Genomic DNA, 216,778 nt, shown 5'->3' with positions numbered 1-216,778 from the left:
GTGATGAAGAATGATCCCGAAGATACAGGCTGTCCTCTCCGGAACCTGAAAGCGTTGGTTGATGTGGCAAAGTCCCTGCACATACAGGTGAATTAAGGAGCCAGAGGTGGGAAATCGCCTGGCTTATGGGCCCTGGCCCTCATTAGGGGGCCCTGAGAGCAATCCCGTGGCCCACTATAGAAGGGAGGCAGAGGGAGATTGCCACGGGAGAGGGACCCATGGGACCAGGGTGGAAGCGATAGACTGATGCAGCCAGCCAGAAGCCAAGGAATGCGGGCAGCCCCCGCCCCTGCTGCCCCACTCCCCCACCTCCGCTGAAGCTGGAGGGAAGAGGCCAGGGGTTCCCCCCCAGAGCCTCTGGAGGGAGTGACGCCTCTGACACCTCCATTTCAGATTCGAGGCTCCAGAACAGGGAGAGAATACACTTCTGTTGTTTGAAGCCACCAGGTGTGGGTCCTGTTTCTGGAGCCCCGGGAACTGGGAGCTGGTGGCGACCGCCCCTCCTCCCCACCATCAGCTCTGCAGAGCCCAGGTGCGCCTTCAGGCTACAGACAGTGGGGCTTTCCCGCTGGGCAGAGAAGCCTCAGGGTGTGGCCAAGTTTCCCCAGAGGAGCCACAGGAGGCCTGGATAGCTGCAGGTGGAGAGAGCAGGGAAGGGACGCATGACCGCTGGACACCCGCACCCGCACCCGCACCCGCACCCGCACCCGCACCCGCACGGGGAAGGGCCGTGCCGGCGCAGCTTCCCCTGGCTCCCACCCAGCCTGCCATTGTCAGGCTGTCCACGCTCAGTCTTCTTCCCCTAACTCCCACGTTCCCTGACCCAGCAACACACCCCCCCCATCTCTCCCACCGCCATGACTTCTCCCAGGCGTCAGTGGGTGAGGCTACAGCGTTCCCTTTGTTTTTATTAGGACTTAAACCTGCTCCAAAGCCCTCCTTTCCTTCTGGGTCTCAAGAGCCTAGCCTACGGATTAGAAGCCCTACCTGTTAAAAGCCGTGTCTTTTGTGTTCCTGCGGTAAGGAGCCTGTTCCGTGTGTGGGCACCTGTCAGAGACAATGGGAAGGGAAAAAAAAAAACCACAAGAATTTTATTTTGAGATCTTCTGGGGCACAACAGATTGGATCTCTGAAAAAGGATTTTTTGGAATGGTGTAGACATACAAATAGTACCTGAGGCCAGATGGGCCTCTTTAGCACCATCCTGGTCGTGACAAAGGTGGGGTTATGATTGAGGTGGGGTTATGATTGAACTGTGTCCCCCCCACCCCCCCAGAAAAAAAGCTGTGGTGAAGCCCTAACCCTTAGGACCTCTGAATGTGACCTGATTTGAAAACTGGGTCATTGCAGATGTTGCTAGTTGAGATGAGGTCCTCCTGGAGTCAGGTGGACCCGAATCCAGCAGGACCGGTGTCCTCTAAGACGGCCACATGAAGACGGGGACATACAGGGAAGATGCCTGTGATGGCAGAGGCAGAGATCGGACACCTACATCCACGAGCCAAGGGATGCCGGAGATTGCCAGCCAGCCACCGGCAGGTAGGTGAGAAACAGGGAGGATTCTAACCAGTATCTCAGGGACGCTACTAATGCCTTGATCACGCATGTCTAGCCCCCAGAACTTTGACAATGAATTCCTGTTGCTTAAGCCACCTGGTCTGTGGTACATGGGAGAGGGACACAGGTAGTGTCGACCCTGTCCTTGGTCACCCCTCTGCCACAGTTCCTGGCCAGCCTCCAAGGGTGGACCCTCTTTTCCTCCTTGTCACCCACAACAACGTCTTCGTCCCATGTCTGAAAACGGCTGATGACCATTAGGGAACCCACCTGACGGTGGGAGTCGGAGAAGGGGAGCATGACCATCTGGGATCCGATTTTTATTTAGGGATCCGATTTTTGACAGAACCTCTTTAGCCCTTCAGAAGAAGTCCAAGACCAGCAGAAAGTCCAAGCTTCCCTTGTGCCCTTGTCCTTGCTCAAACTGCCTTGGGAATTTTGGAAGAAAATGCCTTTAGAACCAGATGACAACACACACGAAGAAACCACGAATGTCACGTTGCAGCCGTATCTTGGATTTCCCTTCTAGTAGGGAACGCTGGTCGGGTTCCATCACCCGGCTCGCTCGCCTGACCTGATTCTGAATAACTTCTAACCATTTCCAGAAATCACCTCCAGACTGGGAAGGTGAAGGGCACCCGTTGAGACATTAGAGTCCCATGTCCCTGGCAACTCACGCTGGGACCACGGACTATGACTGAACAGCTTTCTTCTGCACAACTTTTGTGGTCTCAGAAATAGAGGAAACAGCACTTCCTTTTGGCTAACGCCTTTCTCTTATTTCATTGTCTCACCTCAAGGCTGAAACCAGTCCGTTCTGAGCGAGGAAAGGAAGTTGGTGCTCATTTCCCTGGGCTGGGCTCAATTCCTGAATATTCTTCCAGTGGGAATGACCCAAAATTTTCCACTGAGCTTCCCTTCTGTGATTCTTGACTCACCAACGCATGCAGGCTCCCAGTTAACTGAGCTTTTTAAATCAAAGAACAGGTGAAACGCGCTTCTCGCCCCTGGCCTATTTTTATATCTTCCTCATCCTTGTTTCTGCTCTTCCTACATTTTTAAATTTTGTTTGCTGTTGGTGCCTGAATTGAACGTTCCTGCGATCTGTCTGTGTTGTCACGTGAGGATGGAGTGTATCCGTTTTATTTCTGAGTGGAACCCCACTGTTTGAGGAGCGCTTGGGTGGCTCAGTCAGTTAAGCCTCTGCCTTCGACTCAGGTCATGATCCCGGGGTCCTGGGATCGAGTCCCGCATCAGGCTCCCTGTCCAGCGGGGATCCTGCTTCTCCCTCTCCTTCTGCTATTCCCCTGCTCATGTGCTTTCGCTCTCAAATAAATAAATAAAATCTTTTAAGAAATAGGGTTATTAGAGATGTCATTCGTTGATATGAGGCCATACTGGAACAAAGCCATCCTAATCCAGTATGATTGGTGTCTTATAAAAGGTGGAAATTTGGACAAAGATACAGACACCAGGAGAATGTCATATGAAGATTGGGGTAAGGTGTCCACAAGCGAAAGATTGCCAGCAAACCTCCAGAAGCCAGAGGAGAGACCTGGGACACATTCTGTCTCCCAGCCCTCCCGGCAAATGAACCCCGCTGACCCCTTGATCTCGGGCTTCCAGGCTTGACAGCTGTAAGACATTCAGTTTCAGTTCTCTAAGCCACTGACTTGATGGTACTTTATTATGGAACCCTAACTAATGGTATATGGGGTGATTATTCACTTTTAGAAAGATGTCTGTTTGGTAACGAATGCTCTCACCAAGTTAGCGTTCCTTGAGGTAGCCTGACTAGATATTGTGCTTACAATACATTTTGCCTTTTAATGGGGCATCTGGGTGGCTCAGTCGGTTGGGCGTCCGACTCCTGATTTCGTCTCCAATTGTATCTCAGGGCTGTGAGATCGAGCCCCGCATCGGACTTGGCAATCAGCCCAGAGTCTGCTTGAAATTCTCTCTCCGTCTCCGCCCCTCCCCCCCAAAATAAGTAAATAAAATAATAAATAAATAAATAAAAATAATTTAACACAGAACAGCAGACGCAGGCGTGTGGCGGGTCCCAGCATTCAGCCACCGTACCTTCCCTGGTGTCCCGGTCTCCTTTATGGCTGGGACAGCCCTTGCGGCTCCCCCTCCCCCTGGGCTCCCTGGACGCCCTCTCCCTTCTCCCTGTCTGCATCTGGGCCTCGCACACGCGGTGGGCTTCCACACTCCATGCCAGTCTAACGTTGAGTGTGGCCCCCTCTAGTCACCACCCGAAGCATCTTCAAGGAGGGTTACACATTGGTGGGTAGTCTGGAGGGTTAGTATTTTCCTTTGGCAGAGAGCTTGCCTGTCCTGGAAGCAAGTCTGGGCAACTCAACCCCTAGGGGATTTCTCTGGAAGGCCGAGAGGAGGAAGGGAGGTCTCTTCCCCAAGGTCTGCGCTCACATCCTCCAGCTGGGAGCCCAGATTTAGGATGCGCTCTTCCTCAGAACACATGACCCAGAATGGGGCTAAAAATAGCACAATTTCTTAAAATTCCACAAGGTTTTGATTATGGAGTATCCTAGCTTCCCCCGCCTGCCATAATGAGGCACCACAAACGGCGGGTAGGGGGCTTAAAGCAAGAAATCTATTCTGCAACCGTTCTGGGGTGAGACCTCCCTTCCCGCTTCCCCCCGTGGTGGCCGCCGCCAGTCCTCTAGGTTCTCGGCTTAGAGCCGACTCACTCCTGTCTCTGCCTCTGCTTGCACGTGGCCTTGGCCTCTGTGTGTCCGTGACTCTGTGTCCAAATCTCTCTCTTCCTACAGACGCCGGTCACATTAGAGGCAGGGGCTGCCCAAGCTCAGGATGACCTCATCTTGACTTGATTAAGTGTACAGAGACCCTGCTTCCAAATAAGGTCCCATCCTGTGACTCTGGGTGGGGGTGAATTTGGGGGATACACAGAATATCTTCAGTTTTGAAGTCAATGTTTTGCTTTGTTAAATGTGTTACATTTGAGAATCTCTTGCCCCACTGCCTTGAACTTGGATGGTTTAGATATTCAGTGCACACCTGTAGGTGAGGATAATCTCTGTGTCTTAGTGGCTTTACATCATGTAAGTTTATGTCTTACTCTTGGGAAGCCGAGAAAGGGATTCTGATGAGCGGGTGGTGGCCAGCTGAGCCATGGTCTGGGGACCTGAGGTCTTTCTGTAGGCTTCCCAGGTCTCCCTGCTCCGCCGCATCAAGCCTCGGCAGGGAAGGGCGCGCAGGGACGGGCTTGGACAGGTTTTCCCGGGCTGGGCCTAGAAGTGTTGCCCATCAAGTCCACAGTGCGTTGTGTAGCACAGGCCATGCCGAAAGGCAAAGGTAGTTGGAACTGGAGGGGCGGGGCTGGGAGAAGAAAGCGACGAGGTGTTCGCAGATCCAGGGAGCGCGGACAGGCTCATCCCAGCAGGGATTTTCCTTTGGCTCCTTCTTCCCCTCGGATGTCCCTGTCTCGATACCCTGCAGTCCCTTGGACACCAAGATGCAAACATCAAGGGAGCATTGGCCCTTTAAAAGGTGGCCCTCGCTGAATAAATCTTAAGTCCGTGTTCTTGGACATGGCTAAGGGAATCTGGACGGCCTAGACCCGGAGGAACCTGTGGGGTGGGGAAGGGGAGCTGTGGCTGGAATTCACCAACTTCTGTCTACCCCTGCCTCCGGCTCTCACCAGGGACTAGGCAACCTACCATCTGAGACTGGGGCCCTGGCGGAAGGTGCTGGCGCTGGGGGACGCGGGGCCCAGGTAACCGGAGGGGGCGTTGGGGACCACACCTGGGCACCTCTGCTCCAAAGATTAACCTCACTCTCCCGCTTACCTGGCTCGTGGTTTTCAAACCGCCACCCGAGGTCAGGCGGAAGCCAGTTCCTAAAAATGAAATAAAATAGTACCAAATAGAAAAATAGCAGGGCGCACAGAACAATAGAACATAGGAAGAGAAAATATGCTTCAGGAAACTTTGATTTCCCTTTATATAGGTCTTTGTTCTGTGCGTTATGATGTAAAGCGTTCCTTACCGGAGGCTGCAATCAAAACGAGCTGAAAGCAACTGAAACAGACACCAGGGAGGTGATAATGATGGTCTGGTTTTCACAAGTGCTCGGTGCCTCCTGGCGGGAGAGAAGGTGTGATGTGGAGGACCAGCCTGGGCTGGGCCTGGAGCCACTTCCCCCACCCAGGAAGGACTTGGGAGGGCTGCTCCATCCCCCACCCCCAGCCTGCACTTCCTCAGCTGTAAAATGGGTTACATAATTACCCTGATGAAGAGCAGGAAGAGGAAATCGCGATGCACATTTCTCAAGCGCTTTCCATCTTGGAGGTCGTTTTGAGCATCTTGTGTCGTCTCTGTACCGTTCCTCTGATTGAGTCCCAGCACCAGCAGGTGCATCTGGACAGACCGGGAAGCCAGGGCATGGGGAGGTCGGGGAACGGGCCTGAGCGACCTGATGTGTGTGCAAATGCCTGACACAATGCTTGGTCCCCAGAACTGAACAATTTTCAATTTCTTTGCCATGAATTTTGTTTTGAACGTTTTAAAGAATCCTTAAATATAAGCAGATGGGCACTGCGGGAAGGCTGTGGGAGAGGCTGGCTAGCAAGCTGTGGGAAAACCTGCTTGAAGAGGACTCTGGAGTCTGGAGGTGTCAAGTCAGCACCCCGCCCCCCCACCTCCAGACAAGGACTGCTGTCCCGAATTTTCAGCATCAGAGGAACCACAGGAATTGAGAGGACGGGACCCTCACATCTCAGCCCGAGGGGAGGCCTCAGCTGCGGCTTCCAGAAGGAAAAGATATCTTTCCAGAAGGAAAGATAATGATGGGCCTGCCTGTCACTAAACTGGCTTATTGCAGTTTTTAAAGACTAGAGACCCAGGAACCCGCAGGCCTCCAGAGTCAACACTCCCTGGAAGTAAAAGCCCTGTGGTTCAGACATAGCTGGGGAGGGGGGTGCCCACCAGGGAACCTGGGGGCTGAGCTCCCTATGAGGGCATCAGACAAGTCATTAGACCAAACTGAGATCCTCAATTACGTCTTTGTTTCACAGAAATTATGAACAGAAAGCAAAGAGAGGATTGCATCACACCCTCCCAGGGGCAAGGGGAGGTTTGCTCTGAAAACAAAAGTTGAGCCCAGGGGAAGTGCACTGGGGCCCCTGGAAGCACTTTCTTGGTGGTTCTGACCCATTCAGCTCAGAGGGAGGGCTGCCCCCTCCAAGTGTGCTGCTCCCCCTCCAACAGGCGCCCCTCTGCCCTGTTCTGACTCCTACCACATAGTCTTTCGGGATCATCTTAAAGGATGTAAGGTGCTTTATGCCTTATGTTAATACACTTGGTTTTTTGTTTCTTGTTTCTTGTTTTTTGTTTTTGTTTTTTTTTTTAGTTGAATCCATGATTTGTTTTGGTTTCATTAGCAAAACTCAACAGTGTATCTCGCACGATGCTCAGCTAGGAGTGGGCATGAAATGAACGTGGAATAAAACGGTGACGCTGCTGTCACGACGCACACAGTTGCGTGATTAACATTAAAGCTCGTCATGAGAGGAGAGCTGACTCGCTGGAGCGCTTCCTCTGCCTCCAGTCCTGCCCGCGGAAGCCCCCCAGTGGGAGCCCCCCAGCTTGCAAGGGCTGCCCCTCCTCGCCTCCCCTGCAAAGAGCATCCTTGTAAACGCTCACACCCTGGAAATGAGGGCAGGTGGGGGTGACGGCGGGGTCAGGGGACAAGAAATTAAGGGGTCTCCTATGTGAACCCAGAGCAGAGGCACCGGACCCAAGTTCCCGCATCCCTCTCCCCAGCCTACCCGGAGCAGAAACTTGTTCCCCAGGCCCCGGAGTCCCCATGTACATGCCAGCTACCGCAGGACCCCCAGCTCCAGAGCTTGTGCTGGGCTTGGGGCTCAGGGTCCCCAGGATGGGGAATGGGGCGGTGTACACAGTCATCTGGGGGGTTGGGGACTGGCTCCTTCCTCTGGGCAGGACAGAGGAGCCGGCCCAGGGTCATGGAGAAAGAGGCTCTCCCTGTCTGCTCATTGGGGAAAACATCGTCATCCTGGCTGGGACTGTCCCCTCCCTGCCCCCCAGCCTCATTGGGAGCCAAGAGCCAGAGCAAGAAGAGCTCTTCCCAGCTCTCCTCCAAGAGAAACTGCCTTCCTGGGTGACGAGTTCTGCGCCGGGACGTCAGTGGCTGCAATGTCGCTTGCTATCGCCTACGTTGCTGCAAAGCCATCTCAGGGAAGAGTCAGAAAACAGTTTCTCGCCTGGGTGGCTCAGTGGGTTAAGCCGTTGCCTTCGGCTCAGGTCATGATCTCAGGGTCCTGGGATCGAGTCCCGCATCGGGCTCTCTGCTCAGCAGGGAGCCTGCTTCCTCCTCTCTCTCTGCCTGCCTCTCTGCCTACTTGTGTTCTCTGTCAAATAAATAAATAAAATCTTTAAAAAAAAAAAAAAAAAAAAAAGAAAACAGTCTCTCTCTCTCTCTCTTTTTAAATCCTTTCTCTCTCTCTCTTTTTAAATCCTTTCCAGAGGTAGATTGGCTAGGGCCGGGCACGTGACCCCAGCTGGGCCAATCAGAACCCTTCCTTGGATTTCTGAGCTTGGGTGGGAGCCTCCGATAGTGGCTGTCCTCCGGTGGTGAACACCCAGGGTCCTGGCAGGATTGGGGGGGTGGGGGGGCTGTAAGGAGAACGTGAGCTCAGACAAGAGCCAAGATAATCCCTGGAGAGAGTTTCTGCTTTGTCCCGGCTGTCTCTGAGGCCCTACCTACACCGTACCCCCTTTTTGGGTGCTCTGGGCCATCTGTCGGTTTCACCCGGAAGCCCTCACTGATGCAAAGACCACCCACCCTTGGTCTTCCCTGCGTCTCCAACGGGCTAGACGGCGGCGCCCACACTCCACGTCACTCGATCATCGAGTGAATGAAATAGCAGAGTTTGAGGGACATGCTGTCAGCATCACAGCGTTTGCCGTCTCTGCCATTCGGTTCCCACTTCTAGAACCTGGTAAGTCAGAACCGAATCCTACTTTCTTCTTTGGGGGTCATTTCACACGTGTTGAACAGCATTCGTTTTAACCTGTGAGCACCTGTGAGACGCTGTCGAGGTGATCTGCAGAAACAATCTGCTGGCCTAATGAAATCAGAAGGGCCTTATTTTCCATCCCGAACTTGGGGATTAAAGAGGAAAAACTGGTGTAAGCAGGACGCCCGGTGAGCGCAGCTGTGGGATTGCGCAGCTCAGCATGGCCCGAGCCAGGGACAGTCAGCCAGGGACAGTCAGCCAGCACACGACCTCAAGTGACGAAAATGAGTTCATCCAAATGAAGGGAGTCCCGATTTGACTTCGTAAACAGCTCATCTTAAAAGAGAGAAATAATCCGAGACAATGACTTGGTTGGACAAGTTGTTTCTACTTGATGGCTGTGGCCACACTAGGGACAGAAATAGGACCCCGGTGTGTATTTTGACAGAATGAGACCCTCATTCGCTTATTTAACGTGAAGCTCTTTCCGGAGCACCTGGGTGGCCCAGTCAGTTGAGCGTCTGACTCTTGATTTCAGCTCAGGTTGTGCTCTCAGGGCTGTGGGGTCTCAGGCTCTGCCTCGGGTGCGGAACCTGCTTGGGATGTTCCCTCCCTCTGCTCCTCTCTCTGCTCCTGTGGCCCCTGCTCCAAAAAGTAAACAAACAAGCAAAAACCTCTTTTCTTCGGATTATAAAACATAACAGTTTATTTATAGAAAATCATTTATAGAAAAAGTCTAATGCCCAGGGCTGGGTCACGTGAGGAGGGTTAGGGCGGAAGTGGGTGGGGGGCTGGGCAGGGTGGTCAGGCCCCCCAGGCAAGGAACGCAGCGTGAGAAGGAGAAGCTCACACCGGAGCCTGGTGCTTGACTTCTCTGCTGTCGCAGCTGTAAGACCACCTCCCGAGTGCACAGAGCCGAGGGCAGCAAGACACCCACCATGAACGGGACTTTCTGCTCTTGGGTGTTCGAGAGGGTGTGATGAGACCTTTCTAAGCTTTAGAGGGAGCCAAGGCAGCACCCCGGCGACCGTGGCATGATGGAGAGCTTGAGGGGCTGTTCTGGACTGTCACCCAGCTGTGGCACACTGAGGCTCTGACCTGGGCTCCAGCAGCAGCAGGCCTTGGGGTCCCAGGCTCTGGTGACCCTGGAAGGCAGTGTCGGTCCCAGGGGTGGCTCTCTGGGGGCAGAGGCAGTGGCTTGGGTTGGGAGCATGTTGTTGAGGGGACAGCCCTCAGTTAGAAGCCCCACTGCACTCTGTACTCCCCACCCCCCACCACACCCCTGCACAGCACTGACAACAATTCCAGCGACTAATGAACTGTGAAGTGTCTGCCTCTTGATAGGGTAACCGGCCATCAGTTAAACATGGTGGCCAACCTGTCTGGTTTATCCATGGTTTCCCCAATTTCAGCAATGAGTATGCTGCACCCCAGGGTGTCCCCCACCCCAGTCCTGGGCAAACCAGAATCCTTGGTCACCCTCCTTTGCAGACAGATGGAAATTTCCACGAACAGGGTCCCGATGTCTGTTACCTGTGGCTCTCCTGTACCCCGCCCCCCCGGACAGAGGATGCATCCAATAAAATATTTGCCAAACGGGAATTATGATTACCAGAAATCCGCAGTAGATATTTGCAGAATAAATGTCCCCTTGCCCGTAAATGAATTGTTTTTCATATGATAATATATTAACACAAAATGGGGCAGACTGGATTTCCAGATTTATCCGAAAGGAAAGAGATTTTTGTGTTAAGTAGAAAGTGCCGAAGAGAATGAGTTTCTCGGGATAAATCCTCTAAAAAACATCGGCCCATGGCCTCGAGGGGGTTGGTGCGGATTTCTTGAATTGGTCTGTAAACGGAGATTACGGACATCCAGATCCTCTCAGATACAGAAGCCAAAGCAGGAAAGACAGATGTTAAGCGAATGTGACAGTCAGTCAGAGTAAGAACTTCCCTTGTGTGTCATTTGCCATAGAAATGCCACAAACATTCCCTTGGGTGGGATGTGTCAGGCCCCAGCAGGCTTGGAGAGGTGACATGATTTCCTCAAGGACACATACAGAGTAGAGATTTGAAAGCCAGGCCCTGTGTGCTTGTTCCTTGCCCAATTCAACCGTTTCACGTTGGCCAGGGCCATGGCGATGACGTCCAGTGGCCAGTAGAGGGTTTCCAGAGGCCACCTAAGCTGGACAGACGCGTCTGTAACTGTAGGCTGATGGCCACTTGGCCAATGTTAAAAATGTGCGGAAAAGAGCCAACACGGCAGGCCTGGTGCACGTTTCCAAGGAAACCTGGAACCATGATGAACCCTTGGGCAATCCTTGGAAATGTGGCTCTCAGAAGGTTTATGATGTCAGCGATGGATGATTTTGTTGTGTTACACCTAGAGCAGTGGACCGGGACCCACCAGCTTGCTGGGTTGTTGTCGTGGGGGCTGAGATGGATGACATATTCCTGGTTTCACTGTGGGGGAGTCCTGAGTTTGAGTGGGCTGGGTGACTGCTAGCAGGATAAGTCTATCCTGCAACTTTCTACCCCTTTTTGGAATTTCTGGGATTCGTAGCCTCAGGTCAATGTACGTGCCTTGAGCTAAATCCACAAGGGCTTCCCCAGACCTCTGTAACTCAAAGATGCTCACAGACCTTTCCCCAAAGATGATATACGAAAGCCCATGAGCAGAGGTGACTCAAACTTAAGTCAACATTACCAACAAACAGACAAAATTGCCATCAGGCACCTCCGTGTGTGAGGAACCGAGAGGGACACCTCACTATATGTTCTTACCCAAAACGTATAATCCGAATCTGGTGATGAAAGCCAAATTTCAGAAAATCTGGGTGAAGAGTCTATGAGAGTTTTTATACTATTCTCTTACAACTCTTTGGGAGTCCCTTATGTGTCCCCTTCAAAAATATCATGGTCATGCAAGATTTTTTTTAAAAAGACAAAAAATAGCTAACAGAAGATGTCATATTAAAGGAGATGGAAGAGAATTGGCACCCAGATGGGACCCTGGACTGGGAGAAAATTCCGTGGAGACATCACGGGTGACTTGACAATCAGGTAGTAGTGCCGGATCAGTGATGACCTTCCTGGCTGGGATTCCGCACCGCGGCTTCGTGAGAGGATGTTCTTGCTCTTAGGAGATACACACGGGAACGTTTAGGGGTAATGGCGTGATGTCTTCAGTGACTGGGGAAAAGTAATATGCACACTTATCTAGAAAAAGAGGGGTGATGTGGCAAAATAGAACAAAATGTTAACAACAGGTGTGTCTGGGTGAATTTTTCATATTATTTTTGCAACTCTTCCCCAAGTTTGCTATTTAAAAACAAAAGTTGTAAGATAAAACATATACAAGTCTTATTTTATTTTATTTTATTTTAAAAGACTTTTTACTTATTTATTTGACAGATAGAGATCGCAAGTAGGCAGAGAGGCAGGCAGAGAGAGAGGAGGAAGCAGGCTCCCTGCCGAGCAGAGAACCTGATGCGAGATTCGATCCCAGGACGCTGGGATCATGACCAGAGCCGAAGGCAGAGTCCTTAACCCACTGAGCCACCCAGGCACCCCACAAATCTTATTTTAAAAAGAAAATATTCATGGGCACCTGGGTGGCTCAGTGGGTTAAGCCTCTGCCTTTGACTCAGGTCATGATCCCAGGGTCTTGGGATCGAGCCCCACATCGGGCTCTCTGCTCAGCAGGGATCCTGCTTCCCCTTCTCTCTCTGCCTGCCTCTCTGCCTACTGGTGATCTGTCTGTCAAATAAATAAATAAAATCTTAAAAAAGTAAAGAAAGAAAATATTCACACAAAGTTAGAAAATGTTAGGATCTCTACCATACAGACTTTGGGGACAAAATCACCCCAGCCTATAGGAGGCAGTGCGGTGCCCAGTGGCCAGGGTGGTTGAAAATTAAAGAAACAGTACGCTTGGCACTGACCCTGGCAGAGAGCGCCCGAGGCCCGGAGCCTTACCTGGAAGAGGAGAGCATCATTTCCTGGCAGAAGATGAGGAAGATGAGAAAAATCACTTCTGGGAGCAAGGGAGCTTCTAGAAGAATCCAAGGAGCTGGAAGCTCTGCCTCTGTCCTCAGAGGCCTCAGTGAGGGCAACTGTGACCTTTCGAAGCCTGTCCTTCCTGCCCCATGCGATCAGAGCCACATTATCTCAAGCCAAGGTGCAAAGGCTGAGTGTCTCCTGGGTGTAGGATCCTGTGGGACTGAGGAGGCCACCAGGAGAGGCCTGTGTATGTGCGTGTGCATGTATGTTTGTGTGCACACGTGTGTTTGAAGTGTGGAGGTGGGGGAAGCCCTCAAAGCCTTGCAGTTACCACTACATTGGGGGCAGCGAACAACCTCACTCCCCCGAGAAACCCACGTGGTGGCCATGATGATTTCAAAAGGGCAGGGCGGCGGCCGGCCCTGCGCGGGGACTTACTCCGTGTCAAGGATCACTTGAAATATTTCACCCCCATGAACGCTTAACCCTCATAACAACCCCGGGGAGTACCACTATTATCTCTTACTTTGCACGCGAGAGGTTGAAATGACTCACTCGAGGAGCTGGGAAGTTCTTGGCCAAAGTCAAGGTGGCCTCCCGAGCGCTTCTCACACACCCATTCTCGATCTTGCCCTCCTGGAGCATTGGCTGAGTCGCCAGTAGGAAGCAGCTCTGAGGAACGGTCCCCGGTGTTCTCATCACTCCGGGAGACGAGCCAACGGTTTGGCGCGACGGCGGCGACTTCATACACGGCCTCACGGCCTCACCCCTCCCTCGCTGCGCTGGTCACGGTTCTATCCATCGCTCAGGTATGGACCAAGCGCTTCAGCTGGCATTCGTGCGTCTCACACCAAGTTGGAAAAAAAGGATGGGTTCATCCATTTGGCATTTTGGGAGCATCTTAAGATATTTAAGTGTACCAGCTCAAGCGTTGGTGCCTTCCCATTAAGGAAAACCGAAAACCAAAAAACAAAACCCCCAGATAGCTGCCAAGCATACTCAGCATGATTTGTGCACACGGCTGGAGCCTCCTTCTGTCTCCCTCTGGAGGGTCATTTCAAGGGGAGCAGTCCTTGGGGGAAATGCTCTTGGTCCCTTCCAAGTTATTATAAAGGTTTATAGCCACGCCATGAGTCTGCGTTTTGGTTCATCTATAGGCCACTGCAAAGAAACACAGTAGCTAAGCAGGTTGCCTCTGCTCCGAAATTTTTTTCTTGCCTTTTTAAAAAATTATTTCTATTAACATATAATGTATTATTTGCCCCAGGGGTGCTCTGTGATTTTTCAGCATGAATAGCTGCTTAGCCTTGGCCAATGGGCCAAATTCTTTAAGTGCTTTAAAAAGAGTCTGTCGTGTCTGGGAGCCAGTGAAAGCCACGTGCACCTGCTTGGTGTCAGGAGATGGAGGGGCTCTAACCCCACAGCCACAAAGCTCTTCATCTAACACAGGTGTCCTCCAAAGCAAGTGTACAACAGCGTCACCTGGGGACCCTGCCCAGCCCCAGACAAGTCAACCAGCCTCTGCGGACAGGCTGCCCTGGAACCTACGCTCCCAAGCAACAAAATGGGCGAATGGGTTTAGGTCAGAAACGTACAGAGTCAATGGAAAGGCTGCTGTCCTTTTCTTCCATCGGCCAGCTACAGGCTAAGACTCCAGGAGCCACAGTCAGGAACAGGGCGTCTTCTCTAATGAGATCACAGTTTTAGGTAAATTAGTCCCCCTAAAATGCTCAGATGTTACCCATCTGTGGTTGTTTCTCATTCACAGGAACAAGAAAACCAGAGCAAGTAGTTCATACCTTGAGGCCTGAGGTCACTAAAATTGAGACAATGACGTTTCTGCAGTAGGCAGGTGTGTGGCAAGCCGTGTTTTCCACAGCGTTCCTCCCGTCTCTCATGTTCTTGTGCAACAGGACCTTGTCACGCCCCCGTCAAGAAGTACAGGTTCTTCCTTCCAGGCCCTGGGAACTGGGCTGCCTGTGGTTCTCTTGTAACTAACAGAACGTAGTGGGCGTGATGGCGCGTGACTTCGGAGGTCAGGTCGGAACAGGTCCCGAGGCTTCTACCTGGTTCTCTTGGAATAGTCCCTGTTGGGGTGCTCCTGCTCAGACCCCAGTCCCCACACTGGGAGAAACCCAAGCCACGTGCATAGGCTCCACCAACCAACTTAGAAGCTGGCCTTCAAGTCATCCCAGCCCATGTGCCGAGAGCTGAGAAGCCTCCAGGTGGCTCCAGCCCCAGGCCACTCGTGTCTTCCCCACTGAGGCTTCCATCCATCCCTCCTCACTCCACGCACCTTCCTGACCACAGAGCCCCAAAGCATGAGAAAATGGTTCTCGCTCAATGCCATTAACTTTGGGATGCTTGTTCTACAGCAGGGATAGCCGAAATAATGGGGCTTTCCTGTGTCCTGTCATGAGGATTCTTGGGTGATGGATCCCTGGGGATAGGGACCCTCAGGGCATCCAGGTCCTCTAGGCTCTGGTTAAGAGACCAGCTGGTTCAAATCAGCTGGGTTCAAATCCAATCTCTTCCCCTTACCAGCTCTGTGACCTTGGGCAAGTTATTTAACCTCTCTGTGCCTCTCAGTTCATCTGTGTAGTGGACATAATAACAGCCATCACGAGTGGGATGTCATGAAGACTAACTATATTAATGTACAAACAGCCGCTGGTTTGCCGGCAGAGCTCTAAGTGTTGGCAACATCGGCACTTTGCACAGGCCTTGGCCCGAATTTGATCACTGGAGGGTTTACTCTGATCGCGTGGGCATTTGTACTTGGAGGATAGTCCTCTTTCTTCATCTCAGGTAGTGTGTGTCCCTCCTTGTCTGTGAGCCGGCAACTCGGGCCATAAAGAAAGATGCTGCCTTCCCGCCGGAAGGAGCTGGAGCGTTCCCGGGAAAAGCACCCCGGTGAGATCGAGAATAAAGCGAAGCAGGGGAGAACCGGGCGGAGAAGCTGGCAGGAAGGAAGCCTGGCCTGGGTGGGCAGGTCGGTGTGTTACTGGGGCGTGTGCTTCCGTGTGTGCGCGTGTGTTACGTGTGTGCGCTGTGTGTGTGGATATGTGTACGTGTGTATATGCATGTGCATGTGGTGTGTGTGTACACATGTGGGGGGGACCCCAGGGCGGGATGGAAGAACGCCTCTGGAGAAGTGAGCCAGCCTTAGCCAGCGAAGGGCACACGAGATGTGAGTCCTGCGCTCCGAGGTTTAGGAATCGGGGGATTTTATGCAAGGTGGCAGCCAGCTCGGTGATGGGAAGGCCCCCTGAGACAGGGCCTCTGGCAGTGGGGAAGGGGGCATGGGGTGGGGGGCCCGAGACAAGACACAGGCGTGACAACCGGCGTGGTTCCCGAGAGCGGGGTACCGTCCAGGTCCTCAGCTCACGCGGGGACAGCCCTCTTCCGTGTCCTCCAGCCTGGAGGGATCGATCCAGCTCTCCGGACGCGGGTGTGTGTGGCCACACGACTCCGTTCTCGGGCTGATCTCTCTCTTCCTGGTGAAGGAGCACGCGCCACCGTCCCTGGTCCCCACACTGCGGAGCCCTCCTCGCCCCTTCCCTGTTCCGTCTGCTGATCGCCGCCCCCCCTGCCGCCCAGCAAACCGCATCCAGGCGCGTGGACCGATGAACCTGGGGGGACGGGCTGCTGTAATCATTTTAAAGACTTGACTTGACTTTCAGGAAAGCGCTGAGTATGATGAACTGTGTCCGGCAATCCGCAGGGGCCGGCGCCGTTGTTCCAGACACCTGCGGGCGGTCTTCCTGCAGAGGGTCCCAGCCGCGGCCCCGCTCGGCCGGAAGAGCAGCTTCAGCTCGTAATCACCCAGCGGTGTGGATGTGCCAGGGGTTGGCACATCGTGGGTACTTCATAAACACTTGCGGGACGAGCGTGCATGAAAAATGGAATGGAAGGCACCGGCAGTTACGAGGCCCTGATTAAAATTGTTCTCACTGAAATCTCCCAGCCAGGAGCAGCTGTGATTTCCAATGTCACCCACGCTAGACGCAGGCTTGTTCGTAGCTGGGCACTCCAGAACGGAGGAAAAAGAGCAGAATAAGGGACCAGCTCATGCTGTGCACCTGCCTCAGGTGACAGGACCCGCCTGTCCCCACCAGCCTCGGCAACCCCCACCCTCTTTAATGGCAAGTTCCCAGCCCATGGGCCAGGGGCTCCAAGGGTTTTAGAATGGGGTCGAGCAAATTCGTGCCCCTGGAAATAGCACTTGAGTGGCAGGTGTGGCCTCTTGAGGATGCTCTCGTGGGTGACCTTACCTGGTCATTGGCCCCGCGCATTGGCTGCTCCCCACACCGGATGGGCCTCCGTGTGCAGCCCGGTCCACCTGTCCAGGTAAGCGCAGTAGCCCATTAGTTCCCACGTCTGCGTCTTTCAGGGGGGTGCAAACTTCTTTCTGGCTTCCCGTGGGCATGTTTTTGGGCCTCCAGGAACCACCTCAAGCCCCGTGGGGCTCTCCTCTGGCAGTGTGGGCCTCCCCCAGGGTGACCGGCCTCCGGCAGACTCGACAGCCTTCTCCGCGGCAGGGGAAGGCGCATCGCGATCCGGCAACTGCTTCTTTACCACCTCCGGACGCCCAGGTCCCCCAGAGGAGTGACCTTGAGAAGCAGAGATGCGTATTTCGGCGTCCCTAAAACTTGAACTGCTTTCAAACCTTGCAGGCAGTTCTTTTGCATAGATCCCCATTAAAATCAGTGGAAAACTGTCAACTGCTAAGGGCTGATTTGAAGTCCAATGCGCTATCCATTGCTCTACAGAGCCTGTGGATTACCGCAGTCGCCTAAGGGCTGATGGGAGAAAGCTGAGTGATTCAGAGCGGAGTCCGGGGAGCAGGCTGGATGATCAAACTGGAATAAATAGGCAGTTTTAGGCGAGAACTAGGGCTGCCTTAAAACAACCAAACTGGTTTTCATATGTGACTGTTCACCTGAACTTTCCAAGTACCACATAGATGTCTTGGGCAAAGACAGCTGTATTACTAGAAGGTGTTTGTTTGTTTGTTTGTTTGTTTGTTTTTAAAGATTTTATTTATTTATTTATTTATTTGACAGACAGAGATCACAAGTAGGCAGAGAGTCAGGCAGAGAGAGGAGGAAGCAGGATCCCCCTGAATAGAGAGCCCGATGCGGGACTCCATCCCAGGACCCTGAGACCATGAGGCTGAACCCACTGAGCCACCCAGGTGCCCCTGAAAAGTATTTTTTTCCCAAACTTGCCCACAAGGATCTTCACTTAGACGGACGAATGTAGGTATGTTTGTTTTAAAAGCCGGTCTTACTGGTTTATTGCCACAACAAGCAAGGTCTAGAAACAAATCTGAATAAGCCGGAACCACCAAGGTGATGTCGCCCAACAGACATCAGCCCACTCGTTCTGTAAGGGGGTCTAGCTTTAGAAAGTAATAGTTATTTTGTGTCTCTAGGGACTGTTTCCCCTTTTCTTTCCTTTCAGGCTTCACAAAAGTAACAGGGGCCTCTGAGTGACCGATACTCTCATGGGAGACTAGCCTTAGTCCCTAAGATCCCACGGAGGCTTCCCCGAAGACTATTTCTGCCCTCTCTCCTAAGTGGCTACACTCGGGTCATTTGGAGTTTTTAATGGCAGACCCACTTAGCAATCCACCCGGCACCCATCCCTGCCCTCCGCCCTGTTGGCAAAGAACCACCCTTCAGCCCAGATAAATGCATTCCTCTTGCAGCCAGAGGCCCACCGGATGAAAACAGAAGTCACCTGGCTTCTGCAAATGTCTAGCTTTCCTGATGAAAGGCACAGACATGGCCACGGCCGCCCCTTGTCTCCCATGATGTCTGGGGCTGCAGCAGCCCTTTTGAAACCAAGAGGAAACAAGACTGAGGATGAAAAAGCAAGTTGAGGGTGCCTGGGTGGCTCAGTGGGTTAAGCCGCTGCCTCCGGCTCGGGTCATGATCTCAGGGTCCTGGGATCGAATCCTGCATCGGGCTCTCTGCTCAGCGGGGAGCCTGCTTCCCTCTCTCTCTCTCTCTGCCTGCCTCTCTGTCTACTCTGTCTACTCTGTGATCTCTCTCTGTCAAATAAATAAATAAATAAAATCTTTAAAAAAGAAAAGAAAAGAAAAGAAAAAGCAAGTTGATAAGGTCAGGGACGAGCCTGGGTCCCTGATGCCATTGTTCAGCAGTGGAAGCAAGGCCAGCCATCTCAGGCTTCTGGGCTTCTTAGCATCTTCACAGCATGCCATTTGCTGTGGCAACTAGGCTCTCTGCTCTCACCAGCCTGACCTAACACACCGGCCATCCCTCATGCAGCAAACACATGACAAGCACAGCTGTGCGGCCGGCAGGCGGGGTGGGAAGAGCCATGGATGGAACACTGAGGCTGGTAATTCTGGTCTGGACAGGATTCTGGAATCAATAGTTATAACATAATTTTTAGTTTCTTATGTAAAGTGCACTAAGGCAATTGTGTATTAGTAGTTTAAATTTGCAAATGACTCATGTGCTTGGGAGGCCATAATCTTTAGTGGGTGGCAGAGAAGGGGATCCGATGCTGTTAAGACCCCTGCTCAGGGGAGATGGGAAAGGAATCGAGTTTAGCTCTCGCCTGCTCTGTGCCCACGCTGTGCCCACACTCCTCCTACGTGGGCCCACTGAGTTCCCGCACGCACTTTGACAAAGAGGCCGTATTCTCTCTTTTATACATTTTGAACACCAGGCTCAGAGAGGTTAAGTCATTTGTGCAGAGTCACACAGCTGGGAGAGCGGAGCTCAAGGATGATTCATGCACGACTACACTCAAGTCACAATTTCTTGCGGAAACCTGTCGGAGAAGAGCCCCGTCCCCACCCGAGAAGCATGCAGTTTCTTGGGAGAGGGCAAAATTCCTAATGTTAGAGGTTCCTGAATTCCTCCCTTGATGCATTAGCTGAAGGAAATTGCTGGGTTGCTCTCTGGAATATTTAGGGAGAATGTGAATTAGGAGCTGTTGAAAGAGACATTAATAGATGTGAAGTTTCTGTCATGATTCAACCAATGCCTTGTTCATAAGTAACAGACCGGAGAGCCCATCTGTTTAATTCTCCTCTCTTCTTGCAGGGACACAGCGGAACAGGGATCGAGTCCCCCTCCCCCAGCACAGCCTGCGAAGCCCTCCTCCCGCTACCTGTATGGAAAGGGCTCGGGGTCCGCGTCTCACGTGGTGTAGGCAAATAATCCGTGTCCACACCATCTGTTCGGTTACCTTCATCTCTACCCAGAAAAGTCCTGAGTGCCGACCTGTGCCGGAGCGAGTGGACTGAGGGGGTCTGCAGGCCAGTGGGCTCAGCTGACGTCTTTTTCCGCCACTGTCCCTAACGCCCCCTCGGGAGGAAGGGAGGAGATTAGATTGCTCCAGGTCATGAGCCGAATTGTGTCCCCCCCACCGCCCCCCATTCATATGCAGAAATCCTGAGCCCCAGTACCTGCTCAGGGGACCTTGTTTGGAAACCAGGTGCAGATCCTCAGCCCCATCACACGGGTGTCCTTCCGGAAGGGAAATCTGGGCACAGACACACCCACACGGAGCTGGGCACAGGGTGAAGGGCCCACGAGCCAAAGGAGTGTGGGAGATGCCCCGCGTGCCCCCAGAGCAGGGGGGAGGCATGCGGCAAAACGGGGCACACACCTACGTGTACATGCGCATATGTACACGTGTGTGTCTATGTGAATGCGTACATGTGTGAGTGTGTACATGTGTGTGAGTATGGGTGCGTGTGTGAGTGTGTATGTGGGCGTGTATATGAGGGTACATGTGTAGACATGAGTATGGGTGCCTGTGTGCATCCTGTGTGAGTGTGTATGAGTGCGTGTGTGGATGTGGGACCATGGGAGTCTATGTGCGTGTGCACACGTGTGGACGTGTGGGTGAGTGTGCTAGCAGGTGAGAACGGTGTGTGTGTGTCTGTGTCTGCGTTTGTGAATGTGTGTTAGCGTGTGCATATCTGTGTGCATGTGTGTGTGAGTGAGAGAGCGAACACATGGGCGAGAATGAGTGTCTTGTGCCATAAATATGTACACAAGTGTGATGGTGTGTGGGGGAGCGTGTGAGGGAGTGAGTCGTGCGCCAGGCGTCACCATAAATCTGTCAGAGGTTTTGTGGCCTGTCACTCTCCTAGCGGAGTCTGAATTCCCCACGGAGAAGAGACCACTGAGGGGTCCCTTGCTGTGCCTGGAGAGGGTTTGGGTCTCAAAGGGGCCGAGGGTTTCTGAGCCTCCTGACGCCTGGTGCCTGCAGACAAGGGGGGTCCTTGGGAACAGACTCTGGACACGCACCGCAAGGAAGGGAAGAGGCTGGTCAAGGCATTTTTATGGGATGGGAACACTGGGAACGCCTCCTTGTTCCACACTGGGAATAATTTAATATTTCACCATCTCCCCATATAATGCCTACCACACAGACTGAAAAGCAGATTCTCAAGAATTTTTAATGCCTATGAAATCTGCTTGTGGGGCGCCTGGGTGGCTCAGTTGGTTAAGCATCTGTCTTTGGTTTAGGTCAGGATCCCAAGTCCTGGGATCCGAGCCCTGCCCCTTGCTCCGCGGGGAGCCTGCTTCCCCTTCTCCCTTTGCCTGCCCTGCCTTGTGTTCTGCTTGCTCTCTCTCTGTCGAATAAATAAATAAATACGATCTTAAAAAAAAAAAAAAAAAGGAAAGAAAGCTGCCTGCGATGGTGGAAAACAGTAGTATCGGAGCGACGCCAGAGCCTGCAATGTTTTCTGCACTTACTTCTGGAGTTTGAAGTCAAGGTCACCACTTGCTAGCTGTGTGACCTTGAGCAGGGAGCTTCCCTCTTTCACTTGGTTTCTTCATCTATAAAATGGGAATGACAAGAGTGCCAACCCCTAGGCAATGGTGTGAAATTAAAAAGATGTCCTGTTACAAAGCACCTCCCCACACACCTAATTTGTAGGGTTGCTGACTATTTCGGGAATAGACACAGGCTGCTTCCACTGTCCCAAAGTGGAGTGTTCCTGTGAAAACTCTACTAAGCCAAAATGCAAAACAAAGAAGCAGTTACCACTAATTGATGTGAACATTTTTGAGCCATCCCAGACCCCCCTCAAAATAACCTCTTTTAGGCTTTTCTGATACCTTAGGGCACCCTGCTGATGGAGGCACAAAATCCATGGAGATAAAGCCCAGATGCTCACAGACACAGAGTCACAGCTGGCCTCCGGGACACTGAGCTGCTGGTGGGTGGGGGGGGAGCTCTCTCGCTGCTGCTGGGGGTGGGGGTGGGGGTGGGGAGGGCACACTGTTGCTCCATCCTTTACAGGCTCACGTCTGGGTGGAACCGATGCTGGACACTCTTGTTGCTTTTCACCTTCTCTCCTACTAGTGAAAATCCTCTTTGGATTTCTTTCAGTTAGCGAAAACAGGTTTCTCGTGAAAGTGAAGTGAGGTCTTTCCTAACACAAATTTTCCAAAAGTGAGAGGCACTGGGCTCCCGTCATGGCCACTTTCAAGCTCTGGATGGTTTAACGACCAAGTCACAAAATTTTCGAGGACTTTGCCGTCACCCTCCCAAGCTAGCTGAGGTGACGGGAGCAAACCACTGCCCAGGTCTCGCTGGGAATAAAGTCATAAATGTAAGCGCTTGGAGCAATGCGTAGCACAAAAGACAAATACCACCCTCACTGCCAAGCTACTGTATTTTGAAACATGGAACAAAATAAATCCGCAGGAGGAGCGAGCCACGGGCCGGTGACACGGCGTGATGGGCCCGGGGCCATGATCGAGCAGGTCTGTCCATCTGAGGTCCGAAAACCAATTTTCAAATACATACGTGGCTAAGATGAAGTTCACCAACGTGCTGAGGGCTGGGATCGAGGGCAACATGCATAAGGTTGAGGGTTTGCCACGGTTCGCACAATCAGCACATACAATGATGTACTAATTGGATTTAGTTTAAAGGTGGGGGGAGTTCTGAAGGTGATAACACATCTCTCGGGAGGAGGCTGGGGAGACCCGGCCGCGGAGGGTGCCTGTGGAGGGGTCCCTCCACACGGCCCTAGCTGCTGCAGGACGGGGCCCTGTCATCTCCCAGAAGCGGCTCAGGACGCCTGCGTTCCTTCAGATCCAAAGGGTTGATGTTTTTTGGGCACATCCCGCCTCCCAGCACAGCGAGCCCAAACCAGTCACCCCTCTGTCCCGGGCTGTGGGCATTACTGTTGTGGGCAGCAGGTTGAACGGTGCCCCCTCCCCGCTCCCTGCCCAAGTCATGTCCACCCGGAGCCTCAGAGGAGACATCATTTGGAAATAGTCTTTGCAGATGTAATTAAGATGAGATCATTCTGTGTTCCGCTGGAGGACGATGGGCCCCTCACCAAACGCAACCACTATCTTTATAAGGAAGAAGATGGCCATGGGATGTCAGGGCAGAGATTGGGGTAAGGCAGCTGCAAGCTAAGGAACCCCGAGATTTGCCAGCAATCCCTACAGCCCGGGAGAGAAGCAGGGAACAGTCCTTCCTCCCCAACGGGACATCTGAAGTGTGTCGTCCACTCCCTGCACAAAAGGGAAGGGGAAACAGGCTGCTGACCCTGGGCGGCCCAGAGGAAGGGGCCCCAGCTCTGGGCCCCCATCCCCCCACCCCCCTGGGCTGGCAGTGCCCAGAGCCCCACGGCCACCCTCGAAGGCTGGCTGCTTGCCTCTCCCAGGCTCATCACCACCTGCCCAGCTGCCCGCCCCTCCCCCAGGGCATCAGGGACGATCGGACTGCTGCCGACTGCCGACTGCCGACTGCTGGGAAGGCCTAGCCCAGCAGCTTAATAGTCACTTCGGAACTAGACCGATGGCAGATTAAGGGTTGCTAATTTGGAACCAGGGACTGATGTTCTATAAAAAGCAGAGGCTTTGGGATCTGTTTCGCTTTTTTTTTTTTTTTTTTATAAAAGTAAGCCATTTTAGAAAGTCTTCCTACACAAAAGTGATGAAGTCAGAGGAATTAGTCTGCTTCCCTCACCGGTTTCTTCTTTGGGGCGCCCTCCTTTCCAGCTTCCTGTCCAGTCCCTCCACATCCCCCCAGATGTCCCTGCCCCACGCTCGGGGGACGAGACTTGTCCAGGCTGCTCCAAAACGGGTCCGCAGCTCTAAAGAGACGCACCCATCCTTCTAGGAGTCCAGGCACAGAGAGAGATGTCGGGGTGGCAGGGACCCACCTAGTAGTCCTGGGGTGGGGGGTCCAGCGCTCCTGCAGGAAAGGGTGGCTGGTGACAGAGGGGGTGCCTGGGAGTGGGAGACTGTCCCAAGGGCCCATGTGACTCCCGATGGCCCTGCCAGAGTGTCTGCATTTCAGAAAAGCAGTACAGGGAGAAGACCCTGGGGAATGAGTTGCTCATTTATTCCGAGGAGTGAGGAAGGCCTTCCGGGGACCCTGCGAGTACAGGCCGGAGGCTCCACGGAAGTGACCCTAAACTCTTGCCCGGGATGGACACACAAGGAATCTGTGTCCTTCCTGATGCCAGGCACACCAAGGCCTGGAGACGTCGCCGCCTTCTCCTCCTTGGCCTGCAGAGGGAATGTAAGGAGAAGGCAGCTCCGGGCTGGAAAAACCCAGAATGTTGAAAGTGACTGGGAAAACGAGCTTCAGGTCGTTTCCTATCTTTATCCCGCAGAGCGCACGTTAGCAAGCACAGTAACTTCGAAAAGCATCTGTGTGAACACGCACATGCACGCACACGCACACACGCACACACCCTAAAGGGAACGCATCTCCAGAAAGCAAATGAGGTACCATCTGGGAGCCTTGAGTGAACCAATGTCAGCTCGTAAAGTCCTTTTTTTCCCTTTTTGTTTTTGAGATTCGCCCCAAACCTGTTCTTCTGGCCCATCATAAGCCACTCGATGCGGAAGCCAAGCCGTTCCTCCCTGGAAAGATCCCTGGCTATGCAGAGGCCCCCACTCTCTCAGTGGCAAGTTCCAGGACATTCGTTTGAGGCCCCAACATCTGCTGTGTAGCCATTGAGAGAAATTATGAGAAGCCGTCAAGGCGGAGAGGAACAGAGGCCAGCGTTAGGAAGCAGGGCTCGGAGTTAGTGGGGGCCTTCGGGGATGAGCTCGCCCTGACCTCATTAAGAACAGGGCCTCCTGGGCTGAGGGGGCATCGTGGCTCACAGACCTCCGGACGGCCCTGCCCCTGTCAGCGGGGCACTTGAAGCCACCTGTTCTTTGGGACACAGGTCTGGGAAGGTCCCTGTCACAGGGAGGGGACAGGAGGCCACAGAACCACAATGGCAGGACTAGGGAGAGGCCCACCCAGCCATCCCATGAGTGAGGTGACCCCTTCGCAGAAAAGGCGCCTATCTGGTGACAAGCCACCTCTGCCTTGGGTGTCTTCGCTTTCTCCGCCGGTCCACTGAAGTATCGTATCGCGTCTACTCCAGACTGTGTGTAATGCCCTAATAGTACAATAATTACAGAGCGTAACTTGTAGACTTACATATGGTATCATACAGTGCATTTTATAAATTATATAATACGCATAATAGTATAGTAATTATATAATATAATACAACTTAAAGTGTGATAGGATTTATAGCACATACGGGTCTGTGATTTCTGTCAGATGTGTACCCACCAGCATAATCAAGACGAGCACAGAACAGATCTAGCACTTTCGAAACTCTGGATCCTGATGCCCCTTTGGAGGCGGCCTTCCTCCGACCCCGGCCCCTGTGACCCCCTCTGTCTTCTGCCCTGTCCTGGAGGCCTCTGGAGCCTGCCTTCTTTCCGAGGGTTGTCTATCCTAAGTGACTGGATCTTGGTTGTGCAGCTTTCTCATCGGCTCCACTGGTCCCACCGTGTTATTTTCAAGTTTAAACATTTTATTAACAGCCAGATCCCGCTTGATTTTATTCTGACTTTCCAGGCTTTAAGGGAAGCAAACTCAGCCAGAATATTTGCAAATATACTTCTTAGCTTATCATGTTTTCAGCTGGAAGAACTGCCTTGGTTGACAGTTAGTCACGACCTGAGCACGACCTTAAATCATTTTTGATTCATGTCAGCCTCCTGAAATGTGTTTGGCAGGGCTTCCCCGTGACTGGTATACTGGTATTATATATTTTTTTAAAGTCCCCAACACATGAAATCCCCTTCCAAACTTAGACCAGACCTCACTAAGTAACATTCCTGAAATGTCTACGATCGGTTCATCTGGAACTAGACAAACCCAGTAGGAGAAGGACCTAGAATTGTCACTGTTACCAAGCAGCCCACCCCCACCCCCCTGCCAGGAGAGGGCCCCTCGGCCAGTGGGGTTGCTGGAAGAGCTCTCCTGACCCATGATGAAAGATATCATGCGTCAGAGCAAACTAACCAAAAGTCACGCAGGGTGCAGAGGCCTGGGGGCCTGGGGCTGATGGTGAGGATGCCCACTTCCCAGGGACTCTTCCCACCACAGGCCGCTGCGCACCTGCCGCACGGCCTTCCTGGAGATCCTACCATCCTCTTTTAGGAGACTTTTCAGCCGCTCCCTGCCCTGTCCTGGGCCCCAAGCTGGGTGGAGAGGAGGGAGTTTGCATGGCAAAGCCTAGAAGGGGAAAACTCCAGGTGGAAGGAATGTGTTCAGACGCTTATGACTCAGGGTGTTTGGCGGGAGCAGCAACCGGAGGAGAGGGAAGGTGAGGGGAGAGGAGAAAAGGAAGAGGCAGAAGGAGGAGGGGAAGCCAGGGTTGCTGGGCCAGGCTGGAGCGAGCCCCGGGGTCCCGTGGAGCAGTCGAGGTCTTGTCCATACCTGTCCCTGTTCCTGACTCTTCCTTTTATCCTTCACCGTTTAATGACTCCCTTCAGCAGGTAGAAGGTTTCAGGGGAAGAGCCCAAGCCCTAGGACCCCAGGACAGAGGGGCTCAGACCAGGTGATGGCCGTGAGAACGTTCCAGAAGGAGCGTAATGGAAGACAAAGGACTGACCTGTGGTCTTGCATCCAAGCATGGTGTGTTGTGAAAGTGTGTGTTGTGGAAGTGTGATGTGTGTGTGTGTGTGTGTGTGTGTGTGTGTGTACACGCCGAATGGCCCCCGGTCAGGGTCAGGAGCTCTGCTCTTCCCACCTGCCCCGGGGAGAGCCGCCGGCTCTCCAGGGCAGCCCAGGCTCTCCCAGGAGGGAGCAGGTGGCGGGCGCGCTTGCCGCCATCGCCACACCCACCACGGAGCCCGGCTCCTACGACGAGAATAAACCGCTTGGGAGAACACGCTGTGCAAGGTGGAAAGGAACAAATAGAAAGTCCCCACGCCTCCCACGCCTGTGGGACTTCTGGCAGGAGAGGGGATGACGGGAGGCTGAGGCAGAGGCTCGCAGCGGGGCTGGCTGCTGTGCAATTAAGTACTTGTTCCTTTCGGTGTCGCCCACTTCCAAGGAGTCGCTGTAAACATTCGCTTTGGGATTACCCTGCGCCCCCTCCCCCTTGACACCCAGGGACACATAAAACAAATCGTTTAAAAAAACAGCCTGAGAACATCCAGCCTGGAGAAGGACACTGGTCAGGATTAGCTTACAGCGATCTTATGACAGCGCCGTGGGGTGCTGGGGGAGGGGGACCGAGCTAACTTCTGCACCGTGGAGGCCACTGTTCTGATTTCGCTGCAGGATTCTGAGACCTGACTGGCGGTGCTTCAGCTGCAAATCAGGCAAACCTTGTTTTTTTTTTCCTTCACATCTTTGGGTTGACATGGAAACGCTGCTGAGCCCGCCCCAGCCCCATCTCGGGAGACTTGCCCCACTCCCGGGCTGCCGCTGGCCACCCTCTGGGCCTCCGCTGAGTTGGCTAAGGGGGTGCGTGGGGCGCTCGCCCACGAGTAATCCACGAGGCAGCCTGCAAAGTGGACTGGCATGGAGAGTCTTGCCCAACAAGGTGAGCATGGGGCCGTCAGCTTCCTGGTTTCTAGAACTCCTCAAGCAGGAGCAGAGGGCGAAGCCGCAGTCATCTTCAGCAGGTGCAGCGAGGCCATGGCTGACCACAGTGGAAGAGAAGATGAGGCAGATAAAGGGTGTGGGGTCCCGAGTAAGGAAGCCGGCGCTGTGGACGGCCCCGTGAGCCCCGGCCAAGGTGGCCTCCCCCGCCGCAGACGCTCCTGGGGCCCAGGTCACCACGCCCAGCACCCTCGGGATGTCCATGTCCAGTGTCGCCCAAGCCTGGCCCACACATGTCGTGGCTTGGACCGTCAGGAGGTTCTGGACCCTGTTACCTCTGGGACAATAAACTCCATCTGCCCCTTGAGGGAAAAAGGAAAATCCAAGTAACTAAATCAGCCTCCACCACGCAGGATTTTAAAATTTGTACTGGTGGGTGCCTGGGCCGCTCAGTCGGTTCAGCATCCGTTTTCAGCTCCTGGGATCGGGTCCTGGGTTCGAGCCCCGCCTTGAGCTCTGTGCTCAGCAGGGAATCTGCTTCTCCCTCCCCCTCCCCCTGCTCATGCTCTCTCTCAAGTAAATACATAAAATCTTTAAAAATAACCTTCGCAATGGGATGGGGCCAGGATCAGAGCCCCAGGGCCTGGCACTCCTGTAGGTGGGCGATTCCCGGCCAGGCCACTCTCCGCTCCTGGCCCGCCCTTCCCCTCCCACCAGCGTCCCTGGAGTCTACTCATTAACTATCCAACGCAACCCATCTCTGTTCCAAGTCTGTAAAGACGGATCCAGTGACCGCGGGGTGTGGGGCCATGCAGGGGGCTGTGGAGGATGACGGAGGGCGGAGATAGGATGTGAATGTTCATCGGGAGAGGCACAGGGAGGAAGCGGGAGGGTGGGGATGAAGGCAACCCGGAGCCCCTGAGGCTGTGTTAGTGATCGCGGGCGGCACATTATCTCTGATGGTTCTCTCGTCAGCTGCTCTGAACTAGTTCCCCTGAAAGTCCATCCGCGCGCAGCAGAAGCGGGGAAAGGTAACACGACGTTAACAAAAACCAAGGCCATCTTGGCCAAACAATCAAGGTCAGCACCAGCCGCGATTAAGTCCTGTTGATAATACGGGCGCTTGATAGGGTGTGCGATGAATACGGAGTTCACCTCGGTGGCCTTTCTCCAAAACCCATCGTCTCCATCTATTCATTACAAAAATACCAGGCAAATTCTGATAGAAAAGCATCCTACAATATTCTTGACACAACTCCTCAAAACCCTCAAGGTTATCAAAAACAAGGAAAGTCTGAGAAACTGTCACAACCCAGAGGAGCCTGAGAAGACAAGACAGCTAAAGGCAGCGTGGAATCCTGGATGGGATCCTGTGACAGAAAGTGAATATGAGGTGAAAACGAAAGAAATCGGAATAATCTATACACTTCAGTTAATAACACCACACTGATACTGACTCATTGTTTGTAGCAAATGTGCTACACACTAATGATCGCTATTGGTAATAGGGGAAGCTCGGAGCACGGCATGTAGGAACTCTACTATATCTCAATATTCTGTAAATGTAAAACTGTTCTAAAAACATCTATTAAAAAAAAAACAAACAATACCCTGTGGCAGTGAGATTTGGGATGGCCAGTCTGAGAACCAGCATCTCCAGTTCCCCGGTTTTCATTATCTTTTACTAAAGCCATTTTCGCAGAAGCTAGGTGCGGTGGGAATTCTGTAGTTTGCAACTAAGAACCTCAACCAGGATATGCTTTTCCATATTTACACGACACTGAAAAAAAGAAAGCTGCAGGAGATCTGGTGTCATTTTCCATTTTGAATTACAGTCATTTTAGTAGAAAGGCAGGATAATGTGTATGAAGTATCTGGGGACTGAATCGGGGCTAATGAGATAATATTTGCAAACCACTCTGAGCCCCCCCGAGCCCCCGAAAGGCAAGGAACACATATTATCATCATGAGACAAAAAATTTTTAAAAAATGCTTTCAAATTTTGGCAGGAAGGCGGATGTAAGTGGAAATCAGTTCAATTACTCTTGCCTTTCAAAACAGACAAGTTCTATAAAAGTTAAAGTGGTTTTTTTTTTTTTTTTTTTTTTGTAAATCAAATTCCTCCTTCCTTCCTGTGTCAAACATTACTGTTCTATGATCTTTCAATTATTTTTGTCTGGGCTCCCTTTGACAATGTACCCCAGCAGTTCTAGTTTCTTTGCTTTCAGGTTCTCTGGCAGGATATTCTCATATTTCAAAATCTATCCCTGTTTTGAGAAAAAAAACAAAAACCCACAACCATCCCAAACCATTTGCTTTCCTTTGATGTTATTTGAAATTTCAGAACAAATAACATGATCGAAAGAAAATCATTGCAATGGTAATAATAGCAGAAAATGATTTTTTTTTCCTTAAAGACGCATTTAAAAATATTGTCAGCTCATCGAAACATTGAGTAAGCTTGGAGTACATTTGTCCTTCCCGAAGAGGAAGGTAGAGCTGTCACTGTCACTGCCCCTCAGCATCAGCCTGTTACGCAGTTTGGTTCTTCAGAGTCTGTAGGGAGGAATAATATGTCGGTAAAAGTTGGATAACTATGAGACTGCCTTCTCTCTCAATTTAAGGTGAAATACATCTTCTAGAAATTCTCCAGTGTGGTTGCATCTTAGTTAAGACCCTGCTGTGATTAGCAGGGACTGTGGGACGGACTGCACTTGACCCACCTTCAACCCAAGCTAGGTTTTTGGGGTTTAGTGTTTTGGTTTTAAATCTTGCAAAAGATCGTAAGAATTAGCTAATGCATTGCAGAACACTTTGCACCATGACCCTCATACGATCTTGTTAGATGCATGGCCTATTTCCTAAGATGTAACTGAAAACGGTTTAATTCACCATTTTGCAAACACGTAGCAAGAGTTGCCAGTTTCAAAACTCTGTCAATGGAATGGCGTCCTTCCTGTTCTCCGGGCAGTTCAGCATTTTAGGATTTTTTTGATGTGCCACACCTACCTCCTGGCCCCAAATTCAGTTTGGCAAAGATATTTGATGTGGCAACTAATTAGAAATCCAATTTAAATGACACAGGAGATTCACTGACAGCCATAATGAAAGCCAGACGTGGGCTGATTTCGCAGAAGGTGGATGGATGGCTCAGTTATGTGATGCAGAAACCCGAGTTGTCCTCTTGCTATTCCTTTTGTATAGTTTTATTGGGAGAAGTGTTCCCCTTGTGGACCTGTAGAGGTCAAAGCCACCTATTTCCTCCCTAACATCCAGTGGGAGACAGAGTGGGTCTGTCTGCCAATCTCCCAGGTGTGAGGGTCACACGATCATCCCACGACCAGTGATGGGACAGGCACCGTGAGGCACTGATATGCAATAAGTCAGCCCAGATGCTGGAATGGGGAAGTGGTTTCGCCTTTCCCCTCAAACCTTAGGCTTCTCCTGGACAGAGCAGGTGCATCCAAATGAAAATCTACTTCCCCTTAGGAAGGGGGAAATGGCAACAGAGGCTCCCGCCAGACCCCTTCTGCTCTGCAGTGATTGTCTGTTATCAAAGTTATCTTTGGTAAAAGCTCAAATTTCAAAATTTCTTCTTGGACATGTTTTCTGGCACAGATGGAATATTAGGGGGAAAGGGAGCTTATTGATAAGCTCCAAAAAGAGATTTTTCAGTCATGCCGTCTAGAAAATAGTCCCTAAATTCAGCCAATACTCGCCCTAGATACAAATTCATTTTTTTGAAATTCTTGAAACTCATGGAATTCTTTTCAAGAACTTTGTCTGTGAAAGTTTTCAGTTGAAAAAAAGGTATACAAAGACAATTTTAGCAAGGATTCCCAGCATCCATGGCTTGACTGGGCGCTAAATATCTTTAATAAGGGGAAGTTTATATTCAAACTTCCAAAAATAGTTGTCAAAGATGATAGAGCTTTGCGGAAAGATATTATTTTCAGATGTTTACAGATGCCTGTCTTCTCTCTAGGATTTCAAAAATACATCTGCCTCTTGCAGCAGGTGAAAATGTGTATTTCACTTTGTCAATCAACAAACCTCGGGGCAGCACAGATCTTCATGGAGTGCAGAGTGAGTCGTCTGGGGGCTGACGCATGTAATTAACTTTCCGTTAGTGGAGGTCTTCTTATCAATTCCTGGACAGTCTGCTGAAAGGTACTGCTGATGAGGCATGGCCCAGCGTGCTCCCAAAATGAGTGTTTTCCTTTCGTTTTCACTCAGTATCTGCGAAGCCCAGCATTTCAGAACCACCAGCGCAGAACCCCCTTAATGCTTTTTTTCCTATCTGGCCAATTTACTTGGAAGAATTTTCACTCTGCTTCAAAAATATCCTCCGCTTTCTCGAAGACCTGAGCAAACCACATTTCGTGTCCAACAGTATTTTGAGCCCATGATGCCTGATCAGATTATGAAGCTCCATTTCCTTGATTGGTTCATTCACCACAAGTAATAGGGAAAAGAGGGCACTAAATCAATGTTCTGCACATCTTGAAGTCTGATGTCCTAAGCAAATTCAGCTAATCATTATTTGATTGAAAAACTGGACGAGCTTAAACAGCAGTCCAATTTTTTTTCTTAGATTCTTCTCCAAAGACAACTTTGGCAGTTCGCAAGCTGCAAATGTTCACGGGAGCTTCTCCACCAGGAAAGGCTGACTTCATTGCTCCTGTTGTCCCGTCGGTTTGGGGAATGGAGGAGCTGAACCATACAAAACCTTCAGCGCTTCGTGGGTTCCTGATATGGTGCTCTGGTTCTGTCCTGTCTTATCTGCAGCAGAAAATTTCCTTTTGCGGAAACACAAGTGTATAAACATACAGAAAATCCTCTTAAAGTATTTTGACCAAAAGAGCATTTAAATCAAGAATTTCTGACATAAGGGGCACCTGGGTGGCTCAGTGGGTTAAGCCTCTGGCCTTCGGCTCAGGTCATGATCTCAGGGTCCTGGGATCGAGCCCCGCACCGGGCTCTCTGCTCAGTGGGGAGCCTGCTTCCCCTCTCTCTCTCTCTGCCTCCTGTGATCTCTGTCTGTCAAATAAATAAATAAGATCTTAAAAAAAAAAAAAAGAATTTCTGACATAATTACACAACATTTAAGGAAGTCCTACATACTGAAAAAATACTCCATCCATTTCTATGAATCCATAGCTGACATCATTGGGCACTTCTGATGTCATCTTCAACTGTCCAGAAGGAAACAAAAAGCGGTGGCGGGGAGCGAAAATACAAGGTTTTGACACCAACACCGTTCCTGTACTTGGAACATGACGGACAGTGTGGTGTGATGCCTGGTCCAGACGCCAGACATGTCTGAGACCCACGGTGCTGGTTCTACCTCCGGTTTCCCAGTCCTGTCCTTGGCCTGAGCCCACCACAGCCAATGGCGAGATTTAGGTCCTCTCTCTCAGCCATGGTCTGATTCCACCTTATCAGGACAAGGGCTAACCGGTACAGACAGAAGACAGTCCCAAGGTCTATTTTTACACTTTATTACAGTATGTAATTATGATTATGTAACCCGATGTTATTTTTAAGATATATGCCTATTTGTATCAAAACAGCTCCTATACTGTGTAGCAGGAAACAGCAGAATGAATTAAATTTCTACAGCGGTGAACACAACACGTTATATGAACACCTGAGTTTTCTCTCAAGGCTTTCTTGCTTTGTTTTCTGCTTATCCCTGATGTTCAGGAGGCTTGCTATTTATTCTCTGTAGTTTGTACATAAAACAAATATGCGTTTTGAATTCTCCAGAGGTGACTTGAGATAAGGCACTTACTATGCTTCATTCCTGCATTCTGTATTCTGACGTCCTCTGCCACCGAATACTTGCATATAAACTGCTTACCGTGGAATGACGCGGCAGCGAATCTCGGGGAGCAAGAGTCCCTCTGTGCATCTCAACTACGCTGATTTGCTCAAGTGCGCGTGAGACGGAAGCACTAAAAGAGGCAGGCCTTGGGTTACGAACGAGTTGGGCATTAAAACGCCGTTTGTCAGTCACTTATTTGAAGTCTGGAATCCTATATCCTTTAAGCAAAATGTTATAAATGGTGGGTCAGCAATGTCCTCTCTCTGTAAATTGAATTGTAGTGATCAAATGACTCATGACATCTGTGGACTCATGTAGATAAGCGGACCAGCCCATTTTCACGTTCAAGTTTGGATGCTGGAGGCAGGGAATTGTAGTGATGCGGGAGGTCCATGCTTCAGAGAGAAGCTACACATGGTTTACTTCCCGCCTGTGGGTGTAGCCTCCATTGTCTTTGAGCAATTTTATGTCTCAGTAAGTTGCGGCTGACTGTCTTAGCTTCCTGTGGCTGCCACCATCAAGTACCGTGAACTGAGGGGCTTCGAGCGGCAGAAATCGCTGGTTGCCCAGTTCTGGGGCTCAGGAGTCTGTGCTCTCTCGAGAGACACCAGGGGAGGACCCTTCCTCGCCCCTTCTAGTCTCTGACAGTCGCTGGAGGTCTGTGCTTGGTGGCCCATGGTTGGGCGGTGCACAGCCCAGTTTGGCGTCTGTCCTCACGTGGCCTTCTCCTGGTGTCTGGGTTTCCACGTCCAAATGTCCCTCTGCCTATAGGGGCACCAGTCATTTTGGATTAGGGTCCACCTTCACTTAGGATGACCTCATCAGAACTCAATGACCTCTGCAGAGACCCTACTTCCAAATCAGGCTCCATGAACAGGGATTGGGTAGAAACAAATTTTGTGGGGCACCCTTCAGCCCCGTGCTGTAACTGGTAGCAACACTGTAGGATTCTGTTCTGTTCCGAGGAGGTTCAATCGAGTTCTGTCCTAGGAACACCTTCTCCATCTCTCCTGCCTTTTAGAAAGACAATGCTCGCCGATCCAATTTAACCACTATTCAGTATGGTGTAGTGATTTCCAGTGGTGTCATAGATTCTGTTCCCGTTTTTTCCAGTCCCTTCCATTTTTGCTGCTGAATTCAAGTGTCTAAAGCTTTCTTTTCTTTTTCTTTTTCCCCCCCAATTGCTTCTTGTGGCATAGCTAGAGAGCTAGAAAGTCAGCTCTTATGAATTGGGAAAGTTATCAGATAAAACATTTTCTTTTAATCTATTTTTTTGGAAATGGGCAATTAATTTGCTTAACATTTTTTCTATTTATAAACTTTTCTATTCCCTTCTTTATTAGGTGCTTTAGTTTAAATTTTCCAAAAGTGTTGAAAAGTATATAAATAATTCCATTTTTAGTCATAACTTTAAGGATTTAAAGAGATTTATACAAGGGCATGCTTTGTATTTTCCCACTGGAAATAAATTAAGGGTTCATCAACTTTGGATTGTTTAAGTAAATTACGGTGTGACTGTGTAATTCAATGCTATACAACCGCTAAGAAATTCGTGGGTGAGGGGTGCCTGGGTGGCTCAGTCAGCTGAGCGCCTGACTCTCAGTTTCGGCTCAAGTCATGATCTCTAGGTCCTGGGATCGAGCCCTGTTTGGGCTCTGCCCTTAATGCCTAGTGTGCTTGAGATTCTCTCTCGCTCTCCCTCTGTCCCTCCCTTTGGCCCCCACCCCAGAACGTGCTCTCTTTCTCTCTCAAGTAAATAAATAAATCTTAAGAAAAATAAATTTGTAGATTAGTATTCGTTAGTGCCATTTGCCGTGCTGTTAAAACTAAGTACCACAAACCAGGCAGCTTAAAAGTACAAAAATTTATTGCCTCCCACTTCTGGAGACCAGAAGTCTGAAATCAAGATGTCAGGGGAGACATGCTGTCTCTGAAACCTGGAGAGGATCCTTCCTCACCTCTTCCAGCTTCTGGTGGTTTCTAGACATCCCACCTCTGTCTTTGCATGGCTTTTTCCTTGCGTGTGTCCCTTCTCTTCTTAAAAGGACACCAGTCCTATTGGATGAAGGTTCAACCTACTCCGGGATGACCTCATTTTTTTTTTTTTTTTAAGATTTTATTTATTTGACAGACAGAGATCACAAGTAGGCAGAGAGGCAGGCAGAGAGAGAGGAGGAAGCAGGCTCTCCTCAGAGCAGAGAGCCCGATGCAGGGCTCGATCCCAGGACGCTGGGATCATGACCTGAGCCGAAGGCAGAGGCTTTAACCCACTGAGCCACCCAGGCGTCCCGGGATGACGTCATCTTAATTTAACCAATCTGGGGTGCCCGGTTGGCTTGGTCGGAAGAGCATGCGACTCTTGATCTCCAGGTTGTGAGATCAAGCTCCACGGTGGGTGTAGAGATTACTTAAAAATAACATCTTGAAAAAAAAAAGAAACAACTATAACAACTAATTATATCTGCAATGATCCTGCTTCCAAATAAAGTCACATTCTGAGGCACTGGGAGTTAGGACTGCAACATTATCTCTCTGGGGGATAGAGTTCAACCCATAACATCATGTTGAGATATCTACATCATATTCTTAAGTAGAAAGAGGAGTAAAAAGATAGCATGCACAGTACTATCTCATTTAATTACAGACCGGGTCTGGTGGAATCCCTCAGGTTGGTGGGGAAGTGTGTGTCAGCCTCCAAGGACAGCCAGAAGCAAAGCTGTACTTACTAAAAACTGGTTCTGATGGAAGAAACTGGTTCTGAGCCATTTAAAGTTAGATTTTCAAAGTTTTGTGGTAATCACTCAATAGAATTGAAGTCAGATAACTGGATTTCAGGTTTGGAAGGTTTCAAAGCTGTAAATACTCACCAAGACCAGGGAATACCCATGGTTTATGGCTCTTCTGCCTTCAGGACTGAGGAGGAGGCCCTCCAGCAGAAATCATTAGGCCCCAAGAAGGCATAGGCAAGGAGTAGAGGAAGGTTCCCGGAGACTGAGTTGTCCCTCTGAAAGCCGAGGGTAAAAGGCCAATGGGGCGTCCACATACCTTGGTGGAAGGGACCCGGCAACTCCAGATCAGGCCTGTGGTTGCAGGAGTCTGTAAATTCCTGGAAGCTTGCCCGTGCTTGTCATTCCCGTGTTCTTGTCCCAGGCCACAAGGAGAGAAGGCAGGCAGATTGGAGGGGACGGTGTTTCACTGCTGCAGAAGGGCCTGAGGTGTAGAAGGGCTACTGTGTGTCAAGGAAGGGGACATTGTGGCCACAGCTGCTAGAAGCCTGGGCAATGGCCATGGGCTTCCTGGAGATGGCCCAAGATGGGTCCACCAATGCCTCAGCACTGGGGGGTTGGAGAGGATGATGATGGAATCCTGCTAACCCTCTTTACTGCTTCACTCGCTAATCTTCCAGAATTGGACCTGGGTCTCAGGTGGCTGGTACTCTCCCCTAGCTCTACCCTGCTTCTCCAAGGGTTTGTTTTTTTTTTTTCTGGAATCGTGTATAACTGGAGGCTGGTTCGGGCAGAGGAAGACTGGGCTCACCCTTCACAGTTACACCGAAGAAACAATGTGCGTGTGTTCTAAAGAACAATGGGAGTGCCAATCCTCACGCTTATGTAATGCTTGTTATGTGCCAGCCTCTGTTTTAAGCATTTTACATAAATTAGCTCATTTAATCCTCATTAACGAAACTGTGAAGAACGCACTATTACTATTCCCATCTTGATAGACCGAGAAATTGGAGCACAAAGAGGTTGAACATTAGCTGCGAGACTCTTCTGCTAGTTGAGGAAAACTCAGGTCATTCTTGGCCTGGGAATTCTGTTAATAATGTCACCAGAGCAGGCTGATCTTGAAGAATAGTGTGTATTCTGGTGGGCTAGCTCGGGATTGGGAGCTCCTGGACACATGCTTCATTGCCAGGGTCATTCTTTGGGTTAAATAATGCGCAGCAGTAGGTCTGAGGGGCACCCTGGGTAGGCATTCCAGTCGGTGATCTGGTCATGGGGAATTTGGGGTCAACAGTGATGTTAATAATGGTTAAGCTCCTGAGCCAAGAAGAAATGTCTAAAACATGAGTAAGGCTAGAAACAGTTCCAAATTCCAGACCTGAGGGGATCTGGAGCCAGAGGAGGCCCCTTCTTGCCCCACTGGGTAGGGTGGAGATAGGAATTTATTCTCAGTGGGAGGTTATGAGGCGAGGGGGGGGGCTCTCCTCCAGGGGGTAGCCTCTAGCTACAGGGATTAAAATAATTTTTGCGTTGGGAGAGAGCTGGGCTCTTGATTTATCTTTCCCTCCAGGGAGGGCGAATGCATAAGAGCAGCTAATATCAACCGAGTGCTCATTCGGTTAATTTCCATGTTAACCCTCTTCCAGGTAACGTTTTGCTCAACCTTGTAAGGCAGGTGTTACGATCTCTAGAGAGGATAGGTAGTCCTGGAGAGGTTAAACAACTTGCCTAAGCTAGAGTTTTTAAGAAATTTATTGAAATGTGGTGTATGTTGGGAAAAATTGTAAAGGTGTAGATCGACATAAGGCTGCAGATCTCCCAGCAAACCCATCTGTGAGCCATCTCTGCGGACGACAAATAGGGCCTGAGATCCCAAGTGTCCCACACACCTCCTGACGCCTTCCCCGGTCACTGCCCCATCTCCTCCCCAGAGGTAAACATTATTCAGATTTCCAGCAAAAGAGCTCGGTGTTCACAAAAATGAAAGTCAACCAAGTAAAGGTGAAGATCGAATTGGTTTTATCAAATGATTCATGAGCCCGGTGGCATTCCGTCTAACAAGTGGGGGAGAGCTGCAAGGAGCCCCACAAAATGGAAGCTTTTTATAGAAAGTTTTAGCAAAAGGGAAGAAAGGATGGGTTCAGGGGAGATCACTGCGCAGGAAGGGGGAGGGGGAGGGGTTTATACGCCGATTACCTCATCAGCCTTGGGGTGGTTTTGGGGACTGGGGACAGAGAAGGCTTATCAGACAATTCCTGATGGACCTGGTCCGACTACATTTCCAGAGGGAGTTGAAACTGCAAATAGTTTAGGTGTTAGTCCAGATTTGGTGACTTGGTTTAAGTGACACCATTTTGTGTTTAAACATCAGTTTTGCCTGATGTTTGACTTTGTATAAATGGAATCATATAACAAGTGTTCTTGTGGTTTGGTTTCTTTCGGCCAGCATTATGGGGGTGACATTTATTCCTGCTGCTGAGCGAGCATAGCCTAGTTCTCCCGTTTTCATGGGGTTATGGTGTCCCATCGCATGCCTTTGTGCTGGGTGCATACCCAAGAGCCAAGGACTGAGTCACAGCGTTGGTGCTGACTGGGATTTCAAACCAGATGTGTCAACTTGAAGCATAACCGTTGTGTCCTATGCCGCCATGTGCCATGGTTGGCGTCAGGCTGGGGTTATGGAGGCAAAACCAGACTGGCATCCTGAGGAGAGACGGGATGTGGCAGTGGAACGGGATGGGGAACAGAGAGGAGTAGCGGTGCCGGGAGAGCTGGGGGGAGTGTGGCAAGCAGAAGGGGACAGTCCCTGGCGTGGGTTCCTGGGGAGGTGCTGATGTGGGTTCTTGGGGAGGTGCTGATGTCGTTCAACTTAAGGAGAGCAGAGGAGGACTCAGTCAGTGTGAGTTCAGTCTGGCCCAGGAAGTGTCCCAGGATGCCTGAGGGACCTCCAGTGGCGTGATCCACGGGGCAATATGGTGGAGTCTTTAATGCTTTGGGCTTGGGACTCAGGAGCCCTTGCTGTGGGCAAAGCCAGGGAGATGGGATTGCTAGGGGAGGATGGTCCCAGGGGGAAGAGCCTTGAGGACCCCGACACTGCAGAGTCAGGTTGTCTGCCAGGACCAGGTGGTCCTGGTAGGGGTGGGGAGTAGGAAGTGGGAAGTGTCTAGTTAGCGGAAACCAAGAATGGGCACAAACATTGGTGAATGGCTCTAAGCCCCTCCCAGTGTGGTGACCACACCCCCATTTTTAGGACGCTTCTCTTTTAGCAGGGGAGGCTAGAGTAGGGTACGCTAAAGCAAAGAGCCCTAAGAGGGCTGGTTTGGGGAGAAAAGAAACAGTTTAGTATGAGATATTTTGGGAACTTAGGGAAAACATTTTAGAAACATAGACTGACATAGTTTAGACATGGGGCTGTTCCCCTGACCCCCTAGAGAAGGGCCTGGGAATGTGGGGCTCAAGGACTGGCATGGGGAGTGGGAACAAACGATGCAACAGAGAGACAGTTAGGTGACGTGAAAACAGTTGTCATGCCGCATCCTCTGTGGTGCGTGGTGGGGGATGGGGTCCTGCCAGGAAGAATGGGGACCACCGGAGCCCCTTGGCCATCTAGGACAAGACAACAGTGATGCGGGTCACCTTACCGTGCCTCTCACCTGACACACGCGTTGTTAGGCTTGAATGAGGGTTACCACGACCCACTCCACAGCCAACACAGTCAGCTAAAGGATCCCCTGTCCCAAGAGCATGCGTCAAGTTCTGTGTCATATCCAGACTCTGGTCCAGCTGCTGCCTTCAACAGAAGCAGTCTCTCGCCACAGCTACCTGGATTCAAGGATGTGACTGAGGGCCTGCTCTCTGCGGGGATCCTCCTCAACTGGATCTGCTGCTTTTCCGACCAGGACCACGCTGGAATGCTTTCTCGGTCCCTCCCGTTAAATCAGTGCTTAGATAAGAAATGCAGTCAGTGAGAATGACCAAGGACAGGAGGTCGGGCTCGTCAACAAGACACCAGAAGCAGGTCTCTTCTCAAAGGGGAGCCTATTCCTGTAATCTCCTTACAGCCCCGTGGGTGAGGGGAACTCAGCAACCAGCTGCCATTGCAGCAAATGTGGGCATGAGTCACGGGGGGGGGGGGGACGGGGGGAGGACTCCGTGGAAAATCTATGATAAAATGTGCAGATTGAGCCGCTGATTGTGCTTCTGCCTCGCTCCGTAGACTAGATGACTGAGTAACTCCAGATTAGGAGAGGGAAGAATAGAACTTTGGGATGTTATCCTCGTAAACTGGGGCTATTTTGGGTCCAAGACTAAAACACCGAAGTGCTCTGGGGGTTGTGGAGAGCACCCACACCCTTCCAGCCACGGAACCGGAGGCTGGCGCGTTCAAGTGTAGAAAGACGCACGGGTAAAAAGTAGTAAGTGCGGGCGCTGCCGCTCCCCACGGCGCCAAGGAGCTGATCTTGTTCCTACAAACTCTGCCCTGTAGGGCACTACAGGTCAGGCAGGGCGGTCAGATTTAGGGTCATGGCTAAGGCGGGATTGCTCAGCTGTCTCTTGCACTGGTTCACCAAAGCATGCTTCAGGAGAAGAGTCTGGATCCCTGCTGCCCTAGGATGCTGCGGGGCCAGAATGGTCTCTGTTCTTGAACTTCGAACTTGAGCTCACGGTCCTTCAGCCAGACTTGCCCCTCAGCAGTTCCATGGGCAGAACGCCCACTGCCTTCCCCTTCCTGGAGCCACAGGGCCAGGCCCTGGAGCCATGGAGTAAGGGGGATCCCCACTTCCTGGCTCTGCCCCGGGGGAGCTGCGGAGTGAATGCAGGCGACCTGGCCTGGGTCTCCTCTGGGTTGTCAGTGTTCAGGCTGACAGCCGGCCTTGCGGGGCGTTGAATTTGGGTCAGAGCCGGAAATGTCCGTTGAGTTTAATAGAAAAGAAGCCCCTGCCGGACCCCTGGGAGAGGTAGGGGAGAGGAAGGAGCAGAAGACAGACAGTGGGGAGAGGGGCTGTCAAGAGTCCCCAGGGAGGAGGGCTCGGGGTCTGGCGGTCGGGACAGGGGCCTCTTCCACTGGAGACTGAACCGTGACAAAGGTCAGAGGCAGGTGAGTCTCAGCGAAGCCATCAGTCAAGGGCCCTCCCCCAGGAGGCTGGTTTCAGCTTCTCTGTGGAGCACGAGGTGAGGGCTTTGGGGAGGGTGGTCGGTTGGCCTGGGGGGCCAAGGGGAAGAATTGGGAAGGCCGTTGTGGGCATGAGACTGGGAGGCAGGGACAGATCAGGACCCCATGACCAGCTTCGCTCCCACCACAGCTTCCTTCAGGTCTGAATTCAAAAGCCCCCTCCTCAGTGGGAGCGTCCCTAACTCTCTCGTCTGCAGGTGTAACCCCTGGACCCTCCCATTTTCTCTCCCTGATTTCATTCTCCCTTGGCACTTAATGGTATTTGACATACTATGTATTTCTTGCATTAATATGACTGTTTTTTTAAAAATATTTATTTTTTTATTTCAGAGAGAGAAGAGCAGGGGGAGGGGCGGGGTGGGGGGAGAGAGAGTCTTCAAGCAGACCCCCTGCTGAGCAGGTGCGGCTCCATCCCACCACCCATGAGATCAGGACCTGAGCCGAAACCAAGCTGGACACTAACCGAGGGAGCCCCTCAGGCGTCCCTGACTGCTGTTCTCAAAATCCCGGGGAAGTGGGCACAGAGACCCAGACACAGAGAACGGCCCCCCTGAAGGTGCGTTTGGAGACAGATGGTGATGTCAGAGACCAGGCAACTCCGAAGATTGCCGGCAGATCGGCAGATCGCGGGAAGCCGGGGACAGCCGTGAAACGGATCCTTTCTCACAGCACTCCGAAGAAAGTAACCCTCCGGGCACCTTGGTCTTCCACTTTCCAGCCCCCAGAATGGTGTAAGCCCCCCACTCTGTGAAGTTCCGATGCAGCAGCCCCAATCAAGGAGCACCGCAGGGGACTGACATTTTTGTTTCATTTTTTTCTGTATTTGCCCCACCATTCTCCCAGCATGCACTGCAGCCCAGCCCAAACGCTCTCCGCCCTTCGCTCTGTCCCCACGGGTACACTTTGACCCGAAACCCACCCGCACGAGATTAGGCCAAGTGATAGGTGCAAACCAAAATGTGTGATTCACCAACGGTCATTTTAAAAATCTGGTTGAGTGTTTGCATTGATGCTCAGTGAGGGAGAGTGGCAGCAAGGCGGCGCTCAGAGACCTGCGCCAAGCACATGGGGGTCCGGGCCCGGAGCCTCCTGTGAGGCCTCTCTGTTTGGTTTCTCAGGATGGGCCTCTAGAAGCAGCACCACCAGCCCTGGGCCTCGAGCCTCCTTGGTTGGTGTCCCTGGGCAGCCTGAGCACGGTAGTCACGCACCAGCAGATACAAATTTGACTTTACAGGTAACCTGGGAAGGTCAGAAGCTGGTCGAGAACCCGGACATCCCCCAGGGTCCTACTAAGTCTTCCCCCTAGAGTGGTGCGTTGCTCGGGTTTTGAGAAGGAAGACAGTTGTGCAGAAATCGCTGGAACACAGGGCCCTGAGAGCTAGTCAGAAGGCAGGAGCCATGGAGCTGTCCTGGGAGGGGTAGCCCTTGCCCTTTACACAGGGTGGGAGATGGGGGTGGGGGGCATGGAGAAGCCTTCCGTTGTGTAAGTTGTTTAACAAACAACTTTTGACATCGCATTGGACTCTCCGAATTGACCTTCAGAATCTTAACCTCAATCTTGAAAAATAACCAACTTTATTCAGATGAGGACCCAAGGCCTTTTGTCCTTGAGTAAACAGGCCTTCCCTAACTGTGCCCTGTTACTGCTAATTCCCGCCAAAAGCAAGAAAAAGGGAGAAGAATTGGCAATAGGTACACACATGCCATGTACTTCCTCCAAATATTTAACCACAAAGGCAGAAATGCTCCCTAAAAATAGCAAAGGAAGTTGTAAAATGGTTAGGTCCATTCAGCTCTCGGGACTGGGGATCCTGTGTGAGGGCCAGACAGCCACTAATCTCTTTAATAAGGAGATCCAGAAATAAACACAGAGACTTTTCTTTATATTTCTAAGCAGATCAGAAGGGTAAGCTGGTCTCGTCATTCTATAGACGGACTGACTTTGGGATACTGTAGGCTACTTCCACGTATTGTAGTCAACCCAGGGAAATTTGGGAAAACTCCACATCAAATAATTTTGGTTTACTGAAACTTTTTTAAAAACGAGAGACTGAAAGGTGTTCCATTTCCACTGGCTTCTGCTTCTCTCCCAGGTAGTGGGGGTGCAGGAGTGCCCTGTGAACCTCAAAGGCAACACCCTTCTCCAGACCCTGACCTTGGAATTGAATTCTGGGTGGGGGGGGGGGGAGTGGGAGCCAGACAGTGGAGCTTCTCAGCCCTTGTGAAACCTAGCCAAGGGACCCCAAACTCATCCTGATACCCCATTTTCTTCCTTTGACCCCAACCAAGGGCTGACCTTAATTTCCTTTTTTTTGTTTTTGTTTTTGTTTAAAGATTTTATTTATTTTATTTGACAGACAGAGATCACAAGTAGGCAGAGAGGCAGGCAGAGAGAGAGGGGTAGGCAGGCTTCCTACTGAGCAGAGAGCCCTATGGGGGGCTCCATACCAGGAACCTGAGATCATGACCTGAGCTGAAGGCAGAGGCTCAACCCACTGAGCCACCCAGGGGCCTGCTTAATTTCCTTTTGACTGAGCCTATCACTCAGTCCTCATCCCAAGAAAGCAAGCCCCAGGCCAGGCTATGATGCACTTTTCTAGAAGGCTAGCAAACAGCCATTTTCACTTTAAAGAGTTTTATTGCTACCCTCCCAGGGTAACAAAATTGGTTAAGGTGCTGCTTTTTCTTCTTGATTTGTAAGCAAATTCACTAGAGTCTGGTGTGAATTGTTTGTAACAGGCAGCACAATTGTTTTGTTTTTCTCCCATTTGGCTTTTTTAGTCATGTTTTTATTTTATTTACTGAATTAAGGTTATATACTCACAGTATACCTGACTATACCCTTAGTAATAGACATTCAAAATCTAGAGCCATTTGGGGCTCCGGGCTGGCTTGGTCGTTAAGCATCTTCCTTCAGCTCAGGTCAGGATCCCAGAACCCTGGGTTCAAGCCCTACATTCGGCGAGAAGCCTGTTTCTCCCTCTCCCACTCCCCCTGCTCGTGTTGCCTCTCTCGCTGTATCTCTCTCGGTCAAATAAATAAAATTTAGAGCCATAGGGTTGTGATTTAACAGTGGTAGAATCATTAGAGGAAGCCAAGTCCAATACCCCAATCCGCTCTTCAACCCCTGTCACACTGCCTTTCCTATGGAAAAAATAAAAAGCATTTCTCATTCACCTCACTTGGGCTAGTTCTCTCTGCAAACCGCAACATATTTGCAGAACCAGCCCTTCAGAGCAGTTTTTAAATAAAGGGTAAGTTGATACTTATTGTGTGCTAAATTCTAGATGGCCTGCGAGGTTTAAAACCAAGCCTTCCTTGCATCCACCCTCCAGCCGGGTTATGAACCCTGGAGCAGACTTGGATTTACTCCATCCTCCGCCAACGAAGGTGGGGGTGGGATGTTCCTACAGGTGCGTTCAGTTCTGAACACACTGTTTGTAATTTTGAAAGACTTCCTGTTGTGTTACGGTTAGGTGGCCTGTTCCAGAAATAGAACTGAAGTGTATATATTTTTAATGGTCCAAAGACAAATTATCCAACTAAATTGGCAAATTGTGTAATTGCAATATATATAAAACTTAAAAAAAACCCTCATAAATTAAAATAGTTCATTGAAACTGAAGTCTTGGAGACAATGCAATTTCTTGAGATGTAAAGTTATCCTGGGTGTGTCGGCAGTTTTAGTAAGCTACTTTGGCCTTTCTCTGCAGATTTTGTACACGTGAGTGTTGACCTTATTAAACATACACGTGCCTCATTTTGTGTTCTTTTAGCAACACTGAGAACCTATTGTCTTTGTGATAAAAGGGGAAATGAGCTGCTCGGGTTTGGGGGCTGGTCACTCACAAATGACCTTATCTGGAGTCCTTATCTGGAGCAAAGGGCTCCAGAAATTTCTCTTTGGGGGGGAAACCCCATTGCAGTGCTATTTGGATCCAAATTTCTAAGAAAGCCAAGGAGGAAGTGGTGAACTTGGAAGATAGGGCCTGAGTTCCGGTGCTTAGTTATTGAGTAATGAGGACCACGGGCGGCTGGACTCCAGAAGAAGGTGCGTGTTGCTTGGTTCTAGGGCTGGAGTTGCGCAAAGACCGGCCTCACCTCGCTAGGGTTCTTTTTTTTTTTTTTTTTTTTTCAATTTTTTCAATTTGTTTATTTTCAGAAAAACAGTATTCATTATTTTTCCACCACACCCAGTGCTCCATGCAATCCGTGCCCTCTATAATACCCACCACCCGGTACCCCAACCTCCCACACCCCCGCTACTTCAAACCCCTCAGATTGTTTTTCAGAGTCCATAGTCTCTCATGATTCACCTCCCCTTCCAATTTACCCCGACTCCCTTCTCCTCTCTAACACCCCTTGTCCTCCATGATATTTGTTATGCTCCACAAATTTAATTACGACCCTGAGACCCTGCGCAGACCCGCTCAGTACTTGGTTAGGAGGAGGGGGCTGGCAAACCCAGCCCAGCCCTCCCAGGGCACTTCAACTTGTAAATCCCCCGACCTCAAGCAACAGGCCTTTGGAGAAGGCTAAAACCACCGTCAACCTTGAAAGGTGGAAATTCCCAGTGGGAATTTATGTAAATTTGGCCGGCTACCGAAAAAGAGGTAGATCTTGATTTGGGTATTTTGGGCTTCAGAAAGAAAGCCCCAGTACAGAAGGAAGCCAGTGCACCCGTGGTCACTGCTCGCTCAGTGCATGGTTGTGTCTTTACTGAAATCGCGGCCCTCCTGCTTCCCACCCTCCTGATCCCCTCGGAAGTTCTGACCCCGCTGAATTCTAGATGGGCCAGCGAAGGGAGCACACCCTCCGGGGTCACCACTGCGGAGGGTCTCCCCCAGTGCAGCGTAACACCAGGGGCTTACAAGGCCTCGCAGGTCAACCCTGTTCCCCTGCCCCCCAGAGTAGTTTTTTTCTTTGAACTTTATTTTATTTTACTTTTAAAGATTTTATTTATTTATTTGACAGAGACAATGAGAAAGGGAACACAAGCAGGGGGAGTGGGAGAGGGAGAAGCAGGCCACCCAACGAGCAAGGAGCCCCATGTGAGTCTCCATGCCCGCACCGGGGATCAAGACCCAAGCCAAAGGCAGAGACCCAACCACTGAGCGACCCAGGCGCCCCTCTTTGAACTTTATTTTTTCAGTGTTCCAAGATACATTGTTTATGCACCACACCCAGTGCTCCACGCAATCTGCGCCCTCCTTAATACCCACCACCCGGATCACCCAACCCCCTACCCTCCCCAAAGCCTCAGTTTGTTTCTGAGTCCGCAGTCTCTCATGGTTCGTCTCCCCCTCCGATTTCCTCCAACTCCCTTCTCCCAATGTCCTCCGTGTTATTTCTTAGTTTGGACCGCGTTCCCCACTGAGACCCCCAGCTTGCCTTCCAGGCCAGGGATCCTCCAGCTAGTCCCCCGATGGCTTCCTCTGTCCAGTTGCGTCCACCCTTGGGCCCGGGGGGCCCTCCACCGCCTGGCCCATGGTGGACACGCTGTCACCAGCGGTGGAAAGGGTCAGGAGGGAGAGGGGCCGAGAGAGGGGTGGCCGTGACCCGCGGGGTATCCGCATCCTCCACGCGCAGCCATTGCCACGGGGATTTGGCTGGTCGCACGCTCTCTTCCCGCGGTCGGGGGCTCCCCGCCGCACGTCACCCCCCGCAGCGGGACAAGCCGGGAGAGGCCAGGCCCCGGCGGCGGGGCGCTGGGACTGGACCGCGGCAGTCTCCCGCGGCCCGGCTCGGCGTTTGGCAGCCGGCCCCGAGTCAGAGCCCGGTCCCGGCCTCACGCGGTTCTCTGTCTTGACTCCGCAGATGCCGGCACCGTGACATTGGCTAGGAGCGGGGGAGGAGGGCGCCCCTCAGGCTCTGGCCTGGAGCCTTCCATTTTCACCCAACGTCCCCACCTGAGCCCCTCGAGACACCACCTTGGGGACTCTCAGGAGCAACCTGCGAGCCACAGTTGGCCCGAGCTCCGCGGGATCGGGGGACCCCGAGGACCGTCCCCTTCGGAAGCTCCCAGTTCAGAGGGTCACGGCCCTCGGCAGAGCCCCGGACCCCTCGGTGGACTCCGCCTCCTCGGCACCCAGTTGTCCTCCGTGCCTGCGCCCTGCTCCCCGCGTCTCCTCGGTCTTAAGCTCGGAGTGGAGGTGGCCTCGGAGCCTAGTCTCCCGGGGAGGTGGAAAAACGAGCTCGGCGGCTCCGGTGCCGAGAAATTCTGGCAGCCGCGGCCGGGAGGCCTGACGCCCAGGGCGGTGCTGGGCCCCGGGGGTTTGGCAGCTTCCCAGGCGGGGAGCAGGCTCAGCTCGCGGCGTCCCCCGACCCCCACCCTCGCCCTCATCCCCGGGGCCGCCGAAGGGGAGGGCGGGGCCGCTCGCCGCCGGAGACCCAGGGGCCCGGGTTCTCCGGTTACTGCTTCTAGTTCTCGGCGCGGGCGCCGCTCCGCTCCGGGGCAGGGCGGCCGGGTGCGCGGGCCCCGCGGCGCCGAGGACTGAGCTCGGAACTTTTGTCGGGCTCCGGGCGGGGGAACCCGGGGCGCGCGCGCCTCCTCCCGTGCGGCGGCCCCGCCCTCCTCCCCGCCCGTCCCCGCCCGCGCCCGCCCGCCGCGCCCGGAAAGCCCCAGCGGCTCCTCCCACCCCCGAGGGGGCTTTCTCCAGCCTCCAGTGACTTTAGTCTCCGAGCGCAGCCGCTCGGCGCTCGTTTCCGCCGGGCTGGAGCGCGCGGAGCCCCGCTCGTCTGCGGCCGCAGGGCACGAGGGGCGGTGACCCCGGCGCACGCCCCGCGCCCCAGTCTCCCGGCCCGCGCCCCGGCCGCCAGCATGGTGTTGCTGGCCGGGCCCGGGCCGGAGGGCGGCGGGGCGCGCCGCGTGTCCCCGCAGACGCCGTCCCCACCCCGGGACGCTCAGACCGGGGACGATCCTGCCGACTACGAGGAGTACGAGGACTTCTCGTGTCTGCCCGACACCCGCAGCATCGCCTCGGACGACTCCTTCTACCCTGTCGGAGGCGAGGAGGAATACGGCACCGCGAATGCGGAGAGCGTCCCAGAGGGCGTCCCGGAGGAGGCGACCCTCCTGCGCGCCGCCTGCGCCAACGACGTGGGGCTGCTGAGGGCGCTGGTGCGGCGGGGGCCGAGCGCCGAGGAGGTGCAGGAGACCGACCGCAACGGCCGGGTAAGTCGGCGTCCCCGCCGGCTTCGGATCCCCTCCGCCCTCCCCCCCGTTCCGCGTCGCCCTGGTCCAGGCTCTGTCCGGACCCGCGGTGACTGTGCCGCTGCCCAGCGCGCGTCTTCGTCGCCGGCTGGGCGTGCGGCGCTTGCGGAGCCCTGGGCGGCCCTGCGTCTCCCGGGCCGGGGTCCCGGTCTGGGCAGTGGCGAGGGTGGTTGGTGCGGAGCGTGGCCCGAGGTCACAGCGCCGCGGGAGACGCCGCTGGTCTCGAGTCTTCGCCGGCCGCCTCCCTCTCGGTTCCCGCCCCCGGAGTCCTCCTGTCCTAGAATTCCCCCCGCCCCCACCCCCGGGGGCCTGCGCTCCGATCCGGGTTGGAAACCCCTCGGGTCTCTAACAGCTGGGCCCCCTCCGGCCGTTATCTTCCTTGCCCGCGGGGACGACGTCCTATCCGGAACCCCAATTGCCTTCACCCCCCGCCTCCGCCGCTCAAGCTGCCCTTGCCCTTTCTCTTGCGCGCCCGGAACGCGGACGGGCTCCCCCGGGCCCCCGGGAGTCGGAGTTTCCTCCCGGACCGCCCGCCCCCCTCCCGCAGCCCCCAGCTCGGCCGCGCCCCGAGAGCGTGGTCTCCAACCTCGCCGCCCGCGTGGTCAGTGCCCCGAGCCGCGGCCGGTGGGGTCCCGGAGCAGGGCCTGGGGGCACGGCGGTGGGGGCGCAGACCCCCACCCGGTAGGGCAGCGAGGATGGCGGGCAGTGGAGGGAGGCACGAGGGATCCGTTAGTCTATGTCAGGACTCTGCAGGAAACATATAGAAAAGGGAAGAAAAAGTTGGCTTTCGAAGACTCAGAATGCCTGGCTCGCAGAACAACCCACCAGACACTCGGGGCGGGGGGACACACCGCAGAGGGACCCCAGCGGCCGAGCGCCCGTCCGTCTGTCTGGGTGGACAGCGGCAGCTGCTCCCCGGAGTGTCGCGGTCTCTGGGTCCCGTGGGATCCGCCGCCCCAGCCCCGCACGAAGGGGGAGTGCAGGTGCCTTTGGCTCCGGAACCGGTGGCTGACAGGACGTAGGTGGTTGAACTCGGGAACTCGGGGCCCCTGTGCCTTTCGTTGATCTCCGAGCGGGGTGGTGTGTCTCGGTCTGTGCTTTGGGCTGGGCTTAGTCATGTTGGAGCCTGCCAGGATCGCTTTCTGCTTCCACACTTTGGCGGCTCAACTTGACACAGCATTTGACAGTAGGGAAGGGACTTGTGCTCGGTGTCTGTGTCCCCGGGGCTGGCCCGGAGGCCTGGTGGTGGTAGGGCCCCCCCCTCCGTGCAGCCTCTTCTTGCCTCTGCCCTCGCGGTGGGGGTGCTGCTGGGGCTGTTTCTGCGCTCCGCTTTGGCTTTGCCAAGGTGAGTTTTCACATGCAGGTGTTGATAGAAAACCTCTCTGGCCCAAAGCAGGTAGTAAGGCCGGCTTTTAAGGAAACCCAGCAAAGATCAGGAAGAACAGGGTGAGGGGTGGGGTCTCCAGGAGGCTGGGATGGGCAGAGGGGGAGCAGCTTGGAGGCTCCGCTGGGCCTGCTTTAATGATGTTTCCTTTGGGGGAAAAAATTAAAAGTTTGGGGACTGCTGCATTCTAGCCATCTGAGAATGACATGAACAGATGGTGGCTAGGGGGGTTTCTGGGCTACTTTTGAAAGCCACTGAGGGTGTTAAACCCTCAGTTTAGGGTCTGGGGAGGGCAGTGGAACTGGATAGAACAGGTTCCAGCCTCTCTGCCTTGGTTTCCTACTTGAACCTCCCAGGGTCCTGAGCATGAAACCCCCTCATGCACGTGACACTGATAGAGCCCTCGTTAACCATCCCTTCCTGTTTTCTCGGCAGCCTCCTCCGGGCTCTGAAGAAACACGTCCTCCAGGATTTTTCCCCTCTGCCAGGCAAAGCTCCTTTTCTCTCTGCCTTTCCCCCTTGGTTGCAGAGTCTCTTTGTTGCTCTGTGTAGGGTCTCGTCCTCTCTGCTCCCCGCCAGATTATGCTGGAGAAATGGTACCTGGCTGGCAAAGGGAAGACTCCTGGGCTCTTGTGTCTTCCCACCAGAAGGAGCAAGTCCTGTGTTCTGTGCTTTGGTGGGGGCGGGGCGGAGGCCAGAGCTTCTCTTCTTCCAGTGGTTCCTAGATTCTGTTGGCCAAACAGCCTCCGTCTTCCTATAAAAACTGCAAATAAAATGTTGTAAAGGGCCAGTGCGCGACCTGTGGCAAATGGGGCCAAGTGTCATTGCGGACTTATTTCTTGCAGACCTGTTGTGTGCTAGGCAACAGTCAGGTACTGTAGGAGACTGGAGAGAAATCCAACAGTGCTTGCTTTTGAGAGTCGACCTTTTGTTTGAGGCGAGAACTCAGTAATAGTGTTCCAGGAAGACTGCTTAGAACCCGAGGCAGGGCCCCAGAAGGCAGTCTGGAGAGATGCAGAGCAAGTGTCTTCCAGTGCAGGGAGCTCTGACAGTCCTGGGAGCCTAGCAGGGAAAGACTTGAGGACTGTGGAGGGAGCACGTTCCGGTCAGCCGGCCGAGACAGCTGGATGGTGGCAGACTGTGCTACAGAGAGGAAGGTTTGCGGGGGCCACAGCTGGAGAGCTCCAGCCGGGGCTGGTGGCAAGAGGCCGGCCCAGAGGAGCTGGCTAAGAAACAGGAGATTGGGAAGTAGAACTGGTTTCCTCGTGACACTGTTCAACCTGGGGGCGGAAGTGTCCTCACTCACTGCCTTCAGGTCCTGTCTCAGGGGCACCTTCTTAGGGTGGGCTTTTGTCTTACCCCAGTCTAGCCTGCAGCACCTCCAGTGGGTAAACACATTCCACAGGTTCCAGGGATTGAGAGTGGTCATCTGAGAGAGTAGCTGACATTTGACCAAGATGTAGAGAAGATAATGCGGGGAAAGTGATCCATGTAGAGAGATCAGCAAGAGCAAAGGCCCTGAGGCATAAGCCCTTTGGGCCTGATTTATAAGCTTCTCACAATTAGAGATAGTCAAAACTTTACAGAAAGCCTTACCGAGAAGTCTGGTGGAGCAGAGCGGTACAGAGAAATCGGCAGGTGCAAAGGCCCTGAGGCATAAGCCCTTTGGGCCTGATTTATAAGCTTCTTACAATTAGGGATAGTCACAACGTTACAGAAAGCCTTAACGAGAAGTCTGGTGGAGCAGAGGGTACTTGCTCCATCAACAGAAAGTGCAGCTCACAGGCCCTACCCACAGCAAGCTTCCTACGAGAAAAATGTCTCTAAAGGCTTTGAAAGGATTTCTGGGTACATTTGTTAAACTAATCGTCTCCGGTCAGTTGAGAAGACAGTTCTGCCTGAGCTGACAGATGTTTCATCTGATTTGAGTAACTAAGGCTCCGATGTGTCTTGTTTAAGAAAATGTGTTCTTTCCTGGCCCTTGAGATGGGTGGGATCTTGGATGTGGCTCAGCATCCAGTTTTCTTCTAAAATATTTATTGCTCTAAAAGGATTGCATGATTTAATATGCAACATGTAAATATTTGTCAGACAGTTCTCAAAGTGTGCTCTGGCTGTCATTTAGATTTACGGTCATTTTGTTCCTTCTGACTTGGGGACCGTGAAAGCTGCCATGATTCTTTTTCTTAATTCTTCTCTTCCTATTATTATCTCCCGAGATTCACCTCGATGGCTGTGACAGCTCTGGAGACAGGACTGAAACCAAAAGGACGCATTTGTGCTGCTTGCACTGTTGTAGAAAGGCAGTTCGAATGTCAGACAGTTCTTGAACCAAACTAGGTCCAATTACACTAAATTTAAAATATCGCCCTCCTTTCTTGATGTCGTGGGTGGTTAAGTTCCAGGGGCTCTCCAGAGGCCCCGCCCCCGCAGGTGCTCTCTAGGCTCAGCCCAAGCCCACGCCACACACCCAGCTTGGGCGTGTCTCTCTTTACTTGTGGGGGGTGGCGCTTTATGTTTTATAGATTTGTAGCAGTGACCGTGACCTTTATCCTGACACAAGAAAAAAAAAATTGGTGTTTGGTTTTTGTTTTGGTTTTTTCGAATGCCGCAGGAGGACTGATAAACTTTGGAATCCCCTTTCCCTCTAAGGAGAAATCAGGTTGTTGGGAATCCACACCCAGCCAGCCCTTTGCCTTCCCCAGGCCTCGGGCTTCGTGCACTGTGTGTGCTTAGAATGGGGCTAGAAGTGATGATCGCAAGTGAATTCTGGTCTCCGTAGATCTGAGGGCCTTCAAGCCTGGGGAGCTTGTGGGCTGGGCGCTTGACTCTGCTACTTGGGGATGTGTGTTAGTGTGTTATTTCTGATGTGTGGGGGAGGGACGAGGAAGGGAGAATGAGCGGATTAGACGGGAGCCGGGGGTGGGGGGGTGTGGGGGGGTGGGGGGGGCGCGGGAGCGGAGAAGGCGGTCAATGGAAGCCCAAGCCGACAGGCCGACAGGCCGGGTGACAGATGTCTGTCTGCTTCTTCCTCCCCATGGACCATGCGTGGGGCGTGGGGGGCGGTGGGCGTAGGGGCATCCCTCTGGGCCCAGCAGCGGTAGAGAGGCCCATGCATTTTTTTTTTTAAAGGACTTAATTTTAAAAAAATATTTTATTTATTTATTTGACAGAGTAGGCACACAAGTAGGCAGAGAGGCAGGTAGGCATAGAGAAAGAGGGGGGAAGCAGGCTCCCTGCTGAGCAGAGAGCCCAATGCAGGCCTGATCCCAGGACCCTGAGATCATGAGCTGAGCCGAAGGCAGAGGCTTAACCCACTGAGCCACCCAGGTGCCCTAAAGTTCTTAATTTTTTAAGGACAGGTTGAGATTCACAGCGAAGTGGAGATCCTGGCTGGGCGGTCATTTGGCTGGAGTCGGCGGCTGGTGGCAGGACGGGGAAGGTCTTGTCTAGGGCTGACTCTGCCCCGATGGCTTCTCTTCTTCCAGCAGGCTGGCCTGGGCTTGTTCTCCAGGGAAGGGTACGGGTTTCAAGAGGTTCGTGGTCACTTCTGCTGACCAAAGTCACAAGGCCAAGCTCTGATATGCCCTCTTAAGGGGGAGTTTGCTTTTGTTCGTAAAAGGATATTATTCACCAAAAATGCTGAGCACTTACTTGTTTATTTTCAATTTAGTTTTATGAAGGAACATTTCAGGTGGGTGCCTGAGTAGAGGGTACCGAAAGCCTTTGCGTCCTGACCATCCAGCATCAGGAAGCCACCTGCTCCCGAAGGTCTGTTTTCATTTTCTCCGGAAAGGCTTTTTTTTTTTTTTTTTTTAAGATTTTATTTATTCATTTGACAGAGATCACAAGTAGGCAGAGAGGCAGGCAGAGAGAGTGAGAGGAGGAAGCAGGATCCCTGCTGAGCAGAGAGCCCGATGCGGGGCTCGATCCCAGGACTCTGGGATCATGACCTGAGTCAAAGGCAGAGGCTCAACCCACTGAGCCACTCAGGTGCCCCCGGAAAGGGTTTTTTTAATGCCGCTTTTTGTGTTTTTGTGGATGAAGATTTCAGAAATTTAAGAAGACCATTGCCATAGGATTTTAAAGATTTATTTATTTTAGAGGGATAGAGAGAGAGAGAGAGAGAGACAGAGCATGGAAGGGAGGGACAGAGGGAGAAAGAACACCCTTAAGCAGACGACCCCCTTGAACGGGGAGCCTGACCTGACCTGAGAAGTGGAAACAGACCAAGAGTTAGATGCCCAACTGACTGAGCCACCAGGTGCTCCCACTGTCAGGGGATTTTATTTTATTTTATTTTTTTAAAGATTTTATTTATTTATTTGACAGATAGAGATCACAAGAAGGCAGAGGCAGGCAGAGAGAGAGAGAGAAGGAGGCAAGCTCCCCACCTAGCAGAGAGCCCAATGTGGGGCTCGATCCCAGGACCCTGAGATCATGACCTGAGCCGAAGGCAGAGGCTTTAACCCACTGAGCCACCCAGGCGCCTGGTCTCCCACGTTTTTGTAGTAGAACAAAGTGAGGCTCAGAGGAGAGGGAATCTAGGGCGTCGGGAGAGCCGGGTGCTGCAGGGACCCCTGGCCAGCCCCTGCTGCTCCTTTGAACCCTGCTGGGCTTCTCCAAGGGGCTTCTGAGCTTTCTGCCCTCGCCTCCTCCCGTCTGTGCTCGAGAAATGGGGGAGTGGTTGGGTGATTTTGAGCATCTGATTTCTTTTCTATCCTGTGCTTGTTGTAAAGGAAAACTGAGGGAGAAGTGTTATAGAAATCAGGGTCTATGAACTCTTGGAATATCATTTATTCATCTGACATTTGTATCAATTTAATAGGCAAAGTATTATTCAAAGCGATTCTGCGTGGCAGCTTGGGGTACATGTGGCTGTGACCTAGGGAACGCTCCTCTAAGTGCTATTTAACTAATAGTAAATCACTGAAATCTAGGCGTTAGGTCAATAACTCTTTAAGGCTTATAGGATAATGCAGATTTTCTCTTCTTCCAATGTCCATTATGGTAACGTCTGTTTTTCTAGGGAAGTGTCCTATTTTTTTTCCAAGTTTTAAAGGTCACGAGTCTGAAGTTTCTGTAGAGTTCTCTTTTTAATATTTGTTGTCAACTGTCTTATATCCTGTTTTTCTATATTTTTGAGTTTGTGCTGTTTCTCTTTGGTGACAAATGCGGAAAATACCTATCCAGTCAGTCCTATCGGAGAGTCGACTTTTGCTGTGGATCTGCTTCTTTACTCTGTCGTCAATTTCTGCTTTTTTGAAAAATTATTTCTTACTTTGGGTTTATTCTACCTATAATTTTTCTCTTGAAGTATCAGTTTTGCCTTTCCCCCAGGTTTGGTACACAGTGTTTTCTTATTGTTCTGTTCTAATTTACCTTAGGATTTCTCTTCTCCTTTTTTTTTTGATCTAGAAATTATTTAGAATTACATGTAACCTTAAAAAAATGTATATTTTGAGCTTTATTATATAAATTTTTAAAACCTGATTCAGAGCCTATGGTCTCTCTGATACTTCTTTGAACTTTCTTGAGATTGGCCTTCTAGCCCATTATTGGGTCAGTAATTCTGAATTACAACCAAGCGAGTCAAACAGTTCCCATACGTAAGATAAAATGTAATTCCTTTTAATTAAAAGAAATAAGAAGGTTGTAGTTAAGTTCTTAAAATATGTGATCAAAGAAAATATGTTTGGGCGCCTGGGTGGCTCAGTGGGTTAAGCCGCTGCCTTCGGCTCAGGTCATGATCCCAGGGTCCTGGGTTCAAGCCCCACATCGGGCTCTCTGCTCAGCAGGGAGCCTGCTTCCTCCGCTCTCTCTCTGCCTGCCTCTCTGCCTGCTTGTGATCTCTGTCAAATAAATAATAAAAAAAAAAAAGTTTCATTCAAGATGATTGGGAAGTACTTTTTTTAGACAGCTTACTGGAATGCCAGTATAGGTGTGGTGTGTGCGTGTGTGCGTGTACGCGTGTGTGCGTGTGTTCTCAGGAGGTCAGATTTTAAGATGAAGTAGGCTGGTAAGAGTCCTTGATGTCATTCAGTGTGTGTGTACATAAAAGAGACTGTTTTCAAGCAGTGTTCTTACATTTGAAAGACCGTTGAAGGTGAATTTTACCTATTTCTCCCGAGTCAGAGAGAGGAGATAAAGGTAGGTGTGAAATCCCCAGTGACAGTCAGCTCGGCGGCCAGGTTGGATTGGAGCCGCGGGATGGAGAGCCATTTCCAAGTAACAGAAACAGATGTATGCTTCCCAGGGCGTATTTATGTCGGCTCTGAATAAGTTCAGTCCAAAGTAGGCAAAGTGATGGGATATGGAGTCAGGCATTTCTCTCCGGCTTCTGCTTCTGGGATTTAACTAACTCGTGGACTAGATACCACACCTGCCGAGCGAGGGCCATTCCAGCTGAGAGAGGCAGGGGCAGGAGGTGGGGAGGGGGCAGGAGCCGTGTTTTGGGGGGCTGCCTAGGACAGGCCGATGAGTGAATTTACCGTAGTCCGTTTTCTGAGACAAAGGAAGGTGCATGAAGTTGGTTTATACATAAGGAAGTGGGGGGAATTAGGCCGAGTGAAAAAAGTCCATCTCAAAAGAGTCGATGCTGGATGAGTCCATTGGTGTAACCTTCTTGGACTAAGGCAGTTGTAGCAACGAAGAACAGCTTATAGGTTGCTGGGGTAGGGTTTCAGGGAGAGGAGGAGGGGGTGCCCCTCTAACAGGGTATCAGGAGGGGCCTGTGGTGATGGCCAGCCCTGCGTCCGGACTGCGGTGGTCAACATGACATGTCTACACGACAGAGGACCCCTCGGCCCACCTACCACCCAGCAGCTCTGGACAGCAGCAATGCCGTTTTGTGGTGGCGCACTTGCCCCATAATCATGTAAGATGTAGACACTGGGGTGGAAAGCCAGAATGGAAAGCTTCCTGTGGGTCTGTGGCTATTCCAAAATCACAAGTGTGAAATGAAGGAAGGCAACTCTTAGAGATGGTTAAGATGGAAATACTTTATGTTTGTTTTACCACCATAAAACATTGGAAAATTAAATGAAGGCATGTGTTACCTTTTACCCGTAGCCTTACCACCATGAACAGATCGACTCTTAGAAACAAAAGCAGGATCAGACCTGGCTCATAGGTTGGGAATGGCACCTGCTGGGAATATGACATGCTTGAACCACTGTCATCACAGGAGAGCTTTTCCCAGGTTCGGGATCCCAGGCCCTACCCCAGACCTACGGGACCGCAGTCTGCACTTTTCACAGCTCTCAGGTGATTGGCACATACCCTTGTTTGAACAGCTCTGGAACTTTTCTTAGAAAACAAGTTTGGTGGCCCCAGCTGGCAGGCTTAGGCTGGTCACGTGATCCTGGACAAGTCACATGATCTTTTGCTCCTGGATGTATTCTACATCCCCAATCTATAAAATGCCCAGAGGCTCTGGGCCGAGTACATCAGTAACTTCTGTATTCAGCGTGCCACATCGTGGGTGCTCTGTAAGTGGAACTATTGTTTCCGTGACGAATTAATCTCAAGATAGTTTCGAGTCCTGCTGTTTGAATTTGAAGCAAGGGATAAGGTAGAAGCAAGAGAACGGTGTGTCTACTTGGTGATGACTTTTTTTTAAAAGATTTTATTTATTTATTTGACAGAGATCACAAGTAGGCAGAGAGGCAGGCAGAGAGCCTGAAGCAGGGCTCGATCCCAGGACCCTGGGATCACGACCTGAGCGGAAGGCAGAGGCTTAACCCACTGAGCCACCCAGGCGACCCTGCTTGGTGAGGACTCTTGTGACCACAAGAATTTGTTGAAATGGAAATACTTTATATTCAACGAAAGTGGCATTTTTGTCATGGGTGCAGATGATAGGGGTGGATGCCACCACATCCGGGTGCATCCTGGGAGCACTTTGGTGGAGCCCGAGTCTCCATCCCCGGGGAGGGGGGACAGATCGGAGCTCTGAGGCCGGGCGGAGCGAGGGCAGGACCTCGACTCAGGAGCAACGAGGAGGGAGAGCAGTTGGAGGAAGGGAAAGATGGCGCAGACGCCAGGCGTCAGGACAAGCCTTTTTCTTTCTTCAGTGTTTTCCTCGAGTCCAAGTTCACGCAGAGAATGCTGGAGTCAAAGCCCTGGCCTGTCCTGGGACGTCCCCCGGACGAACGCTGCTGTGATGTTCTGTCAACAAGCCCCGGTCGGTCGGGTCGCGGATCCCGGAGTTTCCTTACCTTTGTACTTGTGCTGGACCTCGTGGAGCCCGGTGTGCCCCAGGGCCTGGCCCTGCCCCCTCCTGTCGGGAGGGTCAGTCTGTACGGCTTCCAGACGCCGGGCATGGAGCCTACTTAAAAAACAAAGTAATGAATGGAAGCAGAAGGGACTGCAGTCATGTGCTGAAGACAGCGGCCGGGACTCAGCTCCTGGGTCGGATGGTCCGCGGAGGGAGTTCGGCCTTTTCTCTTTGTTCTTGGATCATGGGTGGGTTTCCAGGAAATGAAAGCCAGTTACTGCCGCTCCAGGCTACCCTGGACGCCGCCGGGGAGACGTGGAAGCCGGGTTAGAGCCGCGGAGTCCTGCCGTCGCTGGGGGGTGCGTCTCCCCTCGGACTGTCGTGCTTCACGGCCCAGGTCGCATCTGCTGCAGAAAGGGACATCGGAGGCACGGAGGAGTAGGGGAAGGAGCAGCTCTGGTGCATCTGGTCACCTGCGCGTCCTCCTTTGTCGAAGGGTGGGCTGGCACAGGCCACGTCTGAGGTCTCCAGGCTCATCCTTCATGCAGCGTGATGGGTGGAGAGGCCACTGTCCGCAGACACCTAATGGCCCTAGAGGGTTATCAGCTCCCTCTGTTCTGCCCAGGTTTTCCCATGGTGGCACTGAAAATCCTGCATCCTGGGAAACCCCTGGGCCCCTGGCAGACTGAGATGGTCGCTCTCCCTACCTGGGAAGAATGCACTCGTGGATCGGGGCCACTTACCAGGTGTCGCGGAAGAGGAGCCGAGAAGTCTGCTGGACCACAGATTTCCTCCTTCGGCAGTACCCGGAATTCTTCCTTTGGAGGAAAGCTGTGGTTTTAATTTATATTTTGGGGGCGGCAGGGATTGCCACTGGGAAGGCAGCATGTGCCTAAATTTAGTCACCTAGACTTGTTTTGTTTTAAACAAGCTCTGTGCCCAGCGTGGGGCTTGAACCCGTGACCCCCGTTGCATGCTCCACTGCCTGAGCCAGCCAGGTGCCCCTAGACTGGGTTATTTTTTAAATTTTTTATTCTTTTTTAAGTCATACCAGAGATCTGTCACCCAGATGGGACACATGGCAGGTGTGTCTTCTTTTTTTTTTTTTTTTTTTTAAGATTTTATTTATTTATCAGAGAGAGAGGGGAGAGAGCGAGCACAGGCGACAGAATGGCAGGCAGAGGCAGAGGGAGAAGCAGGCTCCCTGCCGAGCAAGGAGCCCGATGTGGGACTCCATCCCAGGACGCTGGGATCATGACCTGAGCCGAAGGCACCTGCTTAACCAACTGAGCCACCCAGGCGTCCCGGCAGGTGTGTCTTCTTGAGGGTACTTTTGGGAGGCAGGGGAGAGCCTGGGCCTCGGGGAGGTCCTGGAGAGGAGGGTTGAATCTCCATGGCCTTGTGTGAAAAGGAATAAATACATTTCTCTAAAAAATTCAGTTACTTAAAATGTGCCGTGAACTCCCTGGTGAATTTGAAATTTTCTTTGGTGTAAACATTTAAATCCATTGGTTTTAGAATGAGGTACAAGTGTATTGAGTTATTAAAAAAAAAAAAAGCAAACCCCTATCTTCTTTGTTAAAAGCAATATCTTACAGTGATTCTGCTAATAATTTTATCAGCTCCCCAAATACTTAGGATGCTGCTAACGTATTTTGAAAGGTTCCCTAATGTTACTTCAGTGCAAGGGCCCTTTGAATCTAACTCAAAAATTCACGTCAACCATTTGTTTGCATCTCACAGTTTCCATCTACCTATTTGCAAATGGCTTGATTTGGACACAGGAGTTTTAGCAAATGCATAGAGACTGTTTCCTTATCAGTAACGTGCTTACTTTAGAAAAAAGTCTCCAGAGAAATGGAAAAAGCTCATTTTTCAAAGAAATGGTTATACCCCAATGTTTGCTGTTAAAACATGCTGGACTCCTATTTGAACTCCTGTGACGGAACACCGTGGACCGTGTGACCTCCACACACCAGCATCCCCTGCTCGCGGTGCTGGAGGCTGGAAGTCCAAGATGAGGCGCCGGTGGGATGGGCGCCCGGTGGGCTCCTGCTTCCTGGCTCTGCTGGCTCAGGGCGGGCGGTCTTCTCACTTGTTCTCACGTGGGAGAAGGGGCAGGCGCTCTCTGGCATGAATTTTATGGGGACACTCATCAAGGGGCTCCACCCTCCTGATCTAATCACACCCCGAAGATTTCCTAATACATGAAATCCCTGAAGAATTTTAAAAAATGCATTTAAAATATTTTTCCCCCTTGCAGGAGAGCTTGGTTATTTGTGTAATATGTGGCTACAGCCGCACCTGCCTGGCTTCCACTCCAAAAAAGCCTGGGATGTTCTCCTGGAGAACGGATGGGTTCACATCTAGATGATCGCCATCTCTGAAAGGATAGGATTCTGTAATTTGGTGATTGAAAAAAAAAATGTTTACATGAGTAAAAATTAAATAATGATGTTGTCCCAGAATGTCCAGGAATAGAAAAAATTTTTTTAAATGAAAGCTAGTTGAAGCCTTGAAAGTTGTAAGTGATGGGAAATCCCCCAAATGCGGACTAAAAGGAAGTCCTCTGAAGGGGAGAGTGAGGAAAAGAGAACATTCTAGCAACAGCTGCATCGATACGTAGCTCACGCATTATGCAATTCTCCCCCGTAGAGCTGACAGTTTGGTGGTTTGGGGGACGTTCACAGACGTATGCAGACGTCACCTGGGAGAGAAAGCTTGTACCCGCCGAGCTGTGACCGTCTGCCCAACCCACCCTTCCAGCCCTAGGCAACCACTCGCTTACAGTATTTATAACAGGATGTTCATGAAAGAACTAGATCCTTGTCACTTTGTGACTGCATCTCTTGACCTTTTGCCCCATAAAGGAGTACAACATTCATTTCACCACAGGAAGTGCCCCGTGCAAGATGTGCGAGACGGGTGACAGGTGCAGGCTCTACCTTTAAGTGTCTTACGGTCAATTTCCTATGACTTACAATGTATGGTAGGAGTTCAGGTTTTCACACAAGTGTGCCAAGCCCTGCATGTGGCCCATTTCACAGGGAGCATCAAGCCCAACTGACCCCTTGGTCATCCCTCCTTGGTCTTGCTGACCTGTCACCAAGGTCTGCAAAGTGTGGCCGCAGCCCAGCAGCGTCAGTGGCATCTGGGGACTCACTCCACACTGCCTGAATCCGAAATTCTGGGGGTGGAGTCGCCCTGTGTTCCACCACCCGCCAGGGGACCCCGACTCACTCCTGAGAACCACTGTGGCGGCGCGGACCTCTCTGGTCAGTTTCGGTTCCTCCGGGGCGGGTCCCTCTCCTGCCGCAGCGTGTCTCGGGCTCTACTTTGGAGAGAAGAGGGAGTTGGCTTTTGTCAAGTGTGTCCGGCCCCTTCCCCCTTTCTTGCTCCTGCCTCAGGGATAGCTGTGAGGCTGGCTGGGCTGGTTTTGCCCTTGACTGGTCTGGGGCCAGGGGGCCAGGGGAAGTGGCTCAGTAAAGGCCAAGGACACTCTGACGCACAGCCTCCGCCCCTCCCCTCTGGGCACAGAGCCCCCCACCCCTGGGCCCGGAGCCCCTCCCCGAGTGGATTTGGACCCTCCCCCCAGCCCCCTCCGGCTCTTGCTCATTGCTGCCGGCGTGGCCTCTCCCATCTTGCCCTCTCTGCTGCTCTTTCTCTCCTTGTTACGTCATATTTGGAACCCTCCTCATCAACAAGGGGATAAAATCCCAAAGCAAACAAGTCCCAGACTCACTTGCCAGTGGGTTGGGTCTGACAGTGTCCTGGAGCCCTGTTTCCCAAGGCCGGAGGCATGTAGGGCGGACAGTTTTGTAGCCGGCTCCCAGGGCCCTTCCAAGGCCGTGGGGGCTGTTCTGCCCGCCCCCGTGCCCCCCCCCCCAACTCCCACCTTTGGCTTTGCAGCTCTCCCTCTGGCTCTGTTTTCCGTTTTCGTGAAAACATCCATTCCGAGGGCCACTCCCATCCCCTGGAGCTCTTATTTCTTTACCCCCAGCCACCCACAGAAACTGCCCCGCCCTCCCCAGCATTTTGGGCTCTGTTGTCCGAGTTGGGAAATGACCTCGCTCCCGGGAGGAAGGTGGGGATGGCAGGCCTGGGCCAGGTGCAGAGCGACACACAGCTCTGCTGGGTTTCAGAGCCCCCCATATTAGCCATCTGCTGCACGAGTCTGACAGTGGCCTGACCTTGGGAACCCCCAGATGCCTTGAGCCCCCAAGAAGGGCTCTGCAGCGGGCATCATCCACACTGAGGCCACCTCCTTGGACCCCATGGATCTCTTTTAAAGATTTTATTTATTAGACAGACAGAGATCACAAGCAGGCAGAGAGGCAGGCAGAGAGAGAGAGGGAAGCAGGCTCCCTGCTGAGCAGAGAGCCCAATGCAGGGCTCGATCCCAGGACCCTGAAATCATGACCAGAGCCGAAGGCAGAGGCTTTAACCCACTGAGCCATCCAGGCGCCCCGACCCCATGGGTTTCTTGTCCAGTGCTCACTTCCTGGTCTCACGTGGACTTATACTGATTTCCTTTTTGTTTTGGCCCATTTCTTGAGCTTCTTTCCATGGGTTTGTCTCTCTACTCCCTGGGGTGGTGATTTTTATGCATTAACTGGATGAGGCCATTAGCACCAAGTTACTTAATCGCACACCAGTCTCTGTGAACCGTGAAGGTACTTCGTGGATGTGGTTACCAGCTGCAGTGACTCAACGTTAAGGGGATGACCACCGGGAATGTGGGTGGGCTGAGTTCAATCAGTTGAAGGCCTTCAAAACGAAAACTTGACCCTTTTCCTGGAGCAGGAGGAATTCTGCCTCAAGACAAGCATCAGCTCCTGCCTGAGTTTCCAGCTTCCCAGCTCCCATGCTTGTATGATGGGCTCCTTAAAATACATCTCTGTGTGTCTGTATCCCCTGCTGGTTCTCTCTGGAGAGCCCTGACTCACACATCGCCTTAGGAGTACTGCCGCCCGGTAGAGCCCCCTCCAGGCTTGTTCTGCTGACGCCAGCTCTCAGCCCTGGACAGCTCTCCCAAGAGTCACACTTGCATTGAGATCATCTGCAGGATGTTCCTGTGCCAGCCCTCGCCCAGCATCTCGTTGACATGTCTGAAACACAGTGCGTCACCGCCCTCCAGCTTTTGGCATTGTTGCTGCTTCCTCCGGGGCTGCTTTCGTGGGTGGGCACCCTGTGCAGTACCCAGGGCCTCGTGCTTCCGAAGGCCCCCTGTTGGGTGTCAGGCTTTGCTGTGGCTGTCTGGAAAGTCTTAATGATTCGGACCCAGGGCCCAGGATTTTCATTTTGCATGCAGGCTGCGAATTCCAGAGCCGGCTCTGGATGTCGCCATGGGGCTAGGTGCCCCTGGTTGTAACCCTGCAGGCAGCCTTCCTCATCTCCTGCATCTAGTCCCTTTCTAAGTAGTGGACAGTCCCGTGCTGGTCTCCTACTTTCCTTTGGGGTCACACTGCTGTATTCCGGGGCTTTGCGACATCCCCCAGAGACAGATGCTGGACTTCCTCTCTGGTCCCCCCACGTCCCCCTCGGCTCCCTACCCCTGCGGCATCTTGCCACTTTCCACTCTCTTCTGCCACCGCGTCCCAATTTGTGTCCATACATGCCGCTTTTTGTATAGTAGCAGCATTTCCGAAGCTCTCCCTTCAAGTTCTCCTACTAGAAGGCTCCAAATGCCTGATTTTCTCCTATTTCCCGTTGCGTCAGTAAGGTGACCGAAAGGGGGTGACTTGCCGTCCCTCCCAGCGCTGGCCGATCCTTATTGTCCCTGGACGCCCTGCCTTCTCCTCCCTTTATAGCAGGGCGGTCGCAGGTGGCCCCTTTGCTGGGATCTTCCTTCCGTGCCTCCTCCCGGGGCGGCTTCTCTCTGGGTTCTCAGCACGGTTTGCAGCTCGTTTGTAGAACGGTTTTCTCTCTCGGCGTGCTGGGCTCCGTGAGGGGGAGTGTCAGTGCCTGTGTCTTCCAGTGTATGTCCTCTTTAGCCCGGCAGAGGTTGGCGCCCATAGTAGGTGGTTTGTATCTGCCTCTGGAATAAGACTGGGGAACCGTGTCTAGTTGTCCGTTCTATACCTTGATTCTGAAATGCGTACAACTACAGTTTTAGGTCATACGCTCCAGTTTTTAATCAGCTTGGAGGCGATTTTTGTGGATGGTTTAAGATAAGGACCGATGTCATTTTTTCGCGTGTGGATATCCAGTTTCCTCGGTATCATTTAACGAAGAGACTGTCTTTTCCCCTTTGTGTGTGTTGTTGGTGCCCTTGTTGAAAATCAGTCGACTCCCCATGCTTGAATTTTTTTTTTTTTTTTGGCTCTGTTCTCTCTCTCGATCTGGGCGTCTGTTTTGTGCTGAAACATACTGTTTGCATTACTATTGCTTTGTAATATCATTTGAAACCAGGGAGTGTGATGCCTTCAGTGTTGTCTTCTTTCTCAGGGCTGCTTCTGGGGTCTTTTGTGGTTCTATACAAAATTGAGAATTTTTTTTTTCTGTTTCTGTTAAAAATGCTGTTGGAATAGGGATTGCGCTGAATCTGGATATTGCTTTGGGTAGTGAGAATATTTTAATGACATGAATCCATGAACACAGGATATCTTTCTGTTTCTTTATAGTTTCTTTCATCCGTGTTTTATAGTTCTCAACATACAGACCTTTCACTTCCTTGGTTAAAATTATTCTGATGCATTTTATTCTTTCTGATGCTATCGTAAGTGCGATTGTTTTCTTAATTAGGCTGAAGAAGTGTGACTCATCTTTGCACGTTGATTTTGTATCTGGCAACCTTACCAAACTCATTTATTAGTTCTAACCATTTTTTATGGTGGAGTTTTTAGGGCTTTCTATGTATAGGATTATGTCATCTGCAGAAATCATCATCTTTTTCTTTCTTATTTGGATGCATTTTATTTCTTTTTCTAGTCTGATTGCTCTTGCTACTATTTCCAGGACTGTGTCAAGTAGAAACGGTGAGAGCGGGCATCCTTGTCTGGTTCCTGACCTTAGAGGAAAGCTTCCAGTTTTCCCCCTTCGATGAGGATGTTACCTGTGGGCTTTTCACAAATGGTCTCAAGTATGTCAGGGCTTCTCTGCCTTCCCCAAGGCCAACAGACGTGGCCTTACTGACAGCTGGGCCCAAGTAGTACTTTGTTGTGGGGATTGTCTGGTGCCCTACCTGATGCTGAGTGGCGTCCCTGCCCTCCGCCCACTACCTACCAGTAGGAAGCTTCTCCTCCCCTCTGTAGTTGTGACAACCGGAAATGTCCCCAGACATTGACAAATGTTCTTTCAGGGAACAGAGTCACTCCCCAGCGGACGATCTCTGAGATAGAGAGTAAGGTGAGTATGCAGGTGCCTTACTGTACATGGAGAAGTTCCTGAGGTCGTGCAAGAATCTATAGTATTTGGCACACCTGGTTGCTCTCTTCTGCCTCTTACTCACCAAACGTCTTGTCCGGTGTTTTTAAACTTCACACGGCTTCATTGGAAAATCGTGTTTCCCGGCTCCTGCGAGCTGCTCCTCATCCATCAAACGAGGAGAGCCCGTCGCGGCCGCCCTCAGCCCTGTAAACACTTCTTCGTTTCTCCGCCGGAGTGTCTGCGGTTGTGCGACACCTGCCGTTACACTTCATTTTCCTCTCGGAAAATACTCATAATAGGACAAGTTGTGCTCTTAAAACTGTGATATGAGGAGACGAGTGGCAAGAGGCATGACGCATCCCCTTAAATTTCACAGAGTTTGCCTTTCGTGATGATCTGTCCGGGGCTGGGAGGAGGTCTGGAAGCGGCCGCCACATGCTCGTGGAAGCTTCATTGATGATGAAGCTTCCGAGGAGCCCGAGATGACCCATTTCATGCCTGGCAAGACTTCGCGATGTGCATTCTGTCAAGTAAATTGCACGTTTGGTTTTGATTTCAGGGGGTTTTTATTAACTAATGACACTTGGAGCAAACACTGGGCTGCAGTTCATCCTTTAAAAAAAGAAAACTATAAAGACTATTTGCATGAAATAGGCTTCTTGATATCGGTTCTTGAGTTTTGAGGTGACCTTCTTTTCATGTTAATGGATTCGTTGATTTAGCAAATATTTATCGAACAGGCTGCAGTCGGCCCTGTTCTGGGGACTGGAGGACGGAACACAGAAGACTGAAATCCTTACTCAGACGGAGCTCCCGTACTTTGGGGAAGAGAAACAGTACACAAGACCATCACAAAAAAGGCATAAAAACCTTAGCATGGGGTGGGTGCTGAGGAGAAATGGGAAAGCAAGCAGGGTGTGAGTGCACACGTCCAGAACTTGCCCTCCGCGCGGAGGAGAGAACCTTTAAGTAAAGCCAGGGAAGAAGTGAAAGTCTTGCGGTGCTGCTGTCTAGGGAAGAGCAGCCGCAAGAACAAAGGGCTGTGAGGTGGGAACACCTGGAATGTTCTGGAACAGCCAAGAGGCCAGAAGGGCAAGAGCAGAATGAAATGGCGGGGGGGCTGGCAGGAGAGGTCAGAAGGGACTGGTGAGCTCCCTTAACGAGAGAAGGCCATCCTTGGGCAACCAGAGTTCGAGGGGCAAGAGAAGGAGACCCAGCTGGACTCAGAAGTGAGTTTGAGTCAGGTCCTGTGAGGCTCTTGCCTTCAGCACTGCTTGTGCTGAGCGCGTCTCTTCCATCACACTTGGCGGGATCAGCGTCTTTCCAAAAGTCCTGTGACAAAATCACGCATTCCCCGGAGGCATATTGGGTTGGCAGCCACGGTCCCCAGACGTGGTCCTTGGTTTCCAGATCTGTCTCTGGGCTGCGCACTGATAGCCCGAAACTTCCAACTCTTTCGGTCTGACTTCAAGCCTGGGAGGTCATTTCCCTCTGACGCAGGAAGTTCAAAACTGGGGTGGTGTGGGTCTGTGGCGCGCCAGGCTTTCCTCTCGGGGCAGGAGACCCCGAGAGAACCCCGAGACCTGGAATGCCCTTCTGGGGTGCTTGTGGCTTCCTCTGTCAGTCCTCACGGCTGCTTTCTTCCTTCTAGCGCTCATACAGTTCCTAACAACCTTTAGGCCCACAGAATGGTTCTCATCCTCCGTTTTTTTGCTCATGATCTTGACATGTAATTTAGGAACTTGCTGTAGGTCTTCTAATGCCAGAGCAGTTGCAGATGGGGAAAGATTTTTCTAGAGCAAGTGTGGGCCTTTTGCAATACATTTAGGTTGACCAAGAACTTACTCATGTGCTTCCTGGCTCAGCAGCAGTTATGTGCTCAGAGATTGGGAGGCTCTTTTGCTGAATTTCAAGGTGCAGTCAAGTTGGAGAACATGAAGTCTTCATGGTGGCAGAATATTTCTAATTTTATGGATTCGTGAAGATCCTCCTGAAGAGTTTGACTTTCCCTGTGAATGATCACACTACCCTCCGATCTTCACTCCTTTACTCTGATATATTAACAGTAATATCTGTTAGATTCTTTTTTCTGTTTCCAGTATAAATATTTCGGGGTGGAAAATGAAAACAAAACAAGAAAGGGCCAAAAAAAAAAAAACCAAAACAAAACAAGAAAGGGCCAACTACAAAGAAGAAAATATAAATAATTACCACTGGTACCCGGAGATAATGAAGTTAATGTTTGACACGAACTGTTTATCTGTCTGTTTATCTATCCCTCGAAAGTTTGTCCTATAAATACAGTTTTGGATCCTGCTTCTACATATACTCTGAGCTCATTTCCGTTGAATGAACTTTATAGAGTTTTGATTTTTAAAAATTTTTTGAATTAATTTTTGAAAGATTTAATTTATTTATTTGACAGACAGAGATCACAAGCAAGTAGAGAGGCAGGCAGAGAGAGAGGGAACCAGGTTCCCTGCTGAGCAGAGAGCCCGATGCGGGGCTCGATCCCAGGACCCTAGGATCATGACCTGAGCCGAAGGCAGAGGCTTAACCCACTAAGCCACCCAGGCGCCCCTGGAATCTTGATTTTTAAAAGTGATTCCTGCATACATCGTTGTTTATTTAATCATCTGTTGGGCATTTTCGTTGTTTCTGAAATTCTGCTGTTTATAATCATGCTCCGATGAGTGGATGTCTTAGTGTATCTTTTACTGGCACTCAGAGCATTGCTTTTTAGGTCACATTTTAGGAGGTGTATTATAGAGTTTAAGATAAGCCTGAGCCTTTGAAAGGCCGTCTGCCTTTCTAGGAAGAACTGATTCCTCCTTCCACCAGCAGGGTTATTACGAAATGGCCTGTTTCGCTGGATCCTTGCGACGCTGCACATTGATTATTCAAAATATCGAAATGGGTTTGTTGGTCTTTGAAAGATTCAAGTCTTGCATTTTTATTGTAAAATATTCAGCTAACATAGAAAGGCAAAATGCCAAAGATGAAACTCTCTGATCTAGAGATAATTAAATGTTTCAGGTGTGACTTCACAGTCATTTAATATAATATGGTAGATTACATGTACCATATTTTTTCCTTAGCAACTTATTGAGGACATCTTTCCATGCCAGCAAGCACATGTCATTATTTTTAATTGCTGCAATATATTCTATTTTCTGTGCATTTTCATTTATTTAGTTTAGGACTTCCTGGTGGACATCCTGGAGATGATTTCTAGTTTGTCCCTTAGAGCAATGCAGCAGTTTATAAATACATTTCCATAGATCTATATATCTATATCTGATTTTAAGGAAATTGATAGGTCATTGATAGGTCTTGAGTTTGGATGCACATGGTGGGTCCTGTTATTTTCATGAAAAATTCTGCCTCTGCACGGGTAGACTTCTGTTTTTGTAGCATTACATCTGGTCATTTTAATTGCTCTGGCCCCGTTGGCCCTCCGAGTTAAGACCCACAGCATATGGATTTCCCTTTGCAGTGAGACTCGAAATATTAGGAATAGAGCCTCCTCCATCAAGCCGAGTCTTAGAGGGAAGACGACATCGAAAAGAGCCACGGCCCACTTGCCCTGGATGGATCCTGTGAGCAAGTAGACATTTGTCACAAGCCATTGGAATTTGGGGCTTGCTCGTCACTGCTGCACAACCTAGCCTGTCCTGATTGGTGTTGCACATAATCACAACTTGCCTTCTAGAAGAGTGAACCTGGTTATGTTCATTAGCAAGACAGCAGAATACCTCTCCTTTCAATGCTAGTTATTTTCACTTATTTTAATCTTCCCTAAGTCATGGTAAAAAAGCAACATACCGCACTTTAACATGCGTGTCTTTGATAATTAGTGACGTTGAAACATGTCTCATATATCATTGTCTTCTCTGCCTATTTGTTTGGAACAGTCTGTGTTTTCTTCTTGAGTTCTAAGAATTTTTAAAAATGCCGAAGTTGTTATTCTTTGTCTAGCATATGTTCCACATTCTTCTTGCAGTTCGTATTTATTTTTTAAATCTGCTTCAGAGTTTATAAAATTTCTTAAGTACATGGCTTGGTATCTTTTGTCAGTTTGGGAATGCCCTCTGCTGCCGTCTTGTCAAATACTGCCTCATTTTCTTTTCCTTCCCATTGTGTGACACCAGATTGACAAATATTAGACCTTTTCCACTCTGCTCCATGTGACGGTTATGTGGTTTTTTCCCCCTTATCTTTCCATCCTTGTTTTCCTGTCTGGTCGTTTTTCGTTCACCCATCTTCCAGTTGACTAATTCTCTGTGTATCCTGTTCTGTGAACTGATTAGTTCACTAATTAGTTCTTAATTAATAAGAACTTAACTTAGTTCATTAATTCTGTTTATCCTATTCTGCTTCTTAGCTCCTTTTTATTTGTTTTTTATTTATTTTAAAAGATTTTGTTTATTTATTTGAGAGAGCGAGAGAGCACGAGAGAGTGAGCCCTAGCTGGGGGGTGGGGCAGAGGGAGAGGGCGAAGCAGGCTTTCCAACTCGGGGCTCCATCCCAGGACCCTGAGATCATGACCTGAGCCAAAGGCAGATGCTTAACCAACTGAGCCACCCAGGCACACCTTAATTCATTTTTAAATTCTCAGTTTCAGTTATTTTGTATTTTATTTCCAAAACTTGAATTTGATTCTTTTTTTACAGATTCTAATTCTCTGCTTAAACTTCACATTTGTCATTATTTTCTGCTACATATTAATCACAGTTACTGTAAAGTGATCACTTGTAATTATCTGTATCTCCTTGAGTTTTTTTTTTTTAAGATTTTATTCATTTAAAATTTTTTTTTTTTTTAAAGACTTTATTTACTTATTTGACAGAGAGAAATCACAAGTAGATGGAGAGGCAGGCAGAGAGAGAGAGAGAGAGAGGGAAGCAGGCTCCCTGCCAAGCAGAGAGCCCGATGCGGGACTCGATCCCAGGACTCTGAGATCATGACCTGAGCCGAAGGCAGCGGCTTAACCCACTGAGCCACCCAGGCGCCCAGATTTTATTCATTTATTTGACAGACAGAGATCACAAGTAGGCTGAGAGGAGGAAGCAGACTCCCCAATAAGCAGAGAGCCCGATGCGGGGCTTGATCCCAGGACGCTGGGACCATGACCCAAGCCTAAGATGCTTTAACCCACTGAGCCATCCAGGTGCCCCTTGAGTTGTTTTTTTTATGGTCTCTTTTCCTTTTGGTCTTCTCTCCTGATACTTTTTTTTTTGTTTTTTTTTTTAATGGTAGACACCGAATGTGAAAAATGGAAGTAGCTTTAAATGGTGTTATCTTCCCCCAGAGAGGATTTAATTTGTTCCTGGCAGACGGAGTGGACGCATGAAAGCAGGCGAGGTTGTGGTCTTTGTGAGGTCTGGTCTATTTCTGGCTTGCCCCACTCCAGGGACAACGAGCCCTTTGGGCTTGCTACAGGAAACGTGGCATGTTTAACAGGCCTGTCTTCCTGGGCAGGCCATGAACTCCGATTTTGTCTCCTTACCCCCCGAGACTGCCACAGACTTTGCCTATTGCCTCTGATCTGTAACTACCACTCTCTGTTGGTGTCCTGGTCTCTCAGCCGTTAGGAATCCGCAGACACCAGGAGGGGACAACGGTGCGGATGGAAGCTGGTTTCAGGGCTTTTCCGTTCTTTCTGGGATACACAGCCTGCAACTCCTGGTTGTTTTGAAAGTCGGATGCTTCCAGATAGATATTTTTGAAAAAATTCAGTTTTACTTGTGCTCTCAGTGGCGGCGTAGATGTGGTTGAATTTAGCGGTTCCTAGCTGAAGGTGGGCGTTACTGTCCTTTGTCTTTTTACTTTGTGTTCCTGTTGTTCTGCTGAAGAGCTGTCGATTTTTGTGTAGTCAGATTTATCTGTCTTTTTCTTTATGGTTTCTGGCTTTGCTATTATGCTTCAAAATGCTTTTCTAAAGCCAAGTTTATAGAAATCGTCATCTAAATTTTCTCCCAGTGTTTTTTCGGTCGTATATTTAATGATTCATTTTGGCATAAGCCACTAGGTAAAGCTCCAGTCTTATTTCCCCCCATATGGCTTGGGCATTTATCCAACACCATTAACTGAGTAATCCGTCTTCTGTGAATAACTGAAATATAATCTTTTTTGTTAAGTACATGGTGTCTCATTAATATTTTAATTTTCACTACTTTGCTTACTAGTGAGGTTATCCGTATTTCACATACATTTATTGACTTTGTTTTCTTCTGATTTTTTGTTCTTTATCGATTGTTTAATGCTGACATTTAATACATTTCTGTTGATAGTTAAATAATCTCATTCATTTTGGTGGTTGTTTTTAAATTTCTTTTTAACTTTGCTTATTATTTTATAAATGTAAATGAATATTACATTTTCATTTAAAGTAAACTTACATTTTATTTATTTTGTTCATTGTTACTACGTTTTCAAAGCCTTTCCTTGTCTTGTGATCAAGGATATTAACTATGTTAGGATGTAATTTTGTATATGTATATTTTTGCCCTTAATTTTTTAGTTCTTTTTATCTGTGTTCTGATATATGGTATATGTGTGAATACTTTGCCTGCTTAATAGTCAGCTTTCCCAACAGTGTTGGTTAAATAATCCATCCATTCTTCATATTATTTCTTCAACATGCCTCAACCTTTGAAGACAAGAGTCTTATTCTGTGCCATCTGTCATTTTACTTTTTCTGATTAATGTACCTTTTTTTTTTTTAAAGATTTTATTTATTTATTTGACAGACAGAGATCACAAGTAGGCAGAGAGGCAGGTAGAGAGAGAGGGGAAGGGAAGCAGGCTCCCCATTGAGCAGGGAGCCTGATGTAGGGCTCCATCCCAGGACCCTGAGATCATGACCTGAGCGGAAGGCAGAGGCTTACTCCACTGAGCCACCCTATTAATGTACTTAAAAAAAAAAAAAAGTTTTTATTTATTTATTTGACACAGAGAGAGAGAGAGAGAGATAGAACAAGCAGGGGGAGAGGCAGCCAGAGAGAGAGGGAGAAGCAGACTTAATGCTGAGCAGGGAGACCCGATGCGGGGCTCGATCCCAGGACCCTGAGACCATGACCTGAGCTGCAGGCAGAGGTGTAACCCACTGAGCCACCCAGGTGCCCCTTAATGAACTTTTTAATTCTTGTGAATATTTTATTCTCTTCCTCCTGTTTTTGATTTTGTTTTTTTGTAAATTGAGGTGTAGTTGACATGTAATATTATATTAGTTTCGGGTTCCAGTGTGATGATTTGGTATTTACACATTGTGACGTCACCACCACAAGAACTCCTGTTAACATCCAGCAGCCCACAGAGCTGCAGCTTTTTCCCTTGTGAGGAGAGCTTTTCAAATGCACCGTTAACAACGAGCGACAGACTTTCAAATACGCAACACGGTATGGTTTTTTGACCCCCGACACCCATTTTTTTAAAGTTGTACGTTTATCTGCTAGAAGATATTCTTGCCAGTGGATGCAGCCCGGACCTTTTCTTCTGTCCGCTCTGGAAGGGGTCGCTTTGAATCATTCCTGCTTCCTTGTCTTGTGGCGGTCACCTCCCTGCTGATGGACAGCTTGCTCCTAATGGGTGTCTCGATTTACCCATTTGGAACAGTGGTTCCCTGCCAGGACAGATGGAGGCTGACAAGACTGTCCCCTCCAATCAGACACACCCACCCATAGTTTTTCATATTTATTGTTCTAGTGCCTTATTGTTCTGTGTTCTCAGCCTGTCTGGTGATGCTACCAGCTAGAAAAGCCTGGGGCTCTCGCCTGGGCACGTCCCCAACCAGAGCCCATGTTGTACTGGGTCAACCCTTGTGGTTCTTCCTGTGATGGCAAGATGCCCTCAGCAGTCCGTGATCATCAGGGAACTTTGCAATCTGGGACTGGGTGCGGGGAAGGAAGGGAGGGAGGGAGGGAGAGAAGGAAAGTTCCGGAAAGTTCCGGAAAGAGGCTGCGGGGAGGAGGGAGAGTGAAAGACCCGCGGATCCCCTTACCCAAGAATCCAACACTGCCACTGGATGCAAACAGCAAGAGGTTTATTGGGACGCAGGTACCGGCGGGTGGTCGGCAGCTCCAGCTAACCGAGCACCCCGACCGAGGGGAAAGCGGGGTTTTTATAGACAGGTACAAACAAGTTTTGGGTGGGGACGGCGCTGATTGATTGATCCTTTGAACAGGCATACTTGGCGTCAGTGGATTGGGTCAGGGGACCCCGCGGGAAAAGCAGACAAAGCAATCTTACAGAAGCAGAACTGGCTGGTTAGCCCACGCATGCGAAAAAAAGCACTACCAGGATATTGGAGGCCTGGTTACTTATCAAGTAAAGACAGTTGGGAGTCTCCTGGTGGAATGTTACATTCCTGCTATCAAGCATCCTTGTTAATGAGATTTAGGTTTAGAAGAAACTTAACTTTATTTACTTTTCCTTCTACCTCCACCTCCTTCGGTTTTTATGGAGGGGAGGGTGACATTAGGGCTATTGATAAGGTAACTTCTTTGTTGTAATCTCAAGGAAATTTGCAAACCAAGGGAGACTCCTGTCTTGCAGGACTGCGATCTCAGCAAGTTAACTATTTATCATTTTATGGCAGTCAGGGGTGCCTGAGGAATGCTACACATATGGAGGGGAGCGGATGAAAGGGGGGGGTGCAAGGCGCCAGCTTTTGCTTTGTCTTCAGCCAGCCTCCTGCTCCCTCATCATTCCCCCCTGAACAATTTTGACCCTTAAATCTTTAAGGTGGTTGAAGGTGGAAGGTCTCATCTTCTGTAACTTCTTCGTGCTGAATAGGGGCGTAGAGCTGTCCCTACCTGCTCCGGTCAATATTGATCAGGGTAGGAATGTATAAGGGAGTTACGAAAGGTGGAGGCAGCTGAATCCAGCGCTGACAGTGAAGAGGCGTCCTCGCGTGCGACAAGGATCGTCTGTCGTGGTGAAGTCATTGTAGCAATGGAGTCTCGGCACCAAGTAGAGAAACATGGAACATAGCAACATATTAAGGTTAATAAGGCGATAAGAATGAGAAGCCCGAAAAGGAGATTTGGCCATAGTCCTCCTTCAAACCAGGAACTTAACCATTCGCTAAAAGAGAGAGAGGGACCTTGTAGAGCCTTAATCTGGGCATTCATATCCTTTATTAGTCCTGTGATATTTTTGTGATAGTCTGGGATGTACACACAACATTCTGTCTTGATAATTGCACATGTGCCACCCTGGGCTGCTGTCAGGACATCTAAAGCCATCCTATTTATCTCTTAAGGGAGGGGACTCTCCAGGGCAGGGGTCTTTCAAGAGCACTCGCGGGCCCATGGTTCTGCATTTATTGGGGTTGATGGTGGGGCCTAGGGTCTGGGGGGTTCAGTCTTTATTGGTGATTTTAAAACACAAAGTGGGAATTAAGGCTCAGGACGGGGGAAGCAAGCAGCCCGGCCATCTGGAGTTATCTAGGTCACCCACGGCTTTCTAAACTGGGGAACGTGAGGGGTGGGGCAGCGCGGTTCCTTATCTCGTTGAATAACTCGCCCCGGGTTTAAGATGGGGATCTCGGAAGCGGGTGCCTCGAGAATTAAAAGCTTAAGGTCAGGCGCTTAGAATTGAAAAAGCGCATTGTTGGGCACCTACACCGCACGCCGTGGTATCTTTTCGACCTTGATTTCTTTGCCGTAGTTCTAGTCGGTATTTCTGGACTCCGGCGTTAGGGAACGGCGTTGGCAACCTCATCCGTACTTCCTCTCCCCACGCCCGCCTCTCGTTTTGTCCTCATGATGTTTCTGCCGGCGAGATTAGTAACGTTTTCTCCCGTCTGTAATTATGCCTCTGTGGGTCTCGACTTTACCTGTGGTTGGATTCCCGCGGGTGCAAGCAGGTAGCACTGCTGGTCCTCTAACGAGCGAGCGGAGTGCTAGACCGCCTTTCCTTCTTCCTTAAGTTTTACGGCACATGTTGACTGTCTGTTTCCTTTTCAGGTTTGTAATGCTTTAGCTAATCGACCCATTAAGCTCTTAAGAAAAAAGACTGGTCTTAGCTTTTATTCCTTCACGGTTGGAGCTGGAATATCGCAAAGGCCTTACTTGGCTCTGGATGTGGTTTCAGGTATGAAGACTTTGCAGGTGGGGAGACCTCTCTGCCTTCCCTTCGGTTCTGCTGTGAACCTGAACCTGCTCGAAAAAGTAAAGTCCACAGAAACAGTGACAACAGAATTTTGCGGCTGAATGTTTGGAGCATTCGATCAGTCTGTGCGCGCTGGTTTTGGAAAGTCCGAGAGGCACCCCTAACTCTAAATCATAGAGCTCCAAGTAGCGGGGATTCGAGACGCCCCGCAGTCCTGGTATTCCTGTAGGGAACGGGGATCTCGGAGCAGACCGGTGGGTGCAGGCAGAAGGACCCTGCTCAGAACTGGGGTTGCCGGGGACTAACCGGAAGCCTGGGCGAGTGGGGGGGCCCTCGCCTGTTACCGATAATGGGGTGCTCTTTGAAGGCCTTCATTGCCCAGAAGGTCTGTTTCTTTGGGGCGTGTTTATGTCTCAAGATGTCACTTGCAGAGGATTTATCCTGTTCATTTCCCTGATCGTCTGTATTTTGCCATTTATGAAAAGCTGAGGTTGCGGCTGGCTGGGTGAAGAAAAGCTGAACGAGGGACCAGGCCTCTTGACGATTTTCATGCGGGGCACGGCTGGATCGTAGTTTTCAGATGCCGCACACGATACCTGCTTCTGTGGGAACAGGTGTCCCTGACAGGGTGCCAGCTGTCCGGGACTAGGGACGTGGGGGGCGGGGTACAGGCGCTGGGAGCTGAGGGAAGGGACGCACCCGAGTGTGGAGGGTGGAGGGCAGTCAGGCCAGGAGGCAGGTGACCGGATGGAGGCGCTCGCTGCCCGCTGCCTTCGCGGGCTAGGGAGGGCCTTATCTAAGGGTGGTGCCCGAGTGGAGAGGAGGGGGAAGGTCCGGTGGAGGAGAGGCTCAGAGGGCCTGGGGCGAATGTGGTCCTGGAGCGTTGACGTTTGAGTGTCCTAGGGCAGGTAACAGATGAGCACAAAGTTGGTGACTTAAACAACACAAGTTTTTCCTCTCACAGTTCCAAAGGCTAGAAATCCCAAATCAGGGTGACAGCAGGTTTGTCTCTCTCCAAGAGACCCTAGAGGGGGTCCTTCCTGCCTCTCCCAGCTTCTGGTGGCCCCAGACGTTGTTGGTGTGTGTGCCCTGCTCCCCCCGCAGCCTCCAAGTTCGCGTGGCCTTCCTGGGTCCGTGCCTCGTCTCCAGATGACCGCGTCTCAAGGCCCTTGATGCTATCTGCGAAGACTCTTGCCGAATAAGGTCACATTCATGGGTACCAGGGGATAGGACTTGGATGTGTCTTTTTTTTTTTTTTTAATTTTTTTAAAGATTTTATTTATTTATTTGACAGAGATCACAAGCAGACAAAGAGGCAGGCAGAGAGAGGTCGGGGGAAGCAGGCTCCCCGCCGAGCTGAGAGCCCGACGCGGGGCTCGATGCCAGGACCCCGAGACCATGAGCCGGACCAAAGGCAGAGGCCCAACCCACTGAGCCACCCAGGCGCCCCTGGACATGTCTTTTTTGAGGGGGGTGCACAGTTCGAAAGGTGGTTAATGGGTAGGTGAGGGAGAAGGGGTCATGGCTCAGAGGCCTAGTGAAGGGAGCCTTCTCAGAAGAGGGACCTCGGTGGGGGCAGGGTGTGGCAAGGGGCAGCCTTGAGTGCTCTTCCAGTGAACAAAGGAATCCCCAGAGGGTCACCCTTGCCTACGAGGCCCTCTTTCTGGGCTCACCCCTGCCTCCCAGCTGGGCATTTTTGCCCCAACTTTTTAGTCACCACTGTCTGGACGGTTATGACTCTAGAAATCTCTGTCCATTGTCCATTTTTTGGCCTTCTTGGTGACGGGGCAGGTGTGACAGTATGAACGAGGAAGCAGGAGGCCCTTCTAATGCTTTACTCCGAGAAAAGACATTGCATTTGCTGACTCAGGGCAGAGTTTGAGGACTCGCTGTCTTGCATGTGCCTGGAGGATAATTGTCTTTGGCCTAAGCCAGGCAAACTGTTGCCAGCCAGAGAAAAGCAAACAAAACAACCAAATGACTTAAATATGCGCCCTGCCCTTTCCCATTAACCTTGCTTTCTTCTACTGTGAGCCTCTGATTCAAGAATTGAATTGATTGAATATATCTTGTATGTGTGTGAGACCCTGCTTTTCGTCGGTTCTAGATTTCCGAGCCTTCCTCTGTTGGCCAAGAACGCTGGATTTTCTTGCTGCGCGTCTTGCCTTGCCAGACAGACTTTGAAATTTCCTCAAGGGCCCAAGTTGGAAGACAGCCGCCTGTCCTGACGTCCTGTCCCATGTCCACGAGCTTGTTCTCCTGCTGGAACACTCCTGGCTTTGCTTCCCTCGGCGTCCGCCGCGCCGCCATCTTCTTGGGTGGCGCCATGTGCTTCCGGGTGACTGATGGGAGGCCTCTCAGGGCTGCCGCACCTCTGGCCCTGCTCTTTCCCCACGCCCTTCCCGCACCGTCCATGCCTTGTTGCTCTCAAGCTGTGTTTTCTATGGTAGTAGTAGTTGATTGAGGCATAAATGACCGATAGTGAATTCTAAATGAACAGCTGGATGATTTTTGACAAATTCATGCACCTGTGCCTCCTCCCCCAGCTCAGGATAGAATTTCCTCTAGTTTCGGCTCAAACCCCTCCCCCTGCCCTGAGGCCACCACTGAGATTTCTTCATCAGCACTGGGGCAGGAGTGGGACCTGCCTTGGTGCCTGGCTTCTGTCACGCAATGTAATGGTTCTGACATCTGTCCCTGGTATGCAAGTATCACTAAATCGCGTTTCTTTTTCTTTCTTTCTTTCTTTCTTTCTTTCTTTCTTTCTTTCTTTCTTTCTTTCTTTCTTTCTTTCTTCTTTCTTTCTTTCTCTTTCTTTCATTTGTAACAGCTTTATTGAGGTATAATTCAATATATTTATACATATACTTTGTCCATGTAAGATACAGATCTGAATGGCTTTGGAGAACGCTCCCTGATGACCGTTTCTAGTGTGGTAAATATATATATAACATAAAACTCCCCTTTTGCCCACTGTAACCAGCGTATGGTTCAGGGGCAGGACTTAGCTCACCCTGTTGTGCAAGCGTCACTACTGTCTATTTTTATCACCGCAGACAGATACCCTGTAACTGTGAAGCAGTAACTCCCCATTTTTCCCCCTCCTGAGTTCCAGGAACCTCTAACCTACTTTCTGTTTCTGAATTTGCCTGTTCTAGATCAATCACGTAGTGGAATCACATGCTTTTGATATTTGTTTCTCTGTGTCTGGCTTCTTGCACCCAGCATAACGCCTTCTAGGTCCATCCATGCTGTAGGGGGTGTCAGAATTTCAGTCCTTTTAGTTTAAAGAAATAACACCCCAGGGTCTGAGACCACGTTTTGTTCATCTGCTCATCTGCTCACGGACACTTGGGCTGCCTCCAGCTTTCAGCTTTGCGAATCATGTTGCTGTGGACACAGGTGTACAAATACCTGTTTGAATCCCTGCTTTATTTTTATTTACTTATTTATTTTTAAGGATTTTATTAATTTGACAGAGATCACAAGTAGGCAGAGAGACAGGCAGAGAGAGAGGAGGAAGCAGACTCCCCGCTGAGCAGGGAGCCCAATGCGGGGCTTGATCCCAGGATCCTGAGATCATGACCTGAGCTGAAGGCAGAGGCTTTAACCCACTGAGCCAGCCAGGCACCCCGTGTCCCTGCTTTAAATTCCTCTGGGTACATACCTAGGAGTAGAATTGTGGGGTCATATGGCTGGTTTGTTTTTTAAGATTTATTTATTTATTTTAGAGAGCTAGAGAGAGAGAGCACGGGTGCAGGGGGTGGGGTGGTGGGCAGCGGCAGAGGGAGAGAGAGTCTCAAGCAGACTCCGTGCTGGGAGCAGAGCCTGACGCGGGGCTCGATCCCATGATGCTGAGATCATGACCTGCCTGAGCAGAAGTCGAGATCGGATGCCCAACTGACTGAGCCACCCGGCTGCCCTCATGGCCATCCTATATTTAGCTTTCTGAGAAGCCACCGAAACATTTTCTTCAGCGGTTATGCTCTCTGGCACTCCTGCCAGTGGAGCCCACGCGTTCCAGTTTGCCCCTCATCCTTGCCTACGCTTGCTGGTTTTTGTTTTTCTTCAGGATAGACCTCCTCGCAGGTTTGGCGTGAGGCCTCCTTGTGGTTTTGGCCATTTGTATAGATCTTTGGCTGAGTTGGTTTTTGTATCATTGTTACTTTGTTGAGATAAAATTTATGCACAGCTCTGACGGGTACAGCTCGGTGAATCTTGGCAGATGAACACACACATAAATATTACCCAGATTGAGATACAGGACGCTTTCATTATCCTAGAAAGTTCTTGCCTCCTCCTTCCGAAAATCCCTCTTTACAGCCTTTTATCACCGTAGATGAACTTGACCTGTCCTTGATTTCATTCAACGGACTCCGACAGCTTGTACTTTTTTATGTCTGCTTCTTTCATCGGACGCCGTGTGTTTGAGACTCCGGTGCTGTTGCGCGTGTCGGGCTTCGGTTGCTGAGTGGTACCTCCCGGCCCCAGCCCGGCGGAGCTTCCGTATTCAGGCTTTCGGTGGCGAATATGTGGGTTGTCGGCAGTCTGGGTCTGTTAGGAATGAAACTGTGCCGAACGTTCTTATACACGTCTTTATGGGGATGCAGACTTGATTTCTCCCGGGAATGTACCTGTGAGTAGGATTGCTGGGTCATCAGGAAGGCGTGTGGTGAATTTTATTAGAAACTCCAGTTTTCAGTAGGGTCGTCCATTGCACACCCCCACCTGCTGGGAACCCAGAGATCCACGCCCTCACTAGCGTCTGGTATTGTCTTGTTAATTTTAGCCCTTGGGTGGGCGTTTGGTGGTATAGCAGCGGGGGTTTAATTTGCATCTCCCTGGTGACTAATGAGATCAAGAACCTTCACATTTGGAAAAGGTTATAATTTAAGTTTTTGCATTAAAAAAGTAGTTAGAAGACATTAATGAACACCTGGAAGATGACATCCCAGGCCCAGAGTGTTATGTTGAAGCCGTCAGTCAGCCCTGACTGACAGGAGTTTCAGTTTCAGTAAAATCACAAAGGAGTTGCCGAGTCAGCTTGAAAAGGGGGGGGGGCACATATTTAATGATTATTTTGAAAATAGAAGAAAATGGCAAGGCTCTCCCTTCCACCATACATCCACCAGAAGCAGGTGTTTTGTTTTTTGTTTTTGTTTTTTTTTAAGATGTGGGCTTTTCGTTTCTTTCTTTCTTTTTAAGATTTTATATATTAATTTATTTATTTGAGAGAGGGAGAGAGAACAAGCAGAGGGAGAGGGAGAAGCAAGCTCCCCGCTGAGCAGGGAGCCCGACCTGGGGCTGGATCGCAGGACCCTGAGATCCTGACCTGAGCCGGAGGCAGCCGTGGAACTGACCGAGCCCCCCAGGCGTCCCCGGGAGGCAGGTTTTTAGGACCGTCTGATCAGGACGGATCCTGCCTCAGACCTCAGTCGCTTCTCCCTGGCCTCAGACACGACTCAGGCTCCTTTGCCCTCCTCGCGAGTCCTTCATGGTTTCCCGAATTCCCCAGAAGCTCTCCGCTGCCAGCCTTTGCCCGTGCTTGGCCGCCACTTGGGACGCCATCCCCCTCTTCCCTGACACCGCTGGGCTTCTGGCTGCCGTGGGGCACAGCGGGGTGGCCACCAGCCTCCTCTCCACACCCCTTTCCCGTCCCTTGTCCTCTCCCATAGTCCTCTGGGCAGGTCTCCTCACTTGTTTACTTCTCTGTCTGCTTCCCCAGACTGACTTTCCCCAGGGGAAGGACTGTCTGATTTCACAGTTCACCTTTGCCTTCGGTAACACCCAGCCAGGCACTGCAGCTCGTCAGTACCAGCTTGGGGGGGGGGGGGGCGGTGACCCAAGATGGGTCGACCAGTGACCAGAGAGCCCTCTGAAGGCAGTGTGACCTGCCTCCCCTGGGAGCCCGCTTCCCACAGGGTTTGCTTTATTACGCCATCGTAGAGTTCCTACTCCCAGATCTGTAAGGCAGGTACAAACCATAACATCGTGGCCGTCTTCCTCCTCTGGGACCCCTCCATCCCAGCCTGTGACCACGGGGAAGGACCAAGGAGCAGGTGGCAGACAGGACCGATGAGGTGGCATTTTGAGGGGGTGCTGGAGGCGCCTGGGCCAGGATGAGGGACGGTCCGTTCTAGGCAAAATCCAAAAAAATCCCAAGTCGATCAAAATAAAATAAAATGAACAGGAAGTCAAAATAAATTGAAAATAAAATAAAGTCAACCAAAATAAAAATTAACGGGAAAAGCAAGCTGATGTATATTTTCAGCACCCCAGGAGGGTTGGACCGAGAAGCCTTGCACCTTGGGCTTCCGGGTGCAGTGACACCCCTGTTCACCGGAGAGCTGTGCCCTGCTCCCACAAGCTCCTCACACTTTTTGTCCCGTAGACCAGCTGGGACTTGAGACATGCACGCTCCGATTCCCTAGGTCTGGACATGCCGGATGGGAGGAGCAGCGTCCTGGAATCCAGACAAGCTCTTAGGGGAAGGCTTCTGCTACTGGTCCTGGGACCCCACTCGGAGTGGCCTGGGGTTGAATGTGAACCAATCAGAACACAGGAAATTGGTCGTTTGGGGCAATAATTAGCCAAGTTGTTGATTCTCCATTGATGGGTTTGGACTGTACTGTGTTAACACCACAGCCAGACACAAGACCAGTATCTGTGGATTACAGACTCAGTATTTATGAAAAATTTGCCTTAAAAAAATCTGTGTCTTGAGTTTATTTATCATGAGTAGAGCAGACTGTTGTCTGAGACCCTCCAGCAGATCAGCTGGGCAGAACTTGGGCGTGGCAGGCTGGGTCTCCCACACGGGTTTCAGTTCTTTGAGGCCAATGTCACGGGCAATTTGGATTCGTCTTTTGAAACTTTTTTTTTTAATAAAGATTTTATTTACTTATTTGACAGATAGGGATCACAAGTAAGCAGAGAGAGGAGGAAGCAGGCTCCCCACCAAGCAGAGAGCTGAGCTGAGCAGAGAGCCTGGTGCCGAGCCCAATGCGGGGCTTGATGCAGGGCTTGATCCTAGGACCCTGGGATCATGACCTGAGCCGAAGGCTTTAACCCACTGAGCCACCCAGGCGTCCTGTCTTTTGAAACTTTAAAGGAGTGTTTTTGCAAGAAACAAGGCTGATAGTAAACCCCGGGGTCCTGAAAGGGCCAATTCATTGTTGTTTTTTCGTTCACGAATTGCTTGCTTGGTTGTAAATTTATTTCTACCCTTTTCAGCTCCTTCCAGGAAAGGATAAGCCCCAGCTCTCTCTCTCTCTCTCTCTTTTTTTGGTACTGGTTCCTGCCAATCTACGAACTTGCTTATGAAGTTGAGCAAGCAGGACACCGGGAAGTTTTATCAGAACTTTTTCTTCCTTAAAAACTTTTGATTCTCTGATGATTAAATAAAAGTGTTCATTTTAGTAAAATGGGAGTTTTTATTACAGAAAAGTGTAAAGAAAAAGAAGCCACCTAGAATGTCATCATCTGGAATCAGTCACTACTAAAATTCTGGTGCATTTCTTTTTTAGTTTTTTTTTCTTAATGCATTGTTGATAGTTTCATAAACTGATTTATCAAAGTATATATTTTTTCATTTTCTGTTATGATTTAAGCCTTTTTTTCTTCATGACTAAAATTCTTCGTATGCCTCATTTTTACTAATGCTTAATAACTTGTAAGATTATATAATAGAAAAATGTTCTTTTTTAAGATTTTATTTATTTGTCAGAGAGAGGGAGCACACAAAAGCAAGGGGAGCAGGAGACAGGGAGAAGCAGACTCCCTGTCGAGCAAGGAGCCCGACGCAGAACCGATCCCAGGACCCTGGGATCATGACCTGAGCCGAAGGCAGATGCTTACCTGACTAAGGTACCCAGGCCTTCCAGAAAAATATTCTTTAACTCTCTCTCTCTCTTTTTTTCCCCCCTCATTTCAAAAGGAGAACATTTTTGAATAAAGGAAAAAATAGTGTTGTATTCATGTCTTCTGAAGAATCTGGTGGAGTTCTGATTTAAGCCCAGAGGGGAAATTTTCTTAGCTGGTATGTGGCATTAATTATATCTCTTGTACTTAGCATAATATTTAGTAGGTCGTAATGGTTGGTTATTTAATTATGTATTTCTTACAAAACATATATTCAGCCTTAGTCCAAGAATCCATTTCTTGGATGAAAACGTAAATTGCTAATGCGTGTGGCGTGCGGAATTATGACCCTGTATGTCAGAAGTCTCCTCTTATTAAAAAGAAATTTTTCTTTAATTAAAAAAAATAAAAAATAAGTCTCCTTTTATGACTCACTGATGTTTAATGCCATCTAACGTCCCCTCAGAACACAGTGGCCCGTAGAACAGTTAGCATTCATACCTTCTCCAGGTTTCTGGATTCAGTGGCAGCTTGGCTGGCGGTTCTGACTCAGGATCGCGCAGGGGCTGGGGTCTGTGGGCCTGAGGGGGGCCAGGTCTGGATTCGGCGATGGGCTCTAGTGTCCCGTCCATCAGCCCTTCCTCCCTGGCAGCGTGGTTTCTGTGCCCCTTTGCTCTTCTAGTTGTTCTCTCTCCTTGAAGGTCTCTGTTGAGTTTGTGTGTCTGTCGCAAAAATTTGGGATACATGGCGAGAGGCATGTGTCACCACTGCTGAGAGTTGCTGCCTGGAGGGCCTCTCCTGGCAACCGGGCCTGGTTTGCGCTCAGTGATCGTATGACGACCGTGGGAAAACCACTGCCTGATACATGGATAATACATAATGTATATAGTGCAGGTAATGTATACACCGGATTTAAAGAGACCGTATAGTTGAACAAAGTCTCTTTTGAAAATGACCGAGTCTCAGATTATAAATCCAAACAAGATGTTTGCAGGGATAATAAAATTCCCGTTGTTTGGAAAATTTGGTCTAAAGGAAAGTTCTTTTAAATTACAACTCGAATTTGTCTCTTCTTAATCTAAAAGCCGCTAGGCAGGCCCTGCCTCTGAAAAAATTTTCCAGATCATATTTTGTCCATTTTATCCATAGTAATGTTTGTTGTTTATTTAAAACAACTTATCAGGGGCTCCTGGGTGGCTCCGTCCGTTTCGGCTCAGGTCATGATCCCAGGGTTCTGGGATCTTTCCTTGAATTGGGCTCCCTGCTCTGCAGGAAGCCTGCTTCTCCCTCTCCCACTCCCTCTGCTTGTGTTCCCTCTCTCACTGTGTCTCCCTCTGTCAAATAAATAAATAAAATATTTAAAAAAATAAAAAAATAAAACAACTTATTAAGCATCTCTTAATTTGACATAAGAACACATGAATAAAAATATAAATATAGCCTGGAACCCCATCATCAGAATATTCTATTTGTATGCTTATAATGTGTGTGCCTTGAAAGGACATTGAAACCAATCCAAAATATTTAATAAAATCTCTGAGTCCCTACTCTTATGATATGTATCTTCAGGGTAGAGTCATTCCTTCCTTCCTTGCTTAATATTTTATTTATTTTGAGAGGGAGCAGGAGCATGAGTCGGGGAGCAGCAGGAGGAGGAGGGAGAGAGAGAAGCAGGCTCCCTGCTAAGCAGGGACCCAAGTTGGGGCTCGATCTCGGGATCCTTGGATTATGACCTGAGCTGAAGACAGACACTTAACCGACTAAGCCACCCAGGTGTCCTGCTAGTTAGATAGTTAGATTTCTTCTTCTTCTGCTTTTTTTTTTAAAGACTTTTAAAATTTATTTGACAGACAGAGATCACAGGTAGGCAGAGAGGCAGGCAGAGAGAGAGAGAGAGAGAGAGGAGGAAGCAGGCTCCCCACTGAGCAGAGAGCCCGACGTGGGGCTTGATCCCAGGACCCTGGGATCATGACCTGAGCCGAAGGCAGAGGCTTTAACCCACTGAGCCACCCAGGAGCCCCTCTTACATCTCCTTTCAGAGCAAAGAAGGATCATTTATGACCGTAGCCCTTCCAGGGGCCCTGCACACATCTGAGCAGCTCAGCCCAGAAGAGGTTGTGTCCCATGCCCTGTTCTGATGAGGTTGAGGTTGTTTTCACTAAGAGTGGCCCCCCAAGATCTTTCCGCATCAGCGCCTGCATTCCGGCGTCATTCCTGTTGGGGGTGACAGAGTGTCCCATAGCCTGTGTTCATTAGTCCATCATCCCTCGGTGTGGATTTGGGTTTTCCAGTTGTGGCGTTTTATGCAGATCTCTTGGCGTTGGGTTTTCCAGTTGTGGCGTTTTATGCAGATCTCTTGGCGTACCGTTGATGTCCTTGACGCGAATCCCCACAGAGGAATTCTGGAGCCCGCTTTCGATTTCTTCGAGTCTGGTTGTTTTCCACCTCAGCCCCAGATCCGGCAGCACCGGCTAGAGTGATTCTTAGCACACGAAAGGCACCTGTGTTCTTGGAGGTTCCCCGGGACCCCAAGTAATTCCCTAGCTTGGATGTGCCCGTAACGTAAAAAGCGCGAAGCTTGTCACCACGCGTCCGTGGCTCAGTCGGGACAGGAAGCCGAGCGCCGGGAGAGCTGGGAGGTACTGAACCTTGTCAGGGGCATTTCATTCCTTCAGCAGGTGCTTACCGAGTGTCTCGTGGATGCCAGACACTGGGGAGACAGAGTCAGAAAGATGGTGCTTCTCCACTTGGAGCCCACCTTCCCGCGAGGAGTGCTCCCAGCCCAGTGGGAGCACCAGCAGATGGGCGTAGAGGGGGCGAGCCCTGGCGTGCGGAAGGACCAGACCTGTGCCCGGGGACTCGGGGATGCGACCGTGGAGGCGGGGAGGTGCTCCAGGTGGAGGCCTCTCCAGCGGCAAAGGCTCAGAGGCTTGGAGAGCTGAGTCAGGGCAAGCGGCGATGGTTGGCGCTGGCGATGGTTGGTGCTGGCGATGGTTGGCGCTGGCGATGGTTGGCGCTGGCGAGAGCCCCACCCTGGAGACCTCATGTGGCGGTGTTGGAGCTCGGCAGCCGCGGGTGGCGGGCAGCGCGCGTGGGCACTCAGGCGTGGAGAGGAGCCGTGCTTCCCGGGCTGGAGCACCGGCCTCGCGTGAGTGTGTCTGGAATGTGTGGCGGGACACGGCTACCGGGTTTTGGTGTTGCAGGCTGAGAAAGGAAGCCGTCATCGGAAACTCTTTCTCCGTCCTGTTATACGTGAAAGTACGTTGCAGGCCCAGTCGAGTAGCAAGGACATAATCTTAAAATAAAGGACAGTGTTTGCCAAGGAGAAAAATAAACAGGAAATCAATCAGCACCTGTGTAAGTGTATGTTATATAATACCCGTGCCCGTTCTGTATGCATGTGTCTGTCAGTTTTGCATGTGGTGTGTTTACCGTGCTAAGGAACAAGCCCCAAGATTCGCTGCTTACTCATTCATGCTCTGGCAGGTTGGCTGGAGGCGTTGGGGGGGGTTGTCTCCTCCGCAAGTCCTCAGCAAGGCGCAGGCTGAGAGACAGACAGTCCATCTCTGAGCTCCAAGGATAGTCCATGCAGAAAAAAGGGACACAGTGTGCTGTCTCCTGAAACTTCTGTCTGGAAGGGACAATGCGCTTTTGTTTGTGACCTACAGCCACCCGGTGCCCCCCCACCACCTTGCTTTTTTTTTTTTTTTTTTTAAAGTTCTGTTGTGTTCCTTACCAGCTCCCCTGTGGACTGTCACAGACACGTGGGCAAGTGTGTGTCCTATGCATGTGGAAGACAGGGGAGGCGGAGGACGGATGTCGATCAGGACTTTTTGGGGAGTGCTAAGGGTTACTTGGGAAAGCAGAACCCTCTAGATGGTGAGCTTCCAACCACTTGTTTTTCTGCTAGACGCCCAGTGAGTTCATCTCATTATTTATAGCTTCACATTTCTGAATCAACAACACTCAACGGCAATTTCCTCTGCCCCTTTCCAGGAGATGCGGCAAAAGCTCACGGGTGGCGGTTTCAGCACGACTCAGGGCGCCCTCCCCGCACCTGCTGCCTCGTTAATATCTTGCTTAGTGTTGATTATGTGTTACAGTCGTATTTGGGATATGTTGGGTTAAATAAAATGCAGCATTAAAATAAATTTCACTTGATTTCTTTTTCTTCATGGGGTCACCAGAACACTTAAAGTTAAGTATATGGCTTTTATTTGTGGCTCCTGTTTTATTTCTGTTGGAGAGTGCTGACTCTGAATATGTAAAGAACTCAGGCTGATCAATAAGGAAAAGAAGCCAGCAGGAAATGGGCAAAGGATACAAATCAGTCATTCCCTGGAACACGTGCGAGGGCTTCTATCTGACCTGTGATCGGAAATGCAAGCTAAAGACAGTAACAAGGACTTCCCATCGAGCTGGGGAAAAAGAAAAGCGGGAGAAAAGAAAAGCAAGGTTGCACACGGGCTGGGTATTGATGGAAGAAGGTCGGAACTTGCGTCCTCCGGGGGTGGCGTGTAAGAACCTGCAGCCACTTCGGAGAGCATTCTGGGGGGTCCTACCCCCATCTGGTTCACTTGTGTAGGTGGTTCTCACCGGGTGGTGATTTTGCCCCAGGGCGGGGGCTTCTGGCAGTGTCTGGAGACATTGTTGGTTGCCAGTCATTGGGGATAAGGGACGCTACTGGTGTTCAGTGAACAACGGCCAAGGATGCGGTAAATATTGCACAGGACGAGGGTTTGCCTCTCAGGATAGACACATAGGGCCCGCAGGTAAACGGCGTCCTGGTGCAGAAACCCTTTTAGACACCAATTCCCAAGAACCTCGAGGTCAGGTGCAGCAGGAGATACAGACCAAGGTCCTAACTCCGTGCTCCCAGTTACACCTGTGGGACTTTGGAACCAATTTAAATTAAATGTCTGTCAGTTTGGGGGTGCGAGTGACTAGTGAGGGACCCATATGTGCGGACGGTGTGCTTGCCTGGTGTTTGGGTTTCTCTCACATCCAGTCCTGAGTAGATCAGGTTACGGGCTCCATAGGTACACAGAAATACGACTTTCTGTAAATATTTCATGTACAAGCTAACACTCTGTATCTGATGTATTGTTTATGGGTATGTGGCATAGGTAATAAAAATTCAGAATCCACATCAGGATACCTATCAGCACATACCTGGTTGCTTCTGGGGAGGAAGGATGCCCCAAAAGGGATGTTGGCCCTTTCTGGAAGGCTGATTTCTTATAGTAGTGTGAAGCCGTTAGGACAGCATATTAGCCTTTGTTGGTATAGTCAGTGTGACGAGTGTGTTTGTTGTATCACCTGCTTTCTGTTTTCCTTTCTCAATATTTGGAATCTGTTGGGGCGCTTGGGTGGCTCAGTCCTTAAGTGTCTGCCTTCGGCTCAGGTCATGATCCTGGGGTCCTGGGATCGAGCTCCGCATCAGGCTCCCTGCTCAGTGGCAAGCCTGCTTCTCCTTCTCCCACTTCCCCTGCTTGTGTTCCCTCGCTCACTGTTTCTGTCTGTGTCAAATAAATAAATAAAATCTTAAAAAAAACAATTGGAATCTGTTTACAATGAACGCTCCCCCCACCTTGCGGAGAGAGCTCCGGGAGTCGATGCTGCTTGGGCACAAGCGGCTTATCAGGGGCTCTGGGGTGGGGTCCCTGCAGCACTGAGCTGTGCTTGGCACAAGCAGGCCCTAACTGTGTGTTGCACCAGCTGTCTATGGAATGTTCCATGGGACTCGTTCCTGTGAGCCGGCTTCTGAGAGGTCCTGGGTCCATGCTCTACTGTGGACGGTGCCCTTGGCACCTGCCTCCTGGCCAGGTGGTCACCCCCACTCCCTCTGCGCCAGGCCCGGACATCTCTTTACCCTCCAAACTTCTGATAACACATCACAGGAAGTAGTTGGGCAAGACACTTTAAAAAAAATCACACCTCGAAGTCTAATAAGTGTGCGACTTTAAAAGACAGCGTGTCCTCTCATTGAAATTGCACGCTGATGTGAGTTCTTAGGAAGCCACTTTAGAGAGGAAGTTTGCTGCCTGGGCTCTGCGGTTGAGTTCAGTCGGCTCCCCTAAGACAGCAGGGAAGGGTTTGCCTTGAGCGAAAGAAACAGCCGTTTCTTAGTTGAACGATACACGGAGAAACAGCACAGTCGGGCTTCTACAGGACGGGGCTGGCGGAGGGTGCCGCGCCTCGCAGGTGCACCGGCGCTCCTGGGCTGCCCGTGGAAGGCCGGCGGATGCGCTCCTGCCCGTGGAGCTGGCCTTGGAGCATCATGACTCACCTTCCCCCGCCCTGTGCTGAAATAATGAACCAGCGTGAGATGAAGACTTTCATAGAATGCCTTTGCCTTTGGCATCTCATTGGGAGAATAGCTTCACTAGACGGTAAGGACATGTTCACAGGAGACTCTCAGAGTGGAAAATCTGAGCCCGTCTTGGGTTTGCTTCATCTGGGTGGGGCTGAACCAAGAGCCCGGCCCGGCCGGGACCTCCCCCTTCTCAGGCCATTGTCTTTGCTGCAACCAGTGGTCTGGGCTATTTTTATCCTGGTTCCAATCTCTCCCTTGCAGCGGAATATTCTTTCCTTAGGGCCCTCATTTTAACTCAATTCCTAAAAGTTAACAAAGGAAAACTTGGCTGTGATTTCTATTCTAGAAGGCCCACCTAGAATGTGTTTTATAACGTCTGACAGACTTCCAGGCTCACAAACAACCCGTCTCCCAAGATTATGGGTTTTCCTGAACATTCCCCTGCTGCTCCCTTGGCCTCATCAGCCATCCCGCGGCGTGTGAGCCTATCTCAGGGGACCAGAAACATTTCTCAGAGTCCCGTGTCTCCTCACAGAAGCTGCAAATATTTTACGAGGTGTATAACACAAAAGCAACATTTTACAAAGTGATAGTTTGGTGAGAATTATTTAAAGCCTGCAAACTCAGGCAATGTTAGCGTGAGTGGAGTTGCTGGATTTTTTTTGCCTTCCAGGTGGTTAGGACCAGTGGTGGGGCCAAGCTGCGGGTGGAGGAGGCTGAAGGTGGACCTGGCCTGCTGTCCAAGAGGGTGCGCGCCACGCCCTTGCCACCAAAGTGTGGTAGTGCAAAGGTCAAATGCATTGACCATCTGGGAAGAAGCTGTTTACTAAAAATGCTCATCTTCTTTTATTTGTTCAATAAATATATCACAGCTCAGTGTTGTTCTTAGAGCTGGGGACTCACCAGGGACCATCACAGACCAGATTCCTGTCCTGCGATTTACGTTCTCATCATGGTGCTTCTCAGAAATAAGATTATTGGAACTATGCCAAACACACCTGACCCAACAGATCAGGCCCATGCTAGCAGTAACTCATGGCACCTTCTAGAAATACCATATATTGTAGAGGACTGAGATTCTTAAGTTCTTTCCCAAAGCCGTGTGACCATTTTCTGCTTCGAGCCGGTGGTCGTACTATGGAGGACCGAGAAAGGTGTTGCATAGAAGTGAACTTCGGAATAACTCAAGTTTCTTCTCTTGGTACCAAATTTTAAAAAATTGTACTATGAACAATGGAGGTTTTTTCCCTCACATTAGAATGTGGGTAATATCCTTTTTATTCTGGATGATCAGGATAATTCCTACACCTATTTTTGTACCATGCGGGCTTGGGGTTCGGCCTCGGGGTTCGTAGAGCTTCTTGGTGTCCCGGTCTCTTCGCTTGGCTGTTTGTCAGCTCCTGGTCGCTTCTGCCCTCCGCACCCCTCCCTCCTCACAGGTGCTTGTCTCCTCCACTGTTTACAGTGGTTGTCATAAAACTTTATTTCCTAATGAGAGTGTTATGGACGTAAACACCATTACTTGTACTTTTTTTCATTGTGAATTAAAATCCTGCAAGTTCCTCACAAATACAACTTTGTTTTAAAGAACAAGAACTGTCCAGAAACATAGGGTAAAAAGCAGTTCCTTCAAAGTGTGTTTTCCCACCTACCGTGTCTTAATCAGGAGTCTCCAGAGAAATAGACTGATAGAATCTGTGTATCTTTAGGTATCTGTGTATTTCTGTCTATATATCTCCATATGTTTTTAGCTAGAGACACACAAATAAGTGTATCTCTAGCTAGCTCTGTGTAGCTATAAAACAACTATATGTAACTATGGAGACGTAACTATATGTAACCCCGAGGCCGTAACTATATGTAACTATGGAGACTATGGGCTGGCAGGCTGGAGACGCAGGGAAGAGTTATAGTTCAAGTCCAAAGGTGGTCCCCTGGCAGAATTCCTTCTTGCATAGGGCAGGTCTGTCTTTGTTCTATTCAGGCCTTCAACTGATGGAATGAGGCCTACCCAAATCATGGAGAGCAATCTGCTTTACTCAGTATACTGATTTAAATGTTAGTCTCGTTAAAAACAAACAAACAAACAAAAAAACAAAAACAAAAACAAAAAACTTCACAGAAATATCTAGAATAATGTTTGACCAACTATCTGGTACAACATAAAATTATGACACCTAAAATTAACCATCATGTACACTCTATTCCCATTCCTTTTACAGAGGATGTTAATACTTTGGTGTGATTCATCTAGATGTTTCCTGTGCATTTTCTGGTTGTGTGTGTGTGTGTGTGTGTGTGTGTGTGTGTGTGTGTGTTTGTGTATGTGTGTGACCTTTCTTCCTCCTGCCTGCATCTCTTCTATCAATACAGTAAATGATGTTAAATGCTGATGTTAGATCCTCCTTTCTTTGTGAGAGGCATGGGGTTTGGGTTTGTATATTTTCATTTTTTGATGTGCAGACCCTTGCAGTTTTTAAGCAGAAACATCTCAACTCATTATTTTTGATGTAATTGTGCCATTTCTATGGTGTGTAGCCTTAAAAATTGGTGTGTAGCTTGTGTTTTGAGGGACTTGAATTTCTAGCTGATGTCGAAATAGAAATTTCCCATTGTAGGTAGTTTACTGAATTTTTCTTAATAATCATATTTTATTCTCATGGACACTTAGTAATTAAAAAAAAACAGTCTATATGTGGCTTAGGGACCATCTAAAAATGGGCTTCTATCAGTTTAGCAAGTGGTTAATATTTATTTGCAGTTGTGACTAGTCTTGTTGTGGTTTGTCTTGGGAGACCATGGTTCGAGGGTGCCAATAAACCCCCAGAGAGTAGGGAATGAAGGTTATTGTTTTTAATAGTAATTAGTCAGTCAGCCTCTGTTGGGACACGAGGGGCATCCAGTACCATTTTATCCTGAGCTCTCAAATTTAAGTTTCTGTTTTTTCCCCGATTGTCTTCATTTCCAACCTAAGGTTGTGCTGAGATTTCCAAGGTTGCTCTCAGTAGCGGTGTGCTGCACGTTTTGGGAAGTCTTACCTTAGGTGGTCAGAGGGGCTGTGATTCCAGAACAGACCCTCCCAGTGGTTGTGGTAGCAAGGAATGGAGGTGAGCATGATAGGGAGAGAGCGTGAACCGAAGTCAGGCGTCAGGGGCGCTCGGAGCATTGCTTTATTATCCGCTGATGGGAATTCCTCCTTTTAACCCAGGGTCCTTAAGTAAAGATTGGATGGCCAGATTGGCAAAGGTGGGTGCCTTTGGGATGTTTTTGAAGGACAGGTTTTCAGTGTGTGTTCTAGCTTTCAGATTATTTCTTTCCTTTAGTCCAGAAATCCTACTTCTAAGAATGTCTCCTGATACAATAAGGAATGAGATGTACAAAGCCTTGGTTCTAGGGGTTTTCATTATAGTTGTTACTCATAATAGGGGAAAAAACAGGGAATCCATCTCCCCATCCAAGAGTAGGGATGCATTAAATTATGATTCTGCCCTCCTAGAATAGAATGTTCCACATCTGGTGGAAATGTTGACACACCAGTGTTTTGATTGATGTGCAAAGATGTTACTGATACAGTCCTCATTGAAACATAGAGCAAGTAATCCTATTTGGGTATAGAAAAAATGTGTGTGCATGCGTGTGCGTATACCTATGTGTTTGTGAGATTGTGTGTGTCTGGGTAATTTTTTGTCTTCTCTGTTTTCGGATTTCTTTTCTGTAATAAATATGAGCTTCTTGTGTCGTTATATAAGAAGCAAGATGTTATACTGTGTCCAGCATGCCTTATTTATAAATCAGGAAATCGTCAGACACTTGAGATAAACCTCCAAAATGAGATTCTGGTGCCTACCGCGTGGAGTCACAGGTTTTCCAGACCTCTGAGTGTCAGAGAGCAGACACGTTGGGTGGGAGAATGCAGGTGTTGGTGGCAGTGAACTCTGGTTATCACAGACACGGAAAGCCTGGGCTCACGCGTGCTCGCTTCTCTTTTAAGTTAAGTTACTGTGAACCAGTTCACGCTATGGATGGAATGACGCACTTCAAAGAAGGCGTGAGCTGGGGCATAGGAAATAGGCTTTACTATGGTCGCAACATTATGGAGTTCCTTATGCTGCCCAACGGATGATAGTATTAAAAAGAAAATCTGTGGTCGTCTCTGAAACTAAAAATTCTAATATTTGTGATTCAGTGTTCTTTTGGGACAGCCACCGGAGCTTAGTGAGGTAAGTAGGTAGGATTGCCCGTGCCTCCTCCTGGTTCCATGAAAAATGGCATTCTTGGTGGAAAGCTGGCCCACGTAGAGCTGGGTCAAGGTGGAGTTGCTCTAAGCGCGAGTGTCCCCTGTGCGGTGCTGCGAGCGCCCGGCAGTGCTCAACGTCCCGGGATCCTTAGCTCTGGATGGCCACGTCTTGAATTTTAGCGTGTCACCGAATCCGTGTGTGTGAGGACCCTTAGATCATTTTCCTTTGTCGCCCACCGTTTAGTCAGCTCAGCGGCTCCAGCAAAATACCGGAAAGTGGATGGCCGCTCAAACGGCAGAAATTCGTTTCTCCCCGTCCTGGAGCCTGTAAAGTCTTTCTCCTCTGACATCAAATCCGTGTGGTTCTTCCTTTCCGGTTTCTCCAGTTCCCTGACACCAGTGGTCTCCAGCGATGCCAGGAATTCTGACCCAAACTCTCCAGTTAGTGCAGACCCACAGGTGGGGGGCTCCGTCCTGCAAGTCTTGACCCAGGGGTCACCCGCTGATCCAACGGGCTACAAATTTGGGGATTCCTCCCCGCCTATGTTTGATGATTCACTAGAGTAACTCACAGAACTCAGGAAAGTGCTTCACTGGTGACTGTCACTGGTTTATCATCAAGCACACAAGCCGAGAACAGCCAAATAGAAGTTGCTCTGGGCGAGGTATGGGAAAGGGGTGTGGACCTTTGTGCCCTTTCTGGGAGAACCCCCCTCTCAGTACCAACCCAGAAGCCCCCCGAACCGCACTGTTCAGGGGTGTTTGTGAAGCTTTCATTAAGTGGGTACGATTTGCTCTGAGCCTTCAGTCATTGGCTGTTGGTGATAGAACTCCGTCTCCAGCCCTGCTCCCCTCTCCGGAGGTGGGGTTGGGGTTGGTGCAGAGAAGCGGCAAGACCTGACCTCCTGCTTGTGTGGCAGTCGGTCTTCCTAGAGACTGGCCTCCGTCCTGACGCTCCCAGCACCCCGCCCCCCACCATGTGCGTCGTATCAGGGGCACGTAAGAACTGCAGTTTCTAAGTGTTTTCAGAGCTCTGTGCCGGGAACTGGGGACAAAGACCAAATATTTATTTTTAATGATAGCATCCCTCCCAGCTGGTCTCCCCGTAACCAGACTGGTCCCGTACACTCCGTGTCCATCCCGCAGCTGGACTTGATGAGGGCACCTGACGACTGATCGCTCAATACTCGGCCGGTCTCAGGGTTTGTGCTGTGGCCTCCGGGCTTCCCATGCCCCTTCCCTTCCTCCTTCCAGCCCCCGGGCCTCCCGGGGTGCCTCCCCGACGGCCCTCGCTCTGCCGCACCTCCTGCCCAGCTTCATCTACCGTCCCCTTCCCAGGGAGCCGCCGCTGCGCACTCTGTTGGAGACTGAGCCACGTGTCCCCCGCACTCACAGCCTCTCTGACCCTCGTCTCCTTTCTCACACGCTCTGTCGTCACCCTGGTGGCTCTCTAGTTTGCTCTGTCCTCCCGTTGGAAGGCGCACCGTACAGGGCAGGGATCTCGGTTTCCGGACGTTTCCCAGGCATCGTGCCCTCTCTCGTGGGCAGCCCTCTGAGAACACTCGAGAGTGAACAAGTGTCTGGCTTGTTAAACCACCAACCAGAACCGGGCCCCGGGGTTCTCTGTGTCCCACCGTGGGGGGACAGTGTGTGCACGCGGGGTCTTCGGTGGTGATGCTCGGGCTCTGGCCCTCTGACCCGCTTCCCTCTTCACTTCTAGACTGGCCTTATTGTCGCCTGCTACCACGGCTTTGTGGATACTGTGGTGGTCTTAGCCGAGTGCCCCCACGTTGATGTCAACTGGCAGGACAGCGAGGGGAACACGGCCCTAATCACAGCCGCGCAGGCAGGTAAGACCCGGCTTTGCCTACTGGAGGCTGGGGGGCAGCTGCTAAGCGGTGGGGGGCGGGCGGGGGGCAGGGCTTTGCCCTTGAACTCAGCTCGTGAAGTTAACGTAAGGACGGGAATTGATCAGCTCTTTATTCTGCTGCTGAGCGGCACAGGAAAGGGCCGGTCAGGACAGGGATGTATTCTCCTCGTGCCTTGGGGACGATGCGGTTTGCGCAGAGCTCACTGTTGGGCACGTGTCGCCCTGATAACTCCCCAGCATCTTTGAAGGTGAAGCTGCTGCAGAAACCCAGGCTCGTCATCCCTTCCCCTAGAGCATCGCACCTACCCAGTGCTTGGGGATGGGGAGCGGAGAGATGCTGGTGACCTCCCGCCCTCGCTGGCGATAGTGACTAGATCCCGTAGACAGGCTGTAAGTGATGGTTACTGGATCTGCTAGACGTATTCACACAGTAACCTCCCACTTGCCCATGGATGTAAAAAAAAGCTGGGAGCGGCTTATCTGGAGTGTATCAGTGGAACGAGGCAGGATTGCACTGTCCGGGGGAGAGCGTCCCCTGAAGCGTCCTTCAGCCCAGCTTTGTCACTGCGAGAAGTGGAACTTCTGCCGTCACTGCTGAGCACCTGGTGGCTGTCCTTCTCTAGAACTGTCCTCAGACTTTTTTGGAGACAGGCCTGTGCTCATCCCTCTGGACCACACGTCGCTTGTCCTTGGGGTGATAAGTGGGTTTGTCACTTGACCAGCTCGGAAATTCTTGGCTTGCAGGATCAGTTGGTTTGATGAGTCAGGCTCTCAGCTGCAAAGACGCTGCTTCCCGCCGAGTCGGGAAGAAGAGGTGTTTGCTTACTGACGGAATGTAGGGCGCCGCGCGATGGCGTGGGGGGCTGGGCCCTGGACTCCAGGCTGGGAAGCTGGAGAAGATGCCCCCGACTGCACCGCACATTGATTCTGGTGAGAGAGTGTTTGCTGCCACCAGCAAAGAGAGGCCTCTCTGTCCCGCTGGGCATCACGAGCTCCTGGGTCAGAGCGGCACAGGGTGACTCTGATCTGGGGAGCCCAGCAAAGCCGGCATCTGGCAGCTTCACTCCCTGTAATGTCAACGGGGAGTGGTCTGTACACACTGCTTTTTAGTCAAGCTGGGGGAGGTGGGGGACCCATCGAATTGGGGGGGGCTAGGTTGTGCCAACACATGTCTGCCTCGTTGGGTCTTAGGGTGCAAAGCTTTGCCTCTGTGGGGGTACTCCAGGCTTCGAAAGCCGAGATCCAGGATGTCCTGAAGTGCACGAGGGGGAGAGGAAAGCGGGCGGCGTTCAGTGATCCTGGGCTCCCCGTTCACCGCCTCCCACTGGGCCAGGAACTGGGGATGCCCACGTGAAGGGCAGCTCTGCCCTCCAGGAATTCCCCAGCGCCTAGGCCTCTGATGGAGCTCTGACGGAGGGGGCCCCGGGGGCCGTGGGCATGAACGCCCCAGCTGGCCTGCTGGTTGAGGGCAGGGGTCAGGGAAGGGGGGACGCGGGGACTTGAACCGAGCGCCGCAGGAGTCAGAGGGAGGCTGCTGCAGCCGGGGCAGCCAAGTGCACGGGGCGAAGAGGGAGCGAAGCCCCTCTCGGGCCGTGAGGTGGGAGGCTTGCGTGTGACTTGGAGGGATGGTAGGTGGCTCCAAGAGGAGGCAGGGACCAGACGGTCAAGGGTTTAGATGCAACATGAGAGAATGCCTTTGAGTGCGGTGAGGCTGGGTGTGGGTCACAGCGGCTGGATAGCCCCCGGGGACCCAGAAGCCGTTTCCATGGCAGAGAGGAAGCAGGAACTTCTTGGACAAGAAAGTTGGTGTGGCGTGGGGGGCGACAGGAAGGCGACCTCTGGGCTGGACGGGGCATGACGAATTCCCGAGGGACATATGCACAGTGATGATGGAGGAGCGCCGGCCCCGTTCGGTGCTCAGGGCTTTGAGACGTGGGGCGTCGAAGAGGCCTCGGCGGCAGGTGGGGGTGTGGAGCTCCGGCTCCCGTGTCCGCTGGGTGCAGAGCGGAGGGCTTGGGGGCCGCTGGAGAGCGGGGCCCGTGGCACGGGCTAGACATGAACACCAGGAGAATGTGCAGGAAACGAGGTTCCCTTTCTTACGGATTTGCCAGAACTCTGTGTGCGCTAAGGGTGTTGGCGGTGGCTTAATGCCCACAAGAGAACCTTCTGGAATCTTGCCCATTTGAAATAATAGGATTAGCGACTTGTCCTCTGCCTTCTCCCCCCACTGAGTGTTGCCGGGGAAGCCCGAGTCCAGCCTCCTCTTGTATCTTTGTTGAGGCCCTGATATTTGCCGAAACTTGGAAATATCCCCCACCTCATCCTTGATAGTGAAAATAACGCTGCCTCCCCCTCTGGCCCCAGTGGTCGTGTCTCAGCTCCTTCTCTCTGCATTTGCTCTGACTTACATTCGGTGTACTTTTAGGAAACCTCGGTCAATCTCTGTGAAACACTGTCTGCCTTGTTTTGTTCGTTCTTCCTGACATTCCTTCTCAGACCCAGAGGAAGCAGCCCGGTCCTCACGCCGCACTGTCCCTCTCATTTCCCCCATCCCGCGACTCTAAGATCTGGGCAGATTCTGCACATGATACCATTAACGTGTCTCTGTGCCACTCATCCGATTACCTTTACTTTATTCTTGAGCATCCCCGGGGTCAGTGTGTTCGGGTTTATGTAACTGAAGTCCCACATACTGGGGGTATTGTGCAACAGAAATCTGTTTCTCACGGTTCTGGAGGCTGGGAGTCCAAGGTCAAGGTGCCATGCAGGGCCTTTGGTTCCTGGTCAGAGCCCTCCTCCCGTGCACGGGGCCCCTCCTTGCTGTGTCCCCCTGTGGTGGAGAGAGAGAGTGTGAGGTCTCTGGTATCTCCTCTGATAAGGACACCTGTCCTCTTGGGTCAGGGCTCCTGACCCCGGTGACCATCTTTAACCTTTGTCACCTCCCCAAAGGCCCCGTCTCCAAACACAGTCACCTGGGGGGTTGAGGGCTCAACAGAGGAACTGGCGGGGATCCAGAGGTTCGTTCCTAACACTCGTCCTTCTGCAGGAGCTGTGATTTTCTGGAATTGATGTACTTTAAGTCACAGCCGACGTAGCTCCTCTCGGGGTCAGAGAGAGGCCCCGCAGAGGGAGAAGCAGCAGGTGTTTTCTGGGCCCAGGGCGCCGGGGCCAGCGGTGCAGAGGGAGAAGCTCGGGCCTGAGGGCAGCCCAGCAGCGTCTTCCATCCTTGTTCCGTCCCTGTGGCTGCGTGGGAGACTGTAGCGTGGTCAGACCATTAGGATCACCGTGGCTGGCGTGAGTGTCATTCTCTGGGCCCCACACGTCGGGGTGTTGCGGGGAAGTGTCCGGACTGGGACCCCGGCTGGGTCGTGTGGGACGGTGGCTGCCCCGGGCACTTTCTCTACTTGGCACCGCTGCTGGTCTGCTAAGTTGATTATAAAATGTAATACGCAGTGTTCTGAAGAAAACCACAGAAGCAACCGAAGTTAAACACAGAAAGCCGGTCAAGTTCAGGGTGAACATCCCTTAGCTCCTCGGCCCCAGGGCCTTCTGCTTCTGTTGTCTGGAGGGGACCGTTGTTAATTTGATGGGTACGGAGGTTCTCTTCCCTCTCAAAAAATGTGTATTACTATAATGTAATGTATAATGTATTTTCTTTTTTTGTTTTTAGCTTCTCTCTTTCTCCTGGCATCTAGATCCTTAGCTTGGTTGCTGATGGGGTCAAGCCGTGGCTGCGTCTGGCTAGGTCCTGGGCGCACCCTTTTCCTTGGCAGCCGCCCGCTCCCTGCACCTGGGCTCTGACCCCTGGGACGCCCACCCCAGGCCTGCTGTAGGACTGAATTGTTAAGGAGTAAGGTGGGGAGGAGCAAGGTGGTGTTTTTTTTTTTTTTTTTTTTTTTTTTTGCTACATTGAAGAAATCTGATTAAAAAGCACTTCCTTGTTTGTCTTACTTGCTTCAATGGGAGGAAGTGATTTTTTCCCTAATTTGTTCCTTTTTTTTTAAAAGAGCTTATTTATTTGACAGAGAGAGAGAGATCACAAGTAGGCAGAGAGGCAGGCACAGAGAGAGGGGGGGAAGCAGGCTCGCCACTGAGCAGAGAGCCCGATGCGGGCTCGATCCCAGGACCCTGAGATCATAACCTGAGCTGAAGGCAGAGTCTTTAACCCACTGAGCGCCCCTGATTTGTTTCTGAAGGTGGTGACAGGACCTCCCAGGGCTGGTCCCTCCCTGTGAGCACCCACATCAGTGGGGGGTGGCTCATCTGTGTTTTGATGCAGATTTGGTTCAAACAAGGATTGTCCGGCTCTGCCCACCGCCCCGTCCGCCCCCCAGTTTCAGATTGAACGGGTCAGGGAGGGGCCTGGGAACGCGCATCTCTACAGGCTCCGGCCCATGCCCCAGCGATGCCCATGCCGCTGGTCTGGGGATCCCGCTTTGAGAACTGGAGCCTGGGAGGCTCTCATACCAGTGCGGTGGCCGGGGACGGCTCTTCGTGGGTACCCAGGGCTGGGGAAGTCGCGCAGCCCTTGAGATGTCCGTGGGACACGGAGCCATCAGGAATGTGAGAAGGAAGGAGACCCGCCGAGGATCTGTTCGCGCTGCTCCCCGCCGGGGAGGAAAGAGGCTGTTTGGGCTATAGCCGAGAGATGGTCGTGTCCCGTTTTTTAAAAAAGATTTTGTTTATTTGACAGAGACATAGCAAGGGAGGGAACATAAGCAGGGGGAGTGGGAGAGGGAGAACCAGGCTCTCCACTGAGTGAGCTGAGAGCCCGATGCGGGGCTCGATCCCAGGACCCTGGGATCATGACCTGAGCCGAAGGTGGACGCCCAGCGGCGGAGCCACCAGGCGCCCCGGCTATGTCCCATTTAATCCAACTCCATAGCCAGTTTTACTTACCGAATGGCTTCTAAATTCCAAAAAGCTGTCTGGGGATGTGCGCTTACGGTAAGAAAAAGCGCCGCAGAAGTGTTCTTTCGAGAAAAAGGCCGCGGTCTCCTCTCCCACATTCTTCCTCCCGCAGACCCCCCCGCCCCGCCCCGGCCACCGACACTCCCAGGCCTCTCTCCCTGTCAGACACACACGTGTGCACCTGTGCTTTTTATTTACCCGCACGTGGGTGGTTCTGTAAAGAATTTGACCTTAGGAGATCACATCCCCGGGGACGCAAGACTTACCTTGTTCTTCCCGCAGCACGGTCCGGGGTGTGCTCGTGTGCTCGCGTGCTCGCGGCCGCGTCCCCTGCGTCCCGTAACGGCGAGGCGGTTTGGTAAACCGTGACTCGTCCCTTCTGTGCAAAATCCTCTTTGAAAACAAATATTTACTGCACAGTTACTTCCTATCCGAGGGCCACCGCGGTGAGCCGAAGCCCACGGATTCCAGCCTCCCCAGTGTGGAGAGCGGTGCGTTCCAGGTTTCCGAATTAGCCTGTTAGGGACAGTGCTGTCGCGAAGTCATTTGTGTCTGGGGGTGCCAGACACCTGAGTGTCCTTAGTCCTTAGTGTCAGGTCACTTAGTGCAGCTGGTAGGGCGGGTGCTGGGCAGGGAGGCAGGGGTGAGTACCCCCATCTTGCCCTCTGCTCCAGCCCCTACTGAGCCGCACCAGAGACCCGAGGGCGGAGAATGGGCAGGGGCTGTGTGTCGAGGCCCACCTCGGGGCCTGAGAACAAGGGAGGGAAGGAAAGAGAAGCAGTGCACGGAGAGGTTCTTAGCACTCTGTTGCTGCATCAAAGGACGTGCATGTTTACGTAGCCGCTGCCAAGGGGCCTTTACCAAATCCCATACCCATTTAACTTCCCACCAGTTCCCAAGGAAAAGACCAACCCTGGAAAAGACCGATTTTGAGTGTTTGCCAATCCCTGAGTGACGGCTTGCTGTTGTGTTTCCCTGATTGTCACTGGAGCCAGGATCTGCGTTTCCGGGCGCCGTCACTGAACACCCAGAGAAACGGGGCTCCGGCAATGAAGAAACTGCCTTCTTTTGCAACGGGGGTTGCTTCAGTGAGTGGCCGCCCAAGGCCCCATGAGACCGGAGGCCACCTCTCAGAAGGGCTGGTGACCTTTTCCTCCTGATGACGAGACTCTGCTCTGCAGCTCAGCTCCAGGAGGGAGGAGGAACAGACCCCCGTCTTTGTGTCCTGTTCTCTGGGGCAGGAAAACGTTTCCAGAAGCCTCTGGCAGAGTTTCGTTTGTATCTCACTGCCAAGGGCTGTGTCACATGCCCCGTGCCAAAACACATCTCTGGCAAGGGTGACAGAATGACCCCGAATGACTTGGTCTATCAACGCTGGTCCCAGCAGGATCTGTGTGGTTCAGGAAAACTCCAGAGCAGCCGTATATTTATGTTACTTGGTACTGTAATCTCTCCGAGCGCCCGGAAGTTGGGGTCCTGGCTCCCTACGGCACTCACTCAGCATTTAAAAAAAAAAAAAAAAAAAAAAAAAAGATTTAACTTATTTATTTGACAGAGAGAGATCACAAGTAGGCAGAAAGGCAGACAGAGAGAGAGGGGGAAGTAGGCTCCCTGCTGAGCAGAGGACCCAATGCTGGGCTCGATCCCAGGACCTTGAGATCATGACCTGAACTGAAAATAGATGCTTTAACCCACTGAGCCACCCAGGTGCCCCCTCACTCAGCATTTGGGAGTGTACATGAGGCCACAAATGCCTTGATCGGCCTGGCTAAACTGTGATAAGATAGGGTTGGTTGGGTATAAGTAACCTTTGGTGCATTCTTGAAACTCGTTACTCCTTGAACTTATTTGTATGGTTCTGAAGGAAATGCACGGAGACCGGCCTGGGATTACGTGTGCTGTGCGCTGTAGGGGACAGGGGGGCAGTGAGGTTCTCAGGGGGTGGGTGTGTTTTGAGAAGGTTGGGAGGGTGCACCAAAGGGTCCCTGTGCATGGCCTGGCTCATGAACCAGATTTAGGGAGGGCCCCCTTCAGGGGAGAAGGTACCACTTGGCCTGAAGCCAGGAATACATGCCTTTTTAAAAAGATTTCATGCATTTATTTATTTAGAGAGCACAGTTTTTGGGGGGGGCACAGAGGGGGAGAGAGAAGAGACTCTCAGACAGACCCCTGCTGAGTGAGGAGCTGGACATGGGGCTGGATCTCCCCACCTTGAGATCACGACCTGAGCCAAAATCAGGAGTCGGCTGCTTAACCAGCCGAGCCACCCCTGTGCCTCTAAATGCCTCGTTATTTTTATTCTTTTTGCTCTCACCTCCTATGATCATGATGCTAGTGTGACCTCATTCTGATTCTTTTCTTCTTAGCTTTTTGGAGTGTTTTCCCTTTTCTTGGTTTCTAGTGTTTCCATTAAGAAAGTAGAGCTTGGCAAGTCTGTGGCGTTTCCTAGCATTGCCGGGGCCTTTTCCTGTAAACTCCGGTTTTCTGAGCCCTTCTAACACTGGCCATGGCAGTGCCCCTCCCCGCAGCGGCTAGCCCTGCTGTTCAGTCTGACACATGCCGCCGCCGCCCCGCCCCTATCCGCATCCATCCTCTCCCAACCTCCACCCTTGGAGAGCATTTTTACTCCTGCTGCTTTGGTCTGATGTGACATTTCCAAAGTCAATGGTTCCCTCTACTGGCCTGGCTTGGAAAAGTACATTTCAAGTACCTAGAGTCAAACCAGTCAAATCTTTAGGCAACTCAAATTCTATAACATTTCCCCATTTTTAGAGGAACACGAGTTTATTGTCTGTTTGCTTCCCTTGAATAAAGGAATAAATAAGATTCTTAACCGAAGGCTGATAGTCAGTAAAATGCTGAGTGAATTAACAATTAATACTTGTGATGTCCATGTAATTCTTAGGTAATGTGAGTGATAGCTTGGTATTTAACAACCTTTTTGATAAGTGAATTTTTTCCAAGATAGTAGTAATCCTTGCATCTTATCATTTACCAAATATGGACTTAGTGAGTTTGGAGTCAGCTGAAAGTTTTGAATATATGAGGATGGTCATAAGGGTTGTAGTGGCGATTGGGGATCCGTAGCCACAGGGGAATGTGGACCTGGGGTATCATAGTTAAGGTGCCTAATCCAAGTTTGGGAGACCAAGAAAGAGCTTCCATTGCAAGAGATGGCTCACCAAGTAGCTGCGTAACAAAAGAGAAACAAGTTTATAGACATGTATACCTGTGTATGCACGGGAGCTACCCAGGGAAAAGTGAGTAACTCAAAGAAGTGACTTAGAACTCCAGCTCACATGGGATCTTCAGCAAAGAACAAATATGGGGAGAATTTACAGGACAGAAGAAAGTAGTTTTAGGCTTCCAGAGATGGCATTCTTTGGGAAAGATAACTAATGTTAGATAAAGACTGGAAGGTTTGTTGTGTAGATTTCTCTGGTGCCGCTTCTAGGCTGATGAGATCTCAGTTGCCCTAGTGATTAACTTCTTTCTGGTACAGAGGGAAGGAGGGACTTCTTCAGAAATTTATGTCTTGCTTTTAGGCAGATGGGGGAGTCTAGGGAGCCTTTCTTGTGTCTACTTTCAGTTCAGAATAATCCTGTGTCAAAATAGCATATTGCTAGTGGTTTCTTCTACTACCTTTCCATGAGTAGGGCCAGGTTAAAACGAGCTAGCTTGTTAAAGAGTTGGGACTTCATCTAAGAAGTAGAAACCATAAAGTGTTTAAAGTGGTAGTTGTCTTGATTAGAAGAGTTTCTTGGAGTTATCAAGTTGGTAGTTTAGAGAAGTGATGGGAGGGCAGAAATGGGACCAGGGGGGACAGTTAGGGGAGGGGCTGTAGCCAGGTGGAGGAATGGTGGCCCAGATCAGGAACTAGATATGGGGATGGAGAAGCAAGTATATATAGACTGCAAGACATTTAAGAGATGGAGGTTGACAGAATTGCGTGACAGTTAGAATGGGAAAAAGTGAGGGAGCGCTGAAGACAGAGCCCAGCTCTCTGGCTTGGACACCTGTGCCATTGGGATGTTCATCACTAAAAAAGAAACATGACAGAGAGGAGCAGGTTCAGAAGATATATGTTTTGGGTTTGATTTGTTTGTGAGACACTCCAGATGAAGTATCTGTTAGACAGATATTTAGATAAAGTCAAGAAGAGAGACAGAGCTGAAGAGTTTCAGGGTGATAATGGATCCAGGAGAGTGGATAGGTCACGGAGGAAGAGTGTAGGGGTAAAAGGAAGGTTAGTCATGCGTCCGAGGCACAGCAGCATTTCAGGAAGAAGAGAACAAACTTGTAAAGGAAATTGAGAAGGAGAGGCCCATGTGATAGGAGGAAAATCAGAAGGGTGAACTCAGGATATCCACGAAAAGAGAGTGTTTCAGAGAGGATTGGATGGACAAGGGATAAACCCTGGAGAGGTCAAATTATGAGGAAAACTGACTTATAGCTGTTGGGTTTCCTTTAAATATGGTCATTGGGGACTGATGGAAAGCAGTTTCAGGAGGATTTGGGGAGTGTAAGTAGCAAGAGTGAGAGCAGATGGCTCTGGAAGTTGAACTGAGAAGTCAGATGACTGAGGGTCAGGGCTGGAGTCGAGAGACAGGTCCACAGGATTATTATTGGTCACTGCAATGGACTGGATGTTTATGTCCCTTCCAAACTTGTGTTAAGTCCTGACCCCAAGATGATGGTATTAGGGGGTGGGCTTTTGGGAGGTGATTAGGTCGTGATGGTGGAGCCCTCAGAAACAGAATTAGTGCTCTTAAAAAAGAGATTCCAGAAAGTTCCCTCCCCTCTTCTGCCCTGTGGGGACAAAAGAAGAAGAAGAGCAGTCTGTAAATCAGGAACCAGACCCTGGATCTGTGTGCAACTTGATCTTGGACTCCGTAGCCTCCAGAACTGTGAGAAAGAGATGTTGTTTAAGCCACCCAGCCTATGGTTGCTTGTTAGAGCAGCCTAATTACACATAATATCTTTTTTTTTTTTTTTTTTTTTAAGATGGAGGACCCTTGCACATATGTACCCAGTTAGGTATTGCTGTATAACAAGAAATCCCAAACCCTTGTTGAAAATACGTTTCTTGTTCATGCATCATTGAATGGGCTGGGGATGGGTTAATCTAGGCAGCTTTTGCTCACATACATGTGAGTGAGCTGGACCCTGCTGTAGGGTGTCCTTGTGTTCTTCAGCTGGGGAAGCTGTGCTCCACACACTTCTCGTCCTCTTCCTGGGACCATCAGACTCTCCTGGGCATGTTCTCATAAGGGTAGCTAGACTCCCTCTTACACTCCTTTCGGAGTCTTAGCCAAGTAACTGTATTTCAAGCTTCTGCTTGCATCATGCCTTTGAATGTCGCATGGGCAGCGTGACAAAGGGAAAGGTGAAAAATTTGGGCCGTCACTGTAGTCTAATGGGAATGGATTTGCAAGAAGGGAGAGGTGGGAGAGAAAGAAGAGGTCATCAGTAGCAGCAGTGTTCCACGGAAGTGGGGGCGGAGCGTTTACAAAGCACTGGAAAGGGGGGAGAGATTGGCATCTTTCAATAGAAGAACCACCCTTCCTTTTTCTTAGGGAGGGAAGGGGGAGAGGCTGCTTGTGGATGCGGGGAAGTTTGTGAGGTGCTGAGGGAAAGTTGGGGGGGTTCCCTTACTGTGGTTTCTGTTCTCTCTTGGAGGTAGAAGGTGCGTCATCTCCTGTGAGTGGGGTTGGCTGAGGGTAGGGGATTTAAGGGGGGAAAGTTTGTGCTCACTTCGGCAGCCCTCCACTAACTTCGGACGCTACAGAGATTAGCCTGATCCCTGGGCAAGGATGACACGCAAATTCATGAATGACGTTCCATGTTTTAAAAAAGAAAAGAAAAGTAGTGGGAAGGTTAAAAATTTTCCACGTGGGGCTTGGGGGATAGTCAGCTGGGAAATGGAAGTGTAGGTGGACCGTGTGGAGGGGCCGGGCAAGCTTTCCCTCGTGGACCCCGTGGTGTCCCGGATTCCCCACCCTCATATAGTCACTCGGCAAACATGGCACTGGCCCACCATAGTGGACCCGGAAACCTGTCGGGCAGGCCATACCAGAAGTCATCTTGGGCTTTTTAGTTCCTGCTAATGGCTCGGCCAAACAATCAAGCCCTGTCCTTCCCTTCTTTAGGAGCCCTCAAAGTCGGCCATACCTCTCCATCCGCCTACCTGGCCTCCTGGGGCTCGTTGGTGCCCACCACTGAGGAAGCCTTGGGCGCAGTCGGGGGAGAATCTGCACCCAGCTGTCCACCCAGAATCATTGTCCTACCTTGTGTTCTTGTCGAGGGGCCCCACACTAGATTCCCCCTTTTTTATTTTTAAAATTTCAAAGTTTTTAAATTTTTTTGAAGATTTTTTTTATTTGAGAGAGAGAGAGTGAGCACAAGCAGGGGTGGGGTGCAGAGGTGAGCACAAGCAGAGGTGGGGTGCAGAAGGGAGAGGCAGACTTCTCCCCAGGGAGAAGCCCACGTGGGGTTTAATCCCAGGACCCTGGGATCGTGACCTGAGCCGAAGCTAGACCCTTACCCAACTGGCCACCCAGGCACCCCATAAATTCCCCCGTTTTAAATAAACACTTTTGGTTTTAGAATAGTTAGACTCACAGAAGAGCTGCAGAAAGGGTACAGAGAGTCATAGGCCTGCACCCGGTGTCCCTGTCATTGGGATCTTATAGTAGCGAGATCCGTTTGGCACAATGATGAACCAGGATTGATGCTCTGTTATCGTTCACTCAAGCCCATTCTTCACCCAGACTGCCTCATCTTTCCTGTAATGCCCTTCTTCTGTTCCAGGATCCTGTGGGGGCGCCTGTATTACATTCAGCTGTCACGTCAGGCTCCTCTTGGCTGTGACGGTTTCTCACACTCCTTGTTTTTATGACCTTGACATTGTGGGAAGTACTGGTCAGGGAGTTGGTAGAATGTCCCTTAGTTTGGGTGTGCCTTGTGTCTGCTCCTGATTAGACTAGAGTTACAGGTCAGGGGAGCGGGGGGTGGGGGGGGTGGGGGGGGAACCACGGAGGAAAGTGACATTCTCATCACATCTTATCAAGGGTACCATTTAAAAAACCAAACAACAAAAAAACGCAGTGACACTTGCTAAAGATGGAAAGGCAGACTTCAGGACCACTGAGATAGGCCACGGGACCACAGCAGCGGGATTTTGCAGTTTGGGAGAGATGTTGGCTCAACTCTGAATATGCCTCAGGCAAGTGGGACTGTATAGCCAAGGAGCAAGGTGGGGGGTCAGCGGGTGGAAAATGACTCGGGGGTAAGGGAAGTTGTGGCTACACTGAGCTAATGGGGCTCTTGCTGAAGGCAGGCCAGGGTGAGCGGTGAGCTCCCCCTGCCCCCGGGGGTGTGGAGGACGAGGACTGTGACCAGATCTGGAGGGTGTGGCGCTGGCGGGACTGAGCAGAGTTCTCGCTAAAGCTGGCTTTTCCTGGAAGTTCACAGCTGGGCCTGGAAGATTAAGGAGGCCGGCCTCCGTCTTTGTAAGTAGAGCCGTCGGTGTGACTCATCACCCGCTGGTGTTTACTGGGTCACCTGGTTGAGGTCGTGTTTGTCGGGTGTCTCCACTGCCGCCCCCCCCCTCCGCTGTAGTGGGTCGTTGGAAGGAAGCCACAAGGCGCAGCCCACTAGTTACGGAGTGGGTTGTTGCATTCCAGCTCCTTGAGAGTGTGCTATCTCCATGAATGATGCGGGATTTTTCTGCGAGGCACTTGCCACACACCCTGTCCTCTGTAAGTTTCACCGCGGTGATGCTGATATTACCTCCCAGTTCCAGAAGTGGAAACAGAGACTTGCCTTCCCAGGGCTACCCAGATTTTTTTAAAAAAGATTTTATTTATTTATTTGAGAGAGAGTGAGTGAATGAGAAAGAGCACAAGCTGGGGGAGGGGTGAGGGAGAGGGAGAAGCAGGCTCCCCACTGAGCAGGGAGCCCGATGCGGGACTCGATCCCAGGACTCTGGGATCATGACCTGAGCTGAAGGCAGATGTTTAACCCACTGAGCCATCCAGGTGCCCCAAGCTGCCCAGATGTTAAGTGACAGGCTGGGACTTGAACTTGGGTATTCTCACACTCAGGTCTTCTCAGTCCTAAGCTGTGTCTACACGGTCTCTCAGTGACGCCACTGAAGCCGACTCATCCAGAATTCACTTCACCCTTGGGTCACTTTTGTTCTTCCCTATGCAGGCTCATGGGGGGTGTTTTGGGGGGTCTCTGTGGTGAGCCCACCCTTTGAAAGGCTTTGTCGGAGGACTTCAGGAACCAACTCCCATCCCGAAGGTTGGATTGGGCTCAAGCTAGATTTCAGTAGGGTACATGTTCTGGTTCTGTTATGTGAGGAAGGCCGTGTTAGCCTGTCTGTCTGCCTGTCTGCCTATCTTATTTCTCTATCATCTGTCTATCTGCCTTATTAGAAGAAGAAAACCTCCGCTTGGTTAGTTGTCATGGTTTTGAAGACGTGTTCAAAGAGAAACGGCGGCAAATTAAAAATGTTGGGTTTGAGCAAAAGTGGATTCAAATTAGGCAGCATTGCATCTAGCAGATAGAAAGCTCCCGCCCCCCCCCCGCCCCCCAGGAGTTGTACAGAGTAAGAGGGGGAAGGGGGAGGGAAGGCGGGAGGAAGCGGGGAGGAAGGACAAGGAAGCTGTGCGGGGCAGAGAAGTGGGTTGGTTCCGTCAAGGTCACTTTCCTTGAGGGGACAGCAGGGCGCTGTCAGGGAGAGGTCAGGATCACGAGCGCTGACCAGCTGATTGCTGATGGATGGGTTGAAGACTCCGGCTCTGGGGGAACCAAAACTATAATTAAGTCTCGGTTCAGTTCCTGGGGGCTTAGCCTGAGCGACTCCATTTTGGACCCGTTGTCCTTTTTCAACAGAAGAGAGGTTACTCTCTGGATGTCCTTGGAAGCATCTTATCTACCCCTGATTTCATTGCATGAGGCTACCTGTGTGACAGAGGTGTCTGCTGTCCTGGAGAAAGCCAGTGGGGAGGCAGGACGGATTTCATGGGCCACGGAAAGCTCGTGCCTGTAGTCAGCAAGGCGACCACGTGTTGCTTTTCCTGACTCAACGTCAGCAGCAGAGCGGTTCTGTGCAATGGGCTGTTTGCTGTGTGGCTTTCTGGTTTTCCCTCTCCCCGCCTGTTCCAAGCATTAGTTTACAGTGGTGCAGAGGACGTCCTGCTACAAATTATGACAGACATATTTTCACGTTTGAAAAGAAATGGCTCCGAATTGCAGTTCGTTTCGCTCTAAATCTGACGGGTGCTGCAGAGCGTTTAGCTGGGTGACGAGCCTAACTGAGATCAAAGGACCCCCCCCACCCCCCCAGACAGCTGGCATCTTCCCCAGCCTAGCAGCTTGGATGACAGTGGAGGGCCCGGTGAGTCCCCAGGCTCCAGCTGCGGGGGGGGGAATCCGTGAGTCTCCTCCCGGAGGGTCGCACCTGTGGGTGTGGCTTGTGTCCGGAGAGGTCCTGTTAGTCAGGGTTTCGCACTCGGAAGGCTTCATGGTTCACCTTTTAATTTTTACCGTGAGTTCAGCAGACAGGCTGAGGTCTATGTAAGCAGATGACAGTGGTTCTAGAAGAGTCGCGCCCCAATTTTGGTTGAGCCCCGTGGGGAAGGGGCCTCATGGCTCCAGCATCAGGCTGGCGCAGAGGCCTCCCGGGGCGGGGAGCAGGTGCAGCTCATTTCAGGACAGAGAGCCCTGGAGTGTCTGTGAGGCCCCGGCCTGCAGCCTGACCCGGGGGTTCCCCAGGATCATGTGTGCCCCGGGAAGAACAGGGTGGGGGGGCATTTCAGAGGGCTGGATCCACAGCGTGTAAGGAAGGAGACTGGGCACCTAGCCCCTCCCCCAGGGCCAGGCTGGGCCTCCTGGGACTGCTCATGCTTGCCTGGGCCTGTTGCCTGAGGCCAGCAGGGGTGAGGGTGGGGATGGCAGCTCAGAGAAGGGCAGGGCCCGGCGGGTGGGGTAGCAACATCCCCCACATTCCTGCCTCCTGCCCGCGAGTGTGTGTGACAGAGACAGACAGACAGACACATCCGAGTGGTAACGGCGGATGACAGCATGAATTCGCGTATCCCTGGGCTGTGATGACGACCTTCCCCGAGGGAGCGCTGAGAAATGGCTCCGAGGTTCATTTTCAGTGGTGCGTCTGCTGGCCGTGGCACCTCCTGCTGGGAGCTGACAGCCCCACAGCCTCCAGGACCTGTCTGTCCCCTGATCAGCCAGTGTCGCTGCAGGCTCGCTCTGCTCCCGCCCGGCGTCCCCACCCTCTGCGGGCTCCCCACGGTCCCTCCTTACCACACAGAGGAAGAGCTGAGCTCCTGGTGCAGGGTGGGGGGGTGGGGGGGTGCAGAGAACCGGAACAAACCGGTGTTGCCCCGGGTCTTGCTGTTTCCCAGCGCCGGGAGAGTTACTTCCTGCGGCTGAGGGCAGCCCCGCCCGGCCGCGCGGGTGGCCGGGTCCCGGAGGTCCGCGCATGGCACCCCCGGCGGACTGTGCCGCGCGGGTGGCCGGGTCCCGGAGGTCCGCGCGTGGCACCCCCGGCGGACTGTGCCGCGCGGGTGGCCGGGTCCCGGAGGTCCGCGCGTGGCACCCCCGGCGGACTGTGCCAGTAACCGTTTGTGATTCTCTTCACAGGGCACGCCACCGTCACCAACTACTTGCTGAACTATTTTCCTGGCCTCGATCTCGAGAGGAGGAACGCGTTCGGGTTCACGGCCCTGATGAAAGCCGCCATGCAGGGCCGGACGGAGTGCATCCGAGCCCTGATGCTAGCAGGTTGGTACCCGCCCCGCCGGTGGGGGGGGGTTCCTGAGGGTCTCGGCAAATGCTGATCTTGCTTCCTCGGAGATCGTGGACTGAGATGAATCCGTTCCGTAGGGACGAAGCCTGGCGGGGGCAACAGAGACTGGTGCCTTTGAGGGTGTGGCTGTAACCGGCTGAGGGCACCGCCGGAAAGGAAGGCAAACCCTTGGGGGTGCGGTGGGAGGGAGGTCCCAGTGCTGGTCACTCTGTAGGAAACCCCTCCTTGCTCCCTGATTGGCTTTTCCCTCAGCCCTAGCTTCCTCCTGCCCGTATTTGATCTTAGAAATGTGTGTTCAGGCCTGGGCTCCCATGCGGGCATGTCCCGCAGAGGGTGGCCCCGGGGGTGGTGGGGGGAACCCAGTAGCCATCCTGCATCCCCACTTGCTGGTGGTTGGAATCACATGCCGATGTGTGTGACATGTCACCGAGCAGAAAGTTCTTAGGTGGTAGCTTTGGGTCAGGGGGCACCCCCCCCCCCCCCCCCCCCCCCCCCCCGCCGTGCCCTTTGTGACCTGGTCGTCCGGGAGGGAGCGCTTCCTTCTCTGAGCCTCCCCCCACCCCCGCTCCCCATCATGCAGTGAAAGTCATGACTTCCCTCCCACCCCCCAGGATGAGCTGTGACCCTGCTTTAGACGAGTTGCTGCTACTTATTTTTAGAGGAAACTTTTATTTGGGACGAATTCAGATGTATGGAAAGTGACAGAAATAGCACCGAGTCCTGCACGGCCGTCACTCGTTGCTGTCCCCAACCTCCGGGCTGGACTCCGGTTTCGCCCGCGCATCCGTTGCTGTCCCCCTTCCGCGCCGGGATCCCATCCAGGCTCCCTCATGGAATTGTCCTGTATCCCCCGTGTCCTGGGGCCAGGACGGTGGCCCCGTCCCCCCTCCCCGCTCCTGACCTGACCGTCTCCATACTGGCTCGGATCCAGTGTCCCCGGCCTGTCTGGCGTTGTCCTGGTGATCACACTGGGGGGCTGGGCTGTGTTTTTCCCGCTTCCACCTCAGTGCTTTAGCAAGTGACCACTCTTCAAGGAAGACAACTTGCACGGAAATTAAGAAGAGCATAATTAGATTTAATCCCATTGATGGTGCTTTTGACTCTGACAGTTTTTATTTTTTAAAGGCAAGATACCGGTTTCGGCCACGTTGAGGCCTTGCCTGTCCTAGAGCAATGAGAGGTGGTTGGTTCTTCCTCATTAAACGGTGTTCGTGATGCTTTTGTGTTTGGAGGAAGCTTCGTCTGCATTTACTACTTCTGGAGCTAGTTATAATTGAGTTCTATGATTGTATATGTATATTATATAAATTATATTGATTATAACTATGAGTGATCAATTGATTGATTTTTTTTTTAAAGATTTTATTTATTTATTTGACAGAGAGAGATCACAAGTAGGCAGAGAGGCAGGCAGAGAGAGAGAGGAGGAAGCAGGCTCCCTGCTGAGCAGAGAGCCCGATGCGGGACTCGATCCCAGGACCCTGAGATCATGACCTGAGCCGAAGGCAGCGGCTTAACCCACTGAGCCACCCAGGCGCCCTGATTGATTTTTTTAATGTTTCAGGTTTTTGGGTTTTTTTTTTAAAGATATTGTTTATTTATTTGACAGACAGAGATCACAAGTAGGCAGAGAGAGAGAGGAGGAAGCAGGCTCCCCGCTGAGCAGAGACCCCCAATATGGGGCTCAATCCCAGGAACTTGGGATCATGACCTGAGCCGAAGGCAGAGGCTTTAACCCACTGAGCCACCCAGGTGCCCCTGTTTCAGGTTTTTATTTAAATTCTACTTAGTTAACATGTAGTGTAATATTAGTCCCAGGAGTAGAATGTAGTGATTTAAAACTTACAACAGCCAGCACTCATCACACCGAGCGCCCTCCTGAATGCCCATCCAACTAGCCCATCCTAGTTGGGCTAGCCCAACTAGCCCATCCTCCCCAGCAGCCTCAGTGTGTTCTCTACAGTTAAGAGACTCTTACCGTTTACCTTCCTCTCAGATATTTTCTTTTCCTAGTGATTTACTTTTTTTTTTTTTTTAGGTTTTATTTATCTATTTGAGAGAGAGAGAGCGCACAAGTGTGGGGGGTGGGGGAAAGGGGAGACGCAGAGGGAGAAGCAGACTCCCCGCTGAGCAGAGAGCCCGATGCAGGGCTCGATCCCAGGACCCCAGGATCATGACCTGAGCTGAAGGCAGACGCTTCACCGACGGAGCCACCCAGGCACCCTGAAATTTACTTTTTTAATCAAGAATTTATGGTGTCCATCATATCACTGCATTTTTCCTGATGAGTTCATGTGAACTTTGGACAAACCCTTTTGTTTTTAGGTCGGTTGCCTTCCCATGTCTGTGGAAGCTGCTCGGGTTTTGCTGTCACTCTGCTGCTTTCCTGGGTCTGGTGGAGGTTCGGGCATCTGCGAAGCACTGACAGGGCTGCAGAAGCATACTTGGGGTCTTGAAGCTGGGCCCGTGTCAGGACAGTGCACCCAGTGCCAGCCTTGTTTTCTTCCCCCTTGGTTACGGATAATGAATTTGACCTTGGGTTTTATGTACGACTCTCCCTTCCCTCTCCTGTTCCCTCCTCCTGAGCCCTGCCCTGCTGCATCAAAATCTAGAACGATCCACAGGCGTGCAGACCCTGGTGCAGCCATCCTTGAACTGTTCACTCTCAGAGCAGAATGGTCAGGAAAACTAACTTGGAAGCCAGGACCGCTGGTTTCAGAGTCCAGCCTCTTTCAACTCTCCCCTCTGTACTGGGGCCAGTCACCTAATGCGAGGGGCCTCAGTTTCCCCTTCTGTGAAGTGCGGCAGGTGCTGGTGGCTGCTGCGGGAGGGCTTGATGGGGACGGAAGACCCCCCCCCAACCCCTTTCACAGCAATGGGGCGCACGCAGGCCTTCGGTCTGTGCCGGTTGTCATTATTATTTCCGGGGGATTTGTGTACTCAGTAATTATTTGTTACATGACTGAAAAACAGTGCTATGGTTTTCCCCTTGGCAGGCAGCCTCGGGATAAAACACTTAAACTTTCCTACTGAGGGCGATACGCTATTGCTGGGGGTTTCTGAACGTCAGCACTGTTGACATCTGTCTGGTGCTGGGGACTTCTTGGTGGTGGGGGCAGCCCTGGTCGTGACAACCAAACATGTCTCCAGACGCTACCAAGTGCCCCCTGGGGTGGGGGTGGGGGTGGGGGCGAAGTCCCCTCCTGTTGAGATCCACTGATGTGACTAATTGGGAAAGGATAGAAAACATAAAAGGAGCATCTTTTCCCTCTTACAAGCGTTTCCTCCTTCCAGTTTTGCCTATATTCCTCTTAAAGGAAAAATCTTCTTGGAGAGTTTTTGAGTGACCCTCTAAGATTGTGGTTGTTTAACTTCTAGAGATTTAAATTTCCTGCTCTTACACAAGGTGGCCAACGCTTCCTTTCCCAGGAAAACACAGGACTTTTTCTTTTACAGTAGATGTGCATGTTTGTTTTATTTTTTATTTTTTTAAAGATTATTTATTGGACAGACAGAGATCACAAGTAGGCAGAGGCAGGCAGAGAGAGAGGGGGAAGCAGGCTCCCCGCTGAGCAGAGAGCCCGATGCGGGGCTTGATCCCAGAACCCTGGGATCATGACCTGAGCTGAAGGCAGAGGCTTCTGCCTTCACTGAACCACCCAGGCGCCCCTGCATGTAGGTTTTAAAAGAAAAAGCGAAAACCTGTGTGATCGAAGTCCCTCCTGGCGTGGGTGGTCAGACAGCATGAAGGATCCATGTTGGGATATTTAAAAAGTTGGCACAGTATTTTTAAGTCTTGTTATTTACATTTAATATATCAGCATTTAGAAAAACTGAAACCTTTAAAGATACGAATGCCAGAGTATTTCTTTGGGTGGACATTTCAACAGAGTGTGCATTTGTGTGCGGCTGGGGAGGGTTCCCTGAGAGCTGATCACAGAAGGGCACCCTATGGTCATTCCAGAAGCAGAAGACACAAGCAGGGTTGTGTGTGAGTGGTCAGGGTAGAGAGCGGTGTTGCCCATCCTCATGGTTTCAAGTGCAAGCGTCGCTCTGTACTTGGGAGTATTTCTTGTCCCTGAGTTGGATTTCCAAGTTGCAACTTCGTTATGTTCGGTAAGACCCGTTTCCGTTGAGAAATGATGGATGATTGAATTGGGCGCCCCCTCAACTGTTTAGATTTTCCAGTCATTTCCTAACATCCAGACACGTATCATCATCTTATCTTACCTCGTCAGGCAGAACGAAATAACATTAGAATGATCAAAACGTTAGATTTTCTTAAAAACGTAACCAGGTTCTGAAAAGCTGATTTATGAGCTCTTTGGTTTTTGGTTTCCCGAGGAATAATGTCAGCCCCGCTGATAAGCATCGCAAGTGGGGCTGCAGGTTCTTGTTAATTCCGTGGAATACTAATGCCCCCGAGTGACAGGTCTATTCAAATAAGTGGCTCGGAGAAGGCATAACGAGGCCGTGATTTTCTCTGAAGGGAAGCAGAGCTCAGTGGAGGTTGGCTGGCGCCAGACTCGCTTAAGGGAACCGGCTTTTATCCTGAAGTGTGTGATTGCCGCGGCGCTTGGGAAGCAGACACAGGCAGACAAGATGCTCGCCTCTGCCCGCGATTCTGGGCAACAAGGCAGCCCTCTGGGAGGTGTCAGGGCTTGTTTAACGAGGGAGACACAGTCCCGTTGTTGGCCCGCGGTCGTTCCAGTCCCGACTGTGTGCTTCTGGAAAGCCAGGTGATTTGATATCACTGCAGAGGTTTCTTTCTGTTGATCAGGAAAACATGGACTTCCTGTGACCTGAGAATTGGCCGAGTTGGGATAGTCTTCAGTGATCATGCAGTGAAAAAGCTGAGAGTCAGGCGTTCCGTGTCCCCGAGGCCGGTTTCTTCGCTTGGGCATTTCGCTGGCCCGAAAGCAAACCTTGACACGAGGCCGTGGGGGTAGGTAGTTTTTCTGGAAGGTGAGCCAGGAAGCCGCGTGAAGGAGAGGGAAGGGGGTCCCTCGGGCCGCCGGGGGTCGGCCCTGCTGACACCCTCCACAAGACCAAGTACGGGGTATCTTGGAAATGCCTTCAGGGGTGGGGCAGCTGGAAGCAGGTGTTCTGTCCTTGCCGCCCTCCAGATCGGGTCTCTTTCCTGAGACCCTGAATCCTGATTCATTTCCTCAATTATACCCCCAGTCCCCAAGACACAGGCCAGGCTGGCCCAGGAGGAGACCTGCAGGGACTGGTCCACAGGGGTCCCGTGTGACCAGAAAGGCCTCTTGGTGGAGGGGGGCCAGAGCTGGGCTTCGAAGGGTAGAAAACATGGGGGCTGGCAGAGAAACAGGAAAGGAAGGGACACAGCTCTGCCTGCCTGCCGCTGGTCCCACGACCCAGCCGCAGCTCTCAGGGGACGCCTCTGAGGGGGAATGATGCAAACTAGCTTGTTTTTCTTTAGCACCTTCGGAAAGCTTTCTGCTTCCCGTCGCAGACGTCCTGACTTGACAGTGGCTGAAAGAAAACAAGCATGTTTTTCTCACCTCACCAGAAGCCTTGCGGTGGGCGGTCACGGAGCGGCCCTGAACTCCGTGAGGACATCACAGAGCTAGGTCCCTTTTTCTGTCCACCCAGCTCCCCCCTCTATGGCCCCTCTGTGGCTTGGTCACCAGAAGTCCAGGCTTCAGATAGGAAGCAGCACCACCAACCGCACGGTCGCTTTGATCAGCGTTCAAAAGCCTTCTCTTTGGGGCTCACCGACCAGCTGTAAGAGAGGCGAAGGGAAAGGGGAATGGGACTGCGGTTACGGGGTTCAACCGGTAATTCTCAGCTGGGGGTGTGTGTTGCCCCCCGCCCCCCCGCCCCCCATGAACTATTTGGTAATCTCCAGGGACATTTTGGCCTGTCACAACTGTGGAATCTCACTGGCATCTACTGGGTAGGGACGGGCTGCCGTCAGAAGTCTTACCAAAGCACAGGAGAGCCCCCACACCACAGATTGTCCCCAAACATCAGTAGTCCCGAGGTGGGAAGGCCTCGGGTTATAGCAGTCACAGTGTGTCGCCTAGAGCTGGGTACGTTGCGGCCTTGAGGAAAACAGAGGACTGTGTGTGGACAGCTCACAGCATTCCACGTGGCGGCGGATGGATTCCTGGGCAGGACACCCAGTTTTGTTCTGTGTGGCCGGAGCTCTGGGCAGAACAGCCTTGGGTCGGGGGTGAGGAGGCCCACAGTCCACGGGCAGGAGATGCATAGGCTGGCCTGTCACATGTCTCCGTGTTCTCCAAAAGGTTTCTGTAGCGATCATGGGTGCTGGTCTGCCCTGATTTAATCATGGCATCCAGTCCAGGCCCTTAATGTTGCCCTTGCTGATTGCGAAGGGAACTGGGTCCCCAGATTACAGCATGACTCATGTCCCGGGCCGCAACCCCATCAGCCTGGCCTTGTTCTTCAGAATGTGTGTGGTTTCCAGGATCATCTTGAAAAGGCCCGAGGAGAAAGCAGGATGCGTGCTACACTTTGGACAGCTGTTCCTTTAGTTTTCCATTAGCTTTTGAGAAATGACTCTCTGCAGCCGTGTTCATTAAGATTTTAATTTTGCAGTTTGTACCTTTTTAAGTGACATGCAATTAATTAAGGTTTAATGTGTCATCTATTTTTTGCGGTGACATTTTTACTGCCCCCTTTTCATTTTTGTCAGTTTATAAATTGTACTCTGGCTAATGAGTTCCATCCCGATTTCCAGTTCCAAATAATTACCAGTCTTTTAATATGCCTATTTTTTAAATGTGCCCCAGAGTGAAGAGCATTATGAGGCGATCTCAGGTGGGCTGGGCCTGCCTGGGCCGGGTGATGGTGGGGGGCACTGTAGGGGTGCAGGGGCAGGGAGGCTGGTGAGCCCTCCTCACCTGTGTTGAGCACACACTGAGCCGATGCCGCGTGTCAGACACCTGGGTCTGCGTGGGATATAAATGCTGAAGCTTCTGCCAGTCCTGGTCCCAGGGGAGCTCACAGACTAGATAATTGCCCTACTTCTCCACATTGCTTTGCCAGGGAAAGTATGACTAATGGGACCTGAAATCCTGAATGATTTTTAACTGTGTATGGGGCTGAGATTGGACCAAGATTAATTGAACAGCAATTCCTTATTAATTTCTCTTATAGTACCACACTGAAATTTATGAACATTTCATCAAGTTGAGTTGAAGTTTAAATTTGCAGTATTAGGAGGGAGCAGTGCATGGTGTGAGGGAGATTTATTAAGGTAGTGACTAGTGTAAGGGAGACTGAGGGTGTAGGACGCAGGGTTCTCTAGAGACACAGAACTAATAAGAAATACACATTTAAGAGATTTATTTTAAAGAATTGGCTCACGTGATTTTGGTGGTGGGAGAGCCCAAAAGTAGTGGGAGCAGGCCATTAGGCTGGAAACTTGGGCAGGAGTTAATGCTGCAGTCTTGAGGCTGAATTGTTTTTTCTCCCCAAATCTTTAACTTTTGATATGAAGGCCTTCAACTGATTGGATGAGGCCCACCCATGTTATTGAAGGTAATTTCCTTGACTCAGTCAACTGATTGTGGATGCTAACTACACCTAGATGGGTGTTTAAATCCCTGGGTCCTATAGTCTGGCCACGTTGACACAGACAGCTAGCTGTCCGAGAGGAAGCATTCTTCCCTGCAGGATGGCGGGAAATGTGCAGGGCCGAGAACTTCCATTACCAGCTTTGAGGCCTCAGGTAGGTCCCTTGGGCCGTGTGACTACCATCCCTCAGTGCACGCCTCCTACCAGCCAGGATGAGATGTGTCAAGGAAACAAAAACGAGGAAGATGTGTGCTCTGCCCTGGAGAAGCCCACGGTCTGGTAAGGAGGATAGACCCCGGACCTAGTAACCACTCATTACAAGACGTGAAGGGACCACACATTTCTTGCAAAATAGGGGACCCTCACATTCCTCCCATGAGATCTATGAGGAAAACGTGAGATGATAAGTAAAGGGGATGCCAAATGCTTTGCAAGTGATCATTCCCTTTAGTATTCTAGAACATTCTGGCGACATCAGTGAAGTCTTCATGAGGCACCTTTGCTGTCGAGTCATCTCTCCATTGCTGGAAAGCCATAAAGTCTTATTTCTTTAAAAATTCCAGGATGGGGGCACCTGGGTGGCTCAGTGGGTTAAAGCCTCTGCCTTCGGCTCAGGTCGTGATCCCAGGGTCCTGGGATCGAGACCCACATCGGGCTCTCTGCTCAGCAGGAAGCCTGCTTCCCTCCCTTCCTCTCTCTCTGCCTGCCTCTCTGCCTGCTTGTGATCTCTGTCAAATAAATAAATAAAATCTTAAAAAAAAAATCCAGGATGTTGGGACTGTGTTCAGGCGGTTTTGTTTAGGAAAGGTAAGCCCTTCAACGGAGCACTTCTGTGGGTTGTGTAGTAAGGATAGCGCAGGCAAGTAGTTCTTGGTCAGACCCAGGTTCATCCATGGGGCACAGCCTCAGGTAGGTTTTGGAAGTTTTACCTTTGATCCATTTCCCTCTTCCGTTTCCTGCCATTGGCCAGGAAAGTTCTTGTTGCCTTCGCCCATGACTGTGTGCATTTTTTTCAGGGGCAGACGTCCATGCCAGAGACCCCCGCCGTGGGATGTCGCCCCAGGAGTGGGCTGCTTACACGGGCCGGTTGGAGGCCGTCCGCCTCATCCAGAGGCTGCTGGAGCGACCCTGCCCGGAGCAGTTTGGGGAAAAGTACAGACCAGAGCTGCCGCTGCCCCCGGAGGCCACTCTGAAGCCCACGGGCTCCAAAAACTGCTTGCAGAGGCTCACGGAGCTTGTGCGGTCCGTTCTGAACTCCCGCTCACGCCAGGGCCTGGAGGATGGGGGCGTCCTGGACCACATGGTCCGGATGACCACGAGCCTGTACAGCCCCGCCGTGGCCATCGTCTGCCAGACTGTGTGCCCCGAGAGCCCCCCCTGTGTGGGGAAAAGGCGGCTGGCGGTGCAGGAGATCCTCGAGGCTCGCGGGAGCCGGGCCGCGCGCGCTCGGGAGAGTGACAGGATAGAGGGCTCTGAGCAGCCGTTCCGGACCTCGCAGGCTGCGGGGGTCTCCAGAGACGGGGCGCCGCAGGCCAGCCTCCCGGCCCCGCACCTGCCGGGGGCCCCGCGGAGGGCCAGCCTCCTGCCCCTGCAACTGCTGCGAAGGAGCAGCGTTCGGCCCGGCGTGGTCATCCCCCGCGTGCGCATCAGCAAGGCGCCCGCGCCCACCTTCCAGCCCGAGCGCGCCTCCGCCAAGGGCAGCACCAAGGACAGCGCCCACCTGCAGCTCCCCAAGTGGCGCTACAAGGAGGCCAAGGAGGAAAAGCGCAAGGCGGAGGAGGCGGAGAAGCAGCGGGCGGCGGCGGCGCAGAAGGAGAAGCGGGCGCCCTCCTGGAGGAAAAGGACGTGAGGGCTGAAGCGTGTGAGGTGGGGGAGGAGGCAGTGGGGCTCCGCGCTGGGAGAAGGACGCCGCCCTCCTGCCCTCACCCCTCCCGAAGCGCGGCGCCTCCCTGCATGTCCCCAGCCGGGGGCCCAAACGCGCTGCACCGTTGAGTGATTGGGGCAGGGCACCTGTGGATTAGCCTAAAACCAGTTCCCCTAGAGATCAGTACACCTGGCCGGCAACTCTGCCCCAGAGCCTACCTTTTGAACCTCACTTGAGAAATTTAGAAGAATTTTGTATTTTTAATTATGATCAAATTTGCAGCATTTTACTGGTGATGGGCTGTTTGTATTTAAGACGGTTTTAATACATTTGCCCGAAGACCCTTTGTTTAGCATACTGTTTCTGGCAATAATTATTTGTGATATCTCTGATTTCATACGGAGTTCGTGGAAGTTTCCCTTTCTTCTGTTTGTCTTTCCTTCTCATTGTAGGCATGCATGAGCATTATATGTTCTCACGGATTTCATGAAGTGATTCTGAACATTTGTTTCTATCCGATGGAGGCATTTCCTTTTCCAGCAAAATGATGACATGAGACAGGAGAATCAGACGTTCTCGTATCTTATTTTATAGCTCTCTTACTTAGACGGTAATAATAACGAAGAAAAACCTGTTCTCAAAATATAAAACCAAGCAGAGAGGAGCATGTACTTATTGCTAGAACTAAGTATCTTAAGCAAGGGACTTTAGATAAACTGGATGCAAAGCCTTTAACATATTAAAAAACAGATACGACAGATACGAGAAAAATCTGTTATTTAATAAAGCGGGGGCAAATGTAATCAATTTTTACCAGAAGTACAAAATTAAGTCCTTTGTGCTTTCAGATAGATTGAATTCAGATACCCTTAAAATACAAAAAAGATGCAAAAGAATAAGGCCCCAGAGTGATACAATCTGCTGGAAAGGGGGAGGGGCCAGAGGAACAGGAATATTAAGCAAACTTGTTTTAGGCAAATTCTCCTGGAGTGGGCTGGATGGCTCCCTCCTCCAGCCTCAATTCCAAAAAGTCTCTGGTGTGGAATTACTTTTATTTTTCCTCTGATGACTGTCTGTGATGTTCAGTTTCTCCTCATGCAGACTTTGTAGAATTTCCAAGATGCGGGACCTGGGCAGAGCACGTGTGGGATTTGCCCTGGGCCATGAGCTCTCTGTGTGAGTTTTTGTCCATACTCCAAAGCACTGAGAAATTCTAATGAATCTCCGGCCATCTGGGTTATAGAGTACCGGTCACATATGCACTACTGACAGCACTTTATTTTAAGATTATCCTACTCGGGAGCCATAGATTTCAAAGCGTAGAGACCAATTGGGAAGCTGTTTCTTACAAGCCTGGATTCGCATGTCAGATGGTGCTCCCAGGCTGGGCAGGGACTCGAGCACCTGTCTCATGATGTGGGCAGGGATGGCGCTAGCCTCTCCCTGGTCCCTCCCAGTCAGCACCAAGAGACATTGAGCTTATCTGGGGTCTCACACTTACCTCTCAAGATACCTCAATTAACAGGCTGTTGGGCAGCCCCAGCCTGATGGTCAGGGGTGATTATAATGCAGCTCTCAAGGTCAGATTTAAGCGAGCTCCTCCCTCTTTCCAGAATGGCAGAGAGGTCTGGCCCTGCTTTTAGCATCACTGATACTGGGCGGCTGCACGTCATCCTAGTGACCAAGAGTTGGGATTGGCCAAGTCCCCTTGGATGAGATGAGGGCCGGTCCCCGAGGGGAAGAGAAACGCGCCTAGTCTCCCCAACAGTCTGGTCCCGCATCTGTTGACATCTTGGTCTGGTTCATGTATTTTCGCTGCTTTGAATGGCTGGCCGCATTTTCTCACTGAGAGGGTCACCTTTTGCCTCCTCGCTTCCCGCGGTGGTCGGGGGCAGGGGCGGTGATGGCCGGTCACCTCCTCCTGCTTTCCGCACGTCCGCTCAGCTCTGTCACCACGTTGGTTCCCCGCCTTCCCCCTTGCCTGCTCCCTTCCTCGCTTGCCTCTTCTGCCTGTTTTCTTCCGCAGCTTTGGCCAACAGCTCTGACCCTCCCTGGCCCCACCACTCTGAGGTCTAAGAAAGGGCAGAAAAGCAAGGCGATCAGGAGAGGCAGTGCGGTGTCCCTGTTGAATTGTGGAAATACCTCCACCAACCCAGTGAACGGGGGACAGATTTTACCAGCTTCTGTGCGGATGGTCTTAGAATTTCAGCACAGCTCTCACCCATGCCTTCCCCCCCCAAGATAGGTTCATTTATTTATTTATTTTGAGAGAGAGAGGGGACAGGGAGAGAGACTCTCTCAAGCAGACTCGCTGCTGAGCAAGGAGCCCGATGGTGGGGCTCCATCCCACACCCCATGAGATCACCACCCGAGCCGAAACCAAGAATCGGATGCTCAACCGACTGAGCCAGCCCCCCGCGCCCCACCACCCTTGTGCCCATTTAAGGGAGGGAGACCTAGTTTGCTTTCCTGACAGATGAAGCACTGCTCTGCTGTCCCGTAGGGAGCGGGGGACCCGGGGTCTGCTTGCCCCCCTGGTGTTTATTACCTGTAAATAGTGAATTTCAAGTTGACAGGTACCTTCTCAGGGATTTATATATACACGTAGTTAGAGGAAAAGATGAAGTATATTTTAATACTTTCGAGTGAATTATGATTACACTAGACGGAAGAAGGTGTTCCAAGACGACGTCAATGCTGCTGTCTTCCAGGGAGAAGTCCGCCACCTCCCTCAGTTGGGGTTTTCTGGTTCCTGGAGACCCGGGACTTTGGCAGCTTGAACAGCTCCGGGGTGGACGGGAGGTCACCTCAGCCCCTCTCAGTTACCTCTTGTGGGTGCGAACCCTTGTATTTAAAACAGATTCTGCTGGTATGTTCAGTGGTGGTGGCTGCGTTAACAGAGATGACCAGCCTCCGATTTTACCTCTAGAACTGGCCCCTCCCCCTCTGCCACCAGGGTGGGCGGGGTGACAGTGGCCGTTTCTTGTCCTGACTTATGGGACTCCAGTGCTCCGGGGTCAGCCCCGCCACGGGGCTCCCCACTGGGCAGGAGGAGGGAAGAGCCGGGAGAGCTTCGTCTGGGATGACCTCAGCGTCAGAGCATAAACTTGCCATGTCTTTGGCTGCCCTGGAGAAACAGCCCAGAACATCATGGACCTTCCTTCCTGTCTCCGAGGCCGCTCCCGGCACGCTCCGGGCCACACTGCATACCTCAGCGACATCATGAGCGGGAGTCGCAGCCCCTCGTCTCGGCTTCGGGCCCTCCCGGGACACCAGGCTCGTTCTGGGGAGAGGGACGGAGAGATGGGTGCTACAGCTAGAACACGGGGCACACGGGTGCGGACCGCCTCCGCCCGCTTGCTCTCCTGCTGGTGGGGGTGAGCAGGTCTCTGGCGGTCTGCGTGGGGGCCAGGCGGCTGTGCGTGAAGCAGAATCCCACGAGGTGGGGCCAGCCCCCAGTCCCGAAACGGATGCAAAGCCTGTCATTCCTAGGGAGGAATCCGCGGTAGCAAGTCGTGAGGAAAGGGTCCGCCACCACCGAGAGTTCAGTAAAGGAGCCAAGACTAAGAAGTGGACCTGGTTTATCTCTTGCAGCCTCTGGCAAGAGTCCTGCCAGCCCCCCCTCATCCCCACGACAGAGTCGGAGAGCAAACCGTCGTGCTGCGCCAGGAGTGCAGGCCTGATGCAAGTCCGCTGTCCTCTTTCCCTGGGTGCACCTGCAGAGCCCTGCTCGCCCCTTTCCTGGTCTCGTGCCACACATGGGCCCCCGGGCTCTGGACATCCATCATGAACCGTGTAAAGCTGCTGGTCACAAGCTTTTTTAAGTGATGACATTGTTCTCGGTACCCCAGTATTTGCTTGGGGCCCTTTACGGCCTGTGCAGGGAACTGGAGGCTCTACCGGCTGTGGCCTTTCTGCAGGCTGAAGCCCCTGGCCATGGGGTCCTCGGTTCCCGGACCACCTTGCTATAGAGGAGGGAAGGCCGAGGGTCCGCCGCAGCAATGGGACTGGGTGGGTAATCCCAGTGGGAGGCCATTACCGGCAGAGAAGGTAGGACAGTTCTTCCTAAAAGGCTGATGGCCGCGTTCCTCGTTTCACACCCCCGTGCGTTTAAACTTGTCTGCGTGACTCGAGTCAGCTGTTCATTTCTGGGACCTTAAATTCACAGGTTTCTTCATTAACATTTAAAAGAAGAGGCTAAAAAAAAATTCTTCCGGAGATTGTTTTTTTGGGAGGGGCGGGGTGGGGGGGGGAGAATTAAAAAAAAAAAAAAAGCAGAAACACAAACTCACCACTACCTGAACTGATTCAGCTAGTTTCCGAGTGACTCCGTTGAATGCCCGTGCTGTGCGCACGATCTCCTCACTGTGAGCCAGTCTGATACAGGACTTCTGTGACAGGCACGACCCCTGCAGGGCTCCGACGGCCCTTGGTCGCCAGCCGTGCCAGAGTGGACAGTGCGTGCTAAGGTGCGAGCATGCCCACACGTGCGGGTGTGCACACAGGTGAGCTGGAGGGAGACCAGGCATTGTGCTCGCCGAGGTGACCTCTGCTGTGGCTCCCAGGGAGCGTCAGAGGTGACTTGCTTCGATGGACAGCCTGAGACTCACTGGAAGCCCTTCATCCAATGGAACGCACAACACAGCCAGCCTGTCACATCCTAGATCTTACTGCGAGGTAGTGTTGGCCCAGACGCCTCCTGCAGGAGCTCCCTGGCCATGTCCAGTAGCCCATCTGGGACATCTCTTTGCCTTTGACTTTCACCCTTTGCATTGAGAGGCGGAAGCCAGAAGCCAGGACAACTCTGCTTGTCCCCAAGCTCCACCAGCCATTCTACGGTGGCCATGGGGTGGGGACTGAGTTTCTTGAAATTTGGTGCCAGGTTCGCTGTAGAATGATCAACATCTTTCCCTGAGGAAGCAGTAGGATTTTCCCAAGTCTGCCCAAGTATTAGGTAGTCTAAGGAAAGCAGACACAGTTGGAGTTTTGAGAGAAATTGATTCATCCTCCTGTTACACCTTTGTCTTGGTTTAGAAGGAAATGTAGGCGAGAAACAAAAATGAAGCTGGTCATTCCAGGGAGAGCAGTGACCTGTGTTGACCTGATGATAACGTTTTGAGAGATTGCATTGAAGTACTGTAATGCCAGTTTTTGAGCAGACGTTCTAGAAACTGGTTTGGAACTGTACAACTTTGGAAAACTGGATGCTAACTATATAAGGACCCCATAAACCTTGGGAGCCTTGGGGACATCCTGAGGAATGGGAATGGGACCCTCTGGTCAGATGAATAGAAACAGCTGTCCTTGGGAGTCCCTTCGTTCAAATCATTGTCCCGCCTGGCGTTGGCTAGCGCGCCCGAGGATGGGTGTTTTTAATACCGGGAGGACTGGACGGACTCGAGCACGGGCTGTCTGATGGCAGGGGAGGCCATCTCGATATAGAGGCTGTTTCCTGAACGTGAGGCTGTTTTTCATGGTTGTTTCTGAAAATGGTTGTTATAAAAATGTTGACTCTGGGTAGAACTGTGTACATTTCATAGGTTTTTATTTTGAGGTGAGTTTTGTTACAGTTTATAAAAGCTATTTTCATAGTTAGACCTCAGGGCTACTTTGGGACCTACAAATACACGTGACTCCCAGCAGCTTCAAATTGCTATCCAAAAAGTTAACAATAATCTTTAAGTTAAATATGATACCTTTTTCAGCAGAAAGAATGTGTCTTTCCCTTTTAACCTCCAACAAATTCTGTATCTCATATTTAAAAAGTATAGAAAAAATGATGTAAAAGTATGGGGGAATTGTGGCTACAGGATTAAAAAATCACCTGTGAAATAAACATTCTCATGGTACAATGGTGTGGTAGTGGAATGAACCAAAGTGTGTATAAATTAGAAAAGGAGACAATTAAATGTCCGTATTTTTAATGTCAGTTGCTTTGCTCGAAATAGATGTGTACTTTCTTCTTCCAATACACTACTTTTCGACGGTAAGATTTTAAACTAATGATTTATCCAGGAATATTTTCACTTACGTTAAAATAATTCCGTTGCTGTCCTCCTCTTCTGGGGTGGGGGGCATCCGGTTGTGTGTGTGTGTGTGTGTGTGTGTGCGTGTGTGCGTGTGTGCGTGCGTGCGTGTGTGTGTTTAGATTTTATTTGTGTATTTGACAGAGCGGGGAGCATAGGCAGGGGGAGCAGCAGGCAGAGGGAGAAGCAGACTCCCCCGCACTGTGGGGAGCACTTTGCAGGACTTGATCCCAGGACCTTAAGATCATGACCTGAGCTGAAGGCAGATGCTTAACCTACTTCGCCACCCGGGCAACTCTGTATGTATTCTTTTACCGAAGTGATACAATGTAAATGTTGGCTCTAGGGTTTCTTTATTGAAAACATGTCCTTGAAAAGCTTATCAAAGAACTCTAAAATTAATTTTATTTTCTTGCTAAAAAAGTAATGCATACACTCAGAAAAAATATATCAAACACTGTGAAAAGGGTCTCAGATGAAAAGCAACTGACCCTCCCCTTGGGCAGTCCCTCCGACCAATTATTTATGCATCCTCCTAGAAATAGGTTTGTTTATTTTTTTTTTAAGATTTTATTTATTTATTTGACAGAGATCACAAGTAGGCAGAGAGGCAGGCAGAGAAGGGAGGGGGGAAGCACGCTCCCCGGATTCGGGGCTTGATCCCAGGACCTTGAGATCATGACCTGAGCCAAAGGCAGAGGCTTTAACCCACTGAGCCACCCAGGCGCCCCTAGAAATAGCTTTTAAATGCTTTCTTCCCTTTGTGTGTTATACAAACGAGATCCCGCTGTACGCAAGGTCTCTTTCACTCCTGTTTTGGGGAGAGTATGTTTGGCCCCTTTGTTTATACGGTTCCTCTCCGGTATTCCTCCCCAGAGAAGCACCCTGGTTCCCTGAACCATTTCCTGGTCTGGGGTTATTGCAGGAGTTTTCAGTCCCTACTGCTTTCGAGTAACGAAGAGCCTTGACCTGACCTGCTGGTGTGCACAGGGAATGTTTCTCTAGGCCTGGCGTGTAGAAGGGACTGGCCGGGCTGAAGGGAAGGCAGATTTTAATTTCAACAGTCATGGCGGCTTGGTTCTTTCCAAAGGCTCCGGAGTGATCTTCACCCACCCGCCCGTGGACCAGAGGCCTTTCCCTCCAGCAGCAACACCTGCTGTTATCTTGTTGCTGTTTGCTGGTCTGGTGGTTAAAGCTGTGTCACATTTTAATTTTCAGTTCTCCAATTACTGGTGTGGTAGAGCATCTTTTCCTATGTCTTTTGACCATTTTTATCTCCTGTTTGACAGATTCCTTATTTGTATGTTTCTCGTGGTTTTGATTGTACTTTTTGGTGTCACTTTTGCCGATTTGTAGGATTTTGCTATAAATTTTGGATCATAGTTCTTTGACACATATTGTGGGGTTTTCTCTCCCATTTTATCACATATCTTCAAGGTGTCTTGTATAAAAGTGTGAAATTATGATTGAGCCAAACATAGTTCTTTTTAAAAATATTTGCATTTGTCTTTTTTTTTTTTTAAGATTTTACTTATTTATTTGACAGAGATCGCAAGTAGGCAGAGAGACAGGCAGAGAGAGAGGGGGAAGCAGGCTCCTCGCTGAGCAGAGAGCCTGATGCGGAGATCGATCCCAGGACTCTGCGATCATGACCTGAGCCGAAGGCAGAGGCTTTAACCCACTGAGCCACCCAGGCGCCCCGTCTTTTTTTGTTGTTGTTTTGTTTTTTATAAGATTTTTCATTATTTCTTAAAAAATAATCTCTACCCCAGCGTGGGGCTTGAACTCAGGGCTAGGAGATCTGGAGTCACACGCTCCACCGACACTAGGTGGGTGCCTAAGTGCCCCCAGGTTATTTTTGACGAGACTGAAAATAGCTATTTATTTGGGAAATTCCCCTCCGCCTTTAGGAAATCTGAAGTCTGACCCATTAAAAGATCGTCATTCTACTCCCCGAAAATCATAATTATTAAGGAAGGACCTAAATAGGAAGTCAAATTCTAAATAAAAGTTTCTTGGCCACAATTGTGATTGGAGATTTGTCTTTTTTGTGACAAACGTGTGTGTGTGTTGCATAGACATATTAGGAAATAGGAACACATGCAAGGGATTGTCCTTAAAACAAGTGAAAGCCCGGACGTGCAGGGCAGGGTGTGGAGGGGGGACAGGGGCGTGGTCTCGCCCGGTTTGTTTCCTTCACTGAGTCTGCTTGAGACACGGCGAAGCTCCACGCTCCTGCCCACTGCAGCCCAGAGCTAGGGATTGGCCCCAGGCAGGTGCATTCCCGCATTGCCCGCTCGGTCCCTCAGCCTCGGGAGCAGCGTCCCCACGCCGGGCAGCCCTGTGGTGGAGAATGTCAGCCCCCTGGACCTCAGGACCCTTGCCTGCGTGCAGCCCTGCTTGCTGGCTCTCCACGGTCACTCCTGCCATCTCCCTTGATGATGTCCTGGCTGGTTCACAGCCAGGGACAGGGAAGGTGGCTCAGGAGTCCTAAAAGCCTCTGGTCTGCTGACGAAACAAACTCCAATGTGCAGATGGCCAGCAGCTCCCCGTCCCAGGGCTCATGGACCGGCAGTAGCCGGTCACCTTGCACTGCCTGCCCCAAGACCTGTTCTCCTGCCCAAGCTCATTATGGCTCTCACTTTATTTATTTATTTAATATTTTTCAAAATTTAATTTTATTGTTTCAGTGTTCGAGCTCATTATGGCTCTCACTTTATGTATTTTCTATTTTTTTTAATTTAATTTTGTTTTTTCAGTGATCCAAGATTCATTGTTTATGCACCACACCCAGTGCTCCATGCAATCCGTGCCCTCCTTAATCCCCACCACCAGGCTCACCCACCCCCCACCCCCCTCGCCTCCAAAACCCTCAGTTTGTTTCTCAGAGTCCACAGTCTCTCATGGTTCGTCTTCCCCCGGCGATTTCCCCCAACTCACTTCTCTCCATCTCCCCATGTCCTCCGTGTTATTCCTTACGGTCCACAAATAAGTGAAACCATATGATAATTGACTCTCTCTGTTTGACTTATTTCACTCAGCATCATCTCTTCCAGTCCCGTCCATGTTGCTACAAAAGTTGGGCATTCATCCTTTCTGATGGAGGCATCATACTCCATAGTGTATATGGACCACATCTTCCTTATCCATTCGTCCGTTGAAGAGCATCTTGGTTCTTTCCACAGTTTGGCGACTGTGGCCATTGCTGCTATGAATATTGGGGTACAGATGGCCCTTTTTTTCACTATGTCTGTATCTTTGGGGTAAATACCCAGTAGTATGGCTCTCACTTAAAAAAAAAACAAAAACAAAAACAACAAAACCTTACAGAACGTTAATACATCTTCCTGATTATAAATAAATAAATAAAATGTATAAATCAAGCTCTAATTGACCTTGATATTTCAAAAGTGTTCTTTAAAAAACAAACTCAAGAAATTAGTTGCAAGGGTAGGATTTCAACTTTTCTTTAGCTCTTATTGAAAAAAGCAGCTTTATTAATAGTGCCATGAACCTACATGAGAAGCTGGACTGGGTGGCTTTCTGTGGGCCACGGAGAGCAGGAGGGTTCGGGGTGGGGCGTGGTGGGGAAGTTATCATGCGGTGGGCAAGGCTGCACAGTGTCTTTACTCCCTGGGCAAAGGAGTCTGTTGGCTGGGAGCCCTTAGCCGTCCCACTGCCCCATCACCCTCTGTCCCTGGGCTGCTCCTGGGGAACGGGAGAACGGCCTTTACATACCAACTGTCCTGCGTGGTCATTGCCAGGGGCAGGCATGGTGTCCTTCCTCACCAAACCCCATCGGGACGGCCCTGCTCCCTTGGTTTGGAGTACATGATGCCCTCTGGGGCTGGAGGGGAGAAGTCATGGGTGGATGGGAGAAGCATCCCTTGGCCTCCTTTCTCTCCCACTGCCGTGCAGGAGCTGGGCGCAAGTCCCCTCCCACGCTAGCTCCCACCTGTGTCTCCTGACTTCTACTGACTTGTCCCCGTCCCGCACTCAGGCCAGGCACCCTGGAGATGCCGTGGCCGTGCTCGTGTTCTCCCTGAGTCTGTGGACTGACCTCCACAGTCACATAAACCAGAGGCTCTTCAAGGAACCCACATGTGTAGGACCAGTAGCCTCAGCATCACTTGGAAAATGGTCAGAAATACATCCTGGTCCCACCCGTATAAGTTTCCTGTGGTTGCGGTGATAATCAGAACTAACTTGGATGGCGTCGGGACCCAGGAACGTGTTCCCTGCCGGGTCTGGGCCCAGGCATTTGATCACCACGTCAGCAAGGCTGGGCCCCACTGAAAGCTCTGGGCGGAGTGGGTGGGGGGCAGGGTCCCTCCCTGCCTCTTCCAGCTTCTGTGTCCACACATCTCTTTTTCATGAGTCCACGAGTCAGGTTAGCAACCCCCTCCTCCAGGATGACCTCATCTTAATTATATGTGCCACGATCTTATTTCCAAGTGAGGTCACATTTGCAGGCATCTGGGCTTAGGACTTCAACAGATCTTGTTGGGAGACACGATTCAACACGCACCACCCCAGACCACGGAGGCAGAGATGCTGGGAGCCCGGGAATGCTGCCCCCCTAAACCCTTTCCCCACTCACTCACTGTCCAGCTCCCCCACCTTGCTGGCCGCTGGTGTCACGAGCCCCTTCTCACTCCAGGCCTGAAGGCCACGAGTGTAGACGCCTTGCCTTTGTGGTTCACGGCCGCCTTCCAGCATCTGGAGCAGGGCTTGGCTCCCGGCGTCGTTCCGGTGGTATCTGCGGGCTGGGGGGGCTGCACCGGGGCTTCCTGACTCGGGACTGAGGCCCTTGAGCACGGGGAGTAGGCGGAGTCCTGCTCCGTCCTCTGGGAATCAGCACAGAGGAGCCGGGAGAGCCCAGATACTGGGTCCGCTCTGCCCAACTCCAGCTGCCGAGCTCTGGGCAAGTAACCCAATCTCATGCTTCGGGGCCCTGATGCGTAAAGTTGGGTCACCTGGGTGGCTCAGTTGGTTAAGCGTCCGACTCTTGATTTTGGCTCAGGTCGTGATCTCAGGGACATGAGATATAACGCCTGCGCCGAGCCTGCTTGAGATTCCCTCTCTCCTTCTCCCTCTGCCCCCCCACCCCCAAATCCACTCTCTTCTCTCTAAAAAATAAAATAAAATAAAGTAAATAAAGTGGGCCTTTTTCTGGTTTGCAGGGTTTTCATGAAGATCCAATTAAAGGACACAGAAACTGTACCGAGAGGTCTTTAACGAGGTTGACAGAGATGCAGCCGCTAACAAGTTGTTTCCTCCCTTTCTCTCCCTTTCTTTTTTGCTGTACCCCAGACTAAAACCTAAGGACAGTCCCAGGGACAGCTGCTTTCTATCTTTAGACCAGACTCCCAGGCGGGGAGTGCAGCTCTAACCCCCACCTGCCCCCGCACCATCTCCCACTTACACCTGCTCTCTTGCCGCTGGCTCGGAAAGCTCCTTTTTATCCCAGTGCCCAAAGAGTGGTCACGGCGGGAGCCTGCACCAAATGCCCTTGGCGTCCCCCAGACAAAAGTCCCTCCATCCCACAGAGGCAGGAGCGAGAAGAAAGGGGCATCACTTCCCTCTCTGGTCCTGGTCCTGGGACAGCCTCGAGGGCTGAGCTGGAGCTTCCGACTGTGGGTCTTTTGGGATCTTGTGGCTCCCTTTCCCATCTCAGCTGCTGTCTGTGCGCATCTCCTGGGGTCCCTCATGGGGCCTGCCCTCTGTGCCGGGAGGTGAGCAGGAGCGGGAGGGGGCCCAAGCACAGCTGGGGCAGCCACCAACGTCCTCTCTTCACCTGCCGAGGTGGAGGAAAGAACTGACTTGCCCCTGGCCGAGGGGGCAGTGGTGGTTCTCTGGGCACCAAATGCCTCTAGGGATCCTGTCGACCAGGCCGTGTTGATGAGGGCACTGGTGTTCGACAAAAGCAATGTTAACTGACAGTTGAAACTAGCTCAATCGGCTTGGCAGAAACAGCAATGTGGGAAGTACCCTGCCTTATTAGATTCAACCTGGCTTTTCTCCCAGAAAAGCATACGGGATAGAAGATGCTTGGCTTGCTTAATTAAACGAAATGACAATATACATATTCTAGGCTGTGTGGGGAAAGGTCTTTGGAGACAGACAGACAGGGGTCTAGTCCTGGCTTTGCTCCATGTTTTCCTTTTGACCCTGGCAGGGCTCGTCATTTCCTTAGAGAACGAGCGTCTGAATGAACTCTGCACACCCTGCCTGTTGCCGGTCCTGGACAGAGTGCTGGGGGCCACTCTGAACATAGACTCTTTGTTGATTACCTTGGTTGATGGTCCTCAGGGGTTCTCCATCTCTTCTCTGCCTCCATGACCTCCAAGTGATCAGGAATGCCTCTCAAGAACTCTTTTGATTCCCAGTGGGAGGTAGGTCAGCATAATAATTAATGGCTTACAGTGGGGCTGAGGACAGACATGTTTTACGTAAATGCTCAGTAACTGTGAGGCAGAGGAGAATGGTGGTGACGATGATGAAGATGCCGGTGTGGGGGGGTGGGAAATACATCTACTTGGATGCCTTCGGGATTCTTGGAAAACTGTAAGTCTGGTAAGCTTGCATGGTTGAAACAAAGCATTACTTAATAAGTGCCCATTTATCCTTTTCTTATTATGTTCCAGGTCACCTACTTGTCCTCGAAGACAACGCTCGTTTATCACGCTGATGCACATTCTCTTCCTTAGCGCAGTGCTTTGTGCCCGCAATACCCCTTCGGTTTTGTTGTTGTTTCCTAGGATAACGTTTTTGGGGGCTCCTTTTAATATTCTAAGAGCCTCGATGAGGAGAGTAGAATCACCTGCGAAGCTGAAAACAACATTCCTTATTTTAAGGCAGGAAAAAAGCTTTAGCTCCGAAGGCAAACAACAGATCTGCGGAGGATTCCATCCGTTATCTTACCTGGCGGGACGGGCTCAGCGTCGTGCTGGGGCTGGGAAACGTACGCGACGGGACAGCAGCCGTCTCTGAGGGGGTTTCCCGATTTTGCTTGAAGGAAATCTGACTTATTGTGACTCCAAACCCTGTTGCTTAGGTTTGTTTGTTTGTTTTGGACGTAACTTGTTCAGAGGTCCTTTCGACTAAAAATCTCCCTTCTCAGGCCCACGGAGAGGTGACGCGCGCCAGGATGTGGGTTTCTCGCCTCTGTCCCGCAGGCGAGGACGGGGGCTCGCCCACGGTGCTCTGATGTGGCGGGCACAGGAGGTCTGGGGACCGCTCTCCGGGCTCAGGCCTGACACCGCCTCTGATGTTTGGCAATTCCGGGGGCCAGAATTAGCTCAGTGCTATTCCTTTGTACCGCACGGCTCCCGTAGCCACACGGGGCTTCCCCGGTGAGTGATGACTCCCTGACACACACTGTTTCTAGAAGTGACCGAACCCGAGAGTTTCTAGCCAACTGACGTACAGAGGTCGAGGCCTCATTGGCCTTGACGGGGGAGAGTTCTGTGATGAAGCACGGGACTTCGGCAAACTGCTGTTCCGTCCCGTGCCCTGAAACGTGGTTCCTGCATACCTTGGAGCGTGGTCTAGCTGCACGCGATGCTGCTCCACGTCGAGCTCATTGGACGTCCTCGTCGCGGAGGCGTGGAGAGGATGTCACCTCTCCCAGTGCGCCACCCAGGTAGAAAGTGTTGCATGTCAGAAGCGGCCACCTCCTCCAAAAGGTCACAGATGACCTTAGTCCTTCTGTGGCCGAAAGCAGCGTTTGTGGAGGGGCTGTTGCTGGGGAGCTGGGGAGCTGGGGACTCTGCCAGGACGCAGGGGTACAAGGTGCCGCCAAAGTCCCTGCCTGAAGGAGCTCTCTACCCACACAGCTTTCTCCTCCCCCTCATCACGCCTGGCTGCGGGCTGTGGCTCAGAGATGCCCCTTTTCCCATTTCACTCCTCACTCCTCTCCCACACGCACTAGCTCCAGGGTTAATCAGCTTGAGATGCACACGGTCCCTTTTGGAAAACAGGATGCAGTCATTGGGAAAGAGGTTTCTAGATCTTCCTAGGAGAATAGGAAATAGCTGAGTCAAAAGCCTGGGTGTCTGTCCTGTCTGTCCCGGCGAGTGTGCTGGGGAAGCCGCGGAGGGCACACTTGTCTCCTCTGCTCCTTGCCTCGGGGACCGGGGACGTCACTCTCACGCTGGAGAAGCGTTGCATGCTCTCCCTGAAGGAAAGCCGTGCTTTCTCTAAAAATTTCCATCCCAGCCGGGAGCCGAGCTGCATCTGGGCAATCTGCTGTTTGCTGCTGTGGGGACTGAAGGGCGTACCCCAGTTCGAGCTACTCTAGCTGCTCGTACCTAATGTACCCTCGTCACTGAAACACAGGTACCCTTTTTTTCAAGATTCTAGGATGCAGGAAATTCATCTCTAATGATGTAGCTGTTTTGCCAGATGGCATGGAGTTCTAGAACAGGACCATGACGGCTTCTCAGCTTTGCTGTTGTTGACACTTGGTCTGGATAATTCCTCATTGTCAGGGCTGTGCTGGGCATTGTGGGATTTTTGGTTGCACCCCGGCCTCCGCTCACCGGATGCTGCGGCCGGCTCCTCTCTCTTCCTCCCCAAAGCCCAGCTGGGACAATGAAAAATGCCTCCAGATATTGCCAAACGTTCTCTGGGGATAAAACCGCCCCCAGGTGAACACCACGGTCCCAGAGAAAACGACGATTGCATCGACTCTCCGAATACATCCCATGCTCTCGACACATCTCCACTTGAAGAACGGCGCCAACAGGTTTCTGGTCAATCGCATGGAAACCGAGCCCTTGTGCGGCTTGTTGGACCCTCTCTTTCAGGGGACCCTCGGCAGCACGGGCTGCTGGTGCTGAAAGGTGCTGAAAGGCTCATTCCGGGCTTCTGGGGGCAAGTCCCGAATCTTCCTCACAAACCAGTTCATTAGATCCCATCATGTTGGGTCTTTTTCAGTTGACAAATCCGATTTTTTTTTTTTTTTTTTTGAAGTGTAGCACTTGGATTTGTAAGAATATTTAGATTTAAAGGGGAGGGAGAGGGAGAAATCGTTTTCTCTTGTCCTGGAGACCTTACATGCATTTCAGACAGTCTGTTCAGAAGGGCCGCTCAGCTGCTCGACACCACATTGGGAAGAGCCGCAAATGCTTCCGCGTGGCCAAGGCGGAAACAGGTTCGAGATGCTGTGAGGAGCCCCGGGACAGTGAGCGGCAATGAACGGTCAGGATGGTTTTTTTTTTTTTTAAAGATTTTATTTATTTATTTGGCAGACAGAGATCACAAGCAAGCAGAGAGGCAGAGAGGTGAATGGTCAGGACAGTTCATTTTACGTGTCCCCTTGGCTGGTCCACGGGGCCGAGGTATTTGGCTGAACATGATTCTGGATGTATCTGTGACGCTCTGGCTGAGATTTACCTCGAAGCTGGTGGACTTCGAGGGAAGCAGGAGCTCTCTGTGCTGCAGTGCTCCTCACCCAGGCATGCGAAGGCCTGAAGAGAACGAAAGACGGACCTCCCCCAGCAAGAGGGAGTTCGGCCAGCGGACAGCCACGGGGCTTGAACTTGGGCTTGAACTCTTCTCTGGGTGTCGCCCCTGCCGGCCCACCCTGCAGATTTCGTCAGCCTTCGCAAACGGAGGAGCCGATTCTTTAAAATGAATCTTTATTTCTCCAGCTAGTGATCAGAGAACTCTGGCTAATGCAGCGATTGAGGACATTTCAAATACTCGAGTTTCACGGTGACCCAGCACCACCCACTCAGCCCCGGTCCACTCCAGAAGCATACGGCCGTCGATGCTTCCTGAGATGGTTATGAAATGCAAAAAAAAAAAAAAAAAAAAAAAAGTTTTGTTTTGTTTTTGTTTTTCTGCTGCAGAGCCAGCAGGATACCAAGTCTCAGGGGGAAAAAAAAAATTTACTTTGGGGTTTGTAAAAAGAAGCATTTAACCAGCACAGCAGCTGTGAAGTTAGAAAAAACTGCAGAGTGGCAGAACAGCACCGGCCACCGAGGCAGGAGACAGATGTCTTAAAAATAATTCATTAATTAAAAACCTGCTGGGTCTGGCAGTATCTTTCCTTTCCTTCTAGGTCCTCCCTCCAGCCCTGGGCCCTCTCGGGGGCCCCCTCCCGGAGGGGCCGTGCCGTCCACTTCACTGGTGGTCATTCCACGGTCTCCGGGGGTTCCCACCGTTTCCGGCTGGTTTTGGTGAAGCTGTGGGTACACACTGGCTCTCTGCCTCCCTCCCTAGTCTCTGGAAGCACCAGGACCGAGGATGGGGACCCATATTGTCTGGGTTGGGCATTGCTTGGGTGCCCTGGAGTCAGGCTTTGAGATCCCAGTGCCTGAGGGTGGTCGAAAGGCCCGTTGCTGGCGCCCCACTGCCTTTGCCCTGTGTTTGCTTGAATCGGGCAGAATCTCATGGTGTCTCTGGTCTTGCATCATAAATGAACAACCATCACGATGATGAAGATAAATTAAGATCGACCGAATGCTCACCACCTCTGGAAAGTTCAGGAAGGTTCCTTTCGGCAGCGAGAAAGCAGAGGCCCAGAGGAGAAAAGCTAGGTGTCCGACTCTGCAGGTTCTGAGTGAGAGTGGACCGTGACCTTGGAGGGCCTGCCCTGGCTCTGAGCTCTGACACAGCTCCATCAGGGGCTGGCCCTGGCTTGAAGAGGGGAGCTGAGGCCGTCCCCTGTGGTGGGTGGGCATGGGTGCCACAGGTGTGGACCTGAGGGCCAGGAGAGCTTGGTCGTACGGCCCCTGTCTTTCTCCCGGACCCAGGGAAAGAATGGCCCAGGTGGAGACTTGTTGAGCGTGGGGACCCAGTGTCCCCAGACCAGGCCAGGGTGGCAGCGGTCCTCACAGCTGATCCAGCCTGGAGAGGGGGTCTGCTTCTCAGTCTACCCCAGGGCAGAGCACAGGGCTCTGGCTCCATGGGCAGCAGCTGGATGAGGCGGCAGGAAGACCACGTGTGCCTCCCCATAACTGCCCAAGTCTCCCAACAACCCAGAACCCTTGTAAACGTTACCAGGGGGTTTCTTGGTGAAATCAGTCGAGGGGTTGAGCTTTGTACTGGGGCGACAGGACCCCCAGTTCCCAGCATGTGGAAGCCAGGGGCGAAGGCAAGCCTTCCTGTCCTCCGGGTGTCTTCTGTCCTAGGGGGCCCCTTGGGTCCCCAGGGTCCTAAGGATCTGCCTATCCCTGCTCTGCTGATCTTTACCTGGGCCCCTCTGGCCTCCTGTCCGGTCCTATGCTATTGTTCCAGGCCACAGGCTGGACCGGCATCGAGGCGGCCCTCCCTGTCCGCACGCTTCAGCGCCCGCTATCCCACATCTCTGCGTCCTACCCGTGCACCGCCCAGGCTGGGGGCTCTGTTCTTGTGAAACTGGAGTCAACCAGGGAGTTAATATGCACAATTGTTTCCATCCTTGCAAACCCCCTTTCTCTGCGTACATAATGGCCCAGTCAGGCAGGTGGAGAACAGAGGACCAGAGATGCTAATTGAAGAGCCAGCCTCAGCAGGGGTGAGGTTGGAACCAGCTGGGTAAGCCGGTCTCCCCTCCCCAGTGCATGGCCCCCTGCCCAGGCCTTGCTGCAAGGCCCCCTTACCACCTCCCCCCGTCACGGGGCATGTCTGGGCGTGTCTGCCCAAGACCCGGCTTCTGCTTAAGGCTCAGCTCCGCCCAGGGCAGCCCAGCCCACGCCTGCCCTGCCCTCCCCTTTCAAAGGTAGCCGCTAAGCGGAGCTTTTAGTCCCTGTGAGGTTTTCAGATCAGCAGTGGTCCTCATCACAGAGCTTCTTTCTCTGTGCTTTGTGCCTTCTGCTTACCCTCCCCCTGTGCCTGGCCAGACTGCTGGCACCCGGCCACCCTGGGACTCCCTGTCTCCCCCAGGGCTTCAGCGTCCAAGTCCTAATCCTCGGGGTCTCAGCACCTGGACTGCCCCTTCCAGGCCATCTCGTCTCCTCGCCTCCTCTCTCACTTGATCTTTGCCATCTCGCTGCCTGGCTTCCCCGCATTCCTCGGCCTGCCCAACCCTGGGCCATCTCCCGAGCCCCACGGGGCCCCCCCACGGCATCGCCCTTCCCGGCTAGCAGGCCGTGGGGCGTCTCACTGAGCTCGCACTCTGTAGCCAGACAGCCTGCCTGCAAGTCCAAGGGCCCGAGTCTCCCTGGCTTTGCGAGCGGGTGCGATGATGCGGCGAGCCATCTCCGCCCTCCGGGACGGTCGAGAGGCTTGTGGTGGACAGTGCAGGGACAGCGCTCAGCGCAGGGACGGGTGGACGCCTGGCCCAGCACGAACACGCAGCAGGGGTGGCGGCCACCTTCCCGGGGCGGCCCCCGTCTCCGCCAGCTCACGCTGCACCTGCGCCCCGTCCCGAGTCGCCGCGCCCGGTTCCACCGCCCATCCCTGTGCTGGGTAATCTCTTCCTTCCCCAACTCCTCCCATCAGGGCTGGCGGAAGCCCCAGGAGGTGATGGAATAATCCCACTACAGAGCCCGGCCTCTCTCTGGGTGTCCCAGCCATCCTTTCTGAGGCTCGGCAGCACGTTCGACCCCCTTTCCTGGGCCCCGACGACCACCACCCCGGCTCTTCACCGCCCTGATCTGCAGCCAACAGGCTCGCGGGAGGCTGAGAACCTGCGTGGGCCGAGTGCGCCCGCTGTCCTCCTGACCTCGGTGTGATCGTCCTGGGCCCACATCGACTCTGTTCCATCCTCCCCGAGCGGGAGTTCCCGCTCTGGCTCACGGCCCCCCGTACCTGGGCTCCAGCACCTTTGCCACCAGCGCTCAGGACTCCTCCTGTCCTCAGTGCTCTGCGGCGTCCCCGCCAGCTAGGTCAAGGGAGTCTCTCGTTGGCTGATTCGTTGCTGATTCTCCTTCAAACCCACTCTCCCCGAGGGCTAGGGTCTTAGCAGGCTGCTCCACTCCGACTCATGGGAATTCTGGCTCTCCACTTCCCAGAAACCCCTGCTCTCAGGTCCCCGAGGGTGACAGAATCTGTCCCCTCCTCCTGTAGCTCCTGGTCCTCCCCAGTCTCTGGGTTCTGTCAGCAGAACTCTCAGGAACCCATGCCCGTGCAGCCCCTGGCTTGCTTGCTGCCTTTCTCCCCTTGGCCTGGCACCCTGGGTTCCCATCTTCAGTGTGTCCCCAAGGGCCCCACACTCTCTGCCTCCCCAAGCACCACCATCATGTCCGCCCCCACCCCCCCGCAGATGGGTGCAGGCTGCCCCCTCCGGCCCCAACACCAGTCCATGCCTTGGCCTCGGAAGAAATCCAGTTCCTATCCTCCCTTCCCCCCACCCGACCAGCCTGAGCATCTGCTGTCTTTAGATAGTCTGGGTTCTGGACATTTCCCAGGAACAGAATCTTATACTACGTGGACTTTTGTGCCTGGCGTCTTTCACTGAGCATTAATGTGTTCAAGGTTCGTCTGTCTTGTGCCTGATGTTAGAGCTTCACTCCTTTTTAGGGCCACATAACAGACCCCTGGATAGATACACTACACTTAGTTGATCCATCCTTCAGCTGATGGACATTTAGATTTTCTGTGCCTTCGGGCCATCGTGCATACTGCTGCTACAAAGGACTGTGTGTGAGTTTTTGTGTCAACACGTGTTTTCATTGCTCTCCGTGGCTGCCCCGCATTTTATGCTCCCAATACCATGGCGTGGGGGTTCTGATTTCTCCACATCTCTGCCAACACTTGTTATTATCTGACTTTCTGATTTTAGCCATCGTAGTGGGTGGGAAGTGATTGTGATTGACATTTCTCTGGTGACTGAGGACACTGAGCATCTTTTCACGTGCTTATGGGCTACCTGTAGGTCCCCTTGGACAAACATTTGCTGACAGCAACTTCTGCCACCAGGCACTTGGTTTTAGTCTTTCCATCTGTAAAATGGGACCATCGTCACCTAAAGAACTCTTACAGAAAGGTGGGGTCTAGAAATGTGTGACTCTGGATAAAAACAGGTACAGCTGAGAGCTGCAGCCCCACAAGCTGCAGGGACAGGGGACAGACACCTGGCTGGAGGCCCCAAGCATGCTCATATCTCTCCCACATGTCTCCCCGTCTCCTGCAAGGCTGTGGCCGTTTCCGCTAATCTGCAGCCAGGAAAGCATTCTTACAGCCAGGTTTATTCAGAAAAGCGACTTTCAGAACAAATAGTGTGTGAAACAGAGTGAGCAGGGAAGGAGGTTCTTGGCTTTTCAGCACGTGATTGATGCTCCTGGTTGAATTACATTTCCCCAAATGACATGTCAGGTCCTAATCCCCGCTCTCTGTGAACGTGGCCTTATTTGGAAATAGGGTCTTTGTAGATCTAATTCCTTAACGTGAGGTCATAGGGGATTAGGGTGAGCACTAGTCCAATGAGGGTGTCCTTAGATGAAGAAGAGGAGGTGGACACAGATGCATGCAAAGACAGCTGTTGGATTTATCTTGCAGCCATCAGTAAACACTGAGGAATGCCAGCAGCCATCAGAAGAAGGGTATGAGCCTCATCCAGAGCCTTCCCAGAGAGCAGGGCCCCGCTGATACTTTGATTGCAAGCCTCTAGACTCCAGAACCATGAAAGGATACATTTCCACTGGTGTAAGCTGGCCGCTTTGGGGTCCTTTATTACGGCAACAGTGGGGAAACAATGCAGGTGACCATCATATAAATAATAAAGCTCTTGGGGCAATTCTTTTCCACGTTGGTTGCATGTTTGGCATTTCTGGCCCCCAGCATTTATTTATGGAAACTGACTCTCCACCCAGTGGTACTAAAAATGACAGACCCTCGTTTAGGATTCAGCGGAGTACCGCCAAGGTGCCTGCACAAACAGCGGCCCCAGAGAGGACACCAGAAACGAGGAACGGCCAGGGTTGTTGGGAGATGCTGACTCTGGCTTGTCACACCCCTTGTCGCTTCCCCCCCTCCCCCGGTGACACCCGGTCCTCAGTCGACCAGGGAGTCCCTGTGGGGGAAACCTCAAGGGACCCTCCCAGTCCGAGCCTACAATCTGGCTGGATCTCGAGGTCTGACAGTTGTATTCACCTTCTCCTCCTAGCCCTGGGGCTCCTGGACAGCTTTGGATAAAAGCAAATGTGTTTTCCATCAAAAGCTGCTTGCGGCACTCCTGGGCTTACTACTAATTCCTTCTTAAGTCTGTCCCAAAGCGCCTATCTAGCGTAGGGCCAGCTGCTGGGCACAAGTAATATGTTTTAATCAGCCACATTAAGCTCTTCCATTTTAAGACATTTTAAAGTAGATGATGAGACTCAAAGTGTCAGGTGTCCAGCAGCTCGACTTTGTGGCTGGGCAACAATCTGTGAAAATATCCATCACACAGGCATGTTTGTGACTCTACTGAAACCATCTAGGAGCCCCTGTAAAATGTAAAAGAAAAATCTCTGAAATATAAGAAAACACATGCCATGAGAAGAAATGCAAGTTTTATTACAATCATTATTATTCTCGAGGTTCACAACAGATGAACTCGTTTAGGAAAATATTTTGCACGTAAGGATTTAGAGCCCAGGGACACATGTCTGAAGCAGCGAAAGGATGTGAACCATGTACCTTGGGAAACAGCGCAGAGCTTCCGGTTGCAAAACCAGAAAGTAACAAGGATGCATCTGAATTTCTGAATTTCCTAGGGGAGGGTATGGTGGTCCGCACAGGCCTGACCTAGCTCCAGGAGGTAGCTGGGGGCGGCTGCTGGCTTGCTGTGCTCCCAGGGCACGCTGTTCCCCCACGCCCAGTTCGCATCTCTGCAAGCCAGGTAGCCAGGTCATACCAACGTCTCCCCATTTAAGGAATCCCAGGTGTGACCACAGGGTGCCTTGATGGTTTGACCCTGCTCCCAGAGAATCAATGAAAAGGGAAAGCAAACACCCCCTTTAGCATGTGAAGCAGCGCTGTGCTGCTCCCTCGGGGAAGGGCGAGAGGTGGCTCTGATGAGGTCTGCATTGTTTTTACCGGTGGGCAGACGCGGCTTTGATCAGGACGTGAGGCGGCCCGGCGGGACTCACGCTGCTGACCCGCAGCAGATCGGGCTGTTGGCCAGTGGGACGTGGGAGCCCTACCTGCTCCAGAAGCACCTGCTCTGGAAGACGGCTACGTCTGAGGAGGGCAGCCCTTTGGCTTTTCAGAAAAGTAAAAGCACTCTCCAGCCGTGAGCCGGGGCGCAGTCTAAGGCAGCTCCGGGCAGGAAAGATGGGCTGAAAGCGTAGGACAATTGGACTCGCCCAGGTGGTCGCGGACCCGGGCAGACCTGTGCTTGCACAGAAGGATTTTGGGGCATCTGGATGGACGGGGTTTTCCTAGCTGAAACGGAACACGGGGTTTCCACCTTTCTCGGCGGAGACAACAGACAGGTTCTCGTCTGGCCTTTCGCTGAGCCAATGCCCTTGCTTTAGTGTTCCAGAACTAGCCTTGTGTCTGTTCGGGGGTCACTTCTAGAACTCAGGAGGAGCTCTAGACGGGATTCTGAACCCCGCGGCTCTGTCTGATGGCCCCGCTGGAGGCTGTCTGCGTCAGGAGGCAGCGCCAGACTCCGGACGCACACTGCGATCTCCTCCCGGAGATGCTTCTTCCGGGCAGACTGCCTGGATTCCAATTTTCCAGGAGGGGGCTCCTGAGGCTCAAGAGCCTTTCAACGATGGGCACCTCTCTTTCGCTTCCCGGGACCACCTGGTACACCCCCACCCCCGCCCCGTGCAGTGACCCCTGTCACGGGGAGGGGAATCCGGGGATGCTGGTGTCACTTCCACCAAAAACCTTCTCTGCCCTGCCTTCCTGCAACCCGCCCCTAATTACTGTCTCGTTCTCCCCTAGCTGTGAAGGCACAGTGTCCTGTTACTGAACAGCATGAAGTGGGCGACGTTTCCTCTGGCCTTTATCTATCCCGTCCTCCCAAAATGTGGCCCTCTTGTTTCTGGGACCACACGCAGGGCCTTCGATGACTGCTGACAGAGATGTAAAACTAAGCTCTGGAAACTTCCCTGGCTTAGGTCTGGGCAAGTTCGGCTTCTGGCCCTTACAGGGAAACCAAAGGCCACCAATCAGGGCCTCTGTGGACACAAGGCTAGGGGGTCAGATCCTTTGTAGTTTCAGATACAGAAATTTAAGGCAAAGGCAGGGGCACTTGGCTTGGTCTTAGATTTCCCAGAGGAGCAGTATTGTTGAAGAAAATGCTGGTTTTCTCTGCTGAGGAAACACGAAAGATTGGGAAACTGAGGCACTGCTGCTGGACGCGCTGGGTCCCGCTGCTCACTTGCGAGGCTGCTGGATGTGCTGGGTTCTCGGGGACGGGTGCTTGTCTATGGAGGCGTGGGGCTTCTGGTGAGCCACCTGCGCAGCCGCCGGAGGGAAGTCCTTGTCGCCCTGTCAGGAGACAGAAGGCATGCACTCACCCAGAGCAGACAGCGGGGTGGGGTGACAGTGAGGCCCCCAACGCCATGTCTACCAGCTTCCCTGCAGGGTGGCTGATGACGGGGGGGACATGCCGGTGGGCAGCAGGAGGTCTCCTGGCACTTCAGGGGTCCAGAAGCTCTCTGGGGAGCAGAAGGGGGCACGAGGCTCGGGCACCACCCCGAAGGGGAGAAGGCTCACGGTCTCTGCCCCCTCGTCTTGAGCTCAGGTCACCATGGGGCTCCCTCAGAACTAAGCTGGGCTTGGGTGGCCTTCCTCTGCTGGCGCTGACCTCGTGACCCTTCCAACCGGGGCAAGACAGAGCCAACTCCAGTCTTCGGTTCTAATTTGCCGTCACAGCCGAGTCAGGGCACCGGGTAAGGAGACACCCACGGTGGGGTGGAAAGCTGGGAAGTGACGCCAGAGCCAACCCCCTCCAGTTGCAAAGGCGGCGCCGGGATCTGTCGGGAGAAGTGCCTTCCAGTGCCACCATGCAAGTGTGGTGGTGGCCGGGCCGGGCCGGGCCGCCGTGAGCTGGCTGGAGTCGCGGCGTGCTGCGGCCGAGTCAAGCGACCCTGGGCTGACTTTGGACTCGGGCTGCCATGCAGTTCTCTCTCATGTAGCAGGTGTGCCACCCGTCTGTCCCCGGGGCCCTGGAGCGAGCTGTTCTGAGCAACCGCAGGGTCTAACTCATCACACGCTGAGGGCGCGATTGGACCGAGAGCCCCAGGGCTGTGGGCGGACGCACCCGGGGCCTCCCTCAAACGCACGTTTGCTGACGGGCGTTAAAAAAAAATATGTTGTGGGGGGTGCCTGGGTGGTGCAGTCGGCCAAGCATCTGAATCTTGGTTTTGGCAGGTCCTGATCTCAGGGTCGTGAGATCGAGCCCCACCTCGGGCTCTGCACTCAGCAGAGCTGGCTTGAGAGTCTCTCTCTGCCTGCCCTTCTCGTTGTGCTCACGCGCGCTCTAAATACATAAATAAATCAATCTTGGAAAAAAAAAAAAAGAAGTTGGGTCTCACCAGAAAAAGGGGCTCCTAAAAGGTAAAGGGCGTGGCAAATACCCGTGAGTTTAGTCCAGGGGTCGGCGAGCATTTTCTGTGACGGGCCGGGTCACAAATATGGCTCTGCGGGTCACTCCCTGCCACTGCGGCAGGAAAGCAGCCACAGACGCACCGGCCCGAGCAGCCGAGGCTGGGTGCGCTAAGACCTCACCTGTGGACACCGGGATGTGAATGGCATGCAATTTTCACGTGTCACAACCTATACTTCTCATTTTGAGTTTTCAACCATTTAAAGATGCAGAAACATGCTGAGCTCACAGGTCACCCAGAAACTGCGGGCTTGGGGGTGCCCGGCAGCTCCGGCTCCTGGGAGCACACCAGGCGGTCACCGTTCGACACGGGCGCTCGCGACAGACGCGACACAGCACGGGGGCCCCTGGGTCCCCGACAGGACGGGAGGAATCCAATCCCGTGCCAAGGGTTTGCCAGAACGGCTCTTACCCGGGCAATGACACCAGAGATGAACACGGTCGGCTTGGGCGGGCTGCAAAGACAAGAAGGGAAAAGGCGACGTCAGGGAACAGAAGAGCAAGGAGGCGGGCAGAGGGAGCATGGGGCAGGCGGGTCTGGGGCGTGGCGGGGGCGGAGGAGGACAGAGGAAGGGGAGCAAACCTCCTCTCCTGAATTATTTCTTCTCCCCTGGACCAGTGGGGTCCTTCTCCTGAGGTGAGTTCAGGCAGGAGCCAGGACTAGCAGGCAGCAGGTGGGTCTCTGTTTTCTTTGTGGTTTTGGTGGGGGGAGGGGTGTCATCCTCAAACAGCGGCTGTTAGAGCAGTTTTTGTTTCACGAGATTATGGACAAGGATGCCTCCCGAAGCAGGGAAGACGTGAGGTCGCACTGGGCGGAACGGGGAGGCGCCCACCCCGGACGGATTCTCGTCCCCGCCCTCACCACAGCTTCTGGCAGCTTCTAATAGGGGGAAAGCCCTGGGTCGGTTCAAAGCTCCTGGCCCTTAGGAGACCCAAGTATTAAAAATGTAGGGTCCTCATGAGGCTACTGTCATTTCTTACCACCTGAAGTCCTATGGAGCTACCCGCGTATCAACCTCCCCGGGGGGTGGCAGAAAGGGCCCAAGTCACATGCGTCCCTTGCCGGAAAGCACAGAAGTGCAAACATGGTCAAGTCAGCTGCCACCGCACCACATGGAAATAATCAGTTAATACACGGTTCTCTGTCCAGCCTATCTCTGGACAGACGGACGCACTTGTTTTCACATCAAACTTTTTTCTTACAGTAGAGTCATACTGTTTAGTGCATTTAGGAGATGCTGAGCACACTTTCACGTTAGTGTACGCTCGCCTCTGCATGTTTTCAAATGGCTGCGTGTGCACCGTTTAAGAACATCAGAACACCGATCGGGGGGTTCGTAGGCGCACACCCCTGTGAAACGCCCCCATCAAAGCTAAGGGAACCTGGGAGCGACAGGTGAATAATACAAGGCCAGCCTGGCAGGGAGAGGGCCACGGGGTGGGGGGGGCAGCTCCAGGAGGCATTAGGTTGTGGTCAAGGCCAGTGCTGCTGGGCAGATGGGGGGCGGGGAATCCGTCCCTGCTGCTGCCCAGACCCCTCCCACCTGCTCTGCTGCTCTGCTCTGCTGCTGGGCATCAGGGAGGGAAACCACTTGTCTTAGCTTTGTTTTGCTCCGGGCAAACGCCCCAGGATTCACTAAGTTCACTGTTTATCTCCCCAACAGTTTCGCTAAAATACCCGAAATTCTCCCAAGTGATTTCTGTTACTCTGGGAGATTAAGAAACTTCAAGTCTTATTAAGCAGTAGAGAGATGTCCCTACATGACTGGTTTTATTTTTGCTTTTGTCGCGCGGTGAACTGGGTTGGATTTTTTTTCTTCAATTACAAATATGATTTGGCTACAAGGTCAATAGCGCAATGGCCGGCCAGAGAGGAGTAGGTTCAGCTCGAGGGGAAGTCCCCCATGTGGTAGATTTGGAAGCGTTTGCGATCCAGACATTTCCTGCTGCGAGGGCTCCCGACCTCCCACAGGGTGGGCCCCCAGGGTGTTCACATCCAAGGGTTTTGCATCCCAAGCTGCGGAACTGTGTTCCGGATTCTAACATTTCACGAATGTTTTAGAGAGGACCATGGAAATGGTACCCCAAGACTTTCTTACATTTTGCATGTTCCTTTAAAAATCTAGGGAAAGCCTGAAGTAGGGAGGGCTCTGTTTTGTGGACTGATTATGTAGCACCTCCTTCTAGGCCACTGTTTTGGGCCCAGATGGCAGGATTGCTTGGATCGTGTCCACTGTTTTTAGTTTTGTAACCTGAGTCAAGGCATTCAAAGGCAGTAAAGACAGCCCCCCACACCTCCACCATCCCCAGCAAGTACTTGATAAGAAAGTCACCCACAGACAGTGAATCTAGTCAAAATAACAGTCGAGTGACTCCCTGCCCAAAGGGAACCCTAAAAGGTGTCCCAGGAAGCCTGAGCCATTATATAGGTAAAACACGCATGCTTGCTTCCCCTCCTGGTGTCTCTGTATACATGTATGAACACCTTCATTGCTGAAAAGCAGACAAGCAAAAACAATGTCAAAATCGCTATATGGCTGTGTGTAGGAAACACACAAACGCACATTTTTCACAGAGAACTGGACTGTGGGAATACGGCGGCCCAACCGGCAGAGAGCGAGCGCACCTGGGAGAGGCGGCGTCCGACTCTGGAGAACCGCGGCGGAGGCGGCCGACAGCAGGCAGGGAGGAGCAGAGGCCAGCCTGCCGCAGGTCCCTGCGTCCTGAACCCCTCGGGCCCCCAGCGCCCTTCCTGCTGTTCCCCGGTGCACCTAACCCCGCCGGTAGGCAGCCCCTGCCCCTGACTTCCAGGAATCTGGTTCTCGGGGGGCTGGGGCAGCACCCGCTCCCCTCCGCGTGCAGGGAGGGAGGGTTCCCAGACCCCAGGAGCCCCATCGGGTCCCACGCTTCCAGCCCATGGCCGCCGCCGCCTCCTCACAGGTGACCCTTCAAAGCCTGGCTATTTCCGTCCAGGTCAGGCCCTGGGCCCCTCCCACATTAAACATGAATGTGGGTTCCAGGCCTCGCTTTCAGAAGGTCTTGGGAAGTGTGTGCAAATGGTCACGATCAGAGGCCATTACTAACCCGGGTCCAGCCCCAGCGCCACAGAATGCACGTGCAGGGGGACGGCCGCTAGAATCCAACTCCCAGAGCCTCCCCCGACATGAGCCTCTCAAGGACACCTCACCACACGACTGCTGGGGCGGCCGTGGAGACTCTGGGGACTGAAGGAGACGCTAAGATGAGAACGTTCCCGCCCGGCCTGGCTCATTCCCTGAGGGTGTCCGGGGACTCTGGGTGCAGAACTTAAGGCTCCCCGCAGGGACAGGGCTGCAAGATGGTCCTCCCCTCACTGACCCCGTCCTCCTGAGCAACCTACGCTTTGACGTACAGGCCTTAAGCTTTCGGGTTTTCACGGCTTACTGGATCCTGCTCTCAGTGGAAAAGCGTGTCGGTGAAAAGCAAGTTGGGTTCAGAGTACAGACATATGCTCTGACACCCGCTGGGGCGGCGGGGGGCGGAAAGCTGGGTGCTGGGGCTCTGAACCAGATGTTCCATGGCCCGTGTATTCTGTCCAAAGGGGCTTCTTAGGTTTGAGATGGTGGTGGGGGAGGTTTCTGACACCTTCTCCTGGAATTCATGAACCACTTCTTGGTTAGCGGTGAGAAGAGGGACACACGGCAAAGCTCCTGAGCGAACCCTGCAGATATACGCACAGGCCATGTGTGTCCCACGGTCCCTCGGGAAAGGAATACAGATGTGGGAAATAATACAGAGGACAGAAGTAGGTACTAAAATATCGTATTAGTATAAATATTAAAAAATAAGTAAATACTAAATAGGGATTAAAAGTCCAAATAACCTCTTATCCAATCTTTGTTCTTGTTGTTGTATGAAAAAGTACATAGTGCTTTATCGGTGCCTGCCCATACCACGTGTTCACGGATGGGCGCACAGCTGGACCCTCACTAAGATGCTGGCCCACTGGGGCATCGAGGGACCTGTGCAGGGATGGGGTGCGGCCCAGGGAGCCACCGAGGCCACACCAAGCCCATCTCTTGGCCATGGCAGGCCGCATCCCTGCTACCAGGTATGGTGTTTGTGACTCATCCTTGGTCAAAGGGACACAAAGTAGCCCTTTGCGTACTGCAGAGGGCCGATTCTGGACCCAGGAGCAGGCGCAGTCAGCGGCCTTCAGGTCACAGCAGACTTCAGGACCCAACCAAAACGATGCATATGCTGTCCAGTTACGCTGGGGGACGGGAGCGACAGTAAAGGTCTCAAGGATTTGACCCGCATCCTCGTTCTCCAGGGCCTCCATCTCTAGGTGCAGGCAAAACACAACGAAACAAAATGAACACGAACAAACAAAAAACCAAAAAAACAAACCCCACAAATAACAAAAATGGCACTGAAAGGAGTAAGGATAAGGCCCTATAGATCCAACACATTTTGGGGGAGGTTCTTGCTTTAAGATTGCACTTTCTGATTAAAAAAAAAAAAATTCAGATCAAGTAGGATTTATTCCTAGGCTCCCGGGGTGGTTTAATATTCACAAATCAATCAACGTGATACACCACATTAATAAAGGCAAGGATAAGAACCACATGATCCTCCCAAAAGATGCAGAAAAAGCATCTGACAAATTACAGCACCCATTTCGATAAAAACCCTCAACAACACAGGGATAGAGGGAACATATCTAAACATATCTAAACATCATAAGGGTCATACACGAAAGACCCACAGTCTTTTCCTCAATGGGGAAAAACTGAGAGCCTGTCCCCCAAGATCAGGAACAAGACAGGGATGTCCATGCTCACCAGTACTATTTAACATAGTACTGGAATTCCTAGTCTCAGCGATGAGATAGCAGAAAGAAATAAAAGGAATCCAGATCAGCAAGGAAGAAGTCAAACTTCCATTATTTCCAGATGACAAGACACTCTACATAGAAAACCTGAAAGACTAAAATTGCTGTAACTAATACAGGAATTTAGCAAAGTTGCAAGATTTAAAATCAATGTACAGAAACCTTCTGCATTTCTATACACCAATAATGGAGCAGCAGAAAAAGAAATCAAGAATCAATCCCACTTACAACTGTACCGAAACCAGTAAGATACCTAGGAGTAAACCTAACCAAAGAAGTAAAAGATCTGTACCCTGAAAACTATACAACATTTATGAAAGAAACTGGAGAGGACATGAAGAAATGGACTGGAAGAATAAACAGTGTTAAAAAGTCTATACTACCCAAAGCAATCTACACATTTAAAGCAATCGCTATCAAAATACCATCAGCATTTTTCACAGAGCTAGAACAAACAATCCTAATATTTGTACAGAAACACAAAAGATCCCAATCACCAAAGCATCCTGAAAAAGAAAAGCAGAGCTGGAGACATCGTGATTCTGAATTTTAAGCTCTATGACAAAGCTTTAGTCACCAAAACAGTATGGTACTGTCTCAAAAACAGACAAATAGACCAGTGGAACAGAGTAGAAAACCCAGAAATGGACTCACAAATAGAGGGTTCTCTAATCTCTGACAAAGCAGGAAAGAATACCCAATGGAAAAAAGACAGTCACTTCAACAAATGGAGTTGGGAAAATGGATGGCCACATGAAGAATGAAACTAGACCGCTTCCTCAGAGCATACACAAAAATAAATTCAAAATGGAGGAAGGGCCTAAATGTGAGACAAGAAACCATCAAAATCCTAGAGGAGAACACAGGCAGCCAACTCTCTGACCTTAGCCACAGCAGCTTCTTCCTAGACATGTCAACGGGGCAAGGGACACAAAAGCAAAAATGAACTATGGGGACTTCATCAGGATAAAAAGCTTCTGCGCAGCAAAGGAAACAGTCGGCAAAACTAAAAGGCAGTTTGTGGAATGGGAGAAGATATTTGCAAATGACATATCCGATAAAGGGTTAGTATCCAAAATCCATGAAGAACTTACCAAAGTCAACACCCCAAACTCAAATAATCGAGTTAAGAAATGGGCAAAAGACATGAATAGTCATTTTCCCAAAGAAGACCTCCGGATGACTAACAGACACATGAAAAGATACCGAAGATGACTCATCATCAGGGAAATGCAAATCAAAACCACAATGAGATACCATCTCACACCTCTCAGAACGGCTAATATTAACCACACAGGAAACAAAAGATGTTGGCAGGGATGCGGAGAAAGGGGAACCTGTTTCCACAGCTGGTGGGAATGCAAGCTGGTGCAGCCACTCTGGAGAACAGCTTGCGGGTTCCTCAGAAAGTTAAAAATAGAGCTACCCTAGGATTCAGCAATTGCATGAGTAGGTATTTACCCAAAGGACACAAAAATACCAATTTGAAGGGGGTACACACATCCTGATGCGCTGTTTGTGGCAATATTACCAGCGACAGCCAAACTATGAAAAGAGCCCAAGTGTCCATTGAATGATGAATGGATAAAGAAGATGTGGTGTCTTTCTCTCTCTCTCTCTCTCTATATATATATATAATGGAATATTACTCAGCCATAAAAAAGAATGAAATCTTGCCATATGCAGTGACGTGGCTAGAGCCAGAGGGTATTATGTTAAGTGAAATAAGTCAGAGAAAGACAAATACCACGTGATTTCACTCATAGGTGGAATTTAGGAAACAAAACAGATGAACATAGAGCAAAGGAAAAGAAAGAAGAAAGTAAACCATAAAAAGACTCTTAATGGCAGGGAACAAAGGGAGGGTTGCCGGTAGGGAGCCGGCTGGGGACGGGCTACAGGGGCGATCAGGAAGGTGCTTGCGATGAGCGCGGGCTGTTACACGGAAGTGCTGAACCACTGACTTCTGCCTCTGACACCAGTATAACTCTATATGTTAACTAGAATCTAAATAAAAATTTGGAGGAAAAGTATTTAAAAAACAAAGCATTCAAGGACTGTGTGGCACGCGCGAGCTCCTAGCTGGCCCGGAGAGAACCGGGCGTCTGCTAGCTCCGCCCGCCCGCCCCTCGTCTGCAGGCTCCCGAGACTGGAGGGCCTTCTCCCCTCCTTGCCGGCTCTGCTCTAAACCCTAGCTAGCTCAGCAACGAATTCAAAAAATCCTTGACCATTTTAACCGTTTTTATTTATTTATTTATTTTTAAAAGATTTTTATCTATTTGCGAGAGAGAGAGCAAGCGAGCATGAGCGGGGAGGGGGAGAGGGAGAGGGAGTCTCAGGCAGACTCTGCACTGAGCACGGAGCCCAACGTGGGGCTCGATCTCATGACCCTGAGATGGGGCCTTGAGCTGAAACTGAGAGTCGGCGGCCTGACGGCACCATCACCACTTGAGCGATTTTTAACTGCTCGGTGGTAGACCTGGTGGCAGCAAGTACACGCACGATGTTATCCAGCCATCGCCGTTGTCCGTCTGCGGAGCTTTTCAGCAACATTAGCAGAAACAATTGCACGGCAACGCCAGCGCCTCCAGGACCCCCTCCTCCAGCCTCTCCCACAGCCCCCAGTCCTGTCCTCAGCCGCTGGCAACTGCCGTTCTTCCTTCTGTCCTAATAACTGGACTACTTGGGCACCCCAGACCTCAGATGAATGGAATCTTGCTTATTTCCTTTAAAACACAAGGTTCACCCATGTTGTAGCGTACGTTAGAACTCCCTTCTTTTGGGGCACCTGGGTGGCTCAGTCGGTTAAGCGTCTGCCCTCGGCTAAGGTCACAGACCCAGGATCCTGGGATGGAGTCCCCCTTCGGGCTCCTTTCTCAGCGGGGAGCCTGCTTCTCCCTCGGCCTGCCTCTCTGCCTACTTGTGCTCGCTCTCTGACAAATAAATAAATTTTAAAAAAATCTTTGCAAAAAAAAAAAAAAGAATTCCCTTCTTTCTCAGGTTGAATTATGTGCCATTATAGGGGTAGGCCACATTCTTTTTATCCACTTGTCGCTGCTGGACACTTGGGCTCTTTCCACCTTTTGGCCGCCGTGACAAACGACACGGTGGACACTGATGTCACAGGACCTGTTTGCGTCCCTGCTGTCAAGTCTCTCGTGTATTCACTCACAAGGGGACCCCTGGGTCCTGTGGTCGGTAAGCCCACATTCAAGTCTGAGGAACCACCGAACGGTTTGCCACGGAAGCTCCACCATTTGAGATTCCCATCAGCAAAGCACGGGGTCCCATTTCTGCCCGTCGCCCATTTTTATCATCGTCCCGGGCTTTTTGATAGCAGGCATCTCAATGTGTGAAATGTGCTATATCGTCACTGTTTAGACTTTGCAACTGAAGTTTAAGAATAAGGTTCCTTGGGGCGCCCGGGTGGCTCAGTCAGTGAAGCGTCTGCCTTCGGCTCAGGTCATGATCCTAGGGTCCTGGGATCGAGCCCCGCATCTGGATCCCTGCTCAGCGGGGGTCTGCTTCCCCCCTCTCTCTCCCTCCCCACTGCTCCTATACGTATGAACTCTCTCTCTCGCTCTCAAATAAATAAATTAAATCTTGGGGGGAAAAAAGAGCTTCCTTGCAGCAGGGAATAAAACATATCAGTGCGCACTGATCATCGGCCACGGTCGTCCCCCGCCCCAAGTGCTCTCCCCTCTGAAAGGGAAAAGCCTGTCATCGGCTGCAAGGACATCAAGGGAGCTGCCAGTGACAAGGTGACGGGAGGCTGACCTCTTGTCTCAGAGAGACACGGATCTGCACGGAGCTCCTGCTCGGCCCAGGCCGCGTGGGGGTGGGGTTTTCATCAGACTTGGCCGAAGCGCCCCTCGTTCCGTGCCCTTCTCCACCTGCCGTGCACAGCCCCTCCCGCTGGGAAGCGTCTGTTCTGTTTGTCGAGCAGAAACCCTGCCCGAACTCCTCGAGCTCCGGCAGCCGCGACAGAAACTCAAACGAGAACCGCGGCGACGAGTCTGCTTACCAAGCTGTGTTTGCAGAAACACACAGACTTTAGACTGCATTATGGTTCCGCGCAAAGCATAACCTACATTTCCAAGATTCTATAAACTGTGATCGTGGCTTTGAGGATTTAATTATTCCGATGGCAATTGCTCTGACAGATGTTGTGCTGAAGATCCAACACTCCTGTCTCTCAGGAAACAGAGACGGGGAAAAAACCAGCCCTGCCCTCCCCACTTCCTCAGGCTTTTCCAGTTTCTAAAACCCGCACTTCTCTAAACTTCAAGGGACAGCAGCGAGGCGGAATCAGTGGGGATTAGTGCCCCAGCCAAGGGCTTCTTCACATGTCCGCAGCCCCGCACCTGTCACACCCGCCCCAGGCAGCGGCCGAGTGTCTGAGGCACGGAGCGCTCCAGGCTCCCCTGTTTGGGACCTCACAGTCGCAGCAGGGTCATCTGGCCTGAACTACATTTTCTTAGTATTTATTCTGTAAGTTTCCTTGATGGATAACGTTTATGCTTTCCTGGCATTCCAGACAGGCGGGATCAAATGCTTAGGGAATGAGTGACCCAGCGGAATGGAGACGGCTCTCGGGACTGGGTTTGCTGGTCTCATCTTCATTTCCTTTATTTTTTAAAAGATTTATTTATTATAGAGACCGAGAGTGAGAACAGGAGTGGAGGCAGAGGGAAGGAATCTCAAGCAGACTCCCTGATGGGCGCCAAGCCAGACTCGGGACTTGAACCCATGACACCAAGATCATGTCCTGAGCCGAAACCAAGAGTTGAACGCTCAACAGACTGAGCCACCCAGGAGCCCCGGTGATCTCATCTTTTAAAAAAAAAAAAAAAAAGTCCCCAGGGCTGAGAAAACAATTCACGTTCTTAAAACTCTTCTCAAATCGAAAATAGCAACTACTGAAATAAATATCGGTGTTTTTAATTTAACTCAACCTACCCAAGTGACTAGTAGGCCAACACGGGATCAACAGAAAAACCATCGAGGTCCCTTGATGTCCTGAGGTCTCCCTACCTGGACTGTCACAGTGCGGGTCCCCAAGGACGGGCCATTTTCTGCCCAGCTCTGCAGGGTGCAGCTCGGCTGCTGGGCTGTGAAGGAGCCTATAGCCACGACTTGGTCCAGTTTCCCTTCATGGGGATGGCTGCCTGGCCTGTGCTGTGGTGGCCCCGGCAGGCGAGGACCTCCAGGGCCCTCAGGGTGGCCTCTGCGCTGTCTCCAACCCCTGGCATTTTGCCCCGGGGCTCCAACCAAAGATGACGGCCTCTTCTAAGTCCCTCTTGTGGGACAGGACTGCGATGTTTGCAAAAGCTACCACAGGCCTCCGGGACACCCCCTTCCTGGACTCCGGAACCTGACCGCAAATTCGCTCACTTTCTGGGGCCCCCCTCCCACCCCGATTCCAGTGTAGTTTCTAGAGTTTTGCCCAGAACGGCATGCACCGTCCACATGTGCCCCAGCAGCCCAGGGCTGTGCAGCACCCGACCTGGTCCAGGACGGTGAAGCCTGTTCTTGCTCAAAGCTAAGCCTGGGGACAGGATTCTGGGCTCCCTGGCAGGGACCGAAATGCTCCCCTTCCCAGGACTGCTAGTGACAGGAAACAGGGTCAGCGTGTGTTTGTATCAACCCTGCTTTCCCAGAGAGTTCTATGAGGTCCTTTCTCTTCCTGCTTTTACCTCGGGTCGGGGGGTGGAGAGCCTCTCATCCAAAAACAGGCTTCTAGGAATGGGAGGAGGAATTCAAGGCCACTGGAGCCGTGGGCCTCTGCTTCCCGAGCGTCTCACAGAGATCCGGGTTCTGAGCTGCTGTGTAGGAGCACGCCGGGACGGACACACACACACACACACACACACACACACACAGAGTGATCAGTAGGACTGGGAATCCAGTCAAGTCACCCCATCGCACTGCAAGTAGTCAAAATGGCAGCAAAGACATTACTGGAAAGTTTTAGTTAACAGAATCATTTCCATGTGAGTGCTTTTGATCTGAGTTCCAGGAAGTCCACCAAATTACCCTCTGCAAATACTTTCTCCTCTTCACGAAAATGCACTCTGAAAATATCAGAGGGAGGTGTTCATACAGAGATGGGGCCATGCGGCCTTTAATGCATTGTTTCTTAATTTCTCAAAAGGATGGGAATGGCCTCAGATGATAACAGCCCTCTGTGTACGCATCACTCACCAGGGGTCAGGCACTGAGTTGGGTGCTTTACCTAGAATTATTGTACTAACCCCCTCAAACTTGTGAAGTAGGATTATGTCCACTTTATAAATGAAGGAATGGTAAATCAGAGAGGGTAAGTAATTTGCCTGAAGGTTGCCCAGCAGAGAAGTGCTCAGAGCCAGACTTGGAACAAACGCAGGCCACAGCACTAGCCTAGTGCCCTCCTTTTAGGGCTGAGAAGTGGGTCACTTGGTGGCCTCTATTTCCAGACTGTCTTTTATGTACAATTTAGAGATGCAGATTTTTAAAGTAAGCAAGCTCACTGTAGTCACAGAGTCCCTTACTTAACCAGACAGATTTGAACAGATTCACATCTGCCTCAGCATTTACTTTCTGAGTTGATAATGGATTTTTATTTTCCTTGAAAACTATCATTTATGTCTACAGCCCCTCACTAGGGTACAGAGCACGTCCCTGTAAATGAACTCATCTGATTCTCTTCTGTAGGGGTCGTCTTTATTCTACGGATGAAGCAATGGCAGATGCAACAGGCTGAAATTTGTTTGCTGTCCTAGAGGCAGAGCTGGGAGGGGCGTGGGCCCCCTAGCTCTCAGCTCAATGCTCTTTGCTGGGTCATTGCTGGCTCTGCCCCAGTGAAGGTTTCACACTCTCAAGCCAGAACACAGTTGACATGGTCCATGAAGGCGGCCAGGAGGAGAGGGGGCAGGTGGGCCCAGCCAAGCATGGGTTCTGAACCCCGATGTCCATGTTCGCCTCCTGGCTCTGCCCATGACCGGTTTGGTGGATGGTGTGTGAGGGCTCTGGGTTTAGCGTCCTCCTCTGGGCTATGGGACGGCTGCGGACCTGACCCTGCCAGGTGATCGGACATACGCACGGCGCTCAGACTCTCTGCCAATGTCACGTGTTGAGACAGTGACACATCCCTCCCCCTGACTTCCCCCTCCCTCTAAACCCTGCCTTTGGTTCCCACTGCCAAGTCACACCTGGTTCAGTTCTATTTCATCCGCCACGTAGAACAACACCGGCCTTGTCTGGGACACGAGGGCTTCCAAAGTGAGTGGAATGGCCTGTGATAACTCAGACATCCCCAGCCCACACGCTGGACTCGGAGAAAAACTCTCTAGCTCCTCTAGATTAACACAACTCTCTACTCCTGCCCTTCATCTATTCCATTTCCACGCTGACACAACCCGGGCGGCTTGTTTAGCTTCTCAGCCCACGGAAGCCAGGAGGGAACAGTCGCGAGGCAGCCAGGGACCATGATGGGGCCACTGGCGCTTCCAGGGGAGGCTGGCATCTCTGTGGGACAAGGCTGGGGAAGAAGGGGTTCCAAGTGCTTGTGCTGGGGCCGCCAGCCCCTCCTGCACCCACAGCTCCTGGCCCCAGCCCAGGAGGTGAGGATGGACGGAGGCCTGGCTGGGACGCTGGCAGGGGCTGGCAGAGGCCGGCCGCCACCCAGAAAAGGCACCATCAGGACTGGGAGGGTGTCATCGGGCGACACCCCCCCTTTCCTGGTAAAAAAGCAAGTGTGTGCTCAGGAGGGGATTCCCTGCACCCCCCCAAATCTCCCTAACTGTCAGATCATCTGGTGAGTCAGCGAGCGGTGCTCACATAAACTCTCGGGCCCAAAAGCCTGTGTCAAAGTCTCGATTTCATTTTCCCACAAGCAGCTAACATTTCCACGAGGCCTCCCTCCCCATGAGGCCACGTGACAGAAGCACTGCCCCATGTAACCTGCCGCCCATCACAAGGGGCACCGAGCTGGTCCCAGACCACAAAGCCTTTCAGGGGTGTCGTGCGTGGTCCGAGGGGGAGGAAGAGGCAGGATCTCTCTAGACGCAGCCCCGCAAATGGAAACATGGGCTGTGAGGGCTTCACTGAGCCCTGCCTGAGGCCAGAGCGAGAACATGGCTGCCCCCTCAGGGGGTGACCCAGCCCGGGAGGCCGGGTGCAAGCCCAGAATTAGACCTGGTGGCCAGCTCTGGGAGAACGTCCAACAGGGTCTCTCCAAAGGGCGGGTGGGGTGGGGGGGTTAACGCAGACCCTGCCAAGGCGGTGTCTAAGTTGGGGCCCGCAGGTGTGAAGGGAAGGACATGTGCTGGGCCACAGTGAGCAGAAGGAAGGGGCACAGTTCGATTTGCTTTTGCCGGCACGAAGTCACAAAGTGGGTGAGGTCCGAGGGGCCTCTTCTTGGTCTTCGGCAACGACGGAGGTGGGGTGACGTGGGTGCAGCCCAGCTCGTGGGACAGGCCTCCCGGTGAGAGGGTAGAGCTCTTCAGCCATCTGGAAGCAGATTCTGTCACTGTCTTTTGACTTTGCTCTAAATCCACGGATTCATGTTTTCACGGCGTTTACAGAAAAACAGATTCCCACCTGCGGTGATGTGTATGTATGTCCTGAAAACAGACGGAAAACAAATCCTCCCTAGCTACTTTTTCTTGACATATCTTCCTGGCTGGCTGTTCATTTATTTGGGTTATTAATTTTCTAGACACCAAAATAACAATTAGCGTGGCTGGTGACCGCAGGGAAACCGCTCACTTGACTGCACCCAGACATTCCTTTGTCACGTTGTTCCTCACAGACGTGTTGGCTACCGGCAGCCGGAGCGCGGGGCCCAGAACATTCCCACAAGATGGCGCTGCGGGTCCTCTCAGCTGCTGGCGGTCGGGCGGCCAAGCTTTGGCAGGTGCCCGGTGCACAGGGCGGCTGGAGGCTGGGTGTCCCTGGTGGGCCAGGGTCACTGGCACCTCAGGACAGGTGTGTCCCCCCGTCCTGTGAGTCTGACTAAGGGCAAATAAAACACACACCCTGGGCTTTCTTTCTTTCTTTCTTTTTTTTTAACCCCCCGTGCTTTCAATAAAATGCTCAATCTGAGAGAAAATCCTCTGGAAGCCAGTTCCTCCCCAGCGTGGTATATGGAGTTTGTAAACTCATTTTCAAAGGGGCCTGAGCAAAGGTCCTTAACCGGTCTCCTCACTTTCAAGGCGAGGACGGAGGCTTGGGGTCAGCAATGGGGTCCTCTCCCCTCCTGGTTCAGGCCTTGGGACAGGCCCTGCGCCCGGCCTGCTCCTCGGAGTCTGTCCTGGAGTCGAGTGGGGTCCAGTCCCCACGTGGGAGGGCTTCTCGACAGGCTTCTCCAGCGGGCACCCACGCGTACACGGCTCACCGCTGGCCCAGACGCCAGCACTCTGCCCGCTGTTAGTCTAGTGTGAGGAGGTGGGGACCCCCCAAATCCCGAGAGCAGGGCCAGAGCAGCTTCTGCATAAACCATGTGTCCCACCGACACGCAGGCCCCTGGCAAGAGCTGCGGACGGTCTACCTAGGGCCTGGAAATGCCACATGACCCCTCAACCCGTGTTTCCAGAAAGCTCCTCTAAGCTTAGTGCTTGTTCCATACAGAGACATCCTGGTGTGGCTTATGACCTTCCCCTTTTCTTCCCTTCGTCCTTCCCCTTGGCCCTCTCCCCTGCTGGCAAAGGCAGCAGCGACTCTGACTGTTAGCTCGCATCTTACGGACTTAACACATGGGGGTCGTCCTGGCCAGAGACGGTCTCTGCGTTCATGGCAACAGAGGGGTGACCACACTGGATGACAGAAACCCGGGCCACACTTCCTGCCGGGTGTGCACGGGCACTGCCCAGTGCTGGGCACCTGCACGGTGGAGAAAGCCCACCTCGTGTCCGCATAGAGCTCGGGGAAGATCCAGAAGCAACGCGAGCAGGGTGTCCTGGAGCATCTGGGGTCCCCGGGCTTTGGAGACAAACAGCTCTGGGTTCAAATCTCCCCTGAGGTGAGCAGCCCCTCTGAGCCTCCGCGTCCACCCGTGTTATGGGTGGACAGAACAGCTGCTACTTGGAGCAGAATAATGTACCTATACTGTGCGCAGGGGGCCGCCTCCACCGACAAAATTACGTTTAGTGGCAAAAGACACTGAATTGATTTCCTATATAAAGATGGGACCCCTTGTTGCTATTTTGTTTTCTAAAGTTGTCATTTAAAAATTCTTTCCTTCTCCCTCCCCTGCCCACCCCCCCCCCCCCCCCCGTAATAGAAAGTTCCGGGGTTTCTCAAGCTTCTTTGAACCTTGTTTTCTCATTCCTTGTTCTGAGCACATACGGTGCCGTGGGGGGTAGGACTGGAGGGTTTTGACAGAGAGGAAAGGTCCCAGAGCTGAAGAATTTGAACCCCTGCTGGCCCCACTCCCAGCACCCTGTGTTGTTCAAACAACACAGGGAAGGGGGAAAAAACAAAACAAAAAACAACAAGACTGACTCCTTCATGTCACTAAATGTTCTAGGGAAGATACGTCTTAGGAAGGATGTAGATTACCATTAAAGGCAACGGCTAAGTTTTAAAATTAAAAAAAAAAATCTGTTTTACCACGTGGTAATGTAAGGGAAGCTGGAAAACAAGGTTTGTCTGTGGGTTAGCTCCAAAGCTACACTGTCGGGTGCGGTCTGCAGGGGTGACCCGTCACTCGCAAGTACGTGAAATCAACAACAGGGACAGGCAGTGCAGAGCGGGCGGCGGCTCGAGTTAAAGTACTTACTGCCTGTAGTGTGAAATCAGATGTAGTCGGCTCTTTCAGGGTCATGGGTCATGTTCACGATGATATGAGTTTGGGAGGAGGGTGTCCCTGGTTCAAAGCACAAAGTAGTATTTTCTAGAGCGCTACAGCTTTAAATAGGAAAATGACTGTGTAAGAAGAAAATCTGACAACTGCTCACAGAACTTCCATCAGAATGACGTAACCCGGACGTTAAATCAAATACAGGCGCCAACAGCGCGTCTGGCCTGGGTCTCCTTCCATTTCCAGATGCACAGGTGGTCGACCCCGCGCGGGGCCAGCCAGCGCCCGGCGGTTTTTCGTGGAGAACCCAACAATAAAAGAGGAGAGATGCCAGATTTCACTTGCTCTCGGGAGACTTTCGGCCATGAGAGCTTTGCATCTAGCAAAAGTCAAAACACGCCGTGGGAGGACTGAGCGCGGCTTAGGTTAAAGTCAAGTACACGGCATGATGGACAAGAGCTTTTGGATTGCTCTGTTGCTGGATTCGCCTGTAATTATGTCCTTAATCCGCCCTCCAAACTCCTGGCAGGGAGGGATTTGGTAAGCCGCGAGCGGCAGTCCCAGCCCCGCCAGCCGGGCGGACGCGATAAGCTGCTGCCTTCAAAGGTCTCCAGATCTGCAACGGCAGCACTGAAAACACGAGCTCTTGGTCCCTCTTCGGGTCGCAGCACGCGCTCATGCATTTTCAGGAATTAACAGATAAAGAGGAGCAAGGTCAAGTGCACAGAAACCTAAACCCACCTCTAATTCGGCTTTACTCTTACAAGCCAGGGAGGGAGCGAGTGCATTCAATCCAAGAACCCCACCCTCGAGCATCTGTTTAGAGCAGATGCTCCAGAAATAGCCAAACGGCTCGGCCGTACGACAGGGACGGACTGTGCCGCGGCCCAACACAGAGTCCCTTCCGGGCAGGAGAAAAGCACTCTGGGCCGTGACTCAAGTCCTCATTCATTCCCCGACACGGAAGAGTCATGACTCTTCATGGCACTGGTCTTGGCAACCAGGTCCCTACCTGGGAAAATTAATAGATTCGGGGCCCTAAGGTTTATCTGTGGTTTGTTTATCTGTCGGTATCACCTGTTTACTCCCGCACCAGACAGATGTCTGAAAGCACCAAGCATGCCTCAAAATGAGGCAGCGTCGTTTTCTATCTGGCACACCTCCCGCGTCCTGCTGTCCAGTAGCGGGGGGAGACACGGGGCTCGCCGCCGCTCCCCGTCACCATCTCTTTTCCACTAACGAGAGTTTGGGGCTCCTCTGTTGTCCAGAACTCCGCACTAGGGTCTGGCTAGGATGAAAGACGACAGAGCGCTGGACCCAGGGCCCCCTGAATGTCATCAAGAGGCCCACAGGGCACGCCTGTGAGGTTTGTCAGAAGCTAAAGTGGGACACAGATCATAGTGATTTTCCAGAAATGAGTCATCCCTGTTTCAAGGCGGTGGGTCTCTGTGGCAACCAGAAGAAAACAGAGCGCGTCCTTGTCCCTAACGACAGGAAGAACTTCCATGGGCTGATCTCTGTCAAGGATGCTGAGGCCCCTGGGGCTGCTCCCGAGGACGCGAGGGGAGTCAGAGAAACTCCCTGAACTTGGCGAATAAGGGCTTCAGGCGGCGAAAGGAAGAGCTGGGGCCCGAGACAGCGCCAGCGGCCAACGTGTGCTGCCCTGGGCCCCCTGCCCGAAGCTCCCCTTACCACCTCCTCCTCCCAAGTGCTCCCTCTGAGCCCCTGCTTCCTCTCCTTCCACGGAGACAGCCAGATAACCTGCTTTCCCCACCAACGACGCGCTCACCGTGCCTCGTCGTAAAAAGTGAAGCAGGTAACTGGACGGCGAGCCGGCTCCAAGGGGCGGAGAGAGAACCGGGCGGCAGAGGGAAAGCACACATCCGAACTGACAGCCGGGGCCAGCAGGCACCCGAGACTCAGTTTCCTTACCGGAAATAAGGGGCTAACTACCCCCTCCGGAGCTCATGGGAATTGGGGGAAGGTCAAGTGAGCTCCCTGCAGTAGGCACACTGTGCACACAAGGAGTGCCTCAAGGAGGGAGCCATTACTAGGTTAGTGTGGGGACCCAAGTGGGTCTTTCTAGGCCACGTGACAGCGGGGACGGAGGCCAGGGTGGCTGCTATCCCACGTGTAAGCAAGAGCGGAGGAGCAATCCCCGTGCCTGGAGGACGGCTCCTGGCAAGCCGAGGCTGGGCTCGAGGACCACGATGTGGATGTGGCCAGGTGGGGTCAGGATGGGGACCAAGGAGACACGGTGCCATGGCCATAGCCCTAAAGAGGGAGGCCCCTGCCGAGACACCCTGGTTGACCTCTCGGCAGGCTGGATGTGACGTGTTTCGAGGGGGTAGAGGTAAGTGCAGGGGGATCAAAGGGGAGCTTAGAGTTTATAAGGCTCGCGTGGAGATGGCATGCCTGAACAGAGCCTCATACCAGAGCCTGCCTTCTCCCACCACGGTCGGGCAAGTAAATCCCCACCTAAGGCCCACCTCTGCTGAGGGAGTGAGGCAGAGTGTAGGAGCAGCCTGGTTCCGGTTCACAGCAGCGTAAGCACTTCCGGGTCAATGACAGTGGGGGTCACTGACAGCGGCGGATCACAACAAACGTGAAAGGTCTAGAACGCAATACAAACGAGGCTGGGAAAAGGAAGGTGGGGCCTTTCTCTCTTCTTCCTCTAAGCCTGCTGGCTCCACAGGAAGGGGAGTTTGTTAGGGTTGAGAGAGGTGGACATTTCAGTTGAAGAGTCGGTTCTGTCTGGGGAACTCAACTGGATGCAGCTGGGGTCAGAGACCGCACAGAAGCCAGGGGCATGGCGGGTCTGTGACCGCGGGTCTCTCCATGCTCCTGCTGTGCCTGGGCCCCTGCACTGAAGAAGCATTTTCTGAGCAACCACTGGTGCCAGCCACAGGGCTGGGTACTCAGACACAGATGGGGCCCAAATGCATGAGGGCCCCCAGGTCTGCACAGTGGACTGCAACTCCAGACTTGACCTCTTTGTCAGTGAACCCAGGGCCCTTACCCTATAGGCAGGATAACCCACTTGCTTTGCATTTTGTTATCCAAAACCAGAACACACTGCCTGATGAATGGAAATCCTCGTGTGGACAGTGGGAGAGAATATTTGAAAGCAGGACTATTCCAGAAACTTTGTGGCCCCTGGGGTAGCGGGTGGAAATCCTGTGTGTTCACACGGCTCCAGGGCCTCAGGGAAGCATCTGATGATCAAGCCGTCACCCTGGAAACCAAAGGGAAGGACCCCAAGGAAAGGTGACACCCAGGCAGAGCAGGGAGCCCGCCGGGGTGAGTGGAGGCATGGCAGGGACCTAAAGCAGCCAAGGAAACAAAGGTGCAGTATTTTAAATGAGCTACGTGGCCGTGAGCGAAGCACCCAGATCAAAACCATTTGCATGGACGGTGCCTGTTTCACAAAGGCAGGTGCAGAGGGAGTGGGAGCGCTAACTTGGAGCACCGCCTTAAAGAAGGAAGTTCCCTCGGGTAGAAAGAACCGCAAAGGCGAGTTCTTCTCCAGCTCAAGACAGAGTTCGTCCCCTCCCTCAGCATTTGCCTCGAAAGCGTGCTGAGCGGGGTGGAAAGGAAAAGACAGCATCTCTGTGGTGCGGTAACACGGCTGTGAGACAGTCCTGAGCCGCTCTCGGGGACATAAGTACAAACATTTTCTGCAATGCAGTCTTCAAAAATGATACAGAGGCAGATGGCATGATGTTTGCCTTCCTATCCTTTTCTAGGAAAAAAAAAGGGCAGCTAACCGCCTGCTGTCTCCTTCTTGACCAGTAGAGGGGAGGTGGAATCCGCCCCGGTTATCACTGGGATACTGGTGTGTGTGTGTGTGTGTGTGTGTGTGTGTGTGTGTGCGCGTGCGTGCGTGTGTGTCCCTGACTTCTGGGCTGGCTGTCTGGCTCCGCCCCCGTCCTAATGTAATTACAGGGAGCACCACCTCGCACCCTCAAAACACCCGTCCAAACATGCTGCATCGTCACTCCTTTTTTTTTTTTTCTTTTTTAAAGATTTTTTTTGGGGTTCCTGGGTGGCTCAGTCGTTAAGCATCTTGTCTTCAGCTCAGGTATGATCCCAAGGTCCCGGGTTCAAGCCCGGCATAGGCCTCCCTGCTCAAGCAGGAAGCCTGCTTCTCCCTCTCACTCCCCCTGCTCGTGTTCCCTCTCTCACTGTGTCTCTTTCTGTCAAATAAATTAAAAATCATCTTTTTTTAAAAAAAGATTTTAAAATTTATTTGATAGAGAGAGAGAGAGAGCACCAGCAGGGTAAGTGGCAGGCAGAGGGAGAAGGAGAAGCAGGCTTCCCACCGGGCAGGGAGCCCGACACGGGACTCGATCCCGGGATCCTAGCAACCGAGCCGCCCAGCCGCCCTTGCCTGTATGATCTTGACACTGAGCCTGCTGGTAAATACTGCCTCAAGGGCCTGCTCCCACGTTCTCTCTCCCTTGCCCTCCGCGATCCACTGGCCGTAGCGGGTTCTCAGCAGTGTTCCCACAAAGACTGCCCACTACTCTGTGCAGCCCAGGCTCTCGCATGCCCAGCTCCCCTTCGAGGTCGAGGACAGTGGTGGACTTTGCTGATCACAGCGCCTGCAGTGTCCAGTGCACACAGAGCCCGGCGGATGCCGTTTATGCCCCACGCGTGGCCGGCCGGGTCTGCAGGAGCGCGTGAACCGGGCGGATTAACTGTGGCTGTTGGCTGCTCCCGCCTCGGAAATGCGCGGAGCTCCTGGTGCGTGGAGAGCCTCCAAGGCTCGCAAGGGAGCGATTAGAGAGCAGGTGGCTTTATTTTTGTTACCTCCCAAGGTAGCTGCGTCAGACCAGCAGCTGATGGGTCGGAAACCTGGGGTTCCTGAGCAAGTGGGCCGGACTAATCTCGAGCTTGCACGCGGTTTTCTCCCTAGTAAGAAAGCGCTCGGGCCAAGAGGCACTTCTTCAGATCACCACACGCCAGCCCTGAGAACGGGCATGGGACCATCTGCTGAATCTTCAACCATCAGCGTGCTGGGGCAGGATGAGGAGGACGGAGTGTACGTCCTCCTCACAGGGTCCGTCCGTTTTTGGGATCTGAATTAGGAAATTATCAGAAAACGCCCACCATCTTCCTATACGGTGATTCCTGGCAACAAAGCCTCGATTTCTTTGCAGGACTCCTGCCATACTTCCCTAAAAATCGAGAATGGTTCAGAATGAACACGTGACCAGACTGAGGCCCAGGCTCAGAGGCAGCCGACCGTGGAAAGAAACCAGCATCTTCTTTATGAAGTGTGACTTCACTCCTGGCAAAAGCCCAGCTCCACGCTCTACAGACTCTACTGTCCTAGGCGCTGTCTCAGGAGCTTGGAGAAGATAAAGATGTGTGACCACCATCCTTCCCCTCAACATGGACAGTCTGGCCGACTCTGCCTCCACAGCTGGGTTCTCGAATGCCTGGAGGACCCAGGGCCTTCTCCCTTCCCTACAGCTGTCCCCCAGCAACCAGGTTTTCTCACCCTTGAGTCTGTAGTAGGACACACAGCTGGCTTCTACTGACTTCCTGTCATCACCAAGCACTGATGGGCATTAGGGGCATGGGGGCTCTGCCCACTGTAGGGCAGCAGCTTGCACCTCACGAAGGAGAGGGCTTCATGTGCAGAGTGGGCATGTCTTTGCACATGGGAAGAATTTTTTTCCCCTTAGAAACAGTATTCGTGATGTCACGCCCTTGTAACCATGTAACCCAAGTGTTGGAGGCTCGATGCCAGTGACCCAGGTCTCGGCACTGGGAGGAGCCGGGCTGGCTGGCTTCTGCAGTGTGGCAGCCCCAGGGGCAGGCAAAGGGAGGTAAGCGCTGCCCTCCAAGTGGTCGGGGAGATCTGCTGTGTTCCAGAAGCATCACCGAGGGAGGAGCCCAGTGAAGTCAGCTCTAAAAGGACTCTCTTTCCCACCAATTGAAAGAAATCTACCAAAGGCTCCATAAGGGATGAGTAAATTATTCAACTATCAAGAAGATGCTATAAATATGCAGTGTTAATTCAATAATTTATAATGGACGGGTGCACCGAGATTTCTGGGGCTCGGGAAATACCGCTGGCCTTTGGCGGTAGCCAGCTTCCCGGGGCGTGTGCCAACTGCTTCTTTACTGAACAGCCTGGGTGAGCGGGTCCCAAGAAGCCTTCTTCCCCGTGGCCGCGGTGGAGGAGAGCTGGGTCCCCACCACCCTGTTCCAAGGCCTGGCACCACCTGGTCTACGGCTTCAGGAGGGAAGCCACACGAGGGAGGAGTAAGGCATCTCGCCGGGGCTACGATGGTGACGGGCGTTCCTTCGGGTGTGGCTGCCTGTCACCTCCAACCAGCCACAGTGTGACCTGCCCCTGGCCGGCGAGAGTGCCATTCGTCTTCCAATGTGCTTCTGAGCTCAAGTTTCCATGACAGCCCCTGACCTCTTACCTGGAACCCTTGGGGCCAGACAGGTTTCAGAATTCAAAGTCCCCCCGCAAATTTTATAAAGACAACATGTTACAGAGATCCTGTATAATGACCACTCCCAGAGGGCTCGGAGGCAACACCCCGTATTTAAACCTATTAATATCTTCTACAGCAAAATGTATGCATGTTACACGAAGTAGGATAAATAAGGACTATAAATAGCCTCTTGTCACTTCAATTTTTTCCACTGTAGGAGTTTTAGCATGAAGACAGAAAACGTTTGCAGTTTCCCGAGGCCTCTGGACTGTGCAATTTGCCTGTCCTGGGGACACCTGGCCACTTTCTGATGAGGGCTTCCCACTGAGCTCTGGCTACCGCTCCTTCCAGCACCAAGAAAGAGAAATGGATTTGGAAGAAACAAGACAGCGCATCTGTCAAGGGGTAAGAAACATTACAGGCCTTACTCCGGATGGCACGGAGCAGCTGTGGGCAGCTCTATACATTTATCTCTACAGAGCAAGCATGATCCACGTGCAGAAGCAAAACCTTCTGCCAGGCAGAAAACAAACGCAAGTAGAGACTTCCCCACAGTGGGTCAGCTCCCGCAGGGCTTTCCTGGCGGAGGGAATGGTGTACAAACACTCCGACTTCTATCTGCAGGCCTTTTGCTGATCACAGAACCCATTCTGCCTGCGTCCCAGCGTCTTCACTGCGGGGTGTGCAGGACAGCCGGCACAGGGGAAACTCTGGCCTCCTGATTTCACACGAGAAAGTAGCAGAGAGGCAGAGGTGGCCACGTCCCCCCATGGTCAGGGGGCTGGGGAGCTGGGACAAGAACCTGGGTCCTCAAATTCTCTGGCAAACTGTTTCCCTAACACCTGCCACACGCACAGCCCTCGGGACTGTGGTCCCGCGTCTCATCAGCCCATCTCCAGTCCTGCAGCGTGATTTGCATGACCTTGGTTGACGGAGTTCTGGCTCCATCATGCCTGTATCTTCTTCCTGGGAATTAGATGCCCTTGAGATACTAGGGCCCGGAGACAACTTACAGAAAGAGGATTACTTCACTGAACCCATGTTTCCTGGATGCATTCGAGTGTGGAACCCTTTGGGGGCAGACTAGCGCACTCTGGAACACTGATTAAAGGCCCGATCTGCTGTTGAATTTAGATTTGATGCAGAGTCCAGGGCAGCTTATCCATTTGGGAAAGTGTTTTACCTCAAGGGCTGCAACGGAACCCATCAGGATGATCAGGAGACGCTGTCCGAGGAACCGAGTTCTCTGTCCTCCTCCCTTTCCTCCAGCACCAGCGCCGGCTGCCTCCGAGCCACGGGCCGTGGGTCCCTGGAAGGGCGAGGCTGAGCAGGCGCTGCTGCTGTCTGAGAGCGGGCCCCGCGCCTTGTCATCGCTGGTGGGACGAGAGCGTCACCTCCAGGGCCGATGCCCTCGCCGGCCTGCACGGTTTGTGCGAAACCTGGTGGACAGCAGGCATTCTTGGTGAAGTTAGGAAAACTCCGCTGCGGTCTAAAAACGCTTTCTGCTCTCCTCCGATTTTCCTGTCCAACTCAGTACAGCTTTTTATGAGCAAGGGGATGGGAAGGCAGACTTAAAAGTCAGGGGACGTCAGACCTCTGCACTCTGACTCCCCTCTGCAGTTCTTCAATAGACGCACATGTTAGGAAATTCCAGAAGTTCTGAAATCCTTGGTCAGGTGGGACAGCGAGCTGGCCATAGTGCCCTTGGTGGCAGATCCGTTTCGGGAGCCAGCCCCAAGTGACATAGTTTGGGCAACGACTGGCCTTGAAATCCCGTGAGCTCCCTGAAAACAAGGCATTTCTGAGACGTGCATCGTGAGGGGGGACGAGGGAGTAGCCACAGTCATCCCGGACGGCGCCCTGGGAGCTGGAGCTCGGCAACGGCAACTGCATGAAACTTGCAGACACGCTGGGCCTTCAACATTCTAGCCTCTTACAGCCGGTGAGGTTACCTTAGTTCCAGGGTTTTGACTGTAAAATGAGAGACTGAGTCATAACGGACTACTACTGGCGAGACCTAATATTTCTCTCTTGCTCTACGCCTCCAGGTGCCGTCAGCGCAGCGACTGAAGTCATCTTCACGACAGCTGCTCAGGTAAGTGCTGTCATCACTCGAAATTTACAGGTGAGGACACCAAGGCACAGGGAGGGTTAGCGAGCTGCCCACGGCGACACAGCCAGTAAGAGAGGGAGCCCGGATCCCAGCTCAGGAGCGTGGGCCCCTAACAGCAGCCGGTGCCTTTCAGAGCCTAAACTCTGAACACCCTGGAGGCCTTTTGCGGCTAAGGCACAGCTGTGTGAATTCACCCAAACATTGCTGGGTTTACAAGAAAGTCAGACAGGCTGGTTAAGACTGACTTTACTAATCAAGGACTAGGCAGATAAAAAAAACATTTTTTCCAAGGAGAATCTCTTTTAACAGTTTGTGAGACAAAACCATCAGAGAATTTTATCCAGAAAATTAAAAGTAAAAGTATTTTTTCCAACCTGAGAACAGCCGCCAGGAGCATGAGGTACTTGTCCGAATTTAGTACATTAAATTGCATCTAAGAGGCGGCCGGCTGTGTGACATCAGCCCCACACTGAAGGTCACAGGGCAGGAGTCGGGAAAAGCACCACGAGGTCAGGAACCCCGCGCACGGACGGTATTCTGGTCTTTCTTCGGCAACAACAGGGTGCAAACCACCCCATCTTCCCCTAACCACGGAACCTCGACCACATGATTTCTCTTTTCCTGATCGGGATTCCCACAACTGTAAGATGCAAAGGGGTAGGCTAAGTCCGAAACCTACACAGAGAAGTCAAAGGGGGCTTTAAAGGGCAGCCAGCGATGGGCCTGGGCAGTGGGCCGGGCTGCGCACGTCTTCTGAGGAAGGTGGGGGCCAACGCGGAGCAGACAATGTGGACTTGGGAGGCCTACATTCATTCAGGCAGAGCGGGGCGGGAAGGACAAGGTGCCACAGGAATGTGAACGGCAGGGGGCGCTGGTTTGGAAGACAGCGACATTCCGCCGAGCTCTGAAAGAGAGGACTTCGACGAGTGAGCGGGGGCGAGGTCCAGGTGAGCAGCACACACGGGGTGGGCGGGGCCCGGGAACGAGGACAGCAGGCGGCTCTGTCTTCTCGGGTCCTCACAGCTGGACGCCGCCCCAAAGCACGAATCAGCCTTCCGCGGTGGGAAGGTATTCCACGCACGGCACCAGCCTGGAGCTGCTGGAGCTCTTTCAGCAGGTGGGTCACCAAGCGTGGCACTGCCAAAGCCCAGAGAGGATGCAGGGCGTGGGGGCCCCAGCGTGACATTGAGGAGGACACGTGTCATCTTACGTTAGTCACGGTCCTCTATCCGGAGCCGCTTGAGCTGTGTTCTTTCAAACGGCTGTCCCGTATTTTGACCATGACCCACAATAAAAATTTGCGTCTTTTAACGCTGTGACCCAGTGCACGGACAGACACACATACATAAAACACAGAGTCTGACGCTTATAGCCTGGAACGCACTCTGATCTTTTCTGCTCAATCCTAGTCCATTTAAAAAAAAAAAAATGCTGGTCTCCACCTACTGACCTGATTTCATGATTCACCCACAGTTTGGAAAACAGTTTTCTCTGATGAAATGCATTAAGAGATAAAGCCTCCCATGCTTCCATTTTTTCCCTGTAACCGTAACCAATGACTGAAAGGCACAGCAGGCTCACACAGGCTGCCCTCGTGTTACAGGTCAGCTGAAGGAACAGGGTTTCGAGACAAACAGCTAAGGCTCTGATCACAGTCACACGTCCTCAGACCATAGATGCAGGACAGCGGCTGGTGGGCGCTGGGGCTGCTTGTGTGTGTTCGTGTGAGTGGTTTTCCCAGTAGTTGGGCTTCACAAGGTGACATCTGTGTTCATCAGAAGAAAGGGGGCAGACACACAGGCAACAGAGACGAGATGGCAGGGAGAATATTAACCCCTTAAGCAAATAAGATTTTGGGAAGAAACCCAAAACACCCTACAGTGAAAACTTACACACCAATAATTGATAAGTTTGTTGCAAATAATCTCACTTAGGCATTAAGTCATGTCTCTGTGATGAGAATTTATTGGCAGCACTAATTAGACATGTCCGAGTTATGGGATGATGACAAAAGTAACAATACCCTGTTTTTTTAAAATAAATGTTTTATAATTTGGAAATTTAAAAAAACCTATCACACGACCACTTGCTAGAATTAACACAGACGGGTGAGTTGCCTTAGGTTTGCTACTCAGACTGTGCATACACGTGCCTATGAAGTTGGCAAATCACGGGGGAGGACCGATGACCGAAGCCTAGTTTCATGAGCTCCCACAACGGTCTGGTTAAGACACAGTAACGGCTGCTCGAGGCTGAAGACCCACACAGGATGTACGCCCAGAGAGGAAGGGATAAAGAGCTAATGTGCTCGAGAAATCCCACCACTGGGGAAGGTCTCCTCTCCCACCCCGCTGGCCAGCTGTCTTCACAGACGGGCCACGGCGCAGTTCACAGCAGAGCATGTGGGGTTGCGTGGCCCTCTCCAGCCAGGTCATAGGTTCCCAGTCGGGGACCACAGATCGATGACAGCCTGACCTCTCCGACCATGGGACTCGTGATCGGAATATTTATAGGACGGGCACGCTAGGAAGCAGGCTTTGAACAATGGCGCCTGCACTGTTCCAGAGCTCACACTGCCGCTGATGACGTGGCTGACGACATCAGCTGACATTCAGCTACTTGTGACAAGTCCCAGGTGAGGCCTTCAAAAGGGAAGAGTGGTGTCTCCAGACAATGCATAGACGTGCTGCTGGCGTCCTGGAGGGCCGGGGTTCCAAGTGTGGTCCCTACCCAGAGGCGTCGGTGTGTCTGAGCATTGACCGGAAATGCATGCTCTCGGGGGCCCCCCCAGACCTACTCAATCTAAACCTGGGGCGGGGGCACGCTGGTGAGCTGAGTCTCAACCCCTCCCCCAAGAGGTGCTGGCAGGACTCAAGGCTGTGCCTGAAGGTGGGAGGGGCATGGGAGGGCCAGCCCGGGGGGACCTGCTCACGTGCGCCTTCAGAAACAACCTCGGGGTGGGGCACCTGGGTGGGTTAAAACCTCTGCCTTCAGCTCAGGTCATGATCCCAGGGTCTTGGGATCAAGCCCTGCATCGGGGGTCTCTGCTCAGTGGGGAGCCTGCTTCCCCCCCATCTCTCTGCCTGCCTCTCTGCCTACTTGTGACCCCCCTCTCTGTCAAATAAATAAATAAAATCTTAAAAAAAAAAAAAAAAGAAACAACCTCGGGAAAACTCATGACCATATGCTGAGGCAATTCAGACAGGCAAGGCAACGGTTTATAATTTGCACACACACACACACACACACACACACAGTGCAAAAACTACGCCCCATGCCCATCTAGAACAATTCAGTCAGAGGTTTTAGGGGGAGCAAAGCACATTGGTATTTCCCGAGTGCTGCGACTGGCCAGCACCACGTGGAAACCTTTCCCCAGCCTCTAGGACATGAAATCCTGTAAAAAATCCTCTGAACGAGGTGTTGCTGCCTCTTCTCCAAGATGGGAAACTGAGGCTCAGGACCCACAGGTACGTGGCCAAAGCCACAGGGTGACCCTGGCCGAACCAGGTTTAACCGCCCCTCCCCCGATCCTGAATGCCACTCATGGCACCAAGATGCTTCCTGGAAACCGGTCCCCACAGCCACAACACAGAACCCTGAGTCACGAGTGTCTGCTAAGGGGTTCACAGGTGACAGGAGGTTCTTGGTGAGATCAAGCTGACTTTTACTTCAGGTCTTAAAGCCTCGTGGGGGTGGGGATGCTTGGGAGAGGGTGGGGGGGTGGGGGAAGGGAAGCAAGACCACGACCTGGCGGTCAGGGGCAGTGGCAAGTGCAGGTGGAGGGAACACGGCCTGGGAAGGCCACATGGAGGGACACTTTGGCCGAGGAATGTGCACTGTCCCCTGGAGGTGATGGGGGGCCTTTGACAGCCATAGGGCTCTGCCCCTGGTGGGTCAGAGACATGGCGGACGGTGCCCTCCCATTCCGCCTGCTGGGGAAAATGCCGGGGTTCAGCTTAACCCCGAGCTTAGAGCCCAGACTCGGCTACCTTCCTGCACGCGCTCAGCCTGTCCCAGCCGCTGCGCCTCCGCAGGGACTGACTGCCCGCAATGCCCATAACGCCCGCAACGCCCGCCCTCCCGGGCTTCCCTCCGCAGCCCAGCACACGGAGTATTTGAAGGAGGGGGGAGAGATCTTAAAAACACAACCTCAACACTCTGTGGCCTTAAGGGGTAGAAGCAGGGGCGCCCCACCCCAGGCATAGGGGTGAGCAGGAGCTGGTCTGAAGAGGGAGAGGGGGTCGCCAAATACCCCTCTGCACCAGTGCCCAGGAGGGAGGAATGCACAGGTGGCAGAGGCCCACCTTTCCTGGGGGGGCTCTCACCCTCCTGAGGGGCTCAGACTGTGAACCACACAGAGCTCTGCCATGAAATCAGGAGTGGGTCACGTCATCTAGGATGTGTGATTTTTCTCTAGAAACATCCAGACTCTTGCCGATGGGCACAGAGTGGAGGTGAGCGCAGCCTACCCGCTGTGTTCATGCTGGGTGCGGGGCGGGGGCAATAATAAAGCCACCCTCTCGGGCTTTCCGGTGCAGGAAGGGGACGGGCCGATGGAATTTTGTTTGTCTCGGACATCCAAACGGAGATGCCCAGCTGGCGGCGAACTGGGGGCGGCGGCGAGGGCTACAGAGCTGGACAGGAGCTTAGCAGTGGATGCGTGGGCAGAACATCTGTGAGTGGGGACGAGCTAATCCTGGGCACACGCTGAATGAGGAAACAAGGGACAGAGGAAAAATCGAATGGAGCTGATAACAATTGTGAGCTTTCACTTAAATGGGAGAGGATGTGAAACGCGACGTCTTTAAGTATTTGAAATTGTCAAACATGACGTAACCGCTGCCGGGGGTACACACTTCTAGGTTCTGGAATGGGGGAGCGCGAAGGCTTAGACTCGATGTTCGCTGTAAGGGGAAAGGGGGCCCAACGACACTCGCGGCTCCTAGCTAGCTGGCCATCCGGCCAGCCTCCCACCCAGCTGAGGCCTGAAGCCTTTTTTCTTTAGAAATGGGGGCTCTGGGGGAGGGACTTGGCCTCCTCTCAGGTTTCCTTCAGCACTGCAAATCCTCAGCACCCCTACGGCACTTTCCCTTCTCTATTCTTGGCGCTTCTCCCTGCCCTGCCCTACAGCGGTTAGGCCCTGTCTTCCCGGATTAATCCTTAGGGAGCTGATTTGGGGTGAGGTCCCTGTTTACATGTTTCTCACGCTATACTCCGGGTGAGGCCTCAAGCCCTGCAGGGCTGCGAGAGTGATCTGACGCTCCCTCATGAGAAGACGGTCTGCGGGAAACACAGAGCACGGGCAGGCAGGAAGGACGCGGCCGGTGACGACCACACATGCTAAGGGAGGGGCTGTTGCCGGCTGCACAGTGTCCCCCAGTCCTAACCCCAGGACCTCAGAATGTGAGAATATGAGCATGTTGGAAGACAGGGTGTTTCCAGAGACCCTCTGGTTAAAATGAGGTCATTAGGGTAAGTCTCAATCCACCAGGACTGATTTCAGAAGAAGAGAGAACTACTTGGACATAGGCATGCACAAAGGGAAGACCGTGGGGAGACACAAGGGGAAGACAGCCATCCACAAGCCAAGGAGAGGGGCCTCGAGAGAAACCAGCCCTGCCGACACCTTGATCTGGGACTTCCAGCCTCTTGAACTCTGACTCGATTGGTGTGAGAGTTGTCTGAGCCCCGTGCCTGGGGCACTGTGTCAGCCCCGGCAGACTGAAGCAGAAGCACACAGAGCTCATGTGTCAAGAAGTCAGGTGGGGGGCAGTCCCCGGGGGCTGCAGCAGTGAGGGAAAGCTCTGTGGAAGAGCTCACGTGGGTCTTGAAGGCCTGGTCCGGCTCCAGTGAGCGAGCGGACAGGGCCGGCTTGGGCCCGGGGTTCAGGGAAACGTGGGGGGAGAGGTCTGCAAGCAGGGTCCGATGCAGTGAGGCTGGGTGGGGCTACACAGAGGAGGGGCCCACAAGGCCCCCAGGAGCCCCCGGCCAGGGCCAGGTAAGCGTGAGGGTCTATAAATGAGCCTCGAAATCTTGGCTGAAGCAGCCCTTGGCTTTCCCAATGATTAACCAGTAGCCGTCACTCAAAAAGTGCCTTGTCGTGTGAGAGCTGGCATCTTTTCACCCTGTGAAGGTGGTGGGGGGGGGTCATCATTTTTACCCCCATTTTATCCCCAAGGAGCCAAGGCTCTAAGAATTTAAGTTCGTTTTCCACAATCACACAGGCAGCAGGTCACAAAGCTAAGTGAAACCCAAGTTTTCTACCCCAAACTGAGTTCCCTGTGCTCTGTGCCACTGCAGAGATGAGCAGAAGCCCGCCACCCTCCAGGGCTGACCCCCAGCCAGGGGGCAGCTCGGGGCAGGCAGCCAAGCTGAGGCGAGCCGTTCAGAGGGCAGCCATCATCAGGGCTCGGGCTCGGGCGGAGGATATGTATGTTCCCCAGTGGGGAACAGGAAACAGCACCGAGGTCCGAGGGCTGAGTGTCAGGAACATTCCTTGAAGGAGGTGAAATTTCATGGGTCTGCCCATGCGTGTTCTCGCTGTGAGAACGAAAACGGTAACAGGGACTGGCAGCAGGTCACGCGCAGCCCAATCACCCCAACTAAGCCTGGGGCTCTTTCCCAGTGAAGCCACAGACTATGGGATCTCCCAGTGGGGGGCCAGGGATCCCTCCCCCCCCCCCCGGGGACTTCCTGCAGTGCAGCCTTAGCTCACACCAGTAGTGAAGGGAATGGCAAACACGGGAGCTGAGCTGGCCATGGGGCTGTGAGGTTGGTGGGGCTCAGTGGCAAAGGCTGCAGAGACTTAAGCTACCGTAGCCTGCGTGGTGTCCCCGGTTTGCTCCGTAGAAGGATGCTGCTGCGTCCAACAGGACAGAGCACTGGAAGGCACCAGAAGGGCTCTAAAGCCATCAGGAGTAACTCCCCCCGAACCCCCCATGTGCTGCTAATGTCTCCTCCCGCCTGCAGGGGGCGCTCAGCCGGCTGAGGCCTGGCCCTGTTCCACTCTCGGAGACCTGGAGCAGAAGCCGCCAGGAGTTTGTGGGTTCCCAGAGCTACAGCCTCTGAGTCTGACAAAGTCCGGCAGCTGACGCTTGTTTGCCGGACTTGTGGGCTGACACGCAGCGCCCGAGAACCGGCGTATAAAGCCGGTGCTGGGTGAAGGGCGCCGCTCCGGAGCAATTCCCCAGAGTTCATCTGGGGAGCGGGCAGAAGGAAAATGCTGGGAATTTACACACCCGCCAGCAGATAAATGGGTTAACGAAGGTTTCCAGGCAAACAGGCCGGGAAAGGAACCGGGCAGGCGGAGGGGGCTCTCCCTGTCCCGTCGATCCTCCGAGCCCCCGGCCGGCCGCGAAAACTCCAGCGAAATTCTAACCGGGGGGCTGCACTGAGGTGCTGATCACCTTACACGTCAGTGTGTCGCATGCAACGATTAACTGCATGATCCCAAATCGGACCCGACAGGAATGCTCTTGCGGAGGCAGCGGGCCTGGATTCATTCCAATTTTAGTATATGTGCTGCCGAAGCGAGCACAAGCGGGCCTGGATTCAGCAGAGATGAACACGGCTGTTCATTCCTCCGGCAGAGGATGCAAGACGGCGCAGGTCGCTCTCAGTCATTTCCATCCCGCTCGACCCCGCGCCCCTCTGCCCGCCGGCTGCGGCCAGTTTTCGCAAGCGCGGCGTCCCAGCGTGCTTACCGGCCATTCAGTTGTCAGAGACGACAGCGTGAACGGGAGCAGGAGAAAGCGAGTGCCCTCAGCGGAGAGTCAGGGCAAATGGGGCTCAAAGCGTCCCGAAGTCATGTCCATAGGGAAATCAAGTTTGATTAAGAGAAATGGTGATTTATGATGAATATTTCAGAACACATCAACTGCGCCAAGTAAACTGCTTCTGAAGCCTGTATGTCCCCCGACAGCAGCAAGAAATCTTTTCTGCTCCCTCCCCCATCCCTCGCACAAGCAGCTGTCAGCTCTAAACCCGGGCCCTGCTGCCAGGGGACCGGCTGCTGGCTGCCACACCCCACCAGGCCCAGAGGCCAAGAGGACGCACCAGTCACCCTAAGGAAAGCCACTGGGAAGATGTTGACGTCTACATGGCGACACTTACCCCCGCACAGCGGTACCCTGCTTCCAGCCGCCACCCAGCAGCTGAGGCTCATGGTGATTCCTTCCTGCAGTGACTATCCCCCATCACCCTTTAGGCTGCGGTTAGAAAGCCCACAGAACTGAGTAGCTATCACAAGCTGCGAGACAAGACACCCAGTAATCAACGTTCCGAAAAATCCTCTTTGCACATCTTCACGCTTCTGGCCATTGGGGCGACAAAGTCCTGGCCATTACAAGGCATGGTCATCCTTCAGAGCCAAGTCCCTTGATCAAACATCAATGCCCAAGACACACAGACAGATACACTGTACATACCTGCAGCCTCGCCGGCCTCCACCGCCACGGTCCCCTTGAAAGGGTAAGCATTTTACGAGAGAAAGCAAGCTAAACTCTCAGTCGCTTGAAAACAGCATTTATGGACACCAAGTCTTAAGCCGGGAGGAGAGGGAAGATACAGTACTAACAGCCCATTCGATGCGAACAGACGACAAAAATGTTAGAAACTATGGGAAAGAATTCAGTCACCCTTCTACGTATGTATGGATCTCCTCTCCTAGAGATACAATTTGAGTTGTGAAGCTCGCTCAGCTAGGGAGCAGTGCAGCTGGCCCAGCTCAGGTTTCCCGCCTGGGTCCTTCTCACGCATCCTGGTGCTTCGTAAGAACAAGCCCGTGGCTACGGAACGCTGGAAATGATACTTGGTGCCTCAGGGGCCTCCTAACGCGAGTCCTGTGAAGCCCATGTCCGGGGGACTCTTGGGAAGAGCGAACAGATGATGGATGGAGGCACATATAGGAATGATCATTAAGAATACCCAGGCAAGAAATAAAACAAAGCAGTTCTCAAGCAATTTTAGTAAAGAAAAGCACAGCATGCTACCGTCCCTAATTAACACACGGCTCTTCGCGAGGAGAGCTTACATGGCGGGCTCTGGGCCAGACACGAAGGTAAAGAATCAATGTGCGAAACCAAGCTCCTTCCTCATTAAAAATCTTGGTCTGAGTTGGCCATCCATTTTATTGTATGCCATTATCTTTCTCCTCATTATACTGTGACACCTTCAGCAGCGACAGAGCTCCCAAGGAAATATGAAAAGGAGACTCGTCCCTCTTGCTCTGCATCTTTGTCGGGACTGTGTGTTATCTGAGAGCATTTCCAGGGTGTTCATTTGGAAGATTACTGAAGCAAATACTGAAACACAAAGGATGCATTGTTTGGGTGCAGGAAAAAAACCCAGAGAGTACAAAAGAAAACCCAAGAGATTTTTTTTCCATGAACCACAGCGCACCGGCAGTCCATTTCCTTGTGCTGTCCTAAAAATGTCATACAGTAATTCTTAGTAAAAACTCTAAAAAGATTTACAGGCGCTGCACCTTTAATCCGTTTAAGTCTGAAATGAGTCATTACCTACCCAGGAGCCACGCTACCACCAACAGAGTGCAGATGGGCCTCACTGAGGGCAGGTCCATCTGCCTAGGGGTCTCGAGGGCTGACTTGTGTTTCCTCGTCTCCTCCATCGTCCAGTGAGGTCCCAGCCACGTAACAGGAATTCCATCAGCGCACGACTGTTATTAATTCACGTGTGCTTTTCATTATCTCCAAAGCCTACAGATACTCATTCTCCCTCATTCGGTTTTCATCATCAAGGTCCCATTAGAGAAAAGGCTTATCTACAAATGTCACGCTACAGATAAGAGCCAGGTCTCGAAGGTGAGTGCTGTGCCTGGGACCACCAGGAGCCCTGGGCCGGGACTCAGGGAGCCCCGGCTCCATCCCCAGCAGGAGGCTTTTCCTGGCCAAGCTGCTTCATGTCCATTTCAGGCAGGCAGTGGAAGGCTGAGCTTAGGGGACTCCATGTCCCTACACTTGTGTTTGGTGTAGGTGTCACAGTCTGCCTGGTGTCACAGTCCTAAATATGGCCTAAGATTAAAAAAGAAAGCTACCAAGGCCAACAGATAAACTACCAGATAAAAAGCCCGGCTGAGTTGGATCAAGCTCAAGCTTGGGGTGGAAACATTTCTCTTTCCTGGTTCTGTTGTCGCCTAAGGGAGGCCGGCTCAGTGACTAAGTGACTCAGAGGGAGGAGCCCTTATGCTCACCGCATACCCCCTTCCTGCCCCCGGCGGGTGTGGGTTTCCAACACCTCCCATTCAGGGACCTCAGCCAGACCCGCACAGTCTCGAGCTCCCGGTGCCCAGAATATGCTGGAGGGTTGATGGACTCTTGCTGCCCTGAGCCTCCTTCCCCCCAGACTATTGGCTTCGGGGTCCCCGCGGACCCAACAGAGGCAACCAAGGCATTTCTCGTGGAAACCCACCCCACAGGCTCCTCCGTGCCAGAGCGGGAAAGGGTTTGCCTTCGTTTCTATCTATAATCACATTCCGGACCTCTGGCAAGATGCAAACAGACCCTCCCATTCTTTAGCAGTATTTTTTTCTGGGCCCATGCGGCACCACCCATTTAAGACTTTTTATTTCTTTTTTCCACTTAAAGTCATAATGAATTCAGTAGCCATGAGTCATCGGTTTTACCTCGATGCCAACTTCCTCTGATTTGAGCTTTTCGGGTCTGATTTCCTCTCTTTGCTGACTTTAGGAGTCTGTAATCTATGGCTTGTGACATTGAGGTGGACCCAATCCTCGGGCTCTGTGTCTCTGTTCCAAGGCCGGCGGTCAGGCTCCCAGCTCTGCGGGTCCCATCACACAGATGTCAGCACTTGCAGGAGCAGAGCCACCATCCTGCCACCTGAGGGAGTGGGGGACGCCCCCGTGGGCAGCCCGGCACTGGGCTTGGACAAGAGCAAAGCCTGAGCTGACAATGGGGCTTGAAGGAAAAAGAAATGACAAGAACTCTTCCATCTTAAAGGAGCTTGGATGGAAACCAGTGTCCAGCAAGATAACCCTCAGGCTACAATTTACATCTCTGAACTTTAAAATTCAAAGTAACACTGTAGGCTGTCATTTCAGTACTCCCTCCCAAACGCTTTGGGAAAAGAGGGCTGCTTGCTACAATGTAAGCAAGCAGTGGGCCACAGAGTGGCCAGTCTTTGGAATCAGACAGATTTGGGTTCAAATCTTCCTTGTGTCACTTCCTACGGGAAGGACACCAGGCATGGCATCAGCCTTTCTTGGCAGACTTCCTCGCCCTTAAAATGAGGGACCACTGCCTCCCTTTGTAGGCGGTGAGGACAAAGTAAGACTAAGGATAAAAAGCACCCGGTCTAACGTGGCTTGTACCTGTCATCCTCTGGCTGTTAGACTTGATCTGGCAGGAGACTTTCTGAACGATGCTGATCATTGTTTGACAGCCGGGCCAATCACCTGAGCATCTTCCTCCCCAAGGCCCAATTAGGACGAGACAGATCAGAGACTCAACAGGTGGAATGGCGCTCACATTCCAAATAGATTAAAGTCCCATAAAAAAGTCCTATACACAGGTCTCACTTTTACAGTCTCCCTTCTCCTCCCTCGAGTACTGACAATATGGGGCTCAATTAGGAAGTTAAGTTTATAGAGAGCTAAAGGGTCAATTATTCATGTAACATTCTCTACATTTTACATAGTGTTGATACATTTCTGAAAGCACATGGACGTCATTAGCATTACAGAGCCTGGGACAGAGTCTCTGTACTCAGTGTGGTAGGAGCACGCAGTGCCAAGCCCTGGGAGCCTCTGAGAAATGGAGTCTCAGCTGTCGCCCCCCCTCCCGCCGCCTGGGTGATTTGCAAACACACTGAAGCTGGAGGGGCTCTGCTCACTCCTTGGGCACTCACAGGCTGTGGGATGGGACGAGCACTGGCTGGGGACTTGGGAGACCGGGAGCTTGCTGACTGCTACGTAGACCCTGCCACTTCTGCTTAGCAGAGTGCCACTGGGCAATCACATCACTTTATGTACTTCTCCCTTCCATCCCCCTGTTAAATCAGGAACTGGAAAGGGTCGGAGCTTTTATCTCACCTGTCATTTAACCAGGTAGCCTGCTCCTGTGTGTGTGTGTGTGTGTGTGTGTACATGTACGTGCACGTGCATGCATGCCCCCCCTCCCAGACACAGACCTCTGGGATAATTCTAATTCCACAGCTAACATAATATTCAACAGTGAAAGACTAAAGGCTTTCCTGCTAAGATCAGAAGCAAGACAAGGACGCCCACTCTCAAAATTCCTAGTCAACAGTACTGGAAGTCCTAGCCAGAGCAATTAATTAGTCACGAAACACAAATAACAGGCATGTAAGTCAGCAAGGATGTATACAGATGATATGATCTTAAGAAATACGAAAGGCTTTACCAAAAACTGTTGGAACTAATAAACAAATTCAGTAAGGTTGCAGGATACAATATCAACATGCAGAAATGGATTACTTTTCTAGACACAAACGGCAAACTAGCTGAAAAAGAAATTTTTTTAAAATCCCCCCTTACAAGAGCATCAAAAATAAAATACTTAGGAATACATTTAGCCAAGGAGGTTAAAGATCTTTACAGGGAAAACTATGAAAAGTTGATGAAAGAAACTGAAGATGTAAATAAATGGAAAGATAGTCTGTGCCCATGGATTGGAAGAATTAATACTGTTAAAATGTCCAGACTGCTCAGAGCAATCCACAGGTTCAATGCAATCCTTATCGAAATTCCAATGGCACTTTTCGCAGGAACAGAAAAACATGATCCTAAACTTGGCATGGACCCAGAGAGACCCCAAAGAGCGAAAGTGACCTAAGGAAGATCAAAGCTGGAGTCATCCCTCTTCCTGACTTCAAGCCACAATCCAAAGCTACGGTCATCGGAACAGTATGGTACCGACATTAAGAACATACACAGACCAATGGGACAGAATCAAGAGTCCAGAAATCTGCCGCCTCCCACACCCTTAAAATGCCGGGGAGCAAATTCAGACTTAGCCCAAGGGACTGGCAGAAAAGACAATGAAGAGCTTTGCCTTGTTTTCCAGCGCCGCAGGGACATGAGATAGAAAGAGATGATGTATGGAGTGGAAGATTCTGCGGTCAAGAAATTGAAACAGCGACACTGGTGTGTAGTCTTACTGATTTACGAAAGTTCAAGGTTTCCCTGACCTGCCGTAAGCCCAGGTATATGGGTATCACCACCACATCCTCAGGTTCCCATTAGTGGCAACTCGGGAGAAACTTATCTTGTCCGAAGACAGAAGTCCAGGGCCATGGCCCACGGCATTGGGCATGCGCGCCCCGGCACGCCTTGATGCCGCCTTGGAGAGATGGAGCCCTTGTGCCCAAGTCCTTGCGCGAGAGAGGGATGCCGAGAGGACGAGGCGGGGGCGGGGGCGGGGTGCGGAGAGCGAGCCCAGCCCTCCGTCCAGCGGCGGCCAGCTCATCACTCGAGCCCAGCCCTCCGTCCAGCGGCGGCCAGCTCATCACTTCCTTTACCTTTCTGCAAACGCTCATTCACATCGTCCCCCCGACTCAGACTCCCCGTATTTCTGCTCATCACATTTCTGGATGTGCTTCTAGGTTCAAAGAATAGCATCTCTTCCCTGTTAATGGAACAGCATGTTAATTAACAGCATGCATGTGGTTAACAGTCCTAGTTTTTCTGTCAACTTGCAGAGTGACCCAGTATCGCAGGGGAGCAAACACCCTCTCCCCGCAAAGAGGGGGGCTTCGAAGGTCCCAGATAACCCCTCGTGTCCACTTCCTCCAGAATCCTCGTGTGCGAAGAGCTGAGCTCAGCAGCAGAGGTCAAGCTACGCTGGAGAAAGGGCTGTTGTTCCATCAGTGGAACGGATTAGTACTTCTAGAACCAAACTTCCACTTCACACTCAGCTGTCATCCTGGGAAGGAGGCGCCCACGTCAGGACGTCGTGTTTCTACTCTGCCATCCTAGCTGTCCTTCCCTTCACTTCCCACCTCCCACGACACCCCCCAAAAAAGAAAACAGCAATTACTCCTCTAAATTTAGTCAGACTGGCCGAAGACGCTCTAGATCCCACTGTCATCGCGCTTCGAGAACCTGCTCTACGAAGGAACCTGAACAGATGTCATTTATCATCTTTGCTCACCCAGTTCTCAGCTTTCGTCCTGACATACATATTCAAAGTTACTAGAATAAGTCAGTGGTGGCAGTCTCGCTTTTGGACACATTCTGGGACTACCCCAGACACACGCTTTTCTCCAGTGCTATGGAGTTGTCCTGGGGAAGGGTATACTTTGCAGAAAGCCAGGGAGGCCACAGAACGTCACCTCTCAACCAGCACACCCAACAACCCACCACTGTGCCTTATTTGCAAAATCCTTAACCTCAAGCTCGACCATAATTCTTTAAAAAAATTAAAAAAATGTTTTTTTTATAAACATATAATGTATTATTAGCCCCCAGGGTACAGGTCTGTGAATCGCCAGGTTTACACACTTCACAGCACTCACCATAGCACATACCCTCCCCGGTGTCCATAACTCCACCACCCTCTCCCTCTTCCCCTCCCCCCAGCAACCCTCAGTTTGTTTTGTGAGATTAAGAGTCTCTTAGGCTTGTCTCCCTCCCTTCCTACCTGCAAAACCCCCCACGTTGCATCTCCAGTTTCTCATATCAGGAAGATCACATGATAGTTGTCCTTCTCCGACTGACTTATTTTGCCAAGCATAATACCCTCTAGTTCCATCCACGTCATCGCAAATGGCAAGATTTCATTTCTTTTGATGGCTGCATAGTATTCCATTGTATATATACACCACATCTTCTTTATCCATTCATCTGTTAATGGACATCTAGGTTCTTTCCATAGTTTGGCTATTGTGGACATTGCTGCCATAAACATTCGGGTGCACGTGCCCCTTTGGATCACTATGTTTGTATCTTTAGGGTAAATACCCAGTAGTGCAATTGCTGGGTCGTAGGGTAGCTCTATTTTCAACTTTTTGAGGAACCTCCATGCTGTTTTCCAGAGTAGTTGCACCAGCTTGCATTCCCACCAACAGTGTAGGAGGGTTCCCCTTTCTCTGCATCCTTGCCAGCATCTTTCATTTCCTGACTTGTTAATTTTAGCCTTTCTGACTGGTGTGAGGTGGTATCTGATTGTGGTTTTGATTTGTATTTCCCTGATGCTGAGTGATGCGGAGCACTTTTTCAAGTGTCTGTTGGCCATCTGGATGTCTTCTTTGCAGAAATGTCTGTTCATGTCCTCTGCCCATTTCTTGATTGGATTATTTGTTCTTTGGGTGTTGAGTTTGCTAAGCTTTTTATAGATTTTGGATACAAGCCCTTTATCTGATATGTCATTTGCAAATATCTTCTCCCATTCTGTCAGTTGTCTTTTGGTTTTGTTAACTGTTTCCTTCGCTGTGCAAAAGCTTTTGATCTTGAGGAAGTCCCTTCATTTTTTGCCCTTGCTTCCCTTCGACCATAATTCTTGAAGCAATTTCCATCAAGATCCTGCTCTGGCTTCCCCTTAGGAGAAAACTCATCCTTCCAGAAATGCCATGACAACAGTGCCTGGTATCTTGGTGACGAGCAGGGGACTGAGTGAGCTCAGACCCACTCATGAGCTCACGGGACAGTCTGAGCAGCTGGGTCCTGGGACAGTGAGACAGTGTTGACCTCCACGTCCTCTCTCCTCTCTGTGAACACCTCAAGCCCACTGATTCTGAGAGGGCTCTGGCTGCCATTAATGGTGGCCGAGAACATCCCCTGAGCTGTCTTCCATGTACAATTTTTCTAGGGGATGAAGGTCGCTTGAGGCCCTCCTCCTGCTTTTTCTTCCTAGCACTGGTGACTCCACCTGCTGTAGCTTCTGCTCAACTGTGTGTGTGCAAATCCTCTGGCACTCCCACTTGAATGTGAGCTCTGTGAGAAGAGGGTTCTGCCTTGTTCACTGATGTATGCCAACCTGGCACACAGCAGCAACTTACAGGTATCCAGTGCACAAATGAATGCTGCCAGCAGGAAAGTGCGCTACTTGGATGTGTGTGCACTGGGAAACCAGCTCACGGCTGCCATTTTGAAAAACAACTGCACACAAATCCTCTGCCTCACAGAAATCTGCTAGAAGAATGGGGGCCTGTGCGACTCTAGTAATTTAGCCAGTGTCCTCTGGTAGTCTGGATGGTGCCTGTAGATTATTCACAATAAGACAATCCCTCAGGTTTTATGCTAAATGTGTATATCCACGACTTGTGCCAACTTCCAGGTTCAAAGACACAAGCTCTGGGGACTGGATGTGGCTTTAAGAGGGGGCTCTACTGACAGCTCTTGGGACTGGCTGGGTGCCAGTCCTCACTCAGACCCTGGGCCTGGCTCTGACCTCCTGCCACCAGCCTTGCTGGCCTAGGACCCTGCTGCCTTGGTCCTCCAGGCTCTAGGCTGAGGTCCTGACCTCAGGTTCTGCCAGCTTCCCTGGCCTTCCCTCCTCTTCTGTGTAGACCTGGGGCACCTGTTTGCCTGTGTGCTGGCCCAGCAGGTCCAGCATTCACGTCTGGAGGTGAAGGCATCTCCCCCCTTCTGTGGGGGGGTGCTGTTCCAGGAGGAAGGTGGAGTAACGAGATGGGGCACGGAAGAGGCCGGGGGGGCCTCTCCCCAACCTGCAGCCAACCCTACCTGGGCTCTTCTTCATAAGAGATCACGTGTGTCCTAGCTGCCCAATCTGGTCTGGGCTGGATTTGCTGCTGCTGTTTGCAGGGGAAAGCATCCCATAATGCCTCCCTCCCTGGCTCCCCCAGAAGCATCCGGGTGTCCCACAAATATCAAAGGCACGACCCCCCTGCGGGCTCCTTGACTCATCACTTTTCCACATTCCCAGCTACAAAAACGTGGGAGTTGGATTTCAGTCCTGGTTCCCAACCTTTCCTGCGTAGGGACTATTTTTTTTTTTCCGTAAGTGAGACAACATTCACGTATTACAAAATTCACCATTTTAACCATTTTGATGTACAGTTCAGTGGTTTGTCTGATCCACTGACTATGTCATGCCATTATTCCTTTCTAATTTCAGAACACGTTCACCATCTCCTAAAGAAAGCCCATACCCATTAGGCAGGCACTCCCTCCTGCCCCCTCTAGTCCCCAGCCCCTGGCCACCAGGAATCTGCTTCTGTCTCTTGGGATCTGCTTATTCTGGACATTCCATAGAAATGGATGGAATCACAGAATCTGTGGTTTTTCGTGTCTGACTTCTTTCACTCAGCATCGTGCTTCCAAGGTTCACTCAGTGTTGTAACATGTGTCAGCACTTTGCTCCTCTTTATGGCTGAATAATATTCCACAGTATGGCCAGGCCATGTTTCCTTTATCCATTCCTCATCTGGCAGACATCTGGGTTGTTTCTACTCTTTGACTGTGGTAAATCATGATGTGATGAACGTTCATGGACTCGTTTCCGTGTGAACACCTTCCGTGTGAACACCTGTTTCAGTTCTCCCGGGGAGAACTGCCGGGTCAGATGGCACGGCCACATTTAATCTTCTGAGGGGCTACCCGACTGTTTTCCGCAGCACCGAGGTCTAAATGTTTTGTTTGTTCTTTATTTTTTTTTTTAATTATGTTATGTTAATCACCATAAAAGACATCATTAGTTTTTGATGCAGTGTTCCAAGATTGTTTATATTATTGTGGTAAAAAACATACATGATAAAACTGACCGTCTTCACCATTCTTAGGTGCATAGTTCAATGGTGTTCGGGATATCTACACTGCTGTGAAACAGATCTCCACAACCTTTTCATCTTCCAGAACCAAAACTCTATGCCCACTGAACAGCAACTCCCTTTTTCCTCTTCCCCCAGACCTGCAACTCTGTTCTTTACCATCTCTGCATCTGCCTGCATTAGACACCGTGTACAAGTGGAACCACACAGTTTTGTCTATGCAGTTTTGTTTTTGTGGCTGGTTTATTTCACTTAGTGTTATGCCCTCCAGGTTCCTCCATGTTGTAGTGTGGGACAGGACTTCTGTCCCTTTTTAAGGTTGCGTAGTAATCCACTGTACGGACAGACCACACTCTGTTTCTCCATTCATCCGTCGATGGACATCTGGGTCGCTTTCACTTGCTGGATATCGGGAATAGTCCTGTTGTGAACCTGAGTGTGCAAATATCTCTTTGAGACCTTGTTTTCAACTCTTTTGGAGATACACCCAGAAGATGGCATGGGTTTCTTTTTAACATAAAAAGTTTTATGAGTCCTTATCCCGCAGATGTTTTGCTTTTGGTATCTAGACCCTTGTAGATCTTTACTCAAATCTGACATCTTCTCTAGATTAGGTGACCTATCAGGTCATGTCCAGCTCGAACTCTGACAATTCTGAGAATTTCTGTATTAAAACACCATCCCTATGATTCCAGTCCACATTCATTTTACACTAACGCCTTAGAAGGTGTACACAGCCAAAAACCAAAGTAAATCAAAAGAAGTCCACAAGTATAAAGAATTTTCTTCCTCCACACTGACCTTACCTCACTGACCTCTTTCTCTAGCTGGGAAGTAAGAAGTAATTAAGTTAATAAAGTTGGCTAACTCTTTTGCCTTTAAAGAATCAAAGTCTAAGCTGTTTATTACTGATTCACTGACGTATTTTCTGAGTGCTGTGCGTTTGAGAGAGTTGAAGTCAACAGAGTTGATGTAAACAGAAGGCTTAAGAATTTTAAGTGTAATCATTGTAACACAATAAACTCAATAAAGAGCTCTTGTTTCTATATAGTTATTCTTATGTGTAACCTTTAGAATGAAGTTATCGTTACACCTTTCATCCTATAGAACCCAAGCACTGGAGAGTTGACTTAAATTCAGTTCATATGTTTATGTAATAAGAAAACACTCTTGATAAACAGCGCAACCCTTTGAGTAATACCATAAAAACAAGAGAGTCCTCCGTTCCGAGAGGCTGACTCCGGCGCTGATGCCCGGCGCGGTGTCTGGAGGGGAAACGGATAGCTCGCCTTCCTTGCTTCCCTCTTTCCATCTGATAAGAAGCGCTCCTCCAGCGTGGGGGGAGCATGACAGCCTCACAAGGAGCTGGAGGCCCGTGGAGGGAGAGGGAGCAGGATCGGGGCGCCCGGAAGCGAATCCATCACACCTGGTTTCTGCACGGGCGGGAGAGCCGGACGCTGCGGAAGCATCACCCACGAGTGCATCCAGGCGCTGGAGGAAAGCCGGGTCTCAAGCACTTTCCTTCTCGTTCCCAAACTGCAGGAGTCCAGCCAAGCTCCCGTGACATATGGACGTCCATATGCTCCAAACCTCAGCGGGGCAGGGAGGCTTTGATTCACGACCTGCCAGACTCAGGCGTTCCGCTAGTGCCTGTCCAGGGCTCAGAGACTGAGTTCCTGGTGAGGCTGATGCCTGGGAGTTCTAGGACACAAAGTGTTTGGGTCACACACATCACGCTCTGGGTCTGTCCGGCGATTCCACGAACTTCCTCATGTACGCAGTTGCCCTCCTGTGGATCACCCTAATGCACACGAAGCTGCAGCTTTTGGAGGGAATGTTTCATTCATACCACACGTAACAGGAAAACCGGTACGGGGGGCCACCTCTAATCCATCAGCGACAAAGGCCATCCTTTGTGCTTAACACAGGGCCTCAGTGTTGTCAGGAAAATGTGATAAGCACGCACACCTCTTCTATTTATGTTTATTTTTTATCTGAAAAAACCCCAAACAAAATGAATTACACTTTTGCACTATTTACTATGTGGCTGCTCTGTTGGGGCCTCACAGTCCTCAGGGCTCTGAAGGAAGGAGCGGGGGCCCCTCCCACATACCCTGTGCCTCTTCAGCGGCTTCTAGCATCTTCCAAGATACAGGACACCAGCTAACGGGGTAACGAGTTCAATTCTCTAGTGTCATCCTCGATATATCCACACCCAGAACTGTGCTCAAATGTATTAGGAATAAATTTAACCTAACTTTTACAAAATGAACTTAACGTGATGGCTTAAAAAGCTCCCCACAGAAGAATTCCAGCGGCGGAGCCCCTACCCACAGAAGCCCAAGTGAACAGTAATAACACAAAAGAGCTCACCCTTCTCCTCCTCGTGTAAAGGCCTCATGAGCCATGTTACAAACACCAACGGTCTCATAAGATGTGACAAGATGCGTCCCTCCCCCACAAATCCCAAGAAAGTCATTAGAAAGTTAGATTTATATCCTGAATCACTAATGAGAAAGCTCACCTGAAGGGTATTTGGACCCTGAGATACTAGCTTATGTTAATAAAAGTCACAGCGATAGCAAGACATTGAACATACAGTTTATTTATCTAATATGCAAATACTCATTTTGGATCCAGTTTATAATTTATAAGACATTAGTAGAGTACCCATGTATATATTTAAAAATGAATATACATATACTGCAGGTGCGGGCCCCAAATTGATGGGTTGTGTGACCAACATATGGGCCCCACATCCCTGGATCAGGGTGTCTGCCCAGTTGAGCAGGAATACTGCTGCAGTGCTCAACCTGGGCAACGGTGCAGGCTGGCATGGAGAAAAGAGACACTCGCCTTGTAATTGTCATGCTCAATAAATTAGTATGCTGCCATTATTGTTGGTACATCGTTGGTGAAGCTGGGCACTGTCAACCGATGCTTACGGCACAACATGCTGCCTGCTTATTATGGGTTGAACTGTGTCCCCCAAAATTTCTAACTTAAAGTCCCCACCCTCAGTACCTCAAGATGTGACCTTATTTGGAAATGGGGTTATTGCTGGTGTAATTAGTTAAGATGAGGTCGCCCTGGAGTAGGATGGGTTCCTGATCCAACAGGACTGGTATCCTCACAAGACAGGGGAAGCCATACGAAGATCGCCGTCATGCTGTGACCAGCTAAGGAGCACCAGGTGCTGGGTCAGAGGCCTGGGATCCATCCTTCCCTGTTGCTTCAGAGGGAGCATGGCCCTGCTGACACCTTCCTCTCGAACGTCGGCCTCCAGAACTGCGAAAGACTGTTTCTGTTTGTGGGACTTGGTTCTGGCAGTCCTACGAAATGAACGCCCTGCCTCTTAAGGAAGGGAGGCAGCCAGCCCACAGGCGTTCTGCCTGCTCTAACCCGAGGGATGTGAGCGTGGGCTCTTCCGAGCCTTCAGGGAGGGAGGGAAGAGAGCAGACATCGGGACAGGCTGCAGGCTCCGTGAACGCAGGGATGTGGGGACCGGCCCCCACTCTGCCACCTTTCTGCTGCCCCAGCTGCCTCTGGCGGAACAATCCCTTTCATCACCCCCTGCGTGTACGAACGCGAGCCTTTCATCAGTGCCTCATGCCGCCTGCAGACAGAGCACACGGAGCTACGAGTCTCATGGGGGCAAACCCGACAGTGAGAGGTGGCCGACGGCGCCTAGAATCTCCCCTATTTCTCTCCCCAAGGCAGTCAAGGCCGTTCCCCACTATTCCCTCCACCACAGCATCGTGCCTCTCAGGCGTTCTGCTTCAGGCTCTGACGGCGCCTTCAGAACGGCCTCTCCCTGGAGGAGGCATTTGTCCATAAGCAGGTGACAACCACTTAGCCCCTTCCCCAGGACATTCCACGTCACTGGATGCCCCACCACATCAACACTCGGCCTTGGGCCCGGGGCAGGGGCCTGTGGCCTGCTGCAGCCCAACGTCTGGGTCACGGGCCCACCCACCAACACAGGGCACCCGGACCAGAACAGGTGCTGGGGGTTGGTGGGCGCTCAGCACCCCTAGCTCACTGGCATCTCCACACATCTCACAGAAAAGGACACATCTGTTCCAAACCAGCAAGAAGCCTGGACAGAAAAGATGATCTTGGAAAATAAGGATGGTGTTGAAATTGGTTGATTACATGGTTTAACCAAATTTTAAGCACACAGATAATGGCTTACAGAAAAAATCCCTAGTATATAGGTTGTGCCATCTCCTAAATTCAGAGTTTTAAATTTTTATGTTTTTTTTTTTAAAGAATTTATGTATTTATTTGGCAGAGAGAAAGAGCAGAAGCAGAGGGAGCAGGAGAGGGAGAAGCAGGGTCCCTGCTGAGCAGGGAGCCTGATGCACAACTCAATCCCAGGACCCCGACAACCTGAGCCAAGAGCAGACACCCAACTGACGAAGCACCCAGGCGTCCCTTGAATTTTTATTTTGTAAGAATTCATTTCAAGTGAGAGAACCATTAAACATGGCCATTTGGTGTCTGTTAGGACTGAACTGCTTTTCCCCAAAAGGATATGTAAAATCCTCACCCCCCTGGACCTCAGAATTGACCTCTGTAGGAAACAGGGTCTTTCTAGAAGTAATTGAGTTCAATGAAGTCATTTGGGTGAGCCCGAATCCAATGACTGACACCCCACCAAAAGGGCATCTTGGACACAGAGAGAGATGATGTGAACAGAGACAAGGACAGCACCATGGGGACAGAGCGCGGTGAGGCATCTAGGAGCCAAGGAATGCCGAAGGTTGCCAGCAAACCGCCGGAAGCCAGGAGGGAGCCTGGAACGGATCCTCCCTCGCAGCATCAGAGGGAACCAACCCTGGTGACACCTTGACCTTGGACTTTTAGCCTCCAGCACGGTGAGGAACTACAAGTGCAGTATTTCAGCCCCCCAGTTTGTGTTGTCACGGCGGCCCTGTAATAATAGAGCGTCCACAGGCAGTGGCTGTTTCAGGCAAGGGTTGGGGGAATGGTGAAAGCAGCAGGTGGAAACCCGACGAGAAGCAGGGGCTCCAGCGCCTGTGTGCTGGTCCACAGATGTGCGCAGAGCAGTGAAACACTGGTCCGGCTCCCACAGGTCGAACATGATGGTGCTCGGCTTTCTTATTTCAGCTTTTACACTGCAAACAAGCATCCTTTTCAGGGTCTCCACTGTAAAGATACTCCTTGTTTAATTATTAAAGATACGGGGGGAAGAACTTGGGAGATCTTGTTTGCAACAGTTACTGAGCTGCTTGCCTGTGAATTATATTCCATTTCTCCCTCTCTCTTTTAAGATTTTATTTGAGAGAGAGAAAGAGAGAGAATGAGTGGGAGGGAGTTGAAGGGCAGGGGGCGAAAGACAAGCAGACCCCCCGCTGAGCAGGGAGCCTGACACAGGGCTCCATCCCAGGACCCCGGGATCACGACCTGAGCCAAAGGCAGACGCTTAACCATCTGCGCCACCCCGGTGCCCCTATTAATTAAAATTCTTCTGCAAAGAACTGCCCCTTCTCCTCCTTCAATCATTCAATTGCTTATATCACTCTAAGAGTTTACTTCACTCTAAGAGTTATAATTTTTTCAATACTATCATTTCAATACTATCATTTCGTTGCAAACTGCTCTGGCGTTGGCCGTTCGGAGCGCCTACGGCTCGGCTTCTCTGTTGTCCGGACAAGCCCCATCCTTTACAGCACATTTCCTCATATTCGGCACTACGAGCTGTCCCAGGCTGATCTAGATTTCTCCTGTCCCAGCCCTGGAATTTGCCGCTTCTCCAAGGAATCCTGGTTTCCTCGATGGGGAGAAAAGTGTTTAGAATCAAGGATCTGGGCTCTAGGGATGCTCATGCTTACACGGTAACTCACATGGGTTACACGTAACTTACATGGATCCTCACGGGTGTTTCGGCTCTTTCGGTGAACACAGCAAGGGCGTCCCGGTATATGCGCCAGCCGCCCCATCCACCTCACCCCTGCACGGACTTACACGTCTGCATGTAGCTACTCTCCATCCATCCGACACTTAAAGCTGCGTTCAGACAAATACCGATTCTGATCCAGCAGCACGAAGCCCGTTCCGGTCTTCCTCCTTTCTAGCTGTAACCGCTCTTGGGCCATGAGAAACTTGGCTCTCGTTACCCACCACCCATTCACATACCTGTTGAACCCAGTGTACACACAAAGTCATTTCAGAATTGCTAACTCAAGCCCCTGTAAGAAACACATCGGCTAACCGGAGTAAACAGCATTTTTGGACAGTCTTTTGCCATTAGTCTTAGAGTCTCCAGTCAACACACTGTTTTCAACAATTATTTGGGTAAGGTGTTGTCTACCCCGGTCCTTGCAATGGGTTACAGTAATCATCTGTGTTATAATTAAGCTCGTCTATTACTGTTTGGGGTCCATTTTGGGTTTCTCCCACATGCTGGATAATTTGAATTGTTCATTTTCTGGGTATGTGAGGTCCTTCTTCTTCTTCTTCTTTTTAAAGATTTTATTTATTTATTTGAAAGAGTGTGAGCAAGAGAGAGAGAGAAAGAGAGTGCACAAGCCGGGGGAGGGACGGAGGGCGAGGGAGAAGCAGGCTCCCCACTGAGCCGGGAGCCCGCTGGGACCTGAGCTGAAGGCAGGTTAACTACTGAGCCATCCAGGCGTCCTGGTACATGAGGTTCTAAGTCAGAGCTGAAAAGACAGCCACACTGTAGAAGGACTGCATACTCTGTACCTTGTCCTCCCTATCGCCCCGTTCCCTCCACTGCTTTCCCACCAGCCCCACTGCACACCAACCAGCAGCCACTCAGGAAGTACTGGGGAATAATAATGAAGCCCAGTCCCCTTCTTGGAGATGAAGAGCCATCGGACTACCGCTCAGCTCGACGGGAATTCTTGGGTAGCATTTTAAAATTTCTTCTGCTTCCTTTTCTCCCTCCTTTTTAAAATGTAGCATCTCCAAAATAATTTGGCAGCCTAGGAAATGATTTGTAAATCTCTGGAAAATTAAGTAGCACAAATATTTGCAGGGAAAAAAATCATTCCGAGTAAAGGTTGTGTTTTTTTGTTTTGTCACGTAGTAAGGCTCTAGCTGTTCATTTTCTCTGTAATCAGGATTTGGTTTTTAGACTAATGAGGAAGGAAGTCACCAGAGATGAGTCAGTGAATGTAAAGCCAGTTCTAGAAATCTGGGAAGGAAAGCAAAGAGTCTTGCAAATGCGGACCTAAGGAGGAAACTGGCATCTGAGACTTTACACTTACCCAGGGGACACTTGGATCAAAACATGAAAAATAGTAAAACTTTAGGATTAGGGTAATGTGGATGGTGAAGTCACATCCCATGACATTTCCAAGCGAGTAATTAAATGTGTGACAAATTCTGCAGAGAAATAGGCCATTTTATATGTAAAGACATCCCCGTCCTCCACGACCTTGTACGACGACGCTCACACCATCTACTGACAGCAAAGCCGCGCGGACGACTCCCAGGCCTGAGGATATGGAAAAGCTTACGGGCGATCCAGAGTCAACAAGTTTAATTCATAGAGGGATCTGGATGGACATGCTACGCCTGTCAATACGCGGTGTATTTTGTGTCACGTCAGGGGAGCCCGTACCCTAGTCGGGACACATGTCTTCAAGTCAAAACAAAACGGGGGCTGAACCCCGGCCTCCTCACGAACCGGCTACGTATCATGGGGCCAGGCAACCTCCCTAAACTCCGGTTTCTTCATCTCGATAACAGGCCCAGTGATACCGACCTGTGGGTGGCGTGAGCTCTGAACCTGAAAAACTCAGTAAGCGCCCGCTGCAAACCAAGTGCGCCCTGGGGAAGCATGGCCATGTGGTTAATAGTGAGGACTCTGGGCTCTGCTGGAGCGCTGGCCCTGCCACTCACTGGCTGTGTGACCTTGGAAAAGTCACTGAACCTTTCTGAGCTGCTGAAGAGGGAGCAGTAACGTGAGGTGAGGATCATAACCAATAGCCAACTCAGAGAGCACGGGCAGCACACCGAGAAGGTATTAGGACCCGGTGAGCTGATACGGACAGAGCACAGAGAACGAGGCCAGAGGTACCACACTCTAGAAGACCGGCGAGGACGGCAGCTAGACTGATCCGGCCCGCCCGCCAGACGGACGAGGAGGCCATCGTGGAGCGGGTGATCTCTCACACAGAGTACTGGCCCGGAGTAGGTCTGGAAGGAGACCCGCTGGCCACCCCTGTCCACAGCTTCGGAGTGCTCAGAGGCTCACCCCATCTGTCTACTGCGTGTCCAGCGGTCCAACCCACAGCAGTCAAGAGCAAGGCTGAAGTCACGAGACAGCCGCTGACACACTCACAAGGAACACATTACAGCCATTCGGCTGCAGGGAGAAACCCCTTGCTCGTGTGCTACACAAACCCTACGCTGCAGTCAGCCTGCTGCAGAGTTCCTGGTTCCCCAGAGAACAGATCTTTGGAGGTGAGAGACGCTGGGCTCTGGAGAGCTGGGGAGCCTTCTCCTTTGTCTTGCAATCGCTCATCCTCTGAAATATGTATTCAAATTGCATGTCTCGGATAAAGGCTGTATTTCACCTCATGAAAAAAAAATCAATAGAAAGAAAACGAGTGGGCTGTTTTGTCTTTATTTCTAAACACGCTCATAAATTATCTACTCTCACTGTACTGACACTGTGTTTCAGAGGGAAAGAGCTTGCCCTACCTTACTCCACTTAAACTCACACAGACGAGAGTGTTCCGTTAACTCCCCAGGCAAGACTCTCTCTCTCTCTCTCTCGTTCTCTTTCTCCCCACGGAAGCACGGGATCCGCAGACGGGACCTCCCAGGTTCTCCAGCAGGGGGAATGACACAGACCCATACTCTCTTAAGCTTGATACTGAGATCAAGAATTTTCTAAAAACTGAAAACTTCCTTACAACCTGTATGGAGGCAAAAGTCAACCTGAACTGGCCCACGCCTGTAAGAGTGAAGAACCTGGGGCGCCTGGGTGGCTCAGTGGGTTGGGGCCTCTGCCTTCGGCTCAGGTCGTGATCCCAGGGTCCTGGGATTGAGCCCCGCATCGGGCTCTCGGCTCAGCTGGGAGCCTGCTTCCTCCTCTCTCTGCCTGCCTCTCTGCCTACTTGTGGTCTCTGTCTGTCAAATGGATATATAAATAAAATCTTTAAAAAAAAAAAAAAAGAGTGAAGAACCTACCTCCCTTGCTGTGAACATCACACACAGATCAAGTAAGACGCCCGAGGCCCCACTATGGGCGCTGGATGGAATGCGCGCTCTTTAATTCTCATAAGCCCCCTTCCCCCAAATGTCCCAAATCTGAAATAAACTGGGTCCCAAGGTTTTCAGGTATGGGACTGTGGACCTCTAGAAGAGCTACAGATGCTGTTCTGTTCTGTACAGATGCTGTGTGCAAACAGCCAGTGAGAAAGGGAATTTCAGAATCTTCCCTTAAATGCCGCCTTCTTTTCAAAGCAGAACTTGCGCCAAACCACAGTGAGGATCTCGTGATTTTAAATGGGCAATAACCACTCAGAAAAGACTTTGTCCCCAATTTTCCTTGCCCCTCAGGTGACCGCACTAGAACGTACATCCTATAAGATTCTACAGAAAACACTCAGTGGTATATACACACAGGGACACTCATGTCCTTTTACGGGACGCACATTCTTGGGAGCTACTCTTTCTTGGAAGCTGGGCCTCTTTGGACCCTGTCAGACCCTGGTTTAATTTCCCGATCCGTTCACTTGCAGGGCACTTGGTGTGAGCAAGTGTATAGCCCCTGCAGACACAGATTCCCTTGCAAAAGTTGGGGAGAACACTACCTCCTGTTCAGGGCTATTGGACTGAAGCAAAATAATGCAAAATAATGCCCCTGGCCCACAGAAACACAGGTCAGCTGGTTTCCACACTCTTCCCGCGCTTAGCTTCCTCCTCTGGTGAGACACTCTCGGGACAGGGTGGAAGGCGGGGCTCAGCGGTCCCCTTCCCCGTGGCAAGCGCCGACAGAGGGGACGCACTTACCTACGACGGGTGGAAGGAAATGGATGTGTATGGAGGTTCTGGACCCAAACCCGGCACCAGAAGCTCTGAGGATAACGGAGTAAACTGAGCCGGGGGCACGTCAGACAGACGAGCTGTCGGGGACCAGGGGAGCCAGGGACAGAGATGTCATTTAAGGACACCTGGGCACTCATAAGGGCGTGGCCTCGCTGGTTTGGATTTGGGTGCCGAATGGAAGAGTCCAGACGTGTGTGCACGGTTTTAAACCAATAGTTCTCTCTCTTGGCTACAAGGTGCCACTCCCACCCCAGAGAATCAACTAGAACGGCACGTTCGAAGGTCTCAAGGTGATTTCAATACTGTCGTGGGAAGTCGAGGCCACTGCACACAGAAGGATGGCAGGTGCTCCAGGAGCCTGGTGTCTCCCGTCTGGGGGGACAGAGCCTCACTGATTAGGAAAGGAAAAACACACAGTGCAGGGCCCCACGATGTGAGAGGTTATCAGAAGGCCGGAGAAGAGAACAAATGTTAATGTTTAACCAAGTCACGGCTGTCCGGAGAACAAACCGGAGCGTGCCGCATTCTCACCTGGGGCTTTCCCACTCCTGGTCGTCCTTGTCTTTCTCTTCTTTGGTGTCTCCTGAATGCGGGTGTTTCTGCACAATGCGCATTCCGCCAGCTTTCACTAAAACGAAAACAGAGTGGGGTGTGATGGACCTGGCAGGGGACCAGGGGAACAACCCCGGAAGCTTTCAGTGGACCCGGAGCCACGAGCTGGTCCAGATAAGCCGGCAGCGCCAGGGATGAACCACAGAGGTTCCTGTTGTTGAGGGACATTTGGTAGGATGTGGCAGTCAACGCAAACTTTTACTCCAGACCCACTTAGAAACCTCGTAAGGCTCCTGCTGGCTCTGTTTGTTTCTTACAAGGACTTCCTAAGAGCAGTACCAACCACGCGGAGAAAGTGGCTGCTTGCTTTAGGTTTTCGATACAACAGGGTCCCCCTTAATTCCTGCCCTGTGACCTTTTCTCAAACACCGATGATGCTTCTGATGGGGCGATACAGCCCCCCGGGGGGACACAGGACAGTCCCAGAGCCCACTGAGATGGCAGCCAGGGACGTCTGTGGCAGCCTTTCCCAAACTGTGTTGGCAAGCCTCAGTGTTGGCACATGTTAACTTTTAAACATGGCCTTAGGGACATATAATTCACATACAATATGAGTCACTCATTTAGGGAGTGCAGAGCTAGGCTCTGAACGTACTCGGGGCTGTGCAACCGTCATCACAACCATCACCTCAATTAGTTCCAGCCCACTGCCATGAGCCCAGACAGAAACCCCAACTCCGTGAACAGTCGCTCCCCAGCCCCTCCCCCAGCTCCTGGTAACCCCTCCTCCGGGCTTGCCTGTTCTGCGTATTCATTTTTTTAAAAAAGATTTTATTTATTTATTTGACAGACAAGTAGGCAGAGACGCAGGCAGAGAGAGAGGGGGAAGCAGGCTCCCTGCTGAGCAGAGAGCCTGATGCGGGGCTCGATCCCAGGACCCTGGGATCATGACCTGAGCCGAAGGCAGAGGCTTAACCTACTGAGCCACCCAGGCGCCCCGTTCTGCGTATTCGACCCCCTTCTTTCACTCTGCATGTTTCCAAGGTTTACCCAGGGGGCAGGCCGTCAAACATTCCTTCTCAAGGCACAATCACAGTCTACTGCATGGACAGACCACGTTTTATTTACCCCTTCATCTGTGGATGGACATTGAGGCTGTTTCTACCTTTTGACTATTATGCATAGGGCAGCTGTGAAGAACTTGTGTACAAGTTTTTATGTGGATACATGGACATACACGTTCATTTCCTTAGGTACAGACCTAGGAGTGGAGGAGCTGGGTTACACAGTAACTCTCTATCCTTCTGGGAAGCTGCCGAATGCCTTTCCAAAGCCACAGGATCATCTTACATTCCAATCCGTTGGAGCATTCCAATTTCTCCCCATGCTTGCCAATGTTAGCTGTTGTCCAACTTTCAAATTACGGCCACTGTAGTGGGAGTGGAATATTATCTTACTGTGGTTTGATTTGTGTTTTCTTGATGGCTAATATGTTAATACTGCTTTGTAAGAAAACTAACCAACCCCCGCCCCCCTAAAATGGGGAATCGAGGATCTTAGTGTTGGAAATGTGCAGTTGAACACATTATATGGGTATCCTCAAGACATATTTCCTTGGCCTCTAGCATGCCTCTTAAGCTTTATGGGGGACACCGAGCGAAACGCCTTTCCCAAACTCATCTGACCCCACAACTTTCCCCACCCCAGTAATGCTGGTTATTATCCTTTACGACTTCAGTGTTCCACAGAATAGAGTCTGGAAATGCTGGCCTTGTATCAAAAAGCCAGCTTCATGTGACTGTCACCAGCATGGGCTTTGGGCTCGGTCAGCTACAACACGTCCTCAGCTATAGGTCTCAGACCGTTCAGTCCCTCAAAGCCTTGCTGCTTCATCCGCAGAAAGGGGTAAGCGCTGCATCCTAAGATCTTTAGGTAAAAGAAGCTGTCTAAACCTTCCGCCTGATGATATTTGGAGGTGAGGCCTTTGGAAGGTGATTAGGTCAGGAGGGTAGAGCCCTCCTGAATGGGATTAGGGCCCTTGTAAAAAAGACACCCCTCCCTCCACACCCCCAGCACCCCCGGAGGCGCCTTGTCCTCTCCCCCACGTAAGGACGTGGAAAAAGACTGCGGTCTGTGAGCCAGGCAGCGGGCCCTCACTGGGCCCCAGATCTGCTGGTGCCTGGGCCTTGGACTTCTACCCTCCAGACGTACGAGAAATCTCTGTTCTTTACAAACCACCCATCTGTGGGACTGTGTTATAGGGAGTAAGACGGAGGTGTTGGAAGCTTCTGGGCACAGGTGAAAAGCAGAGCTGCGTGAACTGCATTCACTGGCCCCCGGTTCGTGGCATCCTCCCTCCTCGGGTCAGCTACCCGCCAGGTGCCACAGCCCAGCTCCGATCACGCAGCCCGCCAGCCAGCCTGTCAGGCCACGTCCTCTGCTGTGACAAACTGGGTTGGGCCGTGCCGCATTAAGAAAAGTCCAGGACTACGAGTCTCCTTCGGATGCGAACGGAGGGAGAAGGTGGAAAACGCCCCGAGGCTCACTCAGTTCGAGGCTGTCCGCTTCCCATTTCCCAGGGAGGCTCTGCGGGCCCCTGCCTTCAGGAAGCAGATGGCGCCCATTGCGTGGCTAATGGTCCCTAGCAGCAGGCTGCTGCAAAAATCCAAGGCAGAGGACAGGTGACGAAAAGGACTCTGGAAAACCAGGTATCTGTTGTCACCACTAATTCTTTTGAAGGGGACCTCCCGCTTCGGAAAGAAGGAAATATAATCCTGTTTGGTTAATTCTTCCCCAAATCTGCTTTTTATCCCATCTACTGATTTTTATTTTACATCATTTTATTTTCCATTTCTAGAGCTTTTATTTCCCTGTCAGATTCACCGCATCTTTATTTGATAGGGTCTTAGTCATTCCTCATGGTTTTAATTCTTTTCCATATTTAATCATTTTAGGCATACTGGTTTTGTAGTTGTACATTTGATTATTTTATGATCTGAGGTCCTCTGCTTCTTTTGTCTGCTGAGTCCCCTCTCGTGGTGGTGACTACAGATTCTGAGCTTTCCTTCGGTAAGGCTCTCTCTGCAGGGATCCTCTGGGGCCGGGAGCGTACGCAGCCTCCCTTTGGAGAGATGCTCGACATACTTCTGTCAAACCAGGAGTAGAGGCACCTGCAAATCCTTTTTATGTCTGATTTCTCAGAACAGGACCTGAGAAACAGCCCACGTAAAGGGAGGCCTGCGTTGACAAAGTCTTAGGGAGACTTTCTTGTCCCGCTGCCCGGAGCCCAGGTGGAAAGCGATCAGAGTCGGTCCTCCCGCTGTGTTGCTGGCCGCAGAGGCTCGGCCTCGCTCCAGAGGCTTGGCTTCTGAGCCCCGCGCTGTACCATGGGGTCTTGGGTTAAATGAAGCCAGTTCGGGTGGGCCCGAACCCAATCGACTGCTGTCTTTACATGAGGAGGAAGAGAAACCAGGTCACCCCCTGTCTCGTGTGGGCCTGCGATCTGTGCTAACAGTACTGAATTTCAGTTTCTTCCGGTGTGGTTCCTAGGGATTTCCCTCCCTCTGGGCTCAGATGTTTTTTTAAAAGGAAAGAAAACAAAAACACCATTGCAGGTGGCTTATCAAGGTATTTCTGGTTGGGTAGTCAGTCAAACCTCAAGAAACAGAAACGGAAATAAAATTCTGTAGCTATGTTAAGATAATTTTCTACTCTTTTGAAATGTAAGTGTGTCTCTGGCCGAAGGAGGGGGCTGGAAGAATTGTCCCTTACACTTTTTTAAAACTTCATTTCCTCCCATTCCTGCCACCCTTCGCGCACACCCATTAAGAACTGGTTAGAGGCACTGCTATGGGCTGAGCTGTGTTCCAAAAACTCATGGGTTGAAGCCCTCACCCCTATAACCTCAGACTGTGACTGTATTTGCAGACAGAGGAGAAACCGGACTTGTGGGCACCCTGATCTTAGTCCCCCAGCCTCTAGAACTGCAGATTTCTGTGGTTTAAGCCCCCCAGCCGGCGGATTTTGTTACAGCAGCCAGAGCAGACGAATATCCGTTAAGAGAGGATGTCCAGGGGCGCTCGGGTGGCTCAGTGGGTTAAGCCTCTGCCTTCGGCTCAGGTCATGATCTCAGGGTCCTGGGATTGAGCCCCACATCCAGCTCTCTGCTCAGCAGGGAGCCTGCTTCCCCCACCTCTCTCTCTGCCTGCGTCTCTCCTACTTGTGATCTCTGTCAAATAAATAAAGAAACTCTTTAAAAAAAAATAAAAGAGGATGTCTGAATCATCTCAACTTGGCAGACCTCAAACTTTAAAACAACTCACAGACATGCCCTGTAAAGGGGCTGAAGGGAAAAAGAGCGTGTCACTAACTACAAAGAAGACTGATGATGAGGGTCAAGGTGACCTTTGAAGTAAGCCTGAGCCCAGCCCCCCCCCCACTGACTACACATGTCAAGGCTCAGTCACCCCCCCTCATTAGTGCTTCATTTAATTCGGCTTATAAAAAGAATTAACTTCATCAATCCCTCACAGTGTGTGTGGTGATTAATGCCGCAATAAAAAGTGGCAATAACAGTAATAACTCAATGCCGAGACGGGTTCATCTGAACTTGCAACACTGCCACAATGTATGATGGCAACATATTTATCGTGATTGTTTTACCTGTCAGAGGGACTCTCCCTTGTGAAAAATACAAAGGCAGAGTTATTTCTGCAAAAATCTTAGCAGAATGACTTGCAAATATAAGATAAAAATACTGTTTTTATGAGACATTAGGAAAAAAAAAAAAGAACTCGGATTGGTGTAGTGGTTGTTACTCAAAGAAGAGCTCTGAACTGAAAAGGATACCAAACGCCGGATCTAGTATTAGCGGAAACGCTCTGCAGACGACGAGGACATGGGTCCCGAAGGCAGACTCCCGAGCTCAAAGCCTAGCTCTGCCTGCCGTGTGCATGTGTGGCTGTGTGTGTGTTTGTGTGTGTGTGCACGTGTGTACGGCTGGGCACGGAGCTGGTGCCCTCTGTGCCTCCGGTGCTCCATCTGTGAAGAAAGGGTGACCGCGCTCTCCCCGCCAGGGGTTTGCCAAGGACCAAATGAGTTAGCACATGGGCAACGCTTCCCACCAGGCCCAGCACCTGGCAACTGGCAAGTTCTCGACTGTTCGCTACTCTTACTAGATGGTTTTAACAATCAGCATCTAGGACTTAGTCTGTGTCCTTGGTGCTTTCATGTCCCTCTTGACTGTTTCCTGGGGATGGCAGCAGGGACCTGTGGGGATGGAGGGGAGTGAGACCCCGGGAAGCTGCTCTCCCTGTGGCCCACTGACGTGGTTGGCTAAGCATCCCTAGGAGTTGTCATTGTATCACCAGCCAAGGGTGGAAGCTTCTGGAGAATCACAGATTCTGAATAATGCTTCGACACAGCACTGCTACGTGCAGGCCCCTTCCTCACCGCCCAGACGTGACTCTAGAGAGAGGATCCCGCGCGGTGAAGAGGGCCGGCCACCCGGTCGGAGCCGCCCAAGCAGCCAGCCCGGAGCTGGATCGGACCCTGGCCGCCTGCACCCTTCGTCACACCCTGCAGGCCTTTCCTGGCTTGGACCTTCCGGGAAACCGAGAGCATCATCGCCCCTCCGAGAAACACAGAGTGACGGCCAAGGGCAGGCTCTGGTGATTACGTCCCCCAGGAGAGGGAGAGGAGGAGTTTGACATTCAAAGCTCTGCACAACGGCTTCCTGCCTACGGGATGAAGGGAGGGAGGAAGCCTCCTGCGTGGTCGGCCTTTGCCAGGTAAGGAGTACTGGGGAGGCAGCTGACTTGTCCTCCTGCGGCTGGGGCATCCCCTCGGTGTCAGGGTGTCCAGCTGTAAGCGGTTCACTGACAGCTTTCTCTGTCGCGCTCAGGAGCAGGCTGGAAATATCCACAGCTGCAGGTTGGGCCGGGGGACAAGCAGGCTCCCCCTAGGGCTAGTCACGACTCAGCCCGGCTCCTGACCCTGAAGCACTGGCTGCAGGAGCCGCCGCATGACCAGCAGGTGTGCGCCACCCGCTTTCTTACCGGGAAAGAGTGACCGCATGTTACTGGCAGGTCTCACCTCCCGGACGAAGAGAAAGGACAGTTGTGTTATTTTAAGGCTCAAGTTTCTTGTGCTGTGCCTACAGCAGCCACAGGTAAGCGATGCAGTGACAGATGTAGGCCACAGGTGTCCCCATAAGCCCCCACTCACCGTCTCCTGCACACAGGCCACGCAACGGCGGGCCTTGGCCTCTGCATTGTTCCTTGCAGGAAGGCTCCCGGGAAAGGAAACACACCTGCCCTCATTCAGCCCAGCCCCTGAGGTTCTGGTCGTCTGTAAACAACAGTGACCCCACTGGACTCCCTCAGCTGACTGTGACTAGTGCTTTGTACTTGGATGTGACTGTAACCAGCACAGCACTCGACACAATCGTGAGTGCTCCCTACAAAAACAGAAAGACTTCCCACACTGGGAAGTGGAAAACGTTCCCCAAATCACGAAAAAAATGCACGGGGCAGCGTGTGGGATGGACAGAGCGCAGGCAGGAGGACACCACCAAGTACGGAAGAATGAAAACTCTAAGCTATGTTTTAGAAATGCTGCGTTCCACCCCGACGGGAACTTTTTGAAAAAAATGCAGTGACCAGAAGGGTCTTTTTTTTTTTTTCTTTTCTTTTTTTCTTGGCATGTCGGGAGCAAAAGCCGAGTTTCCCATACTCCGTAAGCATTAGTTAGTGACTGGATGGAGGGACCGTGCTTAGCAAATCTGTGACTGAACGTTTACTATAATAAAAGACACATTAGTCGTCCACTGCTGGCCAGAGAGTGGCCTAGACAATCTGAAAACCGTCCTGCAGGAGACGATTTAGGAAGAATTATCACCCACAACCTTTTAAATGGATCCTTAACTCAAGTTTGAATGATTAATGTAACAGAGAATTTAATGATCCTGAAGTTACTGAAAAAAGTAATCTGTTTTCCATTTCACTTTAACTAAACACAATCGTGTTTATATTTCCACTTGATTCAGTTCTGGAAGGAACAGAAAGTCTACTTTTGAAAGGGAACCATATGTAAAATTAGTAATGCGCAGAGCTACCACACTAGACTTAGGAGAACTTTACTGACATATGGTTTTGGCTACCCTGGGAAACGGAGGGGAACGGGGCCAGCAAAATGTATTTAACAGACTTTATCCACGTTGTCACCACAAACTCCCAAAGACAGGCAGGCACGAGTAACAGCGTGGCTCACAGTTCCGTTCCCCATGCTGCCCAGGCGTCCCGGTCCTATTACTTGATGGAACAGAACCTTGCTAGCAAATTCTCACTTTGCTAATCTGAAATGGCCATCTCAGCCCATTTCTCCAAGGATGCTTTGTAGTGGAGAGCAGTGGAGAGTCTCAAGTCATTAAGACGTCAGGACTTTTACTGAGAGCCCCGATGACAGCGCCCTGCGGGGTGAGGGAGAGCCTTCGGCCCCTTTAGCTCAAGCTGGTACTCAAGGTGGTGGCCTGGGCCACGTCAGGGAGTTACTCAGTTTCCCTCTGCCTCTCCCATGAAGACAGGAGGCCCACATGTTACTAAACTTCTGTTTTTCTCTAGTTAATCTGCCACAAGTCTAGAAGGGTGGAGGGAAACACCAGCCCGCTGCAACACCCAGCACCCGTCAGTTACTACTTCCACCACTAACATGCTACCTGAACCGGCCGAGAGCCCCTTGCGTCACTAGTACACACTGGACAGGGCTCAGAAGTAGAGGGACGGGCGGACCCTGCAGGCTCTGAGTGCAGAGTCTGCCTGTCCCTCTCCCTCTGCTCCTACCCCTGCTCCCACCCCTTGCCCCGTGTGTGTGCATGCTTTCTTTCAAATAAATAAAATCTTAAAAAGAAAAAAAAAAGAAGACTCAGCCCGGAAGCAAGGAGAAGAGAGGCGAACAGGTGGAGGTTAAGCGTGATAATAAGGCAATGGGGTGCTGTGGGGATGCACATGAGGGCGCCTGGTTCAGACAGCAGGGAGGGAAACATCAAAGGACATGAAGATGGTTACGAGAGAGCATTTTATTGTTTCCAATTGAGGATTTAAGCACAAGTCTTTGTTGCCCAGCTTAAGCACTTAATGAAAGGGTTCCCAAAGTTTTTAAAGCTGTTATTTTGATTTATGAACTGTGCTCTTGGCTACCTTTAAAAGGTTATTCTTTATTATAGTGGGTTGTCGTTTTTTGGTTTATTTTTTAATAACATCTACTCCGCAGAACTGCCTCCTCGCTGGTCATGCCAGAGTCGGCACAGACACCCTGAGCTTTCCTGCTGGAGCCTCTATGATACAGGGAAAGGCACTGAGGGGCAGTGCTGGGAAACAAAATGCTTCAAGCAGCAAAGGGGCCTCTTTCCAACCTGTACCCCTGGGCCAGGATGCCAGGCCCTTCCTCCAACTCTGGCCAAGAGTGACTGGTCTTGTCAGGATGACAGTGACAGATCCTTATGTAGCATTTGCTTGACTGGGGCCCCACAGGCTAGGGGGCCTGTACTGAAGTCACTTGAGGAGTTCACCTGTGGGATTAAACGCCCTTTTGGAGCTGGTCCTGAGTCTTTCCTGGAGGAAGGTCAGCTGGGCCAAACCTCCCGTTTGAAAGAATAGCAAAACTGAGCCCTAGCGAAGACATGGGCCTCAAAACTTAGAATCCAAGTTCATTGCTCACCAGCACAAATAAGTTGGTGCCTTGATCCTCAGGGCATAAATAAGCTATTTAACCTGTAATTCACAAAGCCTGGCTGTTACAATTCAAAGGCAATCTGGGTCCTTTATGAGGTTTCTCCCAGGGAGTTAATATGTACAGTTTATACCTCTGATCTTAAAAGTCTCATCTGGATAGCCATCGCACATGGATGTGTCTCTCCACGCAGTTTTATTACGGCGACTCTGATTTGGTATGGCTCCACCTTTAATGCCACTCAACAGCCAGGGACAGGGGAGTCATGGCAGACTCCTGCCACGTTGTCCAAGGCCGTGGAGTGTGACTAGAGGTGTTTCCTCCCGCGGGACGCCCCAGGTCAGCGGGCAGCTGGGTGTGGATCAATAGCAGTAGAACTAAAGGTCAGAGTTATCTTAAAAGAAATCCCTGAGCTTCTCTCCCTTTTTTGTAACTAAAGCAACGCAAAGAGCCCCAAAGCACAGCAGAGCTGTCTTCGCAAATCCCATGCCCTCCGTGCCAGCCCCTTCCACACGGGTCGGCGGTTCTTCTTCCCTGTGCCACTCACTCCTGCGGACAGCCTCCTGCGCCCGTGAAAAAGTACCACATACTCCGGAATGCAACTAATTTAAAAGCTGCTTTGCTGTCCCTGTTGAGGCGGAGTTAGAGCCCTATGGTGGGGAGGGCAGAGGGCGATCGCGCCCTCCTGTGTAACAAGAAGGGGCGCAGACGGGGGGGGGGGGGGGGCGCCTGGGTGGCTCAGGGGGTTAAAGCCTCTGCCTTCGGCTCAGGTCATGATCTCAGGGTCCTGGGATCGAGCCCCGCATCGGGCTCTCTGCTCAGCAGGGAGCCTGCTTCCCCCCTCTCTCTCTGCCTGCCTCTCTGCCTACTTGTGATCTCTCTCTGTCAAATAAATAAAATCTTAAAAAAAAAAAAAAGAAGGGGCGCAGACGACCCCCAAAGCAGCCACGTTTCCCCGGGGCTTGTTCCGGGAGACCGAGCGCAGCACTCGCGGTGCAACCAAGATCCTTGAAAGAAGCCCCCGCACCGAGGGACTGCGGCGGGTGACTGCACCCGGGACGGACCGCGGCGGGTGGCCTCTGCGTCCCCAGCAGGGTCCTTCCGCGCGGAGGGACTGTCCGGCCTCCGCGGAGCAGCAGACATCGCGGGGCTCGCAGGGCGCGAGAACGAACGGAGCCGCGCTCGCGGAGGCGGCGGCCCGGACACGCAGCCTGCTGAGACTCGGGTACATTTTTACGAAAAATGGCTCTTTCCTGGGTTTGACTTCCTTGGCTCCGAAGTCTAGGACTTGAAGAAGAAAAAAAAAAAAGAGCTCACGGAAAAAACCCTTCAGAGAAGCTGAACGCGAAAGAGTCAACGAGGGGGACGCCGCAGCGAGGGATTAAGGATAAAAACTCTTTCTGCGCCTCTGGTTCCCTCGTCGGGACGACACGCGGCCGGCCCACCAGCCGTCAGCCCCGCGACACTACGGGCCGGACGGTCGTCGCTCCGGCGGCTCGTTCCCCAGGACAGCTGCGACCGGAGCGCGCGCGGGGCGCAAACTTTTGGGGAAGTCGGGCACGCGGGCTGCTCCCCGCCGCGCCGACCGGCACCAGACTCCCCCAGGCGGGCGAGGCTGCGGACCCTGCGCGCCCGGGGTCCAGGCAGCGCGGGCCGAGCGGGGCCGCAGAGCCCCCGAGCGGCCCCCAGAGCCCGCCGCCCCCTCCGCGCCCCGCGCCCGCGCCCGCGCCCGCGGGTTCGAGCCCGCCCTCGCGCCCCGCGGCAGGACAGAAAGTGGGAACGAGTCAGTACCGGCGGGCGGGTGTCCGGCTTTCGTCTCTAGCTTCCCCTCGGGAGGCGAAGACATGATGCGACCGCGTGTCCGAGGGGCTGGGACGGCGACGACGGAGACAGCGGGCCAGCGGGCCGGGCGACAGGAGCGCGCGAGCGGGAGCGCCGGACGGCCGGGGAGGCGCGCGCGGGAGGCGACGGGGCCGCGCACGGAGGCGGTGACTGCCGGCCCCGGTAGGGGGCGCGGCCGGCGCGCGCCGACGTGGCGCGTCCCGCCCACCCGCGGCTGCGCGTTGTCGTCACTGAGCCTGGCCCCGCCCCGCCGGCTCCCTGCGCTTGCAGAGTGCGGAGCTTGCGCAGTGGGCAGCGCCACGTAGGAAGCGGTGGCCCGGGGCGCGGGAGGAGGAACGAGGGCGAGGGCTGTGTTTGTGGTGAAGGAGGCGGGGCTGGTACTGGCACGGGTTGCAGGCGGAGGTTGAAATGGCCCAGCTGGAGGGTGGCACCTTCCCGGAGCTTCGTCCACCGACCCGCCTGATGGACGGTGTCGGCGGTGGGGCACCGTCGGGGGCAGATGTAGGTGATCTGGGGACCGGCCGGTCTGCCAGATGCCTTCGTCCAGCTCACGCTGGGAGCGACTAATCACGTGCGGAAATGAGACCCCAGGGGGGACCGACCAGGAGTCTCAAGATTGTAGGAATTTGTTAAAAGACGTTGCAAATGGGACTGCTCCCCCCCCACCCCCCGCCGCCCCGGGAGAAAGAGCGCTGTGAAGCCAGGAGTTCTTGGACTGTTGCGTCCGTGCCTCCTGGGTGCCGTCTTCTTTTGCGATGGATCTCTTGATTCTGTCCAAAGCGGATCCCGCGCTCGCCTGTCCTGGTTCGCATCCTTCCCGCCTCCTCAAGTGCTTTGCGAGGATCAGATCTCCCCTCCGGCACCATCAATCGCTCCTTGCCAAGTTAGCGTCAGACATGCCCAGTGTCTTTAGAGAAGGAAACACCAGCATCTCTCTTGGCTCTACATCTACTTTTGACGATACAATTGATGAAAGAGGTTGAGCACCTCACCCACTTTTATCCCTCAGTCCAAATCCGTCTGGTGGATCCCCCAGCTGCCCAGAGGCTGCGGCCAAACAGGGACTTTTCTTTTGTCCAGGTTACTTAACGACCTCAATGCTGCCTGGTCCAGTGGTCACTCTTTCACTGTCACCCCTCTTGACCTCTCCGCAGCACTTCACCTAGACGACCCTCTACCTCCTTAGCTTTAGGGATGCCACATCCCTGCCTTGACATTCAGTGTTCTGGCGGGTGGTTGGCTGCTAACACTGTGGGGTGTGTTGGCTTTTCTTCTTGATCATAAACACTTGGGTATTATAAGGCTCAGCGCCAGCCTTCTTCTCTGAACTTGGCTTCAGTGGTCCCCTGCAGGCCCACGGGTATGACCGTCACCCATATGCTTATAAATACCAAATCTGCAAACCCATTTCTTTACCCTTGCTCCTTCACTAAGCTTCAGAGTGCCTCCCTCTGGATGTCTATCGCAGCACTGCCCAGATCCGCATCGCAGCATGCCTAGAAGTGCACGTTCTGCCCCTGTGTCCCAGGCTTTCTCCCCACGTTTCAACAGCATTAATAGCAAGACAGCTGTTGGCCAGATGACAGTCATGATATACTTGTCATTCCCTTACATTCATTCACATCAAAACTCACAGACAGGTGTCAGCAGCTTAGAAGAAAATCTAAAATAAATAGAGCACTCTTTTTAAGACATGCTGCATCACTAACACACTTAGTGGAACAGAGTGAGAAAATCCATGGACGCTACTGATTTGGATTCTGAATGGAAAGGCCCTTTAAGGATACCTAACCAATTAATTGTGTGAATATTTTCTTTTTTATGTGTGTAATGAGTGCTGTATTATTTAAAACTCATGTTTTACTAAGTCTAAAAGAACCATTTCTAAGAAGTATACCATTTCTGGGTTCAAAACATTTTGTTATAGTTTAATTGGCAGCATTTTTGCCTTTAGTGATATATAAATGATAACATTTTCTCTCCTGTGACATGTGGCGTTCCTAGGGAATCCCTGGGTAAAAGAAGGAGCCTTCTGAGGAGGGAGTCAAGCTACCCGTGGGCCTTGCTGGCCCCGCTGGGCTTCCCTGAGGCCTTAGACGATCCATTTCTTTGCCTAAGGCCTGTTCTGGGTCTACACTGATTGGAACACTCTGGTATAATCATCAGGTCTAGTTTTACTTGTTGAAAGCAGAATTCCTGATTCACCCACCTACCTCACAATACTTTCGAACCTAGAATAGCTCCAAACTACAGTGTGGGGTAACTCCCTAATCAATAGCATTGCTATTGAAGAAGGTGTGGTTGTGTAAGCAACTTGGCTTGGGAAAACCACCCATGCTTCCCAGCCTCCCTTGTAGCTGGGAGTTGGGGGCAAATTCTACCACTGGAATGTAAGTGAGAATTTGTTGGGAGATTTCTGGCAAAATTTTGCATGTTGAGGGGCACCTGGGTGGTTCAGTTGGTTGAGTGTCTAACTCTTGATTTCGGCTCAGGTCACAATCTCAGGGTCTTGGGATCGAGCCCTGGGTCGGGACTATGCACTCAGCACAGAGTCTGCTTGAGATTCTCTCTCTCTCTCTGGTCCCCCTTAAAACAAATAAAATCTTAAAAAAAATATTTTTTTTGCGTGCTTGATATGCAGACTACCCTTCCTCTCATTGACTTCACTGTTCATATTGCCTTGAATTCAGACAGAACGTGGAAGACAGAGGAATCACATTGCAAGCAGGAGGCGAGTAAAGCTGTGCATGCCAAATGACGATCAGAGGCGTGTGGCCTGTGGGATGTGAGGTCCCATGGAGGCTCTGCAGAGCAATGGACCCCACTTCTAGACTATTCTGTTGTGTGGAAGACAAACCCCTCTTAGATCAAGTCTCCTTGGTTGGTGTCTTTAGATGTAGCCAAATGCAGCCCCCAACACATGGTCTCCCAGGCCCTGCATGATGGGGCCATGCCCACCTCTAGGAGCTCATGTTTCTTGCCTCCTCTGGCCACCCTGGCCTTTCTGATACTCCTTTAATGTGCCAAGCCAATACTTCCCTCTGGGTCTTACCATTAACTGTTCCCTCCACTAGGAACCGCCTCTCTCAGATCCTTGCACAACTCGCTCCTTCTTATTTGGAGTCACGTTTTCTATAGGGCCTACTCTGCCCACCAGATCTGAAGAAGCCAACCCAGGTACTCGACTCTCAACCCTCGTGATCACAGCACTTTGTCCTCATTCAAAATTCCTCTTCCATCTTCTGGGCATTAGCTCTCTGTCTTCCTGACTATAACACCGGTTGAGCATCAGCCCCATGAGGGGAGAGACCTTGTCCACTTTTCCCACTGCATGGGCAGCATCTAAAACCAAAAAGCATTCAGTGTGTGTTCTCCCCCATAATTCCAGAGCCTGGATACATTTAATTTCTCACAGCTGTTACCAAAATGAAGAGCAGCAAATTAGGACTATGCAGAGAATGAAAATATACCTAATATGTAGGGTACCATCAATACAGATGGCCACATATCCTTCCTAACATTTACTTCCACCATGCACATGGCTGTGGATGCACATGTGTATGTGCATGTGTATGTGTATGTGTGGGTGTGTTAAGCCCCACCAGTCCCAGATGCTGAGGAAAAATGCCAGGTAACATCCATGGGAAGGTTCCCATGTCACCATGCACACCCAGGTTTTATTAGAATTGCCAAGTGACTATTCTTATTTGAAGCTCACTCTAATTCTGAGAGCAGGTAGTTTCACTTATTTTACCAATGGTGCTGAATGTGAGATACTTCTGAATGTGAATACTTAAGCACTGGGAAAAGTATTCAAGGAAGGAACAGAAAGCGCACATAGTCTCCTCCATGTATGTATGTTGTACTCTGGGCCACAGCACTGACTCTCCGAGCCTGTCTCCTCATCTGCAGGACACATCAGAGATGTGAACTCTCACGGCCCCATTTCCTGATGTGAGTTCAGGATTAAGTGCTGCCTACAAGCTGCATCGCTCTTTGTGGTCACATTAAGTGCCCACAAGATCTTGGGACCCAAGGGCTTCTCTGTCCTCACTGATGGAGAAACCCAGCCTGTGAAAAGCCAAGCACAGGGACCTGTGGCGGGTATGGGGGAGACCTGAGAGAACCCTGTGCTTGTCGCCATCCTGCTCTGTAAACTGTAACATACTGCTGCATGTAGTGTTACTACTGCAAAGGGAGTTTCATTAGCACTCAGGAAATACATGAATTGTCCTGGGGAGTATTGAAAGAACCCCACCTATCAATCAGTTTGATGAATGTTCCCTCCGTATTCCAGACTGGCCCATAAGTTCTGTCTTCTTGTGGTCTTTGTCTGACGGATGAGGATTTTTATGACTCACTACACAGAATTGCTCTTCTGTTGTTGATTTTGCTCAGAAAGGGAGGGCAGTCTTCTTGACTTTGTAACATCCAAGAGATTTTTTATTTTATCATGGAGGGTTTTTTAAAAAAAGATTTTATTTATTTATTTGACAGAGAGAGTGATTGCAAGTAGGCAGAGAGGCAGGCAGAGAGAGAGAGGGGGAAGCAGCCTCCCCTCTGAGCAGAGAGCCTGATGTGGGACTCAGTCCCAGGACCCTGAGATCATGACCTGAGCCAAAGGCAGAGGCTTAAATCACTGAGCTACCCAGGTGTCCCTATTATAGAGTTTTTAAAAGAATATTAGTTTAAAGATAATTTATGTGACACCCACACATACATATACAGTACTTGAGGAGAATATGCATATCCTAGAGACAAAAATAATAGAGTATCATGTGTCACACACACACACACACACACACACACACACACGGGAATCCTTTGGGATTTCATTGGGCTTTGACTTGTCAGTCAGTCACAGGATAATCTAGAAGCACTTTGGGGCATTTTTCAAAAGTAATTCAATAGTTAATAAAGGACATGAAGATCAATTTTGGTCACATGGGAGGTTACCTTTTCGCTAAGGTTATTTGGAGGAAAAATAACCAGCCTGAATCTTGGCAACATATTCTTCTTATCTGTGTTTGGAAGTGAGAGATAGAAAAGGCAAAAAGATGAGAAGGCTACGGCCACGAATGCTGATTTCCCATGGAACACAGATGCTGTAGGAGCTGTTTATGAGAAATGTGTTTTAGCGGAGAGCCATGGTGGGGAGCAGGGATAATTTCATTTCTGGTCAAATCTGGAGTCATGATTTGACCTTGTGCAAAGCTACTTCCACATTCTGGGATTATTGCTCCACAGTGGAGGCAATAATACGAATCTTACTCGGGGATTCAAATAGTTATTCAATATTAGTCTTAGCATTTATCGCCTTATATAAAATTCTTACAAGGGTATATGAATTTCTCTACATATAAAAAATAAACATGACAAAGATCAAGAATGAAGAGGCTTTCAGCAAGATAAAATCATCTCAAGGGACTCTGAAATTGAAAAACGACATATATTGCTTAGTTTCTTTCTTTCTTTCTTTTTTCTTTCTTTCTTTCTCTCTTCTTTCTCTTAATCTATCCAGGTTCAGTGGTACTAGGACATTATTTTACCCTCTTCCCATTAAAAAAATTTTAGAAATTTCTCCAAGGGTGAGTGTGTCATTTGTAGAAAGCTAAAGTGAAGGACAAACAGGACGTTGTGGGGCTGCTTCTGCCTTTCAGCCATGAGCCTCTGCTCAGACTTTCCACATGGGATCAGCCTGGGAAGGGGAATCTGCGGGTGATGGAGGGCTGGACTCGGGCGACTAGACCAAGGTTTGAGACCCAGCCTGATCACACCGCTGTTTGACGCTGGGGAAATGCCATCCTCTCTGAGTCTTGATGCCTCCCTCCTCTTAAAAAATGGGAGTAATGGGGCGCCTGGGTGGCTCAGTGGGTTAAGCCGCTGCCTTCGGCTCAGGTCATGATCTCAGGGTCCTGGGATCGAGCCCCGCATCGGGCTCTCTGCTCAGCAGGGAGCCTGCTTCCTCCTCTCTCTCTGCCTGCCTCTCTGCCTACTTGTGATCTCTGCCTGTCAAATAAATAAAATCTTTAAAAAAAAAATGGGAGTAATAATGCACCTTTCTAGAAGTTTTACAAGAGGTGTATATGATAGCATGTTGGAGTTGCTGGGTAAACTTTAAGGAACTAAATACAAGTCTACCCAAAGCACCCTACTTGTTAGAGATTTTAGAGAAACGGCAAAACACACATGACAGAACATGATGAACATTCAAGGTATACGTACACAAGCAGAACATGATGGGAGAAATATTCTGGAACAATACGAGGTTCCTACTGGTTTGTGGATGGGTAGGAATGCTGGTAACGAGCTGGTTTCAAGGGATAGGGGACACGGAGCTGGTCTTGGCAGGTTGAGCAGGATGCCTTTCCAGGGGGCAGGAGGCAGGAGGACATGCCACACGGAGGAAGAACAGAGGAGAAGCTTGGGAGACAGTGGTCCATGTGCCCCAAACCGTGATTCCCCCAGCCCGACTTGAGGGCAGGATGGGCATGCGAAGGTAATGGAAGAGCGCAGGTCCCGGATTAAGGTCTGGCTGAAGAGAAGACAGTGGAATTCTCATCTCTGTTTCTTGCATTCAGTCTCCTGCAGTAGCACATCCTGTAGCCTCTGGAACGCTTCCTTGTACTTTCAAGAGGGAATGAAATTGCGAAAAAGCATAAAGCATTTCAGTATCATAAAAACAAAAACAAAAACAAAAAACCAAACAGTTTTGACCTCACAGTTCCTCTGAACAGAGGTCCCTGGTCCACATGTTGAAGTTTGCTGTTTGGAATCATTGTTTAGACACATACTGATTTAAGAGTAAGGATAAAAAAGCATTTAGGTTAAAAAGAAAAGCCAACCATCACTCTGTCGTTAGTGGGGACGTCAGCCCTACAATAGGCTTGGACTGCAATGCCATCTGGCATCCCCCCAGGGTGGTCCGGATCAGCAGGTGGACACTCCAGGGTTCCCTCTTCTGGGCTGATTCGCACGTGCTGGGCCAGCCGGGTCAGATGGGAAGGTGGTGGGGATCGGCTTCCTGAATGACAGACGGAGTCCCCACTGTCTGGGCTTCCCTGCTTACCGCAGCTGTTTCCAGATCCACAAAGCCCGCCTGCTGTGCCACTTGCCTTCAAAAAGGCAGTTTGAGCAATCTTAGAATGTTGATAGTCTTATAGACACGAGTTTTCAAAAAAGCTGTTTGCACCGGCTTTTCAAAAGAAGGAGACAGATAACATTGTACCAGTATGATGTTGATTTGATACATTTATATATTCCAATATGATCACCATCTCAGCATTAGCTAACATCTCTATCAGGTCACATAATTATCCTTTTTTTGTGTGCGTTGGGAACATTTAAGACCTAGTCTCTTAGCAACATGAGATTTACAATATAATATTATTGACTATAATCGCGGTGCTATGCATTAGCTCTCCAGAATGTATTTGTCTACTAGTTGCAAGTTTATACTCCTAAACATCTCCCCAATTCCTCCAACCCCCAGCTCCTAGTAACCACCAATCTACTCTCTCTTTCTATGATTCAGTTCTTTTAGGTTCCACATATAAGTGATATCACACAGTGTTTGTCTTTGGATGATTTATCTCCCATAGCATAATGCCCTCAAGAACCGTCCCATTCACAATAACATCCAAAACAATAAAAGACTTCGGGGCAAATCTAACTAAGGAAGTGAAAGTTCTGTACAATGAAAACTCCAAGACTTTGACAAAAGAAATGAAAGACACCGGAATGTCTGGGTGGCTCAGTTGGTTAAGTGTCTGCCTTCAGCTCAGGTTGTGATTCCAGGGTCCTGGGATCGAGCCCCCTATCAGGCTCCCTGCTTGGTGGGGAGCCTGCTTCTCCCTCTCCCGCTCACCCTGCTTGTGCCTGCTCTCTCTGTCAAATAAATAAATAAAATCTTAAAAAAAAAAGAAATTAAGGACACAAAAAATTAAAAGATAACCCATATTCATAGATTGGAAGAATTACTATAGTCGAAATGTCCCCCAACATCCACCCATAATCCAGAGCTATCTCTAGATTGAATGCAATCCACGTCAAAATTCAAATGGCATTTCTCACAGAAACAGAAAAAACAACTGACAGGTTTTTAAGTGAGGAATGACAAACGATCTCAAGAGCCTGCTGGCCGTTTCTTTCCCTTCAAAACTGCGTGTTGTGACTTACCTCAGCAGGCATAGATGTTCTGACTACTACATAGT

General features: G+C 51.6%; 2 protein-coding genes, 2 long non-coding RNA genes and 1 pseudogene across 4 annotated transcripts; 4 read left to right on the top strand and 1 right to left on the bottom strand.

Annotated features, from left to right (window-relative positions):
* The first annotated feature begins 47,823 nt into the window (after window positions 1–47,823).
* On the top strand, window positions 47,824–121,339 carry ANKRD33B (ankyrin repeat domain 33B). Its single transcript, XM_032337750.1, has 4 exons — window positions 47,824–48,359; window positions 95,618–95,747; window positions 111,347–111,487; window positions 120,095–121,339. Exons 1-4 carry the CDS (start codon window positions 48,006–48,008, stop codon window positions 120,925–120,927), a joined length of 1,458 nt encoding a protein of 485 aa, XP_032193641.1. The 5' UTR covers window positions 47,824–48,005; the 3' UTR covers window positions 120,928–121,339.
* LOC116587074 lies at window positions 53,085–58,168 on the top strand. Its single transcript, XR_004284296.1, has 3 exons — window positions 53,085–53,553; window positions 56,854–57,048; window positions 57,858–58,168. It is a non-coding gene; the product is annotated as an uncharacterized LOC116587074 (long non-coding RNA).
* LOC116587075 lies at window positions 85,343–87,495 on the top strand. Its single transcript, XR_004284297.1, has 2 exons — window positions 85,343–85,663; window positions 85,696–87,495. It is a non-coding gene; the product is annotated as an uncharacterized LOC116587075 (long non-coding RNA).
* On the top strand, window positions 106,427–106,526 carry LOC116587422 (annotated as a pseudogene).
* A 21,033-nt stretch (window positions 121,340–142,372) lies between the features above and the next one.
* DAP (death associated protein) lies at window positions 142,373–208,704 on the bottom strand. Its single transcript, XM_032337749.1, has 4 exons — window positions 208,515–208,704; window positions 197,976–198,072; window positions 145,856–145,898; window positions 142,373–144,323 (listed from the first exon to the last, which is right to left on the bottom strand). Exons 1-4 carry the CDS (start codon window positions 208,567–208,569, stop codon window positions 144,210–144,212), a joined length of 309 nt encoding a protein of 102 aa, XP_032193640.1. The 5' UTR covers window positions 208,570–208,704; the 3' UTR covers window positions 142,373–144,209.
* Between the last annotated feature and the right edge of the window lie 8,074 nt (window positions 208,705–216,778).

The sequence above is a fragment of the Mustela erminea genome, chromosome 3 (assembly GCF_009829155.1).
Source record: "Mustela erminea isolate mMusErm1 chromosome 3, mMusErm1.Pri, whole genome shotgun sequence".
Classification (NCBI taxonomy): Eukaryota; Metazoa; Chordata; class Mammalia; order Carnivora; family Mustelidae; genus Mustela; species Mustela erminea.
This window is presented reverse-complemented; position numbering and strand designations above follow the sequence as displayed.

What these genes read in the sequence shown, in the direction of transcription:
- ANKRD33B (XM_032337750.1), top strand. Translation starts at nt 48,006, where the DNA reads ATGGTGTTGCTGGCCGGGCCCGGGCCGGAGGGCGGCGGGGCGCGCCGC. An exon ending in AGACCGACCGCAACGGCCGG is followed by an intron (nt 48,360 to 95,617) that starts GTAAGTCGGCGT and finishes CTTCACTTCTAG; the next exon opens with ACTGGCCTTATTGTCGCCTG. An exon ending in CCGAGCCCTGATGCTAGCAG is followed by an intron (nt 111,488 to 120,094) that starts GTTGGTACCCGC and finishes CATTTTTTTCAG; the next exon opens with GGGCAGACGTCCATGCCAGA.
- DAP (XM_032337749.1), bottom strand. Translation starts at nt 208,569, where the DNA reads ATGTCTTCGCCTCCCGAGGGGAAGCTAGAGACGAAAGCCGGACACCCG. An exon ending in CAGGAGTGGGAAAGCCCCAG is followed by an intron (nt 145,899 to 197,975) that starts GTGAGAATGCGG and finishes TTGTCTTTGCAG; the next exon opens with CCCGCCCAAGCCGACCGTGT. An exon ending in TCTCTGGTGTCATTGCCCGG is followed by an intron (nt 144,324 to 145,855) that starts GTAAGAGCCGTT and finishes GTCTCCTGACAG; the next exon opens with GGCGACAAGGACTTCCCTCC.